The sequence below is a fragment of the Amblyomma americanum genome, chromosome 4 (genome assembly GCF_052857255.1).
Source record: "Amblyomma americanum isolate KBUSLIRL-KWMA chromosome 4, ASM5285725v1, whole genome shotgun sequence".
Taxonomy (NCBI): Eukaryota; Metazoa; Arthropoda; class Arachnida; order Ixodida; family Ixodidae; genus Amblyomma; species Amblyomma americanum.
Window position 1 is genome coordinate 50,684,365 of NC_135500.1, and position 288,358 is coordinate 50,972,722.

Below are 288,358 nucleotides of genomic sequence, written 5' to 3' on the forward strand. Positions count from 1 at the left end.
CGTCTGCAGGAAGCTGGGGCCAAAGTGGTGTGTTGCCTTTGCCAAGGGGCCTTAAGGGTCCAAACGCTCGGCATCGGCTCAACCACCAGGATCCCCTTTTCCCCGGACACGGCGATGCCACGCACGGCGAGGCGCGGGTGCTCGGGTCCGTGGTGATGCACAGTTCACCATCATCCCCTTGCGGGGATGTCCCTGCGGAGCACAGCGGCTGGATTACATCCTATACTGGCGTTCTGCTATATGTGTACCGTCTGAGCGGGCGCCATAACTGGTGCCACTTGGGATCACCATTGGTGAAAAATCGTGGCCCGCCTGTTTGGCACAGAGGGTTCGGAGTGTGGTAAACAGAATGGCATGATTCGGCACACAAAGTTGTTAGTTGAGTTTAAACCCGGTGTGTGTGGGGGATTCGTACCCATAACCTTTGGTCTTCGAAACCGTAATGGAGGCAGCCTTTAGAAGGCCGTGGTGGGTGAACCAGTGGTTGCAGAGGGATGCGAGCGGCGCCAAACGAATCATCGTTGCTTGGTGTACACATTGGTATCGAAATTTGTCGAAAGCTTAGGTGAAAGCAACTTAGCTAATGCTCTTCATTTGATTTCGCATTAGTAAATCATTGTTTAATTTTTCTCTTTTCCGCCTGCTGCCCCTCTGCGGTTAGAAAGCAAACGAGAGTGGGAAGGGCACACAATGCATTCTGCCAGGGCCAGGCAAGCACCTCGCCTTCTTCGCTGCGGCTCTGGTGAACTAGTGACAGCGTTCCCTGACTGCCGTGCTGTGCAAAAGCTGGGATTTTTAATGATGTGTTGTAAACAGTCAGCTTCTTTTTGAGGACTTGAGTGTACCATGCACACCCAGGTGGTATATCCTCTACATAATTGCACGCATTTCATAGCCACCTTGTTAAACACTGTCGGGGACCTTTTAAAGGTAGACGTGAAGCGTCCCCCTTTTTTTAAGTGGGGCTTATTGTACCAAGGCAACTCTAGCAATGAGGGACGACACAGTGGAATACTGATAATTTCTGCTGTCATGGTATCTCTCCTTTCACGTCTACTAAAATGTGGCGCCACTATGGCTGGCATCGAGTCAGCCTTGCCCAGTGCCCTAAGCACTGAACCATCACGGCAGGGCTGGACATGCTTTTCAGCCAAACACCATTATTTAAAGATAAGCATTTCCAGCGGAATATCCAAGTGTCATATCCACTACCTATAGATTAAGATAAATTTTGCCCGCACGTCAGTGTGTAACGGAATTTTTTTTCAAGCACTATGCATTCAGTGCAATAGTACCTGTAGTTGATGCAAGGATTTCTGGTGTACTTAACAGTTATATGGTGGTTGCCTTTAGTATATCGTGCTGTATGCCTGTGTTTTCAGATTTTGATTTCTCATAGCTTGCATTAGGTTGCTAGACTTTTGAAACGTATGGCAGCCATAACTCATACAACTGTATTGCACTGCTTTTAAAGGACAAGGTAGGTTATAGTTAGTAACATCAGAGCAGTTAAAATATGTCACATATGAAGTCAAGCAGGTGCTGGGGTAGGTGGGCCTTAAGCACTTTGAGTGAGCCTTGAGCGATCACTTCTAGCCCATGTTCTGATGGCTGCCTTACATCTTGAACTTCAGCTAAAGGGTTAGCAAATCAAGTTTGCTCAGTGTATAATATGTCTTCATTAAATATGTGCATTTGTATTTTTGTTTCAGGGTCAGGGATTCCATGTGCCCACCTTCTCTCAAAAAGTACTACGGAGGAAACTATGGTTGCTTTCTTTCAGGCAATCAAAGACAGACTTGGTGAGGCACTTTGCACTGAGCTCTTCATGTCAGATGATGCGCCAGCATATTACAATGCTTGAGGGAAGAGAGTCAACCAACCACGGCCGCCAACCAAAGTGACCTTCACACTGCTGCAGCATAAAGAAGCATTGGCAGAGTGGTGTGTGAAAGTGCGTGAGGTTTCCGGGTGAGGTGACTGGGGCAAAAGAGAGCGTCCACGAGAGTCAACTTTTTTAGCTGGCAAGATTGACCGCAACCACGACCACCAACCATATTCACCTGCACTCCACTGCAACAGGAAGGCCAAGGAGTGGCAAAGTGGTGTGAAAGTGTGCCACTGCCAAGCACTCCTGGGACTATTAAGATGGTGACGACACCACATCTCCCTTGACAACTTGTTTTCTGTTCCGAAAGGGCCACTGCCTTTGAGAACCGCTGTGTTGTGTGCATGGACTGCCGCTGCGCCGCGATCATTGTATGTGTGTTTTTAAATTCGTATTCAGTGCGAACGTTTCGGTTCATTCTAATTATTATCTGACATCCTTAATCCTAACCACTAGTGTATGTGTTCAATTTGCATCTAGTTCAGCGGCAGACTGTAAATGTATATAGTGCTCGCTGTCATCCGTAATTGTAATCACTTGTACGTATGCAGATTACACACATACAAGTGATTACAATTACGGACGATAGAGAGCACTATATACATGTGTTTACAGTATCTATCGCATGGCAGTCTTTGATTAATGTAGTATGGTTTTTGATTTGCGTGCGTGTGCGTCTTCATAAAAATATACGTGTTGTTTTTACCTGAATTTGTGGCTGTGTCCCATTCACAACGCGTCAAACTCCACCCCCTTCCGGCCTGGTTTGGCAAGGTGCTTCGCATTTCTGCTGAGCTGCGAGAGCACATATGCATGGTAGGAACACAGGTCAGCATATTCACAAATGCCTTCATTCTGCCTCACACTCAGGCTTGCAAGTGGAAGGTTTGCTGTGCACTTTTGTGACGCCTATACGTGTTTACTTGAAGGCAAGGATGAGTCACTACCGAGAGTACTTGAATTGGAGTCCAGTTTGATTGGTAGAAGCTCAGCTGGCCACCTGTTGTGCAACCAATTACAGGCTTTCTTTGGCTTACAACATTCAGGATGTCTTCACCAACTTCCCCGCATGATAAAGGTGCATTAGCGGTTTCAGAACAAAACTTATACACTTCGATATTTATCAAAAACGTAACCTTCACGCATGGTTGTCAGCCTCAGTGATTCGCGACTCCTTTTTGCTTATTTCGTCATGACACTTGTACTTGCAAGACTGGCCTCTAAAGAGGATGTAGGCTGTGCAGCTCTACAGGTATCTGCAATTAAAAACGACCTCTGTGTTTTCCCTCTCAAATCACACACTAAGCCAGTTTAAAAAATAATGGGACAGAGCAGCGCCCTGTACAAATGCCTCGCACAACTTTGGGCTCCAACAGAGCTGGTCTGAAAGATTGTAGTCAAGCAAACCGATGATGAAGCAATCTTGGAACAAGCCTATCTTCAGTAGCAGATGGTGCGTACTCTTAGTGCTTAACCACTGTATGGACAGCACTGCAAAAAGAAAAACAAACAGTCTCGCCCAGCTGCTCCATCCGGTAGTGGAAATAGGCAGATTCATATAGCTTGAGTGGATGTACGAAGTGGTCGGTGAATGCCTTCTTGACAACTGATGTGGCCATAAAGTCTACTTCAGCCTGCAATGTCAATGCAAGAACTGTTCTTGCGTGCAGCCCCATGCAGTGGAGCATGGACTTCGAAACCTTTACTGCAGGATATTCGTCGTGTCGACCTTTAACATCCAAGGCATACTGCACCTTTATTGAGAGCACTCTTCTAGAGCCCTTTTAAAACGATAAATGTATATTAGCTTCGTGAGGCATTCATGTCACGAAGTGCTTTACATATGAATACAATAAGCTTCATAAGCCAAGTGTTGCACCAAGCAGAAATGTTATTAATGTCACACTTAAGAAAAATAGTATCGGATGGGGTGCACAGGTCTCAGGCTGTTTGCCAATGATTGCGACATACTAATAGATGATGTTATGACATCACGATGATAATATAGATTATGAAGAGAGGTCCTAATACAGGCCGTTGAGGGACACCTGATGTTATGATGACAGATTAGTTATTGTTATTAGCTGTAGTGCATGCAATCACACAAAAACAAGCCTTTTTAATAGGTCATTCTATACATTTAGTTTACTAATTCTTAAAGGGACATTGAGGAGAAATCGAAGGTGGCTTGCATAGACAGAATACCAGGGTCTGTATTCAGAGTTTGTGTCACAATAAAAAGCGTCATATTGTGCCGCAGCGGCCACACCTGATTAATTGCAATGCCTGCAAGATGTCCACACTCCCTGGCCTGGCAAGCCCGCCATCAAAGACTAACCTTCGTCAGCGTCGTCGCAAGGAAGGTGAGGACAACCCTTCCCATCAAGCAGCACTGCCTTGAGTGGCTGAAAGAATCTCAAAAATCAGATTGTGTGTGCTTGTATCTCCGAGAACTCTGCACAAAAGAAAGGCCTTCTCGACGAGATTTACCCCTTGAAGTGAGATCCTTCTACGAGCGTCGTCAACAGCTCACAGTAGAGGACGATCTGCTACTCTACGCAGCCTGTGTTGTTGTCCCACTCACGTGCAGGAAAGAAATTTTGGGCCTTTTGCACGGTCATTTTGGTCACTTTACTGACATGCAAGTTCCAATTACGCTTCACATGCCAAGTACAGAGCACGCGTTTCAAAGGTGGAATGTGTGAGTACACACAAGTCAAGCAACACTTCACAGCCTATTACAGAAGTTTTCGCTTTCATAAGCACATACGGCAACGATCCGATCCAAGAGCATAGACGCATTCTACTTTGCCCTGCGTTCGATGGTAAGGAAGCTGTAACTTTGGGTCTTTAACTGTCGAGGACAGGCTGGAAATTGACGGCTTTGTTGTTGGCCTGCTCGACGCCAAGCTTTCAGAACAGCTGCGTCGCATGCCAGATCTGACTCTTGACAAAGCATTTTTGCATGCTTGCTTGCACAAGGACGCACAGAAGGAAAGAAAGGGCACAAGATGGGTCTCTGACTGTGCACGCAGGCACGTGCATCACAAATCCATTCCAACAGAGACACGTCAAAAAACAGAAGAAGCTTTGCAACTTTTGTGGACCCGAAACTCATGTGTATGCCTTCTGCCCTGTGCACAATGCTGTATGTAGGTTTTGCAAAAAGAAAGGACCTTATGAGAGCGTCTCTGCAAACCTGTCCGTCTCACCAAGCAACGCTTATCTCCAAGACACTTGCACGCAATGTCTGTCCCACCAAGGCGGAAAAGACTTGACACGAAGTTTGTGCGCATGAAGGTCAACAGACTTCCTCCCAAATTTAAAGTGGACCAAGGTGCAGAAGTGACTGCAGTTCCCGACACCTTTCCAGGCTTTCCGTCGCTGCTGGGTCCATAATCCTCATCCGACGTCGTCTTTACTCTTGCACATCCTTTAAGGCTTTAGGCATATCACCAGCAGCCAGATTCCCACAGTCAAAAGCTGAGTTGGACAGGATGGCGTGGACCGTCAAGGACTTGGTGCACAAAGCGGACAATGTTTTCCTCGCACTGCTTGTCTACCAGAAAATTCCTGGCGTCAGTGAACTGAGCACAGCACAACTTCTCATAGGCAGACGCGCACCAGAGTTCCTAAAACATCAAGCAGCTTGAACCAGGCTGGCCCTTGTCTAAGTCTTTTAATCTGAGCGATCAAGCTAATAGGAAAAGGAATTCACTTCAGGTACAGTGCCCACTTCAGACGAGTGGGCAAGTTCGGGTGCATGGCACATAACCCTGCGATGGTTCTGGGACCAGTTCAACATCCCCCAGCCGTATGTAGTGGAGGACCTGAATAACGTTCTTCAATGCTACAGGTTATTCCTCATCCCACTGTTCAATGTCCGAGGGTCCTGCCAAATGTGTTACTGGAATGAACCCGAGAGGAAGCCATCAAGGAGTGAGACTAATACAGCAGGGACGCAGGTAGTTCTTTGCCCAACTTCATGGCTTCACCCCTGTCACAACCTTCAAGTTCACCCTTTTGAGTGTCAAGATTTGGACAACTGATTTGGAGGCCTATAAGACTGAACTTGTGCTTGTGTAGTGCTGAGCATAGAGCGCATTTTTGTTCCTTTCTTAAACAAGGGGGGATGTAGTGTGTGTTGCACTAGGTGGCCTCACTGCTTTCTCGGCTACATATGCCATGTGCAATAAAACTTTGGGCCTTTTCCCCACTAACCAGCATGGTGTGTGGTTCATGCTTGTGGAAGCACATCCCCTACAATCACATCAGAAGATGCAGAAGAGCGAAAGCACAAGTGCTCCAGTCACACAGGGGGCAGGCAAAGCAATGAAGCTGCGTCACAGCGTCACTGCATCCAAAAATTCGTCCGGACACTCATTCAACCACTGGAGAGGAACTGGATGTCTGCTTCATCCTTCAGATAGCAAAAAATGCAGTCAAGCCTTGTTAGAACGAAACGATTTATGATGAAATTATGGATTTAATATAGCAATGGCTTTGAACCCTCTTTGAACCAGCCATAGGAATCCATGTATCTGGCGCCAATTGTTTTACTAAGTGAACTTTTCCTACCACTGCACACTGTAGTCCGCTGCGCTTGCCTAGCAGTTATGGTGCTCGACTGCCGACTCGAAAGGCGTGGGTTCGACCCCGGTCGCAACGGTCGAATTTCGATGGAGGCAAAATTCTAGAGGTTCGTGTGCTGTGCGATGTCAGTGCACGTTAATGAAGCCCAGGCGGCAGAAATTTCCGGAGACCTTCACGACGGCAGCGCTCATAGCCTTAGTTGCTTTGGGACAAACCCACAGCAAACCAAACCATTGCACATTGTGTTGAAAAGCATTTGTAATACATAAGGAACCTGGTATAGTGGCAACGACATTTGTGAAAGCGTATTGCAAAGTTCTGCGCATGCTATGGCTGCATGAAAAGATTCACCTTGTGCTAACACACAGCATTACACGGTTGTGAGGCATTGCTATTTTGGATAAAGATGTGGCTGCACTACACATTTAAAAGCCAGTTTGTCATTCACAGGGACACAGCTTAGAGGTTTCACAGATTCTTCATATCATTACCAGCTATTTTTTCCTTTCATATAGTTCTGGCTCACCAATGCCTGGCATAATGAAGTAGGCCAACAGTTTAATGGATGTGAATAATGCTTGCCACGATGGGTTTGTCACGAAGGTACACATTGGATATAAGTGATGCCAACAAGGAAAGCTTTCAATTAATTTCAGCCACACCAATGGCAAATTCAATGAAGTCTAAATGGAAAAATGCCTCGGTGCTGGGCAATGTCAGTGAAAACGCACTTGATGCTGCAGACTCCACAGAGCAGATGCAGCTCAGAAACACATCAGGAACAGGTCTCACTGCCACCAAGTTACTCATCAAAACCTTGCAATCCCTGCACTGCCCATTGCTGTAAGTACTGCAGGCTGTAGTGCAGGTCCTATGGCCTGCAGTACTCATAGCATCCCCCATGCCGGTGGCCCTTGGATCCGCACTGGTGGACGATATACCTGGCAGGTGCACCTGAGAACGGTGCCAGGATGCCAGCTCCATAGAATTTTGCGAGGCCCCTGACGAAGACCTCCGCCAGCTCCTCGATACCTTCGCCAGCTGACAGGTGATAGCCATCAGCGGCGAAAAGGTGCCTCTTGGGTGCCTTCACTGCATCCAGGAAGCGATGCTGAAAACAAAATGAGATATGTTGATAAATAAGGCAGCTTGAGCAAGCATGACATCCTAACAGCATAGAGCTACAATAAGTATTTTGGCTTTCTGGCACAGCTTTTCAGTAAACAATGCATAAAGAATGTAGAAAGAATGCATCCACACAAATGCAGTGCTCAATGAAAACCAAATTACAATGCCGTAATTAATCTACAGCAGGTAACCAGGCACACACACAAGGATAAGAACAGACCCAGATGTTCTCCTGCGCTAGAAGTGCTTTCTGGCAAGACACTGACATATATTGATACCTTTATCGCCTCCTACAGCAGTCTTCTCAGCTTCTATAGTTTCCTACTTATGTTTTTGAGAATGAGTCTGAGCCAAGGCATGAACCCACTGGAGCTACAATGTGCAACCAAGTCCTACATGGCCAGTTTTCATCCTGCTAGCATGCCACGCGAGTCTAATTATGACGCTGCCCAGCCTGTCTAACACACTACTTGCTGCAAGAGAAAGGTTTACAACACACCGCACCTTCTACGCAATAAGGGACCTTAAGGCAGAACCCGGCTTTTAAATCAGAAAAAATCGGGTAACCTCCACAACGTGGGCAAGGCTCTGGAGGTTCCCACAACTCAGATAAAGGCCTCCGCCATCTTCTCAGGACTGCGAAAGTGGCTGAGGTTTCAGTGTATGTAGCGAAGCATAGGGCCAACATTTAGAGTTTATGAAGCATGTTTGCTTTCCTTAAAAAGCTAAAAACATCTGGCATATCGACCAGTGTATCTGCACCTAAAATTACGGCTGGAGGAAAAGGAATGTGTTCTTTATAAAATGGGGTAAAGTATTTTTTCCCAGTCATTAAAATTTTGTGCATGAAAATAAAATGTGGTTTGCTGTAAGCTCATCTCCGCATTTTCTGCAAACAGGTTTGTCTTCGCTTGGCAGAAGGAAGTTATGTGTGAGATGTGCATGTCCTATACGAAGACGGCAGATAGCCACTTCCTCAAAACCTTTCAGGCAGGTGCAAGGCTTCCATTCATCTAAAACTGGCATAGCAAAGTGAGGTTTGTTATTTGCTTCATATTTCATTAAAGGGGATATGTGCGTTTTTATTTCCCTGCCACGAGCTTGAGCAGCGCAGACATCTGCTCTCTCGTTGCCTTTAATAACGACATGGCTCGGCACCCAGCACAGTTTTGTTTTGTCCTTGAGCTGTGGCTATTTTATGTTGTGTATGATGTCGCAAAGAAGCGGAGAGATTACATTTTTAAATTAAAGAGCCGAAAGTACACTCAGAGTTTGTGTGTAAATAATACTGTCTGTGAGGTTATTGTTTATTTTTTCTACAGCTACACAGACGGCTTAACAATCGGCAGTGAAAATCAATGCATAATGTGGAAGTCTTACTATTTCTTTCCCCATTTCCTTTCACCACTGCGCTTCCAACATAAACAAGTTTTCCAGCCATCCGTATAAAAGTCCGTGAACCACTGTATTTTTCTTTCAGTACAAGAAATTCTTCTATAATCTGTTGTAGAGTGTGCTTCTTACAGAAGTTAGCGTGAAATCGCAGATTGCTGGAAAATTGTACCATGCAGGAAGTGCGTCTCGTCTTTGAGCAGTGCCGGGTAGCGAGTCTAATATGCCGAGATTTTTGCATATCTCTTCAAAACATAAGAGCAGTGACCTGCTAGCTTGCAGTGTTGAACAGTGTAGCATTCAAGCGATGCCTTCGTCGGTTCGAAGAGGCTGAGAGCTGAGTGTATCTGCACGACATGCAGCCCGATCACGTTTTCACGCCTGAAGTGATCAAATTGTGGTTTTAAAATTTTCTTTGAACCTTTAGCCTTATGCTAGTGTCACCTTCCTACTCCTTTACAACCATATCAGCCAAAACACTGGCTATCTGAGCAAAACCCCCAGAAGCAGCAGCCGTTGGGACGAGGCAGGAGCACAGCGGTCGGGAGGCATGCAATGGCAGCGTGACCACGTGATCAAAGATGACAGCCTCCATGACATGGCACTGTAAATAGTGTATAGGCAACAAATTTCAAAATGATAAGCAATGTGGTTGGAATGTCACTTTGCTGCTTGCTTAAGAGATTTTTGTTTCCTTCAGTCCGAGCTATAGTCTGCTCTGGACCGCAGCGGCGGCCTAGTGGCTGAGCATCCACCTCGCATGCGGGAGGTACGGGGTTCGATCCCCAGTGTGATGACCCCCATAATGCGCAGGTCCACACGGGACGGAGAGGCAAAGAGACACCGTATGGCTCAGTTTAAACAAACAGGTATATTCAATAATTACACATGATTAAGGTTAGACATCAGAGGCTGGGGCGTCCGAGCTTACGTGCCGACGACTTCATGGGGGCGATGGAGTGGCTCCGGAGTTGGGCTCGAGCGGTTGCTGGCAGAAGCTGCACGCCGTCGGGCTTCGGCGCTGAAGGCCCTCTTAGCGAACGATGTCGTCCTGAGCGTTCTTCTTCCGTTTCTTCGAGGATGGTTCACAAACCCTTCCTCTAGTGTCGTTCGGCTTGGAAGATGAACAGGAGGCGAGCTTGTAGATGATGACAGCAGAGCATAATTTTACAACAGAACAAACTTTGCACTACTTTACTCATCGACCGGGCAGGTTAGTGCCTAAGTAGCATCACATTACATGCTAAGCATGGAGCCCCAGCTCAGACTGGACTGCATCCGTTTACATGTGCTTTTAAGCACTTGATTAACAAAGGACTAAGGGCGGTCATTTCCAGTGGCCCGCCCAAAGCATCAATTCTCCAATCCAAAATAACATGCGAGATGGGGACCACCCCTTTGGGTTGGGCTTAGCCTCGAACCCAGAGTCTGTTAACAATACAAACAAAATAAACAACAAAAACGCCACCACTCTCTCTCAAGTGAGAGTATACACAGGCTCTCTCTTCGGAGCTAATTCACTAGCGCCTGTCTTTCCACATTCTTGGCGAGTACTGCCTGTCCGCCATGACAGGTGTCCGTCGCGGCCCTTCTGGGAAGCTGTGGGTGCCTTCCCGGCGATAGCCCACGACAAAGGGGGGGGGGGGGGAGGGAAAGAATGTCGTCTTCGCGGTATCGCATAGCGTCGGCTGTGGTACGGCGCGCTCTGGCCCGCTGACAGCTCCCTTGTCCTGGAATGTAACCGGAAATTGGGGAGGATAAAGCCTGTTTCCCCGGGGCGGCGGCGGGTCCGGTTTTTCTGGTCGTCACTCAAAGAGCATGGCTGGGTAATTGATGATGCCGCTGTCACGGGTCTCCGTCTACGCCGCGCCGTCGAACGTGGATCCTCGTAGCACACACGGAATGTCACACTCGCTCACCCTCCAGAAGAATGTTCTCCGAACATTTGAGTCCACGCAGCTCCCCTTGTCTTTCTGAATCGCCTCGCACAGTGCGTCCGACAAAACACTTTTCGCTGCACTCAACACCACTGCACAACACCATATGCCTCCGCTGTCAATACTGGCGTCTCCAGGGGCAGCACTGATCTTCTTTTACAGATAAACATGAAACTCAGCACCCAAGCCTCTCCTTTCTAGTCCAAACTGGACGAAATAAATTTACCACAGTTACAAAGGAGCTCCCACTTCTAGCACGATCACGGCACAGACAAAAATATAGATAACGAAAGGAAGTAGGGCAGGTTCTGCATGCGCTCCGCATGCTCTCCTGTGAAGGTGTTACTTAATGACAGAAAGGTTTAACTACCAACTCCGATAACTTAACACATAAGCACATAGCAATGTTATGAGCTGTGGCATTACACAATTCTAACCAGTTCAAAACTCCGCTCTGTTTACGCCATTAGTCCGACTTAGCTTTCCGATTTCGCAGCGGATATCGGCCTTCATAAGTCATACTAACTAAGTCTGTGACCCTTAGTCTGCTTTGGGACTCGCGAGGGCTCGTGGCAGGAGCCTCTCCTGGCGTTATCTGCGCGGCAACCTCGCGCGCTTCTTCTTCTAGCAATGCATGAAGTAAATCCGGTGGCATTCTAGCCGTCACCTCTGGCGCCTGCCGAACAGATGCAGGAGAGGGCGTTTCTTGCGAACTATCTGCGCGCTCCGCTTCACTTCTGTCCCCATCAAAATCCGCGCTTTCCCTTTTCTCATTTCGTGAATACTGAACCGGTGCCGACTTGAGGCGATTTGCGTGTATCCTTATCAAACGCCGGTTCACGTCTCGGACTCTGAAGTTTACCGGAGAAAGCTTCTCGACAACCTCGCACGGTCCTCTCCACTTCGTCTGGAACTTACGAGCTAGCCCAATCTGCCTTTGGCAGTTTTCAATGTACACGCTGTCCCCTACATCAAACGGCGCGTCTCTAGCACTGCGATCGTGCACCTCCTTCCTGTGCTTCGCCGCTTTCTTTAAGGACTCCTTTGCGATGTCCCTCGCCACTTGCAAGCGCGATTCTAGCTCAACCTTATAGTCGTCCAGTGAAGCGTATGGGACACGACGGGGGCCCTCTGGCACTTCACTAGGCTGGTCCGGGTCTCGGCCGTAGAGAAGAAAGAATGGCGATTCGCCCGTGCTCTCGTGTGCTGCGGAATTGTAGGCAAACATTGCATACGGGAGCCACAAGTCCCAGTCCCGCTGGTCGCGCGAAACAAAATGCGATAGGAACCCGGCCACGGTTTGGTTCAGTCGCTCCACCGCGCCGTTGCAAGCCGGATGGTACGGTGTTGTCTGCTTCTTAGCGATCTTAAGCAGCTCGCAAACTCTCCTCATTAGCTGCGACACGAAGTTCGTTCCCCGATCTGTCAAGAGTTGCCTCGGGGGTCCATGTCGGAGCACGATCTGTTCGACAAATGCTCTTGCAACCGTGTCTGCCTTCTGATCTGGGAGTGCTACCGCTTCCGCGTATTTTGAAAGGTGGTCGACAAATACTAAAATGTACTTGTTTCCGGAAGTGGTCATGGGCAATGGGCCCATTATGTCCATACCTGTCCGCTCGAAGGGAGCCGAAACCTCAGGGAACGGCTGAATTGGAGCTGGTCTTCGTCCCTTGGGTGTTTTTCTTTCGAGACAGGAATGACACTTCGCACAGTAGTCTCTAACATCCTGTCGCATGCCACTCCAAAAGTACAAACGCTCCACACGCCTGCGTGTCTTCGCTACGCCAAAATGACCGGCGCATGGCGCATCGTGAAACGCGCGAAGAACCCTTTCTGTCCACGACCGAGGTATGACGACTCTCTCCCAAGCGGTTTTCTCTAATCTCCCTTTCCTGGTTGGCCTCGTGCGCCGACACAGGGTGCCGTCTTTGTCAATGAAATAACCTAGCTGTTCGGGGTGAGACGGTGCGCCCTCTAAGCTTTCGATTATTCGCTTCAGGTCAGGATCTTTGCACTGCTCTGTGCGTAATTCGGCGGGGTCGACTACGGGGACAAACTCATCTATAGCTGCCACGGCAGCTGTGCGGCTGAGTGCATCAGCATTCAGATGTGTCTTTCCTGACTTGTGCTCAACTTCAAAGCAGTATTCCTGCAGGTGTAGATTCCATCTAGCGAGTCGCGAGCTAGGGTCCCTGACACTCATCACCCATTTCAGAGGATGGCAGTCTGTGACTAGCTTGAATTTGCGGCCGTAAAGGTAGCATCTGAAGTGCTTTACTGCCCAGACAACGGCGAGGCACTCCCTTTCCGTAGCTCCGTACTTTTGCTCTGTGGGGCTCAGCTGTCGGCTAGCAAAAGCAACGGGATGTTCTTTGCCCTCGATAACCTGAGATAGCACGGCACCAACTGCGAACTTTGACGCATCTGTGGCCATAACGAAGGGCAAATTAAAATCCGGGTGGCGCAACAGCGGTGCACTCATTAGCTTCCTTTTCAGGGCCCCAAAAGCATTCTCCGCGTTTTCGTCCCAGCGAAAGGAGACATTTTTGGCTGTTAAGGCGGTGAGCGGCTTAGCGAGCTTGGCGAACTCCTCTATGTGCCTTCGGTAGTAACCGATCAGGCCGAGAAACTGCCGGACCTGGCGGACGCTAGTCGGGGATGGAAAATCCGAGACACACCTTAGTTTCTCAGGGTTCGGTCGCACGCCGTCAGCTGAAACAACGTGCCCGAGGTACTTCACCTCGTTTTTGAGGAATTGGCACTTAGAGGGCTTCAGCTTGAGACCCGCTGCTCTTAGTCGTACCAAAACCTGCTCAATATCGCGCAAATGGTTATCAAAACTGTCACTGTATATGATAATGTCATCCATATACACGAAGCACAGCCTCCCCAGAAGACCTGCCAGGATAACATCAGCGGTTCTCTGCCAGACAGCAGGGCTGTTGGCCAGACCCATCGGCATTCTTTTCCATTCATAGTGCCCTGAGGGCGTGTTGAATGCCGTTTTCTCGGCATCTGCCGGATCCATTGCTATCTGCCAGAATCCCGCCGCCATGTCCACTACCGTGAAGTACCTGGCAGAGCCCAGCTGAGAAAGCGTCTCCTGTATATTGGGGATGGGGTATGGATCGATGCGAGTTACGGCATTTAGTTTGCGGTAGTCCACTACCAATCGATACGAGCCATCTGGCTTTTCCACCAATAGTGCTGGTGCTCCCCAGGGTGACTTTGAGTGTTCGACAATGCCGCGATCAATCAGGTCCTGCACCTGCCGCTCCATCTCCTCACGTTGGGAGTAAGGAATCCTGTACGCACGCTGGTAAACGGGCGATGAAGTGCCGGTTTCTATCCTGTGCTTTATAACGCCACAGCAGCCCAAATCCAGGTTGGACGCGGCGAATACTTCCGAGTAGTCGTTCAGCAAACCAGCCAGAGCCTCCCTCTCCCTGGATTTTACGTGAGAAAGATCGAACGACACCTTTGGAGCAGCCGAAGGACTAGCATGCTCTACAGTTGCGAGTGCCGTATCGGTGGGCTCACGTTGCTCTATCGCAGAGGTGAAGAAAGCCAATGTTTTGTTCTTGGGAAGGCTCAGTGGCTGCTGGCTACAGTTAACCACTCGTAGGGGCACTCTGTGGGCGTCATTAACTGTCACGAGGCACGCGGCTGCCTTCAGGCCATTGCTGAGAGAGTCGACCGGCTCAAGCACTCCCACGGCGCCGCTCTCTACATCTGAAGGCACAAACGCGTACAAAATGTGCTCCGACCAAGGAAGGACGACCGCCTCCTCGACCAGCCGGACGGCAACCCGCGAATATACCTTCTCCAATGATCCCACTGTTTGACGGGTGTCAATATCGGTAATGCGAATCTCAGCCCCTCTCCTGTTCAAAAACGGAACTTTTGAGCCGCCCGCATTAACCTCTTCCTCAGAGAATGAGACTACTACCTTCCCTTTTCTCAAAAAATCCTGCCCTAATATACCTGACACTCCGTTTGGCAGAGACACCGTGTCCGGGCATACGTAGCAGGGGTGCTCCAATGCAATTCCGCCGAGAGAGAAGTGTAACCGGTAGAGTCCACTTATGCCAAGAGGATCCCCCGTTATGCCTACAAATTTGGTTGCCATACCACCAGACGCTTCCAACACCTCGCGGTCCCCCTTCCTTCGAAGCGTGTTAAAACTGCTCTCCTTAAGCAATGTCACCTTTGACCCCGTATCTATCAACAATTCCATACAACAACCATTTAACTTGCAACGCACAACAGGGCATGCCTCGTCGGCCACACAAACTACCACCACCTCATCATCTACTGCTCCCTCCCCACGCTCCTCAGGCTGGGGAGGACTAACTAGTTTTTTGACTCGGTATCTGGAGCCCCGCTGTCGGCTTGCTTAGGGCGTGTCTCGCCTGCTTCTCTTTGTGGCTCCCCACGGCGCACGTTTTGGCAGAACCTGGCGATGTGTCCGCGACCCTGGCAAGCGAAGCATACGATTTCTTCAAAATCTCGCATACCGCGCCTGTAGCTTTGTTACGGTCTCCGGTTTCCAGCGAATGGGCGCTGTTGAGCGCGCGCTTCAACCTGGCGTTCTACCTGCTGAGTTAGCAGCTGTTCCAAGCGATCTAACCGCTCTGTCAAGAGAGCAACCTCAGGGTTGAGCGCCGCTCTCTCTATGACGCGTACTCTCGCTGCGGCTGTCGTTAACGCCTCATTTCGTTCCTCATCCAATGCGGCCTCCACGGCTTGGTCGAAATTGCTCGGCTTGCGCGAGAGCACGAACCGGCGCACGGGGTCTTGCAGACCAGCCACGAACAAAGCGGTCATTTCCTCTTTAAGTATATCCTCCGCGTATTTCTTCCTTAACTGGTCTCCTTCCTCCTCCCTGCTTAACGTATCGCGTGCTAGGCGCTGAAGCCGCGACGCAAATGTTCGCACGTCCTCCCCTACCATCTGTCCGGCGTCACGGAACCTCTGTACCCGCACGTGACGTGGTTCAGTGTCGAAATGCTCAAACGCGAGCTTCTTAAATTCCGCAAATGATTTTGTGGATTTTACTTTTTCGTCTCGCCAGGCAAAATCATGAGCAGCTCCTGCCATCTTACACCTCGCCATTCCCAGCATTTGAGCATCGGACCATCCCCCCATTTTCCCAATCTCTTCTAGCATGGAAAAGAAATCGCAGATTGGAACCCCTGTCTTATCTCCCGTAAACGTCGGAATGACGCTTCCTAATGCCAGCATGCTTGCTCCGAGCGACGGCTGTGGAGTGGGAGCTCCCTCAGATACAGTCATTTTTTTTTCAAGCCCTCCAGTGCCTCAAGCCTCTCAAATGGGGGTAAAAGTCCCACAATCAGTCCCGTGATTCCCTTTTGATTAAAATTTTGAAGTCATGAATGTCACAGCATTCAGAGGACATTTGCTTTTGAGACCCCACTTCTGACACCAGTGTGATGACCCCCATAATGCGCAGGTCCACACGGGACGGAGAGGCAAAGAGACACCGTATGGCTCAGTTTAAACAAACAGGTATATTCAATAATTACACATGATTAAGGTTATACATCAGAGGCTGGGGCGTCCGAGCTTACGTGCCGACGACTTCATGGGGGCGATGGAGTGGCTCCGGAGTTGGGCTCGAACGGTTGCTGGCAGAAGCTGCACGCCGTCGGGCTTCGGCGCTGAAGGCCCTCTTGGCGAACGATGTCGTCCTGAGCGTTCTTCTTCCGTTTCTTCGAGGATGGTTCACAAACCCTTCCTCTAGTGTCGTTCGGCTTGGAAGATGAACAGGAGGCGAGCTTGTAGATGATGACAGCAGAGCATAATTTTACAACAGAACAAACTTTGCACTACTTTACTCATCGACCGGGCAGGTTAGTGCCTAAGTAGCATCACATTACATGCTAAGCATGGAGCCCCAGCTCAGACTGGACTGCATCCGTTTACATGTGCTTTTAAGCACTTGATTAACAAAGGACTAAGGGCGGTCATTTCCAGTGGCCCGCCCAAAGCATCAATTCTCCAATCCAAAATAACATGCGAGATGGGGACCACCCCTTTGGGTTGGGCTTAGCCTCGAACCCAGAGTCTGTTAACAATACAAACAAAATAAACAACAAAAACGCCACCACTCTCTCTCAAGTGAGAGTATACACAGGCTCTCTCTTCGGAGCTAATTCACTAGCGCCTGTCTTTCCACATTCTTGGCGAGTACTGCCTGTCCGCCATGACAGGTGTCCGTCGCGGCCCTTCTGGGAAGCTGTGGGTGCCTTCCCGGCGATAGCCCACGACAAAGGGGGGGGGGGGGGGAGGGAAAGAATGTCGTCTTCGCGGTATCGCATAGCGTCGGCTGTGGTACGGCGCGCTCTGGCCCGCTGACAGCTCCCTTGTCCTGGAATGTAACCGGAAATTGGGGAGGATAAAGCCTGTTTCCCCGGGGCGGCGGCGGGTCCGGTTTTTCTGGTCGTCACTCAAAGAGCATGGCTGGGTAATTGATGATGCCGCTGTCACGGGTCTCCGTCTACGCCGCGCCGTCGAACGTGGATCCTCGTAGCACACACGGAATGTCACACCAGTGTTGCCGGGTACCCACCGGTGATACAATGGGTACAAGCTTTCCCCTGCTTGGTGCTCGGCTTATTCATGGTGAAATGCTTGGGAAATCTTGTGCCATGGCGCTCTTTGGCCGCAGATGCCCTTGCACCATAAACATTCACTCTCATCATGATCAGTCTGCTCTGTCTGCCAGTGCATCAGTCATTGCCACCTTGACTTTGCGAAAAGAAAAAAAACTACGTCACTAGCACATGCAACCCCGCATATTTTGTAACTCGCTCTTTGTTGCTTTCATTAACAACGTGTATAATTTCCCAGCAGCACACACGATGGTGTTTGATGTCTGTCTTTTCTCCTCTGTTTGCACGAGTTGTCACATTCAGTGCCATAGACTTTGCTCTCGGTATGAATGACAGGTATGATTCTGGTGGTCTAGAAGGTCACTCACTCACTTCTGTTCATTCCTTTGATCATGGTCTTTCTCCTTAAAAAAAAGATGTCGCATTTCTTGCAAGTGTGCGCTGAAGTTAGAACTTACAAAACCGTGGCCAATGCACACGCAAAGCGTTTTTTTTCTGAGCCACCCGCGGCGGTGGCTCAGTGGTTAGGGCGCTCGGCTACTGATCCGGAGTTCCCGGGTTCGAACCCGACCGCGGCTGCTGCGTTTTTGTGGAGGCAAAACGCTAAGGTGCTGGAAGATCCCCAGGTGGTCGAAATTATTCCGGAGCCCTCCACTACGGCCCCTCTTTCTTCCTTTCCTCTTTCACTCCCTCCTTTATCCCTTCCCTTATATGAGACAGATACTGCGCCATTGCCTTTCCCCAAAAACCAATTATTATTATTATTCTGAAATTAGCTTTGGATCGGGACACACAGACACACAACAGCTTGCGTTTTGCCATGTGTTACGTTTCGCCTACGACGCGCGGTATAGCCGGCGCGGATGCAACGGACGCCGGGGCTTCGTTCAAAGTGGCGGTCATTTTTGACCCGTTCGTCGCTGCCGCAACGCCTCCCGTCAAGCGCGTCCAGGCAGGTTTCAATGCCACGTGTCGTCGTGTGTGCGTGTGTGTGTGTGCATGTTGGTGCCCACGCTTGTCAAAGCGCGGCAGCCGGGGAGAGGAGCTCCCCAACTGGGAGGCGAGGAGCTCTGACCGGCGCCGGCCCGGCGGACGCGTCACTTCACGTCTCAACATGTCCGTGCGTCGCCGTCTCGTGCGACTCGTCCCGAGCCGTTCCTTCTTGCCCTCGACTCCGAGGGTATAAAAGCAGCTGCCCCGGACGACAAAGAGAGACTTCGATTTCTTCCGTCGAGTAACGTGGTCGCCCTGACCGGCTGCTCTTCTGCGATGCCAGAATAAACAAGTTGTTCTGTTGCCAGTCGACTCATCCTTTGCCAGGACCTTCGGATGTTTCCAACTGTGCCCCAGGCCGCCAGGCCAACGCTACCCTTGGGGCTTGCAACCCATTTGCAGCAACTGGTTGCCAGCGGTGGGATCGCGACAACGGAGGCCAGCAGCGAAGATATGCGGTCAACTGTATGCTGAGCAGCACAACGATCATCCGGGAGCAGTGCAACGAGCCCTGTGTGATGACTGGTTGCCTGCTGCGGAACGACTGCGTTGAATTCTCGGCTGCGAGGTTTGGTGAGTGCGGGACTTTCTTCTTCTGAGTTTTGCCAGGCTTTTGTTAGTGTCAGAAACAGAGCTGGTAATTGTGTTGTCGTTGCTGCCGGGTTAGTTTGCGGCAAGACAGTAGTAGGCAGTAGAGAAAGCAGCATTCGGAGCAGCCATGGATTTGAAGTCGTTGCGCAAACCGAAATTGCTGGAGCTTGCAAGAGAGTTGGGTCTGGATGTCTCAGACAAACTCAGAAAACCAGAACTGCTAAGGGCTATTCTTGAGTTGGAGGCTGAGGATGACGAGCTGTCGGAATGCCTTGAGACCATTGAGGAGAGGGAGCAAAAAGAGAAAGACGAGCGCGAACGTAAAGAACAAAAAAAAGAAAGAGAAAGAAGAGCGCGACCGTCAACACGCTTTGGAAATGAAGCGTCTCGAGGTAGAGATGGCACGCGCTCGTAATGGGAGTCAGGCACACGGTGCAGGAGAACGAGTATCGTTCAAAATGACTGACCTGATGCGGCCGTTTAAGCTTGGAGAGGACATTGGTTTGTTCCTGGTTAACTTTGAGCGAACGTGCGAGAAGCAGGGGTTCTCTCGGGAAACGTGGCCACAGCGCTTGCTTACTTCGTTACCCGGCGAGGCGGCCGACGTAGTCGCTCGCTTGAAGAGAGAGGAGGCAGAGGATTTCGACCAAGTGAAATCGAGTCTGCTAAAAAAGTACAGGCTGTCAGCGGAGGCGTTCCGGCGGAAGTTTCGGGAAAATGAAAAAGGCAGAAGTGAGTCATATACAGAGTTTGCCTACAGGCTTATGTCAAACATGCAGGAGTGGCTCAAAGAAGAGAAAGCGTTTGGTGACCACGAGAAAATTCTGCAGTGTTTCGGGCTAGAACAGTTTTATAGTCGGTTACCTGAGAACGTGCGGTACTGGGTCTTGGATAGGCCAGACGTTAGTACAGTGGCTAAAGCCGCCGAGCTAGCCGAGGAGTTTGTGACGCGTCGGGCTCGCGGAGCTAAGGACGGTCAAAAGGGTGAATTTGGCTCCAAGTCTGAGAGGCCGAAGTTCACACCCATGAGAGCAAGGGGGGACACACGTAGTGCGGATGCGAGTGAAAGCAGTCCGACCGAACGTAAGGAGACGGCGGCAGCCGAAGCCGAACGCAGAAAGCGGTTCGAGAGGAGGCAAGCGCGCGTGTGTTATACGTGCCAGAAGCCGGGTCACTTTTCGGCGCAGTGTCCAGAAACAAAAACAAAAGTCGTGTTTTCGTCATTATGCAGCACTGGCGAGAACATGAAGCTTCTCGAGCCTTACATGCGAGACTTCCTCGTGAACGGGAAAGAGTGCCGAGTGCTTCGTGATTCCGCAGCTACAATGGATGTAGTTCACGCCTCTTACGTAGAACCTGATATGTTCACGGGCGAGTGCGCATGGATCAAGCAAGCCTTGGAAGCTCATAGCGTGTGTCTGCCCGTAGCAAAAGTGCTTATTGAAGGACCTTTCGGAGCACTTGAGACGGAGGCCGTAGTGTCATCTATGCTGCCCCCCCCCCCCCCCCCCCCAGTACCCGTACCTATTTTCGAACAGGTCCGATCACCTCCTGCGCGAGAAGGGGCTTTTGTTTGGTGAGGCTAGCGTTCAGGCCTTAACCAGATCGAGAGTTCGGGAGCTCGCTGCAAAGATGGTAGTTGCGGGGCCGACGTTGTCGAACAATGAAAAAGGGTCGGAGGCGCAGCAAGCTGATATTCCGAGCACGTCAGAACTGGATAAAATTGAGCCTGTAGCGTTGAAGGCACCAGGTACTGGAGAGGAAATGCCCGACACGGGAAAGTTAGAAGAGCTTCCGGTCGAGCTTCCGGGACTAGGCTCAGTGACGAACAGGGAAGACACTGATCAGGTCATTAGTGACTTAATCATTAAAGCACCGCTGTCGGCTGAGCAGAAAACCGAACTACACCAACTCTTACAAGAGTTTCAAGGTCAGTTCTCTGAGAGGCCTGGTAGGACTTCTGTCCTTACTCATGATATAGAACTTACCTCCCCAGAGCCAGTACGATCCAAGGCGTACCGGGTGTCACCCCCCCAGCGCGATATTATGGAGGCTGAGGTAAAGAAAATGCTACAGCTCGGTGTTATTGAGGCGGGTGAGAGTGATTATACCTCCCCTTTGATTTTAGTTGAGGTACCGGGCAAGGAACCTCGTCCTTGCGTCGACTACCGCAGGCTTAATTCCATCACTAAGGATCAAATTTATCCTATCCCTAACATTGAGGAGCGCCTTGAGAAAGTTAGTAGCGCTCAGTTTATTTCCACCCTAGATCTTGTCAGGGGTTATTGGCAGGTTCCACTTACAGAAGAGGCTAGTAGGTATGCGGCGTTCATTTCACCAATGGGAACATTCCGTCCTAAAGTTTTGAGTTTTGGTTTGAAGAACGCGCCATACTGCTTTTCAAGCCTCATGGACAAAGTGTTGCGGGGACAGGAAGAATTCGCTTTACCGTATTTAGACGACGTAACGATATTCTCCGTATCCTGGTCTGAGCATATGGCACACTTGCGGGCAGTGCTAACCCGCCTGCGCGAAGCGGGCTTGACAGTCAAGGCTCCCAAGTGCCAATTAGCACAGGCCGAGGTTGTCTACCTCGGTCACGTGATTGGACAGGGTCGTCGCCGCCCCTCTGAAATAAAGGTGGCCGCTGTGCGAGACTTCCCGCAACCGCGCACGAAGACCGATATTCGGTCGTTCTTAGGTGTCGCCGGCTACTATCAGAGGTACATCCCCAGGTACTCCGATATCGCGGCTCCCCTGACGGATGCTCTAAGAAAAACAGAGCCCCAAACAGTCGTCTGGAGCGAGACAAAGGAAAGAGCTTTTAGCGCCTTAAAGAGCGCCCTAACAAGCCAGCCTGTGCTACGATCGCCAGACTACACAAAAGGGTTCGTTGTTCAGTGCGATGCTAGTGAGCGAGGCATGGGCGTTGTACTGTGCCAAAGGGACAATGGAGAAGTGGAACACCCCGTCCTGTATGCTAGTCGTAAGCTGACCTGTCGTGAGCAGGCGTACAGCGCCACCGAGAAAGAGTGTGCGTGTCTCGTGTGGGCCGTTCAGAAATTGTCATGCTACCTAGCCGGCTCGAGGTTTATCATTGAGACGGATCACTGCCCTCTCCAATGGCTGCAGACCATCTCTCCCAAAAATCGCCGCCTCCTGCGCTGGAGCCTCGCTTTGCAACAATATTCCATTGAGGTGCGTTACAAAAAGGGGAGTCTCAACGGTAACGCCGATGGCTTAAGTCGAAGCCCCCAACGTAGGAATCCGCCTCACAGTTGTTTGTTACTGATGTTTTCTTCCTGAGGCAGGATTTTTAACATATTGCTTTTGTTTAGTGTTTCAAAGTGATTATGTGCTTTCTAGTGCAATTTTCCAATTTGTGGACGCGTTCTGAGTGCTGCTTGACTACTGTAAGGAACTAGGCAGTAGTATAAAAGGGGAAAGAGCCTGGCAGAGCTTAGTGTGGGTTGTCTCGTGCTTGCTGACTGAGCGGTTGCGTTTCGGCGTAGTTCTAACGCTTGCTGGGAACGAGCACAAAAATGGCAACTCTCCCGAAGTCACTTTGCAGTGTCCTGTGTGATCCTGAACATGAGAACGAGGCCTTCTCTGTGCGCTGCGCTCAAGCAACGTCGAGAGACGACCGGTTTCGATTATGAGCATCATCGAGCGACATCCCTCTGGACAGCGGATGCAGTCCCCTGACCATCGGGATCTCCTTCTCCCGGCGGGGCGGTCTGTTACGTCTCGCCTACGACGCGCGGTATAGCCGGCGCGGATGCAACGGACGCCGCGGCTTCGTTCAAAGTGGCGGTCATTTTGGGCCCGTTCATCGCTGCCGCAACGCCTCCCGCCAAGCGCGTCCAGGCAGGTTTCAGTGCCACGTGTCGTCGTTCGTGCGTGTGTGTGTGTGTGCATGTTGGTGCCCACGCTTGTCAAAGCGCGGCAGCCGGGGAGAGGAGCTCCCCAACTGGGAGGCGAGGAGGTCTGACCGGCGCCGGCCCGGCGGACGCGCCCGTCACGTCTGGACATGTCCGCGCGTCGCCGTCTAGTGCGACTCATCCCGAGGCGTTCCTTCTTGCCCTCGACTCCGTGGGTATAAAAGCAGCTGCTCCGGACGCCAAGGGGGGACTTCGATTTCGTCCTTCGAGTAACGTGGTCGCCCTGACCGGCTGCTCTTTTGAGATGCCAGAATAAACAAGTTGTTCTGTTGCCAGTCGACTCATCCTTTGCCGGGACCTTCGGATGTTTCCAGCTTTGCCCCAGGCCGCCAGGCCAACGCTACCCTTGGGGCTTGCAACCCATTTGCAACAGGGGACAGGACGAATTCGCTTTACCGTATTTAGACGACGTAGCGATATTCTCCGCATCCTGGTCTGAGCATATGGCACACTTGCGGGCAGTGCTAACCCGCCTGCGCGAAGCGGGCTTGACAGTCAAGGCTCCCAAGTGCCAATTAGCACAGGCCGAGGTTGTCTACCTTGGTCACGTGATTGGACAGGGTCGTCGCCGCCCCTCTGAAATAAAGGTGGCCGCTGTGCGAGACTTCCCGCAACCGCGCACGAAGACCGATATTCGGTCGTTCTTAGGTGTCGCCGGCTACTATCAGAGGTACATCCCCAGGTACTCCGATATCACGGCTACCCTGACGGATGCTCTAAGAAAAACAGAGCCCCAAACAGTTGTCTGGAGCGAGACAAAGGAAAGAGCTTTTAGCGCCCTAAAGAGCGCCCTAACAAGCCAGCCTGTGCTACGATCGCCAGACTACACAAAAGGGTTCGTTGTTCAGTGCGGTGCTAGTGAGCGAGGCATGGGCGTTGTACTGTGCCAACGGGAAAATGGAGAAGTGGAACACCCCGTCCTGTATGCTAGTCGTAAGCTGACCTGTCGTGAGCAGGCGTACAGCGCCACCGAGAAAGAGTGTGCGTGTCTCGTGTGGGCCGTTCAGAAATTGTCATGCTACCTAGCCGGCTCGAGGTTTATCATTGAGACGGATCACTGCCCTCTCCAATGGCTGCAGACCATCTCTCCCAAAAATGGCCGCCTCCTGCGCTGGAGCCTCGCTTTGCAACAATATTCCTTTGAGGTGCGTTACAAAAAGGGGAGTCTCAACGGTAACGCCGATGGCTTAAGTCGAGGCCCCTAACGTGGGAATCCGCCTCAAAGTTGTTTGTTACTGATGTTTTCTTCCTGAGGCAGGATTTTTAACATATTGCTTTTGTTTAGTGTTTCAAAGTGATGATGTGCTTTCTAGTGCAATTTTCCAATTTGTGGACGCGTTCTGAGTGCTGCTTGACTACTGTAAGGAACTAGGCAGTAGTATAAAAGAGGAAAGAGCCTGGCAGAGCTTAGTGAGGGTTGTCTCGTGCTTGCTGACTGAGCGGTTGCGTTTCGGCGTGGTTCTAACGCTTGCTGGGAACGAGAACAAAAATGGCAACTCTCCCGAAGTCACTTTGCAGTGTCCTGTGTGAACCTGAACCTGAGAACGAGGCCTTCTCTGTGCGCTGAGCTCAAGCAACGTCGAGGAACGACCGGTTTCGATTACGAGCATCATCGAGCGACATCCCTCCGGACAGCGGATGCAGTCCCCCGACCATCGGGATCTCCTTCTCCCGGCGGGGCGGTCTGTTACGTTTCGCCTACGACGCGCGGTATAGCCGGCGCGGATGCAACGGACGCCGGGGCTTAGTTCAAAGTGGCGGTCATTTTTGACCCGTTCGTCGCTGCCGCAACGCCTCCCGCCAAGCGCGTCCAGGCAGGTTTCAATGCCACGTGTCGTCGTGTGTGCGTGTGTGTGTGTGTGCATGTTGGTGCCCACGCTTGTCAAAGCGCGGCAGCCGGGGAGAGGAGCTCCCCAACTGGGAGGCGAGGAGCTCTGACCGGCGCCGGCCCGGCGGACGCGTCACTTCACGTCTCAACATGTCCGTGCGTCGCCGTCTCGTGCGACTCATCCCGAGCCGTTCCTTCTTGCCCTCGACTCCGAGGGTATAAAAGCAGCTGCCCCGGACGCCAAAGAGAGACTTCGATTTCTTCCGTCGAGTAACGTGGTCGCCCTGACCGGCTGCTCTTTTGCGATGCCAGAATAAACAAGTTGTTCTGTTGCCAGTCGACTCATCCTTTGCCAGGACCTTCGGATGTTTCCAACTGTGCCCCAGGCCGCCAGGCCAACGCTACCCTCGGGGCTTGCAACCCATTTGCAACACATGCTATGATACTTAGCTAGAATCTGAGCTGCCAAGAGGTGGCCAAGGTAGCTGACCAAACACTGGAGTGTGTGCAGTACATTACAAACAGTGGCATGTTACTCGCTCCTCAACCTGGTATGGAAAGCGCACACGTCAATACTATGTACCTACCTCATTCAATAGTTTTCCACCTAGTGTATTTCGCATGAATACTAAATAGACCCTGAAAAAAATTTTGCAGCCTGTCTCTGCCTTGCTTCCTGCCCTTTATTTCATCTGATGTCATTTTCTTAATTTCAAATTACGGTCATCCCTCTTGATGGCGTAACAGTTGTGTGTATATTCGTCTCTCTTTGTTGCTGACTTTTTTTTTCAAAATTCATTAAGTCTTTATTTTCCTTTGCTTTACATTTCTCACTGTCTGCCAGGCACTGCCACTCACGCCGTTTGAGGCTTTAGTAGGCATGATTTATGCTGTATGAAAACTGACATGAAAGTGGCGCCCACCCGAAATCAGCTCACAAGACTAGCCAATCACAGCAGCATTTGCGAAGGAAGTTTTTTTAGCATGGTTTCAGCAAAGAAGCTGCTAATGCTCGCTTCATCTGAGCTATAGCTCGGTGAAATAGTTAAGCGAAAACTTGGTGGGCATAATGGAGCAAGGAAGGTCATTTAGGCTATTTATTAACTATTATGGTTGTGGGAAACTAAACTCACTTCTTGCCAAATTTTTGCAACACTCACAGCATCCCTTAGAAATACAATATATTACCAGAAGATTTTTCATTAGTACTGTAATCATACTTCATGCTGCTGAGTCTTAAAAACGGGGAGTTAGTATAATTACACTTCAATGCCGTGAGGCGAATGAACAAGGTGACGAGTGACAGGCGATTGTGTCGCGGGGCACACCACCAAAGAACATTAGTTCATGCTTAAGAGTTTGGCAAGTGTGTCTGGTATACTGCAACCCCTCCAGTGCAGCAAGCAATAATTAGAATGCTTTCAAGAGTATGCCAGACACCTGGAAATTGGACTTGGAAGGATAGCTGCATTGCAGTATCCTGTGGGTACACACCTCAATTCGCGGACGCTCTCTGAAAAACAAAGGTCGATTGACGCAGGAAAGTTCAGGCTCTGAGAATAGCAAGGGGAATGCGTCACTGTCCGCTCGCCTTCACTTCTATCAAAACAGTTCGCAAATTCACGGTCACATGCAGGAGTTAACCTTTTCTACGCGACAGTTTGTTTCCCCACGCACAAATATTGTTGCAAGGTACCACACCACTATATTTGTCGCATAATGTACAGTCGTCAGCACACCTATTTAACAGCCGAAATATTTTGTGAATCAGAACTATGCGATCGTAATGTGAAGCGAGTATTTGTGCTTGCGAGGTGGTGGACGATCGAACTGCGATCACACGCACCTGTGCAAAACAAGCAAATAAACAGCGAGAACTATCGCAAAAGGCGCCATTGCAGGCAACACAAATGATATCAACCGTGGTCTAGTCGAAACAAGTGCTTGCATCGCTCTAGGGACCGAACGAAACATCCCATGAAGAACCGCTGTCCTTCCAGCCCATATAAAAATGGCCGCACGCCCTTCCCTCTGCCATACCACCTCTCCGTCGTCTGCTATTGGCCCGAGCGCTGCAACGCAAAATCATCCTGGCGAGTCTGGCTCTCCGCTGGCAGCCCGAAACCGCACACCCAGAGAAAAACGAACGCGTTGTGGGCAGCCACCGGAAGTGCATGGAGCAGCCCGAGAAAATCGAGCGCCTGGCTCCGCGCGCTGGCAACCCGCAGGCAGCCCGCGGACAGCCGGAGGCGGATAATCGGAGAGGCCCAATGTGGTATACCTTTCCTGCCGTGCATTTCTTGCTTACATTACCTCTTGACGAGGAGACTGGCTTGGTGAAGATTAGCAGATAATTCGAAACTGCAGGAGATAAGGCATGCGAAGCGCTCACATTTCTAAAGAAGTTTGGCCTGGATATAGAGGTATAATAATTCAAGCACCTGCGTATGTCGGTTAAGAGATGGCTATTGCATATATTCTATCAGACGCCACGCAGCTACCATGGCTGCGACCAGTCAGCGCGTCCCCCGGCGGGTCAGGAAGCTCGCCTCAATGGAGTTCTAGCGCTCATCGGGTCCCTACCGGGGACTTCCCGCGCGCGTCAGCGGTGGACCGGCGAAGCAGCGCCGACTATCGAACGTGCGAAGAGTGACAAGAAGAGAGGGAAGAAGCAAAGAAACGTAAGTTGAAATTATGACTACTGATGAGTCAGCTTCTGCGAAATGCGTTAAAAAAATCGAGTCGGGATATTCGCAAAGCAGCGTCATTTATCATCCCACGCGTTCCGCAACTTTACTGAGACCTCCTTTAACGTTGCATCCCAATAGCCACTGAAATTAGCAGCTATTAAGAGCGACTTTCTGAGCTTGATTTCTTGGCGAACGAAGCAAGACGGGCAGGGTTGCTGGCAAATGGATTCCTACAATTTTTTTGTATCATGTTGGTGCATATTTCTGGTAGCACGGCTAAACATACCATGTGCGAATTTTCTGCTGAATGTGGCAATTTTGCTCTTTCGCCACGATGTCCTCTGATTATTTGCATTTATGACAGCTTCTGCTCGGTATCATTATCGCTGCTTGTCGTCGCGTATATAACATGTAGGAGGCCCCACCCCTTACATCTGCCATCCGAGACGTCATCATCATCAGCGTTACTACGCCCACTGCACGGCAAAGGCCTCGCTCATGTCTTTCCAGCTAACCCTGTCCTTTGCCGGCTGCGGTCACAGTATCCCGCAATCTCATCCGCCCACCTAACTTTCTGCTGCCCTCGCCCCCCGGAATTAACTTCGTTACCCTTAAGGACCAGCAGTTATCTTGCCTTCGCATTACATGCCCTGCCCAAGCTCATTTGTTTTTTTCTAATTTCGACTAGGACGTTATTAACCCGCGTTTGTTCCCTCACGCACTCTGCCCGCAGAGGGCAGTTGAATCCATGGAGAAAAGAGGTTGTCTCTCCTGCACCACTCCGGGTACCGCGCGTCAATTCTACCATCTACAGATTATAGTTGGAGCCTATATAGAGGCAGTATAAATAAGAAAAAGATGGTTTGGTTTAAGCGGGTTTAACGTCCTAAAGCGACTCATGCTATGAGGGACGCCGTACTGAAGGGCTTCGGAAATTTCGACCACCTGCGGTTCTTTAGCGTGCACTTACATCGCACAGTACACGGGCCTCTAGAATTTCGCCTCCATCAAAATTCGACCGACGAGGCCGGAATCGAACCCGCGTCTTTCGGGTCAGCAGCCGAGCGCCATAACCACTGAGCCACCGCGGCGGCAAAAAATAAGAAAAAGAGCCTCTTTCGCGGCACTTATATGTATCGCGGTTTAATCCCATGTAATCGTGATATAAGAAATACGACTCGAGAGCAGGCATTTGGGATTTTGACCATTCGAAGGCGGAGATAAAAACATTTAAAAAAAACAACTAAAGCGATCCAGAGCCGGGGAGTGGGGCCGGGGAGACTCCCCTAATCTCCCCTGGGACGTAATGAATAAAGATGGGACTTGCGGGTTGGGACATTGTCATGCTAAGGTTATGGGAGTTTGGGCGGTACTAGGTGCAGTGGCATTTTTAAACTGATCCTGATATAGTCGAGTTCCTTATCAGGCCTCCGTAGAAAGCGAGCACTTGCTCTTAGCCGGATGCGCTGGCCTCGACTTCCAAACGGACTTTCATCTCCCCTGAGCGCTTGCCGGGTTTCAGACCATCCGACACAGCAATCCCTAACAGGGGCGACGACCCGGGGTCCCCTCCCCAAGCCAAGTTCCACCACCGCGACCCGCAAGTACTGAAAGGCAGAGCTTTCACTCCATCCGAATAGTGAGTGCTTTGGCTTGCTTTCACGGTCTTCATTTCCGATATGGTATGTGAAACGGCCACCTCTATATTCCGACAGCTTATGCGCATGCGCATTTCAGGCATCCCGCTCTTACAGATAGAGGTGCATGTACACCAGGCTCTTGTGTGGTGTCCTGCGTCTTCCTCGTGTTTAACGACCACAAAAACTTTACTTCGGCTTCATTTCGACCAAGAAGCCCAAGTTGCTCGCAAGGCACTCTGCTTAATCCAACAGCTGTGCCGATTCTGAAGGCACGAGATTGCAGTAAATTGAGCACACCCCTTCTCTTCGTTGAAATATAGCATGCTATGCAGTGCACGTTTTACGGCGAAGGCCTTTCCTGGCTCACGAGTGTGTGCAAGACCTGTCCGCAGGAAGTGTGTTCAAGAAGTGCCTGCTCCACTTGTAAATGAAACAAAATGGAAAAGATAAGAAAAGCAAATAAATTAATAAACGAAAAATAAAAATGAATGAAAGCAAAGTAAAAAGAAAACTTAAAGTGGGAAAAAAGAAAGTTAAAATAAACTAGAAATAAATGAAATAATATAAAAATATATCAAACTATAAAAAAATCGAGAAATGAAAAATGTAAAAAAGAGGACAGGGAAAAGTTTTCGCACTTTTGCTCATAAGCAGACTTAAGTGCAAATGAATTTAATACGTGTATTAAGAATAAATTAATTGCTCTTCGCTCTTTTGAAATATATATTTATGCACGATTAAAGGTACATTATACTTATACACAGAGAGACAGTATCAGCCATCTCAACAGGGAAGAGAAGGCTCGCCTGTAACGGTTTAGGTGCATTATTAATTGGTGCGAAAAATGCAGAGAAAGGCACACAGAATTCCTCAACAGTGCCAGATAAACTTATTCTAACGAGGTGGAACAACCACTAGCCGCAGGCGAATTATGTGGACCTTGTCTATGAAGGTGCGCTGCCTGTCAAAAACGCATCCTGGCTGATTTTTCCTAGCGAAAGGGACGGGGTGCAACGTTTGTCGGGGAGGGATTCCAGGTATATAAAGCGGCCCGGCTCAGTGGGCTCTGAAACTTTGCAGAGAGTGCATCGTGCCTGGAGTGAACAGCTGTTTTGTTTGGTCGTCAGCAATCACGATGCAGCGCACAACTGAACAGCAGTATGCGATCAAGCTTTGCCTGAAGGTTAAAAAATTGTATGCTTGAACTCCGTGAAGTCTTCTCCGTGGGAGGATGCCATGGCAAAATACGAGTTTAAAAGGAGGACATTGAGAGAGAGCAACGCTTAGAGCGTCCGTCAACACATGGAAATGAGCACATTGCGGCAAAAGCAAATTAACCTTTGTTCAACAGGGAGCATGCACCCTGTAGTGAACGGTAAATTTTATGTGGAAGTGCTCGAGCGGTAGAACTTAAGTGTCCGTCGCATCCGAAGGGAGAGCGCCGGCACCTGGATTCTCCATCACCACAATTTTCAATTCAGTTCCTTTATTTTACCATATACATGGAAGGAGCTCTTGGGCGAAAATCTGCTCGAGGCAGCTTGACTGTGTCCAAGAGACCACAACAAGGTAGGGCAGTGTGAAGTTCACTCAATGCACATTGCAGATACAGGAGAGACACCACTTGAAATTTCAATATGTGGCACTAAATTTCAATATGAAGTTATACATGTTGAAAAATCAATATAGGTGTCATGTCTGGCATCCAAGAACTGGGCGGCGTAGACGTAGCATCGAAAGAACGTTTATTCCTGCTACTTGGCAGGAAGCCAACAGGTTACATACTGAGCGCGGTGGGCCCGTGCGAGCGGTCTTTTAAGCCAGCAGGGGCTACCCGATAAGAGATAGCCGGGCAGTGAGCATGCGCAGGCAGTACGCGATAACACGCGTGCTTGTGCTTGGTTTCGCGCGCACACAACAATAGGAAAACATATTGCACACATGAAAACGAGAAAAAAAAAGGAAAAATATTTTATACATGATTAAAAAGGAACAGTAACGTCAAACACAACAAAATAAATATCTTAAGTAACATGCAAGGCAGTTTTTAAGTGCTGATCTCATAATATATTAAGGAATTGCTGCTTCAACTGGTTTATCGCACGCTTAGTATGAAATATGTATGTGTTTAGAACTGAAGGGAAGTTATGTTTCAGTGACTGATGTTTATAATTAGTTCGAAAACGTTGAATGTAGCAGTTATTAGTGCTTCTGGTAGAAACGATATGTTCGTGACGCTGTAGTGATGCGGCTTAGATGAGAAATTCATAAAATGGGCTATGCAAAGAATAAAAGGCACTTAATATCCCGAAGCCATGCAAAGATGTCATGGGAATTATTTTATAGGTTGCAAACAAGTGGCCAGTGTGTGAGAGGTATGGGTGGTTTCCGATGTAGCAGATGATTATTGTCTGGATTCTAAGAATTTTATGCTTGTTTGTAGCTGTAGTGGTGCCCCAGAGAAGACTGCAATAATTGACGTGGGACGCAAATAACGCGTGATAGAGCTGGATTTTTATTTGCGTCGGGAGGAACGTTTGGCAGCGTGAGATCGCCCCAGATGTTGCGGAAAATTTTTTGATGATGTTTTAAACAGCAAGTCCCAGTTCACGTTACTATTAAACATTCATAACTCCGAGTATTTTATGCGATTCTACGATTTCAATATTCTGGACTTCATTAGTTATTGGGTGATTAACCTGGACTGTTTTATTTTTTGCCTTAAAAACAATAATTTTGGTTTTAGATGGACTAAGTTTCAATCCGTTGGATGGTGTCCACAAGGATAATTTTAAAAGAAAGTTTTCACATTTTATTAACATACCTGCATCTGGCCCCGGCGTCAGTATTGAACAATCATCGGCGTATATGATAAACTTCACTGATTTGTCAATGAGGACAATATCATTGATAAAAACATTAAACAAAAGAAGCCTTAAGATGCTTCCTTGTGGAACTCCGTTATTAATGGGTAGAAAGCTTGACTGGCGGTTTCCAAAGCATACCAAGCATACCCTTGCTTAGATGCGGTTTAATCAATTCTAGGGGTATGCCACAAACTCCATAAAGGAACAGTTTAGTTATGAGAATACTATGGATCAAACAATCGAAGGCATTACTTAAATCCACAAAAAGGCCTAAAGTAAAGTAATTCTGGGGCTAGATTACGCAACTGTGACAAATTCTGTGGCAAGTTATTGACAGTGACGTCAAAATGACGACACAATGAGACGTCACTACGTGACGCAACGAGGAATCAACCAATTACAGCAGGGCGGCGCCCTGAGAGCATTCGAGGGGCCGTCTGCTTAATTTTTTTGGGAAAAGAAATAAGAAATAAGCAACGATGAAAATAACTAATATTTTATTTTGTCAAAACATTCTGTTTAAAGTTCGAAAATATTAAGCAAAACAAAAAGCGTTCGATGTTGGGCTTTTAATTGACTGGTGGGTAACTTTCAGTGCCGTGGGGATGTGCTGACGGCAGTAAAAAGGCCGCTTTGCACTAAAGCAGCTGTTTCACGCCGTGTTATTGCTTTTTTGCGCGGCGTACGTCTGGAATCGAGCTACTGTGCGGTTGACCTAAGTGCGCAGGAAATATTAAACGAATGCAGTGAAGGCAACGTGACTACCAAGCTAACTTGCAAGAAGCGCACGGTACGAAATCGACGAAGACAACTTGTTGAAGTCTGCATTGTTCAGCTCTTTCGATAGATGACAAAAATGCCTAAAGGTGAGGTGTTGCAGTGTGTGACGAGTGGTTGTTTGTTTCTTTCCCCTTGGGAAAGAGAAGACGACCACGAAGCGCCATTTGCTGGGAAAAATAAAGTGCTTTGGCAGCATAAGCAGCTGTGTGCCACAGAGGTGACGACGGAACCCACCCCTTCTGTGCACTAACTTTACAAATTGCCTCCAACACCCTCTGTACGCATTTGCTCACCGCCAGTTGTGCGATGCCGACGTGCGCCTCGCTACCAACGGCAGCCTGAAAGCCGCCCGTGGCAAAGAACCGCAGTGCACACAGCACCTGCCGCCGCACCGACAGCGCACTCGCACGCAAACCTCCCAGTTCATCGGCGAGTTCGTCGCAGAGCCACTCCACCGTCTGCTTCTCCAGTCGAAAAAGGCGTCGAAGCAGCTCGCCCGGCAAACGCGTCTTAGTGCGCCCTCCTTCTCCGTTGCTCGCGCCAGCGCAGCCGCCTCAGTCGTACGGCCGCGTACACCGCCGCCATTTTCTGTCACAAACTCAACGGTCAAACTGACAGCCTCAAAACTGTTATAAAAAAACTGTCATTAAGCGCCTGCATAATTAGGTGTGCAACGTCATCACTTCTGCCACATCCGTGACGTCATCTGCAGCCACCCATGACGCAAAAAAAGCAAAATGACCGCCGGCCACGACCAACCAATAGGAGCGAGGCTTATTGACACCTTTGTGACAAGTTTTTGACAATGTTCCTAATTGACAGTTACGTAATCTAGCCCCTGATCAATATTATCTAGTGCAAATTCTTTCATTGTTAGGAGAGCAGTTTCGGTTGATCTTCCGGTTCTGAAGCCATGTAGGTCGTCGCTGAAAATATTTCTTCCTGAAAAATATTTGATGAGACGAGAAAACAATTTTTTCAAGTCCTTTGGAGAGTATTGGAATCATGCTTATTGGTCTGTAATTAGTGACAGTATTTTTATCACCACCTTTGTAGATGACAGAAACTCTGGAACACTTCATTTCACCTGGAAATACGCCAGTTTTAAATATCAGGTTATAAATGTGTACTACCACGGGAAGAATCAAATCTCAGGGATGCTTTATCGGTTTAATTTGTAAATTATCGCAGTCCAATGCAGAACTATTTTTTAGATTACTAAATTTTCTGCGCACTTCTGTTTGGTCTGTTGGTTCCATAAAAAAGCTATTTGCGGGGCTGGAGACTATATCTTGTTCTGACTCTTGTTCTTGCGGCACGGGCTGTAGTGTTGTAGCTATGGTGACAAAATGTCTGTTGAAATAATCAGCAAGCGACTTGCCTGAGAGTTTGTGGCCATCAGCAATAATCTTACCAGGGTGAAAGTCTGAGCGGTTGCGGCCCCAAACTTTGTGTAATACTTTCCAGGCTACGTCCCGCTGTTTGCTTGATGTGTTGAAAAAAAAAAAAACTGGTGATAATATGCAAGCTTAGCTCGTTTTAGTTAAGCCTTAAGTTCGTTCCGAGTCTTTTTAAATTCTTCAAGTGTCGCTGGTGTACGCGTGCGCAAAAACGAATGGTACAGACGGTTTTTATGCTTTATCATTTTGGCCTGCCATTGCGTTACCCACGGCTTTCTGATTTTCTTCAATGGCTTAGCTGTTTTTAAGGGAAAGTGCTATGTGTAGACACATGTAAAAGTTTTGATGAAAGATGTATACGCTTCATCTGCGCTTGTCTTTTCAAATATAAAAGACCAGTCTATAAAGCACTTAGTTCATTTCTGAATGATTCTAAGGCATCAGTTAAGTTAAGCACTGAAAGGAAAATGGGTCGTGGACTCTACTTTTTTTCTTGTTTGTGATTCTAGAATAAAGCATAAATACAGGACAATAGTCCCTTGCATCGGATGCGATTGTACCAGCATGGTGAACAGTCGTATCGGTGTTTGTGATAATCAGGTCCAGTGCAGATGAACTCAGTAGCGTGACACAAGTGGGTTTAACTTGAGTCTAACTTGACTAACATCTTCACTTGATTCTTTCTAGAAGCCTGCCGACTAGACTAGCTTATTGGAGCTTACTAGTTGAAGAAAAGTAAGTTACTTGCAATGCACTACACTTATGAATAGAAAGGGACAACGTTATGCATTGCTCATAGCGTCTTGGGAGTCTTTATGAGTGGAGTCCAGAGTCCAGGACTCCTGCGGCGGCAGTCCTGCTGCGGCAGTCCTGTTGAGGCAGTCCTCACCTTGTTTTAGAAACATACGAAACTATGTTTCTAAAACAAGGTGAGGACTAAACATAGTTTCGAAACTATGTTTAGTCCTTGCAAGTAACTTACTTTTCTTCAACTAGTAAGCTCCAATAAGCTAGTCTAGTCGGCAGGCTTCTAGAAAGAATCAAGTGAAGATGTTAGTCAAGTTAGACCCAAGTTAAACCAACAGACAACTGATTCTGAACGAGTCATACAGTTGGGGGATTCATGGTTGTACGAGAGACATATTAAAACCACTCCTCGCGCCCGCTGCCTAACGTACCTGCCAGCTGCGTTCAAACGACGCGCGCCGGCGCTACTCCGTGCCAGAACCAAAAACAAAACACCATTTCCCTTCCTCTTGCCATCACGCCTTTTTCCACGAGAACATAAGTCCATCAGGGTTTGTGCGCAGCCAAAGCTCTCGATTCTCAGCGCCCTCTACCCCACTGTCCGGAGTCGCTGTGGTGCAAAGAACCTTAGCACATACAGACAGCTTTAAGCAGACGACGCTAAAATGCGCTAAAATTGAGGGCGGACTTCGCTGTCGTCGACGGGTACTGTAGTAGAACTTTCTGACGGGCTAGTGACGGGCTAGTTAAGCTTCTTTCCTCTGTCTCCAAGTTTCCTGTGTACGTCCTGTTAGCGCACGCTGTTTAATTGCGCTTCTTTCCTCTGTCTCCAAGTTTCCTGTGTACGTCCTGTTAGCGCACGCTGTTTAATTGCGCTTCTTTCCTCTGTCTCCAAGTTTCCTGTGTACGTCCTGTTAGCGCACGCTGTTTAATTGCGCTTCTTTCCTCTGTCTCCAAGTTTCCTGTGTACGTCCTGTTAGCGCCCGCTGTTTAATTGCGCTTCTTTCCTCTGTCTCCAAGTTTCCTGTGTACGTCCTGTTAGCGCACGCTGTTTAATTGCGCTTCTTTCCTCTGTCTCCAAGTTTCCTGTGTACGTCCTGTTAGCGCCCGCTGTTTAATTGCGCTTCTTTCCTCTGTCTCCAAGTTTCCTGTGTACGTCCTGTTAGCGCACGCTGTTTAATTGCGCTTCTTTCCTCTGTCTCCAAGTTTCCTGTGTACGTCCTGTTAGCGCACGCTGTTTAATTGCGCTTCTTTCCTCTGTCTCCAAGTTTCCTGTGTACGTCCTGTTAGCGCACGCTGTTTAATTGCGCTTCTTTCCTCTGTCTCCAAGTTTCCTGTGTACGTCCTGTTAGCGCACGCTGTTTAATTGCGCTTCTTTCCTCTGTCTCCAAGTTTCCTGTGTACGTCCTGTTAGCGCACGCTGTTTAATTGCGCTTCTTTCCTCTGTCTCCAAGTTTCCGGTGTACGTCCTGTTAGCGCACGCTGTTTAATTGCGCTTCTTTCCTCTGTCTCCAAGTTTCCTGTGTACGTCCTGTTAGCGCACGCTGTTTAATTGCGCTTCTTTCCTCTGTCTCCAAGTTTCCTGTGTACGTCCTGTTAGCGCACGCTGTTTAATTGCGCTTCTTTCCTCTGTCTCCAAGTTTCCTGTGTACGTCCTGTTAGCGCCCGCTGTTTAATTGCGCTTCTTTCCTCTGTCTCCAAGTTTCCTGTGTACGTCCTGTTAGCGCACGCTGTTTAATTGCGCTTCTTTCCTCTGTCTCCAAGTTTCCTGTGTACGTCCTGTTAGCGCACGCTGTTTAATTGCGCTTCTTTCCTCTATCTCCAAGTTTCCTGTGTGCGTCCTGTTAGCGCGCGCTGTTTAATAGAGATGTACCTACTAGCCGGGTACTATGTCATTTTGCGAGAAAATGACGCTGAAATATACGCGACAGCAGGTAACTTTCTGTGTTTTTTGTTGTACCTGCTACTGTAACAGATAGCTAAGCCGTCCGTGTGCGTGCGAGTTCACACAAAACATTTTTTTTTAGACGGCGCAACAATGGTGTGTGGGCTGTTGGAAAAATACGCGCAGGGCGAATCGCGGGCGTGTTTTGCCGGCGCCGCGGTACCTCTGCCTGCTGCGCTTCCAGATGCTGCTGGCTCGCCGCTGCCTGGACATTAATTCTGCTGCGGCTACGGGGATGCCGGGGCTCACGCAAAGCAGCGAGGTAGCTTTTAAACTGCTTATAAAGAGCTAAATGAGCGAGGCGGGCTTTAGACGGTGATTTGTGGGCGCCCCATTATAGGCGTCGGAAAATATGCAGGGTCTTGAACCGCCGAAAGTTCTTCGAACGGCTCTCTAGATAGTCTGAAGAGCCTCATGAATTCGAAATTGAAGTAGCAATTGCAACCACGCTTTTACAGTACTTCGGAATTCGGCTGCAATTGGTCGAAACAAGTGATGTTGCGGCAAAGGACAGCACGGAGTCGGTTTCCTAGTATTCACTGTCGCAAGAGTTGAATTACTCCATAACAAGGAACTATGTGATGTCCCCGTCGTCGACCATGGCCAGCTCCATGGACGACGCAAGTCTTGTTATGCACGAAAGCGACCGCACACAAAAAACACACGAGAACTGCACCACTGAACACCTCCACGGCGAGCAGACGACAAGAGCTGCCTGCACGCGCTCGATTGAAAATTGTTGTGGCACATAAGGTGCATCGCTGCTGACGCACTACACCTGCACCACAGAACTGGTCCTGCACTGCGCTGGCACCAGCGACACTTTTTCAGGACTTATGCTGTGAACCAGTTCCGAATCGAATAAAGTAGTAGCAAAATTTATTTCCGCTTATAACCACTGCATGCCGAAATGTTCATTTTTACTGGCTTCAATCGACGCGGTCTAATCCGACCTTATCCGAGTCCAGTCCAGCATGCTGTTTGTGGCGCGGCATGTTTGAGGAACGCTTTTATTTTATTGTTTGACAGTGTTAAAGCGACAGTACTTTCCTTCTCGTGTCGCTGGGGTGTGAATCAACCTTTGAATAGTGCGGGCCTCGCAGTTCCACTGCGGTGCCATAGCTGGAACTCGCCTGCGGTCCAAGAGGTAAATTTCATGTCCAGAAAGTTGGATACTCGCAAACGCGAGTGCGTTCGCTTTCACTTCCCTGTAGGACCGCCATGTGACTGCGCTCACTGAATGGAATCCCTTCGCGCACCTTTCATCGCACAGGCCGCCGTGCAGCATCTCTGTTTCTTTCCGCTCTCGAGCACGCAGATTTGTACAATTCCTGGCTTGACATTACTGCCCTGACCAGTACTCGCTCTTGTTATGTGTGTCCGTGTTCAAGGCCCTGCAGTCATAATGCCTTCTCCCTTCTCTTTGGCAGCAGTGCTTCATATGTGAAGCTCAGCCCTCCGCATTGGAATAGCGTGGTCCGTTCAACAGCTATGCTTATTCTAGATTGAAAATTGTATACTGAAGAAAGGCACTGCCTTTGTATGTGACACCAGCGCTTGCACATTTGACAACTGATTGTTCTTTGTTTGTTCGATGTGTGCCAAAACTGCGCGACTTTTCGTGCTCTTTCTTTTATTTTGATGTGCCCAGCTCGTGTATTGTTTGTATAGGGAATCAACGAAAACGCGAGCGCAAAGCAGCGGCGTCTAAAGCACGTTTCCTCGTACGTCCTAATGGGGCAATGTGGTGGACGCATGCAACCACCAGGTGTTTCAGTGCAGTTGAAAGCATGTAGAGCTGCTCCACGGTGCACTGCGGTTTTTAGATCTCAGCCTTAGCGTTTCGGCGTGGTTGAGAGAAGCAGTGCTGTAACAGAAAATATCCTGGGGATTGATTTGTTGTGAAATTAAAGGAAGCAACCCTGCATGCTTACCTGCTCACGAAACAAAATCTGCTGTTGACCACAACTGACGTTATTTTAACCAACCACACTGGTAATGTGCAGCACAGGGTATATTTTCCTTGCTGTCTGACATGTGTGTGAAATGCAGTTGCCGATGTTACCGAGCGCTGTCTGAATACACTGTGCATGCCTCGAATGGCATACCCTGGTGCATTTAATACACAGCTTTGAGAACTGGTGACCAACCATTGTGACAGTTTTAACCACCTAATGAACACTTTTTTTTTTGAAATTGCTACCAAAATGGTCATTTCGTTCCCATGCAGCCATTTGTTGGTAAACCAAAAAACTGCTTTGGACGAGCCTTAAGCCAGACACGGTATGCCAGAAAATACACGGCAAGCTGGACTCGTCATGAGCCAGAAATGACAGTTGGCTTATGATGAGCCCGGCTCGTCCAAGTCCGCTGGGGGTTGGAATGCATTCCTCTAGGTCAGGCTGGAGTGCCACGCACAAAGGCTGGTGCTAAAACAATACAAGCTGCTGCTGTGCCTGTTTTCTTGTGAAGTGTGAGCCCTCAGACGAGGACCGTGGTACAAGTTCGTAGTGGCATCTGTGCTTCCTGCCATTTCCTGTGTTGTCTGCTGCACGTCATATGGCCAATGGCACCTGGTGGGGCTGCTGACTTGTTGCATAAAGTTGGTTTTTTGTATCTTACAGCTAAAGCCCAGAAATCTAGGTGCTGAAACAAAAATCAAAATAGGCAGGCTTATAGGCACTTGAAGAATCACTTAGCTACATAAAAACCGGGGGTAGACGGCTTGAGTTATAGTTTTATTGTTTAGCAGCCAGTTGCAATAGTGTGAATAAGCGAAATTTTGCTGATTCATTCATTCATTCATTATTTATTGCATATCTTGCAAAATACAAACAAACATTGATGGACCCATAGCCACTGGCTAGTAACGGGTCCATAATCAACATAGGATACAAAATAAATGCAGCACGCAAACAAATGAAACAAGAAATACAATCCATAACACAATAACTCATAACATGCATAGTTTATACAAAAATGAATATGAAGTCACTTATTAACAATATTTCTGAAAACAGAACCTCTTTAAAGCAGGAGTAAAATTAATGTCTTGTTTTATGTTTAGTGGCAAAGTATTCCAAATAAGAGCGCCGTTAAATTCTAAGAGCCTTTTCCCGTACAGGTTCTGACATGGAGGTAGATTAAAATTTTGGTTTGTGGCAGCTCTTGTGTTTAGTAACGGAATTTTGAACAAAGTGATGGGAAGTGGATTATTAGTTGCTATGATTCTATGAATGATCTGAGCAATTTTGAATTCGAACAGTGCATTTAGTGGCAGAACATGAAGAGAGAGAATTGCACAAGTACATGCTACTTTGAGAGGTCCTTGAAAAGGATATAATTCTTAATGTGCGCTTTTGTAGGGAGAATACAGGTTCCAGGTAAGTAGTAAAGGGAAGTCACGAATTATTGCACCTACTGTGAATGAATAATGCACGATTGATAACATTAGTCTAGCATGGATAGCTCACAGTGCCAGATGGAAGCTGTTATAATCGACATCTTGAGGTTCTAAAGTTTTACACTAATTTACTCTTTATTTACACTAATTTTGTTGTTCACAACTTTGCGCTTCGAAAAACTTCTTTGCAGATCACACGAGGCAAGTGGTGCCAACTTCTAACAAGTCCACATTCTCTCCACATACCACATATCTGATGTCCAACAGTCACAAAGTCTATTTTTTTCCCTGACTACTTCCTCTAGTTCTGGCTTCTAGTTTTGATCTCTGAAATATTGTGCCCGCATAGTTCGCATGCTGATATCCAGAGGGGCCTTTGGCTGCATGCATTGCAACAGGTGCTGTTTTTTGAATTATCTGTTCACTGCTTTTACTGATGTCATTAATTGTTTTTTGTTTCCTTGACTGCTTTAACTTCTGAGACGAAATTTTCTCTAAAAGTGTGTGCAGAAAGGCTGTATTTGCAAAGAATTGGCAAAAGGGCTGAGAAGTTTTAAAATGGCAGATTTAGATGTTTATATGGCATCTCTACTGGCGTCAGCACTCTTTAACACGAATGCTCAACAGTGTGGCTTGGACTGATACTAGCGCTGCGAAGCATTGGCTGCTGAAGCATTGGCTGCAAAAGCCTTGACAGTGCTCTTGGTATGTTTGCAGCTTTTGACGACAGCTGGAGTGCAGTTCAGTTTGACTTTTCCTTTGCCTTTGTCTAGCCGACTGGGAGAGTATGCACTCTAAACAGGCCTATTTCATCACGTTTTCCCTCGTGGCTGCGGTCTCGCGCATGCACAGAAACACGTTGCTGTTTGCTTGTTTGCGCAACCTGACATGGCATGCGGCAGCTCGTGTGCCTTACGAATTGTTCTATAAAGCTGTCGCTTCAAAGAAATAAGGATTAGGAAAAGTAGAGCAAATGTCAGTTTGTGGTGGTTTTAATGTTGGATAACAAATAAATCTGCAGGTTGGAGTTGTTCAGGTTGTTTTTGATTTCTCCACTCTCTAAAAGCACTCCATTCTCTGCGGAGTGTTCTTGCAGGTTAGTGTCCGGCTGACCGCTTTGGCCGTACTGCTTGGGAGGTCTTATATACTCTGGCATGTCGGGGTTTGCTCTGCTTTTTTCCTAATTTTTATTTCTTTCCAGCACCTTTGAGGCCAACCTATCCAGCTGCACCAGCTATCGCACACCATGTCATGTTGGTGAGATAAGCAAGCTGCAGTTTGTTATCTGTGCTCTTGTGGGACCACAGCCACCAGTGAAGCAGGCCCGTATGGAGCGCGCACTCTCCCCGCCATGCAGACAGGTGAAATACATATCAAATCGAACAAGCCAATTCGAAAAACACGTAAGGTTTCTAGCGCGCATCTTACATGCTTCTAACACGCTTCTTACCATGTTTGAACATGGTAGCCATTATGACGCTGATGCAACCTAGGTATAAAGAGAGGCCTTTAAGCTCCTCACACTAGTTATGATGCATTTTATCACTATAGGATCATAAGATCCATTTATCATTTTGCCGTCATTTTATCATGCGTTCTGTTCTGCAGCTAGTGTTTTGCGACAATTTGTGTAACGCAAACACTCATGTCAGGTTTAAGCGTAATGAACCTGTTCTTGCCCCGCAGGGGGGCGCCTGCAGCTTGCAGGCGTCGCGACGGTGAGTGGCGACACCGCGGGTTCCCGAGCATCCGCAGGGACATCCCCGCAAGGGGATGATGGTGAACTGTGCATCACCACGGACCTGAGCACCCGCGCCTCGCCGTGCGTGGCATCGCCGTGTCCGGGGAAAAGGGTATCCTGGTGGTTGAGCCGATGCCGAGCGTTTGGACCTTTATGGCCCCTCGTCGGAGGCAACACACCACTTTGGCCCCAGCTTCCTGCAGACGGCACCTCCGGCCTGACCCGACCGGGGGGAATCGGCAGTCGCCTTTTCCTATCCTCCCCTCCATCTTTCACTTTCCTATCTCTTTCTTACAACTTTCCTGTCTCCTCCTCCTTTCTCGGTTTTGTTTCACTTTTCATAGGTGGCGAGGGTTAACCTTGTGTGACCAACTACCCTGAGTTGCGTCATATTTGGTTATAGTTGAGGTGTACAGCTGGCGTGGGCAGGACTTGCGTGCAAGTTGCTGTCCCGTCCCCTTGTTGGACTCCGTGGTGGGTGGCTGGCAAACACGTGGTGGGGTGCATGGCCGAAAAACAAAGTTTTTTATGGCTCCCCAACTTTCAAAACCTGATCGCTCTCTCAAAAGAGGGCGGAACGAGGCAGACAACTTCTTTCAAAAAAGAAAAGTAACTTTTCCCAAATATCATGTGATCCACAGTGAACAACAAGATAAACAGGCAAGAATAATATCCCCCTTCCTTGTGTCAAAGTGCTTGACTGAAACCCTAGGCATTGGCTATAAGCTGTCAAAAATGGCCTGCGGCGACTTATTGCTCGAACTGTGTGACAATGTCTAACATTCTAAGCTCTCCAACCTAACGTCCATAGGGGAAATCCCGGTCTCCGTGACTCCTCATCGCTCACTAAACACTGTCCGAGGCGTAATATCGGAAAATGATTTTCTTCACATAACTGAAAAAGAAATGCTCGAAGGGCTCATCGACCAAGACGTCATAGATGTCCACCGAATCAAAATCCGGAAGGACAACAAGGAAATAGACACAAAACACATGATCCTGACGTTCAACACCAGCACCCTGCCCGACACAATCGACGTGGGATATTTGAAAATCAATGTAAGACCGTACATACCAAACCCTCGCAGATGTTTCAACTCCCAAAGGTTCGGCCACGGCTCACAGAGCTGCCGCGGTCGTAAAACTTGTGCAAAATGTGCCTCGAACGATCACCAGTCTGATGTATGTGACGCAGCCCTGTGCTGTGCAAACTGTGAAGGAGAACATGCTGCATACTCCAGGGCGTGTCCGTCCTGGAAAAAAGAAAAAGAGATAATCACCATAAAGACAAAAGAAAACATTTCTTTCAAAGAAGCGAGAAGGCGTTTTGCGCTAACAAACACACTCTCCCTCACAGCAAAACAAAACTTCGCTGATGTGGTGCGCAGGGGCGTAGCACCACACAGCACTCCGGCACCTGCCAAGGCCGCTGCCACCGAGCCTATGGCAGGGCCATCCACGCCCCAGGCAGGGTCAGCGAAAGCTGCCCTGTCACTGCCAAAGCAGGGACCGCCGGTCCATGGGTCGGCATCCCGCAGGACCTCCCCCCGTCGGGAGAAACCTGAAACTAACACAACCGCGGCTGCGCGGTCCTCCAGCACCTCTGTTGAGGTGATGGATACAACACCCACTCCGCCTCCATTACAGCGGCGGAACAGCTCTCGTGAGCGAAAAAAAGACAGGCCCCTCATAACGGGCCCACCACATAAGTAAATCACCTTTCATTTTCTCTCAAAAACACAAGCATGGCTTTTTTAATTCAATGGAATTGCAGAGGACTTATGCGGAATTATAGTGACATAACACATATTTTAGGGTCAATGTTACCCATAGTTTTATGTCTTCAGGAGACCAATCTTGGTCCACAACATGTACATATCCTGAAACATTATCAAACTTTTAGACGCGATCGCGAGCAGGCATATTGACTCTCAGGAGGCGTCGCAATTGTCGTCCAAAGCGGCATCCCTGCGCAAGAAATCAAGCTCAATACAAAATTTGAGGCGTGCAGTCAGCATTGTCAGCTATAAAACAGTAACAATCGGTTCTGTATACATTCCTCCACATTTTACATTAACAGTCCATGATCTAGAAGAATTGATAGATGAACTTCCAGAGCCATATCTGGTTGTTGGGGATTTTAACGCTCACTCCCCTTTTTGGGGAAGCGAGTGCTGCGACTCTAGGGGGCAAACAATCGAAGATTTTATCCTCTTAAATAACATCTGTCTTTTAAATACAGGAAAAGCAACTTATTAATGCCCAAGCTCGGCAAAAATGAGCTTTCTCGATTTAGCTTTCGCATCACCATTGCTTTTTACTGATTTTAAATGGGATGTTTTAAATGACCCTCTGGGAAGTGATCACCTACTTATTATCATCAGGCTCTCATTGTCTACTGCAGTCATCCCCACAAGACCACGGCGCTGGAAACTTCACCTCGCCGACTGGTCACTTTTTACAGCTAATGCCACACTAGAAAAAGAATTTTTGTGAAGACCTCACCATCGACGAAATTAACGAAAGGTTTACTACATGCATAATATCGGCCGCTACACTAGCCATACCACAAACAACAGGACTCGTACACAAAAAAACAAAGTATGGTGGACGCAAGAATGCACATTAGCAAAAAAACAACAAAATAAAGCTTGGGGCTCTCTGCGTCGGTATCCAACAGTGGAGAACTTGATTGCCTTTAAGAGGGCCAAGGCAAGAGCGCGATTCGTTCGAAGAAATGCCGAGAAATCCTCATGGCAGAAATATGTGTCCTCAATAAACAGCTCAATAACCTCAAAAAAGATGTGGGAAAAAGTTCGTAGATTCAGTAGTGACCATACCCCTTTCACACTTCCTCTGTTGACTACACCCGGGACACAAACATCATTAGAAGAACAGGCCAACATACTAGGTGAGCATTTTGCTGAAGTTTCCAGTTCGTCCAATTACACAAACACGTTCCAGAAGCACAAAGCAATAGCAGAAAAACAAAAAACTTCCATTTGCAGCAGGTATGCACGAGGACTACAATCAAACCATCACACTCCAGGAATTGAATAGTTTATTATCTTCGTGTAAAAAGACAGCACCAGGCCCAGACAATGTGCATTACGCTATGCTCGTCCATCTCTCTGAGGCTGCCGTGCAGGCATTGTTGAAATTCTTTAACAAAATATGGACCACTGGGAATATACCTGACGAGTGGAAGAAAGCAATAATGGTGCCTTTTCTGAAACCCGGAAAACAACCAACAAGTCCTAACAATTACAGACCGATAGCCCTCACCAGCTGCATTGCTAAATCTTTCGAAAGCATAATAAACATTAGACTGACCTTCACAATTGAATCTCGTCGACTCAGATTTACATCAATGTGGATTTAAGAAAGCATGCTCGACCGCTGATCGCCTTGTCCGCCTAGAAAACACCATACGGGAGGCGTTCATCCACAAACAGCAGTGTATCGGGGTCTTCTTCGACATGTAGAAGGCATACGATACCACGTGGAAGTTCGGCATCCTCCGCGACCTAGCAGAGCTAGGTATCCGCGGCAGGATGCTGAACTGCTTGAACGACTTCCTGACTAACCGCACATTCAGAGTCCGTCTAGGAGCAACTCTATCAATAACATTCACCCAAGAGAATGGCGTACCCCAGGGATGCATTTTAAGTACGACACTCTTTATAGTAAAAATGAATTCTTTGGCCAAAGTAATACCTAAGTCCGTAATGTATTCAGTTTATGTAGATGACATACAGATAGCATACACTTCTTCCAACATACTGTCCTGCGAGAGACAAATACAAATCACACTGAATAAACTGGCTGCTTGGGCAGAGAAAAATGGATTCAAGTTCTCCCCTCAAAAAACAGTAGCTGTTTTGTTCTCATTACGACGAGGCCTACAGGTAGATCCCAATCTGTGCTTGAATCAAACCACACTGCCAGTCAAACAGGAACATAAATTTTTAGGCGTCACTTTTGACAAGAAACTTACATTTCTACCACACATTAACAACCCGAAAAAGAAAGCATCCCAAGCCCTCAATGTATCAAAGGTACTCTCGCGAAAACGGTGGGGGTCCGATAGAGCATGCCTATTACAAATATATCGCTCCTTGGTGCGCTCCAAGCTGGACTACGGGTGCGTGGTATATGGTTCGGCAAGAGCATCCTGCTTGAAACGACTGGACCCTGTTCATAATCTCGGCCTGCGCCTATCAACTGGAGCATATAGAACATCCCCGGTAAATAGTCTTTATGTTGAAGCTAATGAGCCCACACTAGAGGATAGAAGAGTCACACTTACATGTACGTACATCATAAAAACCCGTTCTCTTCCTAACATCTCTGCTATCCCATTGTTACCAAGTGCCCATCTAGGAGATTATTCAATAATAAACCACATTTTATCAGGCCACTAATAATGCGCTTTGAAGATAAATGTGAAGACTTAGCAGTGCTGGACGCCCTACCTAATATTGCACAATGACATGAATATCTACCACCATGGTACAGCCTTCCTTCGGTGTGTGACTTCACACTGACACACGTAAACAAAGAGAAAATACCACACGAGCACATACTACAAGAGTTCTTTGCACTACAAGAAAAATATAACACTGAATTTTACACTGATGGCTCAAAAACAGAAAGTCATGTCGGAAGTGCAGTAATTCAAGGAACAAATGAAAAAATGATACGATTGCCACAGTATATATCGGTATTTACTGCGGAGTGTTATGCCATCTTTGTAGCTGTAGAACAAATAGTAAAACAAAACATAAAAAATAGCATCATTTACACCGATTCACTCAGTATGCTAAAAGCGCTGCATTCTACAAACGCTGCTGAACCCATAATAGGAAAAATCATACATAACATAGTTAAAATTACAAAGCAAAAACATAACATTATATTCTGCTGGGTCCCTAGTCATGTTGGAATTTTAGGTAATGAGAGAGCAGATGCTTGCGCAGCACAAGCTAGAATTGGCCATATAAAACAAGTTAACATACCACAGAGGGATTTTTCTAAATTACTGCACAGTAAACTCAGGAATAAATGGCAGATTGCATGGGACAAACAAACAAACAACAAACTACATTCTATAAAACCTGTTTTGGGAGAATGGAGATCATGTACACATCAGGAGCGTTTCATAGAAGTTATTTTGTGTCGACTACGCATTGGACACACACACCTTACTCACAACTTCTTACTGGCAAAAAAAGACAAACCTCTGTGCGAAATGTGTGGCGATGAACTCACGGTAAACCACATTTTAATTGTATGCAAAAAACTGGAACAACTGAGGAAAAAATATTTCACAACATTGTACAATGAATAAATCCCACTACACCCCAAGTTACTTTTAGGAGATCAAGCACTGGTTGATTTTTCAAGTATTTTTAAATTTCTCAGAGAAGCCAATGTTTTATACAAACTGTAGATATAAAAAGCGTAACCTTTAACAAAAGCTCTAACCGTGTGTTTGGCGCATCATAGCCTCAGTTGCTTTTGCGCCATTAAAATCAATATAACTAACTAACTAACGAACCTGTTCTTGGTGCGTGCAGTTGCACCGTGTTTGTGTTGACACAACTGTAGTTATGTTTGCACCGTTCATACTTTATCCTTGTCTTGACTGGTTTGTTGAAACTTCATTCCCTTTACCTCTCTATGGAGTTCATGGTGAACAAGGGAGGGGAAAGCATGAGGGTGCTCGGAAAAGTTTCAACAAGAAAACTTGGCTTCATATGGGCATAGCGTTCATCATTGGCAGGGTTCAAATAGGGTCTTCATTCCAAGGTGGACGGCCCAGTGAGGGTCAGCAGGGCGAGAAGTGGGATGGGGTGCCTGAATCTTGCCCAGGCATGATGGCAGCTAAAAAGGATAAACCGGTTGAGCCGCAAAACTGTGAAAGGAAGTAGGCCAGCACAGTCCAAAAGAATCGGGGGGGGGTAGCAGGCTTGAAAGGCTGTGTGTCCAGCAACGATAGGTGGCATGGTATGACTGGCTGGGCTGACCTGGATAGACAAGAACACAATTCGAAAGGAGGGGGGAGGAGCGCAAAAGGAAAGGGTTCCTAAGGAATGGTAGCAGATGGGGCAGAGCTTAAGGCAAAAGTAGATAGGAATAAATGAGAACTAAAGAAAGGGATAGGGGAAGGAGGAGAACAGGAAGTGTAGGCATGAGAGTAGGGTGAAAGAACCGATAAAGAGGTGTATAAAGAGGTGATGTGCGGTGCAGAGAAAAAAGGGCGTGTAATAATTTTTTTTCCCTATGACCCAATTCAAAACCTTTTTAAAAAATGACTTCTGTGCAGGAATGTACCCGAGAGATTCTCATTTTCCTTTGGAGTCGTTGATCCCTGCTGGTTGTAAGGTTTTAAATTTGTAGATTTGGAATGATTCTGTGTATTTTCTATTCCTTGCAGATTTGAAGCCTGATTGCTGAATGAATAATTTTATTTTATCGAACTTCTGGCCACTTTGATTAAAATGTTCTGATACTGACTTTTGCTCACTGCTTGTCCATTTCTCTGATATATTATTTGTCACTGGAGGTGTATTGAAGCATGTAGATAACGTTGGGTGACATGCAGTTAAAGCTAGTCTTTATGTGGAAGGTAAAATCTCTCGCCATGCTTCTAGCAGTAGTGTCGCTTTGTAAATGCTTGCTTGTCTTGCAGTTACGTATACAGCATGAGGTTACTGTCATCGGGGATTTCTTATCGAGCCTAGCTTGTACTAGGATATCTCTCAGGTTTCTGTGGTGTATGTATGTCATGGTGCATCAGAAAATGTTTTATAGGGATGGTTGTTGCTAGTTAAAATAGGGCGGCATTTCTAACGAATTTTGTTCATGCTAGGAATTGCGTTTGAGTGTTTCGATTCAAGTGCAGGAAGCCGCACAATTTTAGAGTTTTGTTGTCTTTTAAGTATGTTGCCTTGTTTTAGACTGGTTGCTCATTGCATATCATTATTAAGGAACTTCTAGGGATGGTTCATATCAGTTAGAGTGTTTTTTAGTGAGTGGAGGTGTTTAAAATAGTCATCACTGTCAGTACATATTCTTCTAAGGTGCATTAGCTGCAAATATGCCTTGCTTAGTGTCTTGGGTGATGGCTAGTGAAATGTAAGTATTGCTCTCGGCCTGTATAGGCTTCCTGTAGAGTATGGTTTTAAGCTGGCTATTTTCTAAATGAACGATAGTGTCGAGAAGATTGACTTGCATCCTCGAGTAGTTGAAGGTAACTTTAATGCTGGAGTGGAATGAATTTAGGCGCAAGATCAAAGCTTTCGCCGTGCTCCCATATCATAATTGTTTTTTTAACGCAAGTATATGCGAGGTTTTTCTAAACATTAATTGAGAAGTTTAGTCTCCAGTAAACCCATATGTAAAACAAGCCTTCGGCTCGTGAACCTTCAGCGGCTGGTGCTTAAGGAAGAAGACAGCGACAGGTGCAGAACGCTCAGACTCTTGTGCTGCTGCTGGTCTGGATCTGGACTGTACCACTAGCTGTTCGTGGCGCAGCGCCTTGTAAGACGTTCCTTATTACAAATGGTGGAGGTGCCAATGATCCCCTCAACCTGGAGCTTCGCAGCCGAACATTGTCTACCGCCTCTGCGATGCCTGAGACCGTCGCCCATGAGCGCATGATGGACAACCTACTCTGAGGGCTCAAATGGCACATATGCCTTTGCTAGCTGGACGACGTGTTTCCCCAGATTTTTCGTCTCACCTCCAGTGCCTTGAGACTGTTCTTCTATGCCTGTCCGACGCTGGCCTCTAACTCAATTTAAAAAAGCGCTGCATCGGAGCTTGGCAGCTCACCATTTTCGGACATGTCGTGTGAAAAGATAGCGTTGTCCCGGACCTGGCAAAGTTGCGAGCTGCGGCAGAATTTCCAAAGCCCACTTCCATAAAAGAATTCTGCAGCTTAGTCAGCCTCTGCTTCTACTTCTGCTGATTCGTCCGCAATTTCGCCACTATCATAATCTCCCTCACCAAACTCTTTCCCAGCCACAACTTTTCGGCCTGGTCACTAGCCTGTGATGAAGCCTTCACGACACTACGTCGCCTTTTGACGACTCCGCCAATTTTGCGTCATTTCGACCTTTGTTCTCCCACGGAAATCCACACCAATTCCAGCGGCTTCGGCCTTAGTGCAGTACTTGCTAAGTACAAACCTGGTTTTGACAAATACGTCTCTTACGCCATTCGGACACTAACAAAAACTGAAGCCAACTATTCTGTCACCAAGAAGTGCTTAGCCATCCTTTTGGCGACCCTCAATAATGCCCTGTGGGCCATGAGGGTATCAGAAATAAATAAATAAATCAGATTTTGCCCCAACATTTACGGCCGCCCTTTTGACATTGTCACTAATCACGGCGCCCTCTGCTGGCTGTCTTCTTTGAAAGATCCCCCCAGTCAACTGGCACGTTGGGCTCTGCGACTCCAAGAGTACAACATTCACGTTGTCTATGGTGTGAGCTTTAAACATGCAGATGCTACTGCCCTGTCATGTTCCCCTGTGCCTTCTGAGGAACTGCCTTGTATATCTGCCCTGCATTCTTTGTCGTTTGAGCCCACTGATATGGCTTCCAAGCAACGCAGAGACCCATGGATTGTTTACCTCTTGGATTTCTTGTCTGACCAATCATCATGACCTCCTTCCTAGGCTCTCCGTCCCCAGTCCCACCATTTCTCCATCAGAGACGAGCTTCTTTACCATCGGAACTTCCTCCCAGATGGTCGCAAGTGGCTGCTTGTCACTCTGACCCATCTGCGCTCCGTCATTCGCTCCTACTACCACGATGATCCCCAGTGTGCCCATGCCAGTTGATTGAAGACCTTTCACACGTCTACGAAATCAGTACTACTGGCGTGGGATGTACCGTTATGTTCGCCAGTTCGTCCAGTCCTGCACCGAATGCAGGCCCAAAAAGCTCATCTCGCTGCTCCTATGCAGACACTGCCTTGCCCAGTGCAGCCCTTCGAGCGTGTTAGCATTAACCTATACGGCCCTCCTCCCAGCACATCAACCGGCAATTGCTATCTCATCGTTGCCATTGATCATCATACACGCTACGCCGAAATGTCACAGTTATCATTTGCTACAGCACACGACATTGCTTCCTTCATCCTCCATCGCATCATTCTTAGCCATGGTGCTTCCAATGAGTTGTTAAGTGCTAGAGGTCCCGCTTTCCTCTCTGAAGTTGTATAGGCTGTCATTCAAGAATGCAGCATTGTTCCCCGCGCCACCTCCGCCTACCATCCGCAGACCAGTGGCATGGTTGAGCATTTTAACCGCACCTTCGGACCCGCTGCTGTGGCTCAGTGGTTAGGTTGCTCGACTACTAAGCCGGAGTACCCGAGTTCAAACCCGACCACGGCGGCCGCGTTTCGATAGAGGCGAAATGCAAAGGAATTGCAAATGTGTGCTTGCTGTGCGATGCAATGCATGTTAAAGATCCCCTGGTGGTCAAAATTATTTCGGAGCCCTGCACTACAGCACCTCTTTCTTCCTTTCTTCTCTCCGTCCCTCCTTTATCCCTTTCCTTAGGCACAGTTAAGGTGTCCACTGAGATGTGAGACAGATACTGCTTCCTTTTCTTCCCCCAACAACCAATTTTCAATTTCAATTTTTTCAATCGCACCCTTGGCTACATGCTGGCCATGTATGTTGCTTCCGATCACTGCTACTGGCACCGCGTTCTACCTTTTGCCACCTATGCTTATAACTCCGTTGCTCAAGACACCACTGGATTCTCTCCATGCTTTCCCTTGTACGGCCGTGAGCCTTCTTGTACAATGGGCACCATTCTACCATACTTCCCCCGATGCTTCCGAATTAACGACTCTTTCCCAAGCCGCAACTTATGCCGATGAATGCTGAAAGCTTGCCGGATCCTTCTTTCTCACGCCCAGCAGCAGCAGAAAAGCACTTGTGATCACTCTGCACTTCATCCCGCTTACCTTCCGGACTCTTTGGTTTGGCTATGGGCACCCTCCGCAAGTCCCGGCCTTTTGTCCAAACTCATTAGCAAGTACCAGGGCCCCTACCGCATTCTTAAGCAGACATTCCCTGTCAATTACCTCATCGAACCTCTCACGCTGTCCACTGATCACCGTCGCCGAGGTTGTGAAATTGTTCGCACGGCTTGCTTCAAACCATACTACGATCCCGCCGTCGTCACAATGCCCTAGACCGCCGGGATGGCGCCTTTTCGCCCGGGGGAAGTTGTAAGACAGGCCTTCAGCTTCTGAACCTTCAGCGGCTGGTACTTGATGAAGAAGACAACAAGTGCTGAACGCTTCGACCCTCGTGCGTGCTCTGGACTGACCGCTGCTGCTGGTCTGGATTTGGACTGTACCGGTAGTTGTTCACGATGCAGTGCATTGTAAGGCGTTCCTTATTACACATGAAAATGTTTGCATAGGTCGGTGCGAACATAGTGCCCATAGTTGTTCCAAATGCTTGAAGGTAATAAGAAGAAACAAACTCTAAATACTTGAGCATTAGTGCCAGCTCAAGTAGTGAAAGATACACTTCACTGCGTTGAGTGCGTTGATCCCTTCATGTATGGGAACATTTGTGGTCAAAGTGGCGACATCAGCTTTAACCAGTGTGCTATCCTCTGGGACAATGGCTGCGTCATTAAGTTATTTTATTATTCACAGAAAATGCGGTGCGTCCTTGACAAAGGAAGGAAAGGGGGTTTGAATGTCTGTGAGAATGTCTCAAAGAGATTGGCAAGTCCTCTATAAGTGTATTATTATTGGAACAATAGGCCTGCTTGGGATATATGCTGTAAATAAGTCTTCTGCAGAAGCGTTTGGGAGTTCAAGAAAGAAAAAAAAGGGACCTGCTTGTTTGTTTGCCAGAGTTAAGAAGTTGTAGTCTGACTGTTCCCTAGATAATAAGTCTGCCAGTTTGCTCAAAATTACTTTGCGGAACCCGGAAGTGGGATCAGAATCTATTTTCTTGTAATGGCAAGGGCTGTTAAGTTGTCATCTGGCTTTTTTTCTGTTTTTGTCTGGCAGGCTGATTATGTTGCCATCTTTGTCTGCTGTCTTAATGACTATAGTGGTTTTAGAAGCTAACCGGTTTAGAGTTGCCTGTCCTGTCGAGGAAGCTTTCTTTGCTTTCGAGCTTGCTTTGTTTCTTCTATAATTTCTTTGGAGGCAGATTTCATATATAAGTCTAGTTTGGGACTCTTTCCTGCATCTGATGTCCATATGCTGTGGGCTCTGAAAGCGATAGCATTCATCCTGGCCAACTAACTAGATGCCACAACTAACTCTGCCAACTGACAAGATACCACAAAACAGTGAACAAGGGTTAAGGGGGAGCACTAGTTTGCTTAGCTCTTGCTTTGACATGAGGACTTGTCTTCATCTGGGCAAAGTGCTCATCATTTTCAGGGGTTAAATAGATCCTTTGCTCAGGGGAGGAAGTTCTGGTGGGGGAGGGGCTGTAGTGTGGGAAGGGTGGTGTGACATGGAGCTTGAAGTTTAAATTTGAGAGTCCAGGCAGGATGGCTGCCAAGGAAGATTGGGTTGGCTTTTGAAGCTGCGATAAATAAATGGGCCAGCTCAGTCGAAAGGAATCCTGGGGGTGGGAAGAGTGGAGAGATAGAGAACAAGGGGAGCTGTGTCAGGTGTCCTGCTATGATTGGTTGGGCTCACCTGGATAAACTAGGACACAGTTGAGTAGTAATGGCAAAGAAATACCGGGAAGTGACAAAAAAAAGGTGCAGACAAAGGGCGAGCCAAAGGAGGAGGGAGCGAGTGCGAAAGCAAAGGGTTCCTCAGATATGGTAGCTGGTGGTGCAGAGCATAAGGTAAAAGTAAAACAGGTCGAACGATAATAAAAGAGGAGGAAGAAGCGGGAGGTGAAGAAGGGTCGGCAGGGGAGTATAAAGATATAATTTATCGACAGCCTCCAACATGTTGCCAAGATGTGTTTACCAAACCGAAGCGTTAGAAATAATGCTATTGCTCTTGGGGCCCACAGTTCGTCGACACCGGATGCAGAGAAGAGTCCTGAACTAGACTTTTATGTTTAATCTGTCTCCAAAGAAATAATAGAAAACACCAAGCAAGCTCGAAAGTGAAGAAAGCTTTCCTCGACAGAGTAGGCTACTCTAAACAAGTTAGCTTCTAGAACCGGTATAGTCATTAAGACAGTAGACAAAGGTGGTAGCATAGTCATCCTGCCAGCCGTAAAATACAAAAAACAGGCGCAGAGACAATTCAACAGCTTTTGCCATTATACGAAATCAGATTCTGATCCTGCTTTAGCTTTCTGCCAAGTAATTCTGAGCAAACTGGCAGATCTATTATCCAGGGAACTAACAGCGCAGACAGACTATAACTTCATATATCAGTCAAACAAACAAGCAGGATGCTTTTACTTATTCCCTAAAATCTATAAAGTTTCCACAGAATATTTGCTACTGCAGACATCCTGGGCAGGCCTATTGTTTCAAACAATAATACGCCTACTGAGAGCTTGTCACTCTTTCTGAACCACTGTCTCGTAGACATTCCAAACCAATTTCCTTCTCTTGTCAAAGACTTGCTGCACTTTCTGTGAATGATAGAATCACGTGATAATGGAGCCATTATCACAGAAGATAGCATACTAGTTACACTTGATGTTGTCGCTTTGTGCGCAAATATTTCCATTAATGGTCGGATTGGGGCACTGTTGAACGCCCTAACTCATAATCCGCACCCGCATTAAAATGAAGTGTATCTCTCACTACTTCAGCTGGTACTCGCGCTCAACTATTTCGAGTTCGATTCTTCCTATTACGTTCAAGTATTTGGAACAAGCATGAGCACACCCTTTGCACGAACCTATGAAAACATTCGTGGGTTTACTGGAGACTAGACTTATAAATTTATTTTTAGTAAAACCTGTCATTTAAAGACTACATTTTCGTGATATAAAAACACAGGTGTAAGTCCCCAAAAGCTTTCATCTTGCAACTAAATTCATTGCTCTCCAGCATTAAATTTACTTTCCAATACTCTATGATGCAAATCAATGTTCTTGACACTACCATTTCTTTAGAATATCGCCACGCTCTACAGGAAGTCTACTGATCAACAGCAATACTTATATTTCACTAGCCTTCATCGAAGACACTGTAAGGCATATTTGTAAGACAGGCAACGTGCCCAGAAGAGTATGTACTGATGACTGCGACTATTTGAAAGGTCCCTATTCATTAAAAAACGCCCTGATCGATAGGAACCATCCCCAGAACCCCAGAACTTCCTTAAAGATGCTTTCCAATGAGCAACCAATCTAAAACGAGGCGATGCACTTAAAAGACGACCAAACATTAGCTGTGAGCGGCCTCCTGCACTTAAAACAGAATTCTCGTATGCACTTCCTAGCATAAACAAAATTATGCCGAAATGCCACCCTATGTTAACTAGCAACAACCATCACAAGAAAATATTTCCTGAAGTACTAAGGGTGAAACAGAGATGCAACACAAACCTGAGAGATATCCTAGTACACGCTAGGCTCGCTAAGAAACCCCCCTGTGAATAAGCTCACGCTCTAGATGTAGAAGCAAGACATACAAGTATTTACAAAGCGACACTGCTGTTAGAAGCATAGCAAGAGTCTTCAGCTTCGATATAAAGACTAGCTTTAACTGCACATTGTCTTAATGTTATATATATGCTTTTCAAATTCAAATTCTTATTCAGCATAGGAGTGTGGTGAAAAAATCAGCAGGAAGTCAGGAACGCTGGCTTGAAAAGTACCACACCCCTACTTACAATGGCTGCAGCAACGGTGTCATCCCAGGATTGAATGCATTGTAACGGGGGCTTAGGTTAATGCTGAGGCGGCGGTGAAACCACGGTGGCGACCGAGTCTCTCGTCTGTTCAGGTCAGCAGGCGCTCGGTCTGAGCGATGGCTGTTGTTGTTATTAGCCTAGCTGTTGTTGTTGTTGTTGTTGTTGTTGACCTCACACAATGGCACATACCCACAAGGGGGATTGGCCATAACTAGGCGGTGACTATTTAAATGACCAGTTGCATGTGGCAAGCATGGGATGACCTACCAAAATTTGGATCGCACAGTTTACGTAGCCGAGGTGGTTGCAGGAGGTTAGGGGGGTCATACAAACTAAAATTTAGGCAAAGAAGGGGTAGGGATTACTATAAGTGGTTGTAAAAACCGAAATACAGAAGCTGATATGGGATGGGCAGGACGAAAGCTCATGATGGTAGACGTTTTGATTCTAGGAGATAATTTTGAACGGCAGAGCAAACATTCCCATTGGTATGGCCAAGCATAGAAGCGCCAAGAGACAGAACAACCGCAGAAGACAGGCGCAAACTGAGATTCTGTATTGGAACTTCTAATAGTCGCCTCCTCATCGATGAGTAGCGACGGCAAAAAAGAAGAAAGTGCTCTATTGTTTCCGGCTCCGCACAATACGGACACAATGGGGAGATCGCCAGACCAGGCCTGGCAGTGCGGCTACCTCTTCTTCTTCTTCTTTTCCTCAGTCAGGCTACCTCTTCTTCCTTTCCTCAGTCAACATAGGATGATGCCCTTCTTCTTCACAGCATATATAAGATAATGTTTCTAAAAAGAAAAAAAAGAAAGGAAGAATGAAAAAATGAAGGACAGTATTATCTTCATTAAGGTGTTATAACGATAAAATACAGTCAAAAGTTGTGAAGCAATTGCAGTAACAGTGTAAATGACCAATTTGTGCAAAAGATCAAAAAGTAGCCTACTTGACTAGTTGAAGATTGCTTCAATGCTCCTCCTGTCAAAAACAATATATCGAAGAAACTGGACAATCAATGAGGGTTAGACTAAATGGCCTCTGTGCTGACACAGAAAAGAGTGTCCAAAAAGCAGTGTTGGAACACTTTAGTCTACGTGGCCACAACTTCGAAGAACTAAAATGAATCATTTTTTAATCAGGCCTCAAATCTGCAAGAGATAGAAAATACACAAGGGAATTCCTAATCAACAAATTTAGAGCCTTACAACCAGCAGGGATCAAAATCTCCGAATGAAACTTAGAATCTCTCCGGTACATTCCGGCACTGACGTTAAAAGGTCTTGTACGGGGTTAGAGCAAAAAGAGAAAAATTTATTTCAGGGCTTTTTTTTTTTCAGTGCTACATATCACCTCTTTTTTCTTGCATTCACACTACTCCCCTGCCTACCCTTCCTCTTCTTCGCCTTTTTCTTCCCACTTTCTTTTATTATTCTTCGTTCTTATCTACTTTTACCTTAGGCTGTAAACTAAACATTTTGACAGATCTGCCTGTCTGGTTGGGTTTGAAGACTTATAATAAACTGCACATTTCCAACCAAAAATTTGAACTTTAACTCAACGTTTCGAAGCTGAATTTGGCTCCTTCATCAGGGGTGACTGAGGGCAGTAGCTAGCGTCTTTTAAGTATGGAGGGGAGGGGGGGCGGGGTCAAAGGAATGACAACTGTGATGCGAAAGGCAGGGGCTTGGCTCTTCAACTCAATGAAAAAAAGTCACCATTCACCACCTTCCTGCAGTGTGCCAGCGTGACTAACAGCCTAAATGCCTCCTCCTCCTCCTGCACCTTTCGCATCACAACTGTCGTTCCTTTGACCCTCTCCTCCCCTCCATACTTAAAAGACGCTAGCTACTGCCCTCAGTCACCCCTGATGAAGGAGCCAAGTTCAGCTTCGAAACGTTGGGTTAAAGTTAAAATTTTTGGTTTGAGATGTGCACCTTAGGCTGTCCACCACCTGCTACCATTTCTGAGAAATCCTTTGTTTTCGCACTCCCTCCCCCCTCCTTTCACTCTTTCTCTGCACCCCTTTTTCTTTTTTTACTTTTCTTCGAAGTATTTCGATTGGTTTGGTTTATGGAGGTTTAACATCCCAAAGCAATCTAGGCTATGTAGGTGCCATAGTGAAGGGCTCCGGAGTACACGGGCTTCCGAAATTTCACCTCCATCAAAATTCAACTGCCGCGGCCGGGATCGAACCCACACCTTTCGGGTCAGCAGCCGAGGGCCATAAGCACTGAGCCACCGTGGCAGCTTATTTTGTTTGGCTTTAGTGCTAAATAGCATTCTAGTCTATCCAGGTAAGCCCAGCCAGCTATACCATGCCACCTGTCGCAGCTCCCCATGTGTGGACGAACAGCCCGTGAAGCCCATGTTTGCTATCTCTCCACCCTTCTTACCCCAGTCCCTTTCTGCTGAGCTGGGGTATTTCTTTTCAGAGTTTTGAGGTGTACAGGTATATCCTCTGTAGCTGCCATCATGCCTGGATGAGATTCACACTTCCCATCCTAACACCCTTCCAACTTCCTACCCTCCTCCCCTTCACCAAGCCTTTCTTCTCATAGTGAAGGCTCTGTTCGAACCCTGCCAATGATGAATGCTTGTCACAAAGACAACTCCTTTTGTCAAAACGTTGGCAAGCACCTTGAGGCTTTCCCCTTCCTTGTCCACTTTGAGTGTACTCCTCTATGGGGCATTCTTGGATGTCTCAAGTGTTGATCCGTAATGAATGCATCCATCCTTGCTGCATAACGGGCTTCTTGCTTCTACAGTAACCTTCAGAATCGCTGACTTATTTCTCTCTGTGCTTCACTGAACACCTGTCATCTGAACTTTCAAGTGGAAACCGCACTCTATTTTGGGGCTTTGGCCCTGAGGGTATGTGCAAATAAACGAAAAATAAAGGGATTGCACCTGGCCTGTACACCTGAAGAGGAGTATTCAGGGCTGTGACATTTTTTCGCAGACTCAATGAACCAGGGGTTCCTTGGCGGCATTTAGTTTCTTAGTCACCCAGATATGCTAGAACAGTGCACCTTTTCTCTGTTGTACAGAGTGCAGTGCTATTCACTCCGCAGTGGTAAACTAGCTTGAGTGGGGCCATCTTGTTTTCCATGCTGTGCTTTCTCGCAGTGCAGAATGGCCTCCTCTCCTGCCGAAAACCCGATGCAGGAGTATGCCCTCCGGGTCAAACGCATGGAGCCAAATTTGCCAGAACCCTTGGCACTGGCCAGGGAACTGACATCACTGCGCACTGCTTTCACCAGAACCAGGTTACGTCTCCCTCTGCAGTGCAACGAGACACCGACAAGGGCCTGCAGCCTACTTGAATGTCTGCCTGCCCTGAACGAGCTGCTCTGGTTCATCGGGGTCGAAGTGACTGAAGTGGCGCCAGGTAGAGTGGCCATTGTTCACCTCGACGGTGTCACCGTCACCAGCAGGAACTGTGGCAGGGACTCCCTTGAGTATGCGGCCATTGTGCTGCATTGTCTCCTGGCCAAGCATCGCTGTGTCAAGAGTGCTGAGGTAGGGGCACTGCACTGCTTTAGCTTTAAATTTTCACATCTGGAAGTTGTCCCCATATCTTGGTGCTTGACACATCAGACCGCTGCGGTGGCCTAGTAGTCTGAGCATCCGCCTCGCATGCGGGAGGCGCAGGGTTCGATCCCCAGTGTCGCCGGGTACCCACTGGTGATACAATGGGTGAAAGCTTTCCCCTGCCTTGTGCTTGGCTTGTTCAGTGTGAAATGCTTGGGAAATGGGTCTTTGGCCCCACCTTGAGTAGAAGAAAAATACCTTGTGTCATGGCACTCTTACCCTTGCACCATAAAAATCTATCATCATCATTTGACACATCAGGCATTGTACCAAAGAGATGACAGTGAGGAAGGAACCGGGATGATGCCAGCATCGCTTTTATGTGGTGCTTGCCTTTGACTTTTGATGCTATAGTGTTTAGGTTGTCGTCATTCAAAAAATAAAAAGTCGGTACGAACAAAATCATTGCACGCCGAAAACAAGGGAAAGACACTTTTGCTCTGTCTCTGGGTAGTTGCATTCCGACTTGCCGTGGGTGCGACCTGCGTAAGTGACAACATGTTGGATGCCATTATGGTGTTGTATCAGCACAGCACCCATGCTAATTCCGCTGGCGTCAGTGTGGAGTTCACTGGGCACTGTCGGGCAGGAAGAATGCAGTACGGGCCATGAGGTAAAGGGAAACTTGAGCTGGAAAAGCGAGGACTCACATTCGGGAGTCCACTTAAAAGGAATGTCTTTCGGCAAGGAACACATAAGCGGATAGGTTACGTCGGAAAACTTAGGGATAAAGCGCCGAAAGTAAGAGCACAGTCCCAAGAATCTCCTGTGTTCTTTCAACGATTTGCATAATTACAGTAGAACCCCACCAGAGTAAACTCGGCTGTAGTAAAAACTTGGATATAGTAAAAGGAAGCTACGGTCCCATTTCGCCTTCCATAGAACTGTACATTTTTTTCTCGGTTATAGTAAAGATTTTTTTTCGAAGAAACGACCATAGTAAAGAGTGTCTGGTCATGGTGATGTACTTCTCGCGAAATGATGACATCACTGCAGTGTTGTAGGCGTTACCGGAAAAAGTAACTAAATACATTACTCGTTACGCTAAAAAATAAGGAACACGTTACCGCCCACGTTACCTACAAAAAGGTAACGCGTTATCGTTACCGAAACAAAGTACCGCACGTTACTTTGCCGTTACTTCATGGCTATTAATTTAAAATAGTTTTCGCCTTAAGAACTTGCGATAACAATTTTATAAAGCCCACTTTTCTCATAAAAATTCTAGCCCAAACAAGATTTTACGCGAAACCTGATTTAACGAGAATACTTTGCACAAATGTGCAGGAGCTTAGCAATGTTATAATGGCCTAAAGTTGCCTGTAGAGTTACATGTGATGGCTTCTAACACTGTGGCACATGGTGAAGCCATTTTCTCAATGTGACATTAAACGCAAAATGACACTTCATCATCAATTCTAACTTCACAAAGAAAACATCGCTGAGCTCTATACAAATTTACAGTAATTCTGAAAAATTTGATCTTCCAAAATGCTCGGCATGCTTCCACTCTGTAGAGTTGTGGGTGTGTGAGTGGTTCGGGAAGGGAAGGTAGGTGAAGGCAGGTGTGTGAATGCGTGTTCGTGCACGTGTTTCGTGGTTTATGGCTATTCTGTCTTTTTTTTTTTAGTTGGGTATGTCGTCAAGGGCAGGTGTTTTCTGGCATGCATGCAAGCTGCAACAAGGGCCGTCGAGGAAACCTGTACATTTTGTTTATTTTAGCATCACTTTAGGTGCTCTGCGCTTTTGTAGCGAGAGCTGCAGTGGGCTACTAGTCGAGCATTTAGCGGTTCATGGGAGAGGCCAGTAGTGCGCATGCGCCGTTACCATGGCAACCGAAGAGGAGCAAAGTGCAGCGTGCATGCCACCGCCGCGGCCGTGCGCCTGCTCCACCGTCAGAGTCGAGCGTGACGTCACGCGGATGAGCTGTAGTGCGCATGCGCCAATATCATGGCAACCAGAGAGACCCCACAGCTGCGCCGGTTCTTCGTCGCCGCCTCACCACACGCCTCTCTATCACCCGAACCCTGCGTCGCATGCGCAGGATTGCGTGTAAAAGGCGGAGATGCAGTGGGCGTCTGTACCACAACATTTGACATGCATGCAGAGAAGGAGAGCCCAGCTGCTGCTAAATGGCGGTATAGACAAGAGAAGATCAACTCTGTAGCAGTGCTGGCATCGCCAGCGGTGCTGATGAAGAAGATGAAGCTGGGAACGCGACCTGCCTCGCGCAGAACAGAACGCTTTCGGCCGCCTGGCCAGCAGCGTCAGCAGCCTGCTCCGCTGGCTCACCAGCCGCGGCTACCGCGACTCCAATATGTAGATCGCCTATCACACCCTTCCAATCCTGAGGTTGTCCTTGGGCAGTTGGCTTGAACCAAATAAGAATGCTGGAGTCTGTGTGTACGTGAAACAGACATCTCCCTTCAATCGCGGTGAATAATGGTGAAGCCTGCTGTGTTCTGCTTCTGGAAATCGGCATTGTCATCCAAGGAGTCTACGTGGCACCGGGAACATCTGTCAAGCAGACGGCAGATGTAATTGCCACGTGCATACCAGCCTACGGCACGGTTTCACAGTTGCGTGTGACTTAGGGTGATTTCAAAAGGAAACAGGACTTTCTTGGTGTATGAAAGAAAAGTTTTACTTTAATTTAGCTTCAGACCCTCACGTCCAGACTACACAATAGGGAACTACTATAGAGCATGTATACTAAAGAGGCTTGAGAAATTGAGACCGCTGCATGCTACTTCACAGATCATCGGGCAGTCTTCGTCTCCGTCAATCAAACTGAATAAAAGATGTGTATACCCAATGTCTCTCATTGCTAAACATACAGTGACCACAATAAGCTCAGCCAGGGAAACGTACCTCTCGCTACGTATATCTTGCCATAGCCAAGCTAAGCCACTGCCAATGTTTTGTCTCTAAAAAAGGGGGTGGAGTGGGTCACAGCGCAAAATAATACAAACATGGACGAGAAGGGCACGAGGACGGGCGCAGATGGGCCCGTCCTTGTGCCCTTCTCGTCCATGTTTGTATTATTTTGCGCAGTACCTTTACTCAATGATGTACGACCAACTCGCCCAACAACATGCACTCCTGAGTGGGTCCCAACTGGAACAAAAAGTGACCACTAACGTGACCCATCATGTTACCGAAAAATGTTAATGTGAGTATGTTATCTGTTACAGTTCCGAAATAGTAACGAGTATGTTACTAAGTTACCGAAAAAAGTAATGTGTTACCGGTAACGCCGTTACTTGTAACGCGTTACCGCCAACACTGGCGCGAAGTCAAGGATCGAGAGGCAGATTGGCTTCACCATCAAGCTTGATAGCCCGTAGGAGAAGCGAACTATTCGAAGACCTTGTGGCCGTGAGGCAGAGTGTGCGGCGCGCACGGAAATAGTAAAGCGGGCTGTGAACATAGAAAGAAGGTAGCGCTTCTCGCCGAGAAAGGAAAACCAGTAAAATTGCAGTGAGGACTAAAAAATGGAGGGAAAAGGCGTGCATTCGTATCATGGCAGTGCGAAGCACGGGGAAGTAGCCGCAAGAAGGGGAGGCGTAGCGTAACTGCGTAGGTAGTTTTGCCACACTTGACTTTGTTGTGCGCGTTTCTTAACTACTGCCGCATAAATGACACTGGAGCCACAGAAGACGACGCCTTGATTATGAAAAGCTGTGGTTTTCAAATGGAATCAAACGTGCTTTATTTTAGTAGCCACATTGTATTCATGTAAATGTGGTATTTCCACAGGACGTAAATTATGTCTCAAATGTGATAACATATGATAACTGATAATAAATAATTATCATATAAAGGGATGATAAGAGCAGGATTTCTGTGTATTTGCTTTATAAACAAACACTTTGTGCTGAGTAAGAAGCATACTCAGAGCCATGCCATCAGCAACAGCTGGATAGTAATGACCCTGATACTTTTGTAAAGATTTTTGCTGGTCCGAGCTACTTTAATACAGCGGGGTTCTACTGTGCAAGTTTCTCCGTCACGAAATTCCCTCGCTGGCCAAGATGGTCATGACATCATCAGCACTACTAAATTTAAAAATCTGAGGACTAGAATATTCTAGTACCCTCCATTGGATTATCATATGAGATTCTTTTAATCAGACCCACTAATCCACTCACCAATTTCCACTACTCTACTTTTACCCACCCACTAATCCCCACTAATTCACCTTATTTTGTTTTTAGGGTGGGCCAACTTCCAGATGCTGTTGCATTTTGTTTTTTAAGAATGTGATTAAGAAGACCCTCAAGAGTTTTTGTGCTTTTTGACCATCAATACATGCCAGCTCTCTTATCTACACATTTTAGGAACGTTGTATGGCAAATGTCATTTTATGTCCACTCTCATCTTTATGAACCTTGGACACAAAAATGGCTGCCACATTTGTCTAACTGCTTTCCCAAGAGAGTAAATGCTGTGACCAAGCTTTGGCAACTACATTATGAGTCACAATTTTTTCAGGTTTCCTTTTGCATCCTAATGCTGTCATTTGGCACTTAAAAGATTCCTATCAGTGCCAAAAGTGCACAGGATGCAGTACTGGTCAGGCAAAAACTTATTTCAGCGCAGTCATGTGAGGAGACATGCGCGAACGCATGAGTCAGTGCGCGTTCTCTTTGTGCTGCTAACAACATCAAGCAACTGTGTTGCAGGACAACTCTGCAATAATCTTTTTTTTCTGAGAGCATGCGTCCTGATTGCTTTTGTTGCATATAATGCATGTGCTTAATTGAGCCATTGTTGTTTGTGTGGATTTGGAGATGAATCACAGAGCGGCAGTTGCATCCTCTTTGTCATGCCTTTATGTTAACACAGTTGGCACCTGACACATAAAAATGGAGAAAAGATGCTCTTTTGCTCTTCTTGCTTTTTATTTTGTACTGTCGCTCATGGTGCTTTTTTCATATATTCACTGAATGACAGTCTTGTTACTGCCTTCACAGCCAGCAACTACAAAGCAGAAGTTCTGTCTCATGTCCCATCATCGTCACCACCACAGTCATCATCATCAGCGCACTGCAGGACAAAGGTCTCTCCCATATCTCTCCAGTTAACCCTGTCTTGTGCCAGCTGTAGCCACCATATGCCCACCTAAGTTTCTGCAGTCCTCTGTTGCATTTCCCTTCCATTGGAATCCGATCTGTTACCCTCAAGGACCATCGGTTACCTTGCTTCATCTTTCTTCACTGGTTGATAAAGGTACCGTAAAAACCGGACTATAGGTCGGACCGGAATATAGGTCGACCCCCTAACTAACCAATTCTAAAAATGAAAAATCTTTTTTCAATGGGAAAAGTACCGAAAGACATCCTTACTTTGAAACAAATGCGACTCGAGAGGTTGCACAATGGTGACAGTATTTAATTTCATTTAAATGCTGCTTGTATGTACACCCGGCAAATTTTTTAACAATATCGCGCACCAATCGGCCCGCGTGTTTGTTTCTGGCACAGGCAAGTACGGCGCCGTAGAGCAAAGCCCTCCTCTTCATGAATCGCCGCAACCAGGATGGCGAGCCTTCGAATTGCGCCCTCGTGAGTCTAGAGGCACGCGCGATCTCTGCCGCTTTCACGCGGATGCATTCGGCAGTCACAGGCAGCGATCTTGCTCGCAGCGCAACGTTTCCTTCCTATTCTCGATACACTACGGTCTGCCCACGAAATGATGTTTTCTTCTGGTTGCTGCAAGTTGTAATACGCAGCTTCTGCCTCCGCCAGTACTGAATGCTCTTTTCGGATACTCCAAATTCGCGCTGTGCCGCCAGGTTCCCGTGAGCTTCCTCGTACTCAATTGTGTTTTTCTTGAAGGCGACGGTAAATTGCCGTTAGCTTCCGCTTTGCATCTACCAACGCCTCCTTTACTTTGAGATACCTGGCGTGTCAGCACCGAGCCCCCCCTTCATACCCTCTCCGGTTTACGCGCGGCGCTGCCACAGAGCGGCGCTCTGTTCTGACACTGACACTATCCGGCCGGCGCCCTCGCACCCGCGCAGTCTTCACGGTAGCCCGTTCGGAAGGAGCACTGCTGTTTTGATCGTTGTTTTTCTCGGCGCCCCATGTGCTACTTTTATTGTATGTGTTTTGCCGCTTTAGTGCTCGATTTTATAACCGCAGAGGAAGCGTTAATCAACTAGTCATGCGGTACTGTTGCGTGCCGTTTTGCACGTCAAGCCAGAGAAAGAAGCAACCAGGGGTGTCATTCCACGAGATACCTGCGGACCTAACGCTGAGGGAACAATGGCTGAAAGTAATTTCGAGGAAGAACTGGCAGCCAAATGATACATCGAATTACTCAGCTGTCTGCAGCCTTCATTTTCTTGACGGAGACTTTCGCGAAGATACCAAGAGGCGCATGCTGAAGCCAGGTACTGTGCCCAGCGTATTTCCCCAATACCCCTCTTACCTCAGGCCAGCACCGTTGAAGCCGCGAAATGAGAGAAGCATTGCGAAAAGGAAACGAGAGTCTTCACCAGCAAAATCGGCGTGAAATTGCACGTCTGAAAATCGTGTTCATTCAGCGCAGAAAAATGTGCTGGAGACAACGTTGACTGTTGACTGTGATATTTCCGCGTCTGACACCGGCAGTGTCGCCTCTCAAGACTTCACGCAGCAATGCAGCACGTCCCTTGCCAATGAAAATTCTGCTGCGGGGCCCAATACAGCTAGTCCGGAGAGACTGCCATATCTCGTCCGCACTGCACGTTCCATGAGGTCATTTGGCACGCAGACCGACGAACATGTTTCTTCAGCGGCTTTTTTGCAGCGCAAAAAATGGCGTGAGAAGGAAAAGGCATTGAAGGCTCAAAATGAGAGGCTGCTTTCAACGGTTGAAACGTACAAGAAAGAGCTTCAACAGTTGAAGAAGCATTGCCACGTTAGCAAGTTTCTTCACGTGGTGAAAGACTCGGAACTTGCGTGCACGAAGGCCAAAATCTTTTTGGATCAAGTTATTAATTACAAGGCCAAAAAGCCTACATGGTCAGAAACGACTATTATGCAGTGCACTATTTTGCGCCACCTCTCAGCAAAATCCTACGAGCATATGAGAACCGAAAAGCTGCTCTCTTTCCCATGCCGAAATACACTGAGGAAATACCTGGGAAATTCCTCTGGGGAAGTTGGATTTAGTGACCTTGTCAAAAGAAGGCTGTGTGCTGAGGTGGAGTGTCTCCCAACACCCAATTCTGCAGTCTCGTTGTGGATGAGATGCGCATCCGACAGAAACTTGAATACCACAAGCAACGTGATGTATTTCTTGGAGACATTGATCAGAGTTCCGACCTCAATCATCTTCTGCCAGCATCAGGAACGTGTCAGCTTGCAAATTCTCTTTTGTGCTTTTTGCTGTGTGGACTGCATGCAAGCTTCAAGATACCGGTAGGGTACTTTTTTACAAAGGGGTGTTCCGGAGAAATGCTTGCAAAAACAGTGCAGCATGTAATCAGAAAAACAGAAGAGGTTGGATTCAAAATTGTGCGCCTAGTAGCTGACAATCATAAAGTAAATGTCGCTGCAATGGAGCTGATGTCACTAGGTCAACTTCAAACCCAGATACGCCACCCAGCTGATCCCTCAAGACGCCTGTTGCTTGCCTTTGATCAGAGCCATATTATAAAGAATGTTCGCTCCCGGTTCCTGTCAAAACAAATGGGAGGTCAGCAAGAAATATCCTCTATCTAAAGGACCTGTATAGAATGCAGCAAGGCTCCTCGGTCAAGCCAGTTCGCTTTCTCACAAGAAAGCATGTGTACCCATCAAGCATCGAGAAAATGGGAGTAAGGGCCGCAATTCAAATTTTTTCACCTCCTGTCACCGCTGGCCTGAGTTTCTTGAAAGACCAAGCAGGATACACTTGTGATGCCAAGTTTTCAAGTGTGGGACCTACGGTGGAGTTTATGACCAACATGTACAGGTGGTTCACTTTAATGGATGTCAGCAACTGCCAGCAGCATATTCACCAAAACAACCCCGACACTAGGCAGTTTTCGGATGCTGAAGATCCTCGACTTCACTGGCTACAGCTCGTCTTCCTTGAGTACATCGAAATCCTGAAGAAATCAAGCCCACCAGGGAACCTCCTGACCAAGGAGACTTATCATGCACTAGTTTTCACCACCGTCTCCAACGTGCAATGCATTCAGTTTCTTTTGAATGAATGTAACTTCATGTTTGTGCTGACAAGGAAGTTCTCAAGCGATCTCATAGAATCTCTGTTTGGTTTTCTCCGGCGGAGTGCGGGCTGCAACGATGTCAGAAGTGTTGTTTGTGGACTGGAGAAGATCCTAAAGACTGGAATCGTTGCATCATCCGACACAAGCAATGTCAGCAGCTCCGCATCATTCTGCTCTGCACAGAGTGTAACTGAAAGTGAAGGAAGGGGCAACACAACAGCTGTCTGTGTGAACGCCAATCGGGCGCAACAAACATTGAAAGAAGTTTGCTTATCGTCGATGTCGTTTTTGCCGACACCAGATATGGCAGCCTTTGCACTTATTGGAGGATACATATCTCGGGTAGTGAGCGAAAAAAATTGCGTGTGAGAACTGTGTGGCTCTAGTTCGAAAAGCAAAAGGAAATGCTCCTATGGATGGGTTGATTTCCCACCAAGACAGAGGTGGCCTCCACTACCCGACACAAGAACTCATCAAAGTTCTTTATGGCCTCAAGAAATATGTGGAGATAATGTTAGCAGATAGAAAAGCTCTCTTGAGACCTCTGGAGCAATGCTTGCATCAAAGCGTGAATGTGATCACAGGCTTGCCTGTATTGAAATGTGAGAGCTGTAGTGATGAACTCAGGAAGGCTTTTGTACACTTCATATGTAAAAAATTCATCAAGCCACTCTTTTGCAACCATGCGTTAGATGTCACCGACAAAAATGCAGTTTCAAAACTCTACAAAAACAAGCCGTTGTCACGCAAAGTATTGAAGCTTTGAGGCGCGCTTTCATTACTGACTAAATAAAGAGTGTGATTTTTGCTTTACTTCATGTATTTTCTCATTTTATCTTCAAAACTTGGCCTAGCGCAGTGCTTTTCTATGAAAAACTCGGCAGACCATTGTGTCAGAAGCCAGTGCCATCTAGCGGAAAGCCGGAAAAGCGCAGTGGCCCAGGGAGTACAATAGAGGCGCGGTCGACGTGCCAGGCATCTCAAAGTAAAGGAGGCATTGCATCTACTGAAACGCAAAATGGCGGCACTGCTGCTGATGGCGATGGTGATGGAGGCTGTTGACTTCAGCCACCCATTGTTGCAAGACTTCCGTATTTTTTCCACCAATGACCGCTATATAAGACGGGGGTAGACTTTTCACCATGGTTTTTTGAAAAAAAGTTCGACCTATATTCCGGTTTTTATGGTAGGTTGTTTATCAGCATGCTCGCTCTAGCTGTTACTCTTGACTAATGCTGTAGCTTTATGACTGCCAGCATTTGATTTCGCAGATAAATTTAATATATACAGTTGACAACCAATTTTTTTAACTCCTTCGGGACCACGAAAATGTTCGAAAAATCTAGAAAATTCTAGATTACCCTATTTCGGTGTTCTCAAATAATCAGTCACAACCTTTTGCTTTTTTTTTCACGAAGGCAAAAACCAGCACCTTGTGTTCTCAAGCCTGAACTTATCGGAAGGCCACTTCGCCCTCAACACTGAAGAAGAGGCGTGCAGTGTTCAGTGCGTCCAAACTTGCATAGCGGAGGGCTGCACCTGATTTGCGAAGGAAGGGCGGCCACCTCTAAGCATGGTCGCAAGTCTGGAAAATTGAGCAGCGCGCAGCCGCTTGCAACTTCCACCTTTCAACCAAAAGGATAGCGCAACCTAAAACAACCAAAAGGATAGTGCAACCTACAATCTCCGCGATGGAAAATTCATACTTATGAGTTGGCGATGTTGTGCGACTGTTGAGATGAAAAAAAAAAAAGTTGCCAGGACTGCCATGCATATAATGCCCAATTTTCCAGCCATCTGACCTAGAGTTGAAAGCTGCCAAACTAGTGAGTGTGCTTTTGGGCAATATTGTTATGTGGCGGCCAGCCGAAGAACGAGACACGATGATCGATGGCAATGAGTTGACTTAATGGCTGCTGGCCTAGTGTGAGCGCTCCTGCCCGCGCCACTGCACAGTTCGTCGTCGTCTTCGTCACACTACCCGGGGCCACCGAGCGATCGTCCCGATCAGTGACAAAGAGACGCGTGAAGTGGTTACAGGCTTAAGAGCATGGCTGGACAGGAACGAGAAAGGGGTGAGGTGCTGGCCGCCACGATGAATGAGATGGCTGAATGATACCTGGTCTTGAAGTTTCCGGGCCGCAGGTCACCAAGAGCCAATGGTCGAGGCCCCAGGACGCGCCGAACAGCCTGGGCAGGGGAATGGTGTCTTCAGATGTAAGCGGCGTCTCGGGTTAATGGGGTCGATAGGTCAGGTCCTTGCGTCAGGTTCAGTTTGTCGTGTTGAGTGGTCTGGGCAGGGGACGGGGTGGGGGGGAACAACGGTGAGGTCGGTCTGGGTCTGAAAGGCTGGGGCACATTCCAATAACGCACTGGCATTGATTTCACATATTGTTTCAATCTTCTCTTGCAGCATTTTGGTGCGACTTATACTGTGAACAGATTACATTTCTAAATCACTGCGCCGTGGCACGCTGCGCAGATTGACCGCTAGATCGAATGAGTCACATGGAATGTGACGCAGAAGGTATATGAAAGCCGAGCCAAAGACATGCAAATATCAGCAAAAGCTCCAATTTCTTTGGGTTGGACATGTTGTGATTTCGGATTCAGAGTGCTGGAGATACTACGATGCGCCTGATTTCTGTAGCTTGCCGCTGGTTATGTTATCCGTCGCTCAACAACAAAAGTTAACACAGAAGGCTGCTGAAGCCCTCGAGATCCGTGATTACATGCAACAGCTGGGTACAAATCTCGGAGGTAATGCAGCTAGTTGCCGTCACCATACCACCGCAAAGAGTGTCCCCCTGCCCATTTATTTGGCCTTGCATGCTCGCACCCATGGTGTTAGAAAACACCATGCTCGCACCTCGCAGGCCAATTTTACTACCTACACATTTCCTCTAAAGAGGTGCAGCCTCGCGGGAGCATTGCCTGGTTCGCCACACGCCCAGGCTGCCCAGGTGGTGTGGCCACCCACTCAGGTTTCAATTAACGGACTATATTTTACATGAGATTGAGAAGTTTGTATGAATAGTGTGGCCGCAGCTGGCAAAGGACAGGGTTATATGGAGAGACATGGGAGGGGCCTTTGCCCTGCAGTGGGTGTAGTCAGGCTGGTGCTGGTGGTGGTTATGCGAATGATGATGATGGTGATGACGATTTTACATAGGTTCCAATAAAGCTTGGACGGACCAAGTTGTACAGTTCGGATTGTCTGAAAATTGCAATGAATGGTGCTTGAATTAAGGAGCTTGCTCTGTATCTCAACTAACCACATGATTTCGCGACCAACCAACTGGGCCAATTCCACACAACTGCTGCCTCTCCAAGAATTCATATAGGACTTGACTGTAATGCGGTGCTTGCTGTTTCAGCTTGTTCTGCCCACAGCACGTCAGAGCACCTTCACGCTTCTCTTCTGCGATGCCCTTCGCACGAATGAGTCGCTCAGCTGTCTGCGGTTGAGCCAGTGTGACCTGGGAGCGCGGACCACGTGCTCCGTCGTGGCGACCATCTGCCGTCTCCTGGAAGCGCAACTCCGCGATCTGTCGCTGGACTCCCTGCGTCTTGTTGGTGACGTGGGGCCTGCGCTGGAGGCTCTCGGGGATGGCCTGGCTGTGACAAGGACTCTCAAGGCGCTCAAACTCATTGATGTTCACGTCACAGGAACAGTGAGTGGGGTGATTGTCACTGTGTTTGGGGAATGTAGGCTTAGATTTTGTGTTTTGGTGTTTTCAGATAAGGAAGAAAAGTGGGCAGGGGTTTTCCTGCTTTCACTTTGTTCAAGTTGTTTTCATTTGTTGTTTTCACTTTGAGGTCATGTGAAAACATTAACTGAAGTTAAAATGTTGCCTGATACTGACAGCTGTGAAGCACTGTGCAGACTGATGGAAGAATTGCATCACATACACACACGTGCTAAATGAACTGCTTCCTTGATGTGACTCACCTGTTCTACTGCTCACATGCTATGGATGCCCATGCCTCTTCCAAATCCTCAAGCAGAAAGCTAGTGTCTTTATCGACAAGATCTCACTTTGCAACCATCCAAGGCTGAGGCAAAATAGCGTTGATGTGAAAGCCGAGCAATTCAAGTCACATTATTGGAAGCACAACATCGGCGGTGTCAAGGCCCCATTGTTCGATCCAGAGCAGCAGAAGCCAAGTGCCCAAAGTGTCAAACCCCACTCTTGCGTCTGAAATAGGGCCAGAAGGACAAGAACTCGCCACCTGATCTGCAGAAGCGGAGGATAAACGTAAACAAAGGCAATCAAAAGCCCTTCACATGCCAATTTAGAGAAAATTCATTTGGCTTTGCTTGCTCGGTCTGTGATCAATGAGGGTTTTGTGGTTGACGTGTCAGCTGCCACATGCGTTGCTCCAGTTGCAGCAACCCTTTGTGAATATTTTAGCCTTCACTGGAAGACTCTTCCTGTAGTCCTGTATCTTCAAGCTGTTCTGCTCTTGCATCAGTGATTGAAACATTTGTGGCAGCACACTGGGAATTATCATGGCGTCTCCGCTGTGAAAAATCTGACTGCAGGGTGGCTATGTTGAAAAAACTTGAGGGCATACATAAGCTCTGCGTTAAGTGTATGACGCAATAGCATTATTGGGTTAAAGCCCATATATGTGGAATAGGTCATTCTCAACTTTACATTTATAGACCGCTGAGAGTCCTCATACCACTTCTGGCGCAGTGGTGCAGCGGTTAAGCGATGCCCTGGGATGGCAGGTGCTGTCATCGGTCGCGCTTGTGAGACACATGTTGCCCTTCCTTAGCAACCTCTCGTGAGCAATCATTAATTTAACACACACCTGTCACGGTGGTAAGATGCTCACAATCCGTTTGGCAGGTTGTGATTAGCCGCAAGGTCTCGTGAGCTAGGTAGTTGACTCTGTCACCGACGCTGGGCAGTTTTTTCTGACAATGAGGGTACTAACGTTTTCGCATTAAAATGAAGGCATACACAATGCTTATTTTTTACATTTGATGCAGTTAATAGTCCTTGTGAGCACTTGTATACTATAGCCCTTGTGAGTTATGATGCCACAGGGTCACTTGACCTAGGTGACCCACTCGGTCGCTTCTCCGGGGATTTTTTGCTCACAACGCCGACGACGCCGGATTCTCTGCACAGCAGGAGCTAGCGATATTGCATTAAAGTCACCAACCACCAAAGAAATGTTTTTTGTCGCGATAGCTACATTACGGTAGTGTTGCGAGCCTTCAGCGTGGCGGCGCTGCCACGCTGTCACGTTGTTGGTCACGTGGTGTGGGGCAGCTGCCGGCAGCGCAGCACCGTGGCTGATCACGTGGTTTGTCGCGTATTTGGTCACATAACCAAGTTCCGCTCGGCCAGCTGTTTAGCCAGGAAGGTTTAACCAGAGCTAAACCACCGCCAGTTTTTTTTTTTTATGTTTCGGCTTCCACACGGACACCTTGTTCATAATGTGTTAGTGGCGCGAATGGCAGGCTATCTATGGTTGAATATATAGTAGAATCACAATGTTATGAATCTCACGAGGTCGCCAGGAATATTCATGCCGTCCAAAATTTGTATCATCGAAAGTAGAAAAATTCCTATGCATAAGTGTGCGAAATGCATTTATGCAGATTCGGTTTCAGATGAGGGGATTTACTTACAAACATCTACTTACTCACAATGGTCTGAGCGCAGTTTGAGTGCCACTCCTCACTGCTCGCTGTGCATACTGAGTGATGGACGGTTGGGCATCGGTGATATGTGGGCTGGGCACTGCTGCTCATTGCTTGAGGTGTGTACCATACGACTAGCAGTCCAAGCGTTGGCAGTGTAAGGGCATGGTCATGGTTCTTTCGTTCGTTTCATCCGTAGCAGCACATCACAGGAGTGCATCTGAATTTTACGCCTATTACAGTGTAATCTGTTTATAACGATACCAGATATAACAATATATCGCTTATAACGAACAAATACTCCCATTGCGCCTATGTAAAAATAAACCACATATAACGATAAATTTATCGGTGAGTGAAATAATGGATATAACGATATGATTCTGACCGCCTGGAAGGTGTTTACCATCATAATTTGTCTGAAAGTTTGATGAAAAATAGGATACTTTGAATTGATTGACATGAAAACTTCTCAAACAGATTGGCGTGACTAGATCCGTGTGATGGCGTTGCGTACATTTTTATGAGCCAAGCATTGTCGTTGCAATCGTTGGAGGGAGGAGGGAAGAGCTTGCATTGGCCGCCGCCGCACAGCGCTTCTCACGCAAGCATAGTTTTCGCCGTTTTTGCCCATTTGTGTGTTTCTGAACTGGGTAAAAAAGGCAGCGACTAAGCGCAGGGCAATATCTCTGAACCCAGCCACCCTACTTTTGCCGTTGAGATTTTTTTTTTTTTCAAGCGTTAGCTTTTCATACTCATTTCCTCGTTTCGCACTGTCCGCAGCGCAGACCTTGGCAGCGTGCCAAGATACTATGCGCCGATAACATCATGACATGTTTATCTTTTGATGGGAGCTTTGGTGGGGGTGGCTCATTTGGTGAACTTGGCAGGGCGCCAAGACGCTGTGCGCTCTTGATAGGAGCACTGGTGGTGGTGGCTACATGCATGGGGGTATGCATGGATCAGCCACTTTTTTTGGCTTGTGCAGATATAACGATGCTCATTTATAACGATCAATTTTCCGGTTTTTTCTCGATATTGCTGTAAGTGGATTACACTACGCGTGCAGCACGATGCTGTGTTGCCAGTCAATCTAGGGTGTTGCCGCCTTGCCGGGCTTGTGACAAATCCTCTCAGGTGTTCTTCATGGACCACTCCAGGCCTTCAAATTAATGAAGCTGGTGAAAGCTGCCGGTTTGGATTATCAAATGAAATGTATTAGAAATTAAGGGGTGCAAAAATTCTATGAATTATATAGGATTTTGAATTAATTTAGATTGAATTATTGAGGTTTTACTGTACGCTGAGGGCTTTAATTTTTTTAAGACAATAGGTTTGTCAGGTAGGTATTGTGACACTTATGATATCATTGTTGAAGTACAAGTAATATTGATTGGTAGTATTACTAGCAGTGGTAGTCTTTTGCAGCAGTAATCTCAGCGGCATTGCCACCTCCAGGATCACATTTATTTATTTATTCACGTTACCTCTAAAGGCCCTCACTGGGAGGGTATTACTCAGGAGGGGAAGAACAAGTGAAATGATGAACACAATGATTAGAACGCAAGTCATAACAAAAAGGGAAGACAAACAATAAAGAGACAAGAATAGTCATAACAGATTTCTATCACAGAGGAGTTCTTGGAATTTTTTTTGTCTGCTTCTGTCACGACGTCCGATGGCAAACTATTGCACTCAAGACAATGAATGGCACTGTACACGTTTAACTTTGAAAGAATGACCATCTCGTGGAAAGATGACATGAGGTGACTGGAACAAAACGTCACGAAGGAATGGATGGTGATAAAGTTTGTAGAAAAGTGTTAAACGAGCAAGTTTATGGCTATGTGATAAGTATTACAGTCCGGCAGGTTTCTTTAATGTTGAGATGCTTCTGAAAGGTGATTAGTCTCAAAATATGAAACGAACAGCATGGCTCTAGAAGGATTCAATGTTAGTTATAACATAAACCTAGTCAGGGTCCTAAATGGCTGCTGCGTCCCCAATTTTGAGCCGTATTAAGGTGGTATAGGCAAGTCTTTTGACAAGGATAGGGGCGGGCGTGTTTGAGGTTATGTTTGAAGAGACCAAGTGTACGGTTAGCAGTCACTAGGGTGAGATCAATATGGTGATACCACGTTAAGTCAAAGTGAGGTTGTGGAAATATGGGGGGGACAGCCTCCCCCCCTCCCCCCCACTCCGCTGATGCAGTGTTCCCACTTGCTAACCACAGAGCGGTTCGTGCTCGAGGGAGCTGAGGGAGGGACGACAAAGCGTGAACACTCGTATGCTATTTATTACACTTGCAATTATTACACAGAGCGGGCCAACTAGCTACAAAACATCAGCGATGCATTCCTCGGAAATAGAAGGCTACGTAAGGACTTCCGACTTACCGGCTGGGACAGGGCGAGACTTCGGAAGTATCGGCGGCGAACATTTGTATGTGCTGACAATGGTGGCGGGGTTTTCCCATGCACGCCGCATTCTTGTGGCAATGCCATTCCCGAGCATATGCCATTCCCGAGCATTTGATGCAGAAGGTGACAAGAGCGTGTGTTTGCTGCGCTCGCTTTGCTGCCTGGAACCAGAAATCCAATGGCAAGGCACAACGGGTCTCCGTGCGCCTGCCGCGGAAGGTAATTAGAGCATGCAGCTGCAACTGCTTGTGACGCTGGCTGGATCCCGAAGAAACGCTCTCCGGCTCCGCAGAATTCCACAAAACCTACGAGGTGGCGCTCTCATCGCTGTTTCCCCCTTCCCCCATTTGGAAGACTTACTTCCTTGCCCAGCCGGTGCTGTCCTGACACACGATGGTGAAGATGGGCTGCGTTGAAATGGAGGGGGGAAACAGGTTTCCATAAGGTGCAGCCTAAGGTACTTATAGGTTGTCGTTATTTCTACAGTATTGTCATTAAGAACGTAAGTGGTTGGAATACATGCTGACTGACGAATGAAAGACATGTTTTGTTTTAGAAGCGTTAGGGTCATTAACCAGGATGAGCGCCATGAGCTGTCTGCGTCCAGGTCAGACTGTAAAGATTGGTGATCAGTATCACTAGTAATGTTATGGTAAATTATGCGATTGTTAGCAAAGAGTCTAAATTTAGATGTTACACAGGCAGGTAGGTCATTAATATAGCTCAGTTCAGTTTATTACATTAAAGGCCCCCTTTTTTTTTCAGGGGTATTAAAATAAGGGTGGGATTTTAGTGAAATGAGCAAACAAAACAGCGAATATTATTTATCACTGGGCAGAAAAGAACAGGGCAGAAAAATATGCTAATGCTGAGTTAATCCCATCATAGTTAGCGCTGCTGTAACATCTGATTTGTTTAATAAGTAGGGGTGTTCGAAAATATGCGAAATTTCTAATACGAGTCGAATATGTTTGATATTCGATTCGTAGTCGAAAATTGATATTCGTGAATTTCCGAATATTCGAAAATTCCCGAATACTCGCCAGTGATCGTATACTGCGCATACTTTCATAAATTCGACAGTGGGAAAACCACAATATCTGGGCAAATTAGCAGATTCCAGTAAAACAATAGAGAGGTCCTATCCGCTTCCTTGTCCGCCGTCTATCACGAGGACCGACCGCATCCCGACACCTCAAGGCTTCACCTCGGAAGAATTTCCCCAGGTGGGCTTTCCCACATATCACCCGTGCTGCGAACAAGATGGCCGACGGCCCGCTTCGAGCAATCGCAACGCGAAATCGCGCTTTTTTTTTAATCCTCCGGTAATACGTTACATATTTAATGCCCACATCCGAAGAATGCGTCCTGTCGCCTTCATAACTCTCCAAGCGTGACTGCGGAAAGAAATGCGACGGATAGAGCGCCTCCAACTGCACCAGCTCCTTCCCTCGTCTGCCCAACGTTGATCTGCCCCGCACCACAGGCCATGTCGAGCTGCGGCATAGGCTGCAGCTGTCCCGTTCATTTCAGTCGGGCTCAATTCTTACACACCACCCCAATGGCAAAGAAGAACATGCCATTAACCCAAGTGGCAAAAATAAGGAACGAACAGCCAAGCCTATCGTAGCCAGTTCATACAGTTGACTTTGTTTAAATCCAAGATGTCACTTTTCGCAGCGTCGAAGAATTGGTTGCTTGTGATAGCAGTGCAATGGACTATGTTCTAGTGTGACTGGATATGTGCATAGATGGTGACTGCGGGAGCGGAGTATGTGCTATTATAAGTGACTGTGCACATAGCGGGGTTGATCCGGTCAGGTTTTAGGACATTGTTAACATAGAAGCGATGCTACGGTGAAGCAATTGCCGGCAGAATAAGCAAGGCTAATCTCACCTGTAGCATTCAACACCTCAACTCAAATTAATTTGGCAGGAAAGAAAACGTACTTTCATTTAGTTAAAAAAATCGAACTTGTGGACTCCACAGAATACGAAATATTGGTCGTGAATGTGCACATGTTCCTATGAGGTGAGTGACAGTCCCTAAACGATGTCTGAAATATCACAAAAGTCCAAATTATTGGAGTCCGAAATGTCGGTTGGCTACTGTACAAGGTGCTACCCAAAGTTTCGGGGAGTTTAAACACTGCTTGGGAACTAGGTGTACTTCGCCTTTCCGCTGGGAGATGTGGCAAGCAATCTGCCTTATGTACCAGTGTGCTGACAGCCGTGCAGCTGAACGGTCGTGTTGTTTTGTTCTGTTCGATTTTGCAGCGGTATGTTTCAGTGATTCAGCGCATTTCTTTTGATCTGAATGATGAGCTTTAAGAAGCAAAGCATCTGCATCAAATTCTGTTCCAGATTTAACATACTGACTGCAGAGGCCTATTGTATGCTACAGAAAGCTTTCTGAGCTAATTCCATAAACAAAAGCAAAGAGGTTCTTGTTGTACAAGTGGTTCGAAGATTTCCACACGTCTGTCGACGGCGATGAGCACTCCGGATGGCCACCAACTACGATAACACAGACAAGAATAGTGGAAGTTGGCAAGGCTATTTTTTGCAGATCGCAGGCAAACTATCTGCGATGTCTATAATAGTGTAGGACAGTTTCAGGACAGTTTTCTGGTGAAACGTCCAGAAAAGTGGAACGACAACAACTGGCTGCTCTAGCATGACAGCGCTCCCACACACACATGTTGTTCAACAGTTCTGCATTTGCCCTATTTGCCTGACCTTGCTTCCTGTGACTTTTTCTTGTTCCTGAAAATGAAATTGAGGCTGAAAGGGTGTCAATTTAATGCAGCTGAAGAGATCCAGTCGAAATCTCAGGAGGTCCTCAAATCGTTCACACTTGGCGACTTCCACGCATGCATAGAATCATGGTAGAAATGCTGTGATCGATTTGTAGATGCTGAATGTTACCGCTTTCGAAGGAAACAGTGCAAACTAGGACATAAGGTGAACGTCTTCTTTTATTTAGATCGTACTCGCCAAACTTTTCGGTAGCACCTCACATATGCTTTCTGTGGAGGTGCCGTTTAGGTGCGTGCTCTACAGGTTTGTGAGTGGCTCTTCTTAAATGGAAGTGGTTTAGCTGCAATGCTGTTCCTTCTTTGTCCTGGAAGAGAAAAGGGGGGGGGGGGGGGGGCTAATAAGTGCAGGTTTTTTTCTTTTTATCTCTGAACATGTTTTGGAATGTGAAGGCTTCCTGTTTTTTTTTCATCTCACATGCAGTCATCAAAAGGAGGCTTGCGCTCGGTATTTTCAGGGCACCCAATTCATGCCCCCCTCGTGGCCTTCGCTCTTCTCTCTCTTCCTGAAATGCTAAAGCTGGCACCTGTTGCAGGGGGCAGCTGCACTGGGCTCTGGCGGTGTCGCTGGGATCATCCTGGACGCCCTCGCCTACAACCGGAGCATCACCTGCCTGGCCCTGGACAGCTGGTCGGCCACGCAGGACAATGCAGTCAGCCTGAGGCGATTGCTGGTGGGCACCGCATCATGTATAGCAGACCTGAGCGTGTCCAGTGGCAGGCGCTGCCATGAAGTGAGCTCGGTGTTCAGGGCACTGCTTGCCAACCGCAGTGTCCTTCGGCTCAGCCTGCAGGGGTTTCTTGTCACTCCAGGTGACATGCAGTCGTTCACCAAGCTCTTCACCAGGAACAGGACACTGCAAGAGATTTCCTTCACCAGCTGCACTTGGGATGTCTGGGAACAAGACGACCAGGTGCGTGGCCATTCCACTGAGCAGAAGCACAAGTGAGGGCCAGTGAATGTGGGTCACTGTACTGCACTGTGCAATACTGTGCACAGTCAAGGTTTTAATTTGCGAGTCACTGTTCGCCAAGTGTGCTAAACAGGACTAGTTGTAAATTTTCTCTGGTCCCGTTGCTTCGCAGTTACAAAATACAGTGGAATCTTGGTGATATCATAAAGCTGATATCAACTGATAAAGTTCCGTGATCATAAAGGGCATTTTGTAATATGCAAAATTCAGGCGTTCTGAACACTCTTCTATACCCCTCCGTTTATATACCCCTCTGGGTGGTATAAACATGGGAGCCGTGGCCACACTCGCGAGGGGCGCTGCCCTCACATAGGTGATGCCACAAACACCAGTACACACCTGTGAGCACTGAATGCTGGTGCGCAGCCATAAATAAATCTGTTAGTCTGTAAATAGATTTGCATGAATTCATTTCCCATGCTCCAGCTTTTGAATTGAGTGTTTCAACATCATAGTGTAAAGCATTTCATGTCACAGAAAAGCCAGCGTCGTCGTTGGCCGTGAGCGAAAAATTTCAGTAGAAGCAAAGAATTAAGAAAATTCAGGAACAGGCCAAAGAATGTTCGCATTGACGCCAAATTTATTAAAGAGGTTTCTGAAACCAAAGGAAAGTAATTGCACTGAAAAGAAAATTTTGTTAATCTGGGTTTGGGTGGGAATTGAACCTAGGGCCTTCGGATTGCAAAGCGGTTAGACTACCCATAGGCCACGAAGGCTCGTTGGTTCAAGCTAAATAAAGGTGAACCTAGTGAATACGTTCTGGTCTTTCACTTAATGCATGAGTAATGAGTATAATTAGGAGCTGGTAATTGACTAGGCGATGCAAGCAGGACCCGATGATGCTATTGCATTCTACTCTAAAGGTGAAGCTTAAGCATACCCCAATTTTTTTTTTTATGCAATAAATTTTGGGTGACCCTAATATTTTTTGCAGACCTGCGAGATTTGTATTGGTCAGATTTTTCTGTACACAGCACAAGAACCAAGGAATTAGTGGGCAAGCTATGGTTTACACATTTAAAGGGACACTGAGGAGAAATTGGAGTTGGCATGTATCGTTAGAATACCAGCTCCTGATCACAAAAACGCCACTCTTACTGAAATCAAAGCTCCTGTAAGGTAGAAAATAGCAACAACCAAAATACAGGTATCGCCACCACAGGCCAATCTTGCAAGTACAAGTGTGATGACGTCATAGGACAAGAGACGTCACCTTGGAGGCATTTTCTTTACTCCATGGACGCCACGAATCTATGAGGCTGACAAAGGAAGGTTCCGTGGTTTCAATATTGAAGTAAGTTTTGTTTTGAAACCGATAGTGCACTTTTATCACACAAGGAAGACAGACAAAAGACAACCTGAACGTTGGAAGCAAAGAAATCAAATGCTTGGTGGCGCCACAAGCGGCCAGGAGAGTTTCGGTTTGTTATGGCGCTTCGAGTCTAGGAGCTTTGCATGCCCCATGGTTTTGCTTTTGACGCGCCTCAATTTACAAGCGCCGAACAGCAGAGGAACTCCAAGTGCCGCTTCAAGTGCTAGTTAACCTTTGCAGGAGCCTGTTAAGGCTGGCCAGATGATCGCCACGGTCAATGAAAAACTTTGATGGCACAATGGTCAGGGATCGTACAAGGCAGTTCGCACTATAAAGAGCACTTGTGTCTTCGTACGCTCGCCCGGCGAAACGTTCCTGGCCGTGCCAGTCAACTTCGAACTACTTAATGGAAATCGTTTATTAGGAACGGGAGACAAGATACATGACAGTCAAGAAAAAGAGATTTGAAACCTGCAGAGACCGTGACTCCGCTCTCCTCCAACTCGTTTGTTTGCGGCTCCATTCAATAGCTTCGGCAGTTGGGCGGAGCTGTTCTCTTCGAGCTCTCGGCTAATTTAATCCATTCACAGTACACATCTGAAGGTACATGCAAGTGAGTGAGAGGGCCCGATCCAGTGGACCCCGTTTGGAAACGCGCGGAATCCGTTGAAGCGTCGTGCATCGGTTTTACTTTCAAGCCGCCAACTTTAAACGCGAGCGCCCTTGAGCACCTATCCGTTTTTTTGTGGCAAAAAAAAAAAAAAAGACCTCGCCTTTACTACATATATATAGTATGGTGGAGCTGCCATAAAAAGAATGTAAACCAATAAGCTCCTTCCTGCACCACTGACGTATAACAGGCTTGACCCAATCGTAAAATAAATTAAAAGGCCCGAAGGCAATCCATCGTTTTGCCACCCGTAGGTGGAAAAATAAAAGAGAGGGGGGGGAAATGCTACAAGCGACCCATCGCCGGGGGAACGGGCCCGGGGAGACTCCCCTGATCTCCCCTAGGACGTAGCGGAGGGGGTGGGATGTAGGGTATGGGAAATTGGAATTGGGAAAGGGTTATGGGAATTGGGATGGGAATGGGGACAGCGAGATTTTGCTCTGATCCTTCATTTGACATCGACTCCATTTCTGGCCTGCCTGGCCATGACAGGTAGGGCATCGAGCTTTTCCAATGGTGCGGCTCCCCCACGGGATGCACGACCACCCACTGGCTCCGACCATCGGAGACAGGAAAGAAAGAAAAAAAAAAATTCCTAACTTGGGGTCCACAGCCACCTGCTCCTCCACGATTTTAAGGGTTGGATCGGAACGGCCGGTTACTAGCCGTCGACTGTGTTTCGCGGTTTTTCAGACTCCGGAAGTGTGTGTGGTGTGGTCCGGCCAACAGAGGCCCAGGTCGTCAGCCTATCGGCGCTTGGCCCTCGGCACCATAACCCGGTAACCCTGGGGGACCCACCTGTGCTACCTTCCAACCACCGTGCACTTATTTCCTCCCCTTGCTTGCTCCACACCTACTGAGGAGGGAGTATTCAAGGCCGGGCGCCCGGGCCATGAACCAAGAATCGGGCATAGGGTGAGATAAGCCGGTCCTACTCCACCGGTACTCCACACATCGACGGTTTTCGCACTGGTCCTACTGCACACCCTCTACCTCGGCGTCCCAGGTGGTCCCCCAGACCGGGTCAGCCTCGGCGTCCGCAATATGCCACCCATCATAGGCGATCCGCAATGAGACTGCTTCCCCGAGGACATCGATTCCGAGGAGCTTGGGCTGTCGGAACCCCCGCGCGGACCTGGCCTCTTTGTAGCCAGAAACCGTGCATCGGCACACTACCGCGCGGACCTGACCTCTTCGTAGCCAGAAACCGAGCATTAGTAGCCGTGCACGTTCCCGTGAGCGGAGGTTTTTGACTTTTGACATTCCTTTACCGGATTTCGTGGGTCCAACCTGGTCTGCCTCCAGGTCTGCCTCCAGGCCTGCCTCCGCACAGACAACGGACCTCACGATTCGGCTGGCCCTCACAGCCGTGGGAGTCGCTGCAGCTCCCAAGAGGATGGGCCCCGGACAACCCATCCCCACCGCTGGCGTTGCACCGGAAGAAAGCCTAGTAGCCGAAACTACACCGGCCCGTATCCGGCGGCAGGGGGGGCCACGGGCAGGCCGCACAGTCGGATTTCCCCCCCTCGCCTTTACTACAGTCAGAAACCTCCTCAACGCCGCCTGCTGCACCGTGCAACAACGCCTTTCAAGGAATCACGATCCATTGGCCCCAAAGCCTCGGCCAGCCTCCGATGGACGCGACGTGCCGACCTTGTCCTTGCCTCTCGCAACTCCCCGCACTGGGGTTAGGGTATTTAAATAGCAATGGCTGCTCACTGAGGAAAGGGGAACAACCTGCTGGCGCCTAACCTAACCGTGCTCCCTCAAAAGCATCGCACGCTCTGTAGGGCTGACGTCGCCGAAAATGAAGCGACGGTAGCGACCACTGATAGATGCCATTGCTGATCTGTTGCGGATCAAAAAAATAAGTCATTTTCAGTGTCCCACAAGGTAGTAGTTGGAGCCCTTTGCTCTCCGTTGTGCATATAAAACTCTGTAGTTAGCGTCTTATAAGGCGTTACATTTTTTTTCACACTTTTTTTCTTTAAATTAAGGCTCAAAAAGGGGGTCACAAATCACGCGAAAATTTTCTGAACACGGCCTAAAAAACTCTACAGATGTCATAACACACAATATACACTATATATTGCCTCCTCTAGACATCAGTCCCCAACTCGCACTTGCTGGCCAAAAACAAACTTTACTCCCTCCCACCCCGCACCATGTTATGTAGTTCTCCATAGGATGGCTTGACGGCGCGTGTGCAGCTCAAAGCAATAAACATGCAATGATACAATCACGAAGCCAGCAGTGGAAGGCAAAGGATGTACTAATGGGTGATAAAACGGTGCCCTCGCACGCGACCTAGCTGCCTAGTGGCAAACCGAACAGCAAATGGTTTGGTAGTTTCGGCTTCAGGTGCACACAACTTTTCATGCAGGAAAGTGACCGCCAGTGCAAGTGAGCTGGGTAAACGGTGCACAGTTTGTGCCCTCGCCACTCGAACCTTTTGTGACTGCATACAATGACACGGTTGCGCCAATCTTCCCAAGCCTGCCTTGCTTGCACCCGCCTACATGCTCGTGTTCTAGCGTGGCAGAGAGTCCCAAATATGCGAGTAACAGTTTCTTTTTTTTTTCAAAAATCCTGGTAAAAAGGTATGCTAGTAAATAGGCATACTACACAAACAAAAGCAATAATTTCTCAACCCAGGGGTAAGCAGGTGACCATAATTAATGATGTCTTATCTGGATCTTCAAAGATTGAAATTAGCAGTATATTAAAGTTCAGGTATATTTTTTTCAATTAATTTATAGTGGGGGGATCATGGATATTTTGTGTTAAACAAATTGAGCAGTATGATAAAAATATTAAATCGAAACCGGTATCTTTTACGTGACAGAGTAAAGTTAATCATATGTACTTTGTTTGCATCGTACTTTAATTACAGTTGCCGACAGATTTTTCGGACTAGGCAGGACCTGGAAAATGGTCCAAATAATCGGACATTCTGAAAAATTCATGCACCTCAAAAAATAAGTTTTCTGCAAAATCCGACTTTCAAAATTGTGAAAATCGCCACTCTCGATGTACCGCCTACAAGCGATAATATTAGACTGTATGTCTGCACTAATTACTATTGGCAGGTACAGTAATCTCTCGTCATAACAAAGTCAGCAGGGTGGCAAAAAAATTCATTAATGTGGTAATTTGATATAAGCAACCACTCAAAAAAATCTAAAGCAGTCGAGCTTTAATTGCACTGCAACTGCGAGGAAGTCAAAATACAATGTATTCAGTAAAGCAAAACTTTATTCAGGTGCAAAAAAGGCAGTGAACATTGGCTGTTTCAACTTACCAGGCACGTGCAACCCCTGCTCCAACCTGACCAAGCACTGCACGAGTGCCGCCCATGCATTCAACCTTCGGGGTATCTCGAATCACAAAGGCAGTGGCCGCTTTAAATGGGGGACGTTTCACGGAGTACTCCAAGAGTATCTCGCTGGATACCACCGCAAATGCTGTGACTCGAGTCTGAGGTTGCGTTTGAGGTGCTCAGAAAACGATTAGCTGCTCATAGTGGGTATGCAGCGCGATTGTGAAAACAGAAAGGTTTTGCAGTAGAGGCTTTGAATGATTGCTGGGCAATTTTTTCCCAAGATGTGCAGCTGTGAAGTTTGCAAAACGAGAGTTTTTCAGCGCACCGTTGTCGACGCTGTGCTAATTCTTCGGTTTGAGTTTTGTTGTTCGTGTAGCGTGGTGTCCATGCCGTTGACAAATGTCTAGGAACAAAATTCAATGACCCTACCACGCATTTAGACCTTTGTCTAGTCAGATTGCGCGAATTGAGCATGACTGGCTCGAGAAAATCGTCGGGGAAACACCGTAGTTGCGTTGACCCGCCATGTTGACAGCCTGACTCGCCGCTGGTGACGCTCAGATTTTTTGTGTTTTCGGCAAGTTATCGGTCGATTTGCTCCGTCAAAAGTGCAACGAAGCTAGGAGCGGTGTTTTATTGCGATGCAGGTCGATTATTGTGAGCGGCGAGAAAATTTGTAGACTGGCTTGCCTGAAGTTGTCTTCCCGATTTGTTAACGTAGCTCCTCGCGTCGAGCATGGCAAAGGGCATGCGACCAGCAGTTGCTTGTGACCAGTCAGCAGCTTGACAATACCATTGTTCACACTTGCAAATGCGACCTGCGGGTCGCCTGTTTGAAGCGAAAACTCTTGGGAATGACGTTCGCGCACTTTCGAGAGTTTCGTTTGCAGCCAGGGAGCAGTTCAGTTCCTTGCCCGACTTGTCCGCGGTCGGCATCGTTGCGGAAATTTTATCTCGTTTGTGACTCGCAAGTGTGGATGGGCTAATAATTGGAGGGTCACTTGCGCTTTTTGGCACGTTTCAGCGCCAGAAATGTTCTTTAGAGCAGTAGAATTTTGCTCATTGAGCGCACCCCATGTAATGTTACGTTGCAAGTCTGCTCACCGTCTTTTGACCACTTTTCGGCTTCCAAGAGACTGTGGCTTTCTGGCATCGCAAAGAATCAGGAAAGCTTTATTTCTGCGTGGATTCTATCACAGGGACAGCAGCTATGTGACTGTGACCGATTCGGGCGCGCTGCACCATGGAATTTGACATCTTCCGTTTGCTCTGCTGTAAACAGCTGGGGGCACTCGGCACCCGCTTGGTGCCCGTTACTAGGCAGGTTATCGGCTGTAGGTTTGGTACTTTTGTGGCATGTTCTGTGCGTGCATGACACTAATTCGTCGGCGGTATTTGACACTGCATGCACAAAAGGGTCCCCACCGCTCGGCGGCAGCAATGCCTCCGCTGAACACTTCGCTCTAAGCAGGTCAAGCTGCTTGTGTGCTTTGAGTAATGTGGCTTGAAATGCATGCGTTTGGGTCGGAACCGGAAGAAATTTCAACAAAGAGATATTTCGAGTAAAGTAATATTGTTATAATGAGGGATTACTGTACTTCATGTTATGTTATCTTGTCTATTAAATGATTACGTACAAAGTTGGGTATCAACACTGCTAAACTGAAGCTTTCTGATTTGCGTCTCTCATAGCCTGAGTCGCTTTGGGATGTTAAACCCCCATAAACCGAAGCTTTCTGATTTCATTGTCATGTTTATCAGTTGACTGTATAGGTACTCTATTAATTTTATGTACAGTGTGCTGTGTGCTCGATTTATGCAGTATGATGTAAATTGAATGTCTGTACCTCCTGATATGTTTTTATCGTTGTTGTTATGTATCTTGTTTCATAAGTGATAGAGCTAGTTGCGTCTTCGTGTGCTGTTCTCTTGGGCTGTTGTTTGCAGCTTTCAGTGCCTGCTAAAGGGGGCCAAGGCCACCTCAAGCCCTGTTTGAATGGTCCTTAAGGGGTTTGAATGGTCCTTAAAGGTAACGGAGTGGATTCCAAGAGAAGGCAAGCTTAGCAGGGGGCGGCAGAAAGTCAGGTGGGCGGATGAGATTAAGAAGTTTGTGGGCATACGGTGGGCACAGCTGAGAAAGGACGGGGTTAATTGGAGAGACATGGGAGAGGCTTTTGCCCTGCAGTGGGCGTAGTCAGGCTGATGGTGGTGCTGATGATAATGAGTGAGAAAAAAAAATAAAGGACTAAATGAATGAATGTGTTCATATAAAAGATTGCAAAAAAATCTGAGAATGGAATATTGTTGTGTTGCAGCCAGCTGAAGATTGGGACGTGATGACTGATGGCAATGAGATGATTTTTAATGGCCGCCGGCCTAGCTCAAGCGCTCCATACCACGCCACTGCCAGCTTTGTCTTCTTCGTGACTCCACTCTGGACCACCAAACGGTCATCCCAATCTTGAATAAAAGACACTGACGAAGAGACGTGCGAAATGATGATGGGCTTGAGGGGACATTAGAACTAAAAAGACAAAGTGGTGAAGTGTTGGCTGCCACGATGAAAGAAATGTGCGAATGAATGATTCCTGGTCCATGAAGGTTGCGGGCCACAGGGCGCCAGGTCATTGCGTCGTGCGCTTAATCCCCTTGCGCCCACTAGCGTGACACCACGGGGGAGTAACAACACTGTCACGACAACCAGTCGACACCATTGGCTAGAGGGCCTCTTTTGAGCAGAATTGGCCCCTTCATTCTTTAGTTTTATCGCACTATAGCAGCTGGACTTTTTCAGAATGTGAACATTAATTTTTAAAAATAGGCTTTTCAAGGTATAGACTTGGCTTCTGTGGCATTGCAATACGGATATCAGTGTACGTCAGAAAGCAGCTGAATCATGTTAACTGAACTGGTCATCCAGTTTTTAATACTAGTTAACTTTTTAACTATTACATTTAGGTGCTTGTTTGCAATTAGACATTTCTAGCCAGCTGTTAGTAATAGCCATATCATTTTTTAGAATTTTGATAACATGATTACCCTCGGTGCCAGGGCTCAATAAATTTCAACCACAGTGCGCCCTTTCGAAAAATGTGTTGATCCTTGGCGCATGCGAAATGTCAATCATTACTCGTCACTTTATGGCGCACATCTCGCGTGACCTTCTCTTGTCACGCACGTGGGCCACTGGTGGGCTAGGGCAACAATTGTGGCTCATTCATCGTCATTTGAATTCTCGCTTACTGACTCTAGACCCTGCACAATAAAGCTTAATATGGCAGGTTAATGGAGTTTAAAGTCCCCAAGCGACTCATTCTACATGGGATATCATAGTAGAGGGCTCTGGATAATTTCGGCCGCGTGGGATTTTTTGATGTGCTCTGACATCATGCAGCACACGGGCCTCTAGCATTTCGTCTTCATAGAAATGTAACTACCACTGCCGGAATCGAACCCACGTCTTAGTTTTAATACAACTATGTGCCATGTTAAACTAAGTAACCACACAAAAGCAGGGTCGTTCGGCGGTACCATCATATGCAGGGTGTTCATAGTAAGACTAAGTAATTTTCAGGAATAGGCTTTTTGAGCTAAAGTGATGAATCCTTCATGTGCAAAGAGTTGGTTGAAATCTGTCGAGACATTGAAATCGCCATTGCCAATTGGACGGCTGAATGAAAGAGGGTATTCTGTCTTGGTGCACAGAGCTTCTACCGTATTTAATTGCGTAATAAACCCAATTTTTCCAGAAAAATTGACATTAGATTGGGAGAGGGTTCACTACGCAGGAAGAAAGTTTCAACAGATTCCATCCATTCCGTCTATCTTTCCATCATCAACAAGTGCACTCGGTCAGACGCATTCGCGCTGCTGAAGTTTAGCATCGTTCACTTTGACAGGATCCGACAATTTTGTTGTAGCTGGCAGCGCTGGTCAATCTCAGTGAAATAACGTGAATGTGCTGAACACTGGCCCTGAAGGTCAGGTGCACGTTTTTTATGCCAGGTTAAAAGAACACACATGACGGTTACAAGTGTGTAATACAAATGTTTAAGCCTTAGCTTAGAGCACACAATGTATTGGCAAGTTTAGTGAGCGTGCCGTACCGCCCCCTCCCCCACACCCCTCTGCAGGAGCTCGCCTGAAAAGAAAAAGGTAAACAAGCAAGGGGTGATGTTATCGGCGGGCAGAATCTTGCCGCGCTGCCAAGGTCTGCGCTGCGTATGACGCGATAGCTGAGGAGGGACCGCTACAAAAATCTAAAGGCTAAAAAAAAAAAAGAAACGTAAACCCTGGACGACAACTAGGCAAGTAAATTCTGGACAACTTCTGGATGGCGTATTACAAGTTGGCGTGATGCTAGTTCTGTACATGGGTTTGATTTGTAAGTTCTTTTGCACTGTACTTTTTCTCTTATGAACTCTTTATCTATGACTGAGTAATGAGGATGTACTGTAGGCTGAATTGTGAAAATTGTATGTTGCCAACATTCGCATTGTTGTAATCAGAATGTTCTTTTTCTTTCTTTTGTTGTATGCGTTTGGACGTGCTGCTTACTGCTGTGTTTGAGTGGTGCGTAGGGACCAGTCAGGCAAATTTTACTTTTGTTTTTGCACTCTGCACCAAGACACTGTGATGTCTGAATTGTCTGAATAAAAAAAAGCGTGGGGGGCAGGGGTTTGTTATGCTAGTGGGTCCATTATGCAAGCATACAGTGTAATCCACCTATAACGATACAAGATGTGACGATATATCACTTATAACGATTTTTTTAGGAATTCTCAGATGTGCTTGCTGAAACACCTGGTATGTTGTTACATGCTCATGGGTTTAATCCCAGCTGCTGAAGCCAAACTTTAATGAAGACGAAATGTAAATATGTAAATTAACTTCGTTGCATACATCAGATCTCCTATTGCCCCTATGCAAAAATAAACCATGTACTATAACGATTCAATTATCGGCAAAATAACGGATATAACGATAGGGTTCTGGCCATCCGGATGGCGTTTACCACCAAAATTTGTCTGAGCTTGATAAAAATAAGATACTTTGAAGCAAATGAGGTAAAAACTCCTGGAACGGACTGGCGTGGCAAAATCTGTGAGCAAGCACTGCATAAAGCCTTGGGAACCAAGCACTGTCGTCATCACAATCGCTGCAGGGAGGCGCTTGCTTGGCCGCTGCTGCGCAATGCTGTCTCACACAACATAGTTTCTGCCCAAGATGACTGAGAATTTACTTTTTTTTTAAGCATTAACTTTTCTTGCGCGTTCCCCTGTTTCGCGCTTTCCACAGCGCACTCCTTGGCAGTCCGCCAAGATGCTCTGCACTGATAACGTCACTGCGTGTTTATCAAGAGTTCATAAAATAGTTATCGAGCAGGACTAGTCGTGGAAGCTGAACCAGCAGCCATGAAGACATAGCTGAATAAAGACAGTTAGCTGCCCAGAGCATTCTGAGAAGAGAGTTAAAACTAAAATACGGTCAAATTTGAAGACACTGAAAGTGATCTAGCCATACTAAAGAAAGGGCAAGCAGTGCTTTCGGCTCATTTTCCAAAACTTGCTGATTTAATAAAGCTAGCCTGGCTCGAGAAAGACGTTACAAGACTCTGCTAGGAATGTTTAATGTGCACTTTTCATTTCTCTTAAGAAATAGCGCCTTGGGTTACACTGCAAATAAAACATACCGTTACCACTTACTAGTCATGACTTGAAGAATGTTGCACTTTTGTTTTGTTTTACTTTTATGTGCAGTAAAACTTTCCAGTGCTAAGACCTGCTTCGAAGCATTTTTAATTGTTTAAAGTGGTCAACTAACTGGCATCAGTGTCTGCTCCAAAGGCATCTGTAGCTGCTCCAAATTAGCATTTTGCTTGCTCCAAGGCCTGCTCCGAAAGGTGAAATGCTGCTTCCATCACTGGTGTAGTCTGTGTTGATTACTAATGATTACCACTCAGTGCTTGTTTCGAGCTTCAGCTTGTGCTGGCCGTAACAAGTATTTCCAGCACTTTTTAGCAGTTGCTTTTTTCGACGTACATGTACACATGCACATACCAGGAACCATTGAGCCTAGCGGGATATAGGTAAATCCAGAGCCGAAAGTACAAGACTGCCTTGTTTTTACGGGAATCATATTTATGGACAATGCTTCATGCCCTGTAAACACTGCAGCTGATGTGTTGATGGAGTCCTGTTTACACTGAAACCTTAGTAACGAGTTGGGCCCCAGTTTCTCTGGCCTGGCATGCACTGCTGACTGATTTTATCACATACGCAGTGCACGTGTACCATTTCTGCTTGAAGCCCTCCCGGCCTCATTGCTATACATTTAACACGATAGCTTTAGGGCTCCCGTATGGCAGAAAAGCTGGCGTCAATATCAGAGATATTGGCGATGAATGAAAAATCCACAAAAAGTCTCTAGATAAGCAGTCTAGGAAGCACGTGTGCCACCTAGGTCAGGCAACCTTGTGGCGTCATCACAATCTGGATTGTGAGCCAACTGTTCGCCTTTGATTAATGATTTGTCCCGGGAGGTTGCTCGAGGGGAGCAATCTGCTTTGCACATGCCCCACCAATAGCAGAACCTGACATTTCAGGGCAGTGATGCATGTCTTAACCGCAGCACCATTGCACCAGGAGTGGTATGAGGATCCCCAGGGATTTATAAATGGAAAGCCAAGAATGAGAAATTTTGTATATATGGGCGTTAATTCATTGATGATATCGCGTCGTAACGTAGAGGCGGAGTTTAAGTGTCCTCTCCAGTTTTTTTTTTTACATGTGGATGCTGCGCTGAGAAGAGTGAGTTCAGCTATGTTTTTCTTCTTTCACCATGTGCAGCCCAGCACCTGAATGCACATCTCTCTCTCTCTCTGTGCGCAGCAGGGGGAATTTGCATGGAAGAAGTGGCATGTAGATACTCTGGTGGAGGTGCTCCAGAAGGCCAGGTCCCTGCGCCGCCTGGGCATTGACTGCAGCCTCTCGCTTGGCCAGCTGCGCCGCCTCCTGGTGGTGGCTCGGGACTGTGCATCACTTGAGGACCTGCACTTCTCTGCCTTGCACTTGGTCGGTCTGCGGCCCTTCTACGTGGCACTGGAGGAGACTGCCATGGTCCACCGGGTGACAGTCGGCAGGTGAGCACGCTTCAGTTTTATCTGATTTTAGTTTCTTTTCTTTTTTACGTTTGGAGGGCTTCCTAAGCTGAAACCAAAATTTTACACATGCCCTACACTGGTCTATGACAGGATGTGCACATGATTAAGACAGGGTACTCCCAGCATATCGGAAGCATTACTGTATAAAAGCTGAATTTGAGAAATGCTGACTCCAACTAATAATTTATTTTCAATCCATTCTTTTGAGACCAACTCGGTCCCTTCTTCAGGGGTGACTGAAATGCGAACCAGCAGCAGCAGGGAGCAATCGTCACTTTCCCTTGTTGGCACGTGGTGAAGTCCATTAATGTACATGAAGGGGAGGGTTCCTTGAGTCCTATTCACTGTCACCTTTGCAAGCCAAAATTTTTTCTTCTAAAATCAAAGCATTTTAGATCATTTTCAAGCAGTCTACAGTGAAAGCTTGTTATAACGTACACGGATGCAGTCGAGCCTGCTTATAACGAACATGAGCGTCATGCAGCGTCCGTTCATTATATCCGAAAGTTCATAGTAAGTGGACGACAGCTTTAAAGACAGTTGCTTGTCAAAACACAACATTTTTTCTTTGTGAAAAAGTCTGTGATGAATGTCTATTTTCGCAGTGCAGATCCGATGAGGGAAATTTCCAGTTTATTTAAAGCAAAAGCATGCTCTTTGCCGAAGCCCTTGGCTAGACAAGTTGTCTGAGGCTCTCTATGTAGCCCATTGCCACAGCCGCGTTTATGGGTGCTGGCTCCGAAGTTTCATCTCATCTGATTCCTCTGTGTCACTCTCGTCCCGCATTTCATAAACGATGCCCTCGTCCGTGCATGGTTCCGCGGTGTCGGCGTCGTCATCGACAGAAATAAAATCACTACAACCAATCTCATGACCAATGTCATGTCGGAGTTGACGACGCGCTGCCACAAATCTCTGCCGGCTGGTCATCTTCCGAAGCATCAGGCCCGGCATCAGACACTGTGTTGGCGAAGCCGTCCTTGCGGAAGCAGTTCCACTCGCCAGTGGCCTTCACTGCCACCCAGGCCGCTTTCATCATCTCTACCGCAGAACACAATGGAAATGGCACGGTGTTCCTATCCGCCATCACGAATTACAACTAGGGCCCGAGATTTGAATGAAGCCATCGAAACGTCCGTACCACAACAAGAGCGACCAAAGGGCGCGATGGGGTAGACGTGCAACGTGCACAAGCGGCAATCAAGCCAGTCAAGCTAAAGATACAGACACACAGCACCAGCGGAGAGACCAATGAGGGGCATCCATGAGCGTCAGTGCAGCCACCTCTCTGTTCCCACGGAAAGCCTGCTTCATGGAGCGTGGCCTCCACGATCGGCATTCGGCTGCGGTTCGGTTGATCGCAGACAACACGTGTGGATTTGCAAGAGAGTGAGGAGAGGGGAGCGGAGTTGCGAGGAGGGGCGGTAGTGTGATCTTGGTACGAAGCTGGGGAAAGAGTAGCTCGCTTGAGAGCGGCACGAAATGGGGTGGGCAGTTCGCCTGCTATGAGACTCGGGAAAACATACCGCGCGCCGGGTGCACAAAGGGCTCAGAGGCAGCTTATCTCCCATCACCGCACCGGGTTTACGCCGTCCATTTGCTGTAACTGATCAGCAGGGCTTAATGACGTTCGTTATACATGGGATTTTGTGCCATTGAAACAATGCATATTTTGACGGTCGTGCAGGTCTCGTTTGTTATAAGTGAAAGTTCGTCTTAAGTGGGGCCAGTATATGTAGGCTCCACTGTATTACAAATTATTGGCAGTGTGAAATCATTCCTAAATGTTTTCAACAAACACATGCATTTCTTACTTTACGTAGCGAATATGGCTTTGCTTAAAATGGATATATCGAACTGCCGAGAGCCAAACTGTGCTTGCGCGGACGGCAGCCGGCAGGCTTTACCTCAAGACACGGGTGACTAGTGGTGGTGTGGCCACAACGGCACAGAAGATATAATGGTGAAAACAGCTGGTATCCAGGCAGTCAGAACCCGTTTGCACCTCTGGCACCCGTAGACAGTGCCTCAGAACCAAAAGCATGGTCTGTTGTTGTAGCTTTTGAGCAGCCGTCCTCTGCTCACATAGACTCTTATGGAGCAGAGGTGGTTACAACTGCGATAGCTTTCGTCGTCCTGGCCTCAGATTTTTCATGAAATGCTGCTGTAATGCGAGGAAGCCATCCAGCTGGTGTTTGACCTGCCACTGCCGCGTGCTGCAGTGCTTTGCAGGGAAGTCAACCTAGCTGACGTTTGTGGCATTGGTTTTTCGGCCTCTGTAATCGCTGCGAGCAGCTTCAAAATGGTGCTAAAACTGCAGAAAAGGCCTCCCCTATCGTTCTTTTGCTGAATAAATTTTTCTTCTCCAGTGTGGGTTTTTGGAGAAATTTATAATACATATTTTGGCTTTATCGAACCGTATTACAGGTTTTTGCTTATTTGCTATAAGACGATTTCAGTGTAGTGCCCATTATAATTTTCATGTGAGTAGATCATCACAAATGGTACGGCGGGTATACTTTTAATATTTCTGGATTTTTTTCGGCTTCTTTAAAAAGATTTTTAGCACAGTCTGATAATGTTGAAAAGCACATTTATAAAGCTATCCTTTAACACTTTACATTCTACTGTGAAAATATTTTACTCATGAAAATTTATATCAAGGACACTTTGAAAACTGCCTTTTCTCATGCAGTGTGAGAAAAAAATTTCCAACTCGAAAGGTTTTTCAGTTATAAATTCAAACTTTTCGTGGCTAGTTTACAAAGATTTTGGAAAGATTTTGTGTGTTACAGAATGTTTCTAATATTTTTGCTCTAAGAGAGTCTTGTCAGTTAAATTTGTTGCTTAATTAAATTTTTTTGCATGTTTGCCAATTCTGAAGCTTGGTTGTCGCGAATAATTCCAGTAACGGTAATGGAGACGACAGTTTGGTTGCAAATAAAAACATAAAGGTATGTTTTTACAAAGCAATGAGCTCGGACTTGCTTGTACGCCTTTGCAATGGTTGTGCCACAGTCAGAAGATCCTTCGACAGAGCTGCCAATTTTTTTGCAATATTATAACCAAGTATTTGTGTTGAAATATATTTCTTCAAAAAGCTCATGCTATTCTCATCACTTTCATGAAAATTTTGCTTTTTATACCTCGTATATATTGCAGAAAAAGTTGTGTCTCAAACCTATCAAAACGGCTCATTTTTTCCATGCTAACTAAAAAGGTAAACCTCAATTAAACAAATTCTGTAAAATTGGCAGTTACTTCATAATACTGAAACTTAGCTACATCAAAATTCATTGCCTAGCTTGCTAAGATTCTGCCAAGAACGCGCTGTGGATAGCTCCAAGGAAAAACCTTTATTTGCGATTAAAGTGGTCCCTTACTTCTACCTTTCTTTGCCAGCAGAAACAGCGTTACACAAGTGCCCTGGATGCTCTGCTGACATGACGAAGCATTCTGCCACAGCTGCGACCTCGTGGCTGGCTGTGGCGGAGTGACTCTAGCCTTGCCCCCCTGCCCCCTTCCTTTACTCTCCTTTCTTTGTCCATGTCGGCGAGAGCAAGAAGAATTATGAAAACTGGAATACTTTATACATCGAGGATTTCGTTACTTTGATGTTCATTACATCGAGGTTTAACTGTATTGCAGACTTTTCTGGACCGCACTTGACCTAAAGGTTAACTATACATCACAGCCATCGTTTGGATGATGAAACCGAAGCAGCATGAGAGATGAAATTCAATTATATATTTAGTGGTCATATTCGAATATCATGCAGGGGTCCATGTATTCTAATGTGTAACACATCATTTGAACAAAGAAAACACTAAAATAATACCATATAAATGCATGTAAGGGCCGCACCCTGTTTTCCCCAAGGAAATATTTAAAACATAATAGAGTCGAGTCCACTTATAACAATGTTCAAGTGCCACGAAAATTCCATTGTTGTAACCGATAATTGTTATAAACGGGTTACACCAAAAAAAGCATAAGAACTGCACGGACGGCAAGTGACATGCGAGCTCCACCGAGGCATCGTTTTGGTGGCATCGAAAGGGGCATTGTAAAAAATATGAGAAGGTTGCTGCGGCTGCCTCTCAGCTTGGAAAATCCCTTAGTGCCTGAAAAAACAAACAAACAAAGAAAACATGAAAACTTGAAAGCATTTAAATAGGGCAAAATAGCTTGCGCTTCTCACTTCTTTGCTGAAACAAACCCGTAATCGGTGAGTTTCGACTGCTTCGCGGCAATCTTGCTGACATCGTTCTGGAGGGCATCCAAATGTTGGACATGTCCGAGTGAAAGGTTTTTTGCAAAAAAGAAGCCCCACAGGGACTCGATCATTCTTGAGGCTTCCTGATGAAAGACAACTTGTACAGTCTCCGGTTCATCTTCGTCATCGTTGCTGTCATCATCTTCCGCGCCGGTGACTGCTGCAACGATCGCCTCGTCAGTCAATTCTTCGTTTTTGGTGACTGCATCGTCGGCGTGCAAGAATTCTTCAAGCCCTTCCGCGTCGCCGTCATCACCGTGCACTGTAGACCAAAGCTCTGTAATCGCCCCATCGGCAGGAGCTTCGCGACACTCCGTGTCACTGATATCCCCGACGAAGCCCGCTTTTTGGAAGCAATTCATGACGGTGGAGGAGCTGACTTCTGCCCATGCCCCAAAAATGAATTGAACAGCCATCAGGAGCGAAATCTTAAAGTCTGGAGCGGGTCGGCATTCACGCACAGCAATGTCCAGGTTAAGAGCAAGCCTGCTCAACACACGCCGGCGATACAATGCCTTGAAGCACGCAATCGCGCCTGCGTCCATGGGCTGCAAGCCTGCAGTCGTGTTCGATGGCAGGAACAAAATTTTCACATGCGACAGGTTCTGGGCAGTCTGGTGTGCAGTACAGTTATCAAGGACCAACGCCACCTTCCTGCCTTCATGCTGCATCCGCTGATCGAACTCGCACAGCCACTCGCGGAAAAGTTCACACGTCATCCACGCTTTCTCATTATGACGGTAACGAACTGGAATCCTCGCAGCACCACGGAAACAGCGGGGATTCCTAGATTTTTCAATTACGAAGGCGGGGCACTTGTCGCTGCCGTCCATATTCGCACAGAGGAAAACAGTCGCCCACAATTTGCTCTGCTTGCCGCCCTTACAGGGATCGCCTTTGAGTGGATGCGTCTTCAACGGAAGCATTTAGAAGACTAGCCCGGTCTTGTCACCATTGTACAAGTCCCGGTCTGCATATGCTTCGCGGATGTACGACAGTGTTTCTTCCAACCACTTCCGTCTAGCGTCGACATTGAGCTACCCTGCCTCGCCCACGGCTGCCTTGTAGACGATTCCGTGCCTCTCCTTGAAGCGCTGATTCCAGCCACCACCAGGCTGGAAATCGGTGTTTTGAAGGAGATACGCAAAGTGCTTTGCCTTCTCCGCTAAAATCGGGCCACTAATTGGCAAGTTCATAGCACGTGCGCTAAGGAGCCACTGATACAGTTCCCCCTCCACGTCTTTGTAGGCACCATGCCGAATCCTCTTCCGGCCATCCTCCATAGCATGGCCAGCACTAGCATGGCATTCGTTTTCAGTCATCTTGAGCGCGTTGCGGATAATGGTTGAAACTGTTGGCTGTGACAGGCCGTACTTGCATACTAAGTTGCACACTTTTTCACTACCTCGGTGCTCCCTCAAAATGTTCCGCTTCGTTTCCAAAGATATTGCTGCTCGCTTTCTCTTCTGTGGCAGTTGATCCGGTAGAGCCACGCTGGCCGCGCTTCCTGAAGGAGAATCGTCCATTGTTGAACTCTGGGGAAGAATCCGATGGGCTTGCAGAACCAGCAGGACCGAGGCCGGTGATGGCAGATGAAAAAACCACGCTGGCAACGCACGTGCTTTGACATTGTATGCTGCCCTCGGAACATGTGCAGCTCGTGAAGAAGGAACCAAAGAAAGTGGGAACGATGGGGCAGCCCACGCTGAAATGCCGTTACGCGTGTTCAACGGGCGGCACACCCTCAGAAAGGACTTCTCCCCACGCGGATACAAAAGCAACAAAAGGAAGCGCCTCCCTACCCTCTTCACCTCTGCCTAGAGGAAAGTGCCCATCTTTTCTTCTCCTCCGAGTCATACAAGCTTCTCCGGCTCACCCCACGCGCCTCGCCTCGTATGCGTCGTCACGTGATCTTTTCGCAGCCGCTGTGGCCTCTGTGCGGGCGGCTCTGCATATGCGCGTGCGTTTTTTGTGCCGTAAGCGTAGTTTGGCTGGCGTGGTAGCTCCGTTTGAGAGTTTTTTCTTTTAGGGTTGGCTCCAAATGACTGCATTTAATTGTTATAGCCGACAATCTAGTCTGATAGCATTGTTATAAGCGGTTTATTTTACCATGGAACACATTGCAAAGGTGACGGTGCCGCGGCTGTCCATTGCTATATCCGATATATTGTTAAAAGCGGTATTGTTATAAGTGGGTTTGACTGTATCCGTGTAAGGGCCACACCAAAACTTTCCATCGCACGCCGTGGCCTCCGTGATCAGCTCTGGCTGCGAGAAACGGTGCACTTGATTGCGGAGGCGACACATGTGCACAGGAGCCTTCAGGTGCTGTCCACGGATGGCGCCAAAGGCCGTGGCTCATCATCATCATCATTGACAACATTTTCCTTCGCCGCGAGCTCCCGCTATTCATATCGGCATCAGTAACATAGCTCCAGCCTTGTGAATGCTTTTGTGGCTGTCAAATGCACGGCAGTTGTGGCAGCGTGTTCGTTCGCCGTAGTTGTGGCCTTTTTGTGCTGCCGCTAAGCGTTGCAGTTTTAGCACGATGGGCAAGCACCTTAAAAGCTACACGGCTGGGAGTTTGCTGTCAAATATGGCAAGCGTGCAGTGGGCAGGAAATTCGACGCGGCAGAGAAGTGCGTCTGATGATGGTGCAATCAAAAGGACGCTTTGAGGAACACAAGCTGCAAAAAGCGCGCTTTCCGAGGCAAACCGTAGAAGTTTTCCGAACTCGAAGAGCTGCTCTGCTAAGTGATAGAAGCAAGGAACAACATCTACGCATTAACAGTAGACATGCTGCGCAACTTCTAGTGGGGTGAGCGTGCACCAGAGCTCAGCACTAGCTCAGTCGGAATACTCCACGAGTGACGATTGGAGTGGATGTAGAATAAATGTCGGTCATTCCCTTATCGGCGTGTTTTCACTTAATTTTTTTTTTCTCACATTGCGTGTATGGGCCGCACCCCAAAAATTGGCCCTCAAATCCGAGAAAAAACTGCGGCCCTTACATGCGTTTATATGGTATCAGGTATCTGTAGTCCTTTAAGGGGTGATGGGGGATCAGATGGCAAAAATCGTGAGAAAAGTCGATTTTTGAAAAGTGCACTTTATGGTATCTTCAACACTCTTTCTATGTTGTACTGAAATATTTCACCCAAAAGTAAACTAAGCTGTCCAAATAAATTTATTTGTGAGCATCTACACGTAGACAGTGTGTACTAGTTTCAAATTTTCAGGCTTGTTTTCTCGAAAGTTTGCTTTGAGCTTATCACCTTGCTCGTGGAAAGCATAGCACAGCATTGGGAGCACAGATTTTAATCCAGTTTGTTTTGTTGTAATTGCTGAAATGTGCCTTACTTCAAGACAGTCTCCGATTTACTGTTTATGCTCACCATTTTTTATTCCACAATAATTGGAGCTTGATACATTCTAAACATAAAGAGAATGTGCATACTACGTCGTTTAGAACCGGAGCAGAGAAATAAAAAAAAAAAATTAGAACCTTGATATAAACCATACTTCTTAGTAACTACTAAAAACATTTAAAGACCCATAACCCATTTTGCGGTCATGCTAGGCTTTCCACGAGCAAGCAACATGTGACCAACATATAAACAATGATAAAATAAAAACTACTGAAGATATCGTCATGAAACTCTGTAGCTGTCTGTTTGATGCTATTTCAAACCAGTGAGCCAAATTTCATCATTAAGTAAAAAAATATAAAAGTTTGCTCCGATCCCCTCTGCCCCCCTTAAAGTAAAGACACATTTCTCTGCAGCTGCTGTTATGTGGCAGCAAACCTTGTATGTTATTAGCAGTTTTAGGTGGAACCTAAGCGCAGTGATGTGATTGCGTGCGAAAAGGCAATGCCTGCTACATGCTGCTATATTATACGACAAATTACGAGTAACCTAGCTGTGCCAGGCCTGCACCAAAACTCTATTTCCGAAAAAAATTCTCAGGTGCCATGTGTTATGCCACGTGTTGTAGAAGTACTTCTTGCTGGGCGAGATGGTGCATAGCTTTCTTGGTATGGCGTTGCGCACACGACGAGACGAACACAGGAAAGAGTAGGACGACAGAAAGAGCTCAAAAAGAGTGCTCTTTCTGTCGTCCTGCTCTTTCCTGTGTTCGTCTCGTCGTGTGCGCAATGCCATACCAAGAATGTTATGCCACCTTTGATTTAGGCAGCACTAGCGGAAAATGGTATTTCTCCGAGAATCCCTTCAACCTGTCCTTATAGCATATATGTGTGAGCGGGCATCCTTTCGGCTGGGCGCGTTGGCACACACGCATTGAAAACAGAAGTGAAATATTTACACGATTGTAGCTCGACTTGAATGTAAGTCGACCCCCCAAATCACATTTCCGAAAAATAAAAAAAAAAACTTCCGAGGTTTTTAAGCTTGGACTTGAATAGTTGAACGCGATAGCATTATCTAGCGGCTGCCTTTTATCGCCAGCCGCTATCAACTGCCACACGCAGGCACATTCCAAAGCAAAAATGCATTAGTCACTCGACTACTCGTCCACACTTGCGCCATGATCCTCACTAGCGCTGCCGTCATGATCGCTGCAGTGAAATCCCGCACTTCGCGAACGGCCACATCACAACATCGCATGGAACAGACAGCTGAAAATTTTCCTCACAGCAGCTGCCACACCTGTACCGCTCATTGCGAACGTCGAACTTGCGGCCCGGCGCGCGGCTGTTCGTTTCTGCAGCGTAAAGAATGGCAGCCATCTTGAATGTAGCTGCGAATGAGCGCCGGTCGCTTGCCAGACCTGTAGCACAAATGATGACTGACGAAGCTCTACATTAAAAACTTGTGAAACGCGGCCTCCAGTAGTCAAATGCGTCAGAGCCAAAGAGAAACTATGCGTGAATGGTGTCGGCTCTTCCGTCGGCTACCAACACTCCCTGGCACCGCTGCCGTTCCGAGTGGGGGTGCCGCCTGAATTGGAACAGCGGCCCTTCCATCAACTATCAACACTCCCTTGAGCGCCAAGTGAAACACTTGACCTTCCCGTAGAACGCGATTGCGTTATCAGGCCACCACTGCTTATCAACAACCGCAGTCAGCAGCCATGTGTTGCATGCCAGTTTGCTGCTTATCGATAACCGCCATCGGCTGCCGCCCGCGCACGCGGGGAGGGTATGCCAGTTCTGTGCGTTGACATAGGAGCTGCTCAAGGCCAGCACCAAGAGTGATGCCATGGAGCCACGCAGCAAAAATTAACCACGCTGTAGCATGCCTGATATCTCATTTGTCTCGCCTATATTTATAGAGTGATGCTTTCGTTTCGATCGTAAGTCGACCCCCCCACTTCGGATTTTCAAATTCTAAATATAGGTCGACTTACAATCGTGTAAATACAGTAGGCCTGCAGCAGGCAGGGATTTACTCTGGTCACCCCATGGTGCGGAAGGTACGGCAGAAATGCGCATGGCACAATTATTCACAAACAGTGCCTGTGTTTACTTTCACGTCCTTGCTTGGCTGAAGTGTGGAAACGGCATGCTACCCCGAAGTTCTCAGTGGCGTCGATTTTGGGGCATTCTTCATGGATTGGCGGGATAATTTTTTTTTACTCACATCGAACTGTTTCTCCGTTGCCCGGTTACTGTTCTTCAGTGCATATTCGATGGCATGCAACTTCAATTTTTCATCGTAGCCTCTCCTCGCAGGTAGTGTCATGTTGAGTAAGAAGACTGCACGACACGTGCAAAGCCATCAAAAGTTTCGAGAATTCGACACGACAGCATGCGCTGGCAGGACTTTGTGTTGCCGTCGCATTCATTCTTGATGTTGTGAGAATATGAGACTCTGGCCATAAGATAAAATGTTAAACACAGAGTTTTAGCATAGCATGATCCACATTCCACTACCGAGAACCGCATACGCGGTGAGCTATCTGCGCAGATGGCCCTGATGAGCGCTCACCTGCCACTGCACAGGTGAGCGAAAGCGGATGATTGTAGCTGATTGCACTGTGGTAAAATTCCTTTTCTCATTTACTCATCAATTTTCTTTTCAAACATAGTTACTAGGAACGACAAAAGATGAGGCATGATTGCGTATAATTTTTTTGCCCTGTATAAGCCGCACCTACAAAAAATCTTTAAAAATGCGACTTATACACCAGAAAATACGGTACATATCAGTGTGCCAAACACTCACTTTTCCGTGCCAAAAAGCACCTCTGGGTGCTCCAAGAGCTACTGCAAAGAGACTCCAGCCAATTACATCACCACTCTAAGTAGAACGTTGCTTTGCCAGCATGGGTGTGCCACCACATGTTGTGCAACGTCTGTGACTGTTTGGGGCACCCTTTTATCTGGTGTACTCTGTGAACCCTTCTTAGTGTGGAGCAATGAGAGCTTACACACTCCTTCTTCTTTGTGAAGTGCCACCCAGCCCCGCAGTGTTGTCTGCATGAATGCTGGCAAGACGAGAAGGGGTTGTATCTATTAGTTGGGAGAAGGTTTTGCTTTGATGGTTAAAATAGTGAATGCGTCCATTAGGCAAGTGAGCACGGTATTATATTCCCGTTCTACGCATCGTCACTCTGCAGTATTCTCTCATATAAGCCGCTCTTAAAGGGGTGGAGACACCAAATTTTGGTTGGCGTGTTCTTTGTTTCAAACGTTGCGTATTGCCCCAGGACGCGTGATACACGCTGCACAATCTATGAATGTGCGGTAAATAATTTTTTGCATTATTTATACTGAGCAGTTTCAGTTTCAGTTTCTGAGTGCCGGAGTGTGCCGTGACGTCACGATCAGGGAAGAGCAGCAACCCTGGTCACATGGGCCCCAAAAGTTGTGACGCATGTATTGTTGCATCATCTGCTCTCGTACACATGCTGTGCATAGCAGCGCATTTCGAAATCATGTGCCGACAAACTTGGTCGATACTGCAATATGCTGAAAAAAGCCAAGCTAGCAAGGAACGACACTTAGTCCTGAAACCAAGTGGCTCGCTTCGGCCGATCTCAATCGCCACACTGCGTGTGCCAACGTGGTTTCAGCGTTGTATTTCGCTTTGCCACGCCGACGCCGATGCTTGGCGGACGTCTGTGTCGTTGGCCCGTAGCTGACCCTGGTCACATTACAGCGACACGATGCCTCACTTTTCCTACCGACCAATACCCGTCTCTGTCTTCACTTCGTGCCGCCTGCGCAGCCGTGCTGCAAGACTGCTCAGGGTCCTGTGCCTGCTGATTATGATATCTGCTGCTAGTTTAGCAAACAGCCCATGTATTCGCTAAATGAATGCTTCCAGACAATTGTACGGGACTGAGCACTTACCGCACGGGTACGTAACTCCTCCAGGAATGCGGCCATGACGATGACTGCATCTCGGCGCTACTTTTGTTTATGTATATGCATCTATATACAGGCAGCAATTGCGCGTTAGTTCGGCATGAATTGCAAGCTGCGTTCTACTTAGGTTAAGCAAGCTCATCTCTTTTACGCCAGTTGTGGGTTTACTTGTTTGCACAGTGCGATAACTTTTCAAGAATCGCCGAAGAATGCGAGCAACAGACTGGGGAATGCTTCATAGCCAGGTTGTTGACAACGCATAGGACCGGGGGTTCCGACTCGTAACTGCCTTTTTACTTTTTCTGATGTGTCCAGTATTTGAATTTAAATTGGTTTATCTAGAGGTATGTTCGGCACCCATATGAGATTAACAAAATGGCTTAATTTGTTGCCCTCAAGCGAAGGTGATGACTGTAGCTGCCGCCGCGGTTGTCTGCATCATTGACCGACAGACTGGGTCACACCGCCTAGCAGCGGCGCTTCCCGCTTGATGTATTTGCGTCCTAAGATGTAAACAATCCTCGATTTCAGATCACTGTTGTCAAATCTACGTTCGATGACTATTTGCATTCACTAAACAATCGTTGACATTGCCTGTACGAACCCGGCAGACTCGCTAGGCCTATTCGTATTGCAGGTGAGCCGAAGGGTGACCAACTGAACATATGAAATGTGTAGTCGCTCGTTTCGCTTATTCGTATTACAGAGAAGGTGTAAACAAGAGAGTCATCGTCTCATCGATGTGAAGGTTTCGCTCGGCAGCCGATATAAGGTGCCGGGTGGTGCGTCAGCAACGTCATATCTGCCGATCAGCACATCGACCGCTGAGTCGCCGAAGCATCGCCTCGCTGATGTCGGGCGTTGGCGTTCATAGTACGTCACGTTAATGTGTTGTGATGTCACTGCTATTCACTGATATCGTTCCCAGGGCTCTACGTCACCACCTATAGCGCTAGCGATGGGCCTCGATTGTGAGGAAGAGCACTTAGTGACTCTTTGGAGCTCAATTAAAATATATTTTAAGCGCTTGTTGCATCCAATACTTCGCCGTGGGTGACCTTACATACAGAGGAAGCCCATAACAAGCTTACTATAGCCTCAAAATTTGGTGTCCCAACGCCTTTAAACAAGGTGTGGAATTATCAGTGCAAAGAAAGCCACGGCAAAACATGGATGTAGTCGATGGCCATTGGAAGCCTGCAGCGGACCTCACTTGCGTGTGTGAAAGCCTTCCAGTAGCATTTCATGGAATGAAGACGAGCAATTTGGTTGCTCATCATAAAAAATCTTAAAAGCAAGCAGGAGGGCCCAGGAAGAATGACCCAGTGTAATATTTTTTTTAAAAGATAGCAGAATTGAGTGGTTTCACGTCTTATGCTGAGCTGTTTGTTTAATTTCTGTGTAACTGTGGGTGATGGAAAGCAATTGGAATCCCTCCACAATAGAGGACCTCATACCCACTGCTAGCTTTGATGGTATCTAAAGGATTTTAAGCTTGGATGTTATCTAAAGGAAAGGATTTTCCTTTCCTAAGGAAAGAAAAATGATAGGTGTAATGTTAAGCGACAGGAAGAGAACAGAGTGGGCAAGGTAACACACGTGGGTTAATCACATCCTAGTCAAAACCAAGAAGAAGAAATGGGCTTGGGCAGGGCATGGAATACGAAGGCGAGATAACCGATGGTCATTAAAGGTGCACTAAAGAGTATTCTGAACTCTTCTTTTTACCACGAGAACTCTATCTACATGTTCCGAGCATACTTAGAAAATTCAAATTTCTGTCCTGTGCTGCCGATTTCCCTCATTTAAATGGGATTAAACGTCCCAGCTCCCGCCTTTTTTTTAATTTAACGCTGCAGGTAGGAGAAGTCAACCAACGCGTGGAGTGCCTTTCAGCTAGTCCCGTGGCCACTTCGCTTTCGCTTTTATTTTATTTTTTAGATTTCCATGAATAGTTTCAGTCGCAGACAACATAGCCACAAATTGGGCCCACAGAAATGAAAATATGCGTGGACTCTTAGATTTACGTATCACTCCGCCGATGGCAGAGCGGCAAGCCACCACGGAACTGGCTGAAAAGGCACTCCACATGTTGTTTGACTACTCCTGCCTTCCGTGTTGAGTTCAACAAAAGGTGGAGCCAGAACGTTCAATCTGTTTTAAATTAGGGATATCGGCCACACAGGGCAGTAAATTGAAGTTTCTAAGAATGCTCGGAACGTGTAGATCGAGTTCCCGCGGTAATATGACGAGTTCATATTCCTCTTTAGTGCACCTTTAAGGTAACGGACTGAATTCCAAGAGTAGGCAAGTGTAGCGAGGACGGAAGAAAGTTAGGTGGGCGAAGGAGATTAAAAACTTTGCGGGGATACGGTAGCCGCAGCTCGCAAAGGACAGGGTTAATTGGAGAGACATGGGAGAGGCCTTTGCCCTGTAGTGGGCATAGTCAGGCTGATGGTGATGACGGTGATGAAAGGAGTTGAGGTACTGAATTGTAATTGTGTGTTATTTCTTTTTAATGGTGCACAAGAGATTAGTAACTGTGGAGCTCCACGCGGAATTCTCCTATGCCTGCAAACAAGATGTAATTTCGCAGGTTGCCTTGTTTTAATAGCTGAACGGTGGCTATTTTGCGAGTGCTGAGCCCAGATGCGCGGGGGGTGTGGCTCAGCTGCACCTCGTCTGCCCTGTACCTGTCCCAGGTGGCAGGCACGCAGAGGGCGCTGCTGTCCCTTGGCCAGCACTGCCTCAGCTGCCTGGACGCTCAGACCCTGCGGGAGACATGCCTGGCCCTGGCCTCAGACTGTGGCTGCTACCTCACTGCCCTCCAGCTGCGCAGTGCAGGGTGCTTTGTTGACCTGGAGGCTGCTGAAGCCCTGGCCACCTACCTGGCCTCGGCAGTCGGCCTGAGGGAGCTGGACATGGAGCTGCCCAGGTCATCCCGCTGGCCGCATGCAGTCGTCAATGGCCTGGCCCAGAACAACAGCATCGAGAAGCTCACCATAAAAGGTGGGATGAGAGCAGGGATGCCCAAAATCACTGGGGGCACCTCCGGAATGTCTGTCAGTATCCTCTGCTCTTTCATTTTTGCTGAAGAGGTCTTCTTGGCTTAAAGGCTGTGCATATTTGCCATTCCGATCACTCCTTTCTCATTGGTATGGCTGACAGCCCTGGTTCCACCAGCTGCAGAGTTGACTTGATAATAGAGCACATACTCTGGGGCCAGGGTCTCGCATGCTAGGCTTCCCCAACCAGTTGGTTTCGGCTAGTGTGATAGCCAAAACCAATTTGTTGGGAAAGAAGCACGTGAGAACCTGGCCCCTGTACATACCCTGTATTTAATGCTGAGAGGCAATAGCCATAGGCTCCATGCAGGAGTAACCCCGGCGCCGGGGCGCCCCCTCGTGGCAGAAAGGGAGGACCACGAGGACCACGTGCTGCATAGACACTGCAAAGCTCCTAGGGCGTTTGCTATATTATTTGTTTGTCCTTTGTGTTGGTAGCATGTTGTGCTTGAGCATCGATTGCTGCATTGCAATGTGTAGTAACACATACATGGACTCACCAGGGACAGAGTTTTTTTGCCTTTCCACAAGCCTTATGCAGTGTAGCAATAGGAATACAGGATCACTCTCATCTGGCTGAGAAAGTAGGTCTCACCAATCCTCTATCAAACTTGCTCCAATGTTTGTTTTATTGTTAGGTTTATTCATGAATCATGGGTACTGCCGCCACGGTGGCTAAGTGGTTATGGCGCTCGGCTGCTGGCCCGAAAGCCACGGGTTCGATCCCGACCGTGGTGGTCGAATTTCTATGGAGGCGAAATTCTATAACCCCATGTACTGTGCGATATCAGTGCACGTTAAAAAACCCCAGGTGATCGAAATTTCCGGAGCCCTTCACTACGACATCTCTCATAGCCTGAGTCACTTTGGGACGTCAAACCCCCATAGACCAAACCAAACCAAATTATGGGTATTGTCAGGGTCTTTCTGTTGCTGTACCAAATACTGAGTTTTTCAGAGAAGCCCGCAGCATGTTTATTTATTTGTATATTTATTTATTATCGAGAACAGTAAGCAAACACCAAGAAACCTTTTTTCTTGATCAGTTCTGCTGTTAGCACAGCATCTGCAATGTGTTTGTTGTTTTCTTCTGTGTTCTTCTTCAGGTACACTGTGCACATGTGTCTGTATCCAGGTGTTTATTCTTTACCATTTAAATAAAATTTCTGTTGTTATTAATTTTGTTGTCTGCTGTCTTTCTTTGTGCTCTGACTGGTTGTGCTTCATACAAGCGAGAACTTCCATGTTCATCTGCATTGGCCAATAGGAAGGTTGTTTGAGCAAGCCTAAGAGTTGGCATTCATGCTATGGGAGAAGGATCAGTATGGCTGTCACTGTTGGTTCTCTGCCCAGCAGAGCCAGCAAACTTCAATGCAGAGTGAATGTTGAGCAGTTTCACTAGAAAACCTATTTTGTCAAATTTTCCTTGCTTATGGTGTCTGGGTGCTGTCTGCATCGCATTGTTTCTTTGGCGTGCAACAGGTGACTGACTGGTGTGACCAACTTTCTTTGCTCCTCTATGTACAATCATATCCGGTGTGTTTCAACACAGTCATCATCTGACTGCGTGACTTGAAAACTGGAGTTTTACTTTTGGTTTCCATTCATCACTTTTTGCTTTCTGATGCAGTCAGGTACGCATACTTTGAGAAGAGGTGGCATCTTGAGTCATGCAAAGTGACGTCTGAACATCACCCAGAAAAAAAAAAGCAGTGTGCCCACCTCATGTTCCAGCTGCTTGAAAACAGTTTTTTTGTGTCAGCTGTGGCTGAGGCGCGTTATACGGTCAGAGACCCATTTGTCTCAATTTTGGTTGTGACATTCCGTCACAGAAGCAAGGAATTTGGAAGGGTGAGCCTTGATCTAGCGCCTAGATAATGATGTAATGCCACTTCGCACAACATTTTGCATTGAAAGTGCTTTAGTGTCTCTACAATCTTGGCAAGAGTTTGGCTGCATAACTCTCTATATGTACAGTCTTGTGCAAAATTTTGGCCCAGATGAGTGCATTAAGTCATTGCTAACCTAAAGATTATTTGAATTTTCATAACACTTCCTCGGCACACTGTTGCTTTTTGAAGAGGAAGTAACTGAAAGAAGCATCTCAAGTTTTTTTATGCTTCTGCAAATTCCCAGTTGCAACAGATTGAGTCTCCCAAAGAGAAGCTGGTCCTCTGCATCCCAAGTCTTAGAGAGCAGCAGTGCACCTTCTTTTTTTCTTAACTGTTGCACCGAGTGGCTGAAACGGTAAAATAAAGCTTGGCAGTAATGGAACATTTCCTGGGTGATAGCCGTTGCACACCTCAGTTATACAGCTGCTCTGCGGCATAGCATAGGTACTACAGACACTGTGTGGTCACATAAAGCAGAATAAAATTTTATAGAGTGTCCTAAATACAGTAAAATCTCAATGATATGAATCTCACATAGCCGCAAAACAATTCGCATCCAAAATTCTTTATCATCTAAAATGAATAAAATTCATATGCAGAAACATGAGAAATGCTTTCATGCAGATCTGTTTGCGGCTGATAAGATTTATTTACAGTCATGTGGCCACAGCTCGCTACCCATGGTGCGTACAGCGTAACTGGTGATCATGACATAAGCTAAGCGCGGGCAGCAGTTAGTGTTCGAGAGTGTTGCTGTGGCTCATGCGTTTATGTCATCTGTAGTGGCACGGGAGAGATTGCTGAACATCTGAAATTCTGCACAATGTACAGAGTGCACTCCTGCCAGGTAATTTTGCAAATTTGTATTATCCCAAAGCCTATGGTTTCTGTGACTCCATTAGCGATTACCATAGTAAATACGTTGTAGGCAATGGACAGTAAGCTGATCGGTCTGTAATTTTTAAAGTCCTTGGTGTCTCTTTTCCTATGAATTAAGACAATATTTGCGATCATACACTATCAATCAGATGATAAAGAAATGCATAGAATATAACTAACCCCTGTATATAGCCTTCATTGATTACAAGAAAGCATTCGACTCAGTGGAAACCTCAGCAGTCATACAGGCATTGCGTAATCAGGGTGTAGAAGAGCCTTATATCAAAATACTGGAAGATATATATAGAACTGCACATCTACTATAGTCCTCCATAAAGTCAGCAGTCAGCAATAAAATTCCAATAAGGAAGGGCGTCAGGCAAGGAGATACGATCTCGCCAATGCTGTTCACCGGCTGTTTACAGGAGGTATTCCGAGGCCTGATTTGGGAACAGTTGGGGATAAGAGTTAATGGAGAATGCCTAAATAATCTGCGATTCGCTGATGACATTGCCTTGCTGAGTCACTCATGAGATGAATTGCAAAGCATGGTCAATGATTTAGACAGGCAGAGCAAAACAGTGGGTCTAAAAATTAACATGCAAAAAACCAAAGTAATGTTCTACAGTCTAGCAACGGAACAGCAGTTCACAATTGGCAGTGAGAGCCTGGAAGTTGTAAAGGAATACGTCTACTTAGGGCAGATAGTGGCAGCTTAACCGGATCATGAAAGGGCAATAACTAGAAGGATAAGAATGGGGTGGAGCGCATATCTCGGATCATGAATGGCAGTTTACCAATATCCCTCAAGAGGAAAGTGTACAACAGCATAATCTTACCGGTACTCACCTACGGGGCAGAAACGTGGAGGCTAACGAAAAGAGTTCAGCTTAAGTTAAGGACAACGCGGCGAGCCATGGAAAGAAAAATGATAGGTGTAACGTTAAGAGATCGGAAGCGGGCAGAGTGGGTGAGGGAACAAACACGGGTTAATGACATCCTAGTCGAAATCAAGAGAAAGAAATGGGCTTGGGCAGGACATGTAATGCGAAGGCAAGATAACCGCTGGTCCTTAAGGGTAACGGAGTGGATTCCAAGTGAAGGCAAGCGTAGAAAGGGGCGGCAGAAGGTTAGGTGGGTGGATGAGATTAAGAACTTCGCAGGCATAGGGTGGGCACAGCTGCCAAAGGACCGGGCTAATTGGAAAGACACGGTGGAGGCCTTCGCCCTGCAGTGGGTGTAGTCAGGCTGGTGATGGTGCTATCCCAAAACTTGTGTCAACCATGTTCGTACCGAGATTATGCTGTAACTGAAGTCATATCCCAGGGCACACCTCATCTATTTTTCATTTTGCATTGCCCAAACACTGCCATTACAGATAGAAATGTTTTGTGTCCTGTATATCATCTTCTGTGTTTCTTAATTTTATCACAAAAATATTTAAGAACTGTGCCGCTGTCAAATTTTTCTATGAATAACTTATTCGCTAAGTTATAGTTAGATATATATACTATAGTATGTGTTACACTTAACACACTTGAGAATAAGTTGTTTGAAGAAACAACATGAAGTAGGTCTTTTCCTAGCAGCGAGAAAAAGGCTAAGGAGCTGTGTTGAGTTAAGCTGAAAATAGGGCTAGTTAGTAGGCATTCATTGTAGCTGTGTTGAGTTAAGCTGAAAATAGGGCTAGTTAGTAGGCATTCATTGTAGGGGAACAACGTAACAGTGGCGGGATATATACAAGCACTTGTCTTGTATGTATCCCACCGCTGTTGCACTTCTCCTCTACAATAGCGAGCTACATATTTTCATGGAATGTCTAGATGCATCTGTGATTTTATGTTCCAAGCTTGATTTTGAAATGCCAATGTCTCCCTTATCATTCATTACTACTGGCATGGTCATAGTTCTTCATCATGCAGAATACATTGATTTTCTTTATGCCATAGAGCTTTGATATCATCACAGCATCACCCTCAGAAATAGGCTCTTCAAAAACCATGTTGACTTCACTTGTAGTTGTCATGCCTTGTCGAGATTCTTTGCTGTTGGTTGTGGCTGCTGCTGCTGCTGAGCTGTTGCTTCCACGTTGTTGAAACATGAAATGGACTGTGTGTTTTGTCTATGTTACCAAATTGACATGGCATACTAAGTGGGATGCAGAAGTCAACCAACTCTACTTGGAAACAGAAAGGAACAGCTCAAAGACTAGACAAGAAGAAAGGGATTGACACAAATGCTGGCTAGCACAGAGTTACTAGTTGGCGCTTGTGTTGGCTTTCGTCATCATCCCATCTTTGTACTGTTTCTTTCCATTGTGTTGAACCAGCCAGCCTGTAGCAGTGCCCTTGTGTGCCTAGTAAAGCTTATCCTGGGTGAAAGAAGACCATGTGGGCATCAGGAATGTTTTACTGAAGCAGTTTATGCTGCCTTCGCATCTTGCGCACAACTTGATACTTGTGGAGCAAGACAAACCTGTAGACATGGCCGCAGAAGACCACATTTTATGTCCACCTTCCGAACTTGAAAGTCCATTGTATTTTATGATGAGCATACATATTCCTGCCTACGTACGTATGTTGCCCTTAGGAAGAAAAACGTAGTGTTAGTGAAGACTGAATTTTGCACAACAGAAAAAGGGAAGATAAAGGGAGTAGACGTAGACAAGCGGTAGTGGACACAGAAGTAGACACAAGCATGCAGTATTGCAGATTTGTCGTTTGTCCTTTAAAGGGGCTCTGAAACACCTTCCGAAGAAAGCACATCAACTCGCTCAATCACTGCATTGTGTTGTCATTAAAACCTGAGCCAAATAACACACTTATACATGCAGCAGAGAACCCACAATTGCGCGAAAGTTGGCGAGCCCTTCTCGGCGACTTTCTCGTGCTCACACCCTCTTCCGTCACTCGCATCTACGTATACATGTTGAGAGGTGGCAACTGGTTAGATTCTTTCAGACGTTAGGCAGCTACCGTGGCTGCGGCCAATAAGCCGTGTAGCTTTGGTGGGTGAGGAAGCTCCGCCCCCTGAGGTGGGGCTGGCGGAGGAGCGCCGACCTTCTAGCGTGCAAAAACTGACGAGAGGAGAGGGAAAAGCGTGAATACTCGGAAATTCGAATTCTGACTACTGATAACTCAGCTTCTAACAAGCGCATTAGAAAATTTCTTGCTTGACAGTGTTCATGAAGAGGCGTGCCTTAACATACCAGGCATACTGTAGCTTTATTAGGGCCCCTTTCAGAGCCCCTCTAAGGGAAGCAAATGTTTGAAAATTTTAAACCTGACGGGACCCTTGTCTTAGAAAATATTCTTACTAATGAAGTCAAAATCATGCAATTTTCAGGGAACATATATTTTTTGTGTGCTCATTCTAAATATGTCAATTAACTTCATGTGAAAGAAGTCCTTATCCATTTATGTGCATGTCATTCAAGTCATTTGCAGAAACAATTGGAAAAATTTTCTTGCAGGGAACTTGCTGAAATGCATGCAATTGGTTTGTCTTGACATTAAGGAGTACAATAACGGTAAAATTATCATCTGAGTTACAGGGATTTGAAGTTGCCGCTTCAGAAATGGGAAGAAAAGTTGGCATCCCTGTTTCTGGAGTGGCGACTTAGAAACCTTATAACTCAAGTTGTATGGTAGGCAGGATGATATTTTTGCCCTTATTTCGCTCCTTGATGTCAAGGCTAAGCAATGGTATACATTTCAGTAGGTTCCCCGCAGCAAACTTGCTTGAAAGCTCTCTCCAATAACTTACATAACATATTGCAAAGTGCACAAGGACTTGTTATACATAAAATTAATTCACATATTTGGAATCAGCATACAAAAATACATGTTCACTGAAGATTTTATAACTGTAACTTCATTAATAAAGATTTTTTCTAAAGACCAGGGTCTCCCTCCAAAGGGAGTGTATAATAAAGTTACGGTATGCCTGGAATGTTCAAGTGCCCTGCTTCGCGAATATTGCACAGCAACAATTTTTTAATGCGGTTTTTAGAGGCTGAGATATTTGTAGTGAAAACTTTACTTATTTATTTATTTATTTATTGATACTGCAGGCCAATAAACTGGCCCTAGCAGGAGGGGCAATACAGTAAAAAGTGTGACAATGCAAAACAACAATAAACACTAACGAAAAATAATGCTGGGTGTAGCAGTGTTACTCAATGAATACGCTCTGGCACCAGCGCAATAACGAACAAAACATGAAGAGTGGCACATGTGAAATAACAAACAGGCGGGCAATTTTTACTCAGAACAACAGAACTGTTTCTGGGGGAAAAAAAAAAAAAAGGCATCACAAAGTGAAGGAGTTAGGAAAACATAACAGATTTTGAACACTGGTTTTGTTTCAGTTAGTTTATGGAAGAAAGATGTTTTTCCAGCTCTTCTGCAAAGTTTTGTGACTGCAATACATCGACAGGTATAGAATTCCATTCATGTATAGTACGCGGAAAGAAACTATTCATATGGGATTTTGTTTTAGAAAATATTGGCGTAAGTGAAAGGTTATGTCTGTGTCTTGTCTGGCGTGAACTTAGAGGTTTTACGCAATGAGGCTGCTGAAGTGCGCTTTTTCCATTTATAATGTTATGTAAAAATTGGAGACGACTTATCTTCCGCCTGTTTTCCAGCGTACTGATTTTATTTGCAAGCATTATTAAAGACGGAGAATCCTCTCTTTTATATTTACTAAAGATGAATCTGATAGCCTTCCTTGAACACGCTCTAAATTCATTATATTCTTTTTAGCATGAGGATCCCATACAACTGCTGCATACTCCAGTTTGGAACGGACAAATGTGTTGTATGCTAACATTTTGGTATTTGCAGGTGCATTTCTAAGTTTCCTTTTCTCAACTTGAATATCAGGTGTTTTCGTGCCTTTACCTCTTCTCTCATCACTCTTTGCGCGCTTGAAGGTTGGCGCATCTCCACCAGCCCCACCTCCGGGGCTGGAGCTTCCTGACCTGACGGAGCTAAGCGGCTTATGGTAGCTGCCTGACGTCTGAACTAATCTGACCAATAGCCACCTCTCACCTTGTCTACACAGGTGCGAGCGACTGGGGAGGGTGCGAGCATGAAAGTCTCTGCGAAGGGCTCGCCAACTTTCGTGCGTGATTGTGGGTTCTGCGCTGCGTGTAGGAGTGTATTATTTGACTCAGGTGTTCATGACAACACAATGCAGTGACTGACAGAGTTAGTGTGCTATCGTTGGAAGGTGCTTCAGAGCCCCTTTAACTTACTGTTTGGTGTATGATTACCTTAACCACTAATGCTTAATAAAACCCAAAACAACTGCAATCACCTCATCTGGAAAGCGATGCAAGGTAGAATGGCAGGCCACTGGTTGGGACCCTGAAGTAGATTTTATTTATGTAGATGACACTAATATTTTCTGTTCAGGCGATGATGTTAACAGTTTAGTCACTGCTGGAGAAGCCTTATTTCTGGTCTCATAGTAATGCATTACCAATCAACATGAAGAATAGTAAGGCTGAGTATTTTGGAGCAAAAAACAGCCAAGTTTCCGACTGTACGAGCTTACTCTTAAGTGGTAATCAAATTAGGATAGTCAGTGCATTTAAGATGTCGGGAGTTCTTTTCAGTGAACATATGCTTTGGGATAACCATATAGATTTGCTATGAATTAAATTAGCTCGAACTGTAGGAATAATCAGGAGATGCCAATGGATGCTTCCGGCCAAAGCTTATTCTGTATCATGCTCTATTCGAATTGCATGCCAGATATTGCCACTTGGTGTGTGTGGGGTAACACTACATACACTGATATCCAGAAACTTTTGACTTTACAAAAGCAGGCCCTCAGAGCTATAGCTAATGTAGATTACTTATCTTTTACACAGACATTATTTTCCAGGCACAGAATTGTGCCTATAAGTGTTCTATACGTGTTTCGGGTTCTACATATATTTATAAATCACCGTTTCATGACCAGGCCAATCATTTAATAAATATGTCTTACCTGCACGTTAACCCAGTACCCCAGATAGCAGGACACAATGAATACTGGCACGCACCACGTCCAAGAACAAATTACGGTTTGCAGTCTCTAAGATATGTCCTACCTCCTCCACTGAATAAGTTTACAAATGATTCCATTTGCTCCGTAACAGTCAATTACATCCGAAATCTGTTCCTTTAGTGTGTTGTTTTTGCTTGTCTATGCAGTGCACTGCGTAAAATTGTGAAACGTTTTGTTGTCTGTCCATTATCAGATGTTGATTTCTTACAGTTCTTTTTAATTGGTTGTTCATTTGTGAATGGCCATCAGGTCATTACAAGCAGCCAAGAGAGTTGACCATTGTATTTTTCTGTGCGCCGCCGCCGTGGCTGAGTGGTTACGACGCTCGGCTGCTGGCCCGAAAGACGCGGGTTCGAGCCCGGCCGCAGTGGTCGAATTTCGATGGAGGCGAAATTATAGAGGCCCATGTACTGTGTGATGTGAGTGCATGTTAAAGAACCCCAGGTAGTCGAAATTTCCGGAGCCCTTCACTACGGCATCTCTCCTAGCCCAAGTCACTTTGGGACGTTAAACCCCCATAAACCATAAACCATATTTTTTTGCGCGCAGAGTCTGCTTTTTCTTCTTTGGGGGTTGCCAATTTTTCTTTCAACCAAACTGCTATCGAAACAAAATAGGGGTTGGGAGCTTCGTCAAGCCGCAATAGCTGCTTTTTTTCGCTTCTCCTCAGCCATGTATTTGACTGAAAAAATAATCCCTGAACCCTGAGTTTTTATGATGTAAGGTGCAAGATTTTTGCAGATTGGAGGCACTTATAAAGTGGGAACACAGTACAGTGCTGGTATGGGGGTTTGTGTTGTGGCTGTGTGGTAGTAATATAACAGCCAGAAACATTGCGGCAGCAAGAAAGGTGTCAGTTGTAGATGCAAAGCAAGGGGGTGATGGCGATCCATTGCTGTAATTCACTACTACTCACTGTGCTAGCCGCCGTAGCTCTAACAGAGACAGATCTCTTGCTCCTCAGCATTAGTTGACCACATCTTAGTGGTTTTGTTCTATTGTTTGTTTTTCTTTGTTGTGTTGTTTTCTTGCTGGGTTCTTGTCACATATCCATATAACTAACCATCACAGCTAATAAAGTTCAGTGCCAATCCTGTGTCTATATTCTGTATTTCAAATTGTTTTGTGAACAAAGAAATATATATGTGAAGCTGCATTGCATATATAGGTTACTTTGGAGCTTGAGAATTTTCACTGTGCATGTCTCCAGAACACATTCAGCGTTTTGGAAGTGCAAATCTTTCATATTCGAAGAATCAAATAATTTAGGAAGAATATTGAAGGAAGTGAAGTTGAGCTTGGTGGTGGCAACTTTTTCATCACTTATAATTCTTTGATATGCATCTGTGTGTGCATTTAGGCTATGGGCACCACTTGTTTGTTATGCAGTTTCAGAGACTTGTGTGACATGAATGATGCCCTGGTCCCTTGACTGGCATGTATTCTGCCTGCAGCACGTAGCTGTACACATACAAGGGACCGTCGATAATTCAAACTCAAAGAACTTAAATGGCCAGGATACATGAACCGGAGCTTTGGTCCTGTCAGCTTGCAATGCATTCAATTGGACTAGATTTTTTGCTCCCATTCTAGTTAAAATTATTAGGGGCCAACACTTTCATGCTGTGAAAAGTGATGCGCTGTTTCAGACTTGAACCTTCTTGCTTTTTTCTTTTTGTTTGCTATTATAACCTTTGCACGTGGGCACCGCCCAGGCACCTTCACCAGGACAGATGTGGGCATCCTCTGCGACTGGTTGACCAGCAGTCGGCGTGTGCACAGCCTGGAGTTGTGGTCGAGCAGTGCCATCGCTGGGCTCCTAGTGGAGACGCTGGCCGAGGCACTGGAGGACAGCCACACCCTCACCTTCATCAAGGTGGTCGAGTGCTCGAAGAACAAGGCACCCTGGCAGAGAGTCAAGAACCTGGTCAGTGGCATTCCTCCCCTCATTTTGAAGTTGACGGCACAAATTCTGGTGTTCATGGGTTACAGTAAGGAAGGAGCAGCTAGGACGCTCTCTGGCTGTGCTCATCCCGACACTCGCTTTTATAGAGAGTGCTGTGCTGATGTTACTTGTCATGCCACTAGTGAATGGATGCCACATCCCTTCAACCTAATTTCCACAAATGCAAACCTGCTCTCTCGACGCATGCTGTGCTCACTTCCTGATGTCTTTTTCATCTTGCAGTTAGCATTAACGTTGACTTGAACTAAGGTGTGCGAAAAGCAGTACGCAGACATGACAAAGACATGTGATGAATGTGCTTCTTCTGTGACTGGGTACTGTCATCCGGACACATAAGTGTGAGTTTTTGCGGAGTAACAAAGCTAATTAGTACTGTTCTTCTGCCCATGGCTTAACCAGAGCACTGCTTGAAGCATTTATGGCCCATATATATTTTTGACATCGCGCTCAGTATTATCCTCTTGAAGCACTTGTCTGCTGTTCTCCAGGAGCTGCTGATTGGCTGTCATCTATGCAAGCCACCTTCTATTTTAGAGACCACACCTCATGCTTTCTTCGTGGATAGTTGTTTTATAAGGTTCCAGTTGAATCTGGGCAGCCAGGATTGTACTTGGTTCGCATATACCTGGCTGCTGTGTACACCGGTTAGAAGTATAAGGTTAATTTTTTTATTCATTAATTCATCAATTCTTCCATAGTACTTAAAGGCCCTAAACAGGGCATCGTGGATGAGTTTAAGAAAAAAAGAGAAAACTACACCTGGAACTGACCGATGAAAGAGATGAAACGCAACACAGTGCAATATTAAAACACTGCAGAAGAGGGAGATTGGGATTACAGTAGGCCAAAGTATAGAGAAAAATATATTTATAGCTGAAGCATAAAGCTAGAAACAGATGTAGCAGTACAGCGCAAAATGCAAGCGGCTTTTATTAGTTTTTATTACTTGACTTTTTATTACTCGTTAATTCAAACTTCAAGGGATTGGAAAAAATGTTTGAATTATCAAATGACCCCAAAAAAACAGTCAAGAACTGCTTGCATCATGGTAAATTTATTTGGTGAAAGGCTGGGCAATGGTTGCCTGATTTTGAGATGAGAACAGTGCGACTAAGGCTATTGTTACGTTTTGTCGGTAGCATTGAAGCAGAACTGCTCCAAAGTCATAAGGGCCAACTGCGTCCTTCACGGTACGATGCGGTGGAGCTTCACCGCTACCGCGTCACAGCTATTATAAGCGGTACCCTCGCATGTGAGGAGGCTTCACTGCACAAACTGCGAATGGCATGTGTCGAGTGCGCAGTTTTGGCACACTGGAAGAATGGAACCAAGCGAATGGAAGTGAAGGAAACTGCCCAGTGGCACTGAAGCGGCAAGGAAAAAAAAATGGGAAAGAAAACACAAGCGACGTGCCAATCAGTGTCCGAAACGGTGCTCAGCTGGATTAGGTTGGCTGGTATAGCTGCCTTCCCTACGGACTGACGCGAAGCTCAGAAAAGCAAAACCGAAACTAAGTGGGTGGGCTGTTCTCAGAAACGGGGCCATCAATTTGTCATCATGCCTGCCGTCGCGCACGCTTCAGAGGTGTGCAAGCAGCTGCAGTATGGAACTTGGGTTTTGAATAAGGCCGACGGGTAATTTGGACTCCAATAATTCGGACTTGTAGGATATTTTGGACCTTGATGAGGCACCGTCAATCACTCCATAGAAGCGTATACGTATTCGCGACGGATATTGAAGTCCGAAAGTTTGATTTTTTGGACTAATTTCAGTCGCCTGCAGGCCAAAATCGCCATCTTATCAGCTTTTCGCCGGCGCAAAAGGTGCCATCTTGGATTGAGGTGGATTTAAGCTGCAGTTGGATTGGCTTGACATACTTTCGGTACCTCATTGTTGCCAGTAGACGTCCCTGCAATCTCTGACACTTCGAGGTGGCAGCCAGGATTGTCATCGCCGTCAACTTGCTTTTGTCACCGACATTTTTGCAGGCTGTTATCGCTTGTCCCATACGTTAAAAATTGGTTGTTTGTGGAAGGAAATTGTGCAGGAGCTATTTCACATCTCGGCGGGAAGGGATAAAGGAGGAACTGAGAGTAGAAAGGAAGAAAGAGGTGCCGTAATAGAGGGCTCCGGAATAATTTCGACCAACTGGGGATCTTTAAAGGGACACTGAGGAGAAATTGAAGTTGGCTTGTATCGATAGAATACCAGCTCCTGATCACAAAAACGCCGCTCTTACTGAAAACAAAGCTCTTGTAAGGTAGAAGATAGCAAGAACCGAAATACAGGTATCGCCACCACAAGCCAATCTCGCAAGAACAAGCGTGGTGATGCCATAGGACCAGAGACGCCACCTTGGAGGAATTTTCCTTCCTACATGGTGCGTAAATCTCTGAGGCTGACAAAGGTAGGTTGCGCGGTTCAATATTGAAGTAGGTTTTGTTTTAAAACCAATAGTGCACTTTTATCACACAACAGGCAAACAAAAGACAACCTGAATGTTGGAAGCAAATAAAACCGATGCTTGGCGGCGCCACAGGCGGCCAGGAGCCAGGAGAGAGTCGATTTTTTATGGCGCTTCGCATCTATGAGCTTTGCGTGCCCCGTGGTTTTGTTTTTGACGCGCCTCGATTTACAAGTGCCGAACAGCAGAGGAGCTCCAAGTGCCGCTTCAAGTGCTGGTTAGCCTTTGAAGGAGCCTGTTAAGGCTTGTCAGATGATTGCAATGGTCGCTGAAAAACTATGATGGCACGATGGTTGGTGATCGTACAAGGCAGCACTTGTGTATTCGCACGCCCGCCCGGCGAAACGTTCCCGGCTGTGCCTGTCAACTTCAAACTACTTAACGGAAATCGTTTATTAGGGACAGTAGATAAGGTACAAGGCAGTTCAGAAAAATTGCTAATGGCCTAGCTGTGTTAGGCCAGGATATACCTAGCGAAAGCGCGGAGATTTCTGCATCAGAAGAGTGCATTCACTAGATGCGCCTTTATTGCTGCTTGTAACTTGAGCCGTCGTGGCGGACTAGTAGCGTCTCCGCCTCAAATGCCAAAGCCCCTGGTTCGATTCCGAACCTCGGCACAGGATTTCATTTCTTTTATTCAGTGGGTGGGCGGGGGGTTTCAGTGGCTCCCATAGATGCTGCCACCGAATTCGTTGGTTAGCGGTTAAGCGCAGGCTCTGTTAAGGCACGTTTATGCTGCGGCGTAACATGCGAGCGCGCGCTGCACGGAGACGTCACGTCGGTCAGAGCGAGACCCTCTATACTCCAACTGCACTTGACCGCCGACACGTTCGGCGGCTTCGGCGCACTATGACAGCACTGGCGGAGTGCTTCGAGCATGTCTCTATATCGCGCCGAGTGCGCCAGCCGCCGCCGGTCCTGCCAGACTGATTCGGCTCCACGGCGAGGTGCGCGTTGTGACGTAATTCAATATCTTCAGCAGTTGGGCGGAGCTGTTCTTTTCGAGCACGGCTAATTTAATCCATTCACAGTACATATCTGAAGGTACATGCAAGTGGGCGAGAGAGCCTGATCCAGTGGACCCGTTGGATCTAGCGGAAGCCGTTGAAGCGTCATGCGCCGGCTTTAGTTTGAAGCCGCCGACTTTAAACGCGACTGCCCTTGAGCACCCATCTGTTTTTTGTGGCAAAAAATAAATAAATAAATAACTTCGCCCTTGCAACCGTGGGACACCTCTACGCTGCCTGCTGCGCCGTGCAACCGCGCTGTTCTAGGAATCACAATCCGTTGGCCCCAAAGCCCCGGCCAGCGTCCGATGGGTGCAAGGCGCCGACCTTGTCCTGGCCCCTCGCGACTCCCCGCACTGGGGTTATGATATTTAGTTTGCAACAGCTGCTCACTGAGGAAGGGGGAAACGACCCGCCGGCACCTAACATAACCGTGCTCCCTCAAAAGCATCGCACGCTCTGTGGGGCTGAGGTCACTGAAATGCGGGCCGGAGTTTTTGCGAGAACTACGTCGTCGGGTTCGGGAACGGGATCCATCGTAACGCTGGCAAGACGCCGGTGGGAACATAAACGAAGCGACGGTAGCGACCCCTGATAGATGCCTTCAACGTGCGGCGGCGGTAGCTTTCATTTCGGTACCAGCTACACCGCACCGATAGCCGCCAGAAATCACGGAGTCTCTGTTTACGTCACGTTTCATGTCACTCCGTCCTGTGACGTCATAAGAGTTCTCCGTGTCGTCATAAGAGTTCTCGAGTTTGAATCGGAGCGGCGGGAAAAACTTTTTCAACTTCGAATTCAAAGTTCTTTGAAATAAATGCATCTTTCGCTCCCGGACAAGCGGCAACAAAGCCATGAAATGCCGAACTATCAGATTTTGCTAACAAAAAAATTTTGATAGGGTTCTCCTCAGTGTCCCTTTAACGTGCAGTGATATCGCACACCAAATGGGCACCTTTGCGTTTCGCCTCCATCGAAACGCGGCCACTGCAGTCGAGTTCCAATCCTGGTACTCCGGGTCAGTAGCTGAGTGCCCTAACCACTGAGCCACCGTGTTGGGTCTCATATGTTCACCGTTCGCCTTTTCATCACTTGTGTTTCTCTGATCGCGTTGACCGAGTGGCGCTCAGTTTTCATGAAGTTACATCCGTTCGCCGTTTTGTAATTGCGTCCGGCGGTTCCGCCGCTTTGAATGAAAAGTGCCTTATCTTTGCGTGTGTTTGACGAGCGGTGTGGTGCACACTTGGGTTGTGGACAACATGGCCCCGCCGGGTCCATCAAAGAAGTGCGGGAAGTATTCCAACTAAATGCGATGACCTTGCTGTCTAGCATGTACAACGAAAGCACAATTTTGGTGCAAATACAGGTGCAAATCGTCGCCAATAAGAGAAATTTTCCGCAAGGTAAAATCAGTGACATTTTTAAGCCGATTTCATTTCAATAAAGTGATCTTTGGTACTTCACGGATTTTTCGGACTGTTCGATTACTGTAAAAACCCGCGTATAATACGAGGTGAAATTTTAAAGAGGCGAAATAGAAAAAAAAATTTATCCGCATATAATGCGGGTAAGGTAAGCCAGGTAAGCACGAAGAAAGACATTTATTGAAATTTGACACCGCACTTCAATCGTTCTCATCTTCAGCAGCGCTTTCCTCGGAGATTTCTTTGTCCGAGAAATCATTCCGTTGGCACTCATCTTCTGTGCCATCGAGGGCGTTCGATATGCTACACTTTTTGAAAGACCGACGCACAAGGTCCGCAGGAATGCTCACCCACGCGTCCACAATCCACTTGCACAGCGTGGCTGGCGATGCCCGCTTCAGCCGCCCAGTCGGCGTCACCGCAGGCTCACCTGAGCGCATCACTCTGTGTAGCACCTCTTGACCGTGTCCTTGAAAGGTTTGTTTACGCAAGCGTCAAGTGGCTGCAGCTGGGAAGTCATTCCGCCTGGGATGACGACAAGTTCAGTGCCGCAATCGCGTAATACTCTCTTTACCGAGTCGGCCAAATAGCAGCGAAACGCGTCCAGCACGAGGATCGACGGAAAGGACAATAGTGCACCGGGCCGCCTACACCACACGGACTTCACCCAGTTAAGGACATGACCCTCGTTCATCCTTCCTTTCCCGTGGCATCTCACGATGACATTCTTTGGCAGCTCCTAACCTTTTGGCATTGTTTTGTGTTTGAACACGACATAGGGTGGGAGCTTGTGGCCGTCTGCTGTGCACGATAGCATGACCGTAACCTGCGTCTTCTCGTTGCCGGTAGACCGGACGCAAACTTGTTTGGAACCCTTCTCGTGCACGGTGAGGGGTGATGGCATGTCCAGATAAACCGGCGTTTGGTCAGCGTTGCCTATTTGCCCTAGCTGAAAGTTCTTGGACTTCCACAACGAAATAATGTGTCGCTGAAAAGCCACCAGCAGCTCATCAAACGATTCGGGCAGTTTCGACGTTCGCTGCCGTAACGAAAACCCAGCTTGGCACATGTAGCGGTATATCCAGTGCTTCCTCGCTTTGACGGCGGTGCTTGGAATAGCTTTTTCTCTAGCAAGCTCCCTAGCTTTTACCTGCATGAGCTCCACGCTCACAGCTAGATGTGGGGCTTGCTGTTCTCTTATGAACCCGTCAGGGCCAGTTAAATTTCTGGGTATGACCCATTCTTCAGGCCGCGAAAGCTTCTTCGCGTTCCGCTGCATGCGAAAAGTGCTTCCTTCTGCCGTCGCCATCCACGGATGCTTCCCTCGGTGACGCCGAACTGCCTCCCAACCGCACTGTTGCCGATGTTCTCGGCAACTAAAATAGCCTATCTCTTGAAAGCAACCGAATACTATTTTCGTGGCCCTGACATCGTGCTCCTCCACGGCAGAAAAAAAAAAAACCTTCCCTTTGCGAAGCGTGATTTATGCGTCAGCGCGTACGCTGTCAGGAAGGCCACGCTAGCCCTAGCCACACTGTCACGGGTAACGAAGCCAAGCCGTAGTGGCCGTAGCCACACATCAATAACAAAGCCAAGCCGTAGCCATGCGGTAATAACGAAACCAAAACTTCGAGCAAAACTAAAATTTTTGTTCGGATCCGCTAATAATACGAGGCGTAAATTTGAGGTGCTAATAATAAAAAAAAAACCTCAAACTATACGTGGGTTTTTACGGTATTCGGACCATTTTTCGGGTTCCTTCGAGTCAGAAAAATTGGTTGGTGACTGTATTGCAACGATCTCCTGCCGCGCCAGTCATACCTGGACATGGCCTCTCTTCAGGAGCCTGTTTGAACTAGGGAGCGTCCGACACCATAGACTTCACATGGGCGTTGGTGGGACCAAGCCAGCAGTGCAAGTTATCGGGATTTCCATACCTACAGTAGTCAAATTAGCAAGCTTTTACTGTACATAACAATAATTACAATGCCAGAACGTCACCTTTGACTAAATACCTCATTTGCTAGCTTCTGCACCTTGTGTAATATACCGTGCATTGCCTATTATAAGTCGACTTATAATCGGAGTGGACCTATACACAGACTTGTAAAGTTCACCTATTTGCAGGGTCAAAAATAGTTGCGACCGAGCTGCGGGTAATAACATGCCCCATGCACGCCTGATTAGTATGTAATTACGTACTAGCTGTCAGACACGCTGTGAAAGCGAGTCGCTTTAAGAAAACAGGAGTTTGAGTGCACAGCTCGAAGCAACAAACTCACAAAGCCGGCAGTCAGAGACGGACAGGATAGCAGGCGACAAAATGGCACTGTTGTGTGTGGGCCACCTGACTAGTGGCAGACAGAACAGGCAATGGTCCGGCAGTTTCGTATTCTTGTGCTGGAGGTTACTGGAAGTATACGGTGACGTTGCCATGCCAATATTCCCAATCCTGCCTTATGTGCACCAGCGTGCATGCTGGTGGTGTGGCACAGCAGGGAGCGGGCAATATTTGAGTAAAAGTTTTTTTTTATAAACTCAATCAATAAAAAAATTGGGGGTGTGCAAATTACGCGAGTAAATATTGCCACACTGCTCACATTCTGCGAGCGCCGCCATGCGGCCGAGCGGCATGGCAGGGCTCGTGTGGAAGCCGATGTTCCCGCTCGGACGCACGCTGCTAGTCTTCTTGGCCTTCGGATTAAAAAGCCCCCTTTTGTGTCGTCCTATGTTTGCGGCGACATTTTGGTGGAGGTTGTTGAAGGTGGGGATCGGGGTCGCTTCTCGACACAACCTCGGTCAAGATGACGCCCGCTCCGTCCAGGACAGGAGTGCCGCTGAGTGAAGGATTCGTTAGTGGAGGAAGAAGACTTGGTTTATTTTACATATTTACAAGCTTTTGAGTTCTGAAGTGAGCTGCTTCAACTGCATCTGCAGTCCAGTTTTATACACTGCGTCTTCCCTAGATTCCCCAGGTAGGGGACGCCCTCGCCGTGGTGGGTGTGGACAAAACTTGCGCTATCACACACAAACAGACACCTCCGCACACATGGAGACGCCCCTGGCATAAGTTGGGCCCGAGGGAGAGGGGTGAGCGGCCAGGACCTCGTCAGGCTGGCAGGCGACGTCAGGTGGTCGGCCCCGCTCTCCGCCGGTCGGTGAACTTCGAAGAAACCGAGGCGCAGCCCCGTCGGGAGATAATCCCCAGTGGTTCTGCCATTAGCGATGGCCGGCGAAGCCTGCAGACAAGCCACTGTGGCGATCCGTTCCCACGCTGGTGCTGTGCCCGTGAGGCCAGGGGTAGTAGGGTCGATGGAGACGTCGGGGAAAATCGGAAGACAGCCGGAACCACTTTGCGGCCCGTGGCAGCGACTCCTTAAAGGGATTTTCGCAGAACCCTGCTCCCCGCTTGTCCCACGCAGCAACGACCGGGCGAGCGTGGTAAATGCACCCCGCAGACACCTGGCGAGAGAGTCTGTCTTGGTGGCAATCCTCGAGACATGCTGGCGCCAATCCTAATACCAGCTGGTGGCCATTCCTAATAAGGTGCTGGGTATCGTCCCATGAACGCTGACCCCGAGGACAATTCTGACGATCATCAGCGCCGCTTGGACACAACACCCGTCCACAAAGCGAGCCACCGCCTGCGAGGCCTGCAGCCTGAGTGTCAGCCACTGACGAGGTCGGTGGTTACCATGTCGTCTACTATTGGCAGTCAGACAGGTCAGCCTTCCGGCACTGTCCCACCGGTTGTAGTCCTCACACCTCGCTCGCCGCCAACCTTCCATGGCGATCGGTGCGAGGATGTCGAGGACTGGTTGTCCGGCTTTGACCGTGTGGCCACTTTTAACCAGTGGGACGACGACCGAAAACTACGAAACGTGTATTTCGCGTTCCAAGACTCGGCGAAGACATGGTTTGAGAACCATGAGGCATCCTTTACCAGCTGGGAAGCGTTCCGTCGTGAGTTGCTCGCTACCTTCAGCACCAACGCACGCAAGGAAAATGCCGAAATCGCCCTTCGCTCCAGGTCACAGCAGTCGAATGAAAGCGTGACCATGTTTATCGAAGATATGGCACGTCTCTTCAGTCGGGCTGACCCTGCCATGCCCGAGGCTATGAAGGGGCGCCACCTCATGCATGGTGTGAAGGAGCAGCTCTTCGCTGGCCTCATACGCGACCCTCCAAGAACCGTCGCTGACTTCGCCAAAGAAGCCACGGCCATGGAACGTTCCTTGCAGGAACGCAGTGCGTAGTATGGTCGTCTGGGCAGTGTTGCAGCCACCAACTATTGTGCGTCACTGCCAGTCGCCGGAGATGCGCTTCGAGAGCTTGTGCGGAGTGTGTTTCAAGAAGAACTGCACAACCTCTGCTTAGATGCTCCACCTGCCAGTGTTGTAGCGGTAGCCGATGCCGTCCGTGACGGAATTTGGCGAGTGGTCCAGCCACCACCGGCACCACAGCCGGAGCCGTACATGATGAGCTACAGCGAAGCCCTACGGACACTGCAGCCGGAGCCGTACATCATGAGCTACAGTGAAGCCCTGCGGAGACCTGCGCCAGTGCCACAGGCATTCCGCCCTGCTGCCGAACCAACGCAGGGGTACCTTCCCCCCGTCGAGCTGCGTGACCCGTGCCCTGTTAGAAAAGCGGATGTGTGGCGCACACCCAACAACCGGCTACTATGCTACCACTGCGGGGAGCCTGGTCATGTCCTCCGCAATTGCCTATACCGGCGGATGGGATTAAGAGGATTTCCACCGAGCGCACCTCGACCACGCTATGGTGAGAGACCGCGAGACATTGAGCAGTACCTGGCTGATCGTGTGCTGCTCTCACCGCCTACACGACATCAGTCACGCATCATCTGCTGGCCAATTCAGACGCATGTCCCCCCACCGGGAAAACTGAAGACGGCGGCCTCCGGGGGTAGGATCACCGCTGCCGCAGAGAGTGAACAGCCTCCATCCGACGGTTGTATGCGACGACCCGAACGCCGGCGACCTCAGCCGGCGACCTCAAAGACGATCTCACCGCCGACCCCACCGACGACCGCGTCGACGACCACACCGATGACCTCACCGACGACCCCATCGACGACGGCACCAAACACCTCACCGACGAGTTGTCAAAGAATTGTTTCCGCCGCCGAAATTCTTGTTGCCGCCGATGGCTATGACGTATCAGCACTTGTGGATACCGGAGCCGACTTTACGGTCATGAGCAGCCACCTAGCCATGACCCTCAGAGAGGTTATAACACTTTGGCATGGGCCGCAGATAAGCACAGCTGGTGGCCGTGTGGTGACGCCGGTTGGCGTCTGCACCTGCCGTATAAAGATCCGAGGTGCAACTTTCATTGGCTCCTTCGCCGTGCTACAAGAGTGTTCCAAAGAGCTGATTCTCGGCATGGACTTCCTTAAAGAGTATGGCGCGGTCGTCAACCTGCATGAGCAATTGGTATTGTTTTCGACACAGCGAGCCATTGCTACAGACCCCGAGCCGCACAGAGCAGCACTACGCATCTCTGACGACCACACAACGATACCGCCAAGAGCAAGCAAGTTTGTCACAGTCAAGTGTGATACCAGCTTCGGTACTCGGGGCATTGCCGAAGCGAACATGTCGCTGCTACTGTCTCGGCAAGTTTGCGTTGCTCGCGCCCTTGTCGACCTTGTTCACGCACATACCGAGCTCTTAGTGACCAACTTTAGTAGCGAACCCCAACATTTGACGAAAAACACAGTGATTGCCCATTCTGAAGAACTTGGCGAGCATGCCGTCCAATGTGCCTTATCCACAACGGACCCCGGAACAGCGGAACAGGACACGGCACCAGCCATTACGATCGACGTGAACCCTGACCTTCTGACCAATCAGAAATGCCACGTGGAAAGCCTTATTGACTCTTTCCGTGACTGTTTTGCGTCAACCTCTAAGGTTCTTCAGACGCCAATAACTAAGCACCGCATTATCGTCGATAGTGGCCAGAGACCACTATGTCAGCGTTGTTATTGTGTTTCGTCGAAAGAACATGATGCCATCCGCCGCCAAGTTGCCGAAATGCTCCGCGACGTCATACAACCATCGACGAGTCCCTGAGCATCACCTGTTGTTCTCGTCTCAAAGAAAGATGGCAGCCTACGGTTCTGCGTGGATTATCGACGTCTCAACAACGTTACCAAAAAGGATGTATATCCACTGCCACGCATTGATGACTCATTAGACCACCTCCGCCATGCTACCTACTTGTTGTCACTCAACTTGCGTAGCGGTTATTGGCAAATCGAGGTCGATGAACGTGACCGAGAAAAGACCGCCTTCGTTACTCGTGATGAATTGTACGAACTTAAGGTGCTTCCTTTCGGCTTGTGTTCAGCCCCTGCAACGTTCCACATCCAACCTTGCCCGCCACCAGAGGGCCGACTGCAAACTGCTGCCTCTCGTTGAGTACCTCGAAGGAACCGCTCCGTCTCCGCCCAGACTCTTCTCTCGCGGACTTTTGTCGTTTTGCTTAATAGATGGAGTCCTCTACAAGAAAAACTTTGGCCCGACCAAAACTGCGTATCTCCTCGTTGTCCCAACCGCGCTTCGTCAGGAAGTTCTCGCTGCATGCCACGATGACCTTTCTTCTGGCCACCTTGGTTCTTCCAGAACATTGGGACGCCTCCGCCACAGGTACTACTGGCCTCGGCTTATTGCGGTCGTCCAATGCTGCGTTAGAACGTGTCGTGAGTGCCAAGGATGGAAGATACCACCGACACAACCGGCCGGCCTTTTGAAGCCAATTGATCCACCGCAAATCCCATTTCAGCAAGTCGGCATGGACTTACTGGGCCCATTCCCAGTGTCTTCCATGGGTAACTGGTATATTGTTGTTGCCACGGACTACCTCAGCCGCTACAGTGAAACCAAGGCTCTTCCCTGTGGCACCGTGGCTGAAATTGCACAGTTCTTTGTTCACCACATTGTGCTTCGCCACGGCGCCCCCACGGTTGTATTAACTGACCGGGGAACCGCGTTTACCTCGGCTCTTACACATGAGGTCCTGCGTCTCAGTGGTACCAGTCATAGAAAAATGACTGCTTACCATCCTCAAACGAGTGGTCTGACCGAGAGGCTGAACAAGACCATTGCAGATATGATGTCTATGTATGTCGACGCTGACCATCGCAACTGGGACGAAATACTCCCTTACGCCACATTTGCGTACAACACCGCCCTCCAAGAAACGACGCGCTTCACTCCCTTCCGTTTGGTGTATGGCCGGGACGCCCTGACCATGCTGGACGCCATGCTGCTTCCAGATTGTGCCCCTTCGTCTGTCACCGGCGCTGACCAATTCATTCGTGATGCAGAAGCCGCTCGCCACCTTGCTAGACAATGGATTCGACACCAGCAGAAAACTGACGCCCGGCGTTACAACCTCCGCCACAGGGAGGTGATTTACCAACCCGGCGAGCACGTCTGGGTATGGAGCCCTATACATTTGCGCGGGCGCTCTGAAAAGCTTCTGCGCCGCTACTCTCGCTCGCTACATCCGCTCTTCTCGACCGCCTAAGTCTGAAGTCGTCCACGTGTCCCACATGAAACCGTATTATGCCCGTTAGCCATTGTCGGAGTTCACATTCAGTGCCGCCGCCACACGCACCTTTACACTTTCGGTACCTCAATTCTGTTTTTCCCCCTTGCCGGACGCATCGAGGCGATGCCTCTTGAAAGGAGGGGGGCAATGCCACACTGCTCACATTCTGCGAACGCCGCCATGTGGCCGAACGGCATGGCTGGGCTCGTGTGGAAGTGAAAAAGACGACGTTCCCGCTCTGACGCGCTGCTGGTCTTCTTGGCCTTCGGATTAAAAAGCCCCCTTTTGTGTAGTCGGCGACAACATGTTAAACCACATGACTACACTTTGATGTTAGCCAAAAGGCCGAGAAGCGATAAGTTACATGCACGCATAAACGTTTTCACCCGTTTTTTGCATGCCTTTTTGCCATTTCTGCATTTCATTTCACTGAGTTGACAGTCGCTAGCAGTGGTGTATGTGGTTTGTGTCTTTGCCCAATGGGCGCCAAATGACACCGCAACCTCGGCAAGAATACAGTGCGGCTTTCAAGCGACAAGCAATCCTCTGTGCCGAGTCAGAAAACAGCGTTGCCGCAGTGTGGAAGTTTGATGTGTCAGAAAAGTATGTGAGGGAATGGAGAAATCAAAGAAGAGAGATCTTTGCGTGTACTGCTATTACACTGTTCCTGTCACGAACCGAAGTCTGGACGATACCCTGCTGTAGAGGAGGCGGTTCGAAATTGGGTTCAGGAACAAGGAAGCACGAGCCTTGGTGTTTGCTACGACGACAATGATCAAAGATAGGGGTGACAAATTTCATGAAACAGAATGGCCTGAGCTTAAGGCAATACACGACCGTATGCCAAAGGTTGCCCGAAGCATGTGAAGAGAAACAACAGGCATTTCTGCGCTACGTGAGTGATTTGGGGGCAAAACATTTGTTCCTGCATGGTCAGGCTGCAACGCTGGCAGAGTTTGACGTGCCCCGTAAGAAGACGTTGTCCAGGAATGGGGAGTGCCAGGTTCATCTGCTGACCATGGACAACGCGCATAACCGTTTCACGGCAATGTTGTGCTGCATTGCTGATGGGCACAAGCTACGTTTTTTCTGTTCATGAGGAAAACAAATGCCAGCCAAGGAACAGTTCCGCTTAAAGTTGTTATGCGGGTTAATGAAAAGGGTTTTTTTAATGATGAAACTGCCTTCGAATGGTTTCGTCTTGTGTGATGCAGGCATCCGGGTGCACTGCTAAAGCCCCACAACATGCTCGTCCTGGACTCCTTCCGTGGCCACATCACCAAATGTGTGAAAAAAGCGGTAGCAGACGCTGGATGTGACCTGGTCATCATTCTGGGCAGATTGACACCTATTCAGCCACTGGACATGGCACTGAACAAGGGGTTCAAAGACTGCATCGCTGCATTCTACAATGAATTGCTCGAACAGGAAAACCTGAAGACACCGACAGGATGCCTGAAGCGTGCTTCCTTGAGCGAAGTGGTTGAATGGTTCAATGATGCTTGGCGTGGGTATAGTGAACTAGAATATTGGGTAGTGAGCTCACAGGCACGGCTCATGGTGACCCCGCCGGTGTCGACAGGGCGCGGCGGCGTGTGATGGCGCTGCACGCGTCTTCACTGGTAAAAACGAGTGGCGCATTTGGCAGGCGTCGTAGTAGGCGTGGTAGCCACGCCGACGAATTGAATTATTATCGTGTGGGTGTCACCGAAATGGCTAAGCAAACCTTGTTGAATGGAACTTTATTCCTGGCCTGTGCACACGTTTATTCATTCCTCAAAGGTTCACTAGGGACTTTGCATGAGGGAGTATTGCTGTAGATTATAATGCACTGCACACGAGTTGTACGCCTTTTTCTATTAATACTTAACGTCAGTAGTAGTAGCATATGGTGTAGCGGCATTTGATTCATGCCAGGGACAAACGCGGAATGAAAAGGGTGACGAAAGCAACAATGACTTTAATTCGCAAGGAGCCGAGAAGCACAGAAAACAGAGGGGTAGGAAAATGATAGGTAGAAGGAATTCGGCACGTAGACACATATCCGCAAGCCATTTAGACACAACAGTAACAGTGACTTCTTATTTATTTGGACAGCCATGCAGCCACTGCTGTTTGAAACAAATGAGGCAGATTTGGCACCACTGCATACACTGTATTTACACGATTGTAAATCGACTCAAATGTAAGCCGACCCCCCCAAATCACATGTTTGAAAAAAAAAAAAAAACACTGGTGAACGCGCTCGAAAAACGGAAATTTATTGCATAGATGGGCCACAGCACATCGTCCTTCATGGAAAGCCCGCACTTCCTAAATGACCGCACCACGACATCGCGTGGTACGGCCGCCCAAGCGGAAATCACCCACCCGCACACAGCCGCCAGGGAGGCTCTCTTCACGCACCCTGTTGGTGTAAGTTCCCGCCTGTCCGCCGCCAGCCACTCGTTATACTCACGCCGGAGCAAGTCCTTGACTGGCTTGTTATTGCCAATGTCTAGCGGCTGCAGCTGCCCCATCAGAGCGCCGGGAATCACCAGCATGTCTGTATGTTCTTTTCGTAGCTCTCCCTTCACTTTTGCAGTAAGGTGGCCGCGAAAGGAGTCCAGCACGAGGAGGTTCGGATTGCGATCTTTGAGGGATGCCCCTGGCCACAAAAGCCACACACGACGGTACCAATCAATAACTAAGTCATCTGTCATAAAGCCTTTTTCATTCACTCACACAATCACACCTTTCGGGAACATTTCCTTTAGCGTAGTTTTTCTTTTGAAGACGATGTACGGTCGGAGCTTTGTGCCATCTGCCAAGCATGACAGCATTACAGTAAAACGAAGTTTCTCATTTCCTGTCTTGAGAAGCTTAACCTCGCGAGCTCCCCTCATGCTCACTGTTGTGTTGCTCGTCATGTTGAAGTAGACGGGAGTCTGGTCCGCATTGCCGATTTGGCCGAGCAGGTATCGCCGCGAGTCGCGGAGCTTGAGGTAGTGCCTATGGAAAGCGAGAACTTTCTCCTCGTAAGCAGCAGGCAGCTTCTGGCATACACTAGTACGCCGACGAAGAGAGAAGCCAGCCCTCTTCATAAATTTCGAAGCCCAAGCCCTGCTGGCTTTGAAGTCTGTTCGGAGTATCCCAGCTTTCGCAGCGACAACCCGGGCTTGTTGCATGATCATTTCGCATGTCTCTGGAAGGGACCGATCACGTATTTCGGTGACATATGCTGCAAGCTTGACCTCCAGCTCCAGAAAGCGTCCCGACTTCGGCCCGCGGAAACCTCTTCGCTTGGTGTCATAGTCGAAAATTCTGCCTCGCTGCTTCCGCCACTCCCGCACCAACCGTTCAAAAACGTCGAGCCGCGCAGTTGTTGGTTTCTTCGGCGTAAATGATGGCCTCCCTCTTGAACGCTGCAGTGAATGAGCGCCGAATGCTTTTTGGACCTGGAGAGCTCATGGCGAAGCATGCGGCCGGCAGTCGAGTCAAATGCACCAACTCTAAGCACCGCCAAACAAAAAGGGATTGGTGTCGGGGCGTCGGCTCTTCCAACAAACATCGGCATTCCCCAGAAACGCCGCCGTTACGCGTGTAATCGTCTAGCCGCCGTATTACGCAACCAACTGAAATAGCGGCTCTTCCATCAGCTAGTGACACTCTCGGGCGCTGGCGCAGACTCCGCAATTGGTACAGCGGTCCTTCCTTAACTATGGATACTCCCGCGAGTGAAATGAAATATGAAATTGCTTTTGGCTTTTGGGGAAAGGAAGTGGCGCAGTATGTGTCTCAAATCTCGGGGGAGGGGGGGGGGGGGCAACGGAGCTGTAAGGGAAGGGATAAAGGAAGAAGTGAAAGAAGAAAGGAAAAACGAGGTGCTGTAGTGAAGGGCTCGGGAATAATTTCGACCACCTGGGGATCTTTAACGTGCTGTACTGACATTGCACAGCACACGGGCGCCTTTGCGTTTCGCCTGCATCGAAACGCTGCCGCTGCGGCCGGGTTCTGACCCGGGTATCCTGATCAGTAGCTGAGCGCCCTAACCACTGAACCATCACGGCGGGTAATGGTGTGCGCAGTGATAGTAAAAAATGAAAAATCCTATCAATCATCCTATCAAGATATCAATGAGCTCGGACCCTTACTTAAAACTACTAGTGACGCGATTAACGAGATATTGTCACGCCCCGTCCTTAACACCTTATCTTGCCAGAACAAACTTGTACAAATATTCTTATTTCCCCCAACAATAACTGAGTGGAACCAGCTTCCTTTGAGTAGACTAATAAGCACTGAGAGCATTGCCAATTTTTTATAAAGACTTCTGAATGTTGTATGTCCAGTTCTGGCAAAAAAAATGTGTTCAATTTACCTATTTTTTGTTCGAATCATGCATGTGTTGTCTTTGGTTTGTTTATCCTTTAATTTGTGCGCTAAATGCTACCATGCCTTGTATCTCGTTGTATTGCCCCTCCTGCCCGGGCCTACCAAGGCTGGCAGTATTGAATAAATAAATAAATAATAAACAATCCTTGCCAAAAAGCCCGTGGAATACCTGAATGCTACGCTTGGAGCTGTAGAGCAAACAAAAAGATGTAACCTCGCAGTAGCGTCCCTTGTAGATCGTTTTTTTTGTTGCTTTTATTGGCAGTTCAAGGTTTCGTTTCGATTGTAAGTCGACCCCCCCAACTTTGGAATTTTAAATAAAAAAAAAATGATCGACTTACAATCGTGTAAATACGGTATACGCTTGCTCATTTCCTCATTTCGCCTCTTTTTCCTTCAACTTGTTCTAGCTCTAGAGAGCAGCATTAGCAACGGAACAGTTTAAGGTGCTTTGCCCGTTCGCGTTTTTCTGCCTCTTTGAATTAATTCCTTTCACATAGAGTAGTGCAGTCTAGTTAATAAACAAAACCTTATTACTTCTTCAGAGAGGTCTTCTGCGTGAACGGGGCAACCAACTTCTTTCTGCAATCTACTGCTAACCACTTCCAACACATCAAGAATACTTTCGGAATGCAACTCATTCCAGCTAAACCATTCTGTGAAGAAGTTTTCAACTTTCAACACAAAGCCATAAAGCTGCGCCGATGGATACAACGCAGTCCTCCGTGGTCGCGGTATTTTGTCAGCCTCGCAAGGAAAAAGTTTTCATCGGCAGACTACATTGTAAGCAAGGTTATGCACATTTGGTAATTTATCTTCAATACACACTTATGTCATACCCTGCTAGATAGAAAAAAGGTCTACAGTCAGTTTTAGCAACGTGCTCATCATGGTCATGCGCTGGCATACAAGCGGAATTCTTTTCTTTGCATTTGAAGGCTGCTTATCCGGGCATGCTTCATATCACCACCGATTTCAAAGTCTAGCAGAAAATCTAGCACAGTCTCAGGATAATTACCTTGCGATACTCATTTTATGAGCCCATAAAATGAAAAGCAATTGCCTAGGATTAAAATTGGGTCAGTGTATGGTGCTGGTTGCACCCTGAAGACTGCCTTATGATTCCGAACAGATTCTCAAGAGGATCTTGGCTAAGCTTTGAAGTCATCAGATATCTGTACTTCAGGTTTTCTGTCAGGTATGCCAACACTCGAAGTGTGCTGAAGATATTCAGACAAAGAACAGCGGCTGTTGAGGTGTTCAGAAAACCACGAACACTTTTTACAAGCCTCGTCAAGGACTATTAAAAATGTCTTCATTCGTGAACATCACGATACATGAACAAAAATATGGAGTGACCCCGAGAAGTGCATAAACCAGAGCAAAACCACACAATGAAATAATGAGACCTCCCACGGTGGCTCAATGGTTAGGGCGCTCGGCTTGTGATCCAGAGTATCCGGGTTCAAACCCGACCATGGCGGCCGTGTTTCGATGGAGGAAAAACGCAAAAGGCATTTTGCTGTGCGATGTCAGTGCACACGTTGAAGATCGCCGGGTGGGCAAAATTATTCCGGAGCCCTCCAGTACAGCACCTCTTTCTTCCTTTCTTCTTTCAGTCCCTCCTTTAACCCTCCCATGGTCATGCGCTGGCATACAAGCGGAATTCTTTTCTTTGCATTTGAAGGCTGCTTATCCGGGCATGCTTCATATCACCATCGATTTCAAAGTCTAGCAGAAAATCTAGCACATTATTAGTCTACTCAAAGGAAGCTGGTTCCACTCAGTTATTGTTCGGGGAAAATAAGATTATTTGTACAAGTTTGTTCTGGCAAGATAAGGTGTTAAGATTGTGACGGCGGTTCAGGAGTAGGCTGAAATGTGAGACAGATACTGCGCCATTTCCTTTCCTCAAAAAACCAACTCAATTTAATTTGCAACAATTAGCCTATGCGGCACTGTCCTCAAATCCTACCATGAAGTCTACTGTGGCGCCATCTCGTGCCGGCGCTGCGAAGCAGAAGTCTGTCGGCATTCGCGGGGCCACCCCTCCCCATTGAGCCGCCGCGGAGTGAGCAATCTACCCAATATTCTAGCTCACTGTAGCGTGGGCTATCAACCGACCAACCGATGTGGTCTATTCAATGTTTTCCACATGCACAATCTCAGCACTGCTTTCGACAGCCAGCAGCAGCAGTGGGTCACAATATGGCGATGACCATGATGACTACGTCCTTCTCACCAGTGGCCACAAGCCGTAAGAGATGTCCCGTGGAAAAAACAAATAAATGTTTCTTTGCATGACTCGGTCTTCTGAGAAACTTATTAGGAAGCTAGGGCCACTCGGTGAGGCAGTGCCGACCTATATTAGGAGTCAAACTTTTTTTGGCCAGGGAGTGGGGTGACACGAGTTGGGGGTCTACTTAAAATCGGAGTCGACTTATAATTGGCAGTATACGGTACCTGAGAAAGAAAAAATATCATATTTACCTACATGATTGTGAGCCTACTTGAATCTAAGATGACTGCCCCATATCATATCATATGTCAGGAAAAAAAATTAAATAAGGGCATGCCCGTGGGCACACTCCAAAATGTAAACGTTTTAGTCAGTGGACTACTCGTGCACACTTGCACAGTCATCCTCACTAGTGCTGCCATCGTCATTGCTGCTGCGGTCTCATAGCACGTCGTTCTGACGTCATTGTCCAACAAAATCCTCCACTTCGCAAACAACCATAGCCTGTCATCATCCCAGAGAATCCCGCAGTTTGCAAGCGACCACATGACGACATCACGTGGAACAGCAGAAAATGTTGCCTCGCTGCAGCCATCACACCTGCATCACCCATTCTGAAGTGCCAAACTTGCAGCCCGGTGTGCAGTTGTTTGTTTCTGTGGTGTAAAGAATGATGCCCCTCTTAAATACAGCCGCGAACAAGCGCCGAACACTTACCACCTCAGGAGGACAAATGACGATTGACAAGCCATACACTAAAAACTGGTAAAAAATGGCCGGCAGTCAAGTCATGTGCGTGAAACAGAGCCAAAGAGAAACTATGTGTGTGTGGCATTGACTCTTATCAGCTACTTACACTCCCTGGAGTGCTGCCGGGATGCTGTAGGTGCCACCACGATTGGAACTGCGGCCATTCCATCAACTATCAACACTCCCTTGGGTGCTGAGTGAGCAGTTAAAAGTAAAAAAAAAGTGAAAAATCCCTCTGAACAAGTGCGCGGGATAGCCAAATGCTACTAGGTAAAGCCATGGAGTAAACATAAAACTGCAACCACTCTGTAGCACCCTTGATATTTTGTTTGTTTTGCCTTTATTTATGGTACCATGCTTTGGTTTCCCTTGTAAATCGAACCTCCCACTTTGGATTTTCAGATTTATTAAATAGGTCAACTTACAACTGTGTAAATACAATAAATTTTACTGAAACTGTATTTATGCCCTTGGACAATAGCATATCCCCTTGATTGTTTAATTATGCTTTCATTGAATTACCGTGCATTCTACATAGTGTTGAAATACAAGTAGTATCCTGGTATTACATTTATTGCTAACATGTCCTGGTTGAAACATATTAATTTCATTTCTACCAAAGCACAAAAGAAAAAACTTGGGTATGTGAGGCAAACATTAATTAACGCTCCAGGCGATGCTAAGCTACATATAATGTAAAAATCTTCAGATTGTTCCGTACTTGATTATACGTCTCCCATCTGGAGCCCTCGTAGACACTGTAACATTAACCTAATCAAGAGTGTACAAAGAAAAGCAATCAGGTTCATACATCATTGGTATGACCGCCGTTTTTCCCCCTCTTGTGTCTGTCTTCTTTGAACCTAGCCCCTCTATCCGTGTGCCGTCACATTGAGTCACTGTAGTTCCAGCACTGCATCGTCAATTCATCTTGTCTTGTTTCAAATTATGTCTACATTTTATTTGATGTTCCCCACTCGACCAGCAGTCAACATGACTTTAATGTTAAAAGGGCTGCGAAACACTGCTTTAACGGATGCCAGTTACACTTCAGATGGATTCTTCATGTCGCACAGATGCTGACTCAAAAAGAATTACAAGAATCTATGCATCGGAACGGGAGTTATTCAATGAAGAAATTTCAGAATACAGTGAAAGCTCGTTAATTCGACCCCCATTAATTCGGACAATCGGATAATTCGACCTGCACGCATGGTCCCTACAATTATATATAGGAGTCTATGGGGCAAAACTCTCGTTAATTCGGACAAATTTTACCGCCCATCGGTTAATTTGACCTAGTTCCACGGCCCGCCAAGAGCGGCGCTACTGTAAAGTTGGAAAAAAAGAATGTAGCGTAGGCCATCCGTACGGTCATCGTCATCAGCAGTGCAAAACAGGGCGATGGAAGCAAGGTTAGCAGTGGCCGAAGCGCCCGGTGTCTTTCTTTGTGCTTCGTTGCCTCTTGCAGTCGTGCTCAGTTGTCGTGTTAACCCTATCTTCAGCAAGTCTCGTTTTGGCGTGTGTTGTCGTTGCCCCGTGTTTCTTGCTGCTACGATCGCGGTTATTGAACCCTAACACGCCTTTTCTGGATATTGCGTGCTTTGCCAGCGTGTTTACTGTGCTGTTTTCGAGTGCGTAGCGCGCCATGCCTGCGCGCCTCGCCATCGCGTCCTGCTCCGATGGCGACACCGGCAAAGCGGCCGAAGTACAACCAGGCGAAGGACCTAGCCACGAAAGTGGAAATATTGAAGGTGCTGAAGGATGGTGTTTCACGCTCTGACGTGATGGTCAAGTATGATGTTAAAAGAACCACCTTGGCCACTTACATGAAGAATGAAAACAGCATTATGGAGGCGTTTGACAGTGAAGTTTACGGTGACAAAAGGAAACGACTGCGGACTGCGGCCCACCCGGAACTCTAAGAAGCCGTAATGCGATGGATTAGAAACACACGTGAGGCCTACCTCCCTGTGAGTGGGCCATTAATTTGTGCCCAGGCTGAAAGGTTCGCCACAAAAATGAACCTTGAAGAGTTCAAAGCTTCTGAAGGTTGGCTTGCTCGCTTCAGAAGCCATCACAATCTGACTTTAAGAGTGTGTGTGGCGAAAGAGCATCCGTGGACGAAGACAGGATCGAGGAGTGGCGGATCACCGGGCTTCGTGAACACCTAGCTGCGTACGACTCTCCGAATATATTTAACGCCGACGAAACATCGGTTTTCTTTAAAGCACGCTGGATAAGACGATCACCTTTAAAGGTAACCCCTGCACAGCAGGGAAAAGAAGCAAAGAAAGGGTCACTGTGCTACTTGCCGCCAACATGACGGGAACAGAGCGTCTGCCTCTCCTAGTGATCGGAAAGGCTCAGAAGCCGAGGTGTTTCAAGAATGCGCGGCGCCTTCCGGTTGAATACCAAGCCAACAGGAAGGCTTGGATGACGTCCAGCATATTTCAGTCTCGGCTTCATCAAATGGATCGGCGTTTTCGAGCTGAGAAACGGAAGGTCCTCATGGTTGTGGACAATTGCAGTGCTCACTGCAAGGTGTCGGGCCTGGAATGGATTAAGCTTGTGTTCCTCCCGCCGAATACAACCGCAGCCCTTCAGCCCATGGACCAGGGCATAATCCAGCATATAAAAAGCAAGTACAGAAAGCATGTATTGCAGCGCATGCTTCTCTGTATGGAAGCTGGGAAGAAGTACGACCTTACGCTCCTCAGCGCTTTGAACATTCTGGCGCACGAATGGGCCAACACGCCTACAGCAGTTATTGCGAACTGCTTTCGGCACAGCGGTTTTGTGCAACCGAACTGCGGTGTGGGGGAACTGCCGACAGAAGCAGTTGACGCAACCACAGAAGACTACAGCTGTTTCGACAGCGTTTTGCCTCCTGCCGTGCGGCTCGCGGATTACGTGTCCATCGATGATGGTGTCGCCATTGCCGGTCAGCTGACCGAGGACGAAATCATCCAAGAAGTGACAGGCGCCGACAACGACGATTCGTTGGAAGATGACGATTGTGAGCACCTGCCCCAAACGCCGAAGCGCGCGGTGAAAGAAGCCGCAGAAGCCTTGTCCGTGCTGGAAGACTTCTGTGAACAAATTCCGGATGGTTCGCGTGCCGCGGAGCATCTGGCAGCTGTTAGAGCTATTGTAGCCGCTCAAATTCGCCCGAAAAAGCAGACGACGATAACAAACTTTTTTGCCAATATGTCATGCTGGGGCAAATTTCATGTTTTTTGTGGTTCATTCGATATTTCGACATTCGGTTAATTCGACAATTTTTCGCGGTCCCGTCAGTGTCGAATTAACGCGCTTTTACTGTACAAGCAAACAAAATGCTGCCCTCAACTTGATTTTCGCGCAGCTTCCCATTCTCATTTCACTCTCCCAATGACGACACTTAGTGCGACCAATCAAAACAGCCTATCTGAGCACGTCGCGGAAGTTTGCACTCCATGGTTGCCTGTTTTCTGTAATACCTGTGCTACACGGGCGTTTCGAATGCCTTCCAAACGAATGTCATTCGACTCAACTGCCAAACCTGCTCTGCTACACGACGTTTTTGAACGGCATTCGGTTCACATGACATTCGAGTCGACGGAGCTCCGCGGAGACATTCGAGATTTTGGAATGCCTTCGAGGCGCAAGCACGAGTACTCTCTACCGCAGCATCTTCGCACCATAGGTGGCAGCATAAGTTTTGAAGTGCAAATACGTTCGTTAAACGATAAAATTCTAAATACTGTTTATATACACTGCACGGATCTTTTGCAGAAGTTTTGTTAGCAAGCAAATATTTACCGCATACTCTGGGACCCATCATAGGAAAGAAAGGCAGCCATTTTGGCCCGGTGCCAGTTTTTTCACTTTGTGCTGTTGCTTTTGCTGTGTTTTGCCTTTTTATTTTGTGTCCATCTGTGTGTACATTTTAAGTGAGTTTTTTTTTTATTCAGTGAAGTTTATTGCACTTTTTCGTTTTTTGCGACACACGCAGGAGATAGAGCCCAATGTAGCCAACAGACCGCACACAAAAAATGGCATAGTATGGGCTTGGGCCTCTGTTAGAACAGAGGCATTTAGCAATGAATAAATGGTAAAATTTATTAGAAATGACATATTACTTTTAAAAGTAGCAATTTTATAGCGGACTGTAACTATACAAATTAATTGTTGCTGCTATATTTGTTTAAAACAAAACTTGACGGCAGCAGCGCCCCTGTAGCTTGGCAGCAGAATACTGAAGCTTTCGAATGCTTTTGGAATAGTCGTGTAGCACCGTGCGGGTCCGTCCAGTCCAAATGCCATTCAAAGTTTCGAATGCCGCTCGACTCGAATGTCATTTCAACGTACCCGTGTAGCACAGGTATAACTCGTTCTTGCCAAGGCTGGCAGCACCGTTTGCATGGTTACAACAACCGTGTGAGCGCCCAGCTGACCCAGCGATGCTTCGTCGTCACGTTGATGGCGTAGAAGGGAACACTGATCAGTGATGTTCCCTGACTTATGGATCCGAACGCGATCCGAACTGGATCCGAATTCCAGTGCGAGATACTGCGACGGTGTGAAAGCCTGCGCAAGATATCAGACACATTTAGCATAGCGCGTACCGCTACTGCTTACCACCCCCCATGACCCGTAGCTACCGTCGCTCCTAGCGTGCTGGTTAGTCGCGACGAGCAAGGAGCGCGCGCTGTTGACGGGAACGTGGCGCCATCTGGCGCCACCACCCAGTGATCTTCCACAAGCTGACGATGCGCTCTGCTAAATGTGAAACGAAAGGTTTTTTTCGTTGCATCCTTCCTTGGAACCGAAATGAACGCTTAAAGAGTGCAATGGCTCGATCGGATCGATTCCGCAAAGCCGTTTTCAGATACATAGAGAGTAGCCATAAGTGTCGTGTGCTAGGTCGTAGAATGTTTACAGAGAGGCGCAAAGTCTTTCTTTGCAAAAAGTAGCCAGAGCCCCTGGTGGTGCGTTTTTGTTTTACTTGCCTTGCAACGCTTTTATCTAAGGCAAACAAGTTGGTTTTGTTGATGTAATATAAAACACAAAAATTTGACAAAAAGGATTTCTAGTTATTAACCCAATTTTCAGTATACAGTCGACAACTGAAAATTCGGACGCCTGATTTTTCGAACAAGCTTGATTATTCGGACTTTTTCGCGGCACCGTGACATAGCCCATAGAGCCAATGTATAAGAGCGCTTGAAATTTCGGACGCACCGCAGCTGACTGCCCGATTTTTCGGATATCGTTCGCACTCGCCATCAATATCCAAGCCGCCATATAATATTTGGTTTAGTTTATGGGGGTTTAACGTCCCAAAATGACTCATGCTATGAGAGACGCCATAGTGAAGGGCTCCGGAAATTTCGACCACCTGGGGTTCTTTAACTTGCACTGACATCGCACAGCACACGGGCCTCTAGAATTTCGCCTCTATCGAAATTCGACCGCCGTGGCCGGGATCGAACCCACATCTTTCGGGCCAGCAGCCGAGCGCCATAACCACTCAGCCACCACGGCGGCCCACTGTATAATGTGTACAGTGGAACCTCATTCATTCAAATTGCAGGAAAGATCGAAAACTTGATAAAAAAAACGAAATACAAGTTTAAATGGAGCCTCTTAGCTTGCGATGGTGGAATTCTGCGCGAGTCAGCACACTGCGCCCGCGTGGTTTCGAATTCGTTCTGTTCTTGAATGTCTTCTGCCACACGAACTTGAACAGTAGTCAGAGTTCGCGGAACTCATCTGTGCCAAGTCTTTTGGCCCGATTATGGGAAAAGGTAGCAACGAAGCACGTGGAAGACTTACGGCTTCACGCAGATTGCGAGCACGGGAGGAAATGGTGGTGCATTTCAAAGTGAGGTTAGCGTACCCGCGGCAAAACGCACCGCAACCCTGACTCCTCTATTGTAAAACCATAAACAACTGGCGTTTTGATGACAGGCAAGACGCCTCTCATTATACGGAAGCCAACACAGAGTGCATATCGCCGGATGCGATGCCAATTATGGTTCTGGTCGCTAGGCCTACTGTCGAAGGCCAATGCAGTCGGAGTGCTTGCTTCAGCCGTTTCTCGGTTCTTAATGTTTCGCCATCTTCGTGTTCTCGTTTTGGGCCCATCGTATTGTGGGTGCACCGCAGTTCTCGCAGCGGCGTGCTCACTCTCCCGTCTAGACTTTGTCCCAATTCGTGCGGTTATCGGCGACATGCTGAGGGCAGCACAGCCAGGCCGAGCTCATGAAAGCAGTTGCCATCCGTCGTCTGTGCACGTCTCGCGCGGCGAAATGCAGTCATGAGGAGCTTTAGAATGTGTGCAATACAACTGACCCCTTCGTCCGGCATATTGGCAATAAGTCCGTGATTTTTTTGGTGAAATTTGATTTTCTGGACTGCCTGATTTTTCGATCGTTTTCGCGGTCCATAGAGGGTCCGAAATATCGGTCGTCAACTGTATTTACTGTTTGTCCAATCATCAAGCTCCCACCAAGTGATGTCATATCTACTGCTAAAAACCGCCACTGTATGGTAACACCGTCAGCGCCATAAATTTGTTTTTGCGAGCTAACTAAAATATTAAAAACCAGAGTATACGCTGTGCAACCGATGCTAATAGCATCACTGTAACTCATTCTATGCAACCAAGAGGTAAAACAATGCACTGGTTATGTGTTTCGGGGCCCCTTTAGGCCCTACTTTGCTCGTGCTATGTCATATAGTTTGTTTCTAAGGATAATCTAACATTTGAACTTAATCTCTGGAGTAACCCATCTCTGGAGAAACTCATTTTTAATTGCAATTCATATGACATGACGGTTCATATTTAATAGTATTGTATTCACTGTACAATGTTTATTTTACCTTGCTGCATCCTTATTACATTCTATTTTTTATATACGTATGTTACCGTATTATATTTATCCGAAGTAAGCCAGCAGTCATGAAACAAAGGAGCTTAAGAGAGCGTTTCTTTCTTTTTTATGGTGTTGATCTATGGGAAATTAATAATGTAATTGTTTTATTGTTGAAAGAATTGATAAGAAAGAAGCAGAAAAAACAACCACATGCCGCTGGTGGGATCTGAACCCACAACCTCACACTTTTGTCCTCGAATTTATATTTAGTTCCTTATCTTGTACCCTGGCTTATTAGTGTTTTCCAGATATTCCTTTTAATGCACTAGCATTTGAAGGGTCTTTGCAAGAAGAAATGGTCAGTGCCAGGCAGCAACCTGCTCACTGGACTGCAAACAAACATTGTATACTACCTCAGCCTTTTGTGGGTTAACCTCATACCCCTGTCACACAGCATTCCTCGAAGGCCTTTCCAGCTAAGGCACCTTTTTTCACCAAAGGAGCGAAAGCTTAAAGGAGCAGCGACGCAGCTACACGGTGCAGCAGCCCAAAGGTGGAACAGCCATTGAGGCTTAGCACCTGCTGCTGTGCTCGAGGTGGTTGAAGTGAGTGTTTTAAAATTAAAGTGGGAAATCCTGTTCATTCGTTGAGCTCAGACAATTTTTTTGTCCTGATTGCTTCTTTAAAAGAACTGCAACAACTACTCTCATCAGCAGCAGCAGGTTTTGTGTATTGCCCTCGCCACCAGGGGCATTCGGTGTCGCTGCGACACTTTCATTGTCTTGAAATCTGGGCATAAAATATAAACACCCACACAAAAAGCAAAGCCAGACACATCTTTCATATTTTTCAAAGATGTTTTCAAACATTGATGGCTGCCTCTGTTTTTTTATTGCTTTTACTTTTTGACGTTGGACGGCACTATGATCGCACATTCTCAAAGGCTGCCGCGCCTTTGGGCTCCAAAGGTCTCTGATGGGCGCCTTCACCTCCAAGGCCCTTAGCGGCAAAGGCGCAACATTAGTGCCATGTAGCTGCACTCCTTAAGCCTTTGAATGTACTAAGGACCTGATTATCAAAGGCCTTGGCGGTGCCCGTGTGACAGGGGTATCAGATATAACGAACCTTATTATGCCACCTTAAATTACAAACTTTCATGTGTTAACCTTGAATATACCTAACCTCAGTATGCGACCTCAGATATAACAAACTTGCTTGTGTAAACATTGAATATAATGAACTTCCATGTGTTACCTCTGATATAATGAATTTTAGTGTGTCAAGCTCGGATATAACGAAAATTTGGCTGATAACACACTGAAACGACTTACCGAGGATAGTCTAAGAGTTTTTTTCTCTCACTCCTGCAGTAGCCCTTTTTAGTGGCTGCAGTATGTATAAATAAATAAATTGCTGGTGCAATCATTTGTGCCTGTGCCCTGCAGGTGCGACGCAACACCGGTCTGGTGCAGTGTGCAGCTGGATTTGCTCTGGGCTCAGAGCTGAAGCGTGCCGCACTGGCCTATGAACTGGTTGCACCATGGCACCCACAGCTGCTGGCAGCTGTGCAGTGTATGGGGTCCCTGGACAGAACCGAGGCTGAGAAGCGGATTCGAGATGGCACTGATCGACTGCATGCCAAGGTAGGTTTTGCTTTGCTTGAAACTCATCTCCTGTCCTGTGTCTGGTAGAACACTAGAATTTCGTTTATACGGTCTTGAAAAATGCAGAGAAAAATAATATATTACAAAAAATACGTATTTACTCGCGTAATGAAACCACTTTTTTTCCAGAAAAGTTGACATCAGTTTGGGGGAAGTGTTTATTACGCGGGAAAAAAAAGTTTCCAACAGCTTTTTTTGGAAGGGTCGAGATTTCATATATCTCTGTCCGTCCTTCCATCATCAACAAACCCATGTGGCCGTCATCACCAAATGCGCGGTCAGACGCCTTCGTGCTACTAGTGTTTAGCATCCTTCAGTTTGACGCAATCCGATCCGGCAATTTTGTGCTAGCCTGTGGCACCTGGTCAGGGACGCGTTTTTTACTGCCAGGTAAAAACAGGACAGTGACCAGTGTCTAATGCGAATGTTTAAGCTTTAGCTTAGAGCTCACAGCGTCTTGGCACTCTGCCAAGTTCGTGGAGCGCTGCGAACTTGGCAGGAGCTCTCCTGGAAATATATAAAACAAATGATGTTATCAGCGCACACAGCAGCTTGATGTCCCCCCCCCCCCCCCCCCCCCCCCCCCTCTTCCTTCGTTTCCACCCACCCCTCTGGCTGGAGCTCTCCTTTTATAAACAAACAAGTGGTGACGTCCAGGCGGGCAGCATCTTGGCCCGCTGCCAAGGTCTGTGCTGGAGACGGCAGCGAAAACTGAGGAGGTCGCTTGGCTGGAAAACAAAAAAAAGTAAATTCTGGCCAACAGAAGTGGGGGGGGGGGGGGGGGCTGGTTCATTATGCGAGTGGCTTCATTACGCAAGTAAATACGGTATATCATCCAAAACTCCTACAGTTCTCACAAGTGAACTGCATCGAGAATTGAGTGCAAAGACATCTATTGGCAGTTTCATTGGGTTTGTTTGTGCAGGGTCTGAAGACTTTGTAGTAATATATATGGAGTGCTTGCTTACTCCTGTTCACACTTACGCTGTCCTTAGAGCAAAAAGAAACTTAGCTGTCTAGTCCAGTGAGAGCAAAAGTTGTTACCGCCATTTTTCTTTTCTTTTAATGCTTTGCTCATCACAGTTATTTCATTTCATTTCATTTATTTTTTTCCCTTTAAGGCCCGAAAGCATTACATAAGGGGGGAGCAAGATCAAGGTCAAAACAGACAAAGAATAAATTGATAAAAGAGAACAATAACAAAAAAACAGTAAGTAAGAGTTAGTAACAGTTAAATGATCTTGTGACGCGTATATGATGCAAAGTGGAATGCACGGGATCGAAACAGGAAAAAAATTATATATGCGGCACTCAATCAATCAATACAACAGAAAAATACAGTGCAAAAAGCATGGCGTAAAAAAGAAAAGTGGCAATAAACAGCTGTTCAAAGGGCCGAGGTGAATATGGCAGGAACTTTTTGCCCTTATGAAAAATGGTCCTTTAGGTTATCCCGAAATGATTTGCGGTAAGTGCATGATGCGATGGTATTTGGCAGGCCATTCCATAGTGCTATTGCGTCCGGAAAAGATCATGACTTTAGTGCTAAGGTGCGACAGTTGATGCGTGCAATGCTATGGGCATGGCTTAAGCGGCTAGACGTCCTGTGCGGGGGTTTTAGCTTTTTGTGTCTCGTACGTGGGTGATAATACAAATGATGAATAAGGCAAAGGTGAGATATAATGTGGTGTGACTCGAGTGATGGAATGGCAAGGGTGTGTTTCAGCGTGGTGATACTGGTTTTCCTTGAATATCAAGATATTAAAAATTGGATGGCGCGATTCTGTACGGCTTCAAGGTCAGCGGTGAGGTACGCTTGTGATGGGTGCCAAATGGATGACGCATATTCTAGTTTTGGGTGAATGAATGTTATATATGCTAGTTTTTTTATGTCAAGGGATGCGGCCTTCAAGTTACGGCGCAGGTATCCGAGTGTGCTTGAGGCTTCAGCGCAGATGTTTTGAACGTGACTTGCCCATGATAGCAATGGTGTTAGATGGAGGCCAAGATATCTGTAGGATAATGCGAGGTCAATGGAAAATGAGCCAATACGGTATTGATGCTGATTCATGATATGTTTTCTGGTGAACGACATGGATTTCCATTTTTTGATGTTTAAGCAGAGGAAGGATTTATCGCATCAAGAGGAGAGTGTGTCAAGATCGGACTGAAGCAAAGATGAATCGTTGATCGCCCTAATCACTCTGTATATGACACAATCATCGGCAAAAGGCCGTAATTCCGATTTGATATTGCGAGGGAGGTCATTAATGTAAATTAGGAATAGTAGTGGCGACAGGCCGGCGCCTTGAGGTACTCCCGATGTTGCATTGGAAAGAGGAGAGTGGCTACCATTCGTAGAAGGGAACTGCTTGCGCCGTGAGAGAAAATTTTCGGCCGAACGGATTAAATTGACGGGAATTCTTAGCGATGAAAGTTTTTGGAGTAAATGATTGTGGGGGACCTGATCAAATGCTTTGGACTAATCGAGGAATGTAGCATCTATTTGGAGGTTGTCATTCATGGATTCAAACAAATCGTGTATGAACTCGGCAAGCTGGATTTCACATGAAAGGTGTTTCCTAAAACCATGCTGATGCGAATTAAAAAAGTCGTTAGATTCAAGACTTCATCATGCTGTGCACGCTAAGTTAAGGATTGACACTATATTTATTGATTTCGCTAAAGCGTTTTATAAGGTACCCCATTATCGTTTATTACTGAAGCTAAATTCTCTCAACATAACAAGCATATTATTACCTGGATTACTAACTTTCTTACCAATCGTTAGCAATATGTCTGTGTAAATGGGTGTTGTTCTTCCCTAACTGTGGTAAAATCTGGCGTGCCACAAGGCTCGGTGCTTGGACCAATTTTATTCCTGATCTACATTAATGATATCAGTGAATTAATTACCTCTACTACTAGATTATTTGCTGATGACTGTGCTATATATAGACAGATTAGAACCCTGACGGCACCAACTCTTTGCAGACAGACCTGGACAGAATCACCACTTGGTGTGAACAGTGGCAAATGCAAATTAACGTCTCTAAAACAAAGGCTATTGCATTCACTACCAATAACCAGCTTCAAAATCACTGTTATTCCATGAATAGTATTCCCATTGAGAATGTCTCTACAGTCAAATACCTAGGTGTTCATTTGGAACATGTTTCCAGGTGATAATGTCTTCACCTTAAATCATGACACCCTTGCACAAAAACTAAAGTGTTTTTTACAAATAAATTCTGATTAGGAAGGCTCGATTTCTGCATATGCTCAGCTTCGAATTTTCTGTACTTTTTTTTTCGATTTTGCCTGTTGTTTTGGATTTGTGTTGCTTGTAGAACTATGTGTGGAGAATTGTTTAGTTGTAACTGTACACCCTTCCTATGTAATGCCTGAAAAGAGCCTTTAGGGTATGTGAATAAAAAAAAAGATGTGTCATTAGGTTCGTGGATATAATGTGTTCGAGTAACTTTGATGGCACACTGGTTAGAGAAATAGGACGGTAGTTAGAAGCTAATTGGCGGTCGCTAGATTTAAAGGCTTGGATGATTTTGGCAATTTTCCAATCATCCGGAACTTCCTCCGATTGTAAAGAATGGGTAAAGATTAATTGTAGTATCTAAACCAACGTCGCTGATGTGATTTTTAGTTGTTTACTATTGATATGGTCACAGCCTGCTGGTGAAGACAATTTGAGAGAAGGTATAAGGTTATTGATACCGTTGGCATCAACCTGGATCATAGGCATCGTAATTGATGTGGATTCTGGTGAAGTTATGGCGGTAGAGGTGATTACAAAAGAGAACACCGAGACGAAATAGCGGTTCAAAATGCTTGCACACTGATCTGGTTCGACTGGCTCTCCATCAGTTCCCTTAAGCGCTATTTGGTTCGGGTGAGACCTAGGTTATAGGATGTGCCAGAATTTGTTGGGGTTCGACTGTACGATTCTAAGTAGATCGATGGAAAAGAATTTATTTTTTGCAGCAGATAACCTTTCAGTATACATTTTTGTACATTGATAATATCAGTCCCATGTCGTAGGGGAGTTAGATTTCTATGCTGATCGATAGAGGTGCTTTTTCCTCTTTAGGAGACGTTTCAGGCTTACGGTAAACCACTCGTTGTTATGATCGGACCTAATATTTATTTTTAGGATGTATTTGTTTGAGGTTTATTATTGTTGTTTTGTATAATTCTCAGTTATGGTTAACTGTTCTTGATAGATAAGGCTCGCAAAACTGCTCATAAAAGCGTGTAAGTTCCGCGTTGATAGCATCGAAGTTTGCTTAATTGTAATTGAAGATTATCTTTTCAGCGGTTGATCTAACTTTCAGCAGTAGTGATATGGAAATGTGTAGAAGTGCATGGTCACTGAGTCCAGGAAGAGCCGTTACACCTTTAATGTCTTCAGGACTGCACGTCAGCAAGAGATCAAGGGTGTTATTCCCTCTCGTCGGAAGTGTTATGGCTTGATGGAGACTGAAATCAAGGGTTAGATTGAGGAATTGCTTGGGTTCACTGGACTTCGATTTACCACGTACGCTAAGTAGATGCCAGTTAATCTGGGGGAAATTAAAATTGCCAAATAGAAAAACGGTGATTTGGGGAAGTTATCTTTAATATATGTTAAACTACGGTAGAGTGAGTTGCTAAAAGGTGGCCCATAATCGGGTGGCTGGTAACAAATGCCAATTAGAGCTTTCGCAGTTGAGGTATGAAAACAAACCCATGATAATTCAAGTACGTCGTCGTGGTACACTAAATATGATGACAATGTATTTCTTATAGCTATTAGAACGCCACCCACTCTACGGTTGCTGCGATCACGCCGGTACATGGTGAAGTTGAGATTAGTGGGAAGCGCTTCGTTATCGAGGATATCTTCAGTTAACCGGGTTTCAGTTAGAATGATAATGTGTGCATCAATGTCGTCGATGAAGCTAAGAAGCTGGTCACGCTTTGGAATTACGCTCCTTATGTTGGTGAATGTGATATGGATGTCGAGGTAAGATATAGGACGTCTGCTGTGAACATGATTCGTTGCACGTTATTCACTACCATTGACGTTGGTAATACATGCCGTACATTCCGTCACCGTGTCAATAGTGGGGTTGTTAAGTAAAGCACTTTTTTGCAACGTGCTGTTTATCTAGTCGTAGTGTGAAGGCACACTTTTGGGGACAGATGAACTGCAGAAGTTTGGAACGAGCAAAACGAGTTTCAGGGGCAAAATCTTCTCTGATTGTGTAGACCGTGTCTTTAAGTTCGGGCCCACACGACAGAATGTTTTCTTCTGTCTTAAAATGATCAAATTTAATAATGATTGGGTGCTGTTTATCCGTACGGTATTTTCCGAGTCGATGTGCACGTTCTATACTACCTATGTCTAGTTGCACACCGAGCTCAGTAGAGCAAAAAGCTCGTACCTGTTTTTTCAGACTCTTCCCAACTATCTTTTCCGCAGTCCTTAAGGCCAAAGAAAAGTAAGTTGTTTCTTCGCATACGATGGCTTGCGTCAATATTGGCGGCCTGAAGGACTGCAAGTTCATGCTTTATTTCATTAGTTTAATCTATTTTCGAATCCGCTGGTTCCTTCTTATGAGCAATTTCCAACAAAGAAATGCGGTTGTTTAGCTCGGATATTACTTTTCGTGGTTGTCTTGCGTAGCCTTAAGTTCTTTTAGTTCAGTAGATGTGCTGACCTCTGCGTCCTGAAGGCGTTTGAGGGCTTCTAGAACGGATGAATTGTCAAATAATGTCGTTAGCCCTGGGTTGAGCTCCACGTCGCCTGATAGGTATAACATCAGTTGGGATAACAGGTGGAATAATATACAGTCACAACACATTTGCACAACGCTACGCCACTTGATCACATAGGGGCAAGAGAGAAGCCTGCAGAGAAGCCATCCTAACAGTTGACTGCAGCTGCGTTTCTCTCTGCATCATGTGCCCCCTTGATTGGTATGCCCCTATGTTAGCACCTTCTTTGGTTGCTAAACATTTCATACAGTTGTAATTGTCACCTCTTTACTTAGAAACCCTATTATCCAGGAACACATGAACCAAAAGAAAAAGTGTGACTGCATGTGACATTTCCATTGCTTTCATGATTTTGAACATAGAACCGGGAAATAGTACAAACCGTAAGCATATCGTGGTTTTACTGATATATTCAGTAAAACTCCTCTGTAGCAAAGTCACTCGGACCAGCAGTAATCTTTACTATATCAGTGTTCTTGCTCCATCAGTTGTTTGTGATGGCATGGCTCCGAGGAGGCTCCCTCGTAATTAAGTTTGACTTACTAAGCACAGTGTGTTAGTTTAGAAAAGAAATGCTTAGAAATACCTTCTGCCCTGCTTAAATGGTACCATTGTTTGGTAATTGCTCAATTTCAGTTCTCATATTTGATGTTATTCGGTCATTCCAAGCCTAACGTCCCAGATATTGCTCGTAGCCGTCACTGATTTGTTGAGAAAAATGAATGGCACCTGATCGCAACATGCCTAATCTAAGCCTAAAAATTTTTTCACAAAGGTGGAAACTTGGGCAAGTTAGTATCATTGATCCATGGCATGAGAGATAGCAGAGACCAAGAGTTGTGTATGTATCTGTTCTTTGTCCATTGTCTTGGTTTGCGCTACCCCTCATGCTAAAATATTTTTGCCAAAAAAAATTTAGCCAAGAGGTGAGCGCAGTTTGAATGTTTTAAAAAGGTGTGAAACTAAGCACTGCTCAATAATTGATAAAGAACTCACATTTTTAGAAAATGCTCCACAAATAATTTTTTAAGGACATTTGCAGAGATTCCGGTTTTTGATATGATTCAGATCATGTATTTTTGCTCGATATAAATACAGTTGAATCCTGCTTCAACTAAATCGCGTGTCTCCTGAATTTCGTTGAAGTGGAAGCTACGTTGTCATGAAATCGGGCCAGAGCATTCACAGCATTGACATTTTGGACTAAATAGTTCATGAATAACATTTACTTTACAAAAATATGTCAGTTTTTGTTTTCTCCGTTTCGAAATGGCTGTCTTGGCGATTTTCTTGGCACTCCGAAAATCTCAGAATCATGCAATGAATGCACATTGCTACATTTGCTGTCAAAACTAATTTTTTTTTTTTTTCTGAACGCGTTCTGAAAGCGCCATTGCTTTAAAGGGGCTCTGAAAGAGGCTCTAATAAAGTTGCAGAATGGCTGGAATGTTAAAGCACTCCTCTTCACTAATACAGTAGCCGACGGGTAATTCGGACTCCAATAATTCGGAGTTGTAGGATATTTCGGACCTTGATGAGGCACCGTCATTCTCCCCAAAATCGGCCACCTTATCGGCTTTTCGACGATGCAAAAGGCGCCATCTTGGATTGAGGTGGATTTACACCGCAATTGGCTTGGCTTGACACACTTTCGGTACCTCATTGTTGCCTGTAGAGGTCACTGCGATCTCTGACACTTCGAGGTGGCAGCCGGATTGTCATCACCGTCAGCTTGCTTTTGTCGCCGACGTCGCGGGCAGTTATCGTTTGTCCCATACATTGAAAATTGGTTGTTGGGGGAAGGAAATTGTGCAGGAGCTATCTCACATCTCGGCGGGAAGGGATAAAACAGGGACTGAGAGAAGAAAGAGGTGCCATAATTGAGGGCTCCGGCAAATTTCGACCACCTGGGAACCTTTAACGTGCACTGACATCGCCTAGCACATGGGTGCCTTTGCGTTTCACCTCCATCGAAACGCAGCCACCGCGGTCGGGTTCCTACCCGGGTACTCCGGATCAGTAGTCGAGCGCCCTAACCACTGAGCCACCGTGGAGGGTCTCATACGTTCGCCCTTTGACGTTTCGTCACTTGGGTTTCTCTAACTGCATTGACCGAGTGGCGCTCAGTCCTCACGAAGTTATATCTTTTCGCTGTTTTGTGATTGCGTCCGTTGGTTCCGCCGCTTTGAAAGAAAAGTACCTTATCTTTGCGTGTGTTTAACGAGCGGTGTGGTGCACACTCGGGTTGTGGACAACATGGCCCCGCCGGGTCCGTCAAAGAAGCGTGGGAAGTATTCCAACTAAATGCGGTGAGCTTTCTGTCTAGCGTGTACAGTGAAAGCACAACTTTAGCGCAAATACAGGCGCAAATCGTCGCCAGCAAGAGAAATTTCTCCAGCAAGAGAAAGCTCCCTGACATCTGAAAGAATCTAACCAGCAGCCACCTCTCAACATGTATACGTAGATGCGAGCAACGGAGGAGGGTGCGAGCATGAAAAAGTTGCCGGGAAGGGCTCGCCAAATTTAACGTGTGATTGTGGTTCCTCTGCTGCGTGTAGAAGAGTATTATTTGGCTCATGTTTTCGTGACAACACAATACAGTGATTGAGCGATTTGATGACCTCTCCTCAGAAGGTGTTTCAGAGCCCCTTTAATCGTGTGTGAACCCATACTTAGATCGCGCTGCCTGGACGCATTTCGGCATAGTCTATGTGTGCGTGCACCCGCGTCACTGCGTGTTGAGTAGCTAGCGGTCACATGCACTTCGAAATTAATCCTTTAGACGACGTACCATAAATGTAGTTGCTACAGTTCTTCGAAGTCGTTTTACAGTTTGCAACTTGCAGTGTGAACATACCAGCTGAGTGATGTTCTGTTGAGACATTGACCAAGAACTAGCGACACTCGCAGTGGCTGTACTTGGCCATGCTGTGAACCCTGGGGGCTCACTTGTTTTGTTTGGTTTTTGAAGAAAGGAAATGGTGCAGTAACTTTCTCACATATCTCTGTGGGCACTGGAACCATGTTGTAAGGGAAGGGATAAAGGCGGGAAGGAAAGAAGAAAGGAAGAAAGCGGAAATTGAAATTGGATTTTGTGGAAAGTCAGGGCACCTGTAGTGACCTAAGACACTTACCCAAAATGCTCTCTTGACTAGCCTAGCATAGGGTTCGCTAAAAAAGTGCTCTGAAACTAGCCAGTGGTTATTGTATAACGTTTAACACTTTCACTGATTTCTGTTGACACTATTACTTCACACTGAAATAAATGCTGTAGAACTCATTTCCATTATTCCTTCGTCATTGAAGCGAGCGAAAAAGCCGAAGAGCCGCCTTGCCTAGTGTCCGGGCCATCGGCATAACCATCGCAGGCATTCGTGCACCGCATCGCATGTTTATGTGCACATGATTGCACATTAATTCCGGTTCTCCAGGGAATGTCCGTTGCGCTATTGAAAGTGCAAACTGTGTTCAGCAGCCGTGTTTGGTGAAACCTAATGAGATGCGGGCACGTGTGGACGCACGAAAAAAAAAATTCGGCCGCTTACTGGGAAAAATTTCGTTGAAGTGGAACCTTGTTCCGAAAATTGTTTGTGTTGAAGGAAAATAATTGCATTGCCTTGTATGGCATGCTGATGAGGAATCGAAAATACTTTGTTGTGGCCGAAATACTTCATTGTGGTGGAAATTTCTCTCCTGCGGCATTCCTTGTTGCGGGGTTTGACTGTACTTTTTTTAGAATATAAGTAAAATGTAAAAATTATGTTATTTTTTCATTCTGTCGTTCCGTTTTAATATCGACTTGCTCTTGGATATTAGGAATTAGTCATTTTGATTCCCTAGACGTGCACTATTACCTATAAATAATGTTACAACTGATGAAACTGAGTATGTTGAAGTAAAAAAAATATACTAAAGTTGCAGAAAAATTTGTTTTGAACCATAAACATCCATTTATTTCACCCTGAGGTGGTCCAGGTAAATATACAAACGATCGTGGGTTTAATAGAGCAGTTCATTCTCTTTCATTCCTGAAATTTCTACCAAGATGATTTTTGTTTAAAAAAATAAAAAAAAACTTTTAAAGTCGAGCTTTCACAGCACAAGTTGCGTTCTCTCGTAAAGATTCTTCACTGTAGAGCGCAAGACCTGGCATGACATTACATTTATGGCCAGATAACCACATCAGTTTGCCCTCGCTCACAGTTGTGCTCTTTATGGCTGGAGCTAAAGCAGGTATCGCATGATATTCATCAGGTGGTATGCAATATGCGAGATTGTTTTCGCTTTCAAAATTCGGATGTGCCTGCTTTGGCACCAGGGAGCCAAGAGCAGAAAAACGAGGGTATTCAATGTGCTGTCTTGCATGGACCAAGATGAAAGGATGACCAGCCGGCATGGCAGCCGTAGCACAAGTGCTCTATTTATGTCCGAATAAAATCGTGGAGACGCGTGCCTCGGAGTGTGTGTGACACAGCCAAGTCCTCTCCACTGCTTCGAGTAATGCCAGACATTCTGACAGTGAGCACGGCCCACTCACATGGAGGTGCCTCGCTCACATGTAGGATCTTCACCTACATACATAAAGAAAGCACAGTCTATCCTTTACAGTTGGGATCAGGTAGGTCTCTGTTGAAGACGAAGGTTCAGTTTTCTTCCCATGGATGAATCAGGCCCCCCTCTAGATGTGGGCCGCTCTGCTGTTCTTGCTGATGCTGTGATATAAATAAGCAGGGAAGGCTTATTGCCTGATTTTTCTAAACTAAGAATAGCAGGCATTGTGTAAACTCACTTTTAAATATTCTGTCACTAATTACTCGTGCACACTTGTGTACGTTTCAGCTGTTCAGTGCGTGCCATTCAGAGAACGAGACCGCAACAAAAATTAATCTGAATGCTGTTCGTAGTTGAAGGATGGCTGGTTCGTCGTATATGAGACCTATATTAGAACAAATTAACTGGTGCAAACAACTATTGCTGAGTTCTGCATACGTATGTGAATTGCGTAAAACCTACACATGTCAGACTTTTGTTCCATTTACAGAAACTGAACTTCCTTCGTGCTCTCTGGGTCTATGTGCTAGTTCCCACAAGCTCACACAGACCAAGAAACATTCACTCATCATTGCTGAAAATTTGACATAAGCAGATAGGGGCCTTTCCTCTCAGAATGCCCGCAAGAGTCATCAGAACCATATGTGCTCATCACTGTCAAGTTTTCCCTTAAGGAGTACTCATCATTGATAGCGTCTAAGTGGTGTTCAGCGGTGCTCCAGCTGCTCCATTTGCGCAGTTCTGGTACATTTACATTTTTCTGTGCCAGTCTGTTCCAAAAGCAACAAATTGACCATACTGCACCTTAGCTGCACCTAAAAAGATGTGGTCATGGGAAAACAACTATCTTTTTGTACCATTCAGGCTTTCAGTTGGAAACCTACTAAAACGTTTCCGCAGTTGGAAATTCAGGGTGCTGGAGTGCTGGTGGGCTGGCTTATGGTAGAATTTATAGCAGCCAGTTCATTCGTCCACATGGAGGAAGGAAAGAACTCAGGAGTGGCAGTTAAATCACATTTTTTGAATCCGGCTACCCCACTACTTGGCTGCCGTCTCAGCACGCTTGTGCATGCATAGCAGGCATGCCAGCAGACAACGCTGCTGCACCCAGCGTTACTATTGGCTGCACCTTTGGCCGAAGACTCCCAGTAGTCCTTGTGAAAGCGTGTGACTTCCGGCACACTTTTTGGCGCGCAGCTCGGATAGCGAGGGCCTCTCCTGAGTACCATATTTACATGATCGTAAACGACCTATTTTTAAAAATTTGAAAATCCGAAGTGGGGTTGTTGAATTACAATTGAAATGAAAACATGGCACTATAAGTAAAGGCGAGACAAACAAGATAGCAGGCGTGCTACAGCGTGGTTGCATTTTTGCTGTGTGGCTCCGTCGCATCGCTCTTGGTGCTGGTCTTGAGCAGCTGCTATGTCAATGCGCAGAACCGGCATCCCCACCCCGCGCGAGGCCGCCAATGGTGGCTGTCGATAAGCAGCAAACCGGCACCAGCCCACTTCCCACACGTGGCCACAGACTACGGTTGCTGATAAACAGTGGTGGCCCGATAACGCAATCGCGTTCTACGGGAAGGTCAAGCGTTGCGCTCGGCGCTCAAGGGAGCGTTGGTAGTTGATGGAAGGGCCGCTGTTCCAATCAAGGCAGCACCCCTACTCGGAACGGCAACAGTGCCGGGGAGTGTCGGTAGCCGACGGAAGAGCCGACACCATTCACGCATAGTTTCTCTTCGGCTCTGACGCATTTGACTACTGCTCGCCGCATTTCACAAGGTTTTAATGTAGTGCTTCGTCAGTCATCATTTGTGCTACAAGTCCGGCAAGCGGCTGGCGCTCGTTCACGGCTACATTCAAGATGGCTGCCATTCTTTACGCCCAAGAAACGAACAGCCGCACGCCGGGCCGCAAGTTCGACGTTCGCAATGAGTATTACAGGTGTGGCAGCTGCAGCGAGGAAAATTTTCAGCTGTTCCACGCGATGTCATGATGTGGCTGTTTGCAAAGTGCAAGATTTCGCTGGATGGATGGATGGAAAACTTTATTGGGTCTTGCAAGTAGTGATAAGTAACTACTAAGCGGGCCGCTCCCACGTCTGGACCGGAAGACCAAGCCTCACGGCCACGTCGTGAGACTGCTGGACAGCCCAGAATTGTTCATCCAGTTCCGAGCTGCGAACTGCAGCCTCCCACTTGGACGCGTCCTTGATCGCCGAGTCTTCAATTTTTGTGCAAGACCAGAGCATGTGTTCGAGCGTCGCTAAATCACCACAATCCTGCCAATAAGGCTCCGTATATGTCTCAGGATAAAACATGTTCAACCTCCGTGGGCAAGGATAAGTACCAGTCTGTACCAGCCGTAATGTAAGTGCCTGAGCCTTGTTTATTTTAGGATTCGGCAAGCCATAAACCCTGCGATTAAGAAGGTAATACTTCGTGATCTCATTGTATGTGGAAGGGGAGTCTCTGTTCTCGGGGAGTACCGCCACGCCGTGGCCGCCACGCCGTGGCGCGGGGCAGAGCGGAGGGTAAGATCTCGCGCTGCCTCATGAGCGTACTCATTGAGATTCGTAGGGGCTCCCCCAATCATCCCAAGGTGAGCAGGAAACCAACATAAGTAGTGTTGAGAGATCTCACAGGTCTGCATAATCTTAAAAGCAACCTTAGCCACCGAGCCCTTTTCAAAGGCCCTAACGGCTGACTTTGAATCACTGTATACAAAAGGCCTGTGCCTGTCAACCAGGGCGAGAGCAATAGCCGCTTGCTCCGCGACCTCTGGCCTATCAGTCCGAACGGTAGCAGCGTTAACAACACTGCCCTCATTGTCCACGACAACTATGGTAAACACCTTCCTCTCCTCGTTAAATGAAGCATCGACGAAGCCAACCTTCTGATTCTCATCACGAATGAGTCTCAGCAAACAAGCCCCCCGGGCCTTTCTTCTACCCACATTTCGCTCTGGATGCATGTTCCTGGGAACAGGCTTGACATGATACCGCTGACGGACCTTCAAGGGAATACCGACGTGAAGCTGTGAAATCTTCTCCTGAGGAACACATAACTCTCTCAGAATCTGCTGACCGGCGCTAGTCGTAGAGAGACGCACCATTTGCGTCCTCTCCTGAGCCTCAGCTATCTCATCCAAGGTATTATGAATTCCCAGCTGGAGAAGTCGGTCGTTGCTGGTGCACATCGGCACTCCCAACACTTGGTGATCTTCCTAATCTGCGTTTCAAGCTTCTTCTTCTCTGATGGTTTCCACTTGTGCATTGCCGCCACATAAGTAAAGTGACACAATACAAATGCGTGCATAAGCCTAATCAGACTATCCTCCTTCAACCCCGTCTGCCTGTTGGCCACCCTCTTCACTAGGCGTACCGCATTTTCTGTCTTGGCAATAATCTTCTGGATCATCAGCGTGTTGGCACCGTTCGACTCAATCAGCATCCCCAAAACCGTGATCTTATCTACCCTAGGGATGAGATCGCCATTTCTTGTGCGAAGCTGATAGCTCAGCTTGTCCACGGGGATCCATCCCCTTGGCTTGGGTCCCCTTCTAGTGGGACTGTACAGCAACAGCTCCGACTTGGAGGGGGAGCACCGTAATCCCGTCGGGTCCAAGTAAGTCTCGATTACATCTACTGCCTCCTGCAGAACACACTCGATATAGCCCTCACTACCCCCGCGACACCATATGGTCATGTCATCGGCATACATAGTGTGCTTAATCCCCTCAATCTCCAAGAGCTTCTTGGCCAAGCCGAACATGGCCAGATTGAACAATGTGGGCGAGATGACGGCCCCCTGAGGAGTGCTGCTGTCTCCAGGGTTTAACATCCTTGACTCCAGTCCCGCAACCCTCAAGGTGGCCTTCCTGCATGACAGGAAGGACCTGATGTAGTCATGAAAGCGCGCGCCGAGGCCAAGATCCGAAATGGACTTCAGAATATGAATGCCGAACGCTGTCAAAGGCCTTCTCCAGGTCCAGGCCGAGGATGGCCTTAACGCCCCTTACATCTCCATCAGTGACCTGATGATTAATGAGCTTCATTGCGTCTTGAGTCGACAGCCCGGCCTGAAAACCAGTCATAGTGTGGGGGTAGACCTCATTCTCCTCAAGGTACCTTGTAAGCCGATTAAGCACCGCATGCTCGGCCACCTTGCCCACACAGGAAGTGAGCGAAATAGGCCTTAAGTTATCCATGCTCGAGGCTTTGCCAGCCTTGGGAATGAGCACCGTGAGAGCTGTCTTCCACTGCTCCGGAACCACCCCATCTCTCCACATAGCGTTAACTTCCCCGGTAAGGTACTTGATCGACCTATCATCCAGGTTTTTCAAAAGCTTGTTCGAAATGCCGTCCGGTCCGGGAGCCGACTTGCTGTTAAAGTTATGCAAAACCGTGCGTATCTCTTCCACAGAAAAGGCCTCATCTAGGGAAAAGTTGTCCTCTCCCGTGTAGGCATGTTCTGTCAGAAGAGCATCTGGGTCCGCAACAGGAAGGTATTTTTTGGACAGCTTCTCAACCAGCTCCTCCTCCGAGGCAGACCCCACTGCTTCGTGTACAGCTCTAGCAAGGACGTGTCCCTGACTAACTCTCGTATTGGAGTCGTTCAGCAAATGCTTAAGCAAGCCCCACGACCTCCCGTTGCGTACCTGCTCGTCCACCGAGTTGCATACCTCATCCCACTGTTGCCTAGACAAAAGCTTACAGTGCTCCTCAATCAGCTTATTCAGCTCAGAAATCTTTTTACGCAGCCTGCGATTAAGCCGCTGCCCCTTCCACCTAGCCAGCACAGACCGTTTGGCTTCAATCCAGATGGGCCAGCCTGCTATCAACACTATCCACCTTCAAATTCGTAGTGATCTCCTTCGTAGCCTCCTTTACATCCTCCCTCACCTGGGTGACCCAATCCTCCAGGGACGGCCGGTACGGGCCTTCGAATTCCTTTGCCCTTTTTCCTCTCTCCTCCCGGATCATCCGAAACTTATCCCAGTCTTAAATGTTAACGCCCTAGGGAGCCTACCCTCAACCTAAAAAACGACTTGGTTGATACAATGATCACTATCTAGGTCTTCGGCAAGATTGCACCAACTAGACTTGGCGGCGTTCTTTACAAAGCAGAGGTCAGGGCTAGTATCCCTACACGTCGACGTCCCTATACGTGTCGGAAAGGCAGGGTCAGTGACCAGCGTAAGGTCAAACTCCACAGCGTTCTGCCAGAGGTCTCTCCCTTTAACTGTGTCATGCTTGTACCCCCCACACGTGATACAGAGCATTAAAGTCCCCGGCCACGATCAGCAGATGGTCCCCGGTAAGCTTAGAAGCCTTCTGCAGAAGCAGCTTGAATTTCTGCACCCTGTCCCTCGGGGCACTATACACGTTCAGAATAAACACGCTTTTCTTATTCACCCGGTTAGGAATCACCTCAATCATGACATATTCCAGGGAACTAAATGTATCTTAAGATCATGGACCAAGTGCGTCAGTTTGCTATCCAATAGAATGCAGGTCCCCCGAGCTTTGGATCCCCCGAAGACGGTTCAGTAGCCCGTCAGAGAAACTTCTGCCGTTATTGTCTCCTGCAGTAGGACAGCCTGCCGCCTACACTTACACACGCGAATATACTGCTGTAGAGGCGCCTGTTTACGAGCATACCCCCTATAGTTCCATTGCCACACACAAAAAGTCTCATTTTGTCGCGCCATGTTGAAGCAGTTGCTGCGAGGCATCTTGCTGAACCTGAGACTACCCCGTCGAGGAACCAGCCGACTGAGATCCCGACCTAAGAAGGGGAGAGGCACTCAGACTGGACTTGTTTTCGAACACCTCTATTCTACATTGCAGCTCCTTGAACCTCCCATCGATCAAGCCGAGCGACTCTGTGAGACGCGTATTCAGCTGCGCCAGACCATCGTTGACCTGCTTGACACTATCCACAACACTCGACAACATCTCCGTCACCTCAGATCTCAGCTTCCTCGACGTGGGCTCCGCCTCATGTGTCAAAGCCTTCCTCTTTGAGGGGCGCGACCCACTAGCCTCACCTACATCAGCTAAATCCATGCTCTCTATGGGCTTGTAGGCTTAACACCTCAGGAGCAAAGGAAACGAGACCACTGCTATGAGCCGACACCAGAACAGAAGTGCCAGCCGTGGCTGCACGAGCCACGACCAGGTGCCGTCTTTATTCTCTTCGCAGGGTGGCGTGCGCTAGCCGGGTTGTCAGCGCCGCCCAAGAGAGGGTGCTACAGGGCCCCCCGCCTAGACTGGAAGTCGAAACGGACGGAGGGCCGGCGATGGCGCTCGAGCACTAGGTCAGGCGGCGCTGGGAGTTGTTCCAGGGCGGTCTCCATGTAAGCCGGTTTAAGGCGGTCTAGACTGACGGTCTCTTCGCGGCTGTTTTGAAGGATGGTGGCGGTTTTCGGGGTGCGGTGGAGAACGTGGAAAGGTCCGTCGTAAGCCGGTGTGAGTGGAGCTTGGACAGCGTCTCGACGCACAAAAACGTGGGTCGAAGTGGCCAGGTCGGGTTGTTAGAAAATGGTATGGTATGATGGCGGGACGGACGTGGGGGGAGTAGGGCCGGAGGTCTTTAACGCAGTCCAGCAGGCGTTGGAGGAATTCTTGAGGCTGGGTTGGAAGCTGCTGGGATGTAAAGAAGTCGCCTGGAAGACACAAAGCACTTCCATACACGAGCTCTGCAGCTGAGCACTGTAAGTCTTCTCGGATGACGGCCCTTAGACCAAGCAGCACAAGGGGCAAGGAGTCGACCCAGGAAGCGCAATTGAGGCGGGCAGCGAGGGCGGCCTTCAATTGGCAGTGAAGGCGTTCCACCATGACGTTAGCACACGGGTGATATGCAGTGGTACGGCAATGCCTGGCGCCGAGAATATTATTAAGGGAAGGAAACAGGGAGGACTCAAACTGGCGTCCATGGTCGGTTGTCACAGTGCCAGGACAACCAAATCGAGATACCCACGCAGAAATGAAGGCGCGGGAAAAAGTCTCTGCGGTGATCTCAGGAATGGGGACTGCCTCCGGCCAGCGAGTGAAGCGGTCGACTATGGTCAAGATATAGCGGTAGCCTCGAGAGATGGGTAGAGGGCCCACGATGTCAAGATGAACATGGTCGAAACGACGGCCAGGGGGTAGAAAGGCTTGGGAAGGTGTCTTGGTATGTCGACAGATCTTGGTCGACTGACAGGGTAGGCACCGGCGCGTCCAAGTATGCACATCAGCATTGATTCCGGGCCAAACATAGCACTGGGTGAGAAGGCGCTGAGTAGCCCGAATGCCTGGATGGCATATGTCATGGACAGAATGGAAGATAGGGAGGCGTAGTGAAGCCGGAACAAAAGGGCGAGGAAAGTCCGTTGAAACATCGCACCATAAGGGCTCAGGCGAGCAAGGATGGGGCACAAGCCGTAATCGGAGATAACGAGGGTTCGCTTGAAAAGCGGCGAGCTCATCGTCATTCTGCTGGGCAGAAGAGAATGCGGCCCAATCGACGGTGAAAGATGGAGCGTCTACCGCGACTATACGAGAGAGGGCGTCAGCGGCAGTGTTGGCTGCACCTTTCACATGCCGGATGTCGGTAGTAAACTCCGAGATATAAGCGAGCTGACGGAGTTCACGTGACACGTACTTCGATGAGTTGGTCCGGAACACATATGCCAGCGGTTTATGATCGGTTAGCACGTGAAACTTGCATCCTTCTACAAAATGCCGAAAGTGGTGGATAGCGGAGTAGATGGCTAGGAGCTCTGTACAGAAGACGCTGTAGCGGGTCTCAGCAGGAAGTAGCTTCCGAGAGTAAAAAGAATGGTCTCCACTCGGAGTTAATGTATTGCTGTAAGACGGCTCCGATGGCCACGCTGGAGGCATCCACCATCAATCTCGTAGGGACGTCGTTGCGTGGATGGACTAGAAGCACGGCGTTAGCGACTGCTTGCTTCGCGGCAGTAAAGGCGGCCTGGGCTTCTGATGACCAAGAGATTGCAGAGAACAGGCCAGCGGTTGACCGGAGGAGGTCGGTGAGTGGGCGAAGTAGCTCTGCACAGTGCGGGATAAAGCGGCGGAAGAAATTCACCAGCCCCAGGAATTGTCGCAGGAGGCGCAGGGTTGTGGGCAAGGGAAAATTCTCGATGGTCTGAACGTGGGACGCGAGAGGGCGGATACTCACTGAGGATATGTGATGTCCCAAAAACTCAAGCTCAGAAGCACCGAAAAGACACTTGGAGGCATTCACAGCCAGGCCGTAGTGTTGTAGACACTTGAACAAAGCACGTAGGTCTTGCTCATGATCATGAGGTGTAGGGCTGGCGATGAGGATATCGTCAAGGTACGCGAATACACTCGGTAGGCCCCGCGTGACCTCAGCCATGAACCGCTGGAAGGTTTGAGCCGAATTGCGTAGTCCAAAAGGCATCCGGACGTACTCAAACAAACCAAAGGGCGTCATGATGGCGGTCTTAGGTATGTCGGCGGGTTCAATGGAAATTTGGTGGTACGCCTTAACCAGGTCAACTTTGCTAAAAATGGCGCAGCCGGCGAGGCGCGATGTAAACTCCTGGATGTGGGGCAGCAAATAGCTGTCGAGGACAGTGTTGGCATTCAACGCCCGATAGTCGCTGCAGGGGCGCCAGTCACCGGGATCACGCTTGGGCACTAGATGCAGCGGAGACGCCCACGCGCTGGACGACGGGCATATAATGCCGAGCTCCAGCATGTGGTCAAACTCACGTTTGGCGATAGCTAGATTGTCTCCAAACAAGCGGCGCGGTTGAGCAACTGCGGGTGGACCCCGGGTGACGATGTGGTGTGTCAGTATGGTTAGGCGCCTGAGTGAGATTGGCTTAGTGAGCTCCGGGAAATCCGCCAACACTTTTTCGAACTGAGAGGAAGGTATCAGCGTGCAAACGCCCATGGGAGCAAGGTCGGATGAGGCTCCCGATATGGAGAGATGAGTCAGACCGTCCGTAAGGCGACGATGCAGCACGCTGACGTCTAAGTCGAACTAGGAGAGGAAGTCTGAGCCGATGATCGGGCGAACCACGTCTGCGATGACGAAGACCCATCGAAAAGTGCGGCGTAGGCCGAAGTTGAGGGTGAGAGATCGTAGCCCATACGTGGGTATAGACGAGGTGTTGGCAGCACGGAGCGACAGTCCTGATGGCTTGGAACGATCTGCCTTAGTCGGTGGATCCACGCTGATTTCCGCGCCCGTGTCGATAAGAAACCGGGTGCCGGAGAACTTGTCAGTGACCGTGAACAGGCGGCTCGAATGACTGGGGGAACCACACGCCGCCGTTAGTGATCCCGGCGGGCATTTCCCGGCCACGAACAGGGCGGTGTACACTTCGTGGCCCGGTGGCGAAAACGCCTGTGGTACCAGCAGAGAGATGTAGGGCTGGGACTCCGAACTTGCCATGAGCGCGAAAGGGCGTGATGATCAAGACGAGACGGATGGGTCTCCAGAGGCCGGCTCCGGAGTGCGGCGACTGAGGCGGCAAGCTCCTCGAGACGGGCCTCAAGGCGCGAAATCGCTGGGTCTCTTGGTGGCAAAATAGCAGTGATGGATGGGGAGGTGGCCTCATGAACGTTATCTGCGAGCTCAGCCAGGCGGTCGAGGGTGACGTCACCGGCTGCCGCAGGGACGAGGCGGATGGGCTGGGGAAGGCGTTGGAGGAAAAACTCTCGAAGCAACACTGAGTGGTTGGGGATGTCGCGCTCCCCGAGAAGCCGTTGCATGCGGCGCAGAAGCTGGGAGGGGCGCCGGTCGCCAAGGTTTTCCCCGGTAAGGAGCTGCTGGAGGTGGGTGCGGTCCTACGGCATAAATCTCTCCAGCACCTTGGTTTTCAGGTGATGATATGGTGTAGCACCCATGGGGGCGGAGAGAACGTCGGAGAGCTCACCGGCAACATCAGGAGGCAGGCTTGAGGCAACATGGTAGTAGCGCGTCGTCTCCGACATGATGCGGGCTAGGCAAAATTGCGCCTCAACCTGGTGGAACCAAACTTGCGGGTTCTGGGGCCAGAAAGGTGGAAGGCGAACCTGCAGCAACGAGACGTCCTGCGGACACGAATCCTGTTGCGGGATCGGTCATTGCTCATCCTTGGTCACCAATGTAGGCTGAACGCCTCAGGAGCGAAGGAAACAAGACCACTGCTACGAGCCGACACCAGAACAGAACTGCCAGCCGTGGCTGCACGAGTCACGACCAGGTGCCGTCTTTATTCTCTTTGCAGGGTGGCGCGCGCTAGCCAGGTTGTCGGCGCCGCCCAAGAGAGGGTGCTACAGGCTCAGGCATTGCCCTCTCCGCCGGTGCAGGGTCTGCCACACCCTTAAGTGCAGAGATTTCTGCCTGAAGCGACCTCACCAGTTCTCTCAACTCTGCGTTTCCCTGCTCTAGCGTCTTGAATCTCGCCTCATTCTTGCTATGCTCTGGCCTTACCAAACTAGGCATCTCCACTCAAGCACTTGCGCACTCCGCCCAGGTAGTACCACTGGCCTCTTCACCGGGGCCCTTGCCTTGTAGACCCTGCAACACACCACTCTTGCGCACACCCTGTCTCTCAGTCCCATTAGGGCCACACGCAGTCTCAGTTCCCAACTGTCCGTTCATTCCGAAGCGCACCTTAGACGCCGATCTACTCCCAGACCGGCCACCGGAGCAGCTGCGTGATGCTCTTCCTGGTCTCCTTGATCTTGATCTTGAGCGTCGACACCCACGATCCTGTCCTTGCCCAGCCTCCAGAGCCTTCCCCAACGTTGGGAACTGGCTTTCGGTGTATCTGAAGCCTCCCTTCTCTTCATCCTCCGCCTTGATATCCGCCATAGCCCACTCAAAACGGCGGCACCGGACCACAAATCGGGTACGGAACCGCTGCTGGCACTCCTTGGCAGCCGTGATATGCTCTCCCCCACACAGCTCACACTTGGGTGTACACTGGTGGACCTCATCTGGATTGGTTTAACCGCAGACCCTGCAAACCACTTCTTCCGGCGAGGGGCAGACGTCAGCGTGATGCCCAAGCTTTCCGCAAGCATAACAAACATCAATCTGCTTGTGGTAAAGTGTGCACCTAACCAGCGCGTTACCATACCGAACGTAGTTGGGCACCTTGTACCCGTCGAAAGCGATGATGACCGTACCAGACTCCTTGATGCGTTTTGCCACCAGGGCCAGGGGATTATGCGGGTTAACGATCTTGCGACTCAGCGCTTCGGGTCCATCGCTGAGAGGAATGTTTCTTGTGATTCCCTTGCACGTTTCATGCGGCGCCGCACGATATGCCGCAGCTGCATGCGTGTCCCCAGCAATGCATAACTCCTTGATCCTCATGTACTTCGTAGCATTTTCTTCTTCCGGCGTGCTGACCACCACAATATTCTGCTGATAGTTGGGGCAGATCGTGTCCGCTTCTCGCTTCACCTCGTCTATGCAAGCAGCAGCCGTGATTGCATCAGCCACCACGGCCGCACCAATTTTAGCAATATTCAGACCTCCCCTGATCCTGACAATAATCTTGATATCATTTTTCGGCAGCGGAGGCATTTTAACTCGCCGGATGATACCCTTCTTGACGCTAGAAGGCGAGTTTGTACTCACTTTGCCGTTCTTGGGTCCCGGCCCGCCTTTAGGGCTAACAGCGTTGCCGCCGTATGACAGCCTTGCCTTGGTCGTAGAATTCCTCTGGGCATTAATTTTCCACCCAGCATCCTCTGAAACATCTTCCGGAGAAATATCTTTGCCTTCCACAGCGTATTCCATCATGACAAAAGTGTCGGGCGGCCGGGGAGCCGGCGCGGCCCATGAGCACGACGGGTGGCGTAGTCAAGACGAGAAAGGCCGTAAAATCAAGTACAGTCCACTCACTGAAAAAGGTCCTATATCCTGGTGTAGCGTGTAACTTTGCGGATCCGTTCAGCACAGAATTAGGCGCCGAATAGAGAAAAATCCGGTCAAAATTGCCCATAAAGCACCCTTCTGAAAGAAAGGATGCACATCGCAACAACCGCGTCCTCGGACGCTCTCCGTAGTCGCTGGAGCTCCGAAAAAAAGCATCCGCCTTCGACGGCGTCACGAGCCAAACTCCCAAAAATTTCACTGGATGACGACGTTAAAACGACATGCTGCGGGACCTCTGCAGTGATCGTGATTGCAGCGCTAATGAAGACGATGGCGCAAGTCTGGACAAGTAGTCTAGTGACTAATACATTTTCGGTTTAGAATGTGCCCACTGGCGCGGCCGCGCGCCGCAGCCGTTAGCGGCTGGCGATAAACTGCAGCCGCTGGATAATGCTATCACGTTAACTATTCAAGGCCAAGCTTAAACAACCTCGAAGTTCCTTTTTTTTTTCGGACATGTGATTTGGGGGGTCGACTTACATTCGTGTAAGTACGGTATTTCTTCCTCCATGTTCGTGCATCATGTCGGTTGCATCATGTCAAGACCATCTGGGTTGAGCCGCGCAGTGGCTCAGTGGTTACGGCACTTGGCTGCTGACCCGAAAGACTCGGGTCCGATCCCGGCCGCGACGGTCGAATTTCGATGGGGGCGAAATTCTAGAGGCCCGTGTACTGTGTGATGTCAGTGCACGTTAATGAACCTCAGGTGGTCGAAATTTCCGGAGCCCTTCACTACGGCGTCCCTTATAGTCTGAGTCGCTTTGGGACGTTAAACCCCCATTAACTAAACTGAAATATATCTTCTGGGTTGAGGAACAAAAGCTTGTAGCAGGTCCAGTGAGGTCAAGCTTTGTGGCAAAAAGGGGATTTCAGCCTTTCTAATTCACTTTGTGAGCTTGGTGAATTTGTAAAAAATACCAAGAAGCGCTCAGGTAGTGCCAACATGAAAAAAGAATGGTTCAAGTGAATGTGTCATTTGGACATTTAGTCAAGCATGCTTGGCTTAATTTGCATGCAAGACAGTAACAACATTAATAAAATGTTTTTTTCGCTGTTTTGTTGGGAGCACCTTCTGTTTTTTTTCTTCCTAGCTACACACGGCTGAACCTGATCTTGTTAGTAACAAACTGTTTTGGGTGACTCCTTTATTCTGTTCGTGGTATCCTCGGGTTGCTCCAGAGTTATCATTCTGATACAAAGGTGCTCCAAAATGAATATTTTTCTGCTCCAAAAATTGCTCCAGTATTTGAAGTGGCTGGACCGCCACTGTTTTGTGCATTGTTTTCCACGCTTGGCTGCTAACTCCTGAGTCACGGGATCACATTCCAGCCATGCGGCTGCATTTCAATGCAGACACCACATTGAATAAACTTACATGCCACCATCTTTCTTTGAACGCAGTTCTGGCAGCTTGCTGGTATAGTCAGCGAGGAAATGGTCTGTTACAAGCAGCAACCTGGCCCCAGGGGTGATGGCACTGCACATCGCCAAGTGCAGCTGGACGATCTCGGCAGCAAAGTTCTGCTGCACATCTGTTCCTTCCTCAAGGTTGCCGATGTGCTGCAGCCGGATGAAGAAGATGCAGAAGCACTGCGAGGGAAAGGAAAGCGCCGTGGTGAGGGCATTTCCAAGAAGGAGAAGGGTCGCAGGAACAAGAAGACTGGATGAAGGATGTTGACTTCAGCAGAGCACTCATCTCTCATCCAAGTGTAAGGAACACTGTGAGCCTTCCGTGAGTTGCGAGAAGATGAGTGTGTGTGTGGAACGAGACGTAATGGGGCTTCGTTTAATGCGAATAGCGCTGGTTTTTGTTTACTGTGCATGTACTATTTTCCTGTTGCTGTGTGTCAGTTGTTGGTGTTCTTGCACTTGCAACCTGTATATATTTCATAGAGGTTGATAGATAACAATAGGCTTTTAACGCCTTGTTCACAGAGCTGTGCGTCTTTAAATTGGCTCCTTCAATGTCCTTTATTCTAAGTCTACATATAAAACAACACTACAGCTGTCTACTTCTTTCTTGATTAGGGAACATTCACCATCAGTGCAGCAGATCGAGAAAATAGTGCATCTCTTGTATTCTCATCTTTTTTTTGTATTTACAATCGTGTATTTACACGATTGTAAGTCTACTCGAATACATCACATTTCTGAAAAAAACAAAACAAAAAATCTTGGAGGTCGTTTGCGCTTGGTCTTTAATAATAGAACACGATCGCACTATCCTGTGGCCTCTGCTTATCGCCAGCCGCTATCGACTGCCGCGCTCGAGAGAGCGCCCGTGGGCACATTCCAAAACGAAAGTGTATTAGTCACTGGACTACTTGTCCACACTTGCGCCATCGTCCTCACTAGCGCTGCCGTCATGATCGCTGCTGCAGTCCCACAGCTCGGCGTTCTAGCACTGTCATGTAGCGAAATCCCGCACTTCGCAAACAGCCACATCACTACATCGCGTGGAACAGCTGAAAATTTTGCATCACTGCAGCCGCCACACCTGTATCACCTGTTGCAAACATCGAACTTGTGGCCCGGCGTGCAGTTCGTTTCTCCGGCATAATGACAGCTATCTTAAGCATAGCCATGAACGAGCGCTTACCGGACCCGGATCACAAATGACGAAGCACTACACTAAACACTTGTGAAACGCAGCCAGCAGTAGTCAAATGCGTCAGAGCCAGAGAAGCTATGCGTGAGCAGCGTCGGCTCTTCCGTCAGTTACCGAAACTCCCCGGCACTGCTGCGGTTCCAAGTGGGGTGTCGCCACAATTGGAAAAGCGGCCCTTCCATCAACTATCGATGCTCTTCTCAGCACCGAGTGCACGGTTGAAAGTAAACAAAAAAAAACTTGGACGACGCCCATTAAGAGTAGAACGCGAATGCGTTATCGAGCTGCTGCCGCTTATCAGCAGACGAATCTGCGGCCACGTATGGGGAGTGTGGGGTGCCAGTTTGCTGCTTATCGACAGCCACCATCGGCCGCCTCACGCGGGGTGGGGATGCCGGTTCTGCGTGTTGACATAGCAGCTGCTTAAGGCCAACACCAAGAGTGATGCGACGGAGCCGCACAGGAAAAATGCAACCACGCTGTAGCATGCCTGCTATCTCATTTGTCTCGCCTTTATTTATGGTGCGATGCTTTGGTTTCGATTTTAAGTCGACCCCCCTCTCCCCCCCACTTCGGATTTTCAAATTTTGAAAAAAGGTTCACTTACAATCGTATAAATACGGTAGTTGTCTTTGCAGTGAACGGAATGTTGAGCAATCATCCTTCCATTTTTATGCCCCGGTGAAGTTTTTTATGAATGCTTGGTTACACTCAAGCTCTAGTTATAGTTTTTGTTGTTTGTTTAGCTTCTATCATCTAGACCGTAAGGATCATCATTGAGAACTTCTAATGAAGTGCCTGTTGTTAGTCCTAATAAATGCAGCCACTGTGAATATGTAGTTGTGAATAGGTCGTCGTGTATGAAGGCTCCCTGCTGCCCATTTTTGAACAGTTTTTTTTTTTAGCTTGCATAGTATGACTGCCAGCATTCGAGATAGTTACGTGCTATCTGGTAAAGTATCAATCTGCTAAGTGCGCATTCAGTGTGCTCTGTTTAGTAGCTACTGTTCCCCAGTGAAGGCACCTCCATTTGTAAAACGAGCACAATACCTCGCACATTCACTTGCAGTGGTTGCCAAAAATGCCGACAATTTAACTGCCCTTATTTCTTAACTTGCCAGTCAAGAGTGTGCCCAAAACAGCCTTGCACTTCCCAAGTCCCATGAAGCAGTTGTCACGTACAGTGGGCTGGAGTTGCCTTGAAATTCATCATAAGTCTTTAATTTGTCATTAAGTTTGTATTGAAAAGTAAGGCCTATTTTGTGTCTGCACATTTGGGTCTCTGAATGTCTGTTTTACTAGTTTCTGAGGTAATAACAAGAGGAATGGTCCTCAAAGTGATACAGTTTGTATATGCATACAAGCAATCGTTATGCACGGTCACTGTCCTGTCGTGTTTGCTAGTCTATTTCACTGGGGGAGGTTAGTCACCCTGACACCTGCCAACAGAAATGATAAAACTGGTTTCTCTGTGTCCGGACTTTACTTGCATCAGCTGTATTCCTCCCACGTTTTCTGTGATACTCTGTTGTGGTTTTGACAAAGAGGAACACTGGTCCGGTGGTGGTATTCATTCAACTTCTTCTGTGCCTTCAAAACATTGCTGTTTAGGTCACTGGCTATGTACTAGCTTGTAAATCATTCATTTTGCATATTTGCAATGTGTAGAGGCCATTGCAAGAAAGCAGTGGTATTTCTTTGTGGACCAAGGCAGCCTATGTAGTACTAATAGTATTATGCCCTTGTCCAAAACACTGAGAAATAAACTTTGCAGAGAACGTTATCTTGGTGGCACTTTTATTGTTGACTCAATGGCGATGGTATGAGAAATGATTAAGGTGAAGTGTGATGCGTGCGATGGAGATTTCAAAGTCGAGAGCCAGGTGGACAAGCAAGACGATGATGCCGGATACCTTTGCAGACAGTGTGACGTGGCGAGAAAGATGGAAGTGGTAATGAGTCAGCATACGAAGGTGTGCGAACATGTCAAGCAATTAGAGAAACAGCTGCAGGATGAAAGATAAGAGAGAGCAGCCATAGAACAAAGGCCCAGAAAAGTGGAGGTCAAGTTGGCCGGGCACACCATTTTCACTCAAAATGGTGGGCATGCAAAGCAGGATGACAAACTGTCGACCCATGAGGTTTCGGAATCCGATGATAGAGGGGACCAAGAAAGTGTGGTGAAAAGTTATGCAGCAGCAGCCACGAAGTTAAGCCGAGGTACAGGCAAAGGTGAACAAAAGACTGAAGCAAAAGAAGCGCACGTGCAAGGGGATAACTCGGGCAGATGAGGCCAGGAGACCAGAAACAACTGTGTGCTAGTGGCGGGGAACTCGAATATGTGCGGGTGCGGAGAAGCAATAAAGGAAAGAGTGAAGGCCGATGCACTTGTAAAAGTCGCAGCACTGTCGGGACGGACTGCGGAGTCAGTCATTGAACATGAAAAACATCAGGTACAGGAGAACAAGGAAAAGCGAAATCTTGTCGCAATGGCTTGAGGCATGAACAACATTTTTAGGGAGAACGGAGGAGTGGTGGCAAAGCGCATAGAAAGGGGAGTGGAAGACCTGCGAACGATGACTTCGCAGGTGTGGATCGTGGTGTGCACACTGCCAGAGGTCTGCTACCAGGGCATCTATGCAGAAGATGCAGTGTTGGCTGCAAACTGAGATATCAGGAAGCTGGGACATGAAATGCGGTTTGAGATAGTGGAAATCAACAAAGAACTGTGAGTAGTGGAAGCCAAGAAAGGTTTCCAACGAGATGGCATCCATTTTAGCCACGGCATGGGCAGGACAATAGGATGGCGGCTTGTGGGTCTAGCAGTACTTTTTTAGGTGGTCTGAACACGCTCAGAAAGAGGGCGTAAAGGGAGACAGGCAGCTTTCAGAGCCTGAACCGAAAGTATGCAGTTAAGACCTCTGTGCTGAGCACAAAAGGGGGCCTGGAGGACCCAGACGTGCGCCAGCAATGAGAAGAAGTGCAAAAAGGAATATGAGCAAAATCATAAATGAAATCAAAGGAAGAAGAAGGATAAGGTCAATAACATAAGTTTACTTAAATATGTATGGAGGAATAGCACCAGCAAAGTGGTTTGAAATCGAGAAAGAGATAGAAACAAAGATTGCAGCAATTTATGCGTTCACGGAAACGCTTGTTAGTGACTTCGAAGAAGCTCCACATATTTCCCAGGCTATAGTAGGGAAGATTGCAATAGGTAGGCTGGAAAACAAAAAGGCGGAGGAGTAGGAATGCTGCTTAGGCACGAATTCACTTGGCAGAAAATAAACAATGTGAGGAGCATGTATGGGTTAAATGTAATATTGCAGGCAGACAAGTACTATTAAGAGTAGTGTACTTATGGAAGGAAAGCAACAGCAAGGCAAGAAACGAAGCTTTGATCAAATGTATGCTAGGGGATAAGAACACTCACATAGGACTAGGTGGATACGGAAAAATGTTGACTATACCTGAGCAGAAGGACCTTATTATAGTAAATAGGGAAGTGAAATGTGACGGAATAATCACTTGGGAATGAGGCGCTTCCTACTAAAGCATGGAATACTGCATACTGACTGGAGATTTAAATGAGAGGTTGAATCTAATGAAAATAGGTAAAGGAGGAATAAATAGTATTGGGAGTGACCATTAGATTTTAATTGTAATGATTGTGTGTAGAGGAAAGGATAAAGCTGGTCTTAAAAAACACAACATGTAGCACGGAATTCGATATATGAATGACCATCATTTCATGGCCATATCACAAGCGGTAGAAAAGTGTATTTGAAAGGTCTCCAAATGTTCTTGGATGCTTTATGAATTTCTAAAGGTAATTCTGAGAGAGGTAGATTTGGTACTTGAGAGAAACCGGTGGAGGGGCAAAAAGAGACCCAAATTTTGGTGGGACGTGGATATTAAAGTGCAATATCAAGCCTCCAAGTAGCTTCCAGAACACACTGGAAAGGAAAACAAGAGAATAGACCCTTGCCCGAAATTCTGGAGAATTAGGACGAGTAGCAAAAACAAAAGAACCATGCCCAAAATATGGTCTAGGAAAGAAATGAAAGTCTACACCCTGTAAGTTGATGACAGATATTCGAAGAAGAGATAAGCACGCACCTAGAAAGTTCTGGAACCATCTGAATGCACTTGGTACTAATTCGAAGGAAGCGCGTCGTCATATACAGGATGGCGATGGTAACTTATTGGAAAATGAAGTGGCCATGCAGTTTATTTGTAAACAGTTAGAAGAGGCTTTTAAAGCGTGTGATGGTACCAGCGGTACACGGCTTGATGCGGGCTGCTACCAGCTGGAGGTTCTTGACATAGACATAGACCAGTTAAATTCAGAAATAGAGGAGATAAGGGTCTCTTTGCATGTGGCAACAGGTTTGGTTACAATACCAGTAAGACTAATTCCATTCCTTGATTAAGAAACAAGAAAGACTGTGTAAGCTGCTTTAAGTGGCATATTGAGAACTAAATAAATCCCAGCAAGCTGGCGAGAGAGTAGAATGAGCCTGATTATACAGAGGCAAAGGTGAAAAAGATTGGATTAAGTCCCATAGGCCTCTATTGGTGACGTCAGTATTCTATCGAAAAGCAATGAAAGCCACCAAGGATCAACTACAAAGTTGGACTGGAGAGGCAGAGGTTTTGGAGGAACTGCGGAATGGATTCAGACAAGGATGTAGATTAGACGGCAACTTGTTCGCAGTCACACAGTGCATCGAAATTGCAGCAAGCGAAGAACGATCACTTCAGATGGCGTTTTTAGACATCACAGAGGCTCATGACAATGTAAACCACGCCTTGTTATGGAAAATTTTAGATAAAGAGGTTGATAGCTATGAAACAATGTGTTTATCAAAAGAAGTTCACAAGGACAACAACGTAACTATGAATTGGCAGGAAATGGAACATGCAGAAAGAGTTGAGGTTAAAAAGAGACTTGATCAGGGATATGTTCTATCACCACTCCTACTTATGCTCTACATCAAGGAGATTGAATGGAAGATAGAAAACGAGCGGATTAGAGTTAGACCCTTCAACCCTCAGTACACGATGTCGTTTCAGGAATCAATGAAGCACTCCAGTTTCAGGATAACCAGGATATTTTCAATAAGCAGAAAAAGTAAGAGAGGACCAAAGGATTGGTGAAAGAGGTCAAGAGAGTAGTTTTAAAATGGGAAGAAAAATGCCTGCCTGCTTGCCTGCCACACGAAGTTTGCCTATCAAGTAAGTATGCACTAACAAACAAATGTGGTATGCTCTTCATTCATGGGCCTACTCTGTATGCAAACAAGGTGATAAATGCTACACAGAATTCATTATCTTGCACACCTGCCACAGTGGCTTAGTGCTGGTGGCATTCGCCTGCTGAGCACAGGCTTGTGCAGTTCATGCTAGCTGCAGAAGCCGCGTTTTGACAGAGTTCACCTTCATGCAGAAGCGCGCATGTGCCAAGATTTTATTGCACACTCAGGAGCCCCAGGGGACTGACATCAGTCCTGAGTCCTCCACTAGGTGTTCGTTCCTCAAAGGTAGCCCGCAATCCTCCACAGTGGTTCAGTGGTTATGGTGGTCGACTGCTGACCCAAAAGACGGATTCGATCCTGGCCATAGCGGTTGCATTTCGATCGGGGCAAAATTCTAGAGTTGTGTACGCTGTGCAATGTCAGTGCACATTAAAGAACCCTGCATGGTCAAAATTATTCGGAGCCAACCACTCCAGCATCCTTCATAGCCTAGCTGAGTCGCTTTAGGACGTTAAATTCCATAAAACAATCTAAATCAAAGGCATCCTGCTGTGTTGGTTCAGTAAAAGTCCATTTATCACTCTCACCTTGCACATTCGCCCGGAGTGGGACATGTGCGGTTCGGTCCCCTGTGCCACCAGGTACCCAGTGGTGACGCATTGTGGAGAAGCTTTCCCCATCCTAGTGCTTAGCTTCTTTGAGGTGAAATGCTCGAGAAATGGGTCTTGTGGGAATCTGTTTTCACCTTGCCCACCGCCGGCGGCTCTTCTCTTGTGGCACACCGCGGCTGCAACTCCCCTCCCCCTTTCATCTTCCCACCGAGCGGCAGCGGAGAACACGGGGGAGAGGCGGACCTCCTCTCTCACACCTCTTGTCTACGGTGGTAGTGCGAAAGTTGGCGGTGGGAGAGGCGACGGCGATACGGGCGGACGGGTCTGGACCATGCTGGGAGCCGCCACCAGTTGGGGAGTTCCCCAATAAACAGCTTTGCCTGCTGGCTACTACTTGGTGTGTTATTCTTCGTGGCGGCAGCTGTGGCCCGCGCTAGCGGAGTGATCCAGTCTCAGACCGCACTGCAGACGCCACAAAATGGCGCACTAACGTAGGGCCCCTCTGGAGATCCAGTAGGGGAGGCTATAGCTCATGGAGATTAGCAGCTAGGACGCCCTACCGCAGATGCGGTACTGCGATGTCCGTGAGTGAAGTCGCAAAGGCAGCTACCGCCAGAACTACTGCGCTGGGGGATCATGGCCAGTATGCGAAGCCAAGCGAGGTGGCAGAGGCTTCCGGGCATCGTCGCTCCGCTGCGTGTCCAGTGCGACCGCAGGTGTGGTATGCCGAACGAGTTTCTCGCGAGGAGATCCCGAGCTATTTATACTCGTCTAGCCGCCACCGCCAGTTGGCGACAGCCGTCCTATCCAATCCAGTTGATTCAGTTAACAGCATGATGCCCCGCGGTCCAGCTCCGCCAACGCCCGCAGTTGCACAAATGCGCCTCGCCAGTTGGCTTATAATTGCGCAAGGTGAAGGGCGGAGGATGCGGGATGAAAACACTGCCGAAGCGCTCAGTCCAGGCTCATATTTCCACGGCCCGTAAATACTTGCCACCCCAGATGCTTGGGAGTTCTCGAAGCCCGGGTGCAAATGTAGCGGCGTCGCATCGATAATGGTGAGTTCACTCTCATAGGGCGGATCAGTTCACGAGCGCGCGGATGCCGTTCGAAAATAAGGAGAGTGCGAATGCGTTGTCGCGGAAGGATGGATGGATGGATGGAAACAACTTTTATTAGAAAAATGGAAAGAAAAAATCTTCCAGGGTGGTCTCCTACTGGTCCAGGAGTCCACGGGCTTGTGCTTCACATAAGGCCCGATCCACCAGCCAATTCTGGCCGGCGGGCTGAGCGGTCCGTAAAGCAGCCTTCCAGGAAGAATGAGTTGGATTGGGGATGGGGGTACTGCCTGTGGGAAGGACATTCTCAAAAGTAGTGGAAAAGTGTGGATCTGAGCATGCCACATGTGTTACAATGAGGAGGAAAGGTAGGGTGAATGCGCTGTCACAAGCGTCGATTACTGATACCCAAGGACCTCGTAGCGAGGATCGCCCCATCTGCGAAGCACCGAGAGCACATGCACCTCGTTGGAGCGGGGCCCGATCGCCCTCGAGGTTGCGTTCAGCAGACCAAGTGCTTCTCAAGGCGAGTGAGTTGGAGGCTTCCTGCTGGCACCGTGATGGAGCTTTGCCAAAATACGTGCCAGCCTGCCAGATAATATAGGCGTGACTTTTCACGCTTTATCTCGAAAGTTCGCTATCAGCTTTAAATTGAGCACGGCTGATAGCGGCGGGCATTCTGTTTGACGACCGCCAAGCATGCTTGTTGCTACGCCGCTGCCGAGTGATTCGGTCCATTGTGGGCGCAAGTCAGCCCAAATAGAGAGTTTTGTTTAGACGCTATTTTCGCTGTCGTTCTGTTCCCCGGATTTCAGTCACCACTTCGTGACAATACCAAGGACTTCCTGTCCGGCAGGGAAGCCAGTATGAGATTCAAAAGCTTAGAATCACCCCCCCTCTCTGAGCTGTGAAGCAGGGGCATGCCGCAGGGCTCGGTCTTGTCGCCGTCTCTCTTCAATGTGGCAATGAGAGGCCTCCCGGCCAGATTAAATGAGCTAGAGGGGATAAATTTTAGCATGTACACGGACGATACCAATCTCTGGATAAACAGAGGAAGCGATGCACGCATGCACGGAAGAGCGGTTGCAGGCCGCAGCAGTCATAATTGTCCAGTATGCAGCCGAAAGGGGGCTCGCGTGTTCGCCGCATAAGTCAGAACTTTCTGTATACAGTAGAACCCCGCTGTTACGTTCCTCACTGCTGCGTTTTCCCGGCTGTTACGTCGTTTTCGTCCGGTCCCGGCATAGCTCCCATAGGATCCAATGTATTGGGTACCCCGCTGTTACGTTGTAGCTGTGAAAACGATCCCGCATGATACGTCGCAACTTGGCACCCCGGCCGGGCGATGCGCGCCAACCGCCATTTTGACGACTCTTGGCCAGGCTTGGCTACAAAATTGGCTACAAGACCATGGCCTCCGAGATCACCCCTTTGCACGCGCGTGAGTAATCTCGGAGGCCTTAAAAAGCTGCACGCGAGTTGGAGAGATTGCCACTAGATGGCCACTGCCTCGTCAGCCGAAGCGAGTAAGACCCGCGGGCCAAGAAAGTTATCTAGGTGGTATTGCGCGGGCCCGCAGCAATCCAGCCTTTCTTGTTTGTGCGGTTCAACCCATCCGAGTCGTCCGTGTCCTTCCGTCAACAGCTACGCTGCCTACGCCTCGTCAGGCCTCGCTAATCCAGCCTTTCTTGTTTGTGCGGTTCAACCCATCCGAGTCGTCCGTGTCCTTCCGTGAACAGCTACGCTGCCGACGCCTCGTCGGGCCTCGCTAATCCAGTCTTTCTGTTTGTGCGGTTCAACCCATCCGAGTCGTCCGTGTCCTTCCGTCAAAAGCTACGCTGCCTACGCCTCGTCAGGCCTCGCTAATCCAGCCTTTCTTGTTTGTGCGGTTCAACCCATCCGAGTCGTCCGTGTCCTTCCGTCAACAGCTACGCTGCCTACGCCTCGTCGGGCCTCGCTAATCCAGCCTTTCTTGTTTGTGCGGTTCAACCCATCCGAGTCGTCCGTGTCCTTCCGTCAACAGCTACGCTGCCTACGCCTCGTCAGGCCTCGCTAATCCAGCCTTGTTTGTGCGGTTCAACCCATACGAGTCGTCCGTGTCCTTCCGTAAACAGCTACGCTGCCTACGCCTCGTCAGGCCTCGCTAATCCAGCCTTGTTTGTGCGGTTCAACCCATACGAGTCGTCCGTGTCCTACCGTCAACAGCTACGCTGCCTACGCCTCGTCAGGCCTCGCTAATCCAGCCTTTCTTGTTTGTGCGGTTCAACCCATCCGAGTCGTCCGTGTCCTCCCGTCAACACCTACGCTGCCTACGCCTCGTCGGCCCTCGCTAAAACCGCGAGCGATTTGTCGTCTTTTGATGGCATCGCGCAAGCGCAAGGCGCTTTCCCTCGAAGAAAAGCTGGATGTTCTCAACGCAGTCGACAGGCAGCCAGCGCGGAAAAGAGTCGACATCGCCAAGGATCTTGGTCTGCCACCCTCGACGCTTAACAGCATCGTCTCGAAGCGTGCCGAGATACAAGGGAATGCCGCGCTCTTCGGCCCGAAAGCTAAGCAGGCTCGTGGCGCCAAGTATGGAAACCTCGAAGAATCGCTTCTTACTTGGTTTAAACAAGCTCGCGCTGCCGGTGTTAACTTCGACGGCAGCATTTTGCGCGAGAATGCGATGGAAATAGCCGACCGACTGGGCATCAGTGACTTTGCGGCGTCAAATGGCTGGAGCGACCGTTTCCGGAAGAGGCACGGCTTCGCGTATAAGACGGTATCCGGGGAAGCAGCAAGTGTAAACTTGGAAACAGTCGACGATTGGAAGGCCACACTATCTGCCATAATTGAGGGGTATGAGCCTCATGACATTTACAATGCCGACGAAACGGGTCTTTTCTTTCGGGTGCAGCCATCCAAGTCGTTAAGCCTGAAGGGCGAAGCATGCCACGGAGGCAAATGCAGCAAAGAACGATTGACGGTGCTCCTTTGCTGCAACATGGATGGCTCGGACAAGCTGAAACCATGTGTAATCGAAAAATTCCGAAACCCACGGTGCTTAAAGAACATTCGCCTGCTGCCATGTCACTATAGAAGCAACAGTCGTGCATGGATGACGGGTTCTTTGTTCGAAGAATTTCTTCGTTACTTCGACAACAATATGGGCTCCCAGTGCAGGAGTGTTGTCCTTTTTCTGGACAATTGTGCTGCCCACCCGAGAGACCCGTCGTTTCTTCGGAACGTTAAGCTTGTTTTTTTTCCTGCAAACACTACAAGCCACTTGCAGCCGTTGGATGCCGGCGTCATAAAGAACTTAAAGCACTCGTACAGGAAATCCATCGTAAAGCGCTGTCTGGCGCGTATTGATCGCGGACAGCAGCCTACGATCGTTTCAATACTGGACGCTATGCACTACGTCGCTTCAGTGTAAACTGCAGTGAGCGCGTCAACTGCACAGCACTGCTTCACACGGTGTGGCTTTCGCATGGACGGCGGAGAGGAAACTGCCACGGAAGCTGAAGAGACGGAAGCAGCCTCTCATGATCAAGAGCTGAGTGAAGCTTTGAATGCGCTGGGTGCCACGGGAGTCACGTATGACGACTACGTCGCCGTGGATGCTGCTGTCGTGACGTCCGAGTGTCAGAGTATCGCCGAGATCGCTGCAGACTCGGTCGCGAGTGAAGCCTCAGACTGTGATGACGACGAGGAGCACGAGCCGCATGATTCTGGGGAGTTGGCGGACCCGAGCTTTGGAGAAGCAGTCAAGGCTCTGGACCTCCTCCGCAGGTACGTCGCACCTCAAAGCGACGCTGAGAGCAATGCGGCTTTCCAGGCCATCGAGAAACGCGTGGTGTCTTCCAGCGAGCGGTAAAAACGGCAATGGACCATTCTCGATTTTTTTAAGACCTAAGCTCACTTGATGTCGAAATAAATTGTTTCAAGGCAAAGCTGCACTGTTTTCATTAATTTTCGGACCTTTCCTGACTGTTGCGTTTTCCCGGCTGTTACGTTTTTTTCGCGGTCCGGTGAAAAACGTATGAACGGGGTTCCACTGTATAACCCGAAAAACCTGCGATGTAAAGAATGCGGGGATATTAAAATTAAGGTGGCGGACATGCAGGTGCCACAGGTGGACAAAATAAGGATCTTAATTGGGTTTAATAATCCAATCCCACGGATACAATGGGGAGGCCCTTTCCAAGTTGGAGCAATACGCGATGCAAACTCTAGGCCTCATAAGAAGAATCGCGGTTAAAGGTAGGTGTTTGAAAGAGAGGAACTTGCTGGGGCTAATAGAGGCGTACGTAATTAGTAGAATTAGTTACGCGACGCCATACTTAGATATAAAAGCTAGAGAGAGGGAGAAAATAGATGCCCTCATTCGGAAATGTGTTAAAAAAAACAAAAGCCGCCGCCTTCTGGAAGACGTTGAAGTAACGAGCGTTAGCAAAATTTATTCGTCATGCGTAAAACGAAAGTCCGCATCCACGTAGCGGAGCGGTCGACGCCTAGCGCTATCAGAGAAATTACGATGCACGTCTACCCGTTGTCGACTTTACACCCTCTCAACATACGTCCCAAATCGAATTTGCTTCGTATGGGGGGGTCAAGGTGGGCCTAGAATTCGGCTTGGAGTGCGATATGGTAATGCTTCAGTTAGTGATTGCGTGTAAACAATGTTTGCCTATTATTTAATTGTGGCTTTATTTCTATACCACAGCCCGTAGGGTTTTATTTGCTTACCAAATTCGGTACACAACTGTGCCCCTTGTTGTCGGAGTATATATGGCGGAACGAATGTGTGCGGGCTGCATATGATTTAACATCTGCTACAAATCCATTTGGATCCAAGATATTGTTACAAGTGGACGAATCATGAACGAAGAAGTGGCGGTGCGCTGAACGACGACGACGTTGACAGTTGGTAGCTGGGCGCTCGGTTCTGAGCTGAGTGCTGGCCATCTCAGAGCAGCCGCCAATATAGACTTACCGCCGTAACATCCCCGTAACATCTTTTGGTGGAGGTACGTGATCACTCGCGCCATTCCAACCAGCTGCGCCAATGACGTCGCTGACTTCCTTCTGCACGACGTCATATTACACCATGGCGCTCCCCGTCTACTCCTTACCGACCGTGGCCGCTGCTTCCTTTCCCGAGTTGTTGACGAAATCCTTCGTTCGTGCTCCGTTCGTCACAAGTTCACCACTGCTTATCATCCTCAGACGAACGGCCTTACGGAGCGTCTCAACCGCACGCTGACAGACATGCTCGTCATGTACGTATTCGACGACCACCGGGACTGGGACATAAGCTTGCCTTTTGTCACCTTCGCCTACAACTCTTCGCGCCATGATACCGCTGGTTACTCGCCCTTCTATCTTCTCTTTGGACGAGACCCCTTACTGCCCTTCGACACTCTGCTGCCCACAGCTGGCCCTGTCACTATACATATGCGCGTGACGCTATCGCCCGAGCAGACGCCGCCCGCCGGGTTGCTCGACACAAGCTCTCCGCCTCCCAAGAGGCTCAAAAACACCGCTACGATGGCCTGCACCGTGATGTGCGATACCCTGCCGGATCTCTCGTCTTGCTGTGGCTCCCATCCCGTCGTGTGGGGTTATGTGAAAAACTTCTGCCGCGCTACACAGGTCCTTATCGTGTATTACGGGCAGTGACCGACGTAACGTATGAAATCACGCCGCTGCACCCAAAGTCGACGTCCGCTCCACTGAAGTCCGAAGTCGTTCATGTAGCTCGCCTCAAGCCCTATCACCCACCATCGACATCGCACGCCTAACACGCACCGGGACGTTGCCTTCAGCCGATGGGGATAGTGTTACAAGAGGACGAATCATGAACGAAAAAGTGGCGGTGCGCTGAACGACGACGACGTTGAGAGTTGGTAGCTGGGCGCTCGGTTCTGAGCTGAGTGCTGGCCATCTCAGAGCAGCCGCCATTATAGACTTACCGCCGTAACATCCCCGTAACAATATTAAACTTTGGAAATGGGGCGGTGTGCATTAAGCTTGTTTCACCACCTCCTCAGGTTGGCCCGGTATTGCACTGCCTCCGGGATCGGCCTGGGGGATTGTAGTGCGCGTCTTTTCTTTCACTCTTTGCTCTCTTCTCTCTCAACTCTCCTACTTTCCGCACGTAGCAGCGATTGTGGCTCGGCTTGAGGCAGTGCACTGAGCACTTTCCTTTTTATTCTTTCTGTCCGCAACAGTCTAGCGCGATTTGAAAGTTATCGCGCGAGCGTTGAGCAGCCTAGCGTTCCAGGCACCTAGTGGCCAGTTTTGGAACAATGAAAGTCACAATTTCGCATTCCTCGTTCTTTGTTCCGTGTAAAACCATCAACCCCGCGGCGAAATTACCCTTTCTTTTTATTCTAAGCTTTAGATTCTTTACGATCAAGTGTGGACTTGGTTACCTATCTTCTCGGACGATAAAAAAAAATTGATGGGACAGATCTGGTAAAGCTTATCCTTGACACTGTAATCATTTGAACAACTTTCTGAGTTGGAAAAAATATACCATCGCAACATTGCCTCGTCATACTGTTTGTCCACCACTGAAATTTCGTAAAGGATTTTTGCAGAAGGGGGTAACTGCAGTTACGCACGCCAGATGCAGGTTCGTACGGCTTAATTCTAGGTAATAGCGAAGAATAGGTCGCGCGCAATACCATCACTTCCTGTTCGATGAAGCAAGAAATTAAAAAGCTATTTGCCTAGAAGTGACTTGCGGCTGCTTAAGGAAGAGCAAAGAGAGTGGGGGAAGCTGGCCTGATACCTCCTTCGCCACGTCAGAGAATTCTGGGCCATGGCGCTGTTCTTGTTCACGGTCGATGCTCGCGCGATAACCTTCAAATCACACTAGACTGTACATATGTAGCGGTCCTGGGACGGGACAGGCTACAGGCCTTCGTAGAAGCAACGCACCAGCCTGGAGCGTAGTGGGCCCCTGGGCCCCGCCCGCAGCAGGAGGCGGCGCCCCTGCACCGGGCTTCTGACCGGCTGCCCGGGAATTCTTGCGACCCCGGAGCCTGGTGGAGGTGCTACCCGCGGACCCCCACCCCCTCCCAGCGTCCCCACCTGCTGATCCCGGTCCCCGGCCCGGCACCAGCATGGCATCCAACGGCCCACCCGGAGGACAGACGTACCGCGCGCCTCCCCCGATGGCGCACTGTTTTAACTTCTCTTTGAGAAGTGAGAAGGCGCGCACTGTATTTATGGTATCGACGGCCGCACACTTGCAGTCGATTTTTATTTCGGTGGCAGGCGCGTCAGGGCGGTAGTAGCGTACGCGGGAGCCAGCCGTTCCAATTTGTCTAGTTTCTTTGATCTGTTAAATTCTTTTCTGTTAGACTGTTACGCTTGTTTTCTTGTCGGCGATTCTAATCGTGTTTTAGATCCCGTACGTGATGTCCGTGGTCCAGGCCAGGGACGGCCCTACGTCGGGGCACGATCACTGGGGGATATTTGTATTCAGTTTTCTTTGACTGACGCGTGGGTAAAACTACACGGTAACAGTTTTGGTGGTACCTGCGAACGGGGCAGGTCCGCCTGCTATCTCGATAAGTTCCTGATCCCGCGTGAGCTGGAGTGCTGTTTGTTGTCGTGTGATGTGCTCGCGTTTCCCCCGGGTACCCACACATTAGCGATTATCGACCTGTGTCAGCAGTACTGGACATTGGCGGGGACGCCCCACGTCTAGATCCATGGCGCATGGATTCATGTCTGCTGACAGATTGGTCGAGCGTAGTAGCTATTGAACACGCGCTGGGAAGCCCGAGTGGAGGTGACGACAGTCCCAACTCCTGGGATGACAAAAAAGCAATGTGGCGATCGTATTTAGGGCACGAAGGGAGTCAGCGCAGAAAGCGCATCACGGGCGAGGTAAACAGCACCCTCGCCCGTATACACGCCGTGCAGCGAAGTGCGCCGCTCACCTTCGTGATGCACGATTATCTTGATTTACTGAAAGCGCGCTACCACACTCAGACCGTGCTCGTCAGACCGTGCTCGCGTGCGTACTACGAGAGGTGCGTGTAGGCAGCCCCGATGAGACGCGTCAGGTCCGCGTAGAGGAGATGGTTTTGCCGGACGGTGCAGGAGCAGCAGCGCGGCTGTCATCTCTAACGCTTTTACGCGTCACTTTTTGCAGCTGTTTGTTTCTGGGGCTGAATGGTGGAGCTGCGACTCTTTCAAGGTCGCCGTTCGTAGTTTTTGCGGCCAGTTGCCGCAAGTGCCGATCGAACTAGGCACACAACTTAGCGCCCCAGTAAGCTCTGACAAACTGTTAGCCACCGTGGAAATTGCATGAACGCCGCCTCAGCTCCAAGCCCGGACGACATTCCCACGAGCTTCTATGCCAGGTCCTACACCGTCCTGGAGGAACACCACCTGGGGAACCCCTTTGTCAGGGATGGCAAGAGGCCGGTGTCCTTTAGAGAGAGCTGTGTTGAGCTCATCCTGAAGCCTGGCGGGTGCCCATCTGACCAGCAGGCGTGGCGCCCGGTCACTCTACTTAACACAGCTTGCAAGATTGTGGCGTCATTGCTGGCTAAAAGGTTGGGCAAGGTTTTAGCGGTGTTCGGAAGCTCGCGCAGACCTGCAGCATGCCCGGACGCTCGGCATTTTTGTCTCTCGCACTAACGCGTGACTTGGTCACGTTCACCTCGAGAACGGGAATACTGGGTTGTTTTGTCTTAAGGGCGGTTCACATGCAAGCGATTGAGCGAACTGAGCGACCAGCGGCTCGGCGCAGCGGTGCTTTCGGAAGGTTTCGTTTCACATGCGTCGCTCCAGAGCGTTTACTGCCGCTGCGAATCCCAGTGTTGCTGGCAAAGAATACGAGCTCGCGGTTGGTTTGCAACCATCAACATGGAGAATGTTCATGCATCCTTTTTTCAAGATTGCTCAAATTTTGTTAAGAAATAAAGAACTCTTGTTTGTTAAATATCAACTACTTCTTGTTTTGATGCCAATAATGTCATTTTTGTTTAAGTTCGTATGTGGGTGTCGGAAGCGCGTGTTGCAAACAGTCTTTCCCGCACGAAACCTCTTCTTGTCACGTGGCTTTTCCGCCGCGCAGTCATTGGTCAGAGGGCGGAGCTATCGCGCTGTCGCTGCGAAAATTTCCAACTTGTTGAAACCCCTTCACTCTGGCCGGCCGAGCCGCCGCGACGGGTCCAAACAGGGTTTTACGTCGCCGCGACAGGATTCGCTGGCATTTTCGCTTGCATGTGAAACACGCTTTACTCGATCAGGCGAAAGCCTTCGACCGAGTTGAGCACCGCTACCTTTTTGGCGTTCTCGGGCTTTCGGCTTTCCGCCAGATCTTGTGGAGTGTTTAGAGCGGCTGTACTCCGGCCTAACAGCTCAGCTGCTTTGCAGCGAAAAGCTTCACTACGCTAGTCAACACCGCGCTTCGCGCGAGCCGGCGTATGTCGAAGCACGAGTGACGTCACGCACGGCGCAGGTGGCCGCCACCGACTCCGTCGCCAGACCTTTTGCCGCTGCCGCTCGTTACGTCACGCGCGGCGCCGGTGGCTACTGCCGCGCGCTATGCGTCATCGTTTGACGTTCGCCGCAAGCGTTTACGCTGTGTTTTACGCGTACACAAACGCTTTACAGCCACCACCTCTCATTTGCACCGGTGGCGTTTGCAATCAGGTTAATGGCAGCGGCGTTTTGAAGCGAAAAGCTTCCGTACGCGGGTCAGAGCCGAGCTTCGCGTGAGCCGAACTCGTGGGTTATGCGCATGCGCGAAAACGATTGACGTCACACGCCGCGCAGGTGGTCGCTCCTCGCCGCTGCCGCCGCCAACTCCGTCGCCTGAACGTTCGGCGCAGCCGCGCGCTACTGCACGTGTGCATGCGCAAGGAGGCTATATAATGCGCTTGACAGAGAATAGGCGTGCGCACTCGACATGGAAGGGAAGGAGAGTGCGGCTGCTGCTAGACTACGCAGAAAAGGTGAGAAACTAGATTCGTCCGAACCAGAAGTACTCGCTTGGGAGTTGGCTGCACAATAGCAAAAAAAAAATGATAAAGCCAAAGCTAAGCTATGAAGCATAACTATGACATCAAACAAAGCATAACTGAAGCTTTTGCTTGTATATGCAGGTTTAACCAGAGCTGAGCCACTGCCTATCTTTTTTTAACGGAGCGTAGAGCCACCCGTTCGATGTTGAGCGCGGCATTAGACAGGGCTGTCCACAGTCGCCTATGTTATTTGTGTTGTGCTCGAAGCAGCTCCTTCGCCGCATAGCGGAGTGTCCATCGGTGCGCGGATTCCCTTTGCCGCGCCGTGGTCAGGCGAAGGTGTCCGCGTACGCTGACGACGTGTTCGTGTTCCTTCGGGACGAGGAGAGCCGTAGCATTTTTACGGTCGTTTGCGAGTTCTAGCGAGCTGTCCGGCGCCCTGCTTAACAGGGGCAAGAGCAAAGCGCTGCGCTTCGGCGCTTTTGCGGCAGACCTGCTAGGCGCTGTGGATTGGGTCTCGGCGATTAAGGTGCTAGGCGTGGTGTTCCTCTCCTCAGCCCGCAAGTCGTGGGCGCAGTTGAGAGCAACAGCAGAGCAACTTCTGGCAGTGGCAGTGCGTTTTTGCCTCTCGCTTTCGGAGTGCGCATTCATCATTAGATAATCTGTGTGGATGGATGGATAGAAACAATTTTATTGGCGACAAATTTAAAATGTGCGTGACCCTTACGGGTCGCTGGGACCTCTGGCCCTGGCGTATTGTTCTGTATGGTCGATGGCTCTTTGTACCTGCTCTTCTTTTGCTTCTATGGAGCCTGTGGCTGTCCATATTGTTATGCCATCTGCACACATTGCGTAGCTAATGTTTTCTATTTCGTCGAGTGCTTTCGTGAGTCCTATCATAGCTACGTTGAATAGTGGCGGAGGTATTACTGAGCCTTGCTGGGTGCACTTGTTTGGCACCGTGAAGCTCTCAGCTCTTGTGTTTCCGATGCCTGTCATAGCCGTTCGTTCCGTCAAGAAGGCTTTGACATATCGGAAGGCTCTGTTTCCGCAGTTTATGTTATTGAGACCTTCAATGATGGCCGCATGTCCCACGTTATCGAAGGCTCCCTTTTATGTCGAGGGCTAATACTATGCATGTGTTCTCCACTTCTTGGTATTTCAGTGAAGACTTTCTCCTTTAATTGTAGAAGTACGTCTTGCGTGTACAGCCCCCTTCTGAAGCCAAACATGGCATCAGGGTACTATCCCGTGTCCTCCATGTATTTTGTCATCCTTTCATTGACCACTCTCTCGTATATCTTCTCTAGGCAGGAGGTTAGGGAGATTAATCTGAGGTTTTCGATTTGGAGTCTTTTGCCCGGCTTGGGTATCATAATTACCTGTGCATGTTTCCATTCCGTTCCTTTTTCCCAGAATCCGTTTAGGTATTTGGTAAGTTCGGCGATAGCCGTGTCTGCCATGTTTTTAATGGTGGCGTTATTTATTTTGTGCTTTCCGGCTGCCGTAATCTTTTTGGCTTCCCCTAAGGCTGCCCTTACTTCCACCTCGGTGATTGGCCTATCCATCCCGGGGTTGTATTCTCCTGTGTATTCTTAGTCTTGCTTTGGGTGCGTGGTTGTGCCGTAGCATTTCTCCCTCAGTGCCTCTGTTAGTTGGTCTTCCGTTCTGGGGAAGGTGTGGATTAGTCGTTTCATGGACTTGCCGCTTTCCGTTTTGGTTTTTGTTGGGTCTATCAAGGCTACTAGTATATTCCAAGTTCGGGCCATTCCTAATCCTGCTCTGTGTGCGCGTTGCTGTACTACGTCTCTCGTGTCGCCTGTCCGCCATGCACTTTTACGCGTCGCCTGGCCGCAATGTGTGGCGCTTTTTTCTGGGCGGGAAAGACGGAGACCGTCGCTCGCTCGCTCCTCCACCTTCCCACCAGCATGGGTGGGTTTTGCCTGCCCAACCTGCGCATAATGTGCAGCGTCCTCGCTGTCCGAGTCGTCCGCGGCCTTGTCAACTCCACCGACTACCCAGGCAGAGGGCTTCTCGCCTACGTTCTCGGGACGTAGCGGCGCCTTTTTTTTTCGTCCTTTAGTGGGTCCTTCAGCTGAACAGCAGCTGGGGTTCTTCCGCTATGCTTGCCGGACGGCCCAGACTCTCACCGCCACCCTGCCCGAGGTCAGCGTTTGCCAGACGCAGGCCTCCCGCGTTTGCGAGCTCCTTGCAAAACAGGAGGCTACCCCAGAGCAGCTAGAGCGGAGCAGGCAGGTAAGATGGCGAGATTTGACGTCTCACTCTCTTGCGCCAGACATCCGCGACCTCGACTGGCTGCGAAGCTGGAGTGCCTTGCCAACGGGAGTCCGTCTCGCAGCGTGGGGCATCGCTCCTTCTTCGCGGTGTCCGCAGTGCGGCGGAACTGAAACCTTTGAGCACGCGCTATTTGAGTGCGTTGTGACGCGCACTGTTTGGCGACTTCTGTTCCCTATGTTTAGTTTGTCGCTCGACTGGCACACCAGGCCGCGCGATGCATTTGTGCGGCTGTTGTTGTGTGCTGGCGCTTTTGTTTTGTGGCGCCAGAAAGGCGTCGCTTCCTTACAGGGCCGACCCCAACGGGTCATGTTTTCGATGCTGCAGCCTGTCCGAGCGTGCCTGTTTGGGCAGGCGTGCTTAGGCAGGGTGACGCTGCAGGAAGGGCTTCTGCGATGGTAGAGCACCCGCTTCATCGTCTCAAGCGGGGGCCGTGTGACGGTGCGACTACTACCTTACTGAGTGGTGCGCGCAAGTGATATGCGCGATTTGTGCGCGGTTCCCTCCCTTGTACTTCCCCCGCGCTTATGGACTTCCTTTAAATTAGTTTTTTGGACACTTTTTCGGTGCGTGTGTGTGTGTGTCGGCGATATTAGTCGCCGTAGTGTATCTTTTGTACAATTGAGGGACTAGTGTCCCTTTTCAGATGAGCGTCCAAATAAACGTCTCTTTAACCCGTTATAGAATATTTTGGGGGGAGATAGGGGTGAGGGGAAAAGGGATGGGAGGGCACAACCAACTTTAATGGCCGCCATCATCAAATCAAATCTTTATTTCTCATCAAGTGCTACAGATAGAGGGACTACGGAAAAAAGGTGCCACTTGGCGGCTTGACGAGTCCGCATCCCCATATATAACCGAGCGTCTAGGATTAGAAACCGAAACTAAGCCGCCATTTCGTCCCCTGACGTCATACTCACAATGTTCCTCCTCAATCTAGAACCGTGTGGGGCACGTCCGTATCCGTAATGTTGGTTTAGTAGATTTACGTAATTTATTTATGTACTAAGGTGATGGCCTTGCCGGTACCGTCTCCGTCACACATCTTGTATCCAATTGTACCCGAAAAACCAGCGGATGACAGCCCTTTCATCAAAACGTCTACAGCCCCCCAAAACAAAACCCCAGAATAAACGAGCTCTTCAAAAAAGTCAGCGATATGGCAGGGCAGAACTCAATGTTGATCCTAGGAGACTTTAATGCGGCAAACCCCAGTTGGAATACCAAAATATCGATGCCAAAGGTAAAAGCATAGCAGAAAGCGCGAGAAATACTGCATGGACCTGCTAACGACCCCATTACTACGAAGAGGATAGGAAACAGCGTCTGCAAAGACACCACGCCTGACCTAGCCTTCTCAAGAAACAACGAGAACATCCAATGGGAAAGTAGAATGGAAGCCTTAGGGAGCGCCCACTTCACCCTCAGCTTGGAAATAGCCGCAGCAGAAATGAAGAGATGCCAAGTGGCTGCCAAAATCATACTGGAAAACCTTGCGAAACCACAAAACCGATAACCAACATAGAAGAGTGGTGCATGGAGCTTACAAAGGCCACACAGAAATGCACGAAAATAATAACTCGCACGGAACAAAACCCAGACGCAGACAGACACCTTCTTCACCTATGGGAAGTTCGAAGAAGCCTTATCAGGAGATGGAGGCAGCAAAAATACAACAGGAAACTCAAACTGAAGATCGCCGAACTAATCAAGAAGGCATCAGAGCACTCAGACAACATCGCCACGCAAAACTGGCAACAGTTTACGGAAACGCTTAGATGGAGACTAGGCATGGCCCGAACTTGGAATATACTAGTAGCCTTGATAGACCCAACAAAAACCAAAACGGAAAGCGGCAAGTACATGAAACGACTAATCCACACCTTCCCCGGAACGGAAGACCATCTAACACAGGCACTGAGGGAGAAATGCGACGGCACAGCCACGCACCCAAAGCAACACCAAGAATACACAGGAGAAGTCAACCCCGGATGGATAGGCCAATCACCGAGGAGAAGTAAGGACAGCCATAGGGGAAGCCAAAAAGAATACGGCAGCCGGAAAGCACAGAATAAATAACGCTACCATTAGAAATATGGCAGACACGGCTATCACCGAACTTACCAAATACCTAAACGAAACCTGGGAAAAAGGAACGTAATGGAAACACGCAGAGGTAAGTATGATACCCAAGCCGGGCAAAATACTCCAAATCGAAAACCTCGGACCAATCTCCCTAACCTCCTGCCTAGAGAAGATATACGAGAGATTGGTCAATCAAAGGATCACAAATTACATGGAGGACAGGGGATATCACCCTGATGCCATGTTTGGCTTCAGAAGGGGCTGTCCACGCAAGACGTACTCCTACAATTAAAGGAGAAGGTCCTCACTGATATACCAGCAAGTGGAGAACACATAGTACTAGGGCTCGACATAAAGGAAGCCTCAGATAACGTGGAACATGCGGCCCTCATTGGAGGTCTCAATAACATAAACTGCGGAAGCAGAGCCTTCCGATATGTCAAAGCCTTCTTGACGGAACGAACGGCTACGACAGGCATCGGAAACACAAGATCTGAGAGCTTCACGGTGCCAAACAAGGGCACCCCGCAAGGCTTAGTTCTATCGCCGCTACTATTCACCGTAGCGATGATGGGACTCTCGAAAGTACTTGATGAAATAGAAAACATCAGCTACGCAATATATGCATATACCATAACAATATTGACAGCCACAAGCTCCATAGAAGCAAAAGAAGAGCAGCTACAAATTGAGATCGACCCTACTGAACAATACGCCAGGACCGGTGGGCTATTGTGCTTAGCAGAGAAATCAGAATACGTAGGAATAAAAAAAGGTACGCGGAAGTACGTCTCCCAAATCACCTCGAAACTTGCAAACGAGACAATACCCGAGAAAACGGAAGTCACTGTGCTTGGAACGTGGCTGCGAAACAGAAGACGATGTAGCAAAACCATCACCTCTCTTAAGAATACAACAAGTCGCCAAAATCGTGCTAAGATCGAGTCAGCAGTAAAAACAAAGAGATGAGAGAACAGGACGCCCTAAGACTCATGGACAGTCTCATCACGAGCAGGGTTACGTACAGTCTCGCCTATCACGAACTAAACGAGCAAGAAACTACAAATCAACTCCATACTACGCAAAGCGTACAAAATGGCGCTCAAACTTCCAATGTCAACACCAACCGAATAGCTAATGGCACTGGGGGGGCGAACTACGAGAAGCGCAACTACAGACTCGCTCAAACCAGAACGGGGAGACACCTAATGAAGAAATTAGGGCTACACCTGGGCATCCAAAAAGTCAAAAAACATATTAATAATGAAGACAGGAACAACATCCGGGTCAGACCCATACCCAGACACATAGACCCCAATATACACCATGAAAGACGACAAACCAGATTCCGAGCACTCGGCATGGAATTCAGTGACAATCCCAGCGTAGTCTACACAGACGCAGCAAAGTACCGATACCAACGCAAAACGATCGCCGTTGTAACAGACGAAGGAGGGAAAGAAATAACCAGCGCAATGATAAACAACCCAAGCATAGAGGCAGCTGAAGAGGCCGCCATTGCTCTAGCAATATCGCACGGCAACGCAACAGGACAAAACCTCACTATTGTGACGGACTCCAAACAAGGATGCAGAAACTACACAAGAGGCAGGATCGACAGCATCGCCAATCATAATCTACACACGACGAGAAGACAAACACTAAACATAATATAGTATGGGCTCCTGGACACGAGGATGAGGGCTGACGTGGTAGCAGACGAGTTAGCTCGAGGGTACGTCAACCAAACAGACTGAACACTTTTCACCACGGGCACCTTAGACCCTGTTACCCCCACGTACTCAGACATACTCGAGCATTACAGGGGTCAACGGAAACGCTACCCAGCCCCACAAAAAGGCTATCCGAAGAGGAGGCGGTAGACTGGCGCAGACTACAAACCGGTACCTACCCGCACCTGCACAAACTACACAAGATTTTCCCTACACAGTATGTAGACGAATATCCCTGGTGCCAGGGTAAACCTACGCTATAGCATGCCACATGGACCTGCCCTAAGGCAGACTTAGAGCCTAAAATATACAACCCGAGTGTGATGCAATGGAAGTGCTTGCTTCCCAGCCAGGGCGAAGCAGCGCAGCGATTTCTCGTATGCTGAGCCACGCTGGCAGCTGTCATGTGCGGCATCCTGGACCGAGGATCGACCACGGCGCCCAGTAACCCGTAGGGGGTCAAGAACACTTTAAATTTGTCGCCAATAAAGTTTTTTCCATCCATCCTTCAACCTCTATCCACCATATTGGACCGTTACGTCATCATTGGCACGCGGCAGGTGATTGCGTCTAGAATGCTATTGCAGATAGCGCTACACGTCTCAATGCGATAGGGTGCCTCGATGATCGCTCGCCTCGCCTCCGCTTTCAGGGTGAGGACACCCTTTGTAGCACCCCGCGCCGCCGTTTCCCCTTTGCAGCGGGATGTTGGGTCACACGCGCCGGTCGCGTATACTGCGCGCTATGCATGTGGCGCCGTTTTTGTACGGTTGCGTGGCGACTGCAATGATGCGAATAAACTGGAAATTGCCGCTACATGGTTGTTTCGCTCGTGGTAGCAATGTTCTGCCAGTTTTGAATGTTTTTTTACATGATACGGTTGATGTCGAAAGTGGGCGAGTTCTCTTGGTCAGGCGAATCTTCTGCGGAGGGGTCGGAGAGGGCGACGGAGTCTCGTACGTCAGATATTTCGTCGAAAAAAGCAATCGTCGTTCCTCTGTTAATGTGCCGGTATTCTTCGCTGAACTTAGTCAGCAGTACTTCGGCCTGGCCATTGCGGAAATGTGCGATGCCTCTTGCGATGCTGATTCCTCGGTCTAGAAGCAACTGCATGTTCCCCTCGATGATGGCTTCAGCGTTAATGGCTTTCTTAGCGCCTACGGTCACGATAACGCTTGATCAGGGTGGGACGCTCACTTCTTCCTCCAAGACACTCAGGGCAACGTGATTTTCCCCAGTTTTCATCGAAGCGATGGCTTTGTTCGTCGAAAGCGTGATCTGCTTGGATCGGAGGTCGATGATCGCCTGATGCTCATTAGGAAATCGATACCCAAGATCACTTCCCGGGAACATTGCGGTAGCACAACAAAGGTCGCAGGATAGGTATGTCCTTTGACAGTCACTCGCGCTCTGCATCGTCCTGATGCCGTAATGAGCTGGCACCCTGCGGTGCGAATTTGTGGGCCGTCCCAAGTCGTTGTGACTTTTCTCAGCTGCGCAGCGAATGTTCCATTCATCACCGAGTAATCGGCTCCTGTGCCGACTAGAGCGGTAACTTTCCGGCCGTCGATAGTCACTTCTAAGTCGGGGGTCCTGGCTCTTGCATTGCATGTCGCTCTCGGCGTCGGGTCACGGCTTCGTCGCGTATGCAAGTCGCGGGTGGGGCGTGTGGTCGAAGCCCTTCTGGGTGGCGGCGTCGTTTTCAAGGCAGCCTGTGTCGTGGTCGGGGTTCTCATTGTGTGCGGCGTCGGTGCAGCGTCTTCATGGGTTGTGGGTGGAGGATCTTCGGAGTTTCGCTCTTGAGCAACCTCACCTCCAGAGGTTGCTGCCTTTAGTTTCCCCTACGGGGCTGGGAGACCTTCCTCGTCCCGCGGCTGCGTAGCTGCGCCGTGGCGACGCAAAGCGCGAGGTTGACGGCGATGGTGAGCGCAAAAAGCGGTTTGGCGTGTACTCTTCTCGACGCAGGTACTCGTCGATTTCCTGCGGACGTTGTCCGAAGCGTGGTCGTGGGGCGTTAACGGCAAATCCTCGAATGCCGATACGTCGGTACGAGCAGTAACGAGGAATATGGCCGGCCTCACCGCAATGTAAGCACTACGGTCGGTTGTCGGAAGTCCTCCAGGCGTCGCATTTCCTGGGGCTTGAGGGTCGGTCATAGGCTGGGCGGGCGGGGGCTGGGAGGCGGCGTTGTGGACCAAGTGGCTCATCTCGGGAAGGACGTGGGGGTTGTCGTTGGGGCTGAGCAGTCCTTACTGCAGCGGCGTAGGTCATGGCCTGGGGTTCTGTGGTCGTCGGGGTGCCAAGTGCCTGTTGCACTTCTTCCCGTACCACGTCCATTAGAGTCGTTGCTTGTGGCTGTGGGGAGGATGGCAGTAATCGGCTTAGCTCCTCTCGGACGATTTCGCGGATAACGTCCCGCAAGCTGTCGCTGGTGGTGGCCGGCGTGTCCGAACGGATTGCATAGGCAGAGGAAGGGCGGTTGTACTGCCGAGCTCGGACGTCGAGGGTCTTCTCAATCGTGCAGGCTTCCTGCATGAATTCCTCGACCGTTTTTGGCGGCTGACGGACGAGGCTGCCAAAGAGTTGTTCTTTTACGCCGCGCATTAAGAACTGAACTTTCTTTTCCTCGATCATCCCGGGGTCGGCGCGGCGAAATAGGCGCTTCATCTCCTCGGCGTAACCGCGGACGGGCTCATTTTGAAGTTGGATCCTGCCAGCTGGACTCGAGGAGTCGTTCGGCTCTTTCTTTCCTCACGACACTGGTGAATACCTTCAATAGTTCCCTCTTCAATAGCTCCCTTGACGTAAGGGACGACTCGTAGTTTTCGTACCACGTGCGTGCGGAGCCATCCAATGAGAAGAGCACGTGTCCAATTTTTGCCGCATCATCCCACTTGTTGAATGACGCCACGCGCTCAAATTGATCCAACCATTCTTCAGGGTCTTCGCCTAGGGATCATTTGAATGTTGGCGGCACCCGCGGCTGCTGTAGTGTGATCGGTGTCGACATCTTCGGCGAGGTTGCGGTGCTCGTAGCAGCGTCTTTTCGCTGTCTGGTGCGGTCCGGCAGTTTCCCGAACTCAGGCTCCTCTCCCTGGAGACGTCAACTGGCTCGCTGAGCTGCTGGCTCGTCCTCGGTTGCGAAGCGCTGAGGGCTGGCTTCACGACTTGAAGGGGGCGTCCGGAACATGGAAGGCTACCCAGCACCTCCGCCAGATGTCACGTAGTGGTGACGGCAGTCGAAGCAGCGATGAAGACGGACGAAAGGGCCTCCTAAAAGAACTGTTTATGGGGCTGACTTGCACCCAAAATGGACTCATTCACTCGGCGGCGGCGAAGCGACAAGCGTGCTCGGCGGTCGTCGAACAGAATGCCCGCCGCTGTCGGCCGCGCTCAATTTAAAGCTGACAGCGAGCTTTCGAGATAAAGCGTGCAAAGTTACTAGAACATTCCGGAACAACGTAGAATCAGCTCTGCCTGGATGCGATCAATCGAGATAAATCTAGTCGCGTCTTGCGTCGCAAAGAAAGCGATAAGGTGGTGTGGCGGCAGATTTGAAAAACGAACAAACACTGCAAATATTCGCGGCAATATAAAGCCTTCATTGATTACGAGAAAGCATTTGACTCAGTGGAAACCTCAGCAGTTATACAGGCATTGCGGAATCAGTGTGTAGATTAGCCTTATGTGAAAATACTGGAAGATATATACAGGAACTGCACAGCGGCCATAGCCATACATAAAATCAGCAATAAAACTCCAATAAGGAAGGGCGTCGAGTAAGGAGACATGATCTCGCCAATGGTATTCACCGCCTGTTTACAGGAGGTATTCCGAGGCCGGAATTGGGAACAGTTGGGGATAAGAGTTAATGGAGAATACCTAAATAATCTGCGATTCGCTGATGACATTGCTTTGCATGTCACTCAGGAGATGAACAAATCATGATCAATGACTTAGACAGAGAGAGCAGGTAGGTGGGAATTAAAATTAACATGCAGAAAACCAAAGTAATGTTCAACAATCTACCAAGAGAGCAGCAGTTCACAATTGGCAATGAGGTGCTGGAAGTGGCAAAGGAATGCGTTTACGTAGGGCAAGTAGTGACAGCTGATCCGGATCAAGAGAAGGAAATAACTAGAAGTATAAGAATAGGGTGGAGCGCTTAATGGCAGGTTCTCTCAGATCATGAATAGGAGGTTATCAACATCCCTCAAGAGAAAACTGCACAACAGCTGTATCTTACCAGTACTCACCTACGGGGCAGAAACGTAGAGGCTAACGAAAAGGAGCAGGAGGAAAGGAAGCCGGAGGTTAACCAGGAGAATAACCGGTTCGCTACCCTGCACGGGGCGAAAGTGGTGAGGGGAGAGAAAGACGAAGGCGGAAAGAGAGTTCCAGTAAACTGAAGTCACTATGCAAAGTCACTGCTTTCAGTAAAGTCAGGTACAGGTTAAGTTAGGGACAACACAGCCAGCCATGGAAAGCAAAATGATAGCTGTAACGTTAAGAGACCAAAAGCGGGCAGAGTGGGTGAGGGAACAAACGTGTGTTAATGACAGCCTAGTCGAAACCAAGAGGAAGAAATGGGCTTGGGCAGCGCATGTACTGCGAAGGCAAGATAACCGCTGGTCCTTAAGGGTAACGGAGCGGATCCCAAGAGAAGGAAAGCGTAGCAGGGGGCGGCTGAAGATTAGGCGGGCGGATGATATTAGAAAGTTTGCAGGCATAGGGTGGGCGCAGCTGGCAAAGGACAGGGTTAATTGGAGAGACATTGGAGAGGCCTTTGCCCTGCAGTGGGTTCAGTCAGGCTGCTGCTGCTTATTTTTATTTTATTTATTTATTTACACAGTACTGCTAGCCTCTAGGTGAGGCTGTATAGCAGGAGCGGGAGAAGAAAAAAAAGAAAAAAACATAAGTGACATGCGCAAAACGAATCAAGGCACAACACGCTGCCTTCAACAAATGAGATGCACTCACAAGCAAAAATAGATGAAGGAAAGTTGCGTGCAGAAACCCCCCCCCCCCCCAAAAAAAAATCTCAAGAACACTCCGTAATCATCAATTACTATCTGACCGCATTCTGACAGCATTCATAAATGTTTCAGTAGTAGGGCATTCTACAATGCTGGCCGGAAGCCGGTTCCACTCACGGACAGTTTTCGGAAAAAAAGAGTTAGCGAAGGTTTGAGTGTGGCAGGAATAATCTTTAAGTTTTTTGCTATGATGCGATCGGGTGGTTCGTCGGTGTACAGGCTCTATGTAATCGTGTTTTCTCATACCTAGTTTATCATGAAACAGCAAGTGCATGTATTTTAATCGATCATACTGACGCCGTTTTTGTAAATTGTCTAAACCTGCCTTTTTTACTAGAGTACTCGCGGAAGTACGCCAGTTATATGATCGGTATATAAACCTAGCTGCTTTCTTTTGTACAGATTCGAGCTTGTCTATGTTGCCACGAGTGTGCGGGTCCCAAACAATTGATCCATATTCTAGAACTGGTCGAACTAAGGTTTTATATGCTATTAGTTTAACTTCGTTTGTACATTGTCGCAGAGTTCTTCTTAAATAACCTAATTTCCGCATGGCCCTGTTCACAATATCCGATATATGTTCATTCCACCTTAGATCCGATGTTATGATTATGCCTAGGTATTTATAGTTGTTTACCACTGCGAGAGTGCTGCTGCCTATGGAATATGAGAAATTTAATGGCTGCCTTTTGCGTGTTACGGTCATCGCAACAGATTTTTTTGTGTTTATTGACATCTGCCAGTCTGAGCACCAGGTTGCAATCCTTGCTAAGGCACTATTAAGTAGAGCCTGATCGCTGGAGTTGTGAGATGATGATCGATGCACACACTGTGGTGCCAGAGGGACCCTCGACCACAGAATTTGGGAGTGTCCAAATTCTCCCAGGGCGGGCAAAAATTTTGATAGTAGAGAAGCCTGGGAGACCCTGCTATGAAGCCCGGACCCTGAGCTCCAGCGCACCACCATCCACCTGGCGGAAGAGGCCGCTACCAGTCAAGGACTGCCAGCCAAGCCTCTAACCGCGGGCGCGCAACTTCCCGTCTCCTAGGCTTGCGTGCCGGGAGCGGGGAGAAACATCTTTTGTGATGGAAACAAAAGTCTTTCATTCAATCAAGGAGACAATCTGTGTCTTCGATGCGCCCAATAATTCGAAATATGTGGTTTCGATATATCCAGGCTCGACTGTAACATGGAAATGGGAGGGATTGTGGTAGCGGTAGAGGTAGTAAGAGAAAAAAAAAATGTTCTGCGGTTATGCATTCCCGTTAGTGTGCTTGACCAGCGCAGCTGTTGCATTGGTTGCATCTTCCTGGCGTCCGTTGTGCCCCGGGAACCCATTCGGCTGTTCTGGCCTCTTTCATCAACGCATTCAACTTGGCGCGCCTTGCTTTGCAATTCGTAGTCACGTGATTTTCGAGTAGTGTGCGTGCATGGACGGCTTCATACTCGCGGTGACTTCACGGCGCAGGGTCACATGACTAGCGCAGGTCACGTGCTCCAACAACGCCGATTACGACGGCTGTGTGCCAGAAACGATTCACTAGCAGCTGTATAAACACAAGAAAATTCTCTTGTGTCACTAGATATGAGATATATGACATGTTGACGCCTTTAGTGTACCTTGCGTGCATTTATCGGGCCATTACTTCATTCAACGTTAGCCCTATTATTTCATGTTTAATCACGTCGGCTGTGCGCTGTTTTGCAATGAAGATTAACCAATTCTTCTATCTAGCGTCTTCACGTGTACTTCTGAGCACACTGTCAAGCAAATTATCCTTTTCATTTTACTTTACCTAGAAAGTATCAAGAGGGACGGTCATGTAAAGTTTGAACAGAGAACACAAGTCCGCATCACAGCGCAATGTCAGCACTGCAGTGACAATGCGTCAGCATCTCCAATGACTCTCATTCGAAAGCTATCGTTGTTACTATGTGCCATCTTTGGATTGCCAGACAAGGTGGACGCCGATATATGCCACGTTTAGACGGCTGGTAAGAACTGAGGAATTCAGAGACAGTTTTTCAGAGTGGCAGGGCTTAGAAAAGCAGCGTCCTCAATGTCCCCAGGTGCAACAGTCAGTGTTTAACTCTAGAAAAAGCTCACGGGAGGTTATTTTCGCAGTACAGCATCTTATTTAAATGAACGTCTCGGTCGCGACTAACTGTAAATCGATGCCTTCTCTGTGCAGTTTATCTAGACCCTCAATATTACGCCAAGTTGTAATTCTTGACAAGTTGCAACTCTTCCTCTGGGTTATTGCTTGGGTAAGGGCATCCAAGACATGCTTTAACTCTAATTTTCTATTTTTTCTATCCAACTGCCTGAATACAACTTGTAAACGCGATTAACCTGCTTGGAACTTTTCTCAATTCGTATTTTATATTTTTCCTGCATAGCACTGTGTAGTTCCTGTGTAATTCCTGGAGAGATTTATAGCGCCTTTAAGGATTCCTATTCCACACCTTTATTACGCAATGTCTGCATGACTGCATACTTTTTAAAGGGGCTTTGAAAAAAAATTCAGTAAAGGTCCGGTGTGCATGGGATGCTGAAGGGCGCTGTTTCACGAATATCTTTCACCAAAGTTTTTTTAAAGAACTTCTTAGAAGCTGAGTTATCCCTAGTCAAAAATTGTATCTCAGCGTCTTCGCGCCTTTCCCTCTCGTCCATAGTGTGCGCTGAAAGGTCGTCTCTCCTTAGCCGGCCCCACCCACTCGCATGCGGAAATCCCCCCTGGGGGGGGGGGGGGGGGGAGCTTCCTGACTGTGGAGGAGAAGGAATAAACATTTTATTGAAATAGCAGACTGACGTTCTTGCGCATGAAGCCGCTATTTCAGGGCCCCCACTGGCTCTAAGGAGCGGCGCGTCTGATTGACCGCGGCCATGGTAGCTGCTTGGCGTCTGAATCTAACCAGTAGCCATTTCTGGAAAAAACATATACACAGTCGAGCGGCATGGTGGAGAGCGAGTTTCAAAAAACCATAAGAAAAAGCTCGTCTACTTTCGCGTTTTATGGCGAGTTCTCCATCGTCTACTGATCCGGACTACCCGGGTTCGAACTCGACCGCGGAAAATTGGTTATTTGGGAATAGGAAATGGCCCAGTATCTCTCTCGCGTATCGGCGGGCACCTGAAGCGCGCCGTAAGGGAAGGGATAAAGAAGGGAGTGAAAGAAGAAAGGAAGAAAGAGGTGCCGTAGTGGAGGGCTCCGGAATAATTTCGTCCGCCTGAGGATATTCAACGTGCACTGATATCGCACAGCACACGGGCACCTTAGCGTTTCGCCTCCATCGAGACGCAGCCGCCGCATGCAGGTTCGAACCCGGAAACTCCGGATCTGTAGACCAGCGCCCTAACCACTGAGCCACCAGGGAGGGTGAAAATTGGTTTTTGGGGAATGGAAATGGCGCAGTATCTGCCTCACATATCGGCGGGCACATTAACCGCGCCGTAAGGGAAGAGATAAAGGAGGAAGTGAAAGGAGAAAGGAAGAAAGAGTTCTCCGCCTTCACGGAGAACTGCTCGACGCTTCACCCACCTCGCCTTGCCCTGACCCCTCCGAGTGCGTGGTGCAACTGCGCTCCGCTCTGCGCTACAACACCGCTACAGACGACAACACTTGTGTTTGTCAGTCGCGATGCAGTGCGAAAGCCCTTGCAGCGCCCTTACGATGGCCCGTTTGGCATCATCAAGCGCAGTGACAAGTTATACACTCTTGATTTGCACGGTCGCCACGATTACGTTTCTATTGACCGCCTAAAAGCGGCCATCATTGAAGACCGGCTCCCCAGTGAAATTCGCGACCACGTAACGCCTCCCGTCCGCGTCGCCGCCACCCCACCGCATTCTCCGACCTGCAATAAGAGATCCTCCGTATCGTTCAGGCTAACGCCTTTCAACGGGCTCGTTCACTAGCAGGGGGCCTATATAGGAGCACATACGTGACTGAGCGACGGAGCTACAGCCGGCGCCTTCCGTGATCTCCTATTCGCGCCAAGCACACTCGCCGCCGGCGCCATGCCGGCGCCGTCCACGCTTCTTGCGGCGTGGCTGGGCAAAGTATGAACTCGGCGGAATGACGCAGTTTTCCTCACCTCGCAGCCATCGTGGAGTCAGTCGGCCGCAGTCCTCCACTCGCTGCGGAGTGCTCTCAAAGTTGATGCTCAATACTGTTCATTTTGTAGATTTTGCGTGTACAGGTGTTTCCTTGTGTTTGCGTAATTATTTCACGTGAACACGAAGCCCATTACGTCTACAAGCCTTTGGCTTTTGTGCCTTTCAGCTGCACGCGCAGCCTGTGCATCTTATCTGCGCTGCTTACCGATGGTTATAGCTTGTGCTGCTTCCCGGCTTTATTTAGTTTCCATCTCAACCGGATAAATTTTTTTGTTCAAATATAAAATTGGTTTTGAGGAAATGAAATGGAGCAGTAACTGTCTAGATATCTCGTTGGACACCTGAACTGCACCATAAGGGAAGGGAGGAAGGTGGGAGTGGAAGAAGCAAAGGAAAAAGGGTGCCATAGTGGAGGCCTCCGGAATAATTTCGACCACCTGGTGATCTTTAACGTGTACTGACATCGCTTTAAAGATCCCCAGGTAATATAAATTATTCCGGAGGCCTCCACTACAGCACCCCTTTCTCCCTTTCTGGTTAGTGGGTGTTTAGAATTCCAAAGCGATTCGGGGTACGAGGGACGCCGTAGTGAAGGGCTCCGGGAATTTCGACCACTTGGGGTTCTTTAACGTGCACTGACATCGCACAGTACACGGCCCTCTTTCTTTCACTCCCTTTGTCCAGGAGATAAAATTTCGCAGTACTTTTTGCTTGCGTGGTACGGTATTGCATATGAACAATATCTGTGAAAAAAAAATGCCGCAGGTAATCCACAAAGTGTTCATCAGGCTCGTAAGAAGGAAGAAAACTCAGATAATTCTTTTTTAAAGGCATTAGAAATGTCGACATCACTGGTACGGAAAAAAAAAACTTTTTTCCGAGGCTTTGTGGTGTAATTAAATTGCAGGGACACCATTTTATGGCCAGAAATGCCATGAAGAACTTGAACATTTGTATTGCGGCACACGACAGCATTGTTAACAAGAAAAATGGTCCAGAAATGAGCTTTTGTTGCGTTAAATTGGAGTTCGTTCTTTCACCAGTTTCTTAAGTTGTGCAATAAAACGAGATGGACAAGTGACTCTGAAGTCCTTCAAAGCGGATCCGGGATGTTAGAAGTTCAGTTTACTGCTGGCGCATTGAAATCTCCTAACAAACTGCAAGTGTGTTTCTATCGGAGTGGCTGTTCGGGCGAGTTTGTTTGCCATGACGGAACTTATAGTGGCACAGGAACTTGTTTAGTTGGCCAACGAACGTGTTATCAGCTTCGGGGAGAGGAGGGGGTGGCAAAATTCTCTATTAAGTTCATTCCACCAAAAGGAATACCTTTACAAGGAATACCTCTTACCTCTCTGTGTGTGAGTGGTTCAAGACCTTTGTTATTTGGTTTTGCTGTGTTTGCTGCAAACTTATTTTTTTCTGTTTTTGGTGAGTGCTTTAATAGCGTTGTTAACTACTTTTGCTGTGTGTACTGCAAATAGGCTTATTTCTTGTTCTTCTGTCCTTTTTTATTCACATCTTTTATTTATATTGTATTGTGTACTGTTCTCTTAACAGTCAAGTTGTTTTTGTTCTCTCATTATTGTTAGTTTTACTGAAGCTTGTACTTTGTTTTATATGTTCTGTACTGTTCGTGTTTGTTTTCTGTTATGTTGAACTGTACAGCGCCGGACCAGGTGGTTGCTACGAATTGGTAAAAAGGAGTAGCCGGAGCCGCTGTGCAGCACCAACCTCTTCTTTACTGTTCATGTAAATAAATAAATAATACCTCTACAGTCACGCATTCTACTCCCGGAATGTCAGGTAGCCTTGATGAACGTAATTATTCCAACGATAAAATAACCACTCCGCCGCCTCAAGAATACCTGTCCTGTCAGTGCACCCTGTACCGAGGTAGTGCAATATTATCCTCAGTAATGCCATTTTGTGACCAGGTATCAGTTATAATTACTACGTGTGTTTTTTTCCAGGTCGTCTGTTGAGTATGCAGCGCGCGTTCAGGTTGAAACGCCTAAATGTTTTCGTCTGTCCGCAGTGTCATTCAGAATTTTTAAAGCGTTAGCTCTTGCTCATCACGTTTCTCGATTTATTCTGGTCTGCTACCACCTCCCTTCGGCGTGAAATTTTCCAAGTCTGATGAATTCAAGATGGCGGCCCCCACAGTAAATCGATATAGCAACCCAATTGGTGATTGATTGGTGACGTCATTAGTATATCGAATTGGTGATTGATTGGTGACGTCACTGATATATCCAATTGACGACTGATTGGTCACGTCAGTTATAAATCCAAAATGTTGGCGAATAATGGTAATTGATGGCATCACTAATTAATACAAGATGCCAGGAGCTAACGCTCCTTCAACGTCCTCAAGACGGTGGCGGCATGTTTTTTGGTTTGATAGGCACGTTGACCAGCACACACCCTTAATCTTCTTAGTAGCGTCCCATTCGTGCATATCGCCGTCATGTATCGTCTTGTCATGAAGCTCGACTTTGCTTCCTATGCTCTTTCATCGGCGTTACTATCCCGCAGTTACTTTCTAATTTTTCTTGTGGTAGTAGGAAAGTCATCTCAGATAGAAATTGTGTCTTTATTTTTAGCTTCATGAAACTTCTGTGCATACTTAATTTGTCACGGGGATCTTGGACCATCATGATAACTGGCCGAGGTTTGTTTATGATTACTAGCACGCTCACTCGCACTCATAACCACTCACTCACTCTCATGACCACTCACGTTCACTCACTGTTTCCGTGTTTGCTGACAACGGAGGGGATGAGAGGTTTAGTGCCGCGGCCGACGGTGCTAGTGGCCCCTCTTGCACCGAGTGGGCCTCAAAGGTGTGGTGGTGAGCCACCCGGGTCTCTGTCAGGCTTTTTGGCCAATTTTAACTCTTTCGATGCTCGAAGGAAGTGCTCATTTGTCACGTATTTATTACTACCTCGAAGGCCCCGTTGAAGGGGTATTACATAAGAGGGCATAACTCTGTTTTGATTTGATGACTTGAATAGTGATGGATCAGTATGAAGCAGGACTTGGTCGGGTAAATCATGCTAGTCTTTCGCGGTGCATACAAAAAATGAGGACAGATGGGCAGATGTGCGGGCAGGCGGAGGATAGGTGGTCTTTTCATGGTTCGTGCGGCTCGGGGTTCGGTAGGCTGGGATGACAACAGACTCGTGCGGAACATGATAATAGAACTTGTGATGTGACGTCGGCTAGTGAAAATTGAGAGATGAGCATTGCGTTTTAGTTTGGTGACACTTTAATGATAAGAATAAGTAGAGAAGATGACCTTAGAGGGTGTGGTTTTGAATTGCTTCTAGCGTATTAGAAAGATTATTTTGATTAGGGCCCCGATAGCGCAAGCATACTCAAGTTTAGACGGTACAAATGTTAAATAGGCTAGTGATTTCAACGATGGTGGTGCTAGACGTAACGTTCGCCGAAAATAGCCGAGGACGCGATCGGCTTCTTTTGAGATTTGTGTTACATGGTATGAACACCTAAGATCATGCGTTAAATCAAGGCCTAAGTATTGGTAAGTTGTTACAGGGGTGATTTCAGAGTTAGCAATGAAGTGCTTTGAAGATGAGTCAGAGTGGCGCGTGTCGAAGGAGATAAGTTTTTTTTTTGCGTTAAGCGACATTAGCCATTTATCACATCAAGATCTATGTCGGATTGAAGGCGCTGGTGATCATTGTTATTGAGTATATGACGGTGAAGAACACAATGATAAACGAAGAAGCGTATGTTCGAGTGTATGTCAGTTTGCAGGTAATTATATAGATAGGAAAATGAAGGGGCCCGAGGACTGTGCCTTGCGGTACCTCAGAAATAACAGAGGAGCGGGAAGATGAACATTTTTTAGCAAAAACAAACTGCTGCCGGTTAGTTAGAAAGTTACGAATCCAGGCAAGAACAAGTAAATTGATATCAAGATGTGGGAGTTAAAAAAAAAAAGCCGTTTCTGTGGAACATTGTTAAAGGCTTTTTCGAAGTCTAAAAAGAGGATGTCCACTAGAATGTTGAGATCAAGTTTAGCGCATAGGTCATTAACAAATAGACCTAATTGAGTATCACAAGAAATGCCCTTTATGTATCCGTGCTGGTTAGCGTGAAATAAATTAAGAGAAAGTAGAAATTTCATGATGTGAAAGAAGATTACGTGTTCCATTAGCTTTGATGGAACGCCAGTAATGGATAGCGGACGGTAATTGTGACGAGAAGGTAAAGACCCTTTCTTTTGGTACTGGAATGACTTTACCCTCTTTCCAGTCGTGCGGTACAGTGCCCGATGAAAGAGATTGCTGAAAGATATTGGAGAGCAGGAAACTTGTGGGCATGTTTGTGTTTTTTACTACCCTTACATTAATGTCATTTATACCTGCTGATGAGGTTAGTTTCAAAGAATCAATTATTTTGACAATACCACAGGATTCGAATGATATATCGGGCATAACAGGGAAACCTGAGGACGGAAAATCAGGTAGATCCGCGTATGGTTCGCGAGTAAATACAGAACTAAACGTTTGGCTACACACTTCGGCAACATTCTGCTCGGCAACTGCAGTGTTATCATCGTCGCGGAGTGCTATTGTGCTGCTAGGGTTAGGATTAATGCACTTAAAAATTGACGAAGGTTTAGGCGCAACATTCCGAGGAGTTTGATGTTAAAAAAATGTTTGCTTAGATTTAAAAACTTGAGCGTTATAAAACTTTTCGGCTTCGTAATATTTCTTACACGTGCGAAGATTATCATTTCTTCTGGCAGCCCGAAAAAGCCTTTTCTGCTTGTTATTGGCGCGTTTTAATGTATTATTGAACCAAGGGGTAGAAACGCGCTCACTCACAGTAATTGTAGGAATGTACCGCTCGATGAGGTTATTCATTTTATTCTTAAACAGAAGCCAGTCTCGGTAGATCTTTGCTTAAAATCAATAAGGAACCAAGCACAGAAATTATCAAGTTCATCGTTAATGCTACTGTAATCGCCTTTATCATATAGATTGAGTGTTCTGGTTGCTTTGTTTTTGGTTTTGGTACGTGGCTCAGAAACTTGGCGAGGAATATCGAATGATCACTAAGTCCTGGAAGATATGAAAGGGATAACAGTTTCTCTGCATGGGGCGTTAGTATCAGATCAAGTATGCTGGATAATTGTGCAGCTTGTCTTTTGGGGGAAGAGACTAGTTGGGTTAAAGCAATGGTTTGACATGTGTTCATAAAAAAACATTCTGTGGAATTTGATGCGATCTCGGAAGGGCAAGACCAGTTTTTCGCAGGGAAGTTAAAATCGCCTAATATAAGGACAGTAGCATGCGGAATGTTCTAGGTTGCACTGTTAATAGGGTCATGAAATAGTGTAACGAACGAAGCGTCGCTGCCTGGAGCAGGGTAAACACTGTAGATTAAAATGGGCGAATAAGATGCGGTGGAGCAGATGAACAATATTTCAAGGGGTGAGTCAATTTTTAAATCGAACCATTGAATGTTACGTTTAATTTTGAAAATGTTATGGGTAACTGATTGATCGATGTTGGTTATCGACAAATCGATGGTGTTGACCTTGAAGTCTTCTATAGTTCGCTGATCCGGCGACACGTTGCGTAACAGACTGGACAACTTCTTCGGAACACTATATACTTTATTGCACGGGCGCTCACCAGCGACCTGCCCTCCGATCTCCTCTGTCACAATGCTCAGCGCTTCGTTGTCATCTCCTCTGCCTTGAGGGGGTGATGGGCTTTGAGCTCGCTCTAGCAGTACCACCGCCTTCTGCTCACTTCGCTCTTTCTGGAGAGATTATTTCATCTGCCTGTACCTTTGGCTATCGCGAGTTCGCGCTCTCAAGATCCCAGACTGACATCGCCCAGCTCATTTTCGAGGTAAATACCTCGCCTGGACCGTAATGCGTTCCTGGTGTAATGCCCACTCGAACACCTGAAAGCGGCCATCACACCTGTTGCTCATAACCCTGCGGCTCGAGCGCTACGGAGGCAAGCAGATGGGAAGGGGGAGTCACTCTACTGTCGCGTCGCTGCCCATGGCTCTTGCGACCTCTCCGCACCTCTCTGGACGATGTTCGTCGGAAAGGTGCGGTGTAGTGACAACACACTGATAAGGTCTCAAATTAGTATAGATTTGAAAAGGTAACGGAAGACACTAGTGAAGCGGAAACCCATTAACGAGATAGCTCTAATAGGGAAAATATAGGAATTCCGTATTCGGCTGCAGAACAGATATTCTGCTTTAACTGAGGGACACGACATTAATGTTCAAAAAATGAGTGATAATCTCACTGCTATCATTACGGAGTGCGGCGTAGAAGTAGCTGGTAGGATGGTTCGACAGGATACCGACAAGCTATCTCAGAAGAGGAAATATCTGATTAACAAACGTCAAAGCATGAGGGCGTCTAGCCCTTGAGACAGAATCGAACTAGCAGAACTGTAGAAGTTAATAAACAAGCGCAAGGAAGCCGACATAATGAAGTTTAATATGGGAAGAATCGAGCATGCTCTAAAGAACGAAGGTAGGTTAAAAGCGGCGAAGAGGAAACTAGGCAAAACTAAAAACCAGATGGATGTGTTAAGAGACAAGAAGGGCAATGTCATTAGCCATATGGATAAGATAATTAAAATACCCGAAAAGTTCTACACAAATTTATAGAGTAGCCAATATAATCACAACGTTCATGATAGCGACAGTAGCGCACAGCAATGCGTCATCCCGCCAGTAACGAAAGAGGAAGTAAAGAAAGCCTTAGGAGCAACGCAAAGGGGAAAAGCAGTTGGTGAGGATCAGGTAACAGCAGACCTGTTGAACGATGGAGGGGAGATTGTGCTAGAAAAACTAGCCACCCTGTTTCCGCAATGCCTTATGACCTTGATCGTACCACAAGCTTAGAAGATCGCTAACGTTATCTTAATTCATAACAAAGGAGACGCCAAGTATTTGAAAAATTACAGACCGATAAGCTTATTATCGGTTGCCTACAAGGCATTTACTAAGGTAAGTCTAAGGCAACCTTAGACTTCAATCAACCAAATGATCAGTCAGTCTTTCGTAAAGGATAGTCCACAATAAACCATATTCACACTATTAATCAGGTGTTAGACCAATAAGCAGAATATGACCAACCCCTATATATTGTCTTTATTGATTACGAGAAAGCATTTGACTCATTGGAAACCTCAGCAGTCATGCAGGCATTGCGGAATCAGGGTGTAGATGAGCCTTATATCAAAATACTGGAAGGTATAAGAACTGCACAGCTACCATAGTCCTCCATGAAGTCAGCAATAAAATTCCAATAAGGAAGGGCGTCAGGCAGGGAGTCACGATCTTGCCAGTGCTGTTCACCGCATGTTTACAGAAGGTGATACTAGATACTAGTGAGTCGCACCGACCAAAAATTAAGATGGAATGACGTTTCGGCTCCCACACGGGAGCCTTGTTCACAATGAGGCAAAACGTTGCGGTGGTGCCTTTTTTATGCGGCGTATATGCGATCCCAGGCATCTCGCGTAGATAGGTGGAAAATTCCCGTCATTACGATGGATAGTATGCGCTGTTGTTTGGATGATCAGCGACTCAAGATAGAGCCGTGATTCTCTTTGGCGACCACACGTGCCTCTGCCCAGTTGATATTGTGGCTGGCAGATACTGAATGCTCGGCAAGCGCATTTTGTTCTGCGCGCCGGTTCTTCACGTCATTCTTATGTTCACGTAATCTGCGTGCAAAATCTCCTGTTTCGCCTATGTATACTGATGGGCAGTCGGCACATGGAAACTGATAAACAACGCCAAGGAATCTTTCTTTCTTGAGCCCGTTCTTGACATTGACAAGTTGGCTTCTCAGTTTTTGAGATGGAACATGAGCAGTGTGCACACCATATGAACGTAAGATACGCGCAAATGCATCACTGATGCCTGGGACGCATGGGAGAGCCGTTCGCTTTTCTGTGCTTTCGGCTGGCTGCATCCTAGGGCGGTCAAGTTTTCGCTGCATGGAGTCGATGATGTGCACCGGGTAACCGCAGGTCGTCAAATCACTTCGTATGTGTTTCGATTCAGCCGCTTGGTCTTCCCGCCTGGGACATACTTTCATGCGTCGGAGGAGCGTTGAAACAACCGAACGTTTTTGGCAATCTGGGTGAATTGACCTGTAACTGAGGTAACGGCCGGTATGTGTAGGTTTCCGGTAAACGCTGAAATGTAATCTAGAGGAATCTCTTGTGACAAGCAGATCCAAAAATGGGAGACGGCCATCGATTTCTTCTTCCACGGTGAACTGTATGGCTGGCTCTATGCTGTTCAGTTGTACAGAAGGTATTCCGAGGCCTGAATTGGGAAGAGCTGGGGATAACAGTTAATGGAGAATACCTAAATAATCTGCGATTCGCTGAAGACATTGCCCTGCTGAGTCACTCAGGAGGTGAGCTCCAAATCATGATCAATAAGTTAGAGAGAGCAGGAAGGTGGGAATTAAAATTAACATGCAAAAAAAACCAAAGTAATGTTCTGCAGTCTAGCAATGGAACAGCAGTTCACAATTAATAGCGAGGTGCTGGAAGTGGTAAATCAATATGTCTACTTAGGGCAGGTAGTGGCCTCTGATCCGGATCATGAGAGGGAAATGACTAAAAGAGTAAGAATGGGGTGAAGCGCGTACGGCAGGTTCTCTCAGATCATGGATGGCAGTTTGCCAATATCCCTGAAGAGAAAAGTGTACAACAGCTGTACCTTACCGGTGCTCACCTACGGGGCTGAAACGTGGAGGCTAACGAAAAGGGTTCAGCTTAAGTTAAGGACAACACAGCGAAGTAGGGAAAGAAAAATAGCGGTTACGTTAAGAGACCGGCAGGGAGCAGAGTGGGTGAGGGAACAAACGCGTGTTAATGACATCCTAGTCGAAATCAAGAGGAAGAAATGGGCTTGGGCAGGGCATGTAATGCGAAAGCAAGATAACCGCTGGTCCTTAAGTTACGGTAACGGAGTAGATTCCAAGAGAAGGCAAGCGTAGCAGGGGGCGGCAGAAGATTATGTGGGCGGATGAGATTAAGAAGTTTGCATGCATCCCGTGGGCGCAGCTACCAAAGGACATGGTCTGTTGAAGAGAGGAAAAACGTTTAATGGATAGAATGTTTGGGTGGGCCCCATTCCTGGAGCCCATTGGCTTTTGCCGCCGCTCTTGGCCGGTTCACCAGCGAAAGCTGCATGACCCTCCGAAAGTCAGCTGGACAGGGCCGCCTCCCAGTGCTCAGTTGTTGGTTCATTGAATCTTGGTATAGCTGGGTTTTTCTGGCATGCCCATACTATATGGTATAATTCAGCCACTTCACTGCAGAAGGCGCAGTGCGGATCATACGAATTTGGAAACATATAGCTGAATATGGCAGGATTCATATAACTATTCGATTGCAATTTCCTTTAACCGAGCCCTTGCTCCCTGTTTAGATTTTTCTGTGGTTCGGCGCATACTTTCCTCGTTAAGTGCAAAGCCAATAACGTCAGACAAGTATAGGCATACTGTCGCTCATTATCGCCTCCCCCGAGTGCTGGCTTCTTTCTCGTTTGTCAATTCAGGCGCCATGGCTCCGAGCAGAGGTCTGTCAATTAAGGTCATAGAATTGTGGCCAGCGGACACCACGCGTTCTTGTGGGTCTTACAGTTCACACTGGAATTCCCGAAGCTTTAGCGCCTACGCATAAGAGGAAGCGCCGACGCGAGAAACTAGGGTAGCAGTCGTAGTACGAGACGATGAGGCCGATCGCGCAGCGAGACTTCGGGATTATAGCACCAGAAATTCCGCACAACTATACCAATCTAGCGCCACTCTGCGTAGTAGCAGCCAGGAGTTCGCAGCAACGTTCACTAGCACTGATTTTTCTGTTCAGGCAAATTTAGCGCAATTTTTCTTGCAAACAGGCTGTTTTTTATGCGAACTAAACGCAGCAAATAATATTCCTAAAAAAAACGTCAGCTTGTTAGTACGTCCATAGCCGTTTTGTTGCAGGCAGATTTTGCCGCAAGGACTGATATCAATTTATTTTCTCAATTTCACGCCTTAACTCTGTTTTCGAAACAAAAATAATTTCATGGTGCTTTGCGTTTTATTCTATGAATTCTTAGTCGTAATATTCAAATTTCCAAATATTTTGATAGTTAATGCTAAATTTTGTACTTCAGCCTAAAAGAATACCTGTAGGTGTTTTCTCTTGTTAAACTGAGAATTGGCTTTCTTGAGGCCTGGAGATATTATATAGATACACGAATATTGCTTTTCAGTCAGAATTATAAATGGCTCCTAAAAGATAACAGTCCCCGCGGTGTCTCAGTGGTTATGTGTTCGGCTCCTTGAGCTTCGCAGGAAAAACCCTTGCTAAATTCATGCTGTTACGAATGGAAGAAGTTATTGAAATCTAGAAATTGCATGATTTGGCTGTAAGTGGCATGCTCCATAAGTTTGCAGGGTACACTTGTTAGAGAAACTGGGCGATGGTTAAGAGGAGAATCAGTGGCGCCTATTTTGTGGACGGGAACGACCTTCCCTACTTTCCAGTCGTCTGGTATGGTTCCTTGAGAGAGGGACTGTGAAATCAGCGAACAAAAAACACTAAAACAAACGAGTTTAGTGTTCTTCAAAAATTTTGAGTTGATGTCATCTACGCTAGTGGCAGATGAATTTTTTATTTTGTCAATTATGCAAGAAATTTCACTAGGGCTGAACGTTGTAGTTTCCATTGCTGTAGTAATGACAAGTGGTAATGAGGAACAGGGCACTTCGGATTCATCAGTAAAAACGAATGACAAACCAGTGTTAAAAACGTTTGCACATTCTATGTCGGTCACTGCAACACCAGCATTGTTAGTGAGGGTGGCAACGCGCGATTCCTTTTGGCTTATCAATTTCCAAAACTTCTTACGATTACCGACTATCATTTCTGGTAAGTATCCTTCTTAGAAGGAGTACTTAGCGTTTACAATCGCGGAGAAGTATGCATGCTCTGCGTCATGGTATTTTTGCCACGCATTGGGGCTTCCTTGTCGCTTGACCGCACGAAATGAGTTTTTCTTATTTTCAAGCCTTCTTATTGCTTTTCTGAACCAAGGCTTCTGATTACTTTTCCTTAAACTGCATGCTAGGATATATTTACTGGTTACTTCGGCTATTTTATTTTTGAAAAGTGTCCAGTTTTCATTTACACTTCCGATATGAAAGGACCTTTCAAATGCTGACAAGAAGTTTGTTGTTTCAGTGCTGATTGCTTCGTAGTTTCTTGTCGTAGAGCCCAATAGTTTTCCGAGAAATTTCTTTTAATACAGGTGTAAAGTCGAAAGAGGCATGAATTTTTTTACGGTCGCTGATTTCTCGGAGATATGTAAGGGATTGTTAGCTGTCTGGATGGGTGGTCGGTATGAAGTCCAGAGTGTTATCTGCTTCTCCTGTGACACGCGTTGGTTCAGATACCACTTTGGTCAAACTAAAATTCATACAAACTTCAGCGAATCCCCTCGGCTCCTCCTGGCGGACTGTGGGCTGCGGCTAATAACGCCACTTGATATTGGGGTAGTTGAAATCCCCTAAAAGCAGGATGTGTGCCTTAGGGCGTTTTATAACCAGTTGATTTAGAATGTTGTAAAGCTTGATAGGTGGCCTATAACATACACCAAATAAGAGTGTCAGTGGTGAAGCTCGGGACATGAACCATAACGTTTCTAAGTCCGATGCGACATTGATGACGGAACACGATAATTGGTCGTTGGCGGTAATTACAACTCCCCCTCCGCGAGCTTCTTTGCGATCGGCACGGGAAAGACGAAAATTTGTGAATTCAGAATCTCCAAGTCATTTATGTCATTGCTCGACCATGCTTCAGCTAGTACAAGTATATTGCTGTCTGCTGATGATACAAGCTTAGACATATCACGTTTCGGCAGGAAGCTGCGAATGTTCGTGATTGCCGATAGGGAAAAGTTGGCGCGAGGAGTACGTGACAGATAATGCAATGGCCGGCGGGAATGAGTTGATTGTTAAGATATTTCTTTAACAGTTCCAGATGTTTCATCAAAAATATCGGCCCAAAACGCTAGCGGTTTAGCATTGCGAAGTACGAAATATTGTGGGAAAGCACAGGTGGACACCACTGCCACGTACTTGAAAGCGCGAATGAGGTGTCCACTGACTCAGAGTCAGTTAGGGAGCCAGTTATGCCAGTATTCAACATTTTCATTGTCAGTGCCAATTTACCCAATGTATGCCGGTGGCCTATGTTCCAGCACTGCGTTTCTGCAGCAATGTTGTCAACGCCAGCGCGTATTGCGGTAGTGGTGTGTTTCTGCAACAACTTTGTCCCCGCCAATGCATGCAGCGCACATCTCTCTGTCAATGCCGCCACATTGCTCAAAGCGTGAGTATTAGTTTACGAATACGGTTTATATTCATGTCTGTTCAAAACATGGGGAGATGAAAAAAAAAAAGCTGCTGAACAGCAGCTTTACAAGCTCCCACCCTCCTTGTTTACATAGGCAATAGCAGCTCATACAATATACATATACAGATCAGCACACACACACACAAAAACTGTTTTGAGGCATATTTTATTTATCAGTAAAAAATGGCGAAAGACAATTTTGGCGAGATGTACAAGTAAGAAACGCAGTGTAAGTATCCATGATTGAAAGTACTTCAAAGGTTTGAAAGAACAGCAGTTATAAAACCAAACAGAAGAATGAACAGATACACAGAGCATACAATCAAACCCGAGAAAAAAGTTTTCATAAACGGCAGTGCAGAGGTAGTACATTTGTAGCATTTGAGAAAAAAAAGAAGGAAGAAAAGAAACAATTACTTTTTCTCATCGCTATTTTTAAACAACTAAAGGAATAAATCTCTCAATTCTGTTTTCGAAATGCTCATCAGACCAATTTCTTTGCGAAAAAAATAATTTAATACACTTGGTACTGTGTATCGTAACATTTGTTCCAGGTAATTAGTGCTGTTGCGACGAGCTGTCCAGTCCTGAGGATGTCTGGTTGTATAATAATGGGTATTGGTTTGCAAGTTTGCCAGATTAGTTATGAGACTGATGCCTTGTTTCTTTTCATCCCTTAATTTTTTACAAAGGTGATAGTTATACAAGTTCTCTATGTTAATTAGTCTAAACTTTCCAAGCAAGCTGTCTTCTGAGTGGTCTAGTGAAGAATTTGCAATAATCCGGATTACTTTGTTTTGCATTACGGTCAGTTTCCTGAAGTTTGTTGAGGTTGTCTTGCCCCACACTAAAAATCAGTAATTTACGCGCAATAAAACCAGTGAATGGCAAATTAGCAGTCTTGTGCTTACAGGAAATAGGTCTCGATGCCTGTAGATTAATCCTATAGTGTGAGCTAGGGTCGTGACAACATGATCAGTGTGCGAGTCCCACAGCATGTGCTCTGCAAAAATTACGCCTAGAGTTTTAAATTCTGTCACAGTTTCTATCGGCTGACACTATTTGAAGAAGATTATTTGGAACAATGTCTCTGCCCTTCGCTCGGAAAACGACTGCTTTAGTTTCTTTGGTATTAATAAACAAGCTGTTGCAGGAACACCAATCATGAAGTTTACTTAAAGTGCTGATTGCGCGATTAACAAGTCTTTCGTAATCGTCACCCTCGAAAAACAGGCTGGTGTCATCTGCGTAGATCAGGAATTCCGTATCATCAATTTTAACAGTCTTTTATGTAAATATTAAATAAATACGGTCCCAGAATGCTGCCCTGAGGAACACCAAACAAAGTAATTTAAATGTGGAGGTGCTGTTGTTTACTGAAACAGACTGCATGCGAGTACTGAGGTATGATTCCATTAACTTCAAGGCAACACCACAAATTCCGTCGAATTCTAATTTTCTCAGCAAAATAGCCCGGTTAAGGGAATCAAACGCCTTTGTAAATTCAATAAAAAGTCCCAGTACGTATCGTTTTTCTTCAAGCTTTTTTAGAATGAACTCTTTTTGATGAAGCAGGAGAAGTTCGGTGCAACAGTATTTCCTAAAACCGTGTTGACAGTCAGTCAGGATGTTATGTTTTTTATTTATTTATTTAAGCATACTGTAAGCCTAGTTAGGCTCTTACAGGAGTGGGCAAAATAATGGGACAATTATACAAACAATAGCATATCCAGTATAACATACACGAGATACAAAACATGCGCCTGCAGTAGAAAAGACCATAGCAAGTAGGCTGAGACCATCAACGGTCAAAGGACATGCGCATTGCTATACACGTTCATTTTGATGCATTTAAGACACTGGAAAGGAGAACGACGAAACCACGAAGCGATACAATCAGGTCAACACGATGCTCTTTTGCTCTTTTTATTGTAAATTCTGTTTTTCAAAAAACGACTCTACGTGTTTAAAAAAAAGATATCAAGAGAGACGTCGTCCATGAATTCGTGAGGCAGATTATTCCGTTCTTCAATGGCTAACGGAAAAAATGAGAATTTATATGTGTTACATCGCGTTGGGATGGGTATGATGCACTTTTCATGGTTTAATCGTTTCGAACGATGATAAGGTGCCTTGATGTACTGATTTTTATCAAGTCTTATGCGATAATTGTAAAGAATAAAAAGAAACTTCATCGAAGCAACGCGTAGCCGACAAGCAAGGGTAGGGATACGCGCTTTAGCTCGCAGGGAAGATACGCTGTCATGACGTGAGTAGCAGGAATAAATAAACCGGAGGACCTTATCTTGAATTTTTTCGAGTTGTTCGCTGAGGTAAGACTGATGGGGGCTCCAAATGATGGTGCCGTATTCACGGATGGGCCTTATGAGGGTATTATAGGCTGTTAGCTTTACATGAGGAGGAGCTGCTGACAGTTTTCTACGGAGGAACCCGAGCTGTTTCAATGCTTTTGCACACGTGTTGGACATATGCGTGTTCCAGCTTAGCTTATGGGTAAATGTAACGCCTAAATATTTCACCGTATCTACCCTCATTATGTTAGATCCTGATAAATTGTAAGAATATACAAGAGGCACTTTTTTACGGGTAAATGAGATGCAAGACGTTTTGTTGATATTAATTTCCATTCCCCATGTTTCGCACCACCTGGCAATGTTATTTACAGAAGAATTTAATTTTAACTGGTCGTCCGGTCTTCGTACCGTAGTGTACAGAACGCAGTCGTCAGCGAAAAGCCTTATTGTTATTCCAGGTTCAGCGCAGGCATGGATATCGTTGATATATATTAGGAAAAGGATCGGTCCCAAGACGGATCTCTGTGGGACCCCGGAGAAAACGTTCACTCGTTCGGATTGTGCATTATTCATTTCAACATATTGCGTGCGACCTGTGAGATAAGATTTTATCCAGGTTATTACTTTTGAGTTAATGCCAATAGTACGCAGCTTGTCGATTAATTTAGAATGTAGAACACGATGAAATGCCTTCCTAAAGTCGATCAGAATGGCATCTGCTTGAAGCTGGGAATCGATCACTTGTGCAAAATCATTTGTTATTTCTTATAGCTGAGTGATTGTTGACAGTCCTTTTCTGAAGCCGTGTTGTCTGCTGTAAATTAAGTTATTTTCTTCCAAAAACGTTGTTATGGATTTGTTGATTATATGCTCTAATAGCTTGCAGCTGCAGCTAGTTAATGAAATGTTTATCTGCAAATAAAACCAGACGTGAATGGATGGCGTTTTCAAGTACTTTAGAAAAAATTGGTAATATAGAAATTGGTAATTTGCAAAATTTTTTTTGTCACCTTTTTTATGTAGAACACAAACCTTTGCGTACTGCAGCTGTGCGGGAAATACTCCACTTGACCGAAAAAGATTGAAAATATGGGCAAGTGGGACAGCAGTAATGACAGCAATGAATTTATTCGGGCGGACTTGAATGTCAAAGATATCACTGGAGCTAGTATTTCTTAATTTCATGATAATAGAGAAAACTTCCGTTTCCGAAACTGGACTCAAATAAATTGTCTCAAGACAACTGCCAGTCAACTATTTGGTGCAGTCTCCTGATGGTGCAGGAAACTTCATGTTTACTAGATAGCGGATGAAAACATTAGCTAGATCAGTTCCTGAAATTGTTGTGCCGTTCACAACCATTTCACTAATTTCTTTTGACGCCTGCACGTTTTGAAATGTTGAGTTTAGTTTTTTTCATGTCAGAGCCCCATTTTTGGTTGATCCTAAAAAAAGAATATTGAAATAGCTATCTCTGGCATGCTTAAGCTGCTTGTTTAATTTATTACGATACTTCTTAAATGATTTAAACAGTTCGGGATCCCGTTGCTTAAGAAATGCCTGGTACATTTTATACCTTTACAGCGTCTTGGCCACTCCCCCGTAGTGGGTGTGTGCCATCTTTGGGGCCAACCAACCAATCAGTTTAACACGAGGCGTAACCGACTGCGGTGATATAATATAGTGCTCTCGTGCAGTGGCCAGCGAAGCTGATCTGTTCGCGCCGCCGTGGGTTCGAATTTCAGTCACGGATATTGATTTGGTTTATTTTTATTTCTTTATTTCACTTGGCACAAACCCACAAATACCGCAAGCATATAAACACCGCATGATTTTTGCTCGGATTTACACATCGGAATACTGCTTCGCATTTATAATGTTTTTGAAATTCCTTGGAACACCGTTTAGCGTCCCTGAAAAGGCAACCGAGTGAAGTTCAGCGTTTTCCATCAGGAAATGTTATGACGAGGTCTTCATTTACTGCAAAGACAACCATTATCGCTGTAATAGGATAGCATCTAGTCTCTTAAATTCGTAACAGAAAGTCAGTTACTTGTTATAGTTACGAAGCTTATTATCGCTGAATGACTTGTTCGAAGCAACGGCCTGGTCATTACCATATATAGAGTGTTTGACCTAAGACCACACAATTTTCAAAAATAGGCTTTTGGAGTAATATAGTGAAGAAGACGAAGCTTTTTACGCGCGATGATCGTGGGCACGCGAAATCAGGAACGAAGGATGATAAAGAATGCAGAACGGCTGGCTATTATTTTTTAAATCTTTCTCTTTTTTTATCCCAAACTGTTATCCCTTTTCAGTACATGCCCTTGTTGAGGTAGAATCCACTGGTGTTCCTTTCCTGCGTGCTTTTCTTTTGCCTTTACTGAGTACAGGTGAATAGTAACCTCTGCCTCCCGATTCTTGGCCGATGCCCCATTGTGGGTATGTGCCATCTTTTGGAAGGCTAATAATAATAATAATAATAATAATAATAATAATAATAATAATAATAATAATAATAATAATAATAATAATAATAATAATAATAATAATAATAATAATAATAATAATATGAGGTCGATTGCTGCGTGCGCGGTCTTCTTGTTCTTGTTACGATAAAACACATTTTGGCGCACCGAAATACGTGCGCTTTTGAGAAGCTTGCAGGCAAAGCAACTCCTCCAGTGCACGTAACTCGTCGAAACTGCCAAAATTTGTTGGGCCACAGCGGCGAGGGACCGCGTTTTCGAAATTCTAAAAACTGATATGGATATTGCTTACGGTGGGCTACAAGGCTCCCAATAATTAAGGAGCGTAACGGCTATACTTAAAAGATAACTACTCTGTATTAGTTAGCCAGCATGCTAGCTAGCACGTCTCGGATATATTCTGATGTAGTACTTCGCTGAAAATGCTATGCCGAAAAAAAGCGCTCTTCTAACACAAAAAGCCTATTTTTAAAAATTGTGTAAAGTCCTAGGTGAAACGCCCTGTATATTCCCTGGGCACATTGGAAAGAGTAGAAGAAGAAACGTGGCACGCGTCACACGGCGGTTCCTCCTTCTGCCGATTCCCTGCCGATCTCCGACCTTGTGCGCTTGATACTGGACGCCTGGCTAACGGCAGCAGCAGCGTACCCGTCGAATATACGTACGGAGACGGAAAGCAACAGCAGCAACGCCAGCGTGCCGTCTCCGTGATGCAGCCACGCAAGGCATCGCGGTCGTCGCTAGGCCTCGCATCCGCCGGGCGCCGGGCATCGCGCTCGTCCACGGAGAGCCGCTCCTCATTGTCCCGCGCTTCGCGGCGCCGCTCCAGCGTCTTCAAGGCCGCTGTCCCCGAGAAGGCCGGTGCTGCCGCGGACAGCAACAGCGGGGCGCCCTATGTGTTGAAGCCACTATTCCCTTCGGAAGCCGCCGCGGCACAAGGCGCTGCTAAAGGTATTAAAAGGCGTATTAAAAGCGATGGGCTTGGGGCCTGCTTGACGTACAGTCGAAATACGTTCCAGCGTAGACACGGCCATTGTAGACGAGAGAGCGTTGCAGCCATGTCTTATCTGTCTGCACGGTTTTCATTAAAGCTTGAAACGATTGGGACAGTAGGTATCTTCTTCTGAGGGAAACGGAAGACCTGTCAGAACTCCTTGCCCAGCTGCAACGGCACAGCGCAGCTCTAACGCGATTAAAAAGTTCATTTCAATGATTTTCCTTGTCATCCTAACGAATAATTATGGCGGCTTTGGGAAAAAAACATATGAATGTTTTCGTCAGCGCCTGCAGTTTGTATGTTGAAATTAAAATCTAGATAAATCTAGTGCAAAGAGCCTGCACTTGAGATTCTTTGCTCAGGTTTTTTTGAGAGCGTTTAGATACCCTGGACTAGCCTTCTCTGTCTGGCGAAGCGCTCTGTGCTGAATAATAAAATTCCTTCCAGGTTCGGGATCGGGTTCCTTTCCTCTACCGACAACATCGGCAGCATCAGGACAAGGTGCAATAGGGCCAACGGCGCGGCGCCTTAGCATTGCTCAGCAACCGCCGTCGCAAGGGAAGACTCCCGGTGAACAGCCGACGGTCACTCACGAGGACGCGAGGCCCATTCTCGAACGCCTGCTTGCGCTGGACCTTGCCGACCCGGTGAGCGACGTTCGCAGAAACGTTGTCGCCACTCCCAGTTAACATTCACGGTGCGAGATTGCAGCTTTTAAACTATAGCACTGTGTTTATTTAATATGGCGTCCTGATGAAAACCTTTGCCGCGTGAATAAAAAGAACGGCCTAGAGCTATATTATAAACCTCTTTAGACGCAACTGCTTATGAAGGCATTGGTATTGGTTATTGAATAAAGGCTCAATTGACGATACCTAATTTTCCGAAATTATGGTCTTTACGACATCAGAGACCCTGAGAACGGTAGAAATAAATTCAGCGTAGGGGTGTACAGTATATCTGCCGCAGCTCGCGTCCCTGGCTGGTGGTAGTGGTGGAAACTTTATCAAGTCCAGCTTTCTCGGGCAAAATTTTTGAAGATTGAAAAATTGTAAGATACTTTTATGGAAAAACTGAAGGTAATGGTCGATTGTTCTGATATGTACCAAAATATTTCTTTTAAAGTGTTTCCAGCGATCGCATCGAACGGATAAGACAGCCATTGAAAAACCAATGGGGAATGCTTTTGACGATAGCAAAAACGTGAATAGAAAAAAAAATACATGACTGCCGTCGGGAGATCTGCGGATATATTGACTGTTATAGTGAAATCTTACATTATAGGAAAAAATTGCGTTCATAAACTGTTTCCTGCTTAAAAATGCTTTTGTCCAGAATTCCTGGGTATGTATAGAGAGAAGAGAGCGTATGTTGCCCCGAGGCGGCGCTTATGACTGTTGACATCCTCAACGCGGGGCGTCATAGGACGATACCGCTACTTTCGCGCGCGCAATGAGTGCCTGTTGGGCCCCGAGATCGGAGCAGCTGAGCAGGGTCGCCTCCCAGTCCTCTCAGGTAGGGAAGGGGGAAGTGCTTCTGTGTTCTTCTGGCAGGCCCACACCATGCGATAGACATCATGCTGCCTCCCCGCGGTGCATGCACCTGCCAGTGGCCGTGGGGTCAAATTATTGTAATATAGCCGGGCAGAGCAGCGTGTTTGTTTGGAGTCGGCGTAGAATTTGCTCCCCCGCCTTATCCAGGCTCTTGACGTCGGGTGGAGATCGGCAGTGCCAGGAGAGATAGTATCCCACAATTTCATTGTACCGCAGCAGCGGCGGTTGCAGGGTCCAGTCCGTATGGCTCCAAAGAGGTACCCAGAGAATAGCTAAGTCCCTGATTGTTCATACCAAGCGTTTTGGGGTGGGGTCGGCGACCCCCGTTCTGGCATGCAGAATTTCATAGGCGAGGGGTGAGATCTTCTCTGCCATGTAGCGGGCGCAGGCTTCGCTGGAGTGAGTGTATATATATATATATATATATATATATATATATATATATATATATATATATATATATATATATATATATATATATATATATATATATATATATATATATATATATATATACGACTGAAAATTGAAAATTGGTTTTTGGGGAAAGGAAATGGCGCACTGTGTCATATATCATTGGACACCTGAACCGCGCTGTAAGGGAAGAGATAAAGGAGGGAGTGAAAAAAGAAATCAAGGGGTGCCGTAGTGGAGGGCTCCGGAATAATTTCCCCAACCTGTGGATCTTGAACGTGCACTGACGTCGTTGTGGCTGTCGTCAGTAAGAATGAAAAGGAAGTGCACGGGCCTGCCCACTGGCTCAAGCTGAGCCACAGCCGCTGCCACGTGCTGAAAGTAGGGGAGTTGAAAAATAGGAGGGCAAAAATTGAAAGAAAAGAAGTGCGCTATTATGCCCCGGCCCATCCCGGGGGCAGTGCAATACCGGGCCAACCCGTGCCGGAGTGCTTCAAGCACTCCGCCATATTTCAAAAAAAAAGTTTACTATCTTGGATCCAAATGGGACCCATATCAGATATTAATACGGGTCCTGACTTCGCATGCACAGCACACGGGCGCCTTTGCCTTTCGCCTTCATCGCAACGCGGCCGCCGCAGTCAGGTTCGAACTCGGGAACTCCGGATCAGTAGCCGAGCGCTCTAACCACTGAGCCACCGCGTCTTTTACTTTCGAATTTTGGTGCGAGAGAGCTAACGCGATAGAGAGCTGCTCCACCTGCATTGAGCTGGGGGCCTTAAAGGAGAGGCCATCTACCAGCGTTTCCCTGTGGAGTACCGGTGCCGCGTAGTACCTTCTCGTTTCCGATCAGGCAACATCCACGCAGTGTACCCCTGAGTTACTACCGTACCGTGTTTCTAGCGCCCGAAGGCGCGCTTCCCCTCTTCCCTGGTGTAGCTCCGAGTGCATGTATGGGCAGAGCCTGTATGCAAAGGTTACGTTTCCACAGCTTTGGTGCCCTGAGCGCGCCCCCCCCCCCCCCCCTTTCGTGGTCGTGTTGCATATAAAAGTGAGCGAAAGGGCGCGGACCTGAAGGCGCCTGCGCAAGTCGAGTGAACTAATTTACTAGGTGGGCCACCGTGAGCTCCTGAATCGAGTTGATCAGCTAGCTATTCAGTCAACTGCCTCAGGATCTTGGCAGCCGTTCGGTACCGGGACCGATGGCTGCGTTTTTACGGAGTCAAAATACCAGAACACTTGCTTTTTAGCTAACCAGGAAGGCAAGCTTATGGTAGGGCCAGAGCGAATTGATCAGTAACTCGAAGTGGGTAGTGTATTGGTCAAATGTTTTTTTAGGGGAACCTCAATCAAGGAGGAGTACGTTTGTAACAAGAGCGTAATTACTCATTGGAACTCACCAAAGCGCAGCCATACGGCTGCAAAGAAAAGCTAAGCAGCTTTCTCAGAAACCTTATAGTTAAAAATTCGCCCTGGTCCGTGGTTCGAAGCCAGGACCACAGGCAGACCCCCCCCCCCCCCCCCCAAAAAAAAAAAAGCATTTAGCCAACATTGTTCCCACTTCGAGTTATTGATCGATTCGCTCTAGACTTACTATAAACTTGATTTTTAAATACGTTTGAGGTAATGAAGGTAACGCGGTCAAGATCGATGGAGAATCTCCATTGCACAGGCTGCAAAACAAATCATCTTCTGTGGCCAGGACAATTGCATTCTGTACTTTTTGCTGCATGCTTTTGTGGTGTAAGTCCGCTCATATTTTTCTTTTTCTTTTAATGAATGACCTGAACATTGTACGTGTCAATGATTTTTATGAATAAAACAAAATTTTTGCCGCACTCCACTGTTTTCACCGTTTTAGTCCCTAATGCGTTGAGTGCGCCATAACGCTCCATGAACCAGTCAGTATCACTACACAGGTACCGATGGCACAGCTCTGTTTGCACGGGCTTTTGACTAGTGCGCGAATGAGGTCGACGAGCTGGAAAGCAGGTGATGAAGTACAGGTACAACACTGCGCGTTGGCGCCTAATCAAATGCCCTTCGCATTTGGCAACCACACAGGCAAATCTGCCAAAATGTTTAGTTTTCAATCTATCCGTGCAGACTTCGGACTAGAAGCTATGCAGCTTGCGAAGAAGTACATCAACATCATGCAAGACATCTCGGTGTTCAAGACACACCTGGGATTAACCAAGAAATTCAAGGAAACCAAGGTTGTACCCCAGAGCCTACGACTACGACGCCCGGTCACCGCACCGGAAGGACGAAGCATCATAAACAAGGCAGAATAGTACCTAGTGACGGCACAGATACATGAGTGCCGTAGCGCGATTAGGAAGAAAGCAATCGACGCCTTCTTGGAGCGCCGACAATTCGAGCATAAGATGCCCAAGCTAGTGACTTCAATCGAGGCCTTTGCCAAAGAAACCGCATCATCAGAAGCCGACAAACACCGCACCAAGCAGACAGAGAAGTTGTCGAAATTTCAACCCCGGCCCGAAAAATCCCCACCGGACCACTCTGACCTGGTCGCCAACTTCTTTTCCAGAAAGCTGACAACCGCCGAAACGTCAATCCTAGCCAAGGGACACAAATTCAACCTCCAGGTGAATAGACCTCCACTTCCAGTAATCGTATCTGCGCTTGAAGTCGGCATCCGGCAATTGGAACCTGGTGTACGAGAAGAGGTCAGGCTCAAAACAATAGGTGTGCTTAATTCAGTGGAAGAACATCGAAAAGAATCAAACCTACCACCGGATGAAAGGCAATCCTTGCAAGAACTGAAGACAGACACCAACATAGTGGTCCTCCCAGCGGACAAGGGCAACACAAGAGTCGTTCTGGACAGAAGGAATTACGAGGAGAAAATATCCACCTTACTCAGCAGTCAAGATTACGAGAAATTGAAGGACCCCACAACAACTACCCAAGCAAGGCTAAACAAAACATTGAAAGAAGTCTTCCAAAAGCACCCCAACTTCCGAAACCTCTCCCCCCAGTTACTGAGCACCGACGGATCGGCTCCACCTTTCTACGGCCTGCCCAAAGTCCACAAACCGGGGATCCCTTTGCGCCCGATTGTGGACTTTTTCGGAATACCTTCACAAGCTCATATCCCCAGTCGCAGCAAAAACAGTGACCCATATCCGTCATTCCAGTCACTTCATCGAGCTGGCGTCCCAAGCCACCCTTGATGCCGACGAATGTCTTGTCTGCTTCGACGTGGTGTCCGTTTTCACAAAAATCCTCGTGAAACTTGCGCTGACCGCTACCCGAGACGCCCTTCAACGCGACGACACACTCAGCGCACGCACCCCGTTGAGTGTAAATGATGTGTTCCGCCTCCTGGAGCTGTCTCTATCAAACATATACTTCTCGTCAAACGGGGAATTTTACCAACAAGTGAAAGGAACGCCAATGGGAGCCTCCATCTCTGTCGTCATGGCCAATTTGACTATGGAACACATCGAACAACGAGGCCTCAACTCATTCCACCCCATGAAACCAGATTTTCCTCAGGTATGTCGACGACTGCTTCGTCGTCATCAAAAGGTCTAAGATTCAAAATTTTCTTTCTCATTTAAACTCTGTATAACCTAATATTCAGTTCACGCTAGAGGTGGAACAAGAAAACTCCCTGCCGTTTTTGGTCGTCCTCGTATCCTGAAACCACAGTACCCTTCAATTCTTCGTATACCGCAAACCAACTCACTCAGGCCGGTATCTCCACTTCTCGAATCACCCGACAGTCCATAAACCATCAGTGGTGAAGACGTAGTTCAGAAGAGTTGAGACACACTGCAGCACACACTTGACAGAAAAAAAAGAACAATGCACCATATTCAAAGAACTCATCATGAACGGTTACCCAAAAGACTTTATTCAAAAAACCATTCGACATCAAAAACACGACAACATGCGCCATGAAATCAACGCACAAAGAGCAACGCCGCCACCAAAATACGTCACTTTACCTTATGTCGGAGGTGTCAGTGAAACCATCGCCCTAATCCTGAAAAAGGGTCCTCCAGGTTGCGCAAAAGCCCACAAACACTGTTGCGCTTTGCCTACCTGCTCCCAAAAACTGACCGCGGACAGAAAGAGCCCAATGCATTGTCTACAAAATTTCTTGCGCCGACTGCGACGCAAGCTACATTGGCGAAAGCAAAAATCTCAAAGAAAGAATTCGGCAATATGAAAACAACGTCCACAACTTCGCAAGAAAGCGCAATCCTGTAGCCGAACATTCCGAGGACTCAGACCATAGAATCAACTTAAAAGAAACCCGCATCCTCGGAACCGAAACAAATTACTAAAAAAGGCTCTTTCTGGAATCCTGGCACATCCAAACCACCCCGAAAAACGTCAACCGCACAAAAGAAAACCTGCCCCCAGGATATGCCCAGCTACTTCGCTCTTCAACTCAACAAAATAAAATGTCGCCATTGACCGCCTCCTGTTGCAAATGGGTTGCAAGCCCCAAGGGTAGCGTTGGCCTGGCGGCCTGGGGCAAAGCTGGAAACATCCGAAGGTCCCGGCAAACAAAGGATGAGTCGACTGGCAACAGAACGACTTGTTTATTCTGGCATCGCAAAAGAGCAGCCGGTCAGGGCGACCACGTTACTCGAAGGAAGAAATCGAAGTCCCTCTCTGGCGTCCGGGGCAGCGGCTTTTATACCTTCGGAGTCGAGGGCAAGAAGGAACGGCTTGGGATGAGTCGCCCGATACGGCGACGCTCAGACATGTTCAGACGTGACGTGCGCATCCGCCGGGCCGGCGCCGGTCAGAACTCCTCGCCTCCCAGTTGGGGAGCTCCTCTCCCCGGCTGCCGCGCTTTGACAAGCGTGGGCACCAACATGCACACACACACACACACGCACACACGACGACACGTGGCATTGAAACCTGCCTGGACGCGCTTGGCGGGAGGCGTTACGGCAGCACTGAACGGGTCCAAATGACCGCCGCTTTGAACGAAGCCGCGGCGTCCGTTGCATCCGCGCCGGCTATACCGCGCGTCGAAGGCGAAACGTAACAGACCGCCCCGCCGGGAGAAGGAGATCCCGATGGTCAGGGGACTGCATCCGCTATCCGGAGGGATGTCGCTCGATGACGCTCGTAATCAAAACCGGTCGTCCCTCGATGTTGCTTGAGCGCAGCGCACAGAGAAGGCCTCGTTCTCAGGTTCAGGATCACACAGGACACTGCAAAGTGACTTCGGGAGAGTTGCCATTTTTGTGCTCGTTCCCAGCAAGCGTTAGAACTACGCCGAAACGCAACCGCTCAGTCAGCAAGCACGAGACAACCCTCACTAAGCTCTGCCAGGCTCTTTCCCCTTTTTTACTACTGCCTAGTTCCTTACAGTAGTCAAGCAGCACTCAGAACGCGTCCACAAATTGGAAAATTGCACTAGAAAGCACATAATCACTTTGAAACACTAAACAAAAGCAATATGTTAAAAATCCCGCCTCAGGAAGAAAACATCAGTAACAAACAACTTTGAAGCGGATTCCTACGTTAGGGGCTTCGACTTAAGCCATCGGCGTTACCGTTGAGACTCCCCTTTTTGTAACGCACCTCAAAGGAATATTGTTGCAAAGCGAGGCTCCAGCGCAGGAGGCGGCCATTTTTGGGAGAGATGGTCTGCAGCCATTGGAGAGGGCAGTGATCCGTCTCAATGATAAACCTCGAGCCGGCTAGGTAGCATGACAATTTCTGAACGGCCCACACGAGACACGCACACTCTTTCTCGGTGGCGCTGTACGCTTGCTCACGACAGGTCAGCTTACGACTAGCATACAGGACGGGGTGTTCCACTTCTCCATTGTCCCTTTGGCACAGTACAACGCCCATGCCTCGCTCACTAGCATCGCACTGAACAACGAACCCTTTTGTGTAGTCTGGCGATCGTAGCACAGGCTGGCTTGTTAGGGCGCTCTTTAAGGCGCTAAAAGCTCTTTCCTTTGTCTCGCTCCAGGCGACTGTTTGGGGCTCTGTTTTTCTTAGAGCATCCGTCAGGGGAGCCGCGATATCGGAGTACCTGGGGATGTACCTCTGATAGTAGCCGGCGACACCTAAGAACGACCGAATATCGGTCTTCGTGCGCGGTTGCGGGAAGTCTCCCACAGCGGCCACCTTTATTTCAGAGGGGCGGCGACGACCCTGTCCAATCACGTGACCGAGGTAGACAACCTCGGCCTGTGCTAATTGGCACTTGGGAGCCTTAATTGTCAAGCACGCTTCGCGCAGGCGGGTTAGCACTGCCCGCAAGTGTGCCATATGCTCAGACCAGGATGCGGAGAATATCGCTACGTCGTCTAAATACGGTAAAGCGAATTCTTCCTGTCCCCGCAACACTTTGTCCATGAGGCTTGAAAAGCAGTATGGCGCGTTCTTCAAACCAAAACTCAAAACTTTAGGACGGAATGTTCCCATTGGTGAAATGAACGCCGCATACCTACTAGCCTCTTCTTTAAGTGGAACCTGCCAATAACCCCTGACAAGATCTAGGGTGGAAATAAACTGAGCGCTACTAACTTTCTCAAGGCGCTCCTCGATGTTAGGGATCGGATAAATTTGATCCTTAGTGATGGAATTAAGCCTGCGGTAGTCGACGCAAGGACGAGGTTCCTTGCCCGGTACCTCAACTAAAATCAAAGGGGAGGTATAATCACTCTCACCCGCCTCAATAACTCCGAGCTGTAGCATTTTCTTTACCTCAGCCTCCATAATATCGCGCTGGCGGGGTGACACCCGGTACGCCTTGGATCGTACTGGCTCTGGGGAGGTAAGTTCTATATCATGAGTAAGGACAGAAGTCCTACCAGGCCTCTCAGAGAACTGATCTTGAAACTCTTGTAAGAGTTGGTGTAGTTCGGTTTTCTGCTCAGCCGACAGCGGTGCTTTAATGATTAAGTCACTAATGACCTGATCAGTGTCTTCCCTGTTCGTCACTGAGCCTAGTCCCGGAAGCTCGACCGGAAGCTCTTCGGGAACGTTTACCATCATACACACCACTGCTTCCCGTTGTCTATAGGGTTTGAGCAGATTACAGTGGTAAACTTGCTGTGCTTTCCGTTTTCCTGGCAGACTCACCACGTAGTTAACATCCGACAGTTTTTGAACAATCCGTGCTGGGCCCTCCCACTGCACGTCGAGTTTGATTTTAGCGATGTGCGCAATATCATTACCTCATCGCCCACCTCAAAACGACGGGCCCTGGCTGTCCGATCATAATAAACCTTGGCCCTCTGCTGGGCCTTTGCCATTGCTTCACCTGACAACTCCTGTGCCCTTCTTAAGCGTTCGAGGAGACTAAGCACGTACTCGACCACGACTGGGTCGTCGCCCCTGCCTTCCCACGAGTCTCGAAGCATGCGAAGCGGAGACCGCAGCGAGCGACCGTACACCAGCTCAGCTGGCGAAAACCCCGTAGCCGCATGCGGCGCGGTCCTTAATGCAAACATCACCCCAGGCAGACACAGCTCCCAATCACTTTGTTGCTCAAAACACAATGCTCTCAACACGCGCTTCATGACGGAGTGGAGCTTCTCAACGGAATTCGACTGTGGGTGGTACACTGAGCTGTGTAACAGCTTTACCCCACACCTTTCGAGAAAGGCTGTCGTCAAAGCGCTAGTAAACACTGTGCCCTGATCTGACTGGATTTCCGCAGGAAAACCAACTCGCGCAAACATGGACAGTAGTGCATTGACTATCTCAACTGAGCTGAGTTCTTTAAGCGGCACTGCTTCAGGGAACTTTGTCGCTGGGCAGATCACAGTCAAAATGTGTCTGTACCCCGTGGCTGTTACCGGCAGAGGTCCCACTGTATCAATAACGAGCCGTCTAAAAGGCTCCGTAATGATAGGTACAAACTTCAAAGGCGCCCTCGATTTGTCCCCTGGTTTGCCAACCCGCTGACAGGTGTCACATGTCCTCAAAAAGTGTTCTACGTCACGAAAACACCCTGGCCAATAGTACTCTTGCAAGAGACGGTCCTTAGTCTTCTTAACTCCTAGGTGTCCGGACCACGAACCGCCATGCGACAAGCGCAACAGATCCTGACGGTAGCACTGAGGCACGATCAGCTGATCGAACTCGACTCCTCTGCGGTCTAGATACTTCCGGTACAGGACACCACCTCTTTCCACAAAACGAGCATTTTTCTTGGCGATACCTTCCTTGACATTGCAGCGCATGTTTTCTAGGCTGCCATCCTTTTTTTGCTCGGCTATCAAAGCCGACCGGCTGACTTTTAGCAACCTATTAAGTCCATCGGACGTAGGCGCGATGAGCAAATCTGCAGATAGCTCTTCTAACTTTCCCGTGTCGGGCGTTTCCTCTCCAGTACCTGGTGCCTTCAGCGCTACAGGCTCAATTTTATTCAGTTCGGACGTGCTCTGAATATCAGCTAGCTGCGCCTCCGACCCTTTCTCATTGTTCGACAACGTCGGCCCCGCAACTACCGCCTTTGCAGCGAGCTCCCGAACTCTCGATCTGGTTAAGGCCTGAACGCTAGCCTCACCAAACAAAAGCCCCTTCTCGCGCAGGAGGTGATCGGACCTGTTCGAAAACAGGTACGGGTACTGGGGGGGGGGGGGGCAGCATAGATGACACTGCGGCCTCCGTCTCAATTGCTCCGAAAGGTCCTTCAATAACCACTTTTGCTACGGGCAGACACACGCTGTGAGCTTCCACGGCTTGCTTGATCCATGCGCACTCGCCCGTGAACATATCGGGTTCTACGTAAGAGGGGTGAACTACATCCATTGTAGCTGCGGAATCACGAAGCACTCGGCACTCTTTCCCGTTCACGAGGAAGTCTCGCATGTAAGGCTCGAGAAGCTTCATGTTCTCGTCAGTGCTGCATAATGACAAAAACACAACTTTTGTTTTTGTTTCTGGACACTGCGCCGAAAAGTGGCCCGGCTTCTGGCACGTATAACACACGCGCGCTTGCCTCGTCTCGAACCGCTTTCTGCGTTCGGCTTCGGCTGCCGCCGTCTCCTTACGTTCGGTCGGACTGCTTTCACTCGCATCCGCACTACGTGTGTCCCCCCTTGCTCTCATGGGTGTGAACTTCGGCCTCTCAGACTTGGAGCCAAATTCACCCTTTTGACCGTCCTTAGCTCCGCGAGCCCGACGCGTCACAAACTCCTCGGCTAGCTCGGCGGCTTTAGCCACTGTACTAACGTCTGGCCTATCCAAGACCCAGTACCGCACGTTCTCAGGTAACCGACTATAAAACTGTTCCAGCCCGAAACACTGCAGAATTTTCTCGTGGTCACCAAACGCTTTCTCTTCTTTGAGCCACTCCTGCATGTTTGACATAAGGCTGTAGGCAAACTCTGTATATGACTCACTTCTGCCTTTTTCATTTTCCCGAAACTTCCGACGGAACGCCTCCGCTGACAGCCTGTACTTTTTTAGCAGACTCGATTTCACTTGGTCGAATTCCTCTGCCTCCTCTCTCTTCAAGCGAGCGACTACGTCGGCCGCCTCGCCGGGTAACAAAGTGAGCAAGCGCTGTGGCCACGTTTCCCGAGAGAACCCCTGCTTCTCGCACGTTCGCTCAAAGTTAACCAGGAACAAACCAATGTCCTCTCCAAGCTTAAACGGCCGCATCAGGTCAGTCATTTTGAACGATACTCGTTCTCCTGCACCGTGTGCCTGACTTCCATTACGAGCGCGTTCCATCTCTACCTCGAGATGCTTCATTTCCAAAGCGCGCTCTTCTTTCTCTTTATCTTTTTGTTCTTTACGTTCGCGCCCGTCTTTCTCTTTTTGCTCTTTACGTTCGCGCTCCTCTTTTTGCGCCCTCTCCTCAATGGTCTCAAGGCATTCCGACAGCTCGTCATCCTCAGCCTCCAACTCAAGAATAGCCCTTAGCAGTTCTGGTTTTCTGAGTTTGTCTGAGACATCCAGACCCAACTCTCTTGCAAGCTCCAGCAATTTCGGTTTGCGCAACGACTTCAAATCCATGGCTGCTCCGAATGCTGCTTTCTCTACTGCCTACTATTGTCTTGCCGCAAACTAACCCGGCAGCAACGACAACACAATTACCAGCTCTGTTTCTGACGCTAACAAAAGCCTGGCAAAACTCAGAAGAAGAAAGTCCCGCACTCACCAAACCTCGCAGCCAAGAATTCAGCGCAGTCGTTCCGCTGCAGGCAACCAGTCATCACACAGGGCTCGTTGCACTGCTCCCGGATGGTCGTTGTGCTGCTCAGCATACAGTTGACCGCATATCTTCGCTGCTGGCCTCCGTTGTCGGGATCTCACCGCTGGCAACCAGTTGTTGCAAATGGGTTGCAAGCCCCAAGGGTAGCGTTGGCCTGGCGGCCTGGGGCAAAGCTGGAAACATCCGAAGGTCCCGGCAAAGGATGAGTCGACTGGCAACAGAACAACTTGTTTATTCTGGCATCGCAAAAGAGCAGCCGGTCAGGGCGACCACGTTACTCGAAGGAAGAAATGAAGTCCCTCTCTGGCGTCCGGGGCAGCGGCTTTTATACCTTCGGAGTCGAGGGCAAGAAGGAACGGCTTGGGATGAGTCGCCCGATACGGCGACGCTCAGACATGTTCAGACGTGACGTGCGCGTCCGCCGGGCCGGCGCCGGTCAGACCTCCTCGCCTCCCAGTTGGGGAGCTCCTCTCCCCGGCTGCCGCGCTTTGACAAGCGTGGGCACCAACATGCACACACACACACACACACACACACACACACACACACACACACACACACACACACACACACACACACACACACACACACACACACACACACACACACACACACACACACACACACACACACACACACACACACACACACACACACACACACACACACACACACACACACACACACACACACACACACACACACACACACACACACACACACACACACACACACACACACACACACACACACACACACACACGCGCACGCACGCCCGCACGCACACACACACACACACACACACACACACACACACACACACACACACACACACACACACACACACACACACACACACACACACACACACACACACACACACACACACACACGCACACACGACGACACGTGGCATTGAAACCTGCCTGGACGCGCTTGGCGGGAGGCGTTACGGCAGCACTGAACGGGTCCAAATGACCGCCGCTTTGAACGAAGCCGCGGCGTCCGTTGCATCCGCGCCGGCTATACCGCGCGTCGAAGGCGAAACGTAACACTCCCCATAGTGCGACAACGTGACTAACAACATTAACCCCCGCCTTCCTGCCCCTCCCCCATGCTTTTCGCATCACAGCTTTCGTTCCTTAGACCCCCTCCTCCCCTTCATACTTAAGGACGCTAGCTACTGCCCTCAGTCACCCCTGATGAAGGATCCGAGTCGGGTTCGAAACGTTGGGTTAAAATTAATGTTTTTGGTTTGAGATGTACAGTTTATTACAAGTCTTCAAACCCAACCAGACAGGCAAATCGGCCGAAAAGTTAAGTTTTCAAGTTGACATTAGGACGTTGCCTAAAGTCTGGGTCCATCGAAGGGGGGGGGGGGGGGGTGTCTCTAGTTATTCGAGCATAGCTGGAGAGGAAAATAAAGATGTAGAGAAAGAAAGCGGCTGCAGCGAGTTTTGCACTATTTTAGGCGAAGTGAAGGTATGAGTTTTATGACACAGACCGGGAACAAACGATCCCCACTTTCTGCCATTGAGCTGGTTGTTTAACCATGGAGTTGAGTGACCAGCTCTATAGACTGACTCGTGGTGTGAGGGGACGTGTTTCCCGTTTTCTTGCAGCCTTTGTGTAGTGTTTTTGACTTCTTATTTTTTTTCCGTCTCGGGTTTTAGAAAAGATGTCAATGATTTTTCCTAAAAATCACGGTGAAATTTTCGAAACGATAGAGACGAAACTTTCGGGCTACCACTAAAACGAAAAAAAATGTGGCCTGCTTCGGATTCATGCAGCCTCTACATTTTCTCTCGTCAGTTCTTATGGGGCTGTTAGACCCCCGAAATTCCCCTGACTTAGGTAGGCTGGAAAAGGAAAAAAGACAATAATAGAAAATTTTTGTCGTTGCCTAGCCAGAGAGCTGGCAGTGGTAATTCCGTTCGAGCGCTCCCGCTTTAGCCCCGCTACATTGCGTGACGATAGATACCATATTTTCCAGCACGTCCACTCCCCGGACCTCATCACTTTCAAGGTGCACGCCCAACTGAATATTTAGCATAAACAGGAAGTAAACACAGCAGCGTCTGACTGCGGTATTCGATGGAGACAGGGGCACCCTCAAACTCAGCGAAGGGCTCAGACGTCTCTGCAGCACTGTAGGCCAGAATATATGATTACACATCTTTATGCAAGGCACTGCTTGCGCTGAATGCCCCAGATCTCCTTGAAGACTTAACTGAGATGCTAGGAAAACATTTGAGTAGCATTTCACGTAACTGAGTTAGTCCGATCTTAAGGAGAATGCCCAAAGGTGTATGTTTATAATACGGGAGCAATTATCATTAGCACCCACACAAGTGCAGCCATACGGCTGCAAACACAAGCTATACGGATCGAACCCGGGACCATGATCAATTTTTCTTCAACTTTAGAAGCCTCCCTGATTTCTTTTATAGCCCTATGGCTGTGCTTGCGTGGATGGTACAGAATAGTTACTTCATTGTTGTAGGCGTAACTGAATGCTGCTCTGCTCCCTGTGCGATATGATGTTCATTATGGATTTTTATGGCGCTATGTCATCTGTGGCCTAACAGCGCCATGGCACAAGGTATTTTGGACTACACAAGGGGGGGGGGGGGGGTCACAGACCCATTTCCCAAGCATTTCACTCTAAAGAAGCCGAGCACCAGGCATGGAAAAGCTTGCACCCATTGTATCACCAGTGGGTACCCGGCGGTACTGGGGATCAAATCTCGCACTTCCCGCATGCGAGGCCTGTGCAATATCTATGACTTGCATTATTTTGCTGTCATTGAAAGGAAACATGAAGCGACTGCCTTAAGTTCAAGGCGACCTGCTTAACACATCTCACCGTTACTGCGTGAAATCTACTAACTGACCGGGCCTGTGTACTTCTCGAAGAGGCCGTAACTTTGGCATGGCGGCGAACTGCCGAAATTTGGTATGAAATGAAGGGCATTTTTTAGGTCAAGACGTCCCTCGCCGTTGTCTGTTAGCGTCACTGTGCTCAGATTTCACGCGCTAACTTTCAGTGTGAGGAGGAGGGCGGAGTTGAGTTACAACACCTTGATGCCCATTCAAGGACATCGTCGCAACTATATCCTGTACGAACCCAACGGAAGTAATTGAATTTGAGTGAAAGGTGCTGTGCAGCGGTTAGAGAACTTAACAGCGTTTTCTGGCAGCAGTGAGGACTGCAAAAATGGAACGCTGTACCCCGACCCAAAAATGTCAGACCCGGAGAAGGGGGTTAGAAATTTGCTCAGCTAGGATGGCCACGGCGGTCGGAGGTCAGGTGTACTTGGTGATCGCTGAACAAATATTTGGTGGTCTAGCGGGCGTAAGCGCGGCCGATCATCTCGATGGTGATGATGATGGCAATGGCGCCGCTCTCAAAACAACTTCAAGCACACTATTGTGCCCACATACGCGCAGGAAGTCCTCAAGATTGTCGCCGTCGTGGGGCTGGTCGCTTTCGCTGTCACGGCTCTGTTCCTGCTGGCCGTGGTGGGAATACACCAAAGCAGCACTCGTACCACTAGGACGTTCCCTTTCCTGCTCTGCGATACAGCTGATTGCGAGAAACATGCAGCAGCATTGACCAAGGGCGAACCCAAAACAATGGATCCCTGCGAAGACTTCGGACTGTTCGTGTGCTCGTCGTGGACTCAGAAGCACGCTGTTGTCTCCAGGTCGATGACACAACAGGTGTTCTCCTTTCTTATGCATACGTGAAGGGAGCTGCATCCAGTTCAGTGACTCGAATTGTTTTCGCTACATTGCGTTGTTTTAATTGGCTGCGATAGCGGGTGCATGGCAGTGCATAAACAATATGATGCTGGAAAGGTACGGACTTGGCGCATTGACCAGACAGCGTCTGCAGTAATGTATTTTTATTCACGTGAAGGAGGCAGTCTGTCGGTTAAGCTTGGCGCAGAGTCGAAGAATGACAAGTAACCGTAGCCTTCTTCTAGCTTTGCTGGTTCTAAATGAAACTTCAAATCGCGGAGAAAGCAAATGTATCGTTTAAAAGATTTGCTGCGGTTTAAAATTCGTTTAACCTTGGTGAGAAGCGATAGCTTCCTTTGCATGCATGGCTACGTTCACAAACGCCACACACACTACCGACCGGATTGTCGGTAAAGCGTCGCTGAAATACCCGATGGTGCAGCTGCCACTTGCCACGGTTGGCAGCTGATGTCAGTAGGCCACATGACCTGCCTCGTGACATAACGTGAGACCTGCCAAGTGACTGCACTGACGCTGCCCTCTTTAAAACCTAGCGTAGTGAAGCTTTCGCTTCAAGCAGTTGATGAATTTCTTGTTATCTAGTTTTATAAAGGATATGAATAGAATAATTTAGTGGTAAGAAAATAAATTATTTGTGGTGGCCCAACAATCAACTTTGAAAGTAAAACGGACAGCTTTTTTTTACGCAAGCAGAGTTGACAGATATTTTTGTATGTTTTAGTACCCCACATCAAAAATTGTTGTTTAGGCGAGAGAGACAAAGAACATTTTATCTTTTCATCTTCATGGCGGCAGGAAAAAATAGCGGGATTTTGGAAGAATACCAGAAAGAAAGTACGGGTTTTACTCAAGCTGTATATAAGTTGTCGGTTTCATCTGATAAAGTTTGCGTTCATCAGACGACCGCAATATTATCGTGTGTCTCAAGGAAAGCTCTAACATCGTGCTAAGCGGTACTTCGCACATTGCTGAGCACTGCGAACAATTCCTGGGCCTGCTCATTTTTTTATAATTACAGCTTACAGCGCAGGGACTAGCCGATGCCAGAACGTATAGAGGAAAACATATCAAGCAAAGCAGCAGCGGTGAAATCCATACATTTTGAGACGTAAAATTGATTCTCGCTTGAAAGCTGCTGAATTGAAAACCCGGAAAAGTCTGAAGGCTGCTTTCTTTGTGTGCTTTTCGCAGCGAAACCTATTAAGTCCAGTTTCTGTTTCTGGTTTAAATGTGGCAGTAGTGACCACTGAGTGCACGGACGTACGTGTGTGACCGGAAGGACAGGTGGCTCCACGCACGAAGTTGCCACCAATAACGGTCTCCAAGGGATGCCCCACGGCATCTGGATCACGTGACCACCCTGTGCCTCACGCCTCGCATTAACCCTCCCAGACATAGCAACTAATTATGCATGGAAAATGCGGCAATTCCAGAAGCACGAGGAGAAGCTAGCGTTCGCCATCCACATTAGCACGGGTGTCATCGGGAATATGTTTTAACGGGACAGCATAAGGGTCCCGTGCCACACAAAACCCGGCGTAAGCGTCGTTGGGCGTCAGGGAAAAACCCCGATGGAACAAAGAATAAAAAATGCAGTAACAAGTAAAAATGTTCTCCTTGAGGACAAACTTCTAAGCCAGGTTCCTGAAGTCAAAGGAGTGTAATTGAGCTGTAAAGAAATTTTGGTGGAAGTGGGAATCGAGACCAGGGCCCCCGGATTATGACACGAGCAAGCTATCCATAGACCACGATGGCTCCCTGGTTCATGCTGAATAAATGTAAACTAAGTGAACGCGTTGTATTTTACATAGAGCAGTGTGTTAGAGACATATACTGATATACATAAGGAATTATAAGGATCCTAATTAGCAATTAGGTAACTACACGAAATTAAAGGCTGTAGCGTTCTACTCATATAGGCAACGCTTCAGCGTTTCCCATGTTTTATTTTAAGTGCCGTGCGCAGATTACTGGACTCTATAATCATTGTGCATGGCACTAGTACAGACAGCCGAAGCTGGAGAGAGCTTTTTGTTTGGCCGACAAACAATATGCTGAAAAGCGAGGAGGCCGGCAGTCTTGAGGCGGAAAACGAGAAACCAGGTGCTCATTTCAACGCTTCCTCAAAGCGCGTAAGCGACGAAGTAACAAATTGGTCTTTCAGATACGGAAAGATGTAGGAACTTTCTCAGTTCATGGTGGCCACCTCAGCTACCTCAACCGCTCCGTAAACAAAGTGATGAAGGATGAAGTGAAAGAAGGAAGGGAGAAAAAAAGTTGCGCAGCGGAATGCTGCGAAAGAATCTCCACTACCCGAGAATTTTTAATGTGCGCTGACTTCGGCCAGCGCAGCAGGGGCGGCCACCACAGCTGGGATTGAACTTGCATCCTGGAGCTCACCAGCCGAGCGTCCTAGTCGCTAGGCCATCGCGGCGGGCTTAGCAAGGAACACTACACAGCTTTGTGCCTCTCGTTGCTAACAAGGGCTTATTAGCATGACCCGCACATACGGACAGCTGTCCTCTTTTTCTTTAACTAAATGAAATGTCATCGCGACCAAACCACGTAGGAAAATTGGAAGATATTCAAAGAAAGGCAGTAAGATTTATGTTTAACAAATACAGGCCTACTTTCTCTCCCACCGAGGTACTGAAGGAAGCCAGCATTCTCACTCTGGAAAATAGAGCTAAACTTGCACGACTAAAACTACTCTACCAGCTACTTCACAATCCACCTAACCTTTATAAAGCTAGGTATACCTGATGGCCCCAGAGACGAGACCGACACGTCACAGACATTCAGAAACGCTAAAAGAGCTTGTATTTCGTACTGACTGCCTGCAATACTCCTTTTATCTACTTACAATAAGAGAACGGAACACCCTTGATCATTCCATTGCCAGCAGCACATCACAAGATTACATTACTCAGTAGGTAGAAAATTATCTTCACTCGTAATCAGACTATAAGTGTGAGCCTTTGTTGGCAACTTCCTTTTTATTGCCTTGCCATTATTACACCAGTGTTTGTGTGATTCTAATCTACAGATATATCCCACGTATTGAATAAGTGATCTTGTTTGAAACTAATTGTACAATCCGACGATCGTATTACTGTATCCCATGACTGTATTTCTATGTACTGAACCTTAATTAAGAGTGGCACTGTTGTCGCTTTATATTGCCCTTCTGTACTTTTTCTTGATCACGTTTTGCTTCAATATTTCATTACCGTTGTTGTGGTTTTTAATATGATATGCTTTCTTCCGAACGCCCTTCCTGTTAAAGTCTCCAGTGGATTGACAGTATCTCTAAAGAAATAAATAACCAGTAACTGTGTTTGACTAGCTTTGAGTCGTGCTGGAGAATAATACCCCATGTCATCTTGCCTTATGCAGAGTGTCTTATGTAGGGCTACTGCCTGCTGATCCTTTGTTTAGAGTTGAAGCCTCCCGTTTGGTGGATATTTTCAAACCTGACTCTGGTAACCACTGCCTGCCGCGCGCTCTGCACCGCAGATGGTCTTCGACTCCTTGTTCGGGCTGGCTGAACTGAGTGACAGAGCTGCCGGCGGAAACGCGTCTGTGGAAATCAGGCCCTCAGTTATGATGGGACTGTGCCTGACCGCGCGTCCCAGGTTTGATTCCGGCAGCGTCAATTCATTCAGGGAGTTCCTCGCCAACAATGTCAGCTTCTGGAGGACCTCGCAAGACTCCGCCACGTATTCCCAGCTCCTAGAAGACCTCGTCGTCCTCAGCACCAAGGTTGTACCTTGTATCGCGCTCACATAGTCGCTTTCTATACCAGCACTAAAAGGTGTTAAGAGAGAAGAGTATAGGCTGAAACCTGCAACGTGAACCCGGTGCCATTACACAGTTTTTGTCTTGACACAGTTCTATGGGCACAAGCATTTAGCCGAAGGCTTTCACCTTGTTCTAGAACGCCGAGCGAAGGCATCTGTTTAATAAAGCCTAGAATGTAGAAAAATTATTTCTTTGTAATGTGCCGACTGCCTATCTTGATCGGTTTTCAGGAGCTATATGCTCGGGGCATTACCACGTAGCATGAAACTAGGTTCAAAAATACAGGTTTCCGGTTGTCATGTGCGTACACCTGACCTCTCTGGCAGGGAAAAGATTCGATAGCAGATAGTGTCAAGTTGTGGCATGTCCGGAGGCTTATTAACCGCGCTGGCACCACTCATAGAAAGGAGGCTGCCTCCTTCTGAAATTCCTCGGCGACTGTGGTCTGGACCCCAGACGGTGACAGCAGCAGTTGATGACTGTTGTGGGGATTGTGCGCATGCCGACGTAGATCTGCCAGGTCACAGATGTGTGCCGCAAATTGCTGATTCTAGTTAACATGTAGGTGTCGCTATGGGGCAGGCACTGGCGGATGAATATTTTCTAACAACAGCCTCAACCTCAACTTCTTATTGACCAAGGAAAGGTACAACTCATGCGTTTTTTAACCTATGTTAGTTACTGATGTCCCAACACGCAGAAGTCAGAATAAAAACGACTGCCTAAAAGCTGCGGGATACAAATTATCCAAGGCGCATTGATAAATAACACTCGTGTTCTATGGTCACCGTCACCGTAGGTAAACTTTTGAGCTATGAAAAACAATGCGACCCATAAATTTTATATATCTGCTTCCTTGTGCTGCCGCTTCGTTAAGGAAACGAATAAATTTGACAAGGGCAGCACTATACGGAGATGACAAAAAACGTTCGCGCTTGAAGCACAAGGGACGAAGAGAAGTGGGCAACAGATGTGTGAACTTCCAACTTAATTGCTTTAATCATAGCGCGTTCATGCTTCTTATATCATGCGTTATCTCAGTCTGTATTTGTTGCTGTTTTCGGAGCTATACAGTTTTGGTAGTGAGCAACCAATTAGCCAAAACAGCTACCTGGTCGACATTAAACTTTTTACAGATGTATCTTTATGGCTTTCACATAGGAGGAAGCGCATCGGGCGTCTTAGCTCGAAACTAAACCTGCTCTTAGTGGTGGAATCTCAAACCGCCAAAAGAAACAATTCAAACGCGCTTTTGGGTGCGTCACTGATCTGCACTAGCGGGCTGGAGGGCGCATTCATGCTTTTTGACGCGAGCGCGCGTGAAGCCACCATAAGTTCTAAGGCTTTTCCCGGAAGTTAGTCGTCTGTTGTGGTTTTCGCTTGAATAAGCTGCGTCTTTCTTCTTCGATTGTAGTTTTTGGTGCGTTCTCTTCTAATATCTGTTGTTATATAAAAGCAATAAGCAAGATGAAACGAGATATATGAGCATAGTTTGGAGCCGAAAGAAAACAGCGAAAGGAACATGGGCTGACACGAAGACAGACGCACTGGGGCGCTAACAACCGAAACTTTATTTGGAAGCAAGGCGTCCTAATAGGCAACTTGAAGGGGTGGAAGAACAAGGATTGCTACGCGATCGCTCAGAATCTGAGTATAGTCACGTGAAAATGTAAGGTGAAATGATTATAAAAAAGGGCGAAGAAATCAAGCTAGAAGAAATAAAAATCGCAAAGAACTCCGATGAAACGAAGACAGGTAAAACGAATAACACGTAAGCAAAAGGGGCAGGTAAAAGCGTTAAAACAATACAGGACAAAGGGGCAGACAAGTCAAGGCCAGGAAAAGGGAAGTTGAAAGGTATTAAAATGAAAAGGCTATTGAATCAATGAACCATGAATGGACGTGTGGAAAAGACTAAGCATTTCCCATGCCACCAAGGAATTTCAGCTCCTTCCCAGACAGAGGGGCGCTGTGATTATGCATTGATAATTTGCATGATGGAGCTCGAGTGCTTCAGTGATTTGCAAGGACAGCCTATCTTGTCCTCTGCCTCTAATGACGCAAGAATTAAAGTCGAGAGTGCAGTTCCTATCTGTAGTGTCATTCTTAAATTTGTAGATCTTGGCGAGATGCCCGGAGATTGCTACATTGCTAGCATTGTTTTCATGTTCATCAGACTAATGTAGATACACTTGCATGTTTGACCGATGTTGTGTCTGAAACATAGGCGGTATCACGTATGTTACGCAGAACATCTAATACTTAGCAAAGCTCCATGCAAACCAGGATTATTGGTTCATATAAACGGGGACTGGAGGGATCGTGTTGGAAAATTGAGATGCCAATCAAGCCTATAACACCTTTCTCGTTAACATTAAAAAAATGTAGTTTATACGTTTCCCAGTGAAAGAATGTAAATCAACTCGTAAGATACGAATATCATGGATAACACCAGAACTCTACTCGGAAATCAAAACAAGAGATAAAATGTAAAAATACTTTCTTAATACTAGGATACTGGAAGACCTTCTTATCTTCAAAAATTATCGTAACAAACTCACTAAACTGCAATCTGCGAGAACTGAGTATCACCATGATCTTTTTGATGTGAAGTCTGGTCGGTCTGATTTATTATGGACTCGCCTAAACTCGCAATTACTCGGAACGAATTCTTATGAGCTTTCAGACAAAGACCTTGCAGATGCACTCAAAACTTTATTCACAATACGGCTATGATCAGTTCGTTATCATATGCTTTAGACTAAATTTCAACTAAAAATAACAAATCAATTTTTCTGGTGCCAATAAATGAGCAGGAGGTACTATCCACCGTCAGCAATAGTGCTAGTCGTGACATCAATGATTTCCAGATACTGCCGATAAGATATGTCTGTGGCGTTATCGCGCCTGTTCTTTCAGAAATACTGAAAACCTGTTTAGAGATTGCTGTTTTCTCAATAGAGATGAAAGTAGCTAGAGTAACCGTCGTATATAAAAAAGCAGATAGAAATGAACTAGGAAACAGTAGACCTATTTCCATGCCGCCTGTCTTTTCTTAGATTTTTGGAAAAATTCTTCATTGCAGAATATCCAAGTTTACTGTCAAACATAATTTGTTGACTGAATATCAGTTCGGTTTATAAAAAAAAATATCGATCGACAGTTTGCTTTGCTGCATAAAATGGAATACTGGCACAGTCTGAACCCTTCCACTGGCGACGTACCGCGGCCGAACTGTTTTACCTGGCACTAGGCACGGCTTGGTCATTCTAGAGGCTAGAGTTTTTGTCGTCTTCTTCGCTGGAGCCCTCTCCTGTAGTGCACGTCCCAGCACGTCTAATTAAACCTGTTCTTCGTATGTGAACCGTCTGTCGGTGACAATATGTCTTACAACAGTTCCAAAATAAATTTATTGTGCTTTGCTTGTTCTTGGACTTTTCCAAGGCCTTCGACTGAATGAACCATAATATATTGTTAAAGAAACCGGAGCTTTATGGCATTCATGGGAAAGCATCTATGTTAATAAAGCATTATCACACAGGCAACAAACTGTGCTGGGAAATGATAAAAAATCTGACATGAAAGATTTGCCCTATGGTGTATCTCAGGTAAATATATTAGGAGCCTTGTTTTTTGCAGTGCACGTCAATGACATTGCCAATGTTAAACCTGAAGCAAAATTTATAATACATGCAGATTACACAAAATACTTTTTGCAGAAGCCGTTATCTCGCATGCCGTTTCAACCTGTAATAGCACTATGAAAATGCTGGAAAGATGGTCGTCATCAAATGCCATGCGTATAATTGAAATAAAATTTAGATAGTGATATTCAGGCAGGAAAACAAACTAATCACAGTATGCGACAATATTAGAATGAATTCGCGTTAGATAGGAATAGTTGACATAAATGCCTTGGTGTGATATTCTCGTCCAATATGACCTGGGAACAACATATCCTCTATGTAACAAAGGAACGCAGAAATAACATATTATAGGTACGATGATATGTCTATCTCGTGTCGATACATATAAAAATTATGTTATATAACGCATTTCTAATCTCGAACCTTAGTTATTGTAATTTAGTTTGGGAAACAGCCTGTTCCTCAAACTTACAGAGCTTCCGCTTCCTGCAGAATAAGTATGTCCAGCACATATCTAAAATAGGCATATGCATCTACTGCCAGGAATCTTTTCTGTAAGTTTCTTATAATAAATATATTTCAACTATATAAATGCAGTGAAATAGAAATGTGAACTACAGAAAAATCTGTCTTTTCTTCAACGCAGTACACCACCGAAAAGAACGAATTATTCAACACAATCTGCAGAAGAATGGGTTATGTCTACGATTCGTGTCAGTTCCGGCAAACCACCGCTCTGCTGTATGCTACCTTCAGTCTTAAATAATTACCTTATGAATAACATAAATATATATGCTCTCTCTTATCGCGAAATCCAAGGTTTGTATTGTTCAATGTGTGATATGCAGCTTCCTAGTGTCGCTTTTGTTGACCTATTGTAACATTTTCTTTTCCTTCTTCTTTGTTATTGCAGTAGTTTGTGTGTCATTGCTGCAATCTGTGCTACATCGTGTAATCATCTTTCATATTGTATTCTCGGTGCTATTAAAACGACTGGGTTAGCGGGCAAGTCAAGCTGCCAAAGGGCAGCTTTTTCTCCGCAGCACTTCCATGTACCTGCGCATACATGAAAAATAACGATATGATTTGATATTCTTGGAAGGGTCGTTCGTACCGCTACGGGATGGCTAGAGCAGTACAGAGGAGGCTCCGTACGTGTTGTCTAGCGACGTCCTGTCGTCTGCTAGTGTCGTACATTTGGGCTTCGAGGATCCTGTCTGAAAAGTCCTTCCCGAATAATTTTCTGTTCTTCTCGTGCAGTTCATCGCGCGCGAGGTTGGTACTATTGTAGAAAAAAGACGGAACACGTACAAAGCGATAACGAAACTAAAAACTGCCTCTCCCGTAGTCGAGAATAGATGCAAACACGAAATGGGTTTTGTTCCTCTTGTCGCGCCCATGCGATCGCCTGCTTTTCTGCGGCTTTAGCTAGAAGCTCGCCTTCACCGACGGCCTTGTCACCCTCGTGAGCGGCCGCATAACCCTGGAGTCATCGAGCGACTGTTTTCCTGGCGTATAAATCGCAACGCGACCCACAAGACGCTTCCTAGCTCTCGTGTCACCTGGCTCCATTGCTCTGCTTAAGCAGTTCTGATGGCGACCTCATTGGAATGCAGAACGATGCCCACGCACACGCGCCTATGATTCAACACTGGCCTTAAAGATAACTGAGCGAAACTAAACTTCGTAATTCAATGCATCCGTCTCGTCAGCGTGCCTGGTTTCAGTGAGTTCAGCGCAGCTAGATCTGCGTCACAGCCGCGAGCTGATAGGGCGAACAAATTAGAGCTGGTTACTAGCAGTGCTGATGGATGGCGCTACGGGACCTGTGCTTATAAAGCCCCGATGTGCTTAAGGGATCTCGATTTGTTGCTCGCTGACGCGCGCCTTACGTAAAGACGGAAACTCACGCGGCGATGCCTCCTCGCTCATCAAAGGCCACCAAGATTGCGCGCCTCCCTGTCGGGCTGCAGGACACGGCTTAGGCTCGTACGCGTTGCGCGCTGGCTACGCCCACCACGACACAGGTGCTGCTGTGGACGCATGCGTCGTTCTTACGGCGGGCGGCGCAGCATGTACGCATTATGTGACAGACGGGAATTTTTGCTGTCGTTCAGGTTCCGCTCCTTTTTGTCCTTCCTTTCTGGCGCCAAGGTCATCCGCGGCGCGCCGACAACGGGAGCTCAAAGGGATCCATGCTTAAAAACCATGCTGTTTCATTCTGTGCGCTGCGAAGGGCTGACTTTCGGGACAAGACACTCACTTCTGATCACTTCACTCTTGGGCGCCCGATCTGCCGTCCAGCCCCCTAGCTGAGATCTGTGCGCAAATCAGCGATAGGAGGAATGGAGACGAGGAAAAAAGGAGTGCTCCGGAGCGCAGTTGCAGCACAGGTAATGAGGAACGCAGCAGTGTACATCGGCATATGATAACACCTGCTCCGAAGCAGCGCGAAAAGGAGTGGACGTGTTCAACTCCAAGAGAAAAAAACACTACGTCGGCGGCGCATTGCTCGGGGGCAGTGTTATTGTACCCAGTGGTTGGGGTTAGTTGATTCTATATCCAGCAAGCGTCTTCAGAGTTGGCAGTGTTTGTTTTCTTAAGGTAGAATTTATCGTCGTCACCGTCATGTATTTTCATTGGTCACTTAACGAACTGTCACCTGGCTAACATAAATGTTATTGATGTGTGTTTGGGCCATACTTGTATGTGGGCAGTAGTTGTGGCCTATATTTAAGCATCCGATTGAAATGCGTTTCCCACGGGAAAAAGGAGTACTCGAGCGCCCCACGAAAACTAGCAGCTTCACTAAATCGATAACAAAAGATCATTCATACGGAACTCTTGGTGATTAAATTTCTTCACCCTCCTTTGACGCCAGCTTAACAACAGTTCTTAAGAGCATTCCTGACAAAGTCTCACTTAGGACTAATGGTCAGGCACTGTGAAAAAAGGCCGTTATCGTTTTTTGCACTGATACGTACTCCTAGACAGTGTTTCCTCTTTTACAAAATTTGAGCACGCATTGACACAAAAAGAATGAAGATTTCTCCAGCACAAATACTGTGCTTTGGCAGCTCAGGTACAGAGGATGGAATGCACAGGATTGAGATAAAGAAAGCGCGGATAAGATATTGATGACAAAAGCTTAGGTGTAACTATTTCCGATTCACAATTTATACCTCGTTTCTTGCAGGATTTCTTACCACTGGTCAAGGCGTATGCCTATAGCTAGCCCTCTTCAATGTAAAACTAACCTTAAATTACGGAAATGTAGAAAATATACGAGGGAAGTGGGTTGACCTCACTATTTATGTGCAGGGAGATATCATGCCGGAAAATACAATAACAATTTTCGATACTGAAGAAGTTAACAGTGCTTCGACATACTGGATTCGATAAAACAGGCAGAGACTTTTTGTGCTTAATTTAAATATATATTCCAGTATTGCATTTCACTGTTTTCGTTATATAACTTCTGTTTGCTGCATAGTAGATGCCTCAATTCTGTATGCTCTTTTTCCTTTTTCTTCCAGATTTTGCAGATTAGAGTATTTTTTCATTTCATCGGGCTCTGATGGTACCGAAATAACTTAAATAACTTAATTCAATATTACAAATAATGAAAGCCCGCAACGAAGGCCCTGACTCACATGCTATATGTTTCCTTCACACTGATCAGTGGCTGGTCCCGTTGTGGTTCCGCCTGGACGTGATAACCGGCATTGTGGTGATACATCCGGAGCCCTTGGTGCGTGTGTGGCGCCGGTTGCACGCGAACCTCCACGACACGTACTCATCCTACGTGGAGAGATTCATCGATGTCGTGTACGACGGCGGCAGGAATTCCTCCGAGGCGCTCTCCTCCTACCTGAGATTCCTCAGGCATAGGAGCGGGGCTGTGCAGGTGAGTCCTGGCGACGCGTCCCGACTGGCGATCAGAAGCCAACGGGCACGAACAATGCAATAAGCAGGAGAACTTAGACAAAAAAATGCGGAAGGTGGTTACTATTGTGTAATGGAAGATTCGGCGGCAGCCTTTTGCGATGCGGTTTGTTAATTATTACTTGTTTTATTGTTTAGTTGGGTGGGCGCGACGCCACTTCTCTGCCACTCTGCCGCCGAGGTGTTGGGACCACTCAAAGGGGCGCATTGCAGTGACATCATGCATGACGCCAATGCATCCTGAACAATCAACGCGGTGTGGTTCAATGCTTAGTTTTCTATTCCCTTCTCGTCGTTCTTCGTGCTACGGCAACGCCACAAAGGCGAGGAATGTATCAACATCTGTCGCTGTAAGAATATATAGAAGCACGTGTGTGAAACTGCTCGAGTTAGACATTTTCTCCGCCCTGCATTCTATCGAGTCTCTGTTGTAAAACTCCTTCCTAAGCATTTCCGTGGTTGCAAGTCTAATTAGGCATAAATCTTCGCCTCCCATAAGAGGTCTCACTTATGTCGAGTGTGGAATCAGAGTGCCCATTCTTCATGTAAAAACAGAAGTCAGCATCACCCTGTATTATCACATGCATAGGGACACTGGGGATGACTATTCATTTGTTTCTCTGTAAAAATCGAATCTCTGGCTCTTTCTGCTATATTGAAGCTTTTCTGGTAATGAAAGACGCATATATCGGCGTGGAAATTGAATATAAAAATCTTCGCGCCAGGCGATTCAAATTATTGAGTGCATTACCGTAAAGGATCGGGTTGCCACCGTTTCGAAGTGAATGGCGTGAAGTGTAGCCTCTGTGATCCGCTGAAATTATGCGTCCAGGGCTGCACTTTATTTCTGAAATCTGCCGATGAGTTTATAAAAACTCAGTTTTCGATGAGGGCGGTCTCTTTCTGATTAGAATGCAAGACCCTATCGATAATGGCCAACTTCTAAATAAGGCACTGTTGACACCACCTTGTCGGGAAAACGTTACCGGGTCTCTGGTCTTTTTATAACAATGCAGCAGAATAGAATTTAATTTGGGACCGCTACCTGCAGTGTTGGTTGTGAGATGGCAACTGATTTTATATTTAGAATCTTCCCCACAACGTGATCATATTCGAAGGGAGAAAACTTGTGATTTGAGCTCGAGGAATCACATTTACGAAGCGCCGCTCACAACGACAAAAGGGAACTATGATAGGCTACAACTGCGGCAAAAACGTGTCCTCCGAATTTTTGTGAACCACACCAGCCCTATTAGAGTGTTGTCGACGCAACCACTTTTTCGCAGATTTGATTTTTTATCTGCAAGTAAAGTCTATTTATGGATACTGGGTCAGCAAATATATAAAAAGAAACTTCACAGTGTTTACACACCTGGTTTGGCTCAATATGATATTCGTAACCCCAAACGCAGAAATAAAAAAGTCAGAACAAATTATGGAAAACAAGATCTGGAATACCAAGTAATAGACATGTTAAATAAGTCTGCTTCTATTTTAGATTTCTGCCTACGCAGAAAAAGGTTCAAACGTGAGCTGCGGGCAATTTTGTTTTCCGATGAGATTGTTAAGTAACAATGATAAGTGTAAATTTTGTTTTCAATTGTTGACTTACTTGAGTGAATCTTCAATGTGATTTAAAAAAAACGCTTCATAGTGCTTAGGTACAGCCATATTTTGTATGTATGCGTGTACTATCTGCAACGCAGCTTCTCTTTTTTGTACCAGCTCTCTGCTGTACTGCTGTAGGTTGCTGCTTTGTTACGGGGTTGTAGGCTGCTGCTTTGTTATGCCTTTAGTCTCTGCCACCCGCAGGATGATGTGATTTTCCTGCAAATAAAAACTGACTGACTGACTAAAGGGCAGCAATGTGTAAGGCTTTTGGACGGGCGAAAAAGGACGGTAAACTCGTTCTGTGCTTTCACGTGACTGGCTGCTGACATAGCCCACTCATATACGCCCACGAGAGGGTTCCCTCCCGCTCCACGGACGCACGGTGCGAAAAGTGAAATGTTCTTCTAGAATCATATGAATACTGAACGTGAGAGTATGGAGACCCCGCAGCCGGTTTTACCGACAATGAGTTCTCAGCTGCCTGTTTGATCCCGCCACCGCCAGCCGCATTTTTATGGGGCGACACGCATACACTCCGCTGCACTGATTTGCGTGTTCGCGAGTAACCGTTGCCCCCAAAATTAATCAGCTCGCCCCAGGAAAATCTAGTAAGTGTATAAGTTTTGCGCCTAAAAAACAAATGTCTACTGGTGCTTATCGTGAGCCCGATAGCCCATGATTTGAGTAGCGCATTGCTGCATCGCGTACCGCGAGGGATTTTGAAGCGGAGGTAATGTATTATTGCATGTTGCAATTGCTTTCCTTCTCCTGCACTCGCATCTTAACACTGTTTGCACCAACTTCGAAGAAACTGGCTGGTAGTTTTCTTTCTTCTGAATGAAGGATTGAATAGTTCTTCCTGAGCGACTTAATGAGCTGCTGCTCTTGCTGACACCATATTTTATTTTATAGCTTTGTAACAGGTGACGAATGTGAAAAGCCGGCGCACAGTTTAACGATCGGCGCAATATGCTCGCCTCTGCCGCGGTTCTCGGCAACAGGCACCCCTTCACTTTTCAGACCACTGTCTTCGAACGCCTGAGCCTGACCGAGAGTGAGCACAGCGAAATTCCTGTGCACGGCCAAGTTGCCGACCTGGGTTACATGGTGCCAAAGTTCTCGGCTGGCGCTTGGGCGGCGGCGATGTCCAGAGCCTACGGCACGCAGGCAGGGGTCTCGCTCGCCGTCTACGTGAGTTCCAGCGAACTGCTGGACGCCATGAACCAACTGGTCAGCTCCACGTCTGCCCTGGAGCTGTTGTACCACACCGACTGGTGGTTTGTCCAGCAGATTGGGGCGCTGACGAGCAACGCGCTGTTCGATGCGACGGGCTCTGCATTTGGAGATGCCGGCGGTGTTTACCAGGGCCTTCTTTGCAGCATACAGGTGAGACGATGAGCGAAAATTAATACGTTCGGAATATGCGGTGGGATATTTATGTTGTATTATAAAGATATTTTGTAATCATGAATGCACAAAGAATATGCAGGAAACAGGTTTCTGGTATTTAATGCTAGGTATTCAAAACCTATTTTTCAAATTTATCAAGACTACCTGACCTTAACTGAAGCATGCTTCGAGCACGTTCCAAATAGGTGAAATATATATATATATATATATATATATATATATATATATATATATATATATATATATATATATATATATATATATATATATATATATATATATATATATATATATATATATATATATATATATAATAGTGCCTTTCTAGCATCTTCTCAATGGTAGCAAAAGTTCTTTCGTAAATATGAAATTAATTTGTGCGAAGTATACTACATTTCTAACAAATGAACAGTCCTTCTAAACATATATACGCCACATTTCAAGCTGCCGTAGAACAATCTAGTGCTCAAAATCGCAGTTCTGGGATTCGCATGTGCACGTTGGTAACATATTGTTTATGGTTTATGGGGGTTTAACGTCCCAATGCGACTCAGGCTATGAGAGACGCCGTAGTGAAGGGCTCCGGAAATTTCGACCACCTGGGGTTCTCTAACGTGCACTGACATCGTACAGGACACGGGCCTCTAGAATTTCGCCTCCATCGAAATTCGACCGCCGCCGCCGGGATCGAACCCGCGTCTTTCGGGCCAGCAGCCGAGCGCCATAACTACTTAACCACCACGGCGGCTTGTTGGTAACATATTAAATGTTTACTTTCGTAAATATGAAATTAATTCGTCTAATATATACTTCTATGCTAACAAATGGGCAGTCCTCGTAAACATATATGCACCACATTTCAAGCTGCCATAGAACAATCTAGTGCTCAAAATTGCGGCTCGGGGATTCGCATGTGTATGCTGGTAATATGATAAAAGTTTACTTTCGTAAATATGAAATTAATTCGTCCAATATATACTTCAATGCCAACAAATGAGCAGCCTTCGTAAAGATACATGCAAGCACTCTTTTTTTTTTGCAAGCAAGCACGCTTAACACGAATGCTCGAGCGCGTGTCTTGTACTGACATTAGCGCCGCTCGGCGTCGTCCGCTGGGACTGACACAATGTTAGGGTGGAAGCCGGGCATGGTCTGTCTGCAACCGCCGCAAATACACATTGCTGCATGGCCTCGGAATCAGTGCCCAGCGCTCAGGGGCTGTAACGTCAGTGCAGGACGCGCAATCGAGCATTGGTGTTAAGCGTGCTGATGTCAGTGCAATAAATACTGTAAACAAGCAAAAGTTGTTTTTTGGCGTATTTATAAGGATGTTGAATATATAACTCCTAGCAAACATAGAAGACACTCGTTTTGGTATTTAAGTGTGAGGACAAAATAACACAAATTAGTATGAAATTAATATAACATGTTCGAAATGCATTTTAGGACAACCTTTTCTCACTAAGGACCAGTGGATGTTCTAGGATTCAGAGAATTCCTGGTAGGTGGGGCCGAAATCAAACAGGGCAGAAATTGCAGCTAACGTTTTCCTTGCATAGATGAAGGATCCTTTAAGTGCCCAGAAAGGTGACATTAGTGGTTGCTCTATTTGACAGGTGTATCGTGGAGAATGTTTACTCATATACACGTTTTCCAAGATTTTAACGATTACAATGAGCGCCGACATTTTGTTACTGGGAGGTGAGCAGTTCTCACAGGCTGCGGTCCTCCAACCTGTTGTAATGTGCACGCTGATTGTAGGTCAGTCTCACAGCATAACCGGCTAAAACAACGTGGCATGCAGGTCTGTGAAGTTGCACCTGTCACCTCTGCGTTTCCATATTGTTGGCATGCAAACTGCCATTTGTTAAAGTATGCACTTTGGTTCCGAAAACGCCGAACGTCACTCACAAATAGGATGGAATATATCTGCATGAAGTGCGTGGATGCGCAACACCCGAACTACGAGGGTTAACGTGGCTCGTAAGTGTTGTTTCTGGAGGGAAGAGGCTTCCCTGATCGAGCCTTAACATGCACGGCTCCCCGATTTGGCGGAACGCTGCTACTATTGCTGCCTCAGTAATGGTGCTTTTATCGGTGAGATTGCCAGCTGCGGCTTCAGTGCTGAAGCTGCAGACAGTCAGCGGCGGTTCTGTAGGATAGAGGCTTCATTCACCGAGGATGCACGCACACTGCGCCACCATGTTTTGGGATGAGTTACAGTTGCTGTCGGTGTAAAAGTAACAGCTATGTAAGGCTTTCCAGATCCAGGCACCCTGAGTGCACGGATTCCCGCACCAGTTTGTGGGAATAATTATGAATAACATCATTATGTTATCCAGGCTCTTTCGGGCTCTTACACAGCGGGAAATAAAAGATCGCACATGTATCAAGCGAAAAGCAACCTTGGCGTCCACTGAAACGGTTCAGGCTATTTGAGTTCTACGAATAAGCACCAGTGTCCGCAATATGACAACGTCCGCTTAGAGCCCGCTGTGCAAATGTGCCTTAATTATAGTGGACATGTTGTCTAGCTCCTAAAGACAGCATATGCCCTAAATAAAGTCCCTCAGTGAACTAGGAACATTTCCTCCCTCGATAGAAATTTGAGTGCCGCCATTTTGAAGGCGGAGTGGCGCCACCCGTTGAACGCGGACTTTTGGGCTGCCACGCGAGGCGATGCGACACACGGCGACTTATCAAAGTCCGTCTACGTAGCACCATGAGCTCCGCCCACCCTATCTCTTCTGGTGTTCCTCAAGTGTCCATGCTTAGCTCCTTCCTATTTAATCTAACCTTTGCAGGTCTACCCACTCTCCTCCCCACAAACTCGCCACATCAAATTGATGTCTCAATATATGCTGACGATATTGCACTTTGGATGCTCTGTCCCACAAGACATCTCGCAACTGCCCGAATACACTTTCTGCAGGCTCTGTCTGCTCGCGAGAAATACATCTCCCACGTCGGCTTTGCTCTCTCTCCAGTGAAGTCTGAAACCCTTCTCATCCACCCAGAAATCTTTCTTGCCAGGGCACCTAAACTTAAATCTCAATGGCCGGTCCCTGGCTTGGCGGAATCAATTCCGATATCGGGGCCTGACAATCGACGAAAAACTCACCTCGATAGCGCAGAAAAGTCCCTCACGCCTCATATTATCAGGGTTGGCAAGACCATAACAAGACTACCAGCCGGTGGGCTTGGCTGTAGCACCAAATGGGCCATAGCTCTCTTCGAAGCCGCAACGACTTCCTGTATCCTCTATGCCCTTCCATTCGTCTCTCTCCACCCCACACGTGTTCGTAAGCTCGAAGTCATTCGCCGCAACTACACCAGAAAGTTTTTGTGTGTACCCAACAGCTCACAAGTAGTCCTTACCATGACCGTGCCTGGAGTCCTCCCCTTTCTTTCTCCTTCTGCAAAGAGGATCCACCCACATCAATCGCATTTACAATCTTCCTGAAGGATGGCAGCACCTCTCAAAACTCTCCTCACGTACCTAATCCAGGTCAGGTATCATCTACGCGGCATTTGAAGATCTTTTCGATGAAGACCTTTATTTGCCAAGCACAGTCCGTCTTCCTCCTCCCACACAGCGTCCTCTTGACGTGGGCACCACTTCGGAAGGCCTTCATAAAGATCTTACCCCAGCGGCTAATCTCCAACAGGCTGCAGCCACATTTCTACACGAAGAACTTCTCAACAGGCCCCTCATATTCACAGATGGGTCTGTATTACCTCAAACTGGTCAGGCTGCTGCCGCCTGCTTCATTCCCTCTCTCAAATTATCCAAAACTTGTTGGCTTGGCTTTCCAGCCAGTTCAACTTCCTCAGAAATAGCAGCTATCTAGCTGCAGACCTTATTGATTATCACCCCTCTCAAGGCAGTGTCTCCATCCTCACAGGCTCTTAAGACTCCTCTTACGAGCCTACAACACCCAAAACATACCTCTAAAGCCGCGGCTTTCATCAATGCTCGCGTTATGCCTCTAGAGGATGCGGGCATTGAAATTTCTCTCCGATGGATTCCTTCCCACTACGGAATTCCAGGTAACGAAGCTGTCGATGCCTTAGCCAAATCGGCTCTGTTTACTTCCATTGACGTATCACCAGCAGTCAGACTCCTTGATTACCCCAAAAGACATCTCCGTAACGACGTGCTCTCTTACCATCCTGACTCAAGAATCTCCTCAGGCCACCCCTTCAAGCGCCTTCAAGCAAACATTCCAAGCAGAGAATGATCCCTTCTACTTCGTTTGAGAATTGGCTGCACCTGGACCTCGTGCCTCTAATTCAGCCATGGTTTATCCCCGGACCCGAACTGCCCTGATTGCGGTGATACTGAGACCATTGGTCATCTTCTCGTCTGCCCAGCATATGATAGGCGGAGAAACACATTAATTCACAATTACTGACAGCTAGGATTGCCTGCGGAATTTGAAAACCACCTCCTCTGCCCCAAGACGGCATATCCTGTGAGCCTGTCAACATCTCTTTCCTTGACCACACAACCCTTTCCTCAGTCCTATGACCTTAACACTGCTTCTCGTCATGTACCGTTGTTTCTATCTACAATTTCAGTCCACAGGTACCACTGTTACCTCAGAATTCACTTTTTCCCCATCATGCACACAACTTGTTTTCTTTTCTCACTCGTAGTGGGCTTTATACCTACAATTATTTACTCTACTTCTACAATGCAAAGTGATATTTCTGTGTTATCTTACAATGCAAATCTACTTCGCCCCATGCCAGTGGACAATCCATCTTTCTGTGTTACCTAACAGTGCAACTGGACTTCCTCCCAAGCCGTACATAATACATTTTTCTGTATTAGCTTACTGTGCAAATGGACTTCCTCCCCAGCCAGTGCACAACCCATTTTTCTGCGTTACCTTTCACTGCAAACTGGTTCTCAACATCAATGCCCATTATCCTTAGTATGTGGGGGCGCCTCTCCCTGTTAAGCCACACTGACTTTAGCTCCTGTTGGAGCACACCAGCGCTTTACTGTGTGTCTGTTAACTACACTCTGCCAACCCATGTCAGCCCCAAATGAACAACTGGTCAGTGTGTAACTTTCCTTCTTCACCACAGTGTTTCGTATCCTCACTTTCCACAGTGCTGTGCCATTCTCCCAAGTGTGACCTCTCAGTGCGCCTAGGGCGGCCAAAGGACCGCTCCGATTGCATAACCGGACTTTCCAGTGCTGTGTCATTTTACTACCAGTGACCGCTCAGTGCTCCAAGCGCTATCAACGGACCACTCCCAACTCATAACCGGAAAGTCGCTGTGCGGGCAGCCCTACCATCCATGTCCCTCCACGACAGTGCAGTGTTTCTATTATGCGGTCTTGTGTAGTGTCCTGGGGAACCTCCTCTTGTCATCACCACCTCCAGTACCCGCCAAGTGCCCTAGACGCCCGCATGGTGGGTGCCGTGTTGCCTTTCTCAGACCCCCTCCCCTCCTGCCTTAGCTGTCCCCCCCCCCCCCCCCCCCCCGGCTCTGAGCAGTGATCCTCGCAGAGGGAAGCAGAAAATATAGGCACTCCACACCTACACTGAAGCGACATTGGAGACACAACCCGCATACGGAAGCAGCGTCGTAATTGAAAACATTTGTAGTGAACGAGTTTATTATCCTGCGACTTTCAGCGCGACCGTTGTGTCCACTCGTTTTAGAGACCCGTTGTACACCTCCGAGGAAAATGCCTCCGGGGAGCGTATGAACTTCGCTTGTGATGTTCTCAAACGTTGTGTTGTTAGAAGTTTGCAAAATGATGAGGCAGGGTCAGATATTGCAACGAGCATTGTTACAAAATGTTCTTCCGCATGCTTGCCCTCTGCGCGATACGAATTACTAAAGTGCGTAGCCTCGATATTACGAAATCCGGATATAGAATTAACCGATGAACCCTTACGAAGCTTTACCCAATTTTATAGCATTTGAGCACTCGAGCTACAGGTACCCTTACGAAGCTTTACCCACTTTTATAGCATTTGAGCACTCAAGCTACAGATGCGAGCCGCGGTCCCAACGAACAAAATGGGCTCATGGTGGGTCGTCGCACTTCATCAGTTCATTGGCTTCTATCGGTCATACTGAAAGCCACCGCGCTATTTCAGCGTGACAACGTAAATCGAGGCCGCTAACAGGTAAAGACAGAAAACCAACGCTGTAGCTTGTCCTTCTTGCGTGGCCAGTCAACCTCAACGGCACAGGTTTTCACTCCGCCGGAGGCCCCGTCCCGCTGTCACCACACGTGTACAGTAGGGCACCGCTGCAGCGCACGCAGCACCCTCAAGGAGGAGAGCGGCAGGGCGGCTAGTAGCAAGGAAACAGGCTTCCAAATCTACAAAGACGCTTGTTCATGCCGTCCGGCAACGACACACATACACCCAGTCACGCCGTCCTGAATACTCTGAAAGAGAGAGAGAGAGAGCAAACTATTATTAAGGAGTCGGCGCAGTTGGTGAATGCCGACATCATCTTGGTCCGCGTCCCTAGTCCGGGATGCCGCAACATCCCGCCACCTCGCGAGCTCGGCGTGAGAGGGCAGCTTGTGCCGTCGCACTCGAGGAGGAAGGTCTCTCAAGCTTCTTTAGGGGGCGTGGGATGGGCAGGGAAGTGGGGACTGTGTTGACAGGCCCAAACCATGTGGGACAGAGAACAGAGCTCGTCACAGTGTGCGCACAAAGGATTCACTTTCGGGTCATAGCGAGCAGCCATGGCGGGACACCAGTAGGTGTTCGTCGTAGCTGTCTCAGAACGTGTCGTTCGTCTGCCTTCGACAGCCCCTTTGCCGGTGGAGAGAACTGGCGATGCCTGTCTTTGTATTAGTCGACGAATTCTCTAAACCGCAGAAGCGGTCCGCTAGGCCCATCGGTTGGGGGAGGACGCGAATGTTGGTGCCCGGAGGATAAGTGCTCGGGCAGCCGCATTCGCAGCTTCGTTACCAAGGAGTGCCTGGTGAGCCATTAGTTAAAAACTCGGTTCTTACTCGTGCTTTCGTAATTGCCTCGTATTTTCGTTCTGTGCACCGTAGCAATCTATATTTGACACAGGTCGGCATTTTTAGCGCCTGATGGGAAACCACGCAGGCTGTACACTCACCAGCGGCATAACTGTTGACACACGTCGCACGCGTCGCTCACAGTGCTCCATAACCCTTTTTTTCCTCTGGTTGTCAATGCATGCGCAGACAACGCAGTCGTGCCCAGATTACTTCTTGTACTTGTAGGAGGATGATGCGGACATGTTTAAGCACTCTTAGAGGTTGCAAAGTTCACCTGTTGCTCATGGCGCAAAGGCGCTTCGTAGCGTTTTCGCAGCCCGGGCAAAAGATGGCGCCTGCTAGCTGGGTTTGATTTATGTATTACTCATTTATTGGATGGCCTGGAGACGAAGGTAATGCTCTAGTTTCAGTTTTAACGCAATTACCTCAGGCGTGATGATTCCCAACGATACAACTGGTTAGGTACTTACGGTACAAGGCCATGAAATACCTAGAGCGGCCGAATAGAAATGTCTTGGCGTATGCGTAAACGAAGGAGAGCTATACACGGAAAAGTACGAATAGTCTATTACTGCAAAAGGGCGAAGAGAGGCCGGGGTGATGAAGGATCGAGCATTATGCCGGTGCCACAAATCAACAATACTGAGCGATATTTTTAAAGGAGTAATGGCGTCAGGGTTTGCTTTCGAGAATGCGGTTTTGTGCCTAAGGACAAGTTCAGTCGAGATTAGAAGTTAATTGGAGATCTGTTTCAAGACTATAGCACTAGGTGCCCACGGAAAAACCACGAACGAGGCAGCTGCAGGGGGATATTGGCTGCGCATCGTTGAAAGCAGGGAAAGCTCAGAGTAAAATTCTTAATTGCAACACTACCAATCCATCCTGTGGCGCCATACCCCGGCCAAGCTGTTTTAGCTGGGGCATGCCATGCCTTGCGCTTCCGAGGGGCTAGAGGATTGTCCTCTTCCTCGCTCGAGCGCCCTGCTGTCTTTCTCGCCTAGCACGTCTAGTTAATCCTGGTCGCTGTGCTTCGACCGTTTATCGGTGACATATTTGGTGGAGGCGCTGGATTGCGTTCCATGTACTTTGACTACGAGGACACTCTTGACGCCTGTTCTCCACGCGTGGACTCAACACCCGTCCACAAGGCGAGCCGCCGTCTGCGAGGTTTACAACCGGTGTTCGGACAACTGACAGCGCCAGTAAGGGCCATGAAATCCACCGCGGCTAACCCGACGACTCAGCATTCCGGGAATGCCCCGACTTTCGTCCTTCACACACCTCGGTCGCCGCCACCGTTCCACGGAGACAGGTTCGAGGACGTCGAAGACTGATTGGCTAGCTTTGACCGAGTGGCGGTTTCAATGAGTTAGACGGCGAGCACGAAATGCGCAACGTATACTTTGCGCTGCAGGACTCGACCAAAATGTGGTTTGAGAACCACGAAGCTGCATTTATCACCTAGGAGACTTTTCGCCGAGAGCTGCTAGCGACATTTACCAGCAGCGAAAGAAAAGAGAAAGCTTAAATCGCCCTGCGCTCGAGATCACAGCAGCCGAACGAAAGGGTCGCGATGTTCATAGAGGACATGACGCGATTCATGTATGAAGAAAAAGGAACGCCGACCAAAAGGTTGTTGTTTAAAACGAAGACGTTTCGGCTTCCATACGGAAGCCTTGATCACTGGGCGGAAAGCCCAAAGCACAAAGCTTAAGTGCGACGCAGTAATCGCCCCAAGCATCTTGCGTACGTAGGCGGGAGATTGCCTGCGTTGTGGTTAAGGGTTTTGTCTGTTTGGATTATCAGGGATTCCAGATATCGACGTGACAGCCAATTCTTTTCTCTTGCGATGACTGATGCTTCTTCCCAAGCTATATTGTGCGTCGCGGCTTCCACGTGTTCCGCAAGTGCATTAGATGCAATCTTTTTGTTCCTGACGTCGTTCTTGTGGTCCCTCAATCGCCTTTCGAAATTCCCGCTCTCACCGATATACAGTAGTCGCAGTCTGCGCAGGGAATCTTATAGATGATGCCAGGAAACTTCTCCTTCTTTATCTTGTCTTTGGCGGCCACCAGCTCATGCCTCAGCTTGCACGCAGGAACGTGAGCGACGTGCACACCGTAAGTGCGCAGAACGCGAGCCACGCTCCGTTGTGGCTTCCTTCGTCTGACGTGCCAAAAACATCTACCCAAGGCCAGAAGATTGGGCTGCTGACCTACGCCAAGTGCGCCGAGAATTGAGTGAATTCGGCTACCCCAAGCACTTCGTAGATTCTGTTCTTCAACGGTCTTCACGCCCATCAGAACCATTTGGTCCTCCTTGCCGAGCCCGAGCCGCTATCCCATATGTGCCGGGCGTGAGCGAGCCTTCGGATCGCGTTCTGCGCACTTACGGTGTGCACGTCGCTCACGTTCCTGCGTGCAAGCTGAGGCATGAGCTGGTGGCCGCCAAAGACAAGATAAAGAAAGAGAAGTTTCCTGGCGTCATCTATAAGATTCCCTGCGCAGACTGCGACTACTACTATATCGGCGAGAGCGGGAATTTCGAAAGGCCATTGAGGGACCACAAGAACGACGTCAGGAACAAAAAGATTGCATCTAATGCACTTGCGGAACACGTGGAAGCAGCGACGCACAATATAGCTTGGGAAGAAACATCAGTCATCGCAAGAGAAAAGAATTGGCTGTCACGTCGATATCTGGAATCCCTGATAATCCAAACAGCAGAAAAAACCCTTAACCACAACGCAGGCAATCTCCCGCCTACGTACGCAAGATGCTTGGGGCGATTACTGCGTCGCAGTTAAGCTTTGTGCTTTGGGCTTTCCGCCCAGTTATCAAGGCTTCTGTATGGAAGCCGAAACGTCTTCGTTTTAAACAACAACCTTTTGGTCGGCGTTCCTTTTTCTTCATACACGAATCTTCTACCCGACCAGACGAGTTTTCGTCAGACTTTAGATTTCATTTCGACATGACGCGACTGTTCAATCGGGCCTACCCTGCTATGAACGAAGCCAAGAATGTACGCCACTTAATGCGCGGCGTATAAGAGCAGCTGTTTGCCGGACTGGTCCATGACCCGCCAAGAACAGTGAACGACTTCACCAAGGAGGCAACGTGTATCGAGCGCGCTCTGCAGGAACGTGGCGCCCACTACGGACGTCAGGCCGCTGTAGCAGCCGCTCCCCTGTACACGCATACGTCGCTGCCCACCGAGGAGCTTCGGGAGCTTGTAAGAAGCTTTGTGCGCGAAGAACTGGCGAAACTTCGCTTTGAAGCTCCACAGGTCACCGTCGCTTCCGTAACGGACGTGGTCCGTGAAGAAATCCAACGAGTTGGGCAGCCGCCCCCAGCTGCACACCCGGCGCCCTCTGTTATGATGTACAGCGACGGGCTACGAATTCCCGGGCCAGCGATGCGAACCTTTTCCCCATCGCTCCAGTGCCACCTCTGCAGTACCCAATCGCAACAGTACCCTCCGTGCCGCAGGAGTCCAGACCCCCATGAGCAAAGCGCACGTCTGGTGTGCGCCATACCGCGGCCGAACTGTTACCACTGCGAGGAGCCCGGCCACATCCTCCGCCACTGCCCCTACCGCAGAATGCGTTTAAGGGGATTTTCACCTGACGCACTTCGACCGCGCTACGGTGAACGACCACGTGATACCGAGCAGTACCTGGCTGATAACGTGCAGTCCTCGACCTCGCAGCCACGCCAGTCCCGATCGCCACCCTCAAGGCGGTTCTTTTCGCCCGGCCGCCCGTCATCCTTTGGCCAGTTCAGAGGTACGTCCCCATATCGGGAAAACTGAGGACGGCGTCCCCCGGGGGTAAGGCCGCTGCTGCTGGACCGAGTAAAGAGCCTCCACCCGACGATTCGCCGCGACGCCCCGACCGACGACGACCTGACCTGACGACCGCGACGACGCACTGCGACCGACTGGTTTCAGCTGACATTCCCGTATCCGCCGACAACCACGACTTTACCGCACTCGTGGATACCGGCGCCGATTTTTCTGTAATGAGCAGACGATTAGCCACGGCCCTGAGGAAGGTTCTGACCCTTTGGTCTGGGCCGCAGATCCGGACAGCTCTTAGCCATGTGGTAACTACGGTCGGCGTCTGCACTTCGCGAATCCAGATCCGTGGTGTTACTTTCCCTGGTTGCTTTGCTGTTTTACCCGAGTGCTCCAAGGACCACATACTCGGTTTGGATTTCCTTCAGGAGTACGGTGCCGTTATCAACCTTCAGGAGCTAATCGTGCCGATTTCTACTCAAGGCCCTGTCGACGACGATACCGGGCCACGCAGGGCTACGTTATGCGTCTGTGACGACCATGTATTGATCCCGTCAAGAGCCTGAATGTTTGTTACCGTAGAATGCGATAACAGCCGCAGCACTCGTGGCATCGCTGAAACCAACATCTCGCTGCCCCTGGGTCGGCCAGTCTGTGTAGCTCGCGGAATTATCGAATTGAACAGTGGGCGAACCGAACTACTGGTGGCCAATTTTGGTTACGAATCTCAGTGTTTGCCTGGCAGAACAGCTATCGCGTATTTCAAAGAACTTAGCGAATTCGCTGGAACGCATGCGTTGTCCGAAATCTCGGCATCTGTGGAAGCACCGACCACTCCCATAAAAACCGACGCGAACCCGAACCTCCCGTCTAATCACAAACGCTTTCTGGAGGGCATTATCTAATGTTTCCGCGACGGTTTTGCCTCGACCTCCAAGGTTAGGCAGACTCTGCTCACAAAGCACCGCATTATAGTTGATACAAACCAGCGACCGTTATGCAAGCCGCATTATCGGACCTCTTCGAAGGAACGTAATGCCATTCTCCGACAAGCTCAAGAAATGCTCCAAGACGACGTGATGCAGCCGTCGACGAGCCCGTGGGCATCGCCTGTTATATTGGCGAAGAAAGATGGAACCCTACGGTTCTGTGTTCATTAAAGACGTCGAAACAGTCACCAAAAAAGACATCATTTGCCAGGCATCGATGATTACCTGGACCGGCTATGCCACGCCACGTACTGCTCGTCGCTAGATTTACGCAGTGGCTATTGGCAAATCGAAGGTGGACGAACGCGACCGAGAAAAGGCCGCCTTCATTACACCGAATGGTCTGTACGAATTCCAGATGCTCCCTTTCGGCCTGTGCTCGGCTCCTGCTACCTTTCAGCGGATGATGGACACCGTACTTGCCGATCTAAAATGGCAGTCCTGCCGTGTGTATCTGGATGATGTGGACATCTTCTCTACCACGTTTGAAGAGCACTTAAGGCTCCTGCGCTCTGTGTTCGCAGCAATTCGTTCGGGCGGTGTTTCCCTCAAGCCCGAAAAGTGTCACTTTGCTTTCCAAGAGTTGAAGTTTCTCGGCCACATTGTGAGCGCTAAGGGTGTCAGCCCTCACTCTGATAAGACAACCGCCGTGGCTGCTTTTCCCGTGCCAACCGATAAGCGAAGTGTGTGCCGCTTTCTGGATCTTAGCGCCTATTATCGGCATCTTGTGCCGAACTTCTCCCTGACTGCTGAGCCCCTCACTCGCCTCACGAAAGATGCCGACCCGATCGTCTGGGGCCAGGAGCAACCACAGGCCTGCGAAAACCTCCGCACTCGTCTCCAAAGTACGCCCATCCTTGGCCACTTCGACGAGTCAGCCTACACTGAACTGCACAAAGACGCTTTACAACATCGGTCTCGGTGCGGTCCTTGTGTATTGGCAGGATGGTCTCGAACGCGTCATCGCATACGCAAACCGCACCTTGTCACGCTTGGTAAAGAACTATTCCACCACTGAAAAAGAATGCCTGGCAATTGTGTGGGCAGTGACCAAATATCGCCCGTATTTATATGGCCGCCCTTTTAGTATCGTGAGTGATCATTATTCGCTGTGTTGGCTGACGAACCTCAAAGATCCCTTCGGACGGCTTGCACGCTCGAGCCTTCGCCTTCAAGAGTTCGATGTCACCATCGTTTTTAAGTCCGGTAGGAAGCACAGTGATGCCGACTGTCTGTCTCGTGCTACTATCGAGGACAACCGAGCTGATCACGACGCCGATTCTGTCTTTCTCGGCGCCATCTCCGCAACTGTCCTCGCTCAACACCAAAGAGAGGACAGTGAACTACGGCCTCTTATTAAGTATCTTGAAGGCAGCGCTGAGTCACACCCGCGAATCTTCTCACGCGGACTGCCGTCATTCTGTTTTCGCGATGGCGTTCTGTATACGAAAAACTACAGCCCGAGGGAGCTGCCTATCCGCTCGTGGTACCTGCTGCCTTGCGCGACGAAGTTCTGCAGGCGATCCATGATGACCTATCTTCTGGTCACCGGGGTTTTTCCCGAACTTTGGCGCGGATACGCCAAAAGTACTACTGAACCAGGGTTGCTGCAGTTGTTTCGTCAGAACTTTCCGCAAGTGCCAGCGTCGCAAGACGCCGCCGACTAAGCCAGCCGGACTACTGCAGCTTGTTGATCCGCCACAAGTCCCCTTCCACCAATTCGGCATGAACTTCTTCGGCCCATTTCCGGAGTCCTCGCTGGGTAACCGCTACATTGTGGTCGCCACCGACTACCTCAGACGGTACTGTGAAACTAAAGCTCCCTCTCGTGGTACCGCTGACGAAATTGTGAACTTTTTCGTTCAAAATATTGTCCTTCGTCACGGTGCACCCATCATCGTTGTAACTGACAGGGTAACGGCGCTCCCCTCGGCCCTTACGCAGGAGGTTATGCGCCTTAGTGGCACAAGTCATTTCAAAACAACCGCTTAAAACCCTGAAACGAACGGACTCACTGAACGGCTAAACAAGACGATCGCCGACATGATTTCTATGTATGCTGACGCCGACCACCGGAACTGAGACGCCATACTTCCTTACGTCACATTTGCCTATAATACTGTTCGGCAAGAAACGACGCGGTTCACTCAATTTCGTTTAGTCCATTTTCGCGAAGCCGCAACCATGCTGGACGCCATGTTGCTTCCGACTCGTAGTACCTCATCTGTTGTGGGTGCCGCCCAATTCGTTCGTCATGCCGAGGCCGCCCGCCAACTCACCCGATAGCGCATTCGGCACCAGCAAGCCCTCGACGCTCGCCGCTTTTACCTCCGCCACCGAGCTGTTAGTTACCATCCCGGTGAACAACTCTGTGTTTGGAGCCCAATCCGCATGCAAAGGCGCTCCGAACAGCTTCTACGCCTATATTTTGGCCCCTACGAGGTACTCCGCCAAGTCAGTGAGGTGAACTGTGAAGCTCTCCCCAAGGGAACAAACAGTTCGCTCCTATAGACGGCCGACCTCCGAAGTTGTTCATGTCGCACGGATGGAACCGTACCACGACCGCTAGCGCCAGACACATGCCGCCAGCCGCCAGACACATGCGGCGTCCCTTTTCTTCCTGCTTCTCACTGCTGTAGAACCGAGTCGTTTCCCTTCAGAGAGGGGGAGTAATGCCACAGTACCAATCCATCCAGTGGCGCCATACCGCGGCCGAACTGTTTCGGATAGGACTTACTATGCCTTGCACATTCGAGGGTCTAGAGGATTGTCCTCTTCCTCGCTCAAGCGCTCTGCTGTATTTCTCGCCCAGGACATCTAGTTAAACCTGGTCTCTGTGCTTCGACCGTTTATCGGTGACAATATGAAGAACGCATGAGGAAATTGGACGATAATAGGTGGGCAGCTAAGGTATTTAAATACTTATACGTTGACTCAGAGCGGCAGAAAACGACTAGGAAACCAACCATTAAGTATGCAGGACACAACGACGGAGAAATGAAGAGCTTTAAAAGACAGGTAAAAACGTGGATGGTTAAAACTGCATTAATTCAATCGAAAAGAAGTGGCGCGCAGCGCCACATTGAAAAAGGCAGATCAGGAAGGAGTCGTTCTATGATGACTCAAGAGGCAGTGCCCTACTCTTTGAATATGTCAGAGCGGCAGAAAACGACTAGGAAACCAACCATTAAGTATGCAGGACACAACGACGGAGAAATGAAGAGCTTTAAAAGACAGGTAAAAACGTGGATGGTTAAAACTGCATTAATTCAATCGAAAAGAAGTGGCGCGCAGCGCCACATTGAAAAAGGCAGATCAGGAAGGAGTCGTTCTATGATGACTCAAGAGGCAGTGCCCTACTCTTTGAATATGTCAGTGTGTCTTAGAACGCGCAGCTACAAAAAAGATATTTAACCAAGATTACACATCTGGTGTGTATGGTAAATGTGTACAAATGACATCTCATACTCGAATGCGATGGTATCCATCCGAGTGTCGATGCAGGCCAGTCACTCTCCTTGGGGCCCAATGGTTCCGATATAAGAATGGTCATGTGAATGAATCTGCGTTGGAAATTAGGAAAAAGCGATTGGAAGATTAGTGGCTCAAAAGCAGAGGTGACATCCGTCCGTCCGTCCGTCCGTCCGTCCGTCCGTCCGTCCGTCCGTCCATCCATCCATCCATCCATCCATCCATCCATCCATCCATCCATCCATCCATCCATCCATCCATCCATCCATCCATCCATCCATCCAATCATCCATCCGTCCATCCATCCATCCATCCGTCCGTCCGTCCGTCCGTCCGTCCATCCATCCATCCATCCATCCATCCATCCATCCATCCATCCATCCATCCATCCATCCATCCATCCATCCATCCATCCATCCATCCATCCATCCATCCATCCATCCATCCATCCATCCATCAGTACGCGGGCGAATTTGTAGTCTTGTATTCCTATAAACCCCTACACTCCATCCCAGTATGTTGCTCGCAGCACTACCAGAGCTGCGATGAGTGCACAGGTAACGTTCTGACGCTGCGGAATGTAGTGCGTGCTTAAAATAGGCATACGGAGATTGAGAATCGCGTGCCTTAAAGTGCGCATGCTCCATACGCTGTTTCATATCGAGCCTTAACGTACGTTCGCGTTAGGTACACATTTTTCTGACTTTAGCGTGCACGACTCTTGCGTGCTCTAAAACATCATTTCCAAAATGGCGGTGCCCTTCGAAGCAGAACCACTCGCCTCACTCTGAATTCGTCGTCTTTATTGCTGTTTGCAATACGTTCACTGGCCATTTGCAATACGTTCACTGGCCATAAATGCCGGTTTTGGCGCCGCAAAACCGGCAAAAAATATGGCGGGTGATCTTAACCTACTTGCAGTAGACTGGCTACATAGGCCGGAAATACAACTTGTTGATAGCCCTGTTTTCGACATAATGCTTGCATGCGATTTAAAACAAGTCATACTTGAAAACACGCGCGATAATGGTGACACTGGCTCAATATTGGATCTTGTATTTGTTAGCAAGAATATTACAAAGTTCGAGGCTTGCGTGGAGGAGGGAATATGGGACCACATGCTTGTGCTGTTCAGTTGCAGCCTTGATAACTGCAAGAAAAAATACAATAAAGGTTGTAAAACTGTTAAAGACTTCAGTCATGCCAATGATCAATCCGCCCTTGAATAACTATGGAAGCTGGTTGACAATGTACCAAAAACTGACATTACTTCACTATGGCAGGCGTTTGTAACTTTCTGCAAATACTGCATCGATGCCTTTGTTCCGACCAAATGCATTAAAGCACAGCGAAGAAACCCATGGGGTGACAGGAAAATTTGCATTTAAAGCGTAGGCTAAAACGCGCAAAAAAGCGGAAGAACATGCCCAGGATTCTGGTCCATGCGCCTCGAAAAACCGGTCGCGCCATCTCGTGACAGCCGGTGGCGTGGCGTAGCGTAACTCAATGGCGATGAAAAATAAAAATTAACACCTCGTCGCGCATAAAAGTTGGAGAATAGCTCTCTTGCCAAGATGTTAAACTCTTCTTAAAGTTTATTTTAGTAGAGTTTCATCAATGTAGCTTACATGCTGCGTTTACCACCCGCAATAAGCTGCGATAGCATGGAGCCTATGGCGAGGCCCTGAAAAATACCCCACTTGACTTCACCTTATCGCTCACCACAGCCCTAATTTACAATATATCGATAAGCTCTCGGAGCTTCTGGTAGCGTAATGTCCTACCTTTAATGAAATGTAAACTATGTTACATTGTAATGAAGCAAAAGATTTCCTGCGCTGTTTTTCTATTGCTCATGCATTCTCAGCATTGGCAAGAAGCGCGTGGCGCCCTCTCTCGGTGTTTTGGCAAGGCGCACGTCTTTGCTGCAGTGTCCCTGTTATGGTAGTTTACTTTGGGAGGTTGAGCCGTCCCGTACGAATGCGCACTTTTATCAAGAGTGCCCCCATCTGAGTGAGGCTATGACCATGAACTGCTACATAAAATGCTGCAAGAGAGCGGATGCCTTCTATGAGGTATATAGAGGAAACTTTAAGGAGACTCTTTTGCTTAACAGGTACACTTCTAATTAAGCGCGTACAGTGACCACACGGGCATTGCGTGCGCATTAACAGTGCAAAACAATGAAATTCCGAAACTCCGGGGGAGTGAAATTCCCGGACGCTAATACTTAGAGCTCACTCACCGATACTTGTATATGGGTCTTGCACTGTGCATTGAAAATATCAAAGTCGTATTTTAATGACAACATTCGAACAATAATATTATTAGGCTCAATAGCAGACAGCTCTTCGAAAGTTTTGTCGATGTGGAGAAAGTGCAGCACGAATGCCTTGAAGTGAATGTGTTAAGTGCCAGGCGGAAAACCTGATGCTGCGTTTTATGGCAGTCGGTGATTTGTCCAATGTAACAATTAGTAGTGTGGTAGATCACAAAAATTTTTTAAAAGTTGTTAAAGTGCATCCCATGATTCGATTGTTCGCTGTCGATAAGGGCTTTACCATTACTGTAATTGATGCTAGTTTCGGCAATTATATCAATGGTGCACGTAAACTATGAACCACTAAGGAAGACTTCATAGCATGGCATGCTGGGAAGTATTCTGAAGACAGCGCCATCTGTTCGGCATGCAAGTAAATACGCCGTTACCCAGAGCAGCAATCAAGAGTCAAACATTAATTAAATGTTCTTGATTACGATTTAAATTTGCTGAGAAATAAACCGGAAGTTATTGTCGTACAACACGAGGTTTCAAAGCTTACTGGGTTTCTCCAGCGTGACGGCTGGGCTGTCCACCCAGCCCGCTTGTGCAATGTGGCAGTCGCATGATTAATTAGTGACAGGACGCTACCTGCGCGCGGCCCTGAATATGCAGTGAATTTACCATGTTGCGAATATGTGCAACAGCACTTATAGGCACTCTCGGACGAGTGGCGCGAACATCTTAATTTCTTTTTTGCATATGGGGTGCAAGCCTACCCCCGCCTTTTTATTTTTTTGCGGTTGCTCTTCCATGTAATTCTCGGTATCCTCTCTCTTTGCCTTTAATTCTGCCGGTTGCAGTTCCGGTACTTGAGAGATTAGATAGCAATCGCGGGGCCCCCAACATTTTTAGATTACTTGTATTTTCGTCAACTGTTGTCTATGAAGCGATTGGCAAACTATTACTTCTTCGAGGTGCGGTTCCGGGGGAGTTGCACCGACCGCGGGTAAGAAGAGGGTGCCATTTCCAGGGAACGATTAACATCCTCCCGCGACTTTTAAATTTGCCTTGATTGGTTTTCACAGCCTACGATACCAAGAACTCGAAGCAGGGTATATTCCATACCATGCCTTAGGCCTTTTCTGTAGGATGACTGTCTCTGAAGGGGCAGAGGAGGCTTCCGATAACGGTGGCCGGCTTGTGTGTAGTTTGCATCCCTTCCTTTCTGACAATACTGGCCAAGCTTTCGCTGACACCTTTGGCGTGCGAACTGCATGCGCGCGTTTTTGCCACTGGCGTGTCCTTACCGTAAGCATATAGAGTTGTTTGCGTTGCTTCCTTTTCAGTTTTGGATGATACATCGAGTGAAGAATCTTGGGTATTCATTTCTTCGAAAAGTTTTCTTTTGCTGATGCTGAGTTTTAATAGTGCAATGGCAACCTCGCACCAAGCGCAATGGGATGAAGTGTTTTCTTCAAGACAAGGTTAGGTGAAAGAGCATTTTCCAAGCACTTTAACTCAAAGGAACCAAGCGCCAAGCTTCGAGAAAGCTTGTGCCTATTGGAAACCAGTTAATTGGTACACGGCGGCACTGGGGAAGGAATCACACACCGTCCTCGAGGAGCGTGCTTAAAGCGGTATGTCATTGCGGTTGTCGCGGATTTTGGAACAAATAAGAAAGAATTTGGAATCGTCTTAACCAAAACTTGCTTGAATTTCACCCTACCTTCAGACACAATTTTTGGCAATGTTCCTCCCACAAAAGGTACGAGAACAAGACCCACTGTTCGCAGCATCAAACGGATGAAGAAGGGCCAAGAATGTGAGCAGGTACATAGGTAGGGAAAATTTCTTTTTCCAGAGCTACACGGACAGCCGGTTGCAGGGTGGTAAGGGGGAGGAAGAAAAGGACAGTGGGGAGGGGTCTTCTGCTGTACCTTTGCCTACCTTTCTTTTTTTCCTCCTTTTACTTTTCCTCGAATCGTTGAGCGCAGACCGGGGTTGCTTGTTGAATGAAAACTGAACATTTTGACAGATTTGCCTATCTGGTTTTGTTTGAAGACTCATATAAAGTGTATGTCTCTAACCAAAAACTTTAATTTTAACGGAAAGTTTCGAAGCTGACTCGGCTCCTTCATCAGGGGTGGCTGATACCTCTGTCACACGGGCAACGCAAAGGCCTTTGTGTATCAGGTCCTTATATCCAAAGGTCGAATTTCAATGGAGGCGAAGTTCTAGAGGCCCGTGTACTGTGTGACGTCAGTGCACGTTAAAGAACCCCAGGTGGTAGAAATTTCCAGAGCCCTTCACTACGGCGTCCCTCATAGCCTGAGTGGCTTTAGGACGTTAAACCCCCATAAACCAAACCTTATATCCAAAGGCGTAAGGTGTGCAGCTATATGGAACAAATGTTGCGCCTTTGCCGCTAAGGGCCTTGGAGGCGAAGGCGCTCGTCAGAGACCTTAGGAGCCCAAAGGCGCGGCCTTAGAGAACCTACGATCGCAGTGTCATCCAACGTCTAAACTAAAATCAATAAAAAAGATACAGCCAACAATGTTTGAAAATATTTTTTTTTAAATACGAAAGGCGTGTCTGGCTTTGCTTTTGGTGCGGGTGTTTATATTCTATGCACAGATTTCAAGACAGTGAAAGTGTTGCAGCAACACCGAGTGCTCCTGGTGGCCAAGGCAATACACAATACGTGCTGCTGATGATGAGAGTAGCTCTTGCAATACTTTTAAGGAAGCTATCAGAATAAAAAGAATTGTCTGAGCTCAAAGAATGAAAAGAATACCCCACTTTAATTTTAAAACGCTCACCTCAGCCGCCTCGAGCACAGCAGCGGGTGCTAAGCCTGAACGACTGTTTAACCTTTGGGCTACACCGTGTAGGTGCGTCGCTGCTCCTTTAAGCTTTCGCTCCTTTGGTGAAAAAAGGTGGCTTTGCTGGAAAAGCCTTCGAGGAATGCCGTGTGACAGGGCTATGAGGGCAGTAGCTAGCTTCTTTAAGTATGGAGGGGAGGAGGCGGTCAAATGAACAAAAGCTGTGATGTGAAACGCGTGGGGGAGGGGGAGGAAGGGGGGTTCACGCTGTGAGTCACGTTGTCGCACTGTAGCGAGGCGGTCAATGGCGACTTGCTTTCGTTGAGTTGAAGAAAGAAGTCCCTGGGCCTATACTGGGCGCAGGTTTCCTTTTGTGCGGTTAATGTTGTTCGGGGTGGTTTGGATGTGCCAGGATTCGAGAAGGAGCCTTTTTTGGTCATTTGTTTCGGTTCCGAGGATGTTGGGTTCTTCGAAGTCTGAGTCCGCGGAATGTTCGGCTACAGGAATGCCCTCTCTTGCAAAGTTGCGGACGTCGTTTCTATGTTGCCGTATTCTTTCTTTGAGATTTTTGGTTGCGGCGATGTAGCTTGCGTCGAAGTCGGCGCAAGGAATTTTGTAGACAATGCCTTGGGCTTTTTCTCTCGGCGGCCGGTCTTTGGAAACAGGTAGGCAAAGCACAACAGTGTTTGTGGGCTAGTGCGAAACCTGGCGACCCCCTTTTTTCAAGATTCGGGCGATGGTTTCGCTGAGCCTCCGACATAACGTAGAGTGATGTATTTTGGTGGTGGCGCTGGTCTTTGTGCGTTGATTTTTTTGGCGCATATTGTAGTGTTTCTGAAGTCTTTTTTCAATAAACTTTTTTGAGTAGCCGTTCATGATTTCTTTGAATATCGTGCGTTGTTTGTGCGTTATGTTTCTCCTCCCTACGTTTTGAAGCACGACGAAGTCGGTGCCTTTGCGAAAACGGCGCGGAAAGGTCAGGGACACTCTCTTGTCTCCAGGTTGTCAAAAGAAAAAACTTACAACCGCTAATATGTCAGTCCCGGCAAAGGGTCTCTCCATACACGGACAAAAATCTCCCAAAAATGACATCAGAGCTTGTGCAGAAGATCAGCTACATTATTTAATGCCTTCCACCAACCTAAGGAATTCCACCAGCTTTGTTAAAAGCGCAGCGCATCACACAGGTAAACAGTGGCACAAAAACAAATCTCGGATGGTTTAGCGTGGTTTCGCCCAATGCAACTAAGAGCGCAGCACATCGGTTTTCAGTGCTCTTTCGGTGTTCGGTTCCGTTGAGCACGAATGCAGTTGAAGAAGACGACGATATCCAAAACACAGCGCAGTAGACTGGTATTTTAGGACGCAGAATGTGCGGCTTTGGCGGTGTTGCAGTTGTGTAATGCAGTAACCAGCAAAACTGATGTGTTCTCGCTGCCCTGGGTTCGAGACTCACTCGCGGCCGTAAAATATTTCCGATTATTTTATTTCAGGTCAAGTAAATCTCAGACATACAGACCGACCACGTCGAAATCCAAAATTGAAGCCTCAGTGCCAGAATAAAAAATGCGACCCTGTTAGCCCGCTGTTGTTCTGCCAGCTTGTGGAGGCAGTGATTGGTATCAATGCGGCCGCTAGATGGAACCGCATCATCGAGTGGCCATGGTTCTCACCTGCTCACCCAATGAAAAATACTGCACGCTGAAAGGCTTTTACTTAGAGCCTTTACTACGTTATTTGTCATGGGCTGTGTACAGTACAAAATAAAGCCGACCATTGTGAATGGGCAAGACGCTTCTGCGGCCACGTAATAGGCGACAGCTTCTAAAAGCACGTGTTTTCGCCTTGTGTGGCAAGAAATGAGTCGAATGGAGCAAACTGCCCATTTCACTAGAGATCATTTGGTGACGATAGGGGTCGAGCACGGTGCATCGAGTGTCCAACGCCACTATATCAAAAACAAAAGAACACCGCTAAGTACAACACAAAAATCAGTAGACTCGGTTAAAAAAAACATTTTGACAGATTTGCCTGTCTGGTTGTGCTTGAAGACTTATAATAAACTGGACATCTCAGTCTCATCTGCAGAACAAGCACAGAACTTGGCAGAAAAAGAGAGCAACGCACGATATTCGAAGAACTCTTCATGAGCGGCTAGCCAAAAAACTTTATTCGACGTCAAAACCACGACAACATGCGCCAAGAAATCAACGCACGAAGACCAACGCCACCACCAAAATACGTCACTGTACCTTATGTCGGAGGTGTCAGCGAAACCATCGCCCGATTCCTGAAGAAAGGGAGTCTCCAGGTGGCGCACAAGCCCACAAACACTGTTGCGCTTTGCCTACCCGTTCCCAAAGACCGGCCGCGGAGAGAAAGAGCCCAAGGCATTGTCTACAAAATTCGGTGCACCGACTGCGACGCAAGCTACATCGGCGAAACCAAAGATCTCAAAGAAAGAATTCGGCAACACAAAAATGACGCCCGCAACTTCGCAAGAGAGAGCAATCCTGTAGCCGAACATTCCGAAGACTCAGACCACAGAATCAACTTCGAAGTAATCCGCATCCTCGGAACCGAAACAAATTACCACAAAAGGAATCCTTCTGGAATCCTGGAATATCCAAACCACCCCGAACAACATCAACCGTACAAAAGGAAACTTGCCCCCAGTATATGCCCAGGGACTTCAACGAAAAAAAAGTCGCCATTCACCACCTCCCTGCAGTGCGCCAGCGTGACTAACAGCCTACACCCCTCTCCCTCTCCCCCACGCCTTTCGCATCACAGCTTTCGTTGCTTTGACCCCCTCCTTCCCTTCATACTTAAAGACGCTAGCTAGAGTCACTAAATAAAGTCTTTATTTAGTGACTCTAACGCTAGCTACTGCCCTCGTCACCCCTGATGGAGCCGAGTCGGCTTCGAAACATTGGGTTAAAATTAAAGTTTTTGATTGGAGATGTGCAGTTTATGATGAGACTCGGTTACCACTGCAGAATGCCAGATATCTTATTCTTTATTGCCATACATTCTCACATTGCTTTGAGTACGCATGGCGCCACTATTCTTTTATTCTTTTAGTCGTGATGTCACTGTGCTCGTATACCGCTCAGCGGGGAAACGTGAGCGCGTGCTTGTTAAGACTTAAGACTTGTTATGTTGTTTCGGTGAGAATTTGTGCAAGAAAATGCGGCGTTTTAAAAAAATAAAGTATTGACCGCGTCATGTGTGTGTACACAGGGTGACTCATCCTCATGTACAGGTGTGTAACAGAGCGGCTTCCTGGCTAACAAAACTAGGAAGTGTGTCGCCGTGCACGGAAGCGTGACTTTCTAAGCGATTCATCAAGCATAAAATGTCTCATTATTTTATGAGGACATGACCTTATGTCGGATCGTAATGGTCGCGTTTCCTCGGGGTGTCCGCGTCGGAGGAAAACCGCGCCCCTGGTAGTGTTTGCGGCTGGGCGGGCAACCCAACTTAGTCCGTCTTCGTTCAATCGAACACGCTAATTCTTTTAGATAACTATGCCCGCATCGTACAGTTAGTGCAGCGGTGCCGAAATCAAATTTTGCCACTAACAGAAGGATCAGGGTCGTTGCTTTGGCAGGCCTTCTCGCTTAGCAGTGCTTGTCCCTCGTTGATGACATATAGCTTTAGCATTGAGCGATACCGCACGTCGCTTTTTTTGCTTTATGTATCTCCAGCTGAGCGTCGACACGTCGCGGCGCTCTCTCCCTCGCAAATTTTGTCGAAAAAAGCGTCCCAGTCTTACAGCGTCCCGATATTTTATTATTTTTTTAAACAATGACCGTAATGATAATAATAATAATAAAAATTGGTTTTGGGGGAAAGGAAATGGCGCAGTATCTGTCTCATATATCGTTGGACACCTGAACCGCGCCGTAAGGGAAGGGTAAAGGAGGGAGTGAAAAAGAACGGAAGAGAGAGGTGCCGTAGTGGAGGGCTCCGGAATAATTTCGACCACCTGGGGATCTTTAACGTGCACTGACATCGCACAGCACACGGGCGCCTTAGCGTTTTCCGTAATGAGCTTCCGAATACAGTTTTAGCGCAGAAATTCATCCAGCTCCCACATTCAGCAGACTGAAGCGAAACCTTCCGAAATTCGTTTGATGGTACTAAAAAAAAAAACTTTGCAACCACGAGCGCAGAGAGGGATTGTGACCAACGCCGCCAAAAATGGGCATTATTTGTTTCCGTACGCTTCATATCACTGAGCCACAGCCGTGGCATCCCGCGCTATGATAAAGTGCTTGTTGGTAGGAGTTACCTATATCGTCGTCATCATCATCTTTCAACGCTTCGTTCTCTGGTTCGCAGGGTTCGTGCCGTGAAAGCGTAGGCGTGATTAACGATAAAGTAAGACTCGTGTTTGTCGCCCACAGCCGCTTTTATGTAGCCGTAAAAATTAAAGGCGAAAAGCGGACCATTTCTTGTGTGATGTGCATACTTGCAGTAGCTTCAAGAGCGTGAGCTCTTACTCATCACGTTTCTCGATTTCTTAGGGTCTGCTACCAGCTCCCTTCGGTGTGCAATTTTCTAAGTCCGAGGAATTCAAGATGGCAGCCTCCTTAGAAAATCAATTTTGCAACCAATTTTGTGATTTACTGGCAACATCATGAGTATATCGAATTGGTGATTGGTTACATCAATGAATAAATGCAAGATATCAAATTTGTATTTCCATTAATCTCACTCATATCAATTCTAGTAAACCACACAGCTAAGCGCGAACTCCAAGCGCCCTTCGTTGGCGTACGCGCTCAGCGTCGGCGCTCTTGGTGTATGCCAAAACCGGCCTGCGCATGCGCACTGCAGAAGGCGCCAGCGATTCTCGGCGAGGCGCCGATATCTCTCCGTGCTAGATGTCCGTGCTAGCGAGCCAGCGCCAGGAACATGGAGATGCATGCCCGTTTTCGACGCCCGTTCCCGCGTACACCAAGAGCGCCGACGATGGACGCGTACGCCCAGGAACGGCCCTTGGAGTTGGCACTTAACGCTGGTTAATTCAACGTCTTCCGCACAGTGAGGGGCCGACATATTTTTTGACAGATGACCGCTCAACATAGGACAAAGACGGCGCGGGTATGCCGCGTTGGCCGCGACCCGACCGTTTTCGTTTTCTTACAACCCAGCCAAGGAAATGAGTAGGGGAGCCGCACGCTGGGTGAACACGCTGGGTGAGAAAAGAAAATCATCATCATCATCATCAGCCTTACTACACCCACTGCAGGGCAAAGGCCTCTCCCATGTCTCTCCAATTAACCCTATCCTTTGCCAGCTGCATCCACCCTTTGCCTGCAAACTTCTTAATCTCATCCGCCCACCTAACCTTCTGCCGCCCCCTGCTCCGCTTACTTTCTCTTGGAATCCACTCCGTTACCCTTAAGGACCAGCGGTTATCTTGCCTTCGCATTACATGCCCTGCCCAAGCCCATTTCTTTCTCTTGATTTCGACTAGGATGTCATTAATCCGTGTTTGTTCCCTCACCCACTCTGCCCGCTTCCGATCTCTTAACGTTACACCTATCATTTTTCTTTCCATGGCTCGCTGCGTTGTCCTTAACTTAAGCTGAACTCTTTTCGTTAGCCTCCACGTTTCTGCCCCGTAGGTGAGTACTGGTAAGATTATGCTGTTGTACACTTTCCTCTTGAGGGAAATTGGTAAACTGCCACTCATGATCGGCTAGAATTTGCCATATGCGCTCCACCCCATTCTTTTCCTTCTAGTTATCTCCCTCTCATGATCCGGATCAGCTGTCACTACCTGCCCTAAGTAGACGTATTCCGTCACTATTTCTAGGCTCTCGCTGCCAATTGTAAATTGTTGTTCTCTTGCTAGGCTGTTGAACATTACCTTGGTTTTCTGCATGTTAATTTTTAGACCCATCGACCTGCTCTGCCTGTCTAACTCATTGATCATGATTTGCAGTTCACCTCCTGAGTGACTCAGCAAGGCAATGTCATCAGCAAATCGCAGATTATTTAGGTATTCTCCATTTATTCTTATTCCCAACTGTTCCCAATTCAGGCCTCGAAATACCTCCTGTAAACATGCGGTGAACAGCATTGGCGCGATCGTGTCTCCTTGCCTGACGCCCTTCCTTATTGGAATTTTATTGCTGACTTTATGGAGGACTATAGTAGCTGTGCAGTTGCTATATATATCTTCCAGTATTTGGACATAAGGCTCTTCTACCCCCTGATTATGCAATGCCTGTATGACTGCTGAGGTTTCCACTGAGTCGAATGCTTTCTCGTAATCAATGAAAGCTATATAGAGAGGTTGGTTATATTCTGCGCATTTCTCTATCACCTGATTGATAGTGTGAATATGATCTATTGTGGAATATCCTTTACGAAAGCCTGCCTGATCATTTGGTTGATTAAAATCTAACGTTGCCCCGACTCTATTAGCGATTACCTTAGTAAATACTTTGTACGCAACGGATAGTAAGCTGATCGGCCTGTAATTTTTCAAGTCCTTGGCGTCTCCTTTCTTATGAACTAAGATAATGTTTGCATTCTTCCAAGTTTCTGGTACAGTCGAGGTCATAAGGCATTGCGTATACAGGGTGGCTAGTTTTTCAAGCACGATGTCCCCTCCATCCTTCAAAAGATCTGCTGTTACCTGATCTTCCCCAGCTGCTTTTCCCCTTTTCATTGCTTCTAAGGCTTTCTTTACTTCATCTTTCGTTACTGGCGGGATGACGCATTGCTGTGCACTGCTGTCTTTCTCATTAGCGCTATGATTACATTGGCTACTGTACAGGTCTGTGTAGAACTCTTCGGCTACGTTAACTATCTTATCCATATTGTTAATGACATTGCCCTGCTTGTCTCTTAATGCATACATCTGGTTTTTACCTGTGCCTAGTTTCCTCTTCACTGTTTTTAAGCTACCTCCGTTCTTTATAGCATGCTCGATTCCCTCCATATTAAACTTCCTTATGTCGGCTACCTTGCGCTTATTTATTAACTTTGATATCTCCGTTAGTTCTATTCTATCGGTAGGGTTAGATGCTCTCATGTTTTGGCGCTTCTTAGTCAGATCTTTCGTCACCTGAGATAGCTTCCCGGTATCCTTTCGAACTGTCCTACCGCCTACTTCTACTGCGCACTCCGTAATTATTGATGTCAGATTATCGTGCATTGAATGAACATCAAGATCATCTTCCTCAGTTAAAGCCGAATATCGGTTTTGCAGCGCTATCCTAAACTCCTGTGCTTTCCCTCTTACGGCTAACTCGTTAATGGTCTTCCTCTTCACTAGCTTCTTCCGTTCCCTCTTCAAGTGTAAGCGAATTCTAGACCTTACCATTCTGTGGTCGCTACAACGCACCTTTCCGAGGACGGCCACATCCTGAATGATGCCAGGTTTAGCGCATAGTATGAAGTCGATTCCATTTTAATCTCACCATTGGGGCTCTTCCAGGTCCATTTCCTGTTTTCTCGTTTGCGGAAGAAGGTATTCATGATCCGTAAATTATTTCTATCCGTGAATCCGACTAATAACTCTCCCCTGCTATTTCTAGAGCCTATCCCATAGTCACCTACCGCGTGGTCGTCAGCATGCTTCTTGCCGACCTTCGCATTGAAGTCGCCCATCAGTACAGTGTACTGCGATTTTACTTTATTCATTGCCGCTTCTACGTCCTCATAGAAACTTTCAACGGTCTGGTCATCATGGCTGGATGTGGGTGCGTAGGCCTGCACCACTTTCAGCTTGTACCTCCTATTCAGCCTAATTACTATAGCTGCTACCCTCTCGTTAATACTGTAGAACTCCTCTACGTTGCCAGCTATATCCTCTAACCCGCGATAGCACAGTATGTGTCCGTCCTTCAGTACTGTATACGCCTTACCTGTCCTCCTAACTTCGCTAAGCCCTATCACATCCCATTTAATTCCCGCTAGTTCCTCAAACAGCACTGCTAGGCTAGCCTCACTAGCTAAAGTTCTAGCGTTAAACGTTGCCAGGTTCAGATTCCAATGGCGGCCTGTCCGGAGCCAGAGATTCTTAGCACCCTCCGCTGCGCCACAGGTCTGACCGCCGCCGTGGTCAGTTGCTCTGCAGCCGCTTGGGTCTGAGGGCCGAGGAGAAAAGAAAATAAACAGAAATGCAAAGCCTCCCCCCTCTCAGGAAGCTCCCCGGTGTGAGGGGACGGCACACGAAGTGGACAATGCGCGAAGGTTATCGGCGTCTCTCTCCCAAACCAGGGAGGAAGAATGCAAGAGAAGGAGGAGGCGCTAAACTTCATGCGGCGCGTGGTGGCGGCTTTGTGAACTAGCGGCGCATGAACCAGAATCCTGGCCATGCAGAAACCCCGTAGGTATTCGCCGACTGCAAACCAAGCTTTCTGATGCATTATTGCTAGCCCGACAGAAATATATTTTCCAGTACCTTGCCGAACTACATAAAAACTAGCCCTGATAAATTTTGGCGGTACTTTGGAGATAAGAGCACACACTTGCAAGAAATAAGGCAGCACGATAAAGTGATGGCTGATCCACAGGAAATTTCCAACATAATGAATGAATACTTTCATTGTGTATTTAACGAGGTCGATAGTGTCACAGTGGCTTCGTCTTCTTGCTACCAAGTGTCAGACTTCATTACTTTTGAGGGCGTGTTTTTATTATTGTTAAAAGTTAAACAAAAATCTTCTGAAGGCCCAGATGGCATACCGAATTCCTTCCTTCATCGTTATGCTGAGCCTATTGCACACATTTTAACAGCTATCTTTTCTTTATCTATTATATTAGCACGACCACTTTACCTGACGATTGGCGTGTGGCCCGTGTCATAGCAGTCCGCAAAAAAGGTGACCGCCAGCTTGTGGAAAACTACCGCCCAATTTTACTGACATCTACGAGCTGCAAAACACTAGAACACATCATTGCTCACTACATAACAAATTTTCTTGAAGCTAACAACTCACTCTCTCCGTTTCAGCAAGGATTTCGGAGGGGTTTGTCGACATGTACCCAACTTTTAACAACTGTTCACGAAATCGCTGTAACACTTGATTCTTCTGGGCAGGTTGATCTTATCTTTCTTGATTTTAGCAAAGCGTTTGATCGCGTTCCTCACGGCAAACTTCTTGAAAAACTTACTAATTTTGGTCTTCCTGCATTCATCACAAACTGGATATGAACGTACCTTTCGAACCGCACTCAGTTCGTGGATGTCAATGGTCATGCCTCCAATGTGTTACCGGTTTCGTCCGGAGTGCCTCAAGGAAGCGTACTGGGACCAATTCTTTTCTTAATCTATGTTAATGATAAAACTAGCGCCGTTCTTCCTCATGTTAACATCAGGTTGTTCGCGGACGATTGTCTGCTCTTTAAACAGGTTACAGGCCGTGACGATCAACTTCAGTTACACAATAGTTTAGCCTCACTTAATGATTGGTGCACGGCTTGGTCTATGACCCTAAACACTGAAAAAAAAGGTCTTACTTCGCGTCACGAACAAAAAACAGGCGATTTCATTTTTATGTTGCATCAATAATACTCAAATAAAGGAAGTCACAGAATACAAATACCTAGGCGTAACGTTTACAAACACTTTTTCGTGCTCCAAACACATTGGTAACATTTGCGCATCCGCTTCCCGAAAACTCGGCTTTCTGCGTCATAAGCTGAAAACAGCACCTCCTGATTTGAAAATGCTAGCCTAGAGAATTTACGTGTTGCCGAAATTAGGGTATGCAGCCATAGTATGGGATTCCTTTCATCTAAAGCATAAACATAAACTTGAAATGGTTCAGAGGCGAGCAGTGAGGTTCATTTTCAACAAGTTCAGGCCCACTGATTCCCCGTCACAACTCATGGCTGACAATCATATCCCTACCTTAGAATTGCGAAGAACTGTAGCACGACTTAAATTTCTTTTCACGATGTATGACAGGTCGTTAGAACGTAATGGACGGCCATACATTCGACGTTACCTGCCACGCGTGTCAAGGCACCGTCACGCTCACAATATGCTGCCTTTCCATGCCCGTACTAACTTGTATAAATATTCTTTTTTTCCTCGTACAGTTAGTCAGTGGAATGGTCTGTCCTCTGAAATTTTTCCCACTGATAATTTTGACCAGGCGCTGCTGCTGTATTTTGCGTCGTGACATTCTGTACGTTTTTTCTGTCATTTTATCAGGTTATCATTATTCTGAAGGGTAGCGTGTGCAAGTTCATTTCTTTGAGATTACGTAAAAATCATTCTACATAACTGAAATGTGTGCTTGTTCACTTTTGTTCTCCTTCCATGTTTTGTTCTCTTTCACATGTGTAACGCAAGAGCTTATTTGTAATTGACGTTAATCGAGAGAAAATGTTGTACGACATGTCATCCTGCTTGGTCTCGTTAAGACCGCAATATTTGTAAATAAATAAATAAATGGGGCACGGGGCTTTCACTAAGCCTCATCTCGCGTATAAGATCAAACACATGGGAAATAAATTTGGTTTATTTTGTATTTGGAGTGACGATTCTGCCACTTCTAGTCCAAAAGAATTTGTTGACAAAAATGCTTCCCCTTCTAACAAGCAGATGACGCCAGTAGGCTGCGCTTGTCGGCGCGTCTATGTTTGCGTACTCGGAACTAAAGGTGCGAATAGAAGTAAAAAACAGCGCAGCAAAATTCGTACGCTTATCGTACGCTAGTATGCATGGGCTTATGCTACGTAGACCGCGTCGATTATATTCTCCTGTAATCATACCTGTGCACGCCGCGTGCAGACGACTTGGTGCGGAAGAACACGTCTAATGCACTCTCCTGATTTTCTGAGGAGCTATAGCTAGCAGACCAGGTGCAGCAAGCAAACGCTCCCAACGCTGGCGCTTTGGTGCGCAGTGGACGGCTCGCCCGAATGAACTGTTTGTCGCATTTTCTGCTTTCACTTCGGCCGCAGTGGTGGTGATGGAAACTTTATTACATACAGGGGAGTTTAGGACGCGCAGGTCCTTGGGCCCCCGCACGGCCCCACTGCACTCAAACGTTCATGTCCCGGAGGCTCATAACGCTGGCAGCCCGGCCTGTGGCGATGGCTTGCTTGGCCGGGTCCTCGGAGCGCAGTAGGGTCTCCCAAGCCTCCCAAGCAAGGTGCTCCAGGCCCCGCGGGGGAGTATCCGCCGGGCAGAGGAAAAGGATATGATCGAGAGTGGCTTTGTGATGGTGGCAGAGGGTACAGGAGGGGTTTGTGTGGACTTGGTGATAGCGCGAGCGTATATAAAGGGAGGGTAGCGTGCATGTTTGGAGCCGCCTCCAAAGTGTCTGATGATAATTGTCGAAAGAGGGATGGGTGGGGGGTACAGCCGACGCTCGGCTTTGCAGGCCTGCGTCAGTTCACTGAAGGAATGCTTGCGCTCCCGTGAGAACCCCAGATCGGAGGCCGCCGGTGCCCGGTTGAGAGAACCTCGGGCTAAAGCGTTGGCAGCCTCGCTTCCGGGATAACCGGAGTGGCCAGGCACCCATATGAGCTCCATGTGGCGGGGCGGGTGTGCGTCGAGGGAGCTCAATATGCGAAATGCAGGGACGTGAACTCTCCCGCGGCCAAAATTTAGTATGGCAGTTTTAGAGTCCGATAGTATATACCGGGCCTCCGTGCGCGTGATGGCTAGGGCAATAGTGGCCTCTTCAGCCTCCTCCGAAGTGGCAGTGGGAGATATGTGAAGGGTAGCAATCGGTTGTAGGGAGGGGTTCGTGATGGCTGCAACCGCGTCCTCGCCCGTGCACGCGGCATCCACCCAAACGGCATCCGGTTACATGCCTTAGTGCTTGTGGAGCGCCCGTGCGCGATCTCTGCGGCGGGGTTCGTGGTGGTGGGGTGCATATTTTTAGGGAGAAGTTTAATAAGTAGTTCGCGGTGAATGTGGTGGGGGAGCGGGAGCTGTGTGGGATCCGTGGCTGGTATCCTGATGCCGAGGGTGTGTAGGATGTGTCTGCTGGTGGTGGTTCTCGCGAGACGTATGTATTGTGTCTGTCGGTGGGCCTCGATAAGCTCACTTATCGTGTTGTGTAGGCCTAGCTGGAGGAGGTTTTCGGTTGAGGTATTTAGGAGTAGGTGTAGTGCTGTCTTAAAAGCTGTTCGGATAATGGCATCCAGGGTAGAGATTTCTGTGGCCTGGAGTTTCAGATAGGGGAGCGCGAAGAGAAAGCGGCTGAGGACGAAGGCATGAATGAGACGACATAGGTCATGCTCCTTCATGCCCCGGTGGTGTCCAGAAACTCTGCGGATTAGGTGGGATATCGACACCGCCGTCTGCTTGAGTTTCTGGATGGTGAGAGTATTTTTCCCGTTGTTCTGGATGTGGAGGCCCAGTACTCGGAGAGTGTGTACCTCCGGGAAGTACCGGTTTTCCAGTTTCACGGTTATGGGGACTGTGGGGCAGTTTCGGGTTGTGGGGCAGAGTATGAGGAGCTCCGACTTCTGCGGAGAGCATGAGAGTCCGATACTCGGCGCATGTGTTTGGAAGAGGGTAGCTGCTGACTGCAGAGTATTCTCTACGTCTCCATCACTGCCATGGGTGGTCCATAAAGTTATATCATCAGCATAGAGTGTATGCCGAAGGTGGGGGATAGTTTGTAGTTTGCGGGCAAGGGGGATGAGTGTGACATTAAAGAGGAAAGGGGAGAGGACAGATACCTGGGGGGGGGGGGTTTCCAACCCCACTAAGGGTGTATGGATGGGGTGTGTGGGGATCGAAGTGAATTTCGGCCGTGCGGTCAGTAAGGAATGCTTGAATATAGGTGTACATACGTTCACCTATGTTCAAAAGGGAGAGCGCCGCCATGATCGCTTTATGGTCTAGGCCATCAAAAGCCTAAGAGAGATCCAAGGCGAGGACAGCTTTTGTGTGGCCCGGTATGAGGTAGTCAAAAATATCCTGTGTGAGCTGGAGCATGGTGTCCTGGGCCGACAGGTGGGGACGGAAGCCCACCATGTTGTGCGGATAGGGGTCTTGCTCCGTCATGTGTTGGGTGAGTCGGGCGGGTGCGACATGGTCCAAAAGCTTGCCCAGGCATGATGTTAGTGAGATGGGACAAAGATTTGCAGGTGTAAGTGGTTTTTGTGGCTTGGGTATGAATAAGATTTTGGCGTGACGCCAGGATTGCGGAAGGGTGCCCTCCTGCCAGCATGTGTTGAAGTACCCCGTGAGTTGGGCAATCGACTGATCGTCCAAATTACGGAGCATGCTATATGAGATACGGTCAACTCCTGGAGTGGAGTTAGAGCGGAGAGTCAGGAGGGCCGCTCTTACTTCTGCTTCCGTAATCTCCGCATCGAGATTGGCATTCGGGGTGCCGGCATAGGGCGGCAGGGGGATTGAGGTACCGGGAGTTGTATGTGTGTTCCTAAGTATGTCGATGAGTGCGTCGGGAGAAAGGTCGGTCCTGTGTATAAGGCGTGTGACGTGGCGTTAGGCAGTTTTGGATTGCGTGGGGTCAATTAAGTGACGGAGGAGTTGCCAACTGCGTTTGGAGGACAGATTGCCAGCCATACTGTCGCAAATCTGTCCCCAGTTGGATAGGCAGAGCTCCTCAGAATGCTCAGTAATATGTGTTTGCAGTGCGGCTAGCCGCTTTTTAAGGGTCCGATTGAGCTTTTGCCCCTTACAGCCCTCTAGGATGCTATGGTGGGCCTCCCATAGGTGGACCAGGCGAGTGTTGAGGGTGGGCATATCTGGTGTGGTGTCAAGCGTTCGGGTATGTGCGGAGACATCGTTCATGAGTGATGCCACCCACTGGTCGATGTCTGTAATGGGGGCGTCAGGAAGGGTCGCCCGTGCGGCGCGGACCGCATCCCAGTTGGTGAGTTTGTGTGTTAGGTGAAGGGTCGTTATTTGTTTGTACGGTACTGTAACGGAGAGGATGTAATGATCGCTCCTTAATATGTGATGTGTTGTGTTCCACGTAATACCCGCAAGGTTGCGGCTCAGTGTCAAGTCCGGGCTGGTGTCCGCGCTGACACTGTTGCCAATTCTTGTGGGAGTGTTAAAGTCGTTGTGTATTGTGAGGCGGAGCTGTTGTACCAAGGACCAGAGTCGCCTTCCTCATCCCGTGGTGGTGCGGTAGCCCCAGTCAGTATGCTAACTGTTGAAGTCCCCTCCGATAATCAATGGATGCTTGCCTGCAATACGATGGAGATCGCGCAGTAGCGTTTCCAATGAAGCCATCGGATGAGACGGTGTGGTATATATTTGCAATAAAATAGATGGTGTGGAGTGTGAATCTGGTATAATTTCTGTTATCGCGCAGGGCGTCTCGGAGGTGATATGATGCGTTTGGTGTGCAATGGAGCGATGTATGAGTGTGGAAGCCTTCGGTGTATTCGTTGCGTCCGAGTGAGCGGATGTGTAGCTGAGAAGTGTTGCAGGGACATGTGTGTCCTGAAGGGGGAGGATGTGGGGCGTGGGAAGTGTGGGGAGGAGGAGTTGGAGGCATGCGCGTTTGCCCCGGAAGCGGCGGCAGTTTCAGTGGAGAATTGATAAGGAACTAGGTAGTCGCCCCGCCATACTGTAGCTTGGGTGGGTGAGGGTAGGTGGGTTGGGTAGGGGGTTCTGTCGGGTAGGTGGGCGGGATTGATGGGGGGGGGGATTGGGTAGGTGCGGCGAGGGAAGGACCTGCTCTTATGTTTGGAGGTGGGTGTCGTACCGTGCGAGGCTCATCTCAAGGGTATGCACCACGCGCGTAAATACCGCTTGAATTTGTTGTTCGAAGCGTCGGGACAGGTGGTCGACGAGGTGATTAAATTTTGCCTCCAGAAGCGCTCATTTCGGCGAGTTTAGCGTCCATGCGGGCCTCTAGGAATTGAAGGTCGGTTTGGGTGACGGGTGGTTGCTCTGGTGTACGTTTTTTCTTGGGTGGGGGTGAGGTGGGGGTTAGCGAATCCGATTGTTCCATGTTTTCAGTGGGTGTTTGAGGTAGTAGCGTGGGTTGCATGGGAGCGACTATTGGCGGAAGCGGTAGAGGGGTAGAGGTGGGGGTCTGTGAGAGAGGTAAGACGACTCACCTCCTCTCGCAGGGCCTGTAGCTCCCGGTCACGGGGGTCCACCTGTGTGGGCGGGGGGGGGGGGGTTGAGGGCTTGCTGGTAGCTTTGAGCCTGTTGCCTGTTACTCTGTCTGCCCAGGAAAGTTGTGGAGGTTGGTGGACCTGGCGGCGAGGTGGCAATGAGCGAGACTTGCTAGAGCGACGAACGCTGGCGCGGTCCGCGTCTCGCTCCGGTGTGCGGGAGGTGTGCGATTGCGGCGAAGCGGGCGGTGAGCGCCGTCCCCTCGCTTTGCTACCTTTAGTACCCGTCATGTGGGCGCCTCCACAGAGTATGCAGGGTGGGGTGCATGTCGGTGTGTCCTCTCGGAGGTGCGGGATACCGCATCTTGAACAGTTGTGCGTACGCTGAAGTGTGCACACATCCGCGCGATGGCCTGGTTTTCTACAGCTTGAGCAAGCATCCAGGTGTCCTCTATATAAAGTGCAGTTGTGGAGTTCCGTAGGAGATGGTTCGGGGCACCGGACCCGCGCGGAAGGTGATGAGGATCGAACGGGTCTGTCCCATGCGGCGTGCATCAATGATGGGGACGCCAGGGTTTCCCGTGATGAGGTCATCAAGAATCTGTGCTGGGATTTCTTCCCAGTAGGCGTAAGTGATTACTCACTCCTCTACTGCACCATCCGGAGGGCGATGTAGGCGGTAATGGTGTAGGCTTGGGTTCGAATTGAGATTTGTTTGATGGCGACCAGGCATAGCGCGTCGGCTTGATGCGGGGTACTCATCGTGCAGGTGTTGTTTAGGGGGTGGATACGCAAGTTGGTGGCGTCCGGGACTTGGAGGTCCTTGGCTGCAGTTATCAGGGCCAGGCGAAGCTGGCGCGGTTGAAGGTCGTTTAAGTCCCCCGTTGGAACGAAACACGATTTTGTAGGCATCCTGAGGCAACCGCGGCTGGCGTTGCGACCTTTGCGCCGCGAGACGCGTTGCGCGCAGCTGGGACGCTTGGTGTACTGAATCTTCAGGTCGTGAGCCGGTGGCGGCGTTCGCCTAGTCCTGGATTTTCAGTGCTCCTTTCTGACGAGCAGGTAAGCTCAGGATATGGTTCCTATCCCTGGGATTGTAGTCCTTAATAATAATAATAATAATTGGTTTTGAGGGAAAGGAAATGGCGCAGTGTCTGTCTCATATATCGTTGGACACCTGAACCGCGCCGTAAGGGAAGGGATAAAGGAGGGAGTGAAAGAAGAAAGAGGGAGGTGCCGTAGTGGAGGGCTCCGGAATAATTTCGACCACCTGGGGATCTTTAACGTGCACTGACATCGCACAGCTCATGGGCGCCGTAGCTTTTTTTCTCCATAAAAACGCAGCCGCCGCAGTCGGGTTCGAACCCGGAAACTCCGGATCAGTAGTCGAGCGCCCTAACC

At 47.8% G+C, this 288,358-nt stretch overlaps 1 protein-coding gene across 2 annotated transcripts; it reads left to right on the plus strand.

Moving 5' to 3' along the window:
• Positions 1-37,957: 37,957 nt before the first annotated feature.
• LOC144127943 (uncharacterized) lies at positions 37,958-172,590 on the plus strand. 2 transcript variants are annotated; one of them, XM_077660959.1, is made up of 9 exons: positions 37,958-38,142; positions 59,111-59,503; positions 71,156-71,452; positions 79,213-79,590; positions 91,845-92,095; positions 106,397-106,734; positions 117,337-117,548; positions 145,738-145,935; positions 169,601-172,590. In XM_077660959.1, the coding sequence occupies exons 2-9, from the start codon at positions 59,117-59,119 to the stop codon at positions 169,865-169,867; spliced, it is 2,328 nt and encodes a 775-aa protein (XP_077517085.1). In that variant the 5' UTR covers positions 37,958-38,142; positions 59,111-59,116; the 3' UTR covers positions 169,868-172,590. The 2 variants fall into 2 exon arrangements, with proteins under 2 accessions (XP_077517085.1, XP_077517086.1); XM_077660960.1 differs by lacking the exon at positions 79,213-79,590.
• The last annotated feature ends 115,768 nt before the right edge of the window (positions 172,591-288,358 follow it).

Coding starts and splice junctions, on each gene's coding strand:
- LOC144127943 (XM_077660959.1), top strand. CDS start 59,117: ATGGCCTCCTCTCCTGCCGAAAACCCGATGCAGGAGTATGCCCTCCGG. Junction 59,504..71,155: donor GCTGTGTCAAGAGTGCTGAG/GTAGGGGCACTG, acceptor TTGCTGTTTCAG/CTTGTTCTGCCCACAGCACG. Junction 92,096..106,396: donor CACCGGGTGACAGTCGGCAG/GTGAGCACGCTT, acceptor GGTGTGGCTCAG/CTGCACCTCGTCTGCCCTGT.